Genomic DNA, 243,793 nt, shown 5'->3' on the forward strand with positions numbered 1-243,793 from the left:
ATGATTCTTTTTCTTTCTGAGTGTAATTCAAGTTAATGATATGCTCAAATTCCACCTTCATCAAAAACACATCTGTGCGACTATTATATTGCTCCTTTTCTTTTATATCATCTTCATAGTTTAAAAAAACTGTATGCATAGAGCATTTGTTTAGCTTTAGAAGAGCCTAGAATTTGATGAGGGGTTGGGTTTTTTTGTTTTGAAGAAAGACAGCCACTGACCCTTGAGCACAGTATTCTAATTTTGACTTTTCTTTCAAACTTTCAATGTTTCCTTACAGTCATGTTAAATTTCTGGATTCATGGCTAATAGTAAAAGCTTGAAAATGTGATTTGAAAGGCAGAAAAGTCAATAGCCAAAATAAGAGTTAAATACAGATTATTTTCTCTGGAGCCTTTTGAACACTCAGATTCGCAAATTTGCCATTTTAATGACCTTAAAATGTGTATACTTGCCTTCAGATTTATTTGCTTCCTCACAGTTACAATGGCAAAACAACAGAAAAAATTTTATAAAAAATTAAAACCCAAACCTGCTGCCTGCTGCAGTGGCTTTCTGCCATTTTCTGTGCAAAAAACATGCTTACTGTGCTAATAATGATATTCCTCATTTGTTCTAAGTGTTTTGTTTACCTAGTAAAAGAATCAGTGGAACATCTCAGCTAAGGTTGTTTCTTCCACTCTCTTTACAAGATTCCAGCTGATTTAGGTTTCTTTTGCTTACATGAGTGTGTCTGCTTGGTGGAAAGACACTGACATTCACTATTCCACATTGTGTCTGTTTTGTCGTTTTCTGGTTCTGCTGATGCAGTAATATGTTTTCTGTCAAAAGCGTTTTATAGGCACATTACCCTGCTTGACAGAAACAGCGAGCTACAAGGATTTCCTGAGGAGAAACTTCCAGATGCAGTGTGTGAGATTTCTCATCTCCCAACTACATTAATTACATTATCACCCTGAAACAACATTCTAAATGAAATCATTCACTGAAAGTCTCACACACAGTCCAGCTGTCTGGACTTCTCTAATGTTTCTGTCATCTATAAATAATTCACAGAAAGCCAACTGGGAGGCTGCATACTCATTTTCTGCTCTCTCAGTATCTGCCAGTCATGGGTAAGGAAAGAATTTCAACCTGGCAGCTGTGGGGAGATAGAAGTCCACCAATTTCAAGTCTTCAAAAAAATCTCAAGTGTGGTTTTAATAAGAAATGAAATTGGTTTTTAAAAATAAAAGTATTTTAAAATAGATTTTTTAAATATTTTATCTCTTCTTATTTATTTTGAAGTTCACTGAGGTCCTATTTTCACACGCTTTATTATAACCCAGAGGACAAGAATTTTAGTTTGAAAGAAAAAAAAAGTGATTTCTACATAGCCTCTCATCTTGGGAAGCCGGAGCTTCCAAAAAAAAGATAAGGAAAATCATGAGAGCTGGAATAAAATCATGAGTATTAACAACACTACTACAGAAAGGTTCTTAACTTGAAAAGATGGTGCAGTCTATTAGACCAGAAGAATGCAACTGCTTCCATAGGCAAAAAGATCATATATATTGGTGCACTCAGGAGTTAAATAATCTGGATGAACTGTGATATGTACAAACCCTGAGACTGTAGCTAAGAGGACAGGTTATTTTGTTTTATATTTGCTTTTTTTGCACATTGTTGGGGGGGAAAGATAATTAATTATGTCATGACTAATAATTCCAGTCAAAAGATGAGGAGGCTAAACCCAGATATGGTGTAATTGAATTTGTGCTTACTTTCACCAGTTACAGATTTGGCTCATTATTTTTATTTTCATGTTGTGTCAAGTGGCAAAAATACTTTTTGACCTTGTGATCAAAGGGAAAAAGGCTCACAATTTTCCCTTGAAAAGCAAATGGGACATGCAGCTTTCTGAGTCATCTTTTTTTATAGTTACATCCTACAAACTTTGATTATAATAATGGGAATTTTGCCTAATGATTATAGTATTGGGCCAATCATAGGTTTCATTTAGCTCAAAATTCATACAGCTCCATTGAAAATAATTTGTTGAATATGTTTACACCCGAACTGATTTTGCATCAGTTCCTTTGAGAGACTGTATTTCCCTTCAGCTATTAGAAGCTTGTATCCCAAAGGTAGAAACATTATCATATCATTTGCACAAAGGAACAACATCAAATGCTGCATACATAAGAACAGAAAATTAAGTTTTAAAAGAGCTGCATGCTTCTTTCTTTAAGGACTTTGAGGAAGAAAGTATACAAGCATGACCTTATACTCCAGTACCTATGGGATGCTCCATGGAAGGAGCAGATTCCAGTTTTTCACATTTTGCTCTCTTTACTTTAGTCAGCTAACATCTCTCCACAAATACTCACTTAAAACAGATCAAAAGTTGGTAGCACTTACAATTATAGTAGTACTTCAACTTGTTCTTAAAATTGCTGTAGAAAAAAGGATCTTAGTGCTCTTGTCAAAAAAAATGCAATATTTGCTCTGTCGTGTCATGGTAGACATTTTTCTGCATCCTGAAATTATGTGTTTGGTTTTTTTTTCTCTCTTCTTCATTGTCTTGTTGCAGGTATAGTTTTTCTGTTTCCTGTAGAGCTGAAATGAGTAAAATGTACAAAAGAGATAGTGGATGAGAGTGAGAGTGAGAATACAGCAATAATAGGAATAATAAAAGTTGAATTTCGGTTCAGAGGAAAGAGTTATCTCTCTTTGTAGTATTCTTGAGAATAGAACTGAAGAAACAAGATTCCTTTAGGGTCTTAAGAGGATTAACCTGCTAACAAATATCACCTTTGAGCATCTCAATGTTCTATGGAATAATCTGAGAACCAGCAATTTGGTGCTTGAATCAGTGATCAGTTTCTGCATATACAGCATTATTACTATTACTTTTTCGTCTGACATGGTAAAATCTCACAATCCATTCAAAGATAAGATTTTAATTTTTTTAATTACCATCAGACTTTCAGTTAGACACAATAAGTTACGAATATGCCCCCAAATATGCCTTAATGGAACTTGATACTTTGTGGTGCACCCCTTTTAGAGTATGAGGTCAGATTTGTAGTATATGTGCTCATCAGACCTTTGAAAAATGAAGGCCTAAGATTATTTGTCAAATATTTTTAAAGAGTATTTTCAAATGCTTTAATAAGGTTTACAAAGGTGAGTTTTTTCTCAAGGAAGAGGAAAAGTAGACTCTTAGTATGACTATCTATAACTTTAACATATACTTTAGGTATTATTGCATTTCATAGTATAAAGAACATTTCAAATAGGGATTATTTATCTACTCTTTCAAACAATTCTTCCCTCTTCCTTTCTAAAAGGTGACCATAGGGAAAAGCAAATTGTCTTAAGATACGTGTCTCAGGATTTGGATACTAGGCTGGCCATTCACCTAGAGAAAATGACATGTTCTTAGAAATAACCATGCCTTTTATTATCTCTTAGCCGCTTGTTTTATAAAGTATGTTTGCATTCACTGTAGGGAGGGTTCAACAGACCAAATGTAGGTTTTTCTACTTATAAGGCTCCTAAAGTAGCTATCTAAAATAAAAATTGAAGAATCAGTCATGATCATCTGTCCATAACTAAGTTAGAAGTTTGAAGAGTTGGATAAAAGGAATAACAATGGCCTCAGAAAATTCTAATCTGCATAGGTGCCATAGATATGCTTCCATCATTTTCATTTAAAGCAGTTACAAAGATTTCAATGAGTGGTGCTCCTCAGTGGTCAGTATTGGGACTGGTACATTTTTACAATTTTGTTGGTGATATGGACAGTGGAATTGACAACAGGAAGCTGCATGGTGCTGATGACCAACTGGAAGGAAGGGATGCCATATAAACAGACCTTGACAGGCTTGAGAGGTGAGCCTGTGGGAACCTCACAAAGTTCAGCAAGGCCAAGTGCAAGGTCCTGAAACTGACTTGGCACAAGCACAGGCTGGGCAGAGAGTGGATTGAGACTATCCCTGGGGAGAAGGCCTTGCAGGTGTCCATGGACGAAAAGCTTAACCTGACTCATCAATGTGCTGTCACAGCCCAGAAAGCCAACTGCATCCTGGGCTGCACCAAAAGCAGCAGGTCAGGGAAGATGATCCCTCTCCTTCTGCTCTGCTCTTGCGAGACTGATTCTGGAGTACTGCATCCAGCTCAGGGACCCACAACAAAGAAAGACGTGGACCACTTGGATCAAGTGCAGAGGAGTCACTGAGCTGATCACAGGTCTGAACATCTCTCCTATAAGGGGAAGGCTTTGAGTTTTGGAGCTGTTTTCATCCTGGAGTAGAGAAGGGTTTGGGGACACCTTAGAGAAGCCTTCCAGAACTTTAAGGGGACTTACAAGAGGGCTGGAGAGGGACTTTGAGGGACTTTTCACAAGGGCACTTGTCTTGTCAAGTCCCACTTTTCAAGAGGGACTTGACAAGACAAGAGGGGATGGCTTCAAACTGAGAGTATGCTTAGATTAGATATTAGGAAGAAATTATTTGCTATGAAAATGGTGAGGCACCAAAACAGGTTGTCCAGAGAAGTAGTGGAGACCCCACCCCTGGAAGTGCTCAAGACTAGGCTGGATGGAGGTCTGAGCAACCTGGCAGAGTGGAAGGTTCCCTGCCTATGGCAAGGGGCTTGGAACTCTATGATCTTTAAGGTCCCTTCCAGTTCAAACCACTTATGATTCTTTAATTTTGACTGGAAAATAAATTTTATTTCCTTCAATTACTCTCAATGGACAAACAAAATATGGTTTTAGTAAAAAAATGCACAAAGTAAAACCAATTAAAAACCTCAAGATTATACGCAGTATTATGACACTTGATTGACAGAATTGTTCTTAAATGTATAATTCTTAGCATAAAATCTCTCAAAAAACAAGTTTTTAGAACAAGCTGTTGAGTACTTGTCAAAGTATCATAGATCCTACATACAGTATTGTCTTTAAAGAATGTAAGTGTTGGGCTTCAGAAGGAAATAAAGATTTCTCTCCCAGTACTGGCAAAGTTAGCATTTATGTCATACAAGATGAATTGTGGCATTCTTCCTTTCTCTGTCAGCATTTATGGATCTCTTCTTTCTTCTTTTGTTTCTGTTACAGTTAAAATTCTCAAGATCTATAACCAGTTCCTGAGAGGAGCATTGTCCATTCTTTTTTATATATGCTGCTAGTTAAGTATTTAGGTCAACTAGAACTTGATGTACAGTGATCTCACATACAGAAAGAAATAGCAATCTTAAAAAATTTCCATAAAAATTATAACAAACAAGTCTAGTATAGCTGTCAAATATAAAATCTTTTTCCTTTTGCTGTCTCATTCTTCATTTCCTTATCATTAAGAAAAATTTCTTCAAAGAAAGGCTTGTTAGGCATTGGAACAGGATGCCTGGGAAAAGGTTGAGCCGCTGTTGCTCTAGGATTTTTTAAAAATGAGCTGTAGCACTTAGAGACGTGGTTTAGTTGTGGATATGCCAGTGCTCAGTAAATGATTAGAGATTTTTTCAAAACTAAATGGTCCTATGATTCTATGATTCTGTTCTATCATGCTTAAATATCTAAAGCTGGACAATCAAGTCTATCAGATGCAATGTAACAAGAGGCACTGGATGAATTTGTTTATAATTATGGAAACAAGAGATCAAAAAAGAAAACAGACAACAAAAATAATCATAACATGCACTTCTTGCACCATGTGCCAAAGCTATGTATCTAAAACCTTTGTTTAATACCTTTACATCTCATATCATTCCCAAATCTCAGTAAGCAACTGGTTAGATTAGAAAGTTCTCTGGGCTGTGGAATTCTGCTTTTGCACTTGCATTAAATTATTCTAGTGTGGGCATCTAGCTCCTTTCTAAAAGCTAAAGCTGGAAGCTTCACAGAAAGGCAACAAAACACTTAGAGCTTTCAAGCCCATGGAAATATTCAAGGGAAGCACAGCACATGGCGAGTAACACCTATGCTAAAATATAATAGTAGTAATACTTTTGGTTAAAATTCTTCTTTTAAAAAGAGAGTTTAAAAAGTGCACACTTTTTTATTAACAGACAAGTTTATTTAAACTTTAACTCTCATAAATTGCATCAGGCCCAAATTTTTCCATCAAGATTTTAAAGTCTCAATGAAGCTAAATACTACTGTCTCATCTATTGCAGTATTCAACACTTTAATGAGTATTATTAAAAAATCAAACGTCAGACCAAGGGCTAATTCTAGGACAACAGATACTTACTCTCTCATTTTGTTAAAAATTATCATTGAGCCTTATTCTTCTTTCCTGTCTGCTGAAAAAATCAGAATAATTTCTCCTTTTATCTCATATCATCAAACACAATGAATGTCTACATGTCTTCAGTTCTATTTTCTCTTTTCTCTCCAGTTTGTAAATTACCCTGAATAATTTAATTTACCCCACTCACTAATTTTCTATGTTTCATTTGCTACTGGTTTCTATATTTTCTCCTCTTTACAAGAGATTAATATTTCCCATTTTGAAAGCATCAGCCAAAGTCTCTGTATCAGATCAGCAGCAACAGACTACATAGTTAACATGCAGGTAACATATCATGGTGCCTTAACTACTTCCAAAAGTGAAAATTCATCTCTTCTGCATCAAATATATTCAATTCTATTCATCCTTTGTGATGCATTATGTAAAGACAAATATGGCCCATGGATTATCTGGAAATTATCTAATGTTAAGCTTTCTGTTGCCACATTAATATTCCAACTTAAAATACCTGCTACATATATCAATATGTAGACATATTAATTTATGTTATGGGACGTAAAAGACTTACTATGCTGTATTTTATTCTTATGAAAGACAAAATTAACAAAATTGTCTTATATAAAGTCTTAGCTAAATAGAGGTTAAATATATACATGTGCAATCTAAATTTTTCTCCTTTACTTCATCATCACTGACCTATTATATAGATCCTTGCCTTTTCTTCCAGTGTCCTCTTTCCTTTGTTTCTGGATTTGGATCTTGTGAATGGCTATGCAATTTCCTTTGCTATAGTAAAACTTGCCTCTTTTTTCCCCCCTAGTGCAGCACAGCCAAACAAAGGACAGTACAAGGACATAGAAACCATCACAAAATGCCTTTTATTTCACAGCTCTTTTCATCTGCTTAACAAATAACAGAAACCACGGTTAATCATTGCATACTTCTGGTTCCCTGGGCACTCATGGAGCTCTCCATATGGTCTGTTCAAAATGGAGGCACTTGCATATATCAGATCTAAATTATGCAAAAAATGTGATCATATAGTGGAACACAGTAATAATAGAAAAGATACCTACTCAAGAAAAACAGAAACCTAGCTAATAATCACTTTACATTTCCAAATCCCAGGGTAGGAGAACATTGTACTAAATACATAAATCTATATTCTGACATTAATTTCATAACATTTAAAACATATTCACTCTTGAGATTTATATATTGTTCCTTCATGAGAGAAACCTAATAGCACAATGAATTGTTTTGTTTTTTCATTCCTCTCCTCTTTTTGCCTTTTTTTTTCACCTCGCTCTTGATATGACCAAGCTCTTCTAGGTCATCTTCTTTTTATTTACCTTTTCTTTTGGTTTCCAGTCTTATTATTCTTTTCATCCTTTATTATTTTACCACCTTTTTTTTAATGATCATGGCCTAAGATAAGTAAGGAGTCTAAGCAAAGATAATATGTGATTATTGTCTAGAGAGAAAAGTGAAAAAAAATTTTACTCATGTGCTCTAGGCCTTGCATTGAACAGTCTATGGAGAAGGTTACAGGTGCACATTTCTGGTGAGCCAAAGTGGTTGTGATTAAACTTTTTAGCTTCAGGTTTGTTTGCTTCAGGTTTTGATACGGTACATTGGTATTTTGAACCAGGGATGCTATTAAGCAAAGGGGGCAGGCCAGGACAAATACATGAGTCCATTCCTGGTGGGCAGAAGGAGACCAGGATCGTAGCTGGTGTAAAGAAGCTTCCAGTCATTCCCAATGCAGCTACACAGTTGGATACCACAGTTGGATATCGTTATCCAGTTGCCCTGGATAGCGATACAGGCATCGTTATCGAGGGCAACTGACAGATGCAATCACTGCTACAGCTTAAAAGGAAATTACTCTTAAAAAAAGGAACATGGATGAATAGTCTAACTGAAAATTCAGAAATCAAGAAATGGCAATAGTTTTGTTAATTCATCCTGCATATGCTATAGACTTAAGGCTTAGTGAGGTTAGTGTCAGTGCCCACCTCAGCAGGAGGACACTTTGTAGGCTGAAAAGGTGTGTAGAAATATTATATGTACCTTAATTAGGAAAGTAGCAAAGACTGAATTTTCCTATAGAGATAACAGAGAACATGTGTTATTACAAAGTCTTAAATTGGGTAACCACATACTATTTTCCTGCGGAACCTAAGCCTAATTCAAGACATGAGATGGACAGCTGCCTGTACATGAACCAGAGCTGGGCCGTGGTAAGAAGAAAAAATAAGGGAATACAGCTAAACCTTGTGTCAATTCCAGCAGATAAACTGATGCTTTGAGATTTAAAGGTCTAGAAATAGCAAGGTAAAAACAGGAGTTCCTCAACTACAAACTTACTGTTGAATACCTACTCTACACTGACAAATGGAATGCCAGAGCTGGCTGCTGACAGGATTCATTCTGGTACATTTTGAAGATGTTATATATGTGTTTTAATGGGGTAGAATCTCCTATTGTGTTAGAACTATCAAGGTTAGTTTGTCACTTTTCAGTGGGTTGGACAACATTGTACTAAGTGAGACAAGACAAATTCCCTGGTTTTTATTCCTGTGGCCTTGTAGGGAGATGCCAATCACCTGATGAGTGGAATTAATTAATAGTTTATGCATCTCAACCCACTTTCAAGAACTGGGAAGGAAGTTTCTGAAACATCTCTCAGACTGGTTTTGATGTTGCTTTATTAGAAAAGATATATTAAATTTTGTATACTGGTTTTTCAATATTCATAGAGTTTCTTTTGTTTTAAAGCTCCATGTTAGAAAAGTAGACTTTAGTTTAAATAAGTTTATATTGGACTTGAAGGTCTAAATCATAGTGTAATTTTTTTCCTAACCCATGTTTCTTGATAAAGGAAGACATGAACTTAGGGTTATTTACTATTAAATAGTAGATTCATTAAATAGATTTACATAGTAGATTTGAGCCCTTCTATAGACTAGCACCTATTTTCAGGAAATACCCAGGTAATTTTCTTTCCCTTAACAGCTTTTTATGTGAAACTTTTCTTGGTACTGCCTGATAAAAATTTATCTAATTGCATGCGTGCATGCATTGGTCTGTGTTTTGATGGGAACTTATGATTTCAGGAAGCTAGAATCAGTTTTGAGACTTATCTCTCACAGTATCCCCTCATCCAGTAGAGAATGGAAGAAAGACTTGTCCTCCTTTTACATTGGATGCATCCTGCAGTTCAGCCTCCAAATGAACAACTCTACAGCCTTGAAATGCAGATTCACTGCACTGGAATGTACTTTCATCCGCTGTATCTGTTGTATCTGCTTAACATGTCCAAATAATTTTACACTTGTATCTGTTTAACATGTCCAAATAATTTTGTACATGTTTAATTTTAAGTTTAACAATCATTAGCACTAAACACAGATAAGACAATTCAGTGAAGACTTTAACAAAGTAGGTCTAAACATGCAAGGTACTTAAATTGGGAGTTTTTTATTTAGATTTGGTTCTTCAGCATTCAAATGAAGGTTTGAATTTCATATCCTCTGCTTGGTACAATGCATCTCTCTGTCTCAGAGAAGTTTGGATTAACTTAATTGGACCTGTAAAAAACCTGTTTTCTCATGAACATCAAAGTAATGTTGTCACATAGTTCCAGTCCAACAGTAACATATAAAGAAAAAATCTGTCTACTAATATTGCAGGTTTTACCAGGTACAGTATGAGTACAGTCTGCTAAATGCAGTTATGTCTCTGGAACAAGGGATTATCATATAGCCTAACCAGAAGCTAGCCCTTTTGCCTCAAAATATGACTAAAAGAACTGTATCCAGTCCTTCATGAGTTGTTTTCACTTCCATTTTCCCTATGTAGGATTATCACCCTTTTTGTGTGAGCAGAAGAGCCATGTTCCATGAGTGTCTGCACCCACAGACGCACAGACACATGGACACACAGACACACAGACAGGCACAAGAACACACCCCTCATATCAACAAGAATGTGGAAGCAGAAAGACACCCTGGGACTCCACAGTCATTCCCCAGCTCCTCTCCCTGGCTGGAGCTGAAGCCCTCTTGCAGCACTCTTTGTCCTCTCATCTTCCTTCTTTCTCACTTACAAGTTTATCTATCTGTTTATCTATTTGATGTTGATTCTTATACGCCATTTTAGGAAATTAATTTATTTTTAATTAATTTATTTCCTTTTTCAAAAACTTCCTATGGGATGTTCCTCTGCTTCAACATGGTAAAAAAAGTAGATGTTGCTTCCCACCTGGTTTTAACTCTGTGACTCGCTTTTAGGGGCCCAGATGTTTCTCTGCATGAAAATAGTCTTGGAAAGACATTGATTTCCTAATTACTCTGTGCATTTTGTTTCAAACTTCTGAACTGGACATGACAATACTAAAGAATCAGCATGGAGATGAATTCATTAGAGATATGCAGATATTTACTGACTAGGACTGCAAATTGCTACATTAGAACTGAGCAGATATTTTAGCCAAAAATCTACTGAGAAGGTGATTTAAAGACCTTTTTTTTAAATATTTTCTTTATTAACAGAAGGAAATGTGCTTTATTGGGAAAAGGAAGATAAGCCTAACGTTCTCAGATATGAGTTTTAAGAAAGGCTATGGTTAGGAGGGGAGAAAACACAAAGAACTAGTTCAAGGTGAAAAAACCCAGGCATATGGAGCCATATGGAGGATGGCCTAGATAAGAACAAGAGAAAAAATTCAAAGCAATTAGTTGTGAAGTTCTGGGAGAACAGCATGGATATGAATTTCTGAATGTTGCTTGTCTCAATCTCAATTTGAATTCAGTTTATCCTTTATCCCCTTCTCTTCCTACTTGCTTCAGTAGTGCAGAATAATAAAAAGAAATAAATCTTCCTACTCTTTTTCTATTTTGAAAAGGAATTAATCAAATCGACCGGTTGTTCTGCATAATACATTTTGTTGTGACTATTTTCACCAACACATGCAGATTTGATGCATTGTGTGATTACTGTTTCTGCAAATCTTAGACACCTAATAATTTCTTTCCTTATATATAGTGAGAAGAGATAAGATTCAACTAGAGTCCTAAGAAAAGTATGTGAACTTGAGCATGTTTGGTGCAATGCTTCAATATTATACATACACATCCTATGCATATGTGACATGCTTCACTGGAAAAGGGGCCTGAATCTTCTTCTACTGTTAAATTGATGTCAGGGAAAGCTTTTGTTGAGCTGAATTTGAAAGAAGTTCCAAAATTTGCCTATAAGTAATCAAAACATTCTAGTGAAATTATATGTATCCTAAGATTGAAATTTTCATATTGGCTTAGCAAACTTAATTTTGATTGAAAAAAACCCGAGAAAGTCTACAGAATTGCCTTAAAACAATTAAATCAGTTTAAATTCATGATCTTTGCAATTTCCATCATGAGTTTGACAGGCTCCAAATCTAAACACAACAAAAACCAGGATAAAGGAAGTGGAATACTGCCAGGAAGGGTACAAGTTCAATTTCCAGTTATCTTAAAAACTAACTGTGTGGTCTCAAAAATATGCATAACTAAATGGTACTTTCTCAGTCAGTCCCCTGTTACCCCCAGGCAATTGTGTCATTTGATGCCTATGACAGACTAGGTGATCATCTTTGCCTCTAATTTTATCTACATATAAACCTAAATAACTCTGTCTACAAACATGTCAAAAGGTTTAAATAATATCTGAAAATGTTTTGAGCTCTAAGATTACGGGTACTAAGGAAGTCCAGAACATTTCAGAGTTGTAATAGTGTTGTATTTATCAGTGTTTTTCTCTTGTACTTTGATCTTCAGAGTCACTTTCCATTTCAAAGAAAAAAAAAATTGAACAATTCCCTCAGAGGGAGGTTTCTGCATAAGAATTCTCAGTTCTTTCTGAGACACCCTGCACTGACATGCCAACCAGCACTGGGATAAGAAATGGCAGATGGCTGAATTTTGAACAATCAGAATTGTATAAATGAAATTAAAAATATGACAACTGATTTCCATACGTGCTCTGTATAAAGTTACAGTTAAGAAAATAGCTTGCATTTCTCTTTACCCAAAGTGGGATTTGACCAGGGGTATAAAGCTAAAGAGCTGCTTAATTGCTTGGCTAAGCAAGACATTAGGTGTATAGCACAATAAAAGACAATAAAGCTGCACAACAACATGCCTACATTTCCCTTTGTATTTACCAGCCTCCATATAAACTTACAGCTTACCAAAGACCTCTTGTTTTTGATTCCCAGACAATGGTTGTGAGGAATTCACTAAAAGAGCAAATGTCACTCATTGTTATTACCTGCATGGCTCCATTAATTTAAATGGATGCACTTACATATGTAAGGTAAGAAGCATTTGGCCCATAAACTGCTTACTTTCAGTACTATAGATCTTTAATTTTCCTGGAGTGGCTCTACTAGCACACAGAAAAAAGAGAGTTGTATTCAGATCTAATATTTGCATACTATGTAATATATTTGCGTATGTTCATTTTTAGCTGCGCAGATAGCAAAAATGAAGATGCATGTTGCCATAACAGTGGCAATATTGGAATATTTCTCCAGCTCACTCCAATGTCTATATTAAAATGCAGAGGAGAAATATCATAAATACACTCCTTGAAATAGAATGGCACATCAGTAACAATGCTTAAAGAGCCTCTGTTCCAGAAATGAAATGTTCATTTCATTTACACTAAACCTGAGGTGTTTTTTTGGTTTTGTTTTATTAGGAGGGAGGGGGAGAAAAGCGGGAATGTTGCCAAGTGAGGGAAGATGGGGATGGTTGCAAAGAAACATTTAGTCAGTAAAACACCATGCTTTCTCATAATGTCATGCATCTCACTCACAATAATTCTTTCTTATTAACTGCTTGGGAACAATTTATTTTCCTCTCAGGCTATGAAGGCAAGTGCAAGTGTAGCAGACTCTGGTTGGAGCTGATAAGCCATCCTATAGAAGCAACACTGCTGGCATGATGAGATTTGTTAAGAGGACAATATCCCATTGGCTCAGACAAACCATGCTGTATATCAAACCTATCAACAATAATATCTGCAGAATAATGCCTTTATGTATCTGCCAACTGCCACAGAAAGCTCTCCAGCATTCCTTTGGAAATGTGGTTTGATTTTTTAATTTTTGTTCTATTTGTGCCACTGACGTATACAACAGCTGAAGGCTCACCTAGTCTCACTTAAATTTTACAGTATTTTAAAACCCATCCTCTAAAGAGACTAAGCAGAATACTGCACTAAAGAAACCAGAAAGTGATCAGTCACTGATGTAAAAAAAACAGTCTTTATGATAAAATCATAAACAAAAAATACATTGTAAATTATTGCTAAGTCACTGTTTGAACTGAACTGCATGATCTTAAAAGAGCATAAATAAAACAAATAACTTTTAACCTCATAATTAAAACTTTATCTCCTTTATCATGGTCATTGGTATTGAAATATTATTTTTTTCTTTTCAAGTGATTCTGTTTGATATTCATAAAATTGTTTCAGATGTCATATGTTCAAACATTGTCCTTCTTAGATTTTTTTTTTATATTAAAAGAACATCCTCAACCATTTCTAATGAAAATTTGTGTTGGTCAAGGTCAGTGGGGAAATATAGTTTTATTTTGGGAAAACTACTATCAAAGACAGTAGAAGTTTCATCATAGGAAGTAAATTTGCATCTCAAAGAGTGATAAAGACAAAAAAATAAAACTTAAAGTTATCTAAAACTACAGGCAGAAGATTACTTTTATGTACTCAATATTCACATTCTGGCAGGAAGAATAAAGATCTCATAAAATTTCTGGGAGACTTTTTCCTGTTAAATCTGTTGGTAAGTCTCAAGCTGAACAGTTCAATAATTGTTTGAGTGGCAATGTCATGAACAATGCAGACAGAAATCCTATTTCTCTCTCTGCTCATTTCATTACAAATACTTCTAGGAGATCAGTACTTAGCTGAGTGGACTGCTCAGCTTAGATCATAAATGCTGGACTCCCTGTAGAGATTAAATTGTGCAAAAATAAAATCCTTACTGAAAATTTTGCTTTCCAGTGTGAAGGATGGCTTTCATATCTATAAAAGGGGAATAGGAGTACTTTTGCACTGCAGAATAGAGAGGGTGGATGTGAGAATTCAAGTATTGGATATACAAAGAATTTGTCTCACTCTTCACCAGGACAGTGGAAGAACAACCTGCAGGTAGATGGACAAGCAGACAGGGTCCTCCTCTTGCAATGAAAATTAAATAGTATTTCATTCTTCTTCGGACACAGTTTTCCTGGGGTGACCTGAAGGTGCCTCCCATGACAATACCTGAATTCTTATTACAGTATTGCAGTCTCTCTCCAATTCCCAGATGTCCCCTGACAAAACTCATCAATCAGAGTGAAGCTGCAACTACTTGGATCTATGTAAACAGGAGATGAGGAGTCAGGGATTACTGAAGAAGTAGGAATAAACCTGCTCCTCAGGTGAAACCCTACATCATGTCACCATTCACATATGGAACTATCTGTGCTCCTGTTCTTCAGTGGTCACTGTGGAAGTCAGCCACACCAAGGGCTCAACTAAACAATGGGTCAGAGGCTGTGCATGCAAGCTGCTCTTGCACCACACATGGAGAATACAGAAATGCACACATACACAGGAGAGGAAGATGGATTAGCTCCAATAGACAGTCACTGCAGCAGTATTCCTAAAAGAGAAATACATTTTTTCTTTTTATTTTAAATTTAAAAACTGGTAGGCATCTCCATGGTTACAGTTCACTGTCAGTCATCCACATTGAATCTTTTTATGCAAATTTTATTCAAACACTGGAAGCACCTCTAGCGCTTTCTTATTGTTCCTCCAGTTCCAGCTCCAACAGTATGCAGGGCTGTTTTATGCATGGAAGACATGCATGCCTTGTCTCAGCCTTGCAGAACATGCTGTTAGCTGCTTCCATGGAGCTTGCATGCCCACAGACCCAAGCAAAATAAGGTCTGCTCTTTCCAGTGGTCCCAGACAACTGGTTTTGACCATCGGCTCAAATGGATATGATCCATTTAATCATGATGCGCAAGGACTGAAACACTCATGCTGTTTCACCCAACCCCATAGTGTGAAAAAGAAAAACCAAAAAAAGAAGAAACAGTGCTCCATGAAGTTCAACATTTATGCTGCTGGTTCAAAAGCTGTTTTGTCTTATTTCTCCACAGATATCCAACACTCAACACATAACAGAGCATTAGGCAGCTCCATCTCCTCCTAGTGGGATCTACGTGTTAGAAACTGTTATTAAGAAGCTTTTAGCTCCCCTCAATATTTGGGCTGTGATCTGCAACCCTCTTTACATGGGCCACTCAGAGGGAAGAGGTTTTTTATTTAACTTAATAAATAAATGCAGTCTTTTCCAAAAATGAAGCTAAGCTACTAATTAGCACTTTTTGATTAATGCAAGCAATTTATGAAGATTATACTCACAGCGTTCAGTTCAACAAAACACTTAAACTCATGCCAAACTTCAAATTCATGTCTAGTAAAACATCTTAGGAATGTAATTTCCTTCCTGTAGCAGAGTTGATACCAAAAAGCAAAAGCAAAACTCCCTCTTTTAAAGGACACTCCACACTACAGGAATACTATTGATAGCAAGCAGTTCATGAGCAGATTGAAATGTATCTGTATAAAGAGATAAAAAAAGTTAACCAGCAAAATATTTTTTTAACAATCACAGCTTGATATGACTCAATGCACTGCAGCCAAATTCTCAGCTGCACAAAATAGCATTGGGAGATGGTATGGAATACGTATAGCTTAAATCATGTATTGAATTCCTTTCATAAAAGTACAGCCTATGCATTTAACTTCTGAAGAAAATATTATGAATATTCCCGGACCCCAAAGCTTGTGTTTTGCATTTCTTGTAAAATGTTTCACACTTTCCACAAAATAAAAATTGTCCTTCCTACTGCTCCTAAAATCTTTCTTAGTTTTGACTACTTGTCTATAACATCTTTGGCATTTATGTCAGTAAGAAAAAATCCCAAGAGGCAGGCATTGACATCTTCATGACATCATCCAAGCAATGACCCATACAGAAGAGACTGTATTTTAGTGTCATGCTCAAGCTGCCCACCCACATGTATCTCCAGTTTATCCCAAGACCCAAAGAATTGGCATACAGCACTGCTAGCAGGCATACTGCCATACTGACAGATGTGTATGAGCTTAAGCAGCCAAAAGATGGGGTATGATCTCTAATGTTCATTTCAATTGCTGCTTTCCCAGCCAGGAATATCATATCTGCAGCTTGTTCACAGGGTTTATGCCTATGGCTAAGGGCATAAACCAGCACTAGCTCAGCTCTGAGGTATATTCATTCAGAAAACTAATGTCTGTTGTCCCTGGCACGAGACATGGTTTCAGAGATCTAGTGTTGGCTTTGTCTTTGAGTCTCTATCAATGGGTTCCATTGAATTGTCTGATAAAACCTATAGTACATCAACTGAGAATGTGAAGAAAGGTGTCCAGAAATATTAAAAATTGAATTTTGAAGCAAATGTTGTTATTGATCCAAAGCTCTGAATGAATGGTGTGATGCAAAATCCTTAATATGCCATCAAATCGCAAGGAATCACAGAGAGCCTGTTAGGATTGGATGGACCTCTGGAGATCATTTAGTTCAACCCCTCCCCACCCCACTTAAGCAGAATTAAGTAAAGAGGGTAGGCCAGAACCATGTCCAGACAGTTTCTGACTGTCTCCACATCGTGTCTGGGCAAACTGCTCCAGTGTTTGACCAGACTCACTCATTTCTTGTGTTCAGATGGAATTTCATATTTCTTAATTTTGTCCATTGATTCTTGTCCTGTTACTGAGAAGAGCCTGGCTTTCTCTTCTACATTGTCTTATATCAGTTATTTTGCACATTGGTAATATCCTTGAGCCTTCCCTTCTCTAGGCTAAACAGTTCCAGCTTCCTCAGCTTTTCCTGACAGTAGAGATGCTCCAATCCTGTCATCCTTTCTGTGGCACTTCGCTGGATTCTCTCCAGCATATCCATGTCTCTAGTGTACCAAGGAGAGGAGAACAGGAACCAGAGCTTGGCATGCTTCCTCACCAGGGCTGAGTAGAAGGGATCACCTCCATTGACCAGCTGACAACATTCCTACTGATGCAGCCCAGGATGCTGCTGGTTTTCTTTGCCATGACCGTGCAGTGCTGGCTCACAGACAGCTTGTCATCCACCAGGATCCCAAATTCCTTCTCTGCAGAGCTGCTCTCGAGCTGGTGGCCCCAGCACACAGCGGCACACATTCTTCCACAGATGCAGAAGTTTGCAGTTCTCTCTGCTGAACTTCAAAAGGTTCCTGCCAGCCCAGCTCTCCAACCTGTCGAGGTTCCTCCAGATCACAGCACAACTCTCTGCTGTATCATCCACCTGTGGCAGCAGCTGTCTGGCCACAAAGAGTAATGCACAACTTTCCCAGGCATTGTCCAGGGAAAGGCTGTGAGAAGATCAGAGAAAAGAATGATAAACAATTCTTATTTTCACTTGCTGTACCTGTTGTTGTGAACACATGGAATGTGTTATGGAGATTTTTTTACCAATGGTGGTTTCTTGATTGGCCAATGGTGATGGTGTTTAGATTGAAGGACCAATTGGGCCCGCCTGTGTTGTGACTGTCTGTAAGGGCAATGGGTTTCTTAATAAGTATAATAAGGGGATTGATCAGCCTTCTGAGAATCATGGATTCAATGCTAATTAATACCAGGCTGGGGGCATGCGGTGACATCCACCCATCCTAGATTTGTTTTATATACTAACTTGCTGAGGGCTCACGCTGTCCCATCCTCCATATCACTGATGAAGATGTCACACATCACTGGTCCCAGTCCCAACCCCTGCAGTACACCACTATTGCCTGGCCTCCCTGGCCTGACCTTGTTCAGCCAGGTTTCATATCTAACATCTGCATGTATCCAGTGAAGGTTTTTAGAAGCAGGGTCCTACACTCTACATAGAAATTTGTATAGTTGGGGTTTTTCTGGCTGCAGTATATGCATCTTCAGAATTTAAGCCTTACTGCTGAGTCCAAGCAATGCATAATAACATGATTGTGCCAAGATGTATCTTTATAGAAATAATTCATTTAATTCCTAGTTTGTAGTTATTCTAATTCTGTTTTTATTCTTCATATACAATTGTGCCAAAGTAGGTGGTAACTGGGTGTGATTCAGCTTTCCATCCATACATGAGAGTAAACTAGAGCAAATAGTTTCATCCCAGAGAATTTGGATTCAGCTGCCAAACACAAGTGGAAAATTGTGAAATGTGATTTGCTAAAACAATTTCGGTAGAAAAGGATTAATTATATGCAAAATGAAATTTCTGATGGCTCCCACTAATTAAGTCTCAACCAAAGGGTTGTTGTAGCTCTGATGAACTTATCTTTCTCTTTCAAATTTAAACTGAAGTAGATAATTTAGGTGGAATTTAAGAAAATAAGATTTTTTTCACCAGGTGAATAAGAGTAGACTTATAAGGATATGATGTACTCAGTAATGCTACCATACATATCACTAATTTTTAAGTTACCCATCAAAACACAAAAATTTAATACTGCTATTCTATGCTTTGGCCATGGGTTGGTTTTTGGGTATTTTTTTCCTGAAGTTGAATTCATGAATGCTTTCTGAAACAGCACTGTTTGTTTTCAACTCTCTGCAGCTCTGGATCACTAGTTTAATACTTGCACTGCTTTAATAGGAATCCACATCAAAGTGGTAAGCTTCCTTCTGCTGCACCAGACAATGGAGTTGCTAAACGTTAACAATGCCCCCTGGGAAGGAAGGGAAAACACATTCCTAAACTCTTGTAAGTCAGACCAAAATTGTAACATTCTCACTGTTTGAAGGCAGGATAACATTGAGAAAAACTGTTGGAAAGGGACTTGTCAGATACCAAACACAAAATTCAAGGTATCAGGATAAGAAAAAGTTTTATTTCTATTTGTTACAATTTCAAAGCAAATAGCTCCACAGGGTTAAGAAAAGCAGCAACTTTTAAATGGGAGAAGAAAACCCCCTATCTGGTGAGTGAGTGTATTTCTTTTTACATTATATTGGTAACCCATTTGAATACACAGTGCTATAAACACGTCGATTTGTCAAATTGTATCTATCAAAGCAGTCAAAATAGTCCCCCACACAGGTCTTTAAAATGATAGCACATTGTATAGTATTTCTTAAATGTAGCAAAAGAGACTTTCCAATATTTTTTCTGCTATACTGAATCAACAGCTCTTAATTCTTGAGGAAAACCTTACAAAAGACAAAGCTGCAAGAGAAGACATAGATTCCCATAACCCTTTGTCCATCTTTAAGCTTTCAACCTTCTACTTCTTTTTTTTTTCCCTCAGATGAAGTGAAATGTGTCAAATCCAGTTCAGTTTCTGCCTTTTAAAATACCAAAGGTGAAAAACAGGGAATCTGTGGAAAACACGGCAAGTAAAAAAAAAAAATATATCAGTGAAAAGGGAATCTTTGTTCTGCGTCAGCCATTGCCAGAATAGAGAAGAAGCTGTTCAAATTGAGAGGTTACATTTTCCTTTTAAATATAAGGGACAATAAGGTCTACAAAGGTGTATGTGTGATATGTTTCATCTGCAGTGAAAAAGGTATTGTAACAGAGGCAGGGAACAGGGATGAGGATGGTGATGGTGATAGAACAAAGTCAGAATATTGCTCACGGATACATCCATCAGTGTCAGTTGATCAGACATCATTCCTTCCCATTTTTAAAAGTAATTAACAGCAATTGATAGCAAACTATCTCAGTATTGAAAATGGGTGGTATGATCACATATTTAGGCTTGTCCATGATTTGACAACCAGACATCAAACAAAAGAGAAATGTCTTTCTTTGCTTTTGCAGCCTTTTTTGAGCCGAAAATACACAACCCTGGCAATTTAATCACTTTAATACATGCTTCTAATTTTTTTTACATGTCACAAATTACTGCATGGAACTTTACTACCTGTTTTTGAAAATGACATAATAATATGTGCATATTCTGGTTATACTTACTGTTCTCAGGTAGCTACTGAATTTGAGCATCTTCTGCTGGAATTCAGATTAATTTTACAGTGATATGACACATTAGCTTTCTAGGGTGAACCACTCATTATAAAAGGACCTCAGAGAATGGCTGTTATTGAGCATAAACAGGAATGGAATACCTTCCCACTTCTTCCCTTTTATCTTCCCTTTTTCAAAACTAAATATATAGCCACTTCTTTTTGAAGGGTACTCATGTTTATTTTCAAACCTCCAAAAGGCATAAAATCAATGTGTAGAGATTTTGTTTGAATTCTCCCTTTGTGTGTTTAATACTTTGGTGGAATTCAGTGGATTGATACCAGAAGCTTTTTTGTTTGATCATCCCTGATGCCTCTTGGAATTTGTGAAAATTTGGTTCCTCAACACAGAGCTCACCCAATTGTTGTTCACCCTTACCGAGCTCTTCATTACAGCACTTCTCAAAATATCACACCACAGCATTTTGTGTAAACATGTATTCTATTCATGTGATAATTATTTTCTTGTCCTTTATCAAGCTTTTTTATTTTAGATAGTCTTGCCTCCGTTCAATGACTTCCTTGTAGAATGACCTTACCTTATTGTGGTTTCTGCTCCACCTGCTTTACCGAGCTAGGCAAATGCTGTCATTTGCACTGTTCTCAGTCTCCTGGCATTTGTTTTATCTTGATCATATTCCTCAGCAGGAGTCTGACTCCTGTCCTGAACACATGCTGTTCTTACACCGTTGGCAGATTTTGTACATAATTAACCTTTTGCCATTCAGTTTTGCCCACAAAAGCGGCTTCAGAAAGCATTTACTCTCCTTCCTTTTACGCTTGCCCAGAGCACAGAAATCACAGCCTGGATCTCTCTGCTAACCTTCTCACGACATGATACTAGTCACACTGGAATAAACAAAGTTTCACCAAAGTTTCATCCAGCAGCCTGATCACAGAGCAAAGGTTACATGGGCTTCATGAGGCACCCAGAGCCCAGGCAATGCTTAATGTGAGTTTTATCCCTCTTTCTATTTTCAAATTTTAAGCAGAGAAGCAGCTGAGTAATTTTTGGCCAACTGTACCTTCCACAGGATCTTTCTGTTTAACTACAGTGCAGTTTAGAGCAGACAATAAACCCTTCATCTGCTCAGACACAAACCTATTAAGTAACATGCTTTTCTGCTCTTCCCCATATTTCTACCTAAATAGATTCTGGAACTAAGGATGCAACGTGGCTTTCCCTAAATAGAGTGTGATCTTCACATGGGATATTAAAGCAACACAGTTCTGTGATATCACTTATGTCAGCTGAGAATCTGGCCTTTGATTCTTTATTGAGACATGAGTGTAATCAGTGCCATTAATATCTTGCCAGAAGGCATTAAACCTTCTTTTACAGTTTATTGTTTTTGTAATTTTTTTCAATTGTCTTTGCTGCTGATTGGAAGAGGATGTTTGCATTATTGATTTCAATAAGGCTTAAAGGAATAAGGATGCAACAAAAGAGGCTCACATGTGGACCTGCTTCTGAATTTATAGTATATTTGTTGGTTCATCTCAACTACATTTGGGAGGGTGAATTGGTCTGTAATTTGGGGTAATTCTGTGAGCCATTTGTGCCATGCCTAATTTTACCATCAGATAGAATTGTTCTTTACAAAGTTAGAAAGTCTCACACTCTTCTCCACTCATTTAACAGGCAAAAGTAAGCAAATGGAGGAAAAAGCCTAGTGATTTTTTTTTTTAACAGGTTATTATTCAACAAACAGGTTAACAGATGAACATTATCTAAGCACAAGTATTGTACAGCCACAGAAAGATGCTGCTGGGTAAAAAAATAGTTGGTTTATGGATAGGGTTGTATTCTGTGTTGTTCTGCAGCGCCCTGACCTTAATTCTGTGCTTTTTCCTTTCTGCCTCTAATCTGACTTTCCCTCTGTAAAGGGTGGATAAACCCCATGTTGCTTCTTCTGTTTTTTCCCTACTTTTCCTTTTCTTCCATCAAGTATATGAGTATATATCTTACCATATATACTCATATATCTTTCCATCAAGATATATGAGTATATATCTTGTTTTATCTTTATTACATGACCAGTTTTCAAGTGTAAGCACTTTTTAAATGCCTACTTTGTACCTGTATAGTGGCATTTTCACTCTTGAACAAATGAGGTTGCACTTGCACTACCTGGTTATAGTCAGAAGTAGGAAACTGAAGATGACAAGTCCTAAGAGAAATACAGGTAATCCTGCAGGCTTTCACAGGATCTGTTGCCCTCAGAAGAGGTGAAATAGCTGATTTTACTCAGTTGGTATGAAAACAAGGTCCTGAGCATGCATATTTCCCTCCCCACAACCTACAGCATGCACGTTTAGAAAATGTGGGACACATTTTTCATGGAGAAATACATAATGTTCCTACTAAAAAGGTCACCAGTTTCAATCAGTTTGAGTTCTGGATCTCCCAAATTTCATCCATGACATGCAGACTGCTAACCAGGATCAGAAAACATTTTTTTGCTACTGTGGACTTTACCCAGTAATATCCAGCACAAATACCCAGTACCTTGTTAAAGTGCTAGCAAAAGCAACATGTTACCTGGTCCACTTTCTTGAGGAATGCTGTGAATTCCTCTGGAAGCCTGTGAGGACACTCACTGGTATTTAATTAATTTCTCATTTTGGTGAAATGGGGCAAAAGTTCAACAATTCAGCTGTAATTCAGCTGTTTAAAATATAAAATTGTGAAGGATTTTTCTAAAAATCACATAAACTAATATATGCAACACAGTAAATGACACCTGCCTAATTCATCTTCTATGTTCTCTGCTAGGAACACTGTGCCTTTCCCCTTTGATTTAATGGAAATTAGTTTCAGTGACGTACAGTGAAGTGGAGACACCAGGTTCTTTCTTAAATTGGGGAAAATATGAGCCCTGTTACCTTTACATTTTATGAGCTGGTTGCTCTTTAGTGTTTGGCAAGACAAATAGAGTTACATACTGTGAGTGACTCGGAACAGAACTTCACTATCAATCACCTGCCTGACTCTGCACAAATTCTGTAGGGCATTCAGGACATTTTGCTGCCTATGAATATTTCAGACAAGATGAATCCCTAACAGATTCCTGATGGATTAATACTGGAAAGCAGGACTTTTTCTTGTTTTATAGCAGTTTGTCAAAATACTATTGCCACTAAAGCTCTGCAGCAGCATGTCTCTTTAAACAAAGAAACTAACCCAGAGGAGGGAGTATCACTGACTGCCTTTATCACAAGTCATTTGAAGAAATTATATTTAATATAATAATACTGTATGAACTGCAACAGCATAAAATGAAGAGCTATGGAGTTTGTTTTAGCTTCTAAGTCTTTAATTTGGCACTAATGAAAGTGAATTACAGGGGATGCTTTAATAAACCCAGCTCCTAGGCAGAGTCATCCAAAGGTGCAGGCAATCATCTCTTGTAAACCTCCAAAGGTTCCCCAGTGCTATGGGAGGAAGGTCACTAACAGTGAGAAAACTGTGGTTCTTCACAGTGTTTTCAAAATGACAAGCCATCTTTCACTGCCAGAAACTCTGGAAAGGGACTATTCCATATAGAGAGATGATTCTGATAACTCCTACACACATGCTCATCATTCCAGATTGCATATTATGAGAATTGCTTTGTGAACACATTTACCTGCCCAAAGACCTCCAGTCACTACTGCAACCAAAGCCTCCAAAATGTTTAAGATATCCTTACCAATAGTGAACTTATCATAGGAAATTACCTTATCTTTACTGATATCTTATTACCTGAGCACTAAGATGACAGCTCTATTTTAAATACATGTTGATTCTGCTCCTCCACACATCCTTAAGAGACTTTTGCAATACTAGTGGAATAGATTTACTCTGATTTGTGATTCTTTTCTCACATTAGGGAAATCAGAAGTACCTGTTAAATGCACAATTTTTACAAAAATAAAATTTTATTTGCTTTTTACTAATTTAATTAATTATATGTCCATCTGAGTAGATAGAAGGCATCTATTAGTTGTCTGTTTTTCTAATCAATCTGCAACAAAATACAGGCATCATAAGCCCCACACATGAAATCATAATACAGTCAACAGAGGATTTGACCTAATGTCCACCTTCAACTAACCTTCAATTCTATACTTTTATTACAGAAATTTCCTCTTGATTTTAGCTCATCTTCAGCCTTAATCTGTGCTTCCACCTCCTGTTAAACAGTTGCTACATGCCAGGCCAAGGACAGCTGCATTTCAATTCATGTGAAAAAATCCTTTTATCTCCCATGACTACTTCTCCAGGTTGTTGTATTAATTAAATTTTGCAGAGGACTTTGAGGTATTTGGATGCCTGCAAAGTGTCATTAATTACAACCTCATGCTATAGGCAAGTATCTTCAGACTTACACAATCCCAGGTAAGGCCATATGTGCCTAAGCATTCTTGAACTTTGCACTATTCACAAAAATATATGAAATGTGGAGGTCACGCTTACCTTCAGTCAGAACCTGAGCCTTTGCAGAACAGAAAGAAAATATACCAACTTTTCTCATTTCAGACTTTGTCAAATGACAGAATATTTTTCTTTATTAGCACAAATATTAAACATGATCTGACTAATATCACTGCAGTACATCTGTTGTTGTAATGGATATGAGTTTGCCAAGCTATTCTCTCATTTTGTTGTAGCAAGAATAAAAAGCCCAGCCCATTAACAAGAATGGGGTAAATGATCTCACTTCATCATTTTCAGAGGGACTGATGGAATATGAAATGAGTTTCACGGTAGTAAAGCATCACAGTATTACAGGATTGTTTGAAATTACATAGATAAATGGACAGATAGCTGCAAAGCAGTCTCTTGAATATTTGTGTGTCTACATATTTATATATGTCTGCATGCCTATACAGATGCACATTTATATTTACATTTTAATACAGAAATAGAAGAGTATTATTTAACTTTTATTATTTATACTCATGACCCTGTGTATGTCCTTACCAGACACATACTCATTCTGTGACAAATCAGGTTGGTGCAACTGTTGTTTTCATCTGCCAAGGATCTGGCACTGCATGTGTGCATACATGTATGTCTATATGTACACAAATAGATGATATAGATATAGGTGCACCTACAGCTACATGTACAGAAACATATAAGGAAACTTGGAACAAAAGCACCTCAGGTTATCTTTTTTCCATTAATAAAATATTCTATGGCCTTTTTATATCTTCTGCTTCCTTTGATGCAACATGAAAATACCAAGAAAGCAAAGAGAAAATCCTTAGGGGAAAAAGAAAAAAAAAGGAGATTGCTTTGAAATAACAGTCTTAGCTGGATTTATTTCTTTATTTACTGAACATAGGTAAAATCAGGGTTTGTCTTGCAATGCTTGGATTCCTCATAAAACTTTAGGCTATCTTCCCAATGAATGTTCCAGAACTGGTCCCCTCATGATATGCCATACCAGGGATGCCATGAACTGCTGGAAGTTCTACAGCATTTCTGGACACAAACCCAGGCTTGGTATCCCCTCAGAAAAAATTCAGGTTTCTTAGATTTAAAGTGATAAAAGATGCCAATTAAGGTTCTGGGCATCCTAACATATTTCTTGCAAAAATACCGTGAAATACTAGCATTCCCTTGGCATATGGTTGAAATACTGAAACTCAGCCCAAATGGGTCACAGCTTTCAAGTGCACAGCCAAATGAGGAAAAATAGGATTCTGCAGTGGTTTGAAGTCTTTCCTTTTAAAGAAACAAAAAAATAATGCTTTAAGTTCTGCTGTAAACAATGGAAGGTTAGTTTTGAAAACCACTGCTTCATGTTTTAAAAGTGCTGAATGTGCATTTTCTGCTTCTTTATGTAAAAATCTAATGATGGCTTAATCAATTTTGCATTCTTTTTACATAACACTTTGTCTTTCTTCCATGCCCAACTTGTTCACACAGGGAAGGGGTATGAGGCTAACAGAAGCAGCTGAAGTATCTTAGTGCACCCCAATTTCCATGAATGTGATTTTGCAACCTAAGTAATTTTAAATAGCTTTCCCCACAGTCTTACATGTTGCACAGCATAAATGCCTCTCACATCCTGCCTTGCTGCTGGCTCCCTGTAGCTCAGGGAGCAGCAGGCCCTCGCTGTGCCCTGGCAAAAGGGTATTGATAGCTGTGAAACTGGGATGGATGCCTCTGGCAAAAAACCATGTTGAGCTTTAAAGGTCACCAAAGAAGAATTACATTCTGATTCTCTCTTTTGATAATCAAGCAAAATTATTTGTATTTGAGTAATAGAAGTGGTTTTCAGTTAAATCTGTTACCTTTGTTCAAATCAGATTCCCATGGAACTCGACGAAAAATATGGAGACTTTCAGGAAATATGGCCAAAGAAAGGAAAGGAAAAAAATTGTTATTAATAACAAATTATAATCAACACCTTAATGTTAAGATAAGAAAGTAAACACCTTAACACTAATAGAAAATAATGTCAATATTTTAGACAGGTATGCCTCAATTTTCAAGATGCAGACTATAATCTACCAGGTGTAAATGTGAAATGATCCCCTATTTCCTAAAAATTACAGCTGTTCATTGCAGCATACTTCATGCCACATAATTTATTTTCTAATATTTTGCAAAGTAAATGTATGAATACATATCCTTACTTGTAGTGTTGAAGGTGTGAAATTATTCTTCTATTTGCACGTGGCTTTGATTGCTGGGGATTTGGAATATCCTGAAGCTTAGCTGGGAAAAAATTGCTACAGTTGAATATATTACTGTTGAAGTAATTATTCGACTGAAGTTGAAGTAATCCATACAAAACAAGAATAAAATTAAATAGATTTTTTTTGAAAATTTACTATGCAAAAACAAACAATGATTTTTTAAAAATACTGGTTTGGGAATTCAATGGATTTTTAAGAAACCTTTGTTTCAGACACTAAACATGGTAGTGTGTTTCAGTTCTCATAGCGTCTGAGCCTCCTTCACATTGCAAATTCTCCATAATAACAGGATTATTTTGTTTACAAAACCACAGTATTGCAAAACATTTGCATCACTAATGTAATTAAGTACTTGCGCACATGCTAATGTGTTCTACCTAATCTTAGGTTTGCAAATTTTCAATTCTGTGTAAGGGATAGAATTATAATTTTTTCCTTTCAGTAAAAGCTTCGGGGTTTAATGACAAAAATTAACTGGATAGCATTAGTATATTCCAAGAGACAAAGAAAACTGTGCTGCAGGAAATTATCCTGCCACAAAACAAAAAAAAATTTTCCCATGTAAATTTTGTGACTAATGTTAAGCATGCATTGAGCTTTTAAGCAATTAAAATGTTGTGATATGTTCAACCATCATTTTATGCCCTGAACACAGATAAAGAGAATAACCGCTGATCCAATAGTCCTAATCCAAAGCTGCTTGATGTCACTGGAAACACTGTAGTTATCTGGCATTCTATGAAAGTGTAAGGAGCTGTCCAAATGCATAGGCTAAAATGTAATTCCATTTGAAATGTTTTTATTGAGGCTATGTGCTGTCTGTTAAAGCAAATTAATTTTAGTCATCTGTGCTACACCCTACGGTGGAATACCTACTCATTGTGATATTAAAAGCTCATGAGTCCTAAAGAGATCTTTCATTAATTACTGCCTAAGAAAACAATTGGCCTGAGCTAGAGAAAATGCAGATTAATTATCACTGCTCAGTCACTCGTAGGACTGGATCCTCAATCTCAATGTGGCTATATAATACACTGCTAATGAGGCTTCAATAGAAAACACCCTGTCCCAGTCTAAATAATTTCTTCTATCACATTTATTATAAAATAAACCCTGTTTCTTTGGTTTTCAGGCAAGTCCTTTCCATATTTTTACCCATGAAAATCCTAAGCCTTCCACTTATTTCTGCGCATTTATTTATATGTAACACTTAAAATAGCTGTCATTTACCATTTAGGGTCATTAAGAAGAAATTGATTACATGTCCATATCTTCTTTGTCTTATTCTTACAATAAAGAATTTCCAGAGTAGGGATAGAAGTCATATAACTAAAACATGATAAATATATTAGCAAAAAGTAGCAGAAAGGAGAAGTCTCAACTCTTCCATTATTGCCAAGCTCTAATCAATGCAAGGAGTGAAGGAACAGGATTTAAAGAATAAGCACAACTACAGGCCACCTCTAGCATTTCTTGTTTAACAACCTAAAACCAAATATGTCCCATGTAGACTCCTTCCCCAGTGCTTAGCCTGCCTGGGCTGGAGATCAAATGACTGGATTTACAGCTCCTCAAGATGTCATAGTGTCTGAGTAGCCAGAAGATAACTTGGAAATCCTATCTTCTCATGGACTTACCGTCTTTTATTCATGAACTTACAGAGACAATTATTGCCACACTAACTGTTTCTGAAGAATTTTAGTACCAGGTTCTGGCAAAGGAGCCCCAAAAGATTTAATACTTCTGAAGATGAAAAGGTTAATGGTTAAATTTAGAAAGTAAATATTAAAAATCCATATTCCTAAGAATTTTTGAACACTCTCAATGTCCTGAACATAACATTGATCTTTCATTAGTTGTTAAAAGTAAACACTTTGTGAACAGGTTTTTTTCCTGGTATGTTTGCTTGCTCTTAGTACAAAGCCTCAAATCCACATTCAGATATCATCCATGAACTAGGATAGTCTCCTGATTACTCCTTAATTGAATCTATTTTCTTTCTTGTGGTTAAAATGGTACCTAATTCAGGTGCAAAACCACTATCACTTTAGTTGGACAATGATTAAATTTCTGTAATTAATATTAGCAGTATACATGACTGAACTGTGTTCCATTTATTACTAATTATTTTAATTTCCAGAGACTGCTAAAGCAATACATCATACCATCACTAATGGCTGTTAGAAAAGGTGACTACTCAATTTCTTAATAAGTGACTAACAGCTGAAAGGGGGATAAATCCCACTGCACACTGGAGTGTCTTTACTTGCAAACACTTGGCTTTATAATCTCAGCATTGTTGTCTTAACATCTTATTTTTTTCTGTAGAGTTTCATAATGAAGATTCTTATTGAATATTTAGAGCTTGTCATATCCACTTAGAGCATACTTAGGTATACTTCAGGCCACAGCTATATTCATCACACTCTATAAGTGGAAGACAAGTACTTAAGGTTCAGTAAAGGCAAAGCATTATAAAACTGCCACTTTTAAGAAGCCCATATGAAAGGAAAAAAATTCAATATAATTCATGTATTAGTAAAAGCTGCTCTCATAAACTATGTACCTCTTCTTATGAGCTTAATTTAAATAAAAAATAAATTTTATAATAAATTTATTTATTACTGAAGTAGAAAAATAACCCTCCAAAAATATACTACTACATCAACATCAGCATTTCATTGTTCTACTTCCCTATGCAGTGATAGTAATAAAGTGTAGATTTGTGTTCATAAAATAAGTTCAATCTTTCTTTAGTTTCTCTGATGCATGCAGTTAACAATCAGTGCCAAATTAAGATAAGCTTCCAGCCTTGTTTTTTCCACTGATTGTTGGAAACCAAGTCCCACTGTTATCTTTCACTGCTTTGCACTACTCACCACAGCAGCAATTTTCCTATTTGTATCTTCAAAAAAGCCATATCAAAAAAAAGTCATGAAAATTTATGATGATTCCAAAATGAAACTCCAGTGCCCAGTTCATATTTGCTGTCCTCCCTCCTGTTTTTCTTGCTTACACTCTTCTCCATCACCAATGACTTTGGCAACCTGGTGAATGGGATCACCCCTCATCAGGTTTCTGCCACGGCCCTCGGAAAAGCTTTCATGCCCCTGCAGAAAGGAAAAGACCTGTATCTACAGCAAGTCAACAAAGCCAGGAGGTTCAAACTGGATCTGGGGCAAGGAGAGAGGAAAACAGAAGAAATGAAAGGCCAAGTAGGAAGGCACTTGCACAGACACAGAGCAGGAGATGTGCCCATACACCGAGCATGGCAGCTGTGGGCCGACCCTACACCGAGCTGGGCGTCTACATGAGCACCAACACCAACAACACAGTGGAAAATCCCCCTAATTCATGTTGTTTGCTTTATATTTTTTGAGAACAGAAAAATGTTAAGGAAACTTAGAGCACTTGCTTTATGCCTCATTTGTTATATATGGTTTTCATTATTCACTGCAGCTTGAAATTCCTGTGTCAGACTCTTCAGGATTGTTTCTGCCTTTTAGAGCAAAGAAAAAGCAATGCTAGTTGTAAAAAAGCTTTGGTTATTCAGACATCCATGCAGAAGTTGATTTATTTTTAATAGAACTGCTGTACTTTAGGTTTAAATCATATTAATGTAAAAGCATGTTTCCTAGCCCATTAAAGCTTAAATTGTGCAGATTAATATACTACATCTACCGCTGCTCTATTTTGGAAAGCAACTAAATTGAAAATGCAGTTCAGTCTGAAGCAAACATATTTTTATTATTATCTTTGATATAACTGGCCTTGCTACAAACAGTATATATTGCCAGTGTAATTTGAGGCAATTGAAACAAATGAAGGTATAGTTATGCCAGATAAAATACAAGACCATTTCATTTCCTCTGTGAAATGTCAAAGTTTATGATTCTGATGTCTAGAATAGAATAGAGTTGAGATAACCACAACCCACACACCAGTTTCATTTGTGGATTGCAGACACTTCTTGATCTGTGCCAACAGATTACAGTAGTATGTTTTTAAAGAGCTCATCATTTATATAGGAAGACAAGAGTTGAAATGAAAATGTGTAGATGAAAACAGCCTTCATAAAGTGAAAGAAGCCCAAGATAGCTGTAAGGTGACATAACATCTATCAGTGAAATGGAACAGCTGTCTCAGGCGAGACAGATAAAAGTAAATGACTTCAAAGCAGAGGAGGAAAGTCAGGACCAACCCTAGTTTCCTCAGTCCAAAGAGATATCCATAATGGAGAAGAAGGTTTGAGTATTAAACATGGGATTTTAAAACCACTCCACATCTGGAGCTGCAGGACAAGTATTGGAGTAGATTGTGCATTACAGGGATTCAATATGGTAATTTTTGTCATTCTTTGTGGGTTTGGTGTGTATATGACAAATCAGATTTGTTAGAGAGAACTTTGAAGTTTTTTAAAGTATCACTCAATCACAACAAATGTTTCAAAAGTATGTTTTCATTTCATTTCTGAAAGTATGTTTTCACCTAAAACACCTCTCTGTTAGAGACAGAACAATATGAAAAAATATTCAATATCTGTCTTAAACAACATAAGTCATTATGAAAATTTGAAAATTACTGCTGAAATTTGAAATGTTTAAATAGTACAGAGTTATAAATATTGGCATTCCAATTAAATGAAAAATTAGTGCCTGTTTCCTTAGAGTTCCCTCAAAATTAAGCGAATGAACAAGAACTAATGCAGTCTATCCTAAGAGGAAATATAATTTTTAATACCCTGTAGCCGATCAAGCAAAATATTCCTATTTCAAACATACTGTCATTGGAGTTGATTGGGATGATTATTTTTGATTGGGGAAAGAATTGCCTAACACCACAGTTAATTATCTGTTCAGAAGGAATAAAAGAACAAGTTCAAAATTGTTGTAGAGTGTTGGGTACTATTTTTATGTAAAGTGAAAACTGCGCACTTACAACCATTTACATTTCTCATTGTGTGAAGTCCTGATTTCCTACATTTGCATGTGAGCCCAAATTTCTGACAAAGTTCTGAACACCCACTGATGAACAAGTTCATCATAACTTGTATAAATAAAAATGAAGGTGCTTGAAATCTCCATATCAGTCAGAGAGATGCAATTAGACCTGCAGAGTAGTGCCCCAGGAGGAGTCTGATTGACTGTGAGGTAATAACATAAGTATTTTTTCTGTAAACAGGACACCAGATCACTGGAAACAGTAGTTAAAGGTGAAAGACTTTGTTTGCTTTATTCTATTCTTGCATTTGTGCTGGAGGTGCATTTTGCCAATTAAATTTGCTCATCAGCTATTCATCAATACAAATGTAATTTGCAATGTTCATGCAGTGTCATATATTCATAAAAAGGAAATTTAATAAAACAACTCCAAGAAAAAATACTTTAAAGGCAAGCTGCTGTAGTAGCATAGCCCATTTTTTTCTAAATACTGTCTTGCATATGAAGAAATTATTATTTAAAACAAGACAACTGACATAGCAGTAGAAAATTTTGTCTACAAACCAAAGCCCTGGTGCTTATGGACTAGCACATGCTAGTGCTGTGATATTGCCAGTGAGGTTCAAGGGGCTTCATCTGTGAGACTGGCACATTACTGCTTTTTTTTTCCAGTCTCCACCCTTGACTGACTTGATTGGGCCTTCACTCATCTGAGGAAGATAGCGATGATGATGATGATCATTAAAACACAACTGTTCAAAAAAAGGCAGCAAGACAGCTCACTGTGAAAGGTTTACTTCAGGCAGTATGTTTCATTGACCAAGCAGCTGCTCTGCCCCCATGCAGCCAGATTCCAAAAACCCTGCTGATGCTCCTCCAGCCTCAGCATCTTCTGTGAGGAATACTGTCTCCATCAGATAAAAGACTGTATATTTGCCATCATGTTGTTTGCTAACGTCTTTGATATCCTGAAGGACAATTCATTGTTTTAATGCATGATGTAGTGCAATTCATCATGCAGCAGGAACAATGCTAATCGCCTTTCCTGTTTGCGTCAGCCATCACTCTCCAGCCCCTATTGTATCTGAATCAATCTGAGCTCATTTATATTAATCATGAGTTGTTTGTACAGAAAAAAGCCAGTTGCAAATTTTATGCATAGGTACCATACAGATGAGAAATAGAGAGAGAAGACAAAAAGAGGAAATGAAAAGTGTGTTTTATTTTTTTAATGTTTATAAAGCAAATAAAAAGGTTAAGCAAACAGCATATAAACAGATATTACAGAAAGATAATATTCAGGAAATAGAATGTGAAAATGCTGATAAGCTCATTTAAAGGAGATTGAAGAAGAACTTTCAAACTGTCAGAACACTTAAAATTTGCTTACAATTTGCACACTTGAAGAACAGCAACACCAACACTGTGATGTTGCAGACACCTTCTCAAAGGTATAGTCTCTCTGGCAGAGTACCAAGTTGAATGCTTTTGCACTGAGATTTACCAATCTCCACTCCTAAGTATGCAAGCTGACATTTATGGTCATTTCCATTATTAAGGGTTCCTTAGGTTGTGCATCAGCTGCTAGGATGAATGCAGCATGCTATTACTTGTAAAAAAAGATTGGTTTTGACTCTTCAGTTTAAAGTTAAGCCTAAATAGAAATTACTCTTGCATCTATTTGTTACAAAATGCATGTATTTGTTACAAAATTGTGCTTTTTTAAAAATAATTTTTATAAAATAATTTTACATCCAAAATAGTAACATTCCAGCTAGTTGTACCATCAGAATCAAACTATATTCTTAAGTAATTCTCTGATTCATAGCTATCATACTTTTCCATGGACATAATATGTAACAAACCAGTATATTTTAAAAGTCGACAGTACAAAATAAGCTACATAATATGTCATATCAATATTTCTTAAGGCACAGGACAAAACTCAGGTGTAAAGATGCTATGCCGTTTAGAATTTATTAAATCAGAATTCTTGGCCGTTTCTTTAGCTGTAATATTTATTAATCTGACAACTTGGATGCAAGCCAAAGTTGATTTCCATATTTCTACTAATGACTAAGGAATTTTCCTTTCTAGTCTTAAATCTTAGAATTGAATAGCTCATACAAAGCAGTTTCAGACAAATATAGGAGTAATCCAACAGTACAGTTAAGCTACAACCGTTCTTTTTACATCACCAGTCTGCTCCAAAGGATCAATTCCCACAGAGAATTCATAAAATTCCATGTAAGGTTAATGTCCACTATCTAATAGGTAACTAAAGGGGGTATACAAGCAATCTTGATATCCAGGCAATATTTAGAAATCTATATCAGAAGCTAGCCTAATGTATAGCAGAATATTAGTGTTAAAATAATTTCAAGAAACGAAAGAAGGAAAATGCACTATTTAAGTACTGACATTTTGCTAACCAGATCTGGTCATGGTTTCACTTTGAGTGCTGTGAAGATACCTTGATTCTTTTGGGTAATTTTTTATTTACTAAATCGTCACAAGATACAGCTACTTCAAAGATATTCAAATCTTAAATTTTTACCTACGAGTTCTCAAATACATGATGCAAGTAAGAGAAGGACTCAGACTAGGTAATCAACAAGAACCCATTCATACTGAAAAAATTCTGGTACTGCAAGGATTGTATTTTTGTGTAAACTACTTCATGAATTTTTCATTATTTGTTTGTTTGCTTTTGGTGGTTTTTAATGCAGAAAGAAAATAAAAGGCTGTTTCATTACTGTGGTATGTGTGAAGCTGAAGAAATAACATTGGCAACTGCCCTCAAAATGAAGTAAATAAGAGTGATATCTCCAACAGTGTGGTTGCACTGGACTTCATCTTAGGCTGAAAATGTCAAGAAAACAGTAATAAAGGCATTTTAGATGCAGCTAAAGTCTCATCTACAGGTTTCCCAGCATGGCTTATGGTAGGTAGCAGACAGTTAAGTGATGCCCTGGACTTTTGCATAAAAACAAAATATCATAAATGTTCAGGCAAAAAAGACCCAGTCTGAGAGGTATGAGTATTGATAGGAATTATTGAACACACAGGCAAACCATTAGATTATTACAAGATATAAGAAAGTCTTTAAAGGATTCATCCATCTGAAACAGGATCACAAAAATATTGCTGAAGACATTCTTTTTGAGCTGGATATATGTTCTGCAATATGATTTATGGAATAGGAATTCCATCATCCTCTTTATTGTTCTGCTAGCTAAAAAAAAATACTTTGAAATGGCAGTTTTCTTCTAAAATTAAGATTTATTGAAGAGATAATCAGAAAGATTAGACTTGTCAATGTCTGCTGGATATATGGTCTAAGCAACTCATTTTTCATTTTCCTAAACAATGCTTTAAGCTTATAACAAGTTTTCTAAAAAACACCCTTCTTAGCGTGAAGCCTTTTCTCAGTAACTTTTTCTTAAGAGAATAATGAGGCAACCACCAGGTTTCTAAGTCATCAGAAGCAATCCAAGACTCCCAAGCATTCTTATGATGTTTCCAGAATTATAACATGAAAACTTAGCCCTTATTCAGTATTACTTCTAGTAATTTCTATATTCAATAGCTTTATGTAAGTATATATATAAGAAGCCTCGATAAAATTACATGTTGTATTTCTCAAGTAGGATGAAATTCTACTGGTATCCCCACTGTTTGATGCATTGTATCAATTAATAAGTCTTGTCACATAGTAGCAGCCCTGAAACACGACAGGAAAGTAAATTCCTCATTTTAATTAGTGGCAGGGTATTTACATATTTATCCAATTTTTTTTCCTCTCATCTATAAATATATTCTTGCTTTACATGATTTTTTTTGTTTATAACTTGCGCATAGTGTTTCTGCCTGAATATCAGATAAAAGCTTAAGGAAAGGCTTGGTCTTTTAAAGAAAATCTCTTTTCTCACTTAGCAGCCATTCATCATCTAAGCCTAGGGCCTCCTGAAAGCTGCTGCAAAGAAAAGGGTGGATGTTCTGTTTTTTTCACTTGCTTTCTGGCTGTCATTTTTTTATTAGCAGCACTACAGGGGGCCAATTATACCAAGAATAAACAAGATATCTACTTGGGTTTTTCATTATTTGACTGCTGAAGTTCCTTTTCCTCCATTAGAGATTTTCAGCAGAATATACCCCATGGTTTTGCCTATAAACAGGATTTTGGGAGCATATTTAGAGTAATAGTATTCAGTGGTGCAGAATAAACACAATCATAATGTTAAAATTATTGAAATTTCTCTGGGTGTATGTCTGCACAACTGCGAGCTTCAGTGTGAATTTCAGTCTGGCTGCACCTTACACTACGCTTTAAAGAATAATAGCAATGCTGCCTTGTTTCAAAAACTTTGCCAGAAAAGAACAGCTTTAGCCAGTGGTCCCCTGCAGAGCATGCAGGAGATGTACTTGAGTTAAATAATAGCTGTGCCCATTTGTGTAGGTCAATGTTATCAAATTTACAGCCTCTGACAAAGGCAAGGCCAACTCTTGGCTTTGTTGGCCCATATGACTTACGACTTACCTTGTATATCCTTATGGCCTTACAGTATTTGTCCTACTATAACAACCTTGGCAAAGAGGGAAATCACACAATGCACTCGGACAAAGAAAGCAGTTTATACCACATTAAGCCACAGGCTAGTGATTGGACATGAATGTTTGGAGAATGGACCACAAAAATGAATTAAGTTGTTTGTTCCTTTGACACTCAAAACACATGCTGGATGCAGTCCCAAGGTTTGCTCTTGCCAGGTATATTTTTGATGATTGTGATTTCAAGCACAATTTTCTGTTAAAGCTCAGATATGTAATACCATATGGACAAGAACTGAAAATAAGGGCAACTACTCACACATCTATTCACACTAATTAACACTTAGAAGATATGTGAGAGCCTTTGAGTAGAGCTCTTAATTTTTACTTTCATCTTTCTTTTTCTATTAAGTTTTCCTGCTTTTAATGCTTATAGGCTTGCTGAGTCAGTTTGTCTCAGAGCTGCCCTATGTTTCTGTTTGTGAAATACCTTCCTTGCCTGTATATGTAGAATTATTTCTTCTAGAAGACCAAAAAACACCAGCCTACTTATCATCTGAGTATTAAAAAACAATGACAACATTCATATTAAATGTCAATAATAATGTAAGCAGTAGGATAAATTACTGTCCTTGTTAAATGTAATTTCTTATCCCTCACATGTATTTTATATAGGTTATAAATCTTCTGGGCATGAACCCTTCCTCTATATGAAAAAAGGGAAGAGTTGTAGCTGCATATTTGGATAAATGTAGGGCAAGGATAACAGTGAAAATGGTGCTGTGGATGTGGTCTCCACATCACATTTTTTGAGTATAACTTGAGAGCTGATGGTTTTGTTATGGTGTGTATGTCAGACTGGACGTGCACACACAGTGTAGGATGCCTGAATCTGAGCTAAAAATTGTGCAGGGAATGATGGTGGCCTTGAGGAATTTCAGCATATTTAACTGCTATTGAGCTCTGCACTTGCTTGAAAATACTTGTTTCATTCCAACTTATTATAGACTATTAAAATAATATTTTTTCATAGAAGTTTCAATACAAATAAGCATTTCTATATTATTTATTTTTCATCAAGTAGACTTCACTTTTATATTGCACAATCTCTACAACCTCTATACTTGATGAAAAGCATGAAGGAGTACAATGATTCTGTTTCAAATCCATTTGAAATTCAATCCAGCATTGAATTTCACCCAATAGTACTTACTAAGTTTATGAGTGGGCTTAGGGAGTTAAAAACTGCTTGATCGTGGTTTTACCACACATGTTTGTTAAGTCCTCTCTCTGACTACTGGAAAGGAGGTTGTACCAAGGTGGGTGTCTAATTCCAAATCTGAATTGCACTTTCCCCTGATGTTTCTCACGATTTCTGTAAAGAAGAAGGAGTTTAGAAGGCTCAAAAGCTCTGAGATGCTTTGAGAATGACATTCTGGAGTCCTTCATCCTGAAAGATGGGTATTTTATACTGTACTTAGAGAGGAGACTTTTGTACAAAAAATTAATCAGCAAATTCCCAGAACAATGGCAACAAAAAATGTCTATTTATAGTTTGGTCACAGACTAAACATTGACTTTAGGTAAAGGAATCAAAATAATCAAAAGATCAATTATTTCAGTACTATTTTGACACGAAATTGCTACACTTGGTAGCAATGATCCATCAGAATACAATAAAGAACATTTTGCTGATGTAGGAGCTCTTTTTCTCTGACAAAACTCTCCAAAATATATTGGTCTGATGCCTCACGGATAGCATCATGATTCAATTAGAACCAGGGGTCTTCAGGATAACAGGTAATAGATTATGAGCAGTATGATGCTGCACCAGTTCCTGAAAGCTGAATGAATGACAAACGACTCCAGGTAAAGGTCCATTGGGACAGAAACTCTGTGAAGTATCAAGCTATCCTCCAGTACAGCAAATTTCACACAGCAATATGTTCTTGTTACTATTCCTACTTTAAAATCCAAATCTATTAGAGTCTCCCCGCTGCTGAGAAGCATTTTGTTATTCTTCCAGTGCTTGATTCAGCTTGAACTGTGCCTAAATAAATAAAATCTGTCTGGTAATCAGTTGTGCTTTTTTTTCTAATCAAGTCCTGAAATAAAATTAAGGTTTCTCATACAAAACAAATTAAGACTTTGTTTCTATATCTGCCCATTTCTTCTCTACTAACATGTAGATCTGTCATTCCACTTTTACAAGACTGAGGACTGGTTTAAGTTTCTACAATGATTAGATTACTAAAAACTTCATGAAACCTGTCTGCTGAAAGGAGGAGACCCAACCAACATCTCTGATGTAAGGGACACAGGAATTCAGGCAGAAGGAGACAGTTATTGACTGTGGCTGGAATCTGACAGATGGCTGCACAAATACACATCTAGGACCCTGGCTAGCCACAGCACGTGCTCCTGGTGCATGTCATGAGATGATGGAAAACTTAGGCTCACTTTTCTTAGAAGAGTTAGGGGACAACATTAAAATCCATAGGAAATGAGTTATTAATAGTTCTACAACCCACAAAATAACTTGCTTTTGTTGTGTTTATTCATGCACTTGAAAGTTCAAAAATGTTAAGGAGTTTTTTATTTAAATGTGAATATTTGTTACAAGTGTATAGCAAACAAATAACTGTTCCTGGAATAAGTGGGTTTCAATGGGGTACTTTCAGATTCACAGAAAAAGTAATTTCTAACAGTACGTAGAGGACTGTATTAAAGAAAAGAAGATGTTATTTTCCCAAAAAAGAATTCTCCATCTCCTTTCCTCACTGCAGAGCTTCTGACTGTAACCTTTCCCACACCTCCTTCTCCCTAGTTCATTACCGCAATCTTAACAGAATCAGGCTGATCCTTTTTTTTGACATGAAAATCTTTTGAGATAAATACTGAATTAAAGAAAAAAAGGAGAAAACTTTTGAGTGGCAAGTTTGCTTGACTATTACTAATATTATTACTACTACTATTACTAGTCATAGCTGCTTCATGCTTTCTAAGAACTAAATAGATAGAGAAGCAATTTCTGGGAAGAAAGGCCTATTAAACACGATTTTTTTCAAATCATTACACTATTTTTTTATGTGCAATATAAGAAAAGTTTTAATATCACTATATGGCTTAAATATCACTATATATGGAACATCTATCTACTCATATAGGACTAGGAAATTAGTCTATATGCTGCAGCTCTGACTTATTTCCTTTCTTCCTTCCAAAATGTTGAGATTGGCGATGAAGCTACCACTATCTCCCTAATGTGTTCCAGTATGATCATTCTCATGATGAGGCCATCTGACATAATTACTAAACTTCCGAGGAGTTGCTTGGGATTTAGAAACACTGCTCTCATTGCTTTTAACAAGATTACTGAGACTACCACACGCAAAGCTTTGAAAATTTAATTAATGGCATTAATGACTACAATGGTTAGACTCAAATATATTAAAACAATTGAAATAATATTACCATAGTGTGCCACCAGAATTCTATGGCAGTTTTTCAAAAAATAAAGAATAATTTCTCAAGGACTTTTACTTTGTCTTTCCTTCAAATATTCTTTTTTGTTGTCACCTGTCAGTCATGACAAATATTTCCCACAGTGGTACTGTTTACTCCATTGGTGCTGTAGAAATGGGTGTTATTTTGTTTCATGTTCTTTATAGAGAATTGCAAGTATTTTAGAAGTCTAATAAGCTATTGCTTAAGTGTTTGTTACTGTGGTATTACAGTTAGTGGTCAGTTCTAAAATATATGTGTATATATATACACACATACATATATATTGAACTTTGAGGAAATAGAAAAATAATGAAAAAAAATGAAAATTGGTGAATTAGTTCTAAGAATATTTGTCTTAATGTTACAATGGATTGTAAGGATGGGATTGGGAAAAATGGTGGGGAAAGGGTACTAATTTTTTTTATTAAAGGAAATAAGGACAAAAAAGAACAAATTGGGGCGACAAACCACAGTGTACAAATCTTGAAAAATAAATGGCAGCCTTTACTCTGATAACTGAGAGGAGACAGAACCATGGCCACCAGGAAGTCTGGAATCAGAGATTTTGTATGCAGGGCAATGGGAATTCTGCATCGAGATGCACGCATCTGACTGCAACTTGGAATGAAGTAATGTTGATCCCAGTACAGAGCTAGCAAGGGAAGCATATAAACAGCCTCAGTATCCATCTTCTGTTCTGCTCATGTCTGCCTGGTCTAGTCCCTAACATCTCTCTCTAATAGCCCATCTGTGGATACTTCCTGAGAAATCTGTAGCTATCAGCTGGAAGTTTCAGATGCAAAGAACAGGAAACCTGTTGTGATTCCTCAGTGGAAGAGGGGTATGGGTGGCACTGAGGAAAATGCAAATACTGAAGAAGACCATGCCTGCTATGATGTTGTTTGCTCAGATGCTCTGCTCCCTGATGAAAGCATCATGAGCTCCAATGCTCCTACAACAACTTGCACAGAAGAGGACGGACTTTGGGATAACAAAGCAATTCAAGCCAGCAGATTATATTGAGCCAGCAGTCATTTAGTGGCACAGCCATTCCTGTGCCACTAAATGACTGCTTTGCAAATTTTACATGTAAAATAGTTGGAAGAGATTGCAGTTAAACTAAATTCTCTTGTTTGACTGCTCAGACATGTGGAATCAGAAAAAAACCTGAACAGTACATTATTACCCAAATATATCGTTTATCTTTTTTTTATGAGCTTTCCCAGGAAGACATCTTATTAACATGAGTTTTTTAAATTGCTGTAACATGTGGCACAGATAAAGCACTAAAAATCACTTGTGGAGGGTGCAATGATAGGCAGTTAGAGAAGACAGTTTTGGGTGAACAGCACAAATGAGTTTCAACCATTTCGATGTTTCCATACTCAGCAACCCTGTTCCCTAACCTGTAATTCACTACAAACCTCTGCAAATACTTGGGGCACTGCTGATTTGCTACTGGGATTTATGCACTGAATGATGGGATGCCCAAGCTACATTGTGCCTCATGGCAAAAGACATCCTTTGTCAAATGGTTACATGAAATCTGTAGTTGGAACTAGCTGCACAGTAGCTACACTTCAAGGGTTTGATCCTGTGGAAACATACCCAAGCAAAGAACTTGTCTATTGATTTAGGGGTTTATGTGTTGGTTACAGAGACGCTAGTCACATAAGCAAAGCTATGCATGTTGTTTTGCATATATTAACTTGGATCTCATGTCTCAGTTATTTCTCTCTTCATGCAATGTACTTAATATTCTTGAACAGTGTTACTGGTTATACAAACCAAAGAAAAAGCCACTTTACAAAATAAAGTTCCCCACACATATTTCTATAACGCAGCTAAATTTCAAGTAGCTGGCTTCCCTTTCCCACTTCTGTATTTGTCATTAAATAAGTACACAAACTAACAAACAGAAAGCATTGCTTCTGGACTTCATTTTTCTGCAATTTTTCATCTTCTAACAAGGGTGCTTATGTAGTTTGGTAAAAGCTTTGGTAAAAAGATGCTCTAATTGGTGCAGATGGATAGCCACAAAACCATCAGTTTATCTCCACAGCCGTCACTAAACAAAGGAGTTTATCTATAGACTGTAGTGTTTCCTCCAGAGTTAGTTTCATTCTGACATTTATTTCCATTTGTACTCATTTTGCTTCTCACTGACTAAATTATTTCCCAAATCAGCTTATTTTTTCCTCATCATTCCTTATAGTTAAGCACTACTACAAAATTGGTTTGGCTCAATTTACATACTAAATGCAGTAAAATGTGTTACCCTAGAAGTACATGCCTCAGAATGTGACAACCTGAAAACATGTAATTTTCTATGTTAAAGTGGGTTCAAAAACTGTGAGGCGTTTGTTTTTTTTTCATTTTTGCTAGGCAGATAAATTTGCTCTATTTCTAGTCCACCATACTAATTTCTTAAAGTAATTTTTAAGCATCTATCTCACAGCAAGAGAAATGTTTCATTTTAAATAAGTTAGGCTTTTAAGTTAAAAGTTGTCCATCTTGGCCTAATTACGTGGTTATTCAAAACATTCTCAGAACAAGTCAAACCGGTGAAATTGCACTGAAAAAAAAGTAACTATGCTTTAACTTGGTCAGAAAATTAAGTGAAAACTGTAACTTCACTGTTGAATTTAATACAAGCTTCTAGGTAAAATTCCCAATGTTTCAGTGCAAGTCAGCTAACTTGAGTTAACCAAATCCATTTAGAATATAACATTATTAAATTTCTTTTGATAGTGTAAGTATATCTAAGATGCTGGAGACCATTGGGCTCATCACCCCATTTTTAGGCTACTCATTCTCAGTCTACTTCATGTCAGAAGGATGTGCCTGCTCCTATTTGGTTTTAAACTACAAGACAGGAGCCATTTAGGGCTTTAAAGTACCTCCAAACCTTTAATGCTGACCCTTCAGAGCACTCATATTGCTCTAGATCTGTTAGGCTTATCAAAAGAAAGGTCTGAGTGTATCTGGGCAGTGTGGGCATTTGGTGTGGTTGGCAGGGAAAGGAAATTGCACTGAGACAAAACCAAGATGCAGAAGAATGGAAAGTTGTGTTATCCCACGTATGAAAGATAAAAAAGAAAAAAAAAGATATTTCTTATTAAGGAGTTAGCAACTTGTCTTATTTTATGTCAACCTGCTCCTTCAGACAAAATTCTACTTGCTCTATCCATTTCTAGAAGCAAGGCTCACCCGAACCTCAGCTAACTGCACATATCCAGGGCCCCAAATGTTGTATACACAGTGTATTCACTGATGGCAATACATGTGTATATATTTTTACATAGCATTCTAAAGAGAACTTTAACAGAATCTCTTGCCATTTTCACAAATGCAATTCCTAATATCAGACATGAAATTTAAAAAGTGAATTCCTTACACTGATTTGGACTGACCTTGTAGGTATTTAGTAGATCCACAAGTTTCAAAATTTTAAGCTGTGTAATGTTTTATTGAGCCACACTAAACTGTGTAAACATATAGCAAACTCAATGGTACTTAGGCATACACACAAAAACTGACCCAGACAAATATATTCACAGGATACTCATATAGACAAGTAACAAATATCAATAAGTTCTGGAAACAAAAAAAAACCATAATTATTGAGTTCCTTAATAAATTGACTTCCATTAATTGGTTACATTTTAGTGCAACTACTATTAAAAAAGAGCACAGTTATTTTTAGTATTAAGTTTTTGTATTTTAGTATTAAGATTTTGGTTTGAATCACAGCTAAAACAACACATCTCTAATAATTTTTTAAGTTCGTGTACTAATATTACCCTATTTCCTGTTTTACGTTATGCATGGTATAAAGTGGAGTGCTTTAAAATGCTGCAATAAATTATCAGAAGTTGAAGTTTTATATTGCCTTAAGTTTACCAGGAAGAAGTATACCTAAAATCACTGCTTAATTAGAACTCAACATACAATTCCTTGGGATTTCTCTTAAAGGTGTAAAAACTCACCACAAAGCTTTCAGATCTTCCATTTCTCTCACAAAGAGAAAGAGTCATTGAACAGAAATTTATCACACTTTTCCCCACCCTGACAGCCCCTGGAAATGGAAAGCAAGCCCTTGAGCCTGGCCAGGTATCCAACAGCTCTGCTTATCGTGCAGTTTTCTCCTCAGCTCCCCCTTCCAACAGTGGATAAGGGCAAAGACTATCTGCATGCAATTACAATTTTTGGGATGTCTTACAGTGATTTTGGTTTTATGTACCTTGTTTAAGGTGCATAAGGCTAGTGGAAAAATGGTCAACTTCCTATGTCTGTTGGAGCCTTGACAAATAATTCTCAGCTTTACCCACAATTTATTAGGTACTCCAGTTTATACTTTGTAAATGGTGCAGACACTAGAAGAAATGTTTTGAACGTTTTCTTAACCAGCAGACGTTTTTACAACTTCATATTCAAGGTCTAGCAGCTTTTTCTGTTTCTGCAATAGTAACTGGGTTTCTCTGTAACATAACAATTCTAGTTATTGCCTGAACATTTTGTACTCAATATAATACTTTAGTTTTTCCTCACAGAATGAGTTGCTTGAGATAAGAAACAATGCAGCACTAGAAAAGGAAGTCTGTATGAGATTTGTAGAAGACTTAACACTGTGTAGGGGTGGTGCTGAGCATAACCTTCATGCAAAAGAGCTCTTCACAGTCCCAGTTTCTTAAATAGAACCTCATTTTAGTCCTCTGCAGGTCTAGAAACCCTTTTCAACATCTATGCTATCAGCTGGATTTTTGCTGTCTGGTAATTAAGATATTGCTTAAAATGAAGTACAAAATAATAAAATACTCATTTCTTCCTTTGCCCCCCTCCCTTCCCCTCACTACACTTGCCCCTGTATACAACCTATTTAATTTACTTTTCCTATTCTTTTTATTTACACTATGTCCACAATGCTGAGTTTAGGGTTGAGGTAATTTTACAACGTTTATCAGTTCTGATGTTAAAATGAATTGGACTACCTTGGTGTTTTCAGCTGTCAGAGTTCAAAAGTGAGAATTATAACCACCCATGCTGGGAACCAGAGATTTGGTGAACTCTAAGCTTTTCTTCAGGCAGAGGAAGCTACACTCGTGCTTGTCAAGGAGATTAAGGAGAAATCTGATTGAGTCTGGAAGACTATTGCTGCAGTGGATTACAAGTTTGATCTTCTCTTTTTTTCAGGGATAAACAACCTCAAGGGCTAGGACACTGGCACAGAAAAGCAGATAATATCACTGGCTGTGAAGAAAAAGTGTGGCCATATGGCAGGCCCAATAAATGAAAGCAAATGAAAGTGAAGCAATCAATTCAATAAAAGAATGGTTGTGTGCTGTTGTACAAAATTGACACTTTTATTTTTGTATTTGTAGATTAACGTGCACTCTTTCTCCAGCTCGTTTCTATCTTATTTATTCAGACTGTATACTCTTTTGGAAAGGTCAGTCTAGTATTAGGACTATGCATTGGATCCTGGAGCTGCCATAGTGCAAATGTTTAACATTGAGTCTTTGAATAATAGATTGAATAAACACAGGGATAAAGATTTATAGCTGCTGATGGAGTGTAGAATTTCTAAAACTGCATAGTACACTACACAAAAATGAGGGAAATTAAGGAGAATTTAGCAGCTGATAAAAATACATGCCCTCTAACTCTTTGATCTCAAGGACCACAAATGTATTCAAAGAACATTTAACAACTAAAAACTCATACACAAATTGAGATTGAGATTGTCAGAATGGGAAATTTCCCTCTAGACTGCATGTGTTATTTTTTCTTAAACAGGTCTTATTTGTGAATATAAAAACAAAGAAAACCCCCACCAACTAAGCAACAACAACAAAAAAATAATGACAAAAAAGCAGAATTTCAAAGTTCTCCTTTGTAATATTTATTATATTCAAAAGCTGTTGCAAGACAAAAACATCACACATACATGTATATATACTATATAGATACTTATTTGCAAAAATAGGGCTATGGTAGAGCAACCAGAAAGTAAAGTAAACCACAGTAACACCCAACAGCATTAATTTCAGTGATAGCACATCTGCACTAAAAGCAGCTTTCTCCCTTCTCAGTGTATGCTTTCTGAGTAAGATCAAGAAAGGATTCTGATGGTTTTAACTCTATCCTAAAGCAAGATGAACACTAAATCAGATAAACTATTAATCTGTTTAAAGCTTGTTACTCCCGTTTTGCCAAGGCTGAGATTCTTTGCAGAAAAAAAAGCAGCCAGGTTTCTTCCTGCCAAGAATCAGACATCTCATGCATGTTTCATAAATGTTTCTCCACTGAAAACTCAATGATTAAGCAAACACTGGTTCAGTTTGCAAAAGCTTCCACTAATGATTTTTAAATAACTCAGAAAGAAATCTTGGTCTCATTTAAAGCAACAGTAAATTTTACCTTTATCCTTTAGCCACAATACAAACCCTTTCAAATTTATATCATCCCAGTACACTGAATATGCTGATAACTATTTTTGCTACAACTGTTAAACTCCTAAATACCTAGATATATGGCTTTTTGCTATTAAGTAAAATCTCCTTAGAATTTGTATAGATTAATCCATGCTTACACCTGCATTAACTGTTCATAGAAAATATTCGCTTCAAGAAACTAAGATTTCATAATAAAGCTTTGCCATTTATAACATAACATCACCACACCCTAAAATTTTGTGTGAAATAGATCAGCTCTCAAGTAAGCACCTTTTATAGCAAGATGAGAAATATTTCCACAGAATAGCAAAATTGTGTCTAAAAGAATGTTGATAAAGAGTCCTCTTTTACTTAGAAAATCATGAACTTCATGCAAGAATGGAGAAAGATTAGTAAACACCATCAAGATGTACTTTTCAAGTATGCTGGAATACCAACATGGAATATTAAAACACGCTAAGAAATAGGCTTACTGCCTGTAATGCATCATGAGCATAATCACTGTCATTGCACCTCACACACCTCACACAACTGGGAGCTCAGTGGAGAGAAGATAAAGAGAAATTTTCCTTTCCAGGCAATAAAATGGCAAGTGAGCTGCTCACAAACAGCCACTGGGTGAGTGCAGTAGCCTCTGCTGCTGTAATGATGCACAGATGTAAGTGCAGCTGGAAGGGCTTGAAGGGCTGGCGCAGCGCAGCGCTCGGTGGACCACTTCCAGCCCCACAGAGCTCAGCTGAGAAATCCTGCCTTCTGCTTCCCCAACATGAGGGACTCTCCTTTAAGGACTGATGACCCTGTAGAGATTCAGCTCCAAAAGGACACACCATGCTTATGAAGTAGAGAAGACCATATGGCATTTAATTATCACTGGGTATGTAAGCTCTGTAGTGGCTGTGTTAATTAATTAATGTGGAACATATCACCTGAAGGGCAAATATTAAAAGATATTTCATGTGTACTGTATCTATATAGAAAACACACACTGTGTACATATATGTGCACACTTTGGTAGAAAGTGTTTATACTCACAGCTGTACAAAAAAAAAATCACTTGTTATGAATGCTCTTTGTCCTGTTTCCATTTTGTAGTTTGCAAGCATAAAAACACAGAATTCCCATGGTTCTTTTTTCATGAAATGGTCTAAATCCCCCAGTCTTGCCCTTTAAAATCATAAAGTGTATTCCAGACCACATAAATTCACAAGACAGAGGGCAGTGCTGCACTGCAGTAATTGAGAAGGCTCTCAGAAAGCCTGGACATGGCAGCCGTGGCCCTATGGTAGTGTGAGGTACCTCTGCTGGCTTGAAGAGATGCCGCGTGCTGTGGTCATGGCTGGACTGCTACTAGTGTGAAAAACAGGCTTGTTTGCCCAAAGTCACACTGCTGTGGGGCACAAGACTTTGCTGAACAAGTTTCCTTAAGGCTTAGGGTGTACTTGAAAGCAAGCTGTGTGGTCTTTTAATTGACAGCACTAGCCAGAACATCCAAGTACACCTCTCACTAGAAATCCCAAGTTAATTTTTCTTCTCTGTTGGAAGTTGCATGCATTAATTAGTCCTAAGAAAATTAATATAGTCAGGATTGCTTAAAAACTGCAAGGTTTATTTGGCTTAGGAAACAGAGATAAAATGCAAAATAGTACGCATTCTACAGAATTAAAATCACTGAATCAAAAAATTGTGTGACAACTGAACTTGTTAATGTTAAATGTATTTGTGTGCATGTACAAAATAGTAAATATATGAAGTAGCTCTAAGAGTCCTCTCTGACACCTTGGATTTGTAAAGCAGCTTTGATGAACAATCTCTACCTTTCATGGGTTTAACCTCAGCTGGCAACCAAGTCCCACACATCTCTCTCATTTTCCCTTGGTGTGATGGCAGAGAGAATCAGAAGAGTAAAAACAAAAAATCTTATGGGTTAAGATACAGACAGCTTAATAGGTAGAAGTCACAATGAAGGAATTCATTCACTGCCTCCTTGGGCAGGTAGGTATTCAACCATGCCACGAGAGCAGGGCTCCAGCACACCTAGCCATTACTTGGGAAGATAAACACTATCACTACCAACATCCCACTCTTTCTGCTTCTTCCCAAGCTTTACATGCTGGGTAGGATGCCATACGGTGTCGGATCCCCCTTTGCTCAGTTCAGATCAGCTGCCCCAGCTCCGTCCCCTTCCAGTTCCTTGTGCATCCCCAGCTGACTGGTGGGATGAGGAGCCGGAAAGGCCTTGACTGAGCAAGCCCTGCTCAGCCACAGCTAAAACATCCTTATCAACACTGTTTCCATCACAGATCCAACAGACAGCTCCATACTAGATACTATGAAGAAAATTGACTGTATCACCACCAAACCCTGCTGAAAATCCAGTCCTAAAGGGAAATGCTGATCTCGTACTATAGTGACAAATGAAAATGTCATCATGGACATTCCTTCCTTCCTTACAGAACCTAAAATAGTCAACAAGCTCTTAATACAAACCCTGCTGTAGCTGATGGGGAACTATCTTTTAATTTCAACAGGTACCTCATACAATAATACAAAATCTGGTTTGAGACAGGTAACACTGTATGTGTCCCTTCTGGATCTACAAAGATTTCTACTTGGTACTAGCAGTTTTTCAGTAGAAAACAAAACAATACAGAATACAGATACCTTTGTGTCCTTTACCCTTGCATTTTTAAGGAAAATATCTACTATATTCTTTCTGTATATGGCACTAAATTTATTTGGTTTTATGCTACCAAATAGCACACTCATACAATCTTGAAAGAGGTGACATTGTTTATATCTGCTTAATGTACAGTGATACTGTTCTGCCCAGGATATGAGATCTCTTTCAGAGAGATTAGGCTTCCATCAGATCGTCCATTTGTAGGTAAATATTTTGGTGAGCTTTCTATTGCAAATTCTAAAAAGTTTTACTTGGATCACTTAACTTTTCTGCTTACTCAGAAATCCATGACACAGCTGTAATGAGATGTTGATGGGGAAATGTGCTATTTCTTTTTAACACGGAAGTAGCCAGTGATTCCAGCATGTTAGGAAATAGCATAGCCTCAAAGAAGGAAAGCTCCTGACAAGAGGAAGATATATGAGTGAAGTGGATTTCTCAGGGTAGTAAGCAGAAACCCTGGCTATCTAGCTGAGGAGAAGATGAGAGAATAAAGACTGAAGACAAGAAAAATGGAGACCTTAAGCAATATACCTATACACATTCATATACTGCTGTCACTGAGCTTTTCTCATTTTCAATAAATGCAACATACAAACAAAAAAATCCATCCAATTTTCTATGTCAGAATTCATGTACAAAAACATTTCCCTGTGACAATAATTTGTAATGGAGAAATTCATTATGCTTCCACTGCACATTTTATATCCTCTGCTTTCCTATGCCTGAGTGAGCAGGCTGCTTGTTTCTGTCTCTCCATTCTCCTTGCTTTGGATGTAACAAATCTCTCTTTCTAGGGTCTCCAAAATCTCATTCTTCTTTCACATGAAAGCTCTCTGCCATGACTGAGAAACAGTAAAACACATCCAAATAGAATTTCAGATACATTACCGGACTGTTTATTTTGCATTTGATGTGCACACAGGTAAATAATGGAATATTAAGCTTCATTCAGAAGAGCTCCACTGTTCCTGAAGCAGACTGTTGAAGCTCCATGAGGCAGTAAATGCAGCTACGTGACTCATTTGACTGCTGGGACAAGCACCTACACTTCAGGATTAGGAGGTCTACTGCTAGGTACAATATAAATCATGTCTACTGCCTGACCCCTGCATACTGTGCTCTATGGTCAAAATAGTTATTTGGCAAAATGTTCTAAATTTGAGGATCTCATTTTAACTTTGCCCATGGTTCTCTATGCATTATCAGCCCAATGCAGGTTAATAAATTGTAGAATTTGTAAAAACTCAACTCTTTGCTGCTGCTACCAGGCCAGCTGTGAAAGATTTGCTTTGATATGGGAAACAGGAAAGGTTTGAGTCACCTTTTTTTATCCTCACTCTGTAAACACTGCTTGGCAGTCTAGATCACTTTTAAATACCCAGCTGTTGTAGTCTGGGCCATTAGTCAACTCCTGACCTTATTCCCCTCTGCCAGGGATTGACAAAAGCAAACAATTGCCAGGGACCTGGATAAAAAGGAGGTCAGGTAATGGTTCTTCAGAATCCATCCATCCATCCGTGAAAAAGAGTACTTTCATATTTAGGTGTTGTGCCACCAGCATAAAACAGCTCCAGGAAATTTTATCTCTCCTTATTTTGGGGAGAGTCATACCCAGCTGCCTCATTTGCGACACTTCATTACAGAAAAAGTGAGAGGGTACCTGCTCTAATGCTTTGAGTAACAATCTGCTGAAAAACTCTTTCTGGTGATCCAGCATTTAATTTTCATACATAAAAATAGAATTAGATTTAAGATAAAAGATCTTCTGAAACTCTTTTCCATTTGAAAGTGTAAGACAAGTTTTGTTCAGAAACAATAACATAGGTTGAGACGTAAAATACGATGAGCTTAAACTAATATAAATGGTTACTGAGAATTAAGTCATTATGAGAAAGCATAAACTAAAACGCATACAGTTCAGACACAGTTCACATGTTTATTTTACATTGTAGGAACATTTTAGAAACTGTGCTTCTATGAGGCAATGCAGAAAGAAAGAATGCTATTTTCAAAATGACCCACAAAATTGTTTTTTATTTTTATTTCACACTATGGCACTAATACAAACTTGTCATTAGTAATCTAAATTCAGAAGACAGTGCACCAGACCTTCTTCTGCAGTTATTCTGCTACTGCTCTATTATTTTCCGCAGTAATTTAAAACCATTGGAATATCATGCTTTTGTCTTTACTCTCAGCCTAATTCTCACTGCATCCTAATAGGCTAAGCAGTCATGGCTGGTGTAATAAACAACTTCTGCATTGCCAAATGTATGCAGAAATTGAAGGACATAAACTAAGAAAGCTCCTGCACTAAATCCAAGAACTTAATGTAATTGATGTAAAACCTGATGCAGCTCCATCTGTCTATTCCATCACATGTCTGTTGCTCTTTTTTTTTCCTCCTGGAATACTTCCTGAACTTACCTGGGCTTTTATAAAGGGGTGGGAGAGAGATGACTTTCACATGAAAATTTTAAAAAAGGCTTCAATGATCCTTGGTCATTTTAAGCATATTATCGTTATTGCTGGGCTGAAATTTTCTCCCTTAATCTTCAAAAAAAGCTAGGAAGTTAAATTTGTTTGACCTAACATGAAGTACATCTGAAATAAATCATCATGGAACTAGACTAGCAAGTTTGAAACTGGGATGAAATTCCACTTTCTTCATGTTAATAACGAGTTCTATCTTCCTGCTCTCAGTGTAGGGAGAAAAAAAAAGCTATCAGCACTGAGGAAATCTTATTAGATTCAACCCTATTTTTAAACAGCTGGGATCAAAATCTTCATTCAGACACACTGGTGCCACTCCATTAAATTCCAGCAGTGGCACCACTGGTAGAAAAAGAATGGCACTCAAATTTTTCACCATTAAGTAATCTGTTTTCATTACCTTCTCAGCAGTTTGTTTCATTTGCCTGCAGTAGAGAAACTAAAATTAGAAAACATTTCATGTTCCTAGTTAGTTTGCTTCCAATGTGAAAAAAACAAGTCTATAAATTTGTCTATTGGATTATGGCTTGCGCAGTTCTCTGGTAAAGTTGTCTTTACATTATAGTGATGAACTGTAAATGGTGTAGTGCATTATTTTGTCCAAAATAATTCAAATTAATGACCCTAGAAATATTATTTTAGGTGACTGTTATAAAGCGTTGACAATACCCATGAATATTACCAGCAGAATTTCTTTTCTTCTTTGTAATGTATGCATTGCCATGTGTTAATAAACTATTTTCTGATCATCTTCAGAACTTGTTGTCTCTTGCAGGAGTTCCACTTGCCAGTCTTGTGTCAATTCTAGTAGGTAAATGCTGATAGTAAACTATCAAAAGTTTCAATACATTTTTCTTGCCTTTACTTGGATACTCATGTTCACATTTCACATTACCTAAAGCATCACTGATTCTGACTGAAAATAGAAAAGAAAATTGAAGTGTGGTGAACTCCTAGCTTCTTCACCTTGTAAGTGTGAGAAGTGTTAGCTTAAAAAGTCTAAACATTACTTTTTTTTTTTTTAAATGAAATTGTCAAAAAGGAGAAAAATAAAAAAAAAAGGCAGATTATTTTTCTGGTTCAGATAAACATTATTCTGGATGCTAAAAATGATTTGCTCCTCAAGAATGGAAGAGCTTTGTATCTCCTTGCACTGTACTGGTTCATGTCATCCTTAGAAAGTGTTAAGCCTTACCAACCACAGATAGTAGCATTTTGAAATTATTGGAAAAAAAAAAAAAAAAAACAAACCCAACAAATTTATTTCAAACTGCACAGCACCAGAATCCACACATTTGGGAAATATGCCATCATAGCAGTGTCCAAAGACAGTCTTAAGAAGCCTAAAGATCAGAGGAAGATATGAAATTATTTGAGCTTCACAGAAACTTCTCATGGCTAAATACTTATGTCAAGACCACTTCTAAGGAAAAGTGAATGGATCACAAGAGGATCAAGTCAATCAACATCTGGATTTCAAAAGAGAGGACTGAAGAGTAAGTTTTCTATTAAGTAATATTTAAAAACCCTACTGTGGCAACAATGCTAATGAATATCTCTCTTCTGTAGTTGTCGCAGACCTGTTGGGCTTCACTTTGTACTGAAGAAATGGTTGTGCAGCTCATGCAGTTGCATCCGTGATAAGGCTGGCCAGTCAGTAGAAACAATAACTTTGCACTTGCACCTCTCTAATTTTTTTCAATTAGCTCACTCAAAATACATTTCTGAAATTCCCGTAATAACTTCTCAATCTTTCTTCCTGATAAAGTATTACAAGTGAATCAGCATTAAACATACATTTCTTTATTTTAACGGTCATTCAATAGTCACACTCCAAACTAACTTTAAAGGTAAAGCGGAGGTTGAAAACAGATATGAAATGTATTCCTCAGATGACATTTGCCTATAAATCCCACAAAAAATTAAATTTTCTTTTAATATCAGGCACACCCTTCTAATTTCTTAGAGGCAGCTAGATATTTTATACTTACAAGGAGCTTTCCTTACTGCAGGCATATAAAAAATTTTTGAAAATGTTGTATAAAATATGTGTTCATGTGCCAGAATAACAGAAACCTGTAAATTTTTCTATCCTAGACGGGCAGAATTAATTTCAGTTTTAATCACCCTGCTGCATAATCAGGATCATTGATAAGGAGGCACAGAATAACTCTGTTAACAGAAATCTGATGCAAGCACAATGCTGTAGTATGCACAATGCTTTAATGCAAAAATAAGAGATGACTCTTCTGTATGTGGCTCATGAAAAGAACATGAAGACCAGGTCTACACTCACCATTCCAAAAAAATGTGCCACAAACAAAATCAAGTGGCTGTATCCATCTCAGTTGAAATCCAAGACAGCAGAATATCAGCCTCTTTCAGATAACACAACATCTGCTCAACAAAATTACAAGCCATGGCATTAATGAAGGATTTCACTTTTCCTACTAAAGATGGGTTTTCATTGTTTCATAAAATAGCCAAAGGTAAATATAAGATATAATCCTAAGATTCCAAACTGCAGTCACTTCTTCATGCTGTCTTCAGGGAATTCCATCTTTGGCTTTATGAAGAAAGAGGTAGGTGATGGTTTTAAAGGAGCAGCTCTAAAGATCCTCGAATATTTGAATACAGACAAAATATTGCCAAGCTGGCTCTCTCTCAACAGTAGCCTACAAAAGAAAGGGAGGGAGGGAAGGAAGGAAAGGAAGGAAAGATTCTTATGATATTTTTTACTTTTAAGTTTGGCAAATAATGGCAACTACTGCCCACTACATTTAACGTAGGACAGAAGTATATCCCTACAAGAAAAAGGAGGAAGTGTGCCCTCAGGATAATAACTTCTAGAATAATTAAACTTAGAAGACTTTAAGTTTTGTGTATTTTTAGGAGCAAGCATGCTGTAATAGGCAGACAAGTAACATTGAATTAATTGCCTCTTGTTTTCTAGTCTATCTGTACTTAAAGATTTAAATAACTTAAGCTCTTGTTAAAATGTACTTTAAATATGCATTGAAGTGCCTTTATTAAGAAAGACATAAGCCTCTGCCTTCATCAGCTGTGCACAAAAGGAATAACCTTGTCTCACCTAAGAATCAGGTTTACTTCCTGAATATTGGTGTTTCCAAATGTTCAGAGAATCTGTATTTGAAGAGATAAAATTCAAATGAACTGCCAGCTAACAAGTTATAAAACAGTTTTTACAACATACTTTTAAAATTGAACAAAGTGTTGCAACAGTTCTACTTGGATCCAGAGGAACCATTCCCCAAAGACACCTATAGGCTTTGCCCACCACTGTAATCAAGCCTCTTAACACACATTTTCTTACTCAGACTTCATGAGAGCCTTTCAAGCAAATGAAAACTGGGGTGAATCCAGTGGTTCGGTTCATAATAAAAGGATAATCTGAACTGCTACCAAATAAACTACATTTTACCTACAAGATTGTTCCATATAAAATATGAAGTCTTTGCAAATATCCATTATTTTGCAATTACCACAGAATAGTCTTGCTTCTCCAAGTTCTTGCTGCTTGATTTGACTTCATTATTTGCAATAGTTGCTATAGTTATCTACATTCTTGGAGTCAACTTTAAGCAGAAAGTATCAAGAACAGCTGTACTCTGTCAGATAGTACAGAATTAATACCCCCTATCCAAGGAAGTGCCAGATGTTCACAGTAAAGCACAAAGAACCTACCGGAAGTTACAGACTTGCAAAGATATTTTTCTTAGTCTTCCCGTAGTAAGACTCAGCCAAGTACTAAAGTATAAGATTCTGCCCTTTCTAGAAGGTATTTTTCATTCTTACATAAATAGCTAATTATTTCCCAAAACCTGCTTCGCTTCCTTAAATCTGTGATCCACAGGAAATCATGACACTGTAGAAATTTATTTTTTAAATATTGAACATTGTCTTTCTGTTTACTAAAAAAACTTGCTTAACTTGAAGAGAAAAAAGAAAGAAAAGAAACAAAACCTTTTGGAGAGCTCAGTCTGCTTTCTTCCTTCCCTCCAGCAACATATGGCAACATCTGTTCCCTCCCTGATGGATAATGACTTGTTGGCATTGATTTTTCTGCAATCAAAACTCCTTAAAGGGGCAAGTAGATAAATTCAGGTATATTTAAAAAATATATATGCATGCGTATAAATACATGCTTTCAAGTTCTTGAAGGTTGGTGTAACTGCATGAGCATGCAGTTATTTTTCTGAGATCAACACACTGAGCATAAGGCCCATCACAACAACTTTGCTTTCTTGTTGAGGAAACATGAATTGGCTTTTGCTTATTGACAAACCATACAGCAGAAACTGTTAATAGGAGGATATTGTCACTTTGCAAAATGAAAGAGCAGACACTTCAAGTTTTAAACATTTATTAAGCCTCATCAAAACACTTTCAAACACATGACCTGGTGCTGTGTGAGGCAAATTTACTTATTTCCTGGGTGATTAAGCATGACACTTGTGCGAACAGCTTCCGGAAGACCTTTCTGTGCAGCTTATGGACATTGTTGTGTTTTTAGAAGTCAGGACGGTCCTTTTTGAGGCTACTGTAGTCCATATTAACGGAGAACAACTAGGAAAGAGAAGGGAAAGAATATTAATTAAGAAGCTTGATTACACATTTTCCCTGGTATTTACTAAAAATATGCGTCACTGAACTTACGCCAGGAAGCTGAAATGATATTTTGAGTCTCTGAACTGGGCACTAATAAATAAACAAAAACCTTTGATAAACAGTAACTTTTTAATATCAATTCTATACTCAGTATTAGAAGCTCTGTATTTAAAATGAGTGGTCATGTCTTCCACTAGAGAAAACCAAGTGTCTCTTCTTAACCCCCAGAATTAGAAGTCCATTCAGAGGAACTTTTTACAGTACTGATGAGTTTATCCACTTTGCTCAAAATCTATGGCTCCCGTATACTGAAGACAAAAGCCAGCTTGCCATGTGGCACAAAGCACAGTGTCTGTGAACAGACAGTGGCACAAAGGAACATTTAGAGCAGTGCCACAAAAGCCAAGTTTGGTTTAGGTAGCTGCATCTAGAACTGCAAAGCATGACAAGGAGGAATTAAAGTCAGAACAGATCCTCCCACATTCTCGGTTTATACTATTATAATTGGATCCTGTTACAAGCAATTCAGAACAACCCAAAAAGTGATGGAGGACAATGAGTTTACTAACTCATATGCATGAGAGACTAACTGCAGACTAACTGCATATTTTGGCATCCCAGCCTGACTTGACAGCAAGCATATGATAGTACAGTTTTTCTTAAAAAAACAAGAAGATGAAAAGCACATAACTATCAGTTTGATTGTTTTTAGTTACACCAAATTTCAATTTTTTAAATTTTCTTAAAGAAAACACAACAGTCTACAGCACATTCAAATTACAGCTTTCTCTGCAACTCCTACAGCAATGCTCAGATCATCTACTCTCTTCTTTGGAATAAGAGTGAGGAAGTTAATATGACAAAGAGAAGTTTATAATAGAAAAAAGTCCCATCAAAAGCTAAGAGTTGTATAACAAGAACTTTTTACTAAAGAGTCATCCTCAAATTAGAATACATGTCCTTTTCATCTCCCACAAGGCAGATTTGGAAAAAATGTTCCCAATGATTCTCACACGCAAATATGGCAAACCCTGAGGCTGAGTTTGCATGTTAAGGCAGAAGGGGAATGCTACACAAGTCATGCACTCTTTAAAAGAATTTGTGCTGTGCACTATGCAGGATTTGCCAAGTTTAGATATTTACAAACCAGCAACATTCCAGAACTGGCAATGAAAACAAAGAATGAAATTTTCTTTTTGGACTTTTAAGGGAACTGCAACCCGTTTTATTTTGGAAGTGTGGGATTTTTCTACTTATTTCAGTGATTTGCATAGTAGTATATGGTACCAAACAAGACACTAGCTTAGAAAACACAGTAGATTTACTTTTTTTGAAGCTTGAAAATAATCTTAAAATATTCTTAACAGCAGTCTACTAACATAGCACTTCTGTAAAGCATGATTAAAACATGATTCATGTCCAGAGAAGGACAATAAAGCTGGTGAAGGGTATAGAGAGTAAGTCATATGAGGAGTATCTGAAAGAGCCGTTGTTGTTCAGCCTGGAGAACAGGAAGCTCAGGGGAGGCTGTCACGCTACAGCTCCCTGAAAAGAGGATGTAGCCAGGTAGGGGTTGGCCTCTTCTCCCAGGCAACCAGCAACAGGACAAGAGGACACAACCTCAAGCTGCATCAGAGGAGGTTCACGTTGGACCTCAGGAATAATTTCTTTTCTGGAAGGATTGTCATACATTGAAACAGATTGCCCTGGGTGGGGGTAGAGTAACCATCTCTGCGAGTGCGGAAGAAATGACTGGACATGGCACTTAGTGCTATGGCCTAGTTGACAACATGGTGCTCAGTCAAAGGTTGAACTCAATAATCTTGAAGGTCTTTTCCAACATAAATGAGTCTACAATTTCAGAACGCCTGTAAACTACCAAATGTTTCAGACATCTTTGTACGCTTCCTCATTAGTTCAATGAAATTAGTTGAATATCAGCTAAGGAACATTTCTATTGCATCCAGTTATTTACTGGGTATTAATTTTGTTAACATTGTTTTGTTTTCAAAAAAATCAAGACCTGCAGACCTGAATTCATGGTTATGTTAAACACTGACATTTTCCTGCAGTGCTTCTCATGAGTAAAGGCCAACAGCTTAGACCTTAGAAAACTGATCTTCTGGGGTTTTGTCCTCCCTGTAGTTTATTTCTGAGTATTATGAGCCAGTAAATTCTTCCTCTCACTTACAGTTGCTCTTTTCCTTTCAGCGTAATAAATATGACTGCTTTCATACAGACTCCTTTCACTCCCTTAACAACCACCATCAGGAGAGTTTTAAACCTCAAACTCAGCCATCTCTGCTCAGAGTTCTAGAGACAAATGCTGCACAAAAGGAATACATCACTCATCCAACTACTTTCCCATATAATCAAACATCCTATAGCAGTAGGCTACACCTCTAATATGATGCTTCCTGAAAATCTGTATTTCTCATTTTACCTTGTACTGGTCATTGGGAGCCATTTTGTTCCAAGGTTCTGGGTTATTTTTCTTGTCCCAGCTATTGAGAGAAATGCAAGATGTGAGAGAATATTAATACTATCTTCCAAAATGAAAAAAAAAAAATGTACTGTGGTTATTAGATCATCGAATCACCCATCCAAGCAAGTTTCCACAGAAAAAGGCACTGTCCTTTGTCAGCAGCCTCTAAGTACCATGGTAAACAAAGAGGTCTCCAAATCAAGCAAAGCTCCACACACCTAATGTCAGTTGATACTGGACCAAAACATTAAGGTGTCCAGAAACATAAAACCCAAGGCAGTGGGTTTTATGCAGCAGGAGGACTGGCACTGGGGACTATTGAATACATACCTAACATCAGGGTTGAACATCGCCAAACGCATGAGATACAGGCTTGCACCAACAGCTCCAGATCCAATGATCACAAACAGAGGGACCAACTGGAATAACAACACAAAAAAATTATGTATCATCCCACAACATACCAAAATGGTATTGATACATAGCACTCCTGACATCAGCTATGGTAGGCCACAGAACAATCTTACGGATTTTAAAAACACGTGGCCCTCTAAACCCCTGGCATAAGTTCCCTGTTCGCAGGGTATCCCTGGGGTCATTGAGGAACTAGCAGCTATGAAGAGGCAGGTATGAGAAAAACATCCTACACCAGAGAGACCAAAAGAAAACTTTCGTTACATCGCGTTTCTGCAACAGACAACCGTCCCTTCACCGCCAAAATGGCCCCTACCGTCTGTACTCGGATAACAAAACCAGAAACATGAGAGAACTAGAGTGGGGGCAAATGGTAGGCAAGAAAAACGGAAGGGCCACCTCGAGCCTTGCAGCACGAGCAAGGCCGCAGAAACCGGTGGAAAAAAGGGACCTGGCCGTGTCTGCTCGAGCAGCTCCGGGCGGTCCAGGGGTTCGGCACGCACAGGAATGCCAAGAGGTGGACGGGCGGGAGGAGGCGACCGGCGCGGCCGGGGACACCGAGCGACGGCAGAGAAGGGCGGACGCGGGGCCGGGTACTCGGGCTCAGGTACTCACGGCCGGGTGCTTCTTCGCGTGGGTGAGGACGGTGCCCAGCACCATGGCGGCGGTGTCGAGGTGCTGCTGGTTTGGTGGGTGTGGGCGAAGATCTCGCTCTCTGCGGGTTCCGCAGCGCTGCCTCCCCCTTCAGCCGCCGAGCCCCAATGTCACCGAGGCCCCCGCCGCGGCAGGTGCCGCCACCGCAGCCCGGATGTAGCAGCTCTGGCGTTCGCCTGCGCGCCCTCCGCCGACTCGCACCGGCCGCCGCCCGTAGCGCCGCCCCGCGCCGGGCCCGGCACGCTCCCCGGCCTGCGTGAGCCCGGCGTTAGCGCGGCCCCGTCTCGCCGGCAGCGCGGGCACCGCGGGCGGCGGCAGGCACCGGCCCGGGCACCCCGGGGCAGCCGGGCAGCGCCGCCCCACGCTGGCCCCTGCCGCACGGGCAGCGCCTGCGCCCGGGCAGCGCCTGCGCCCGGCTGCCCGCGGCGGGCAGGGCCCGGGAGCCGCGGCTGCCCGGCACGGAGGGTCACCCGCCTGCCGCCCCTCGCACAGAACGGGCCAGGTGGGAAGGGACTTCAGTGGGTCATCTGGTCCTCCCTGCCCGGGTAGGGTCATCCTAGAGCACATGGCACAAGATTGCGTCTCGACGGGTCTGGAATATCTCTCGTGAAAGAGATTCCACAACTGCTCTGGACAGTCTGTTCCAGTGTGTGGTCAACTGCACAGTAAAGTTTTTCCTCGTATTCAGGTGGAACTTCCTGTACATCAGTTTCTTCCCGTTGGTTTACATCCCGTTGCTTGGCACTACCAAGGAGAGCCTGGTTCCATTTTCTTGATATGCCTTATAGATATCTAGTAAGTTCCCTTTCTCTCATTCCATTTCGAGGCTGAACAGACCTAGCTCTCCCAACCTTTTCTCTTGAGAGAGATGCTCCCCTAATTGTCCTCAATAACCCTCCACAGGACTCTTTCCAGGAGCGACCTGTCTTCTCCTGAGGAGCCCAGAACTGGACACAGCATTCCAGGTGCAGCCCTCACCAGGGCTGAATAGAGGGGCAGGATCATCTCCCTTAGCCTGCTGGCAATGCTCTTCCTAATGCACGGCAGGATACCGCTGGTCTCCTTGGCCGCACGGGCACGCTGCTGCCTCATGGACAGCTCGTTGTCCACCAGGACTTTCTGGCGCTGCCCTCACACCGCCCAAGAGCTGCTGCCACAGAGACATGGGGCAGAGCCTGCCACAGCCTTGTGAGGCGCCCGCCTGTTCCCTTCTCTGCTGGGAAGTTGTGTGGCATCCGTGGGTACCTGCACGCCTGTGTCTGCCCTCAGCTGGGCTCCCTTCACAGGGCAGGCCTGAGCACTCACCAAGCTGGGTTAAAGCTCGAAGGTGTGGTTTAAAGGTGAGGCAAAAAAAGAGTTAGAGTTTCATTGTCCTGAAAAGGATACAGGGAATAAAATGCATCATAGAACTGCCAACTTAATTACTTTGCTACGGTCAGGTTGGCAAAAGGTGGTACATACAGGGCATTGAGACAGCCCTTTCATTTTCAAAAGCAGTTTATAATGATATTTTACATGTAAGTGATTCTCCCTGTCTGCTCCATCTGGTGTACTCCATTACAGGAGAGACATAGACCTGCTGGAGCAAGCCCAGAGGAGGCCACAAAGGTGATCAGAGGACTGGAGGAAAGGCTGAGAGTTGGGGCTGTTCAGCCTGGAAAAGAGAAGAGTTATGAGGTGACCCATTTGCAGCCTTCCAGTACATGAAGGGAACCTCCAAGAAAGCAGGAGAGGAACTTTTTACAAGGACATGTAGGAATAGGACCTGGGGGAATAACTCTAAACTTACAGAGGGTAGGAAGAAATTCTTTACTTAGAGGGTAGTGAGGCACTGGAACAGGTTGTCCAGAGAAGTTGTAGATGCCCCATCCCTGCAAGTGTTCAAGGCCAGATAGGATGGGGCTTTGAGCAACCTGGTAGCCCTACCCATGGCAGGGGCTTGGATCTAATGACCTTTGAGGTCCCTTCCATCCTGATCCATTCTACGATTCCATTATATTTTGGCTAAGGTTGCCTTAATTATTTAAATATGGGTTGAATTTAATTATTTTTTCTTGTTCTATAATTTTAAATTAGCAACATAGCTATTTATTGTAGGTACTGTGTCCAAGTGCTTGTTTTTTTCTCCATTACTATGTATCTTATGCAAAACTGGGAACATAATGCCTATCTTTGGATAGTATCACCAGCCATTCTGAGGTGTGATTTATTTCACAAAAGGTAGCCCAAAAGGTAAATTTGTGCCCTGGCATTAAAAAAGTCATTATTAGGTAAAGGGAATATCATCATGCTACTAACCTAAGACAGAAATAGTCCTTTTTGTAGGTTAGAAGCAAAAGAACTTTGCACGAATGCTCTTAGTTTCTGTGGCTGTATAAGAAAGTAAAATTTTGAAGTAAAACATAACAAAGCGGCAGAGAATAAATGTATTGAAGCAAATGGATGTCTTCTATTTCACTCCCTAGTTCCACAGACTGGGTTCTGCTTATTTTCAACCATTGTCTCAAATTGTCTCTGTTATGATAAATTCTAAAAAAACCCCAAACTGTATTCCTTGCATATCATTCAAAAATCCATATTTTTTTTCAGATTGCCAGAGCCAGTTTAACCTGGATAACAGCTAAGTTCAGGAACTTGTACAAATGGATTTGACAAGTCATTGGGTATCACAAGAAAAAAAATAGTTATAACAATGTTATCTTTGGAGCAATGCAATTCTTTTGCTTGTCTCCTTCATTTGTTTCAGAGTTGATAAACAGAAAAAATCTATAGTTAGTGTGCTCCAGGAGTGTGTTAACTGTTCCAGTATTCATTATGTCATGACAACAGAACTTTTCCTTTTTTTTTTTTCCAATGGAAAGAACAATTTGCCTATGTTAAAACTATGAAAATAATACTATTGCTGCTATTCTTCTATAAAAGAGAAGTACATGAAAACAAGTGTAACTTGGAAGGTTACAGTGCTCCCCTTCTAGCAGAGTAGTTGAACTTTTCACCATTATACCTGGATTGCAGGAGATGCCAGTTGCTGCAAGAAAACCAGGGAGCAACCAAAGGGTAGATGGATAGCCAGAAACCATGTGGGGCTGCTCAGCAAAGCTCTGCTCAGACTGAAAGAGTCTGCTTCCTTATGCACAGCCAACATATGGCTAAGTGAGAAAATTTGGGGACTACAAGTATCCTGTTTCTACACTACTAAGGAAAGAGCATCAGAGGTACATTATTTCCACTAGGCTATGTCTTGGGCACATATTTTTAGGAAAGACATTATGATTTTTATATGCTTTCAGTATAATTTTTTTCATTGTGATTTATAGTTTTTGCTGTCTTATGCTTTTATGAATTTAAAGTGGTGTAGTACCTGATCAATTTGCAACATTTGTCGTGCATTTCATGGGCTTTCATAAATTTTTGTCATTTTGTATGACAGCTTTTATTGCCTAGACCTGTATGGCTCAGCTGTTTTGTTGTTCATATACATGCCTTATTATTTATAACACCTGGAATTCTGTGTATGGGAATGAATTTTGCAGACATAAAAAATTCAAGTTTGAAAACAATCAGAAATCAGATATTTTCATTCTAATTTTGAAAATTGCAAGTTAATATTTTTAAATTTCATGCAATGCTGCATTGCTAAAAATGCAACCCCTCACTTGCATCACTTGGCAAAATACAGAGTATAAACTCAAAGTACCTCATGGCATCTTGATGATGGATCCATGGTTCTGAGAAATACCTACTCAGCTGCCAAGTTTGAGTGCTTGTACTATGCTATAGTTATATAAATTGTATGGGTTAATTTATAGTAATACTGTCAATAGATTAGCCATACTTGAAGACTAGCAATTTTCTGTAACTTATAAACCCTTTCCCAGAAAGACAGTGAAACACTGGATAAAGGTAGGTAATTTTGCCACTCTCTTATTTGTCACTTAGCTACTCAAGCTGAAAGTAAACACATTATTCCTTCTTAAGGTTTTGTACCTTTATGTTCACACTTGACAATTAAATTTATTATCCTTTAGTTAGACATGTTGCTTCCTTTAATCTAAGTAAAGTTATTTTTGTGTATGTTTCTGCTTTTTAAATAAGTGGATGCATAAGTGCTTCAGGTATTTTGGCAAGATTTTGTGATGAACCAGTCCATTAAGAACTAGGGGCTAAACGTGCAGTAGTGCTCAGCACTGCTGAAAAACCAAGTCCTCAGGTTATTCTGATGCTTTGTCATTTATTTTTTCCTCTTGTCTTTTGTTCTGCTGTACAGCCTCACCTCATGGCTTCTATCTCTCACTGTCCCTCCTTGATTGTTACTGTACCTTGTTCCTGTCCTTAGGCTCATTTGAGCTCTTGATTTCAGAAACTTTTCTTCTATTCCAGATGCTTTGTTTTAGTTTTTGGTGGCCTTCCTGTTTCTAAAGTCTTAATTCCTCAAACCTTACCTGCCAATATGAATTGATTCATAGAAATCTGCAGATTTCTAATCTGTTCAACAACAAGTATGGTATGTCTCATTTTTCTTAATTTAAAGCAACTGATTTTAGCCACAAATATAATCAAGTCTGATCTCCCGAAGAACGAGAATCAGAAGTCATAATAAAATCAGGTTATTTGAAGAATTGCACTCTTACGGTTTGACAAAGTCAGTTCATTAAAAAAAAAGACAAAATTATAGTCAATTTGAAGTTATTTATTTTATTTGGAGGAAAATAGGAAGGAAAGATTAGTAGATTTCAAGATGTTCCAACTGGTTAGTGCTCAAGAAACTAAATTCATTGTGAATTGTCCTATAGCATCAGGACATTTCTCTGTTAATCTGAACAATGTATAAACTGAGGATTTCTATAGGTCTTATCAGATTTTTTAAAAAGGCAAGGACTTTTAGTGTTCTTAGCAGAGAAAAGGAATTATAGGAGAACAAAATGCATTTAAAAACCTCAAAAATATGTAAAAATGTAAAGCATAGCTTACCTGTGATAAATATGCTGGGAATTTTGTGATTTTATTTTATTTTACTGTTTCTATTTTATTTTCACTGTCTGTTCCCTCTGTTGTACATACTTGTATTCCTTTCTCTGCACTTAGCAGGGGGCAACAGCAGAACAGGATCTATGTGTGCAGACCTCTGCCAAGCCCATTGGGGTTACATCTTCCTTAACATCTGACTCATATTTGGGTTCTAACTCTGTGAAATGGAGTGTCTGCATATTCTGTTCTTGCATGCCTGGTCTAGTGGCCATAAGGAGACATGGGGGACATGAGGTGGATGGATAAAGGCACTAACATTTCAATATAGCAGCTTGTGATAAAATCTTCCATTAAGTGTAAACATTGCAATTGTTCTGAAAAAAAAAGGCTTAAGAATTTCATAATGTTAGTTAAGTGAAATGCTATGCTTATAGAGAAAGAAAAAGTAGAAAAAAAATAAGATTAGAAACAAGATCTTTTTTTTTAAACTGCAACAAAAAATATGTCTAGCATTTAAGAAACTATGGTGAAAGGAAGTAAACTACTGGAAATTTGAAAACTAACAGCACAAGGGATATAACAAAGAAGAAATTAAAAATTAATGGTACTGAGACATATAGTATGGAAATATTCTATTTCTCTCATTCATGTCTGTCAAAAATATTTGTTGATAAAGGTTCCTGTCTCCATATATCCATTAAAAGTACACAAAAAAAGGACAAGGCAAAAACATAACAGCTGAGAATCAAGTACTTAAAATTATTGTGATCCCTGTTTCTGCTTACTTTCTAGGTTCAAAATAGCAAATGAAAACAGCTGATGTTTATAATTAAAATAGTTTGTTTTAAGTTATATAAACTGCCAAAACTTAGGATGCAGAAATACAGGCTTCACACAGCTTTCACCCAACTGGATGGCTTGAATGTGACCAGAAGACTGCAAGAAATTACTGGAATGGTCCCCCTAAAAACTACGTTGATCCAGTGCCCTTTTACAGATAATCTCTTTCATGGAATTGCATCCATAAATGGTATTTCTCTGTAAGCTGCTCTTGTGTTTGATTTAAAAAACTATCTCAACCCATAAATAAAAGGTGAGTTTAATGGATCAATAGAAATTCAAAATCTTCACCAAAAATGTAAGCAGGACTGGTACCTGAAACTGTTTTTAACTAGATGCTGCTTCAACTATTCAGCAACAACTTACTGGAGATAAATTAAAGGTGCTTCTGTTTCTAATTCCTGTCATTGTTGCAAGGCTTTTGATCTTTCATCTTAATACAGGAGGGTTAAGTATGCTTTTTAGTTTCTGCTATGGAGTAAGGAGAAACATGCTTGAATAATAGTTCAGGACCATTCTGTGTAATTTCTTTTACATATGCTGGAGAAGAAATAGATAGTTCTTATGAGTGTCTGCTCTGATGTTCAAAACTTAAGCTGGCCTTTGGTTAATCTTTTGTTTGCACATAGTTTTAGCAAAACGTACTCAAATCTCAGCTGGTGGGTGTTTTTTGGTGGGTTTTTTTGGTGGTTTTTGTTTTGTTTTATTAAATGCTGGGAATCTATACCAACTGAGACAAGTCATGGATTTCCAGGTCTGGACTGGCGTGACAGTTAGAGTTACACTAATAAAAACTATCATATTTCATCAGCTATTGGCTAATGTTTTATAAAAATTTGATCAGGGTTTGGTCTTTGATTAAGGCTGTTCTCCTTTGCCAGAAAATAATAGTTTGGTCTTGACAGCCCTTTCCAGGACATATTGCTGCTTAGGAGAAACTGCTGCAGCTGCCACAGGAGTGACTCAAGCAGACAATCTGGGAACAGAGCAAACTGCTTACAGGCAGCTTCTGAAATGTAGAAATATACACACACACACATACTGATACACAAAATATAATTGACTGTGCAACAGCAATGATACATGAGGTCACACATTCACTATACATTCCAAATATTAAAGAGAACAATATAGTAAAAACAAAGAAACACGAAAACCGTGCACGTTTATAAAGTATAGTCTTATTGCTGTGGGACTATCTGCAAAAGCTGTGCCAACAAAGGATTATGCAGTTAGAAAATAATAAATAGATTTTATATTCTAATTTATTTTTCTGTATTTTTTAATGCCATGGAGAAAGCCAGTTTAATGGAACCACAATTTGTAGAAAGAATAAGGCTTCCAAATCTAACAGTTTCAATAAGCCAAAACTTGTTCTCGTTTACGACGGTGATAGAGCCTTTAGAGGACAGGATGAGACATAATTCTGATCAAGCTATTTTCCACAAACCTAGGCTGGAGAAAAATCTCATCTGTCTTCCACTAACAAGAACTGCATGCTTTTGTTTTCTCTATGGACAGGGTAACAAGGGATTCTTGCAATTTATGAACAGGACAGATACTGCTATTTTGGAAGTAATGATGTTATTCATGTACATTATTTGCCACTCTTTTCTGCTGTAGTGTTTAGAAGAAGGTTAGTATTTACAAACTAGAAAGGATTACTGAATAGAAATTGCAAAAGAATGTTTTTCAGGTAGTTGAGAAATCCAGTATGTTTTATACATTGCAGCAAAAAGAGATACATAATTTCAGGTGCCAATACCAGATGACAGAATTATTATTGATTACTTTAGGAGTCTTTGGATCATGTTGCAGATCCTGGCACTGTTGGGTAGCACAGAGCCATCTGAAAAGGATGGGTGTGGAGTGTGTTTTGCATGTGTTTCAGTGAATGACAATGCGCTGGGGGTAATGCATTCCATTAGAAATGCAAAAGTTGGGAGTTTAGTTTAAGCAAGTCTTGCTTCTGAAGTCAGTAGAAAGATATGGGTGGTTCCCAGAGGCAATCTAAGGTAGAATTAGGATAAATCACTCTTTCAGCAAGACATATTTGGCCTTTGCCAAAAACACTGGAGATAAAAGCTGATGCACAGGGATAGACTTCAGTTGCATTTGAGAAGATGTTTCTGGGTAAATCTCATGCTTACATTACCCTTCAGAGCAAACCCAAGATATCTGCAGTATCCTGATATGAACCTGGGGAGACTTGGAGTGCTTGTGCAGAACATCTAATAATATCTGTTTCTTGCTATTTTCACATGGTTCATGCTGTGCAAAAACATTGGTTTTGGGGTTCCTCCTCTGAGGGCTATGACATCAGACAATGCAACAGCTGATTAGTTTTGTAAGTGGCCTGATTTTACAGACGTGGCATATAACTGGAGATAAGCAATTGGTTAGCAATGTTAGCAATGGTTTGAACCTTTCTGTGGCTTTGCCAGATGAAGTATAATTTGGACATAAACAAAATTGGCATGGGAGGGCAGTGACAAGTTCTTGTAAAGAAACTCTAAGCCATTGTCCTTTTTCAATATCTCAAATTATCACATTTGTTTGAATGATTAGTACTTTATGCAGATAATTTCTAGCATACTGGAACATGAAATCCAGCTTGTCTCCTTTCTGGGTAAATAATAAATAAATAAATATGCTGTACTGTATTTGGGAGAAGGAATATAGACCATGTTTCAGTCTGGATGCAAATGAAAGTGCTGCATCCACACATTTTGAAGAATGACATTTTTTGTCCATGCTTTTGTCTAGATTAGTATAAAACTCAATGTTCTGATCTTAAAAATACAAAGTATCCCAATATCTCTCCTTAATAAATCACAAAAGCTTTATCAAAAAGTGCATGAAAGTAATTGTTCTGGTTATTCTTGAGTTTTACTTACTCTTTTTTGAAACTCCTACTTGGTTTAAAATTGTGTGATGTACCACTTATCGAGAAGTAGTACTCCCATGCTATCCTTTCTTTAAATACAGCTTCATTTCAATGTAGGAAACTGTGTTATTATATTTATGGGAAAAGGATAATAATGTGCTTTGATGTTGGACTGAGCTCATCCTTCTCCTTTGAATAATGTATACAGCATATCTGTAAGATTCACATTGTGTGATTGCATGAAATATATAACTGTAATCAGACTTCTGAGCAGGAATTTATTTTATTTGAATAGCAGACTGCTGACTGAAATGAAAATTATGTGAAGGGGAAAACTACAGCATGTCTTGATGTTTCTTCTTATATGTACTAAGACATCAAAATTTTTCTTTGGGAACTGGCAGAACATAAGAGTTAGCATATTTAACTAAAAATGAGTTTCATAGCATACTTTTTTTTTCTGTAAAAGGCTGTTTTCTCCTTACATTACACAAGAAATCAGATTAAAGACTACAGAATATTTTGTTGGTTTACTTTCTGATTTCAGAACATATGTGGTCCAAAACAGTTGACTCCTGTCTTTCACTAACCTATTTATTTGTAACCTGACAAACTTACAAGCTTGTATACTTTGAGATGTTACTCCATTGATGCTGTCTTTGCCCATCTGTTTTTCCACTTTGGGACTTGCCCTGAAGAAACACCTCTTTCAGGCTGCCATCCTATTTAAGGAGACATAAGCAGAACAGTAGCACCTATGTGAAAGAGCTGTCTTAACAAACCCAAGTTGTACTCCTGAAGTATCCAAGCACCCAATTCTCTTTTCTCTGTGGAATGCAGAACAGATGCAGATGAAATTAATACATTTTAAAACTGATATCTTCTGCAAGCATAATTTAAAATGCTGGAGCTCTAAAAAGTAATAACCTTGTCAAAAATATAGGGATATATTTACACAACCTCTTCATAGCAGAATCATTAACTAATTAAAAAAAAATTCCTGCAAGAGGCTAGTCTGGAGATGAACTTTTTTTTTAAAACTAAAATAAATAAGTCCTTACAAGAACAATTTGTCTAATCAAACTTGAATTCAGTATATTTGTTTGTTGTGCAAAACACGCTTTCATTAAAAGTTTGCCAAATTGAAAAAACTTGTGATTTTAAAATCAGGACATTCCAGTGCAATGAGTCTTAAAAGAAGTAATCCGTAATCCACATTGCATTTTTAAATAAACAAATCAGTACAGTAGGAATTTTTGCTCCATGTCTTTACTTCTCTGCTCTCCTATTTGATTTGGAAGGGGAAGTAGAATGATTTTCAAGGTTGTATTTTTTTAGATTGATTTGCTGGTATACAGTTTCATGACTGCAGAATCCGGAAGAGAAAGAAGAGTCATTTGAGGAGCAGCAGAAAAGACTCTGCATTGTGAATTTCACAAATCATTTTTCTTTAGAGCCACCTTGAGTCACAGAATACAAATAAATTATAGTGAGAACACGGACAGGTATGCTTTTATTAAATGGAACAGTAAAGGATGTAATGAATCACTTAGGCCAAAGTAACACAGTCATTTTAATTCACAGTAAGCTGAAAGTGCTACTTGGAGGTAGTTTTATCTATCCTTTGACCTTGGATGCTCATGTTTCAGCACCAGTTCACATAAGGCTGTGCAAAGGAGATGAACAAAAAGGTTTTATCTGGACCAGTTCCAGGTCAGTGCTAATCACAAGTGTAAAGGATGTAATTGCAGGAAACATGCAGGAGAAGTGAATGGCAGGGGGTGATGGAATTGTGTTGTCTCACTGCAGGCCCGAGTGCTCTGTCCATGGAGCTGCCAGCAGCTGTGTCACCTGATCTGACGTGGGCTGCTCTTGAGCTGGGTGCTCACGGCTGCTTCCCTCTCTCCCTCATGTTCCTGATCCTGTGTCCCTGCCCTTGGCTTGCACTGGATCACTTGGTCTTAGAACCACAGGGCTCCTTGGTAGGGTCAGATCTGGAACTGGCTCAGTGTTTGATAATTGCAAAATTTGGTATCAGTGAATGGGAGGGGGCCATGGGGTTGTGTTGTGAGAATGGAAGATGGCAGACTTCATATGAAACTGCACCCTGCCATCGCTGGGACTAAGAAGACGTCTTTGTGGCTGGACATTCTCATAAAAAAAATCATTCCAGTGTAAGTGAAAAGAATCTTTCTATTTTAATTTTTACAGCATTTCTAAAGTCTGAAAAATAATTAAAGCAATCTGGAAATCAATTCTGTTCCCTCTAATTGTCATGGTTACTACATCTGTATAAGCATAAAAATTATCTTTGCTATAGGATGTTATTTAGCATAAAAGTATTTTCATGGAAGAATGGAGTAGATTCTTATTGCTAGAAGTCTTGTCCAAGATTGGGACTGGAGATGTTCAAGTCTCTTCAGGATTTCTGCTTAATGAACATCACAATTACAGTAGATTCCCCATCCATTCAATACCAATAAACCCTTCAAAACTGCATACTGCCAAGCTAATTTCAAATAAGAAAAAATAAATCTATTTTTTACATCAAATTGACCATCACTCTTACTGTCTGGTTCAAGCAATATGACAGTATGGAAGAAAATTAGGAGTTCTTTTCAGAAGTTCTGCAGCTGCAGGATTTCATCACAGTTCTCAATAAAAACTTGAGATCAACCTGTAAAAATACTATTATAATAGTATTTATAATAAAATTGTTGCTATTATTATTATTATTAGAGTATTGTTTCTTCAACATTTGTATGCATTTAAATGCTATTATTTCTTACAGATTTACACCTTGAGTTTTATTTCACAGTAGCACATAAACCAGAATTACACTGAGACCTCTGAAGGTCCTGCTCTAGCATGGACTGTTCTGGGGGCTCTGCCATCACTTAGGAGGGTAAAATCTCTTTCTCTTTCACCTTCCCAGATCTGTTTTCAAGAACTTGTGCTTCTTGCCAAGCCACTGATGGTCACAGGCTGTAAGAGTGGCCTTTACGGTAATCTGTTTTCTCTCCAGCCCCAGAAAGAGCTCAGATCTATCAGTTCTTGCTGTATTTTCCAGGCAAGGTGCCAGTAACTTTGCCATATGCTGCCAGCAGGGAACCTTAACAAAGACATGTCTTGGCGATTGCTTTTCCTTTTTAAAAGACAAAGGAAACTCTATATATGTCTAGATGAAAGGGAACTCTAGCATAACTGATTGTCTTTTCTTCTGCAATAAATTGGACATTAAATCAGGTAAATTCTTAAAATACAAATTTTCAAGAAAAAAAACCTACACAATTTGGCAAAACCAGATTAAAAAGATATTAGATACTATAAAATCTTATAGTAAAAGACATCTTTTGTGTTTGCTAAACGTTGTGCTAATGAGTGATATAATGAATATTAGAAAAAGCAGCAAATTGATTCCTAAATGTCACAATTGCATTTTAACAGAGGACATTAAAAGCAGTTATTTCCTTTCTTGATTGCTTAGAGGTTTTATTATTTCATTATAATTTATCGTACAAATCCAAGCCAATCAGCTTCTTTGTTTACAGATAATAAGTAAATAGAATTTAAAAGGAAGCTTTAATAGAAACCCCTTCAGTAGAATTTATTTTACAGCTATTCACAAAGATTTTTGTCAGAACAACTGAACCATTTTTTTTTGTCCTCAGCAAGACCAAAACAAGATTGTATTGGAAAAGCTTTATGTGAGAAGGGCCATTGGCACTCACATTCAAAGTAATTATTCTTGTAAAATTAATTAACTTTTTTTTTTAATCCAAGCCCTTAGAATACTTCCCATTAGTAACAGCAGGTCTGTGCTTTTTATGTTCATTGTGGCAGATGTTCTTTACATCCCAGATTTCCTCAGAACAACAGAATGGTTTGATGGATGAAAGACTACATCTGGAAAAAGTGTATCCGTCAGCGTCATTAAAAGCCTGAGCCAGAGCCCACTGAAATCAGTGGGAATCACTGGCTTATGTTCACATTTTTCATATCTTGTTAAGAGGGAGTAAGTCTTGATTATTAAAAGATAATGGAATTACATTCTTTACTTGTATTGCACGTAAGTTCTTTCTCCAGCAGTGAGGAAGAGAAAGGTTGTATTGGGAAGAGAATCTGTCGTGGCACTTATGGATAGCTAGGCTTGGGACCCCATGAGACTTACAGGTTTGCACAGTGACTACCAGCTGGCAAACACCCTTGGGGTGTCTGCAAAGGCTCCTAAGACCTGCTGGGAAGGTGTAGCTGGCCGTGGTGTACCAGTACTACTGACAAAAGGGAAGAACATTTAAGCAAACAAGGAAGCTAAAGACTCAGGTTTCTATGACAGCATTTTGGCCAGGCCAGGGTTAGTTTTTGGAGTAGCCAGGAGGAGGTATGGCTAGCACCTGAAGGTTATTCTGTAACACCTCACATAATTTTCTGCAGACTGAGGAAGGGTCTTACTTCCAGGTTGGGGGAGTATGGTGTGGTTGGCTTGGGCCCCGTGGTGAACATTTTGCACATGAATCACTCATGTCTCTCTTGTGCATTTTTGGATTAATATTGTTGCTGTTACTGTTCATTTTCTTGTTTCATTGTTGTTTCCAGTAAATTGTTCTTATCTCAACCTATGATCTCTACTTCTTGTGCCTCCAATTTCCCTTTCGAAGGATAGTCCAAGGAATAAAATTCTGATGGCCACGTAAGCTACTGGATGACACTATACTGGAATCATCGCATTAGTGTTTACCACCTATGGAAATGAAAGAGGAAATATAAAAGGAAGCCAAAATCACTTTTCAGCAAAGTTAGGGAGACTACTGTGAACAGGGAAGAATCTTTCAAATTGTATTTAAAACAAGAAAATTAAAAGAATATAAGCTTTAATTTATTAAATGTCAAAATATGATTAATTTGTCAGAATGGAAAAAAGAATTTGAGAATCAACAAGATAAAAGCATCAAAATTAGTCATAAGATATATTTGAAACAGGAAAAAAAAAAAGGCCAGCATTCATTGCCCCAGCAGATAGTTTGTATGAAATGTACTCAGAGAGATTAACTTTCTCCATCAGTATTTTTTATGAAAAAGAAATGAAGATGTTCCCATGCTAAAGTGCAGTCCTCTGGGTGGAGAGGGCTCAGTGGACAATCTGTCTGAATTTGAAGTTATTGTGAAAGTAGGTACAGATAAAATAATAAAAAAAAAAAGATAAAATGGTCTGATAAAATACATAGAAACCAGCACAACCACAAAAACTCTAAAAGAGTTCAGGAATAAAGTGGTTCATCTACTAGTGGTGTAAATTCTTACTTGATTGGACAGTAAATAAAGTAGAAGATGAAATTCAATAGAGAAAAAGGCAAAGGAAATAAAGTGCAGTATAGATAATGTAAAGAAACCTATGCTTCTGAAGACAAGAAATCCTAGCTTTGCACATAAAATGATGATCTCTGAATTGACTGCTTTGACTTAAGCACAAGACCTTGGGATCATTATAGTTTTATGGAAGTGTCATTTCCGTGCAGTCAATGTTCCCTTAATGCCCCAAGAAAAAAGAATTTTAAAAATCGCATGGAAGAAATAGAGAACAAAAAACAGACAACAAAAGAGAAAACATTATTATTAAACTGAATAAATGCACTATTTGCCAGCATTCCAGTGCTCTCCTCTCACTACCAAAAGGCTATTTATATAGATGGGAAAAGTTCATTGAAGGAACTTCAAGGCATTGGAGGAATTGAAGTCTATCTCAGACATAGAATTGACTGTGTTGGCTGGGATTCTTTAGCTTGGGAAAGAGATTACTTGAGAGGTATAGTAGAACATGAGCCAGGTTCAAAGCAAACAAAACAATGTTTTCATACAGAAAGTAGTAGATTCTGTGTAATAATATTGAGGTATTAAAGAACTCTACATGGGTTACAAGGGAGAATGGACAAGTTCTTAGAAGAAAGACCCGTTACAGGCCACTAAATGGACAAACTAGAAAAGAAGCAAGACACTCACAACATAGAAAATAACTAGAAGTTGAGAAATTACTATCATATATACTTGCTCTATTCCTACTTTCCTCTGGCTGTCCACTTAGGATAGATGTACCTTATAATCTGAACAAGAAAAACACCTGTAAAATTTAAAATTTTCATAATACTTCGTTGTTGTTGTTATTTAGTATTCTAGTTTCTTTATACAGTGTCCCAATATTTTGGGACATATTTATATTTTTAAAACAAGAAGAACATGGCTTACTGGATGAGCTCGTTGTCTGAAAGTCACATTATAAAATTATTAATATTCCTCTTGTAGCTTTTATGTCGGTTTGGAAAGACAGGAGTCTGCTAAGGAAGGCAGGAGCCTCCCCTGAAATTGAGAATGTAAACCCTCCCCACCCCTCCGAATTGCTATAATTTTAAATTAAGGGGCTCTCAGTCAAAGATATGGGAGCAGGCAATAACAGTTCTTTAATAGGGAAGAAATAAAAAGAATAAAATAAACAATACAGTCCACTGGAACAACACTGACAGAGTCAGAACCCAACCTGACACCCTGTTGGTCAGGGTGTTGGTGGCAGTCCGATTGAAAATGTGGCTGCAGTCCTCTGAAGTATCAGGGGTGGTTCTGTTGGAGCAAGGGGGTTCTGTAGAGAAGGATGTAGTCTTCCTCTGAAGATCCAGGAGGAAAAGGCAGCTGCTGTTCCTCTCGGGAATCTCGTGGAGAAAAACTGAAACTGCAATTTCAGAATCTCAGAGTATATCGGTAGCAGTGCTTGGCTCCTCCCTCTGGGCGGAGCATCTCACAATGGGATGTTATAGTTCTTATCAGTCATGCACCAATATTCAATAGTCTGTTATCAGCGGAGGTCCCCTCCCGAGGAAGGTGTGAATGTGGTCATTCAAAGAGAGAGATAAGGCAAACTGCTCACTTGACAAGGTAATCAGCCATACAGATGGTAATGGAAAACATCTTACATGCAATCTTCAACACTGGGAACTTTAATCATGACTCAAAATTCTGCCACATCTGATATAAATCATAGACAGAAAAACTATACAATAATTGAAATACTAAGTCTGCCCCAAATGTAATACACACACAGAACAAGAACCAGAAACTGAGACAGGTATAGCAGCATATACTTGCTATACTGCTACACTTGTATAACAGCTCTACAAATAAACTATGGGACAACACGAGACACAATATTCATTTGGTAGCACAAAATTGTTAGGGAGCATGGTGGTAGAAGGGTATTTGTGAGGAAAAATGAAGCCAGTCTGCAGGTATTTACACATTGGATACATTTTAAGTACGAAGAATGACTAGAAAAGAGCCCACAAATTTCAACAGCGAACTGTTGAAGGCCAATATATTGTGTTAAACAAATTTGTATGGCAAATTTCATCTGCTGTTAAGAAATGGCAGATGAAAGAAGGAGTAAACTGTGAAATGTACTGAAATCGAACTCAATAAGTTTATGACTGATGTAGCAGAACCAGAAATATAAAAATGGAAAAGGAACATGGTAGAAGTTGAGAAGAATCATTACAATAGATATGGCAACATCAGAGCTGCATTTTTGAAAACCAGAGAAAGAGAAGATTGATGGAAACGAGAAGGGAGATGAGCCTAGACAAGAATTTTAGCTGAACGGGAGATAGGAAAGCTGCATGTGAGGTATGTTTGACATGGAATGTTTCAGGCATTCCTTCAGTGGCAGAATCTGCAGTGAGGTTTGAGTTGGGGATGGTGTCCTCTGTGTGGGTATGAGTGACAGTGACAGTCTCATAGTGGCTAAGTAGGTAGGCATATATAGCCAGGGTAATGGTGGGAATATGTATGCAAATATATCTATATAGTTCAGAAAGTTTTTCTACTGAACATGCATACTGTTGGGTTTTACTGTTTTTTTCACTTTTCCTGGACTCTTTTACATGTGTACCATGTAATCAACCCCCGCCCCATAATTAATTGACTGAGGCTGAGCATTACTTAGGAATGCAAGAAATCTCTCAGTGTCTGATGGGAACTTTTCCTGGTAGTGTTTGACTGAAGTAGACCTTGTCTGCACTTTATTTCAAAGTCTTATTGTTCAGAGACTGTTCATACTGAATTTTCTCCCCTTTGTAATTTAAAAAGCAAGAACATCTGATTCAGTCTTTTTATATTTTACCATATAATACTAGACAAAGAGATCACTGAAAGAGTTTGCTGTAATGGCATAGTTAAAGTGTAAAAGCTGTAAGATTTCTCTTTGGAAAGACATTTGAAGAGGTCAGTCTCCATACTAAGCATGGTGATGTTTGGATAGACAAAAAAAGAGTCTGCCATTTGGATTCAGACAGGTAGGTCATGGCTTTAACTATCTGCTCACTGAAAGGAAAAAAACAGATACAAGATTTCATACTATTATTCTACATTTACAGTTGGCAGATAAGTTTAAAACAGTCTTACTTTTGAGTTTATCCCCTACTTGAGAAAATACTGCACCTTTTCCTTTGAAAATTCAACGTCATTTAACTAAGAAGAGTTTATTTGAGTGTGACTGTATATTCTGCTGACTTGCTATTGTGTAAGTCCTTCTAAAATGCTCTTTATTGAGCCACAACAAAGATTCCTTTTTCCTTAAGGCAAAAGTACATGCAGAAGATATTGTTTTCTCTCCTTCTCCAGCAGTTGAACAGCAGCACTGAAATGGAGATTCAGATACCTACTCTTGCAACAGGCTGCATACTGAAGGCTCAGCCTGAAGACAACCACTGGAATGCTGAGATAATTCAAAGACTTGATGTATTGGACATGACCTGAAATGCTGAAATATTCCTAGGCATTTTTTTTAGGTATTATGTTAGTGATGGAGCTCCCATGACATTTTCATACTATTTCAGCTCTTTACAATTTTCCACTAAAAATTATCTTTTGAGATGAATTTTTGTATGTGCATGAGAGTAGTACTTGAAGGTGCTAAACTGGCAACACTTAAAATCTATTTAATGGATATATATAGCAATGTCGGTACAGTACCCAGCTCCCAGCAGTGTGCCAGTAATACCACATTTCTTCTACCAAAAAGGCAACTGAACATTTCAAAATCCATGGTTTTCTGCTGAGACTGGCAAAGGCCTTGCAGAAATAAGAAGATCAGACATTCTGAATGTTTCTTTCATTTGGATCATGAATTCTCCCTCCTTTTTCCCTTACTTGAAATAATCTGACTCTACTAGCATCTACAAAGGGGGAATTACCTTTTAATAGTTGTTTTAATAGCCAGAAACTTTCAAAGAATGATGAACAAAATATAAACTGGTAGTTCTACTTAATTTCTGTACTGTATGTTTATTTACTTCTAATTACTACATTGGGATGATTTGTTGGTAAGCCCTATCTTTGCAGTGCCCAGAAGGTTAGAGAGACAGTGAATAAATTTTAGGCACTTCACAGTTCTTTTCATTTTATTGATGTGGGTTTTTTTCTGTTGAGGAATGAGGGCAAGTATGCAAGCCGACTACAGAAGATAACAAAGAGTGTGTGCATGTTATTTTCAGAAATGAAAGTGTGAATATGCTTTTGGACAGGGAAAAAAGGAGAGGGAAAAAAATATTTGGGACAAGAAAAAGTAAGACAGAAGGGCAAAGAGGTCTTGAGTCATGGGACAGAGTACAAAAGGGAAAAGGAGGAAGGAGCAGTTGAGGAATGTGAGGTGCTAATGAGGAGCAGAGGCAGGCAGCCATTAATTAACTTCTGTTTGATCACCTATTCCTGCCAGAACTATATCCGTAGAGACTGGAATAATCCTAGCATTGCAGCCTATCCCAGAGGGCTGAACTAAAAGTCCATACATCTGCTTTGACATTCTTATTTAAAGGATTCATAAATTCTTCTGTTGTTCTACAGGGTGCTCCTCTCCCATTCTCTGTGCTGAATGCTCTCATTCGTTGAAGCTGTCTGCACTGCTCAGCCTGAGCTTCCCTCAGGGCCAAATTTGGAGGCAGTTCTTTTTACTGTTCCTTCCTGTTATATGTGATTTGGGCTGTCCTGCCAATCTCTGTGTATGGGACTAAAGCAGGGGTTTGTCCATTGGCAGGGAGGAGGTTCAGCAGAACGTGCTGCTGCACAGTACGTTCCATTACCATGGATCTGAAGAGTCTCAAAAAAGGATCTGAGCCCTGCCACTTGTCTTTTAAGACTGAAATGGTGTGTGAAGGGAAATAGTAGGATAGGGATTGCCAGTCAAAAAGGAAAAAAAAATACCCAAGGAGTGAAAAGCTGACATACACAACTCCTTATTGAACAGGGAAGCTGGTCAGAGTTTGGAAAAAAATACTAGAGTTCATGGGCCAATAGCATATTTGGGTAGGGCTGGCAAAACCAGATTCAGGAAAAGAATTCACTTTGCAGCCACTCCTCCTATGTAGCCAAAGAATTGATGGAGGAAACAGGAGCAGTGTGAACACCTCACCTATGGATGTGGTAATATGCTACAAAACCACCAAGAAATTCAAGCACAGAATTACAACAGAATTCACACTTACCTTTGGAATTTTCTGTCCTTTCAAAATACTCAAAATCAGAAACAGAAAATTATTATTGAAAGTATTTCAGCTGCATAATTATGTCATATACTAACCAGCCATCTCTGTGCTATATTTAAAACTTATATGCCACCAACAAAGTACCCATCTTTGCAATGCCAAGAGGAGTTTTGGCTCTGGTACATGAAGCACTATGTTAAATGTAGCCCAGGCTCTGGCCACAGAACATATACTTGCCAAAATTTATGTCCCTTCCACTCTTCACCATGATAGGGAAGGTGTGTGCTAATGTCTTTACAAACAATTCCATGGATGAAGGTATAGGTGTTAACATCTTTGAAATGGGTCTTAATGTCTCTACTAACTTCAAGCACAGTTTTGTTACAAAGCCCATCCAGCTTGGCTCCTGGAATAAGTGGGAGTTTCTGAATTTTGGGCAGCAGATTTGTTACAGAGCCCAGTTTGACTCCTGAAACAGAGAAGTGGGTCTGCACAAACCTGAACTTCTGAACTTCGGGGTAAAATGACAGGTTCAAGGGGGAAATATGTGGTAGGCAGTTGTACCTCCCTAGTACCTCAGCGAAATGGGGAAAGGAACAGGGCAACACACAGCTGGGAGTTAAGGATAAAAGGAGGCTGCGCCCTCTGAAACCCCAAGAGAGAAAATCCTATGGGCTTGTGTGCTCCAGTGGACTCTCTCCCTTTATTTGAATGAAGTTACAGGACTCCTGTGTCTCCTTTATGGACACTGGCTTTTCATAGCGTGATTTTCCGTACAACCACAGAACGAGTTTGGCCCTACATTCATCCATCATTAAACATGTTATAGATGAGTAATGAGGCAGTCGGCTCTCACAATTAAGGGGTGAACATTAGATGATGTTAAGAGAAGTTTTGTAGATGTACAGTTACGTTAGTGTAATATGTCTTTGCCCCTTGCATTGTTATCACGGGATGGCTTTGGTGGCATCTGGGGAGGGTTGGCTTGCTACTATAGTAATAAATGACCTCCAGTCAAGATGTAAGAAAGTGATTTCCCCACTAGACGGCAAGGAAGGAGTTGACTGACAAGACTTTAGGAGGGCTAGAGGTATAAAAGGCGAAACATCCATTTTGAAGAGCATGCGGCTGAGAGTCACAGGAGCTCCCAGCATTGTAATTTTTCTTCATTTAGTCTTTTTGTTGTATTTTTGTTAAGGCTTAAAAAACCTTTAAAATTTTAAAAAGTGAGCAGTCGTTTCTCACAGACACACATTTTCCAATTTTAAAGCCCTTACAATCCTGTTGGAAGCTTTCCTGTTTAGTACTATTCTCAATCCTCAAGCTCTTAAAGTACCTGTGAGCCAGAGCATCAATTCCTTTAAAACTTTTGTGCAGGTGGCTCATTTTGGTTGTGTGGTGGGGAGAGGCAAAGGGAACTCTGGAAAGTGCTATCAGGGGCCAGGGACAGCCCTGGCAACCAAGGCAAAGCTGGGACTCTTGCAAAGCTAATGGCCCAGCATTGCTGTCTTTGCTGTCCACCTCTCACGGTTTTGTGCTTTTGAGCTCCCATACTCATGTGATGTGGTCAAACAATTTGTATTGTCACGGAATCACAGAGTGGCTTGGGGTGGTAGGCACATTGAAGGTCACCTAGTTACAACTGTGGGCTAGGACACCTTCAAATACACCAGGTTGCTCAGTGCCCCATCCAACCTGGCCTGGAACATCTCTTCCCAATTTTGGTTTGTTTTTTTTTTTTTTTAATGCAATGGATTGCTGTTCTTCAAAAGTTCAGGAATGAGCTTGACAATGCAACAGAGCCCATGAGAAACTCAGCTCCTCGAGCAGGGGATAAATGAGAACAGCTGTTGTAACGCTTTCTCGTTTCCACACGGGGTAATGGAACAGTGCCTGGGTGGTTTTTAGAGCTGTTTTTTACAGGCAGTATCCTGAGAATGAGCAGTTCCGCGCTGAGCGTGTGGAATCAGCGCCGGTCACGGCGGCCCCGCCGCCGCCTCTCCGCCAGGCCGGGCAGGGCCCCTGGCAGCGCCGCTCCCCAGCTTCCCCTCACCGTGCGCACGCGCCCGGGCGGCGCCTGCGCGGCGGGGCGGGCGGCGGGGCGGGCGCGGGTCTGCATCCGGGTCGCCGCCGTGCCCATTGTCTGGGGAAGGGGCCCGGGGCTCGGCGGCGCTGCACCCGAGGGCCCCTGCCCGCCCGCCGCCCACTCGCGCAGGCTTTAGTAAGTGATCCGCAGCGGTTCTGCCGGCCGCGCCCCGCGGGGGTGCCGCCGTGCCCGCGGAGCGCCCCCGCCCCCGAGGGAGCGGGCGCATCGCTGTCCCTTGGGCGTCCCACGGTCCCGGCTGCGCGTCCCCTGCGTCTGGTGCCCGGCGGATCCCGCCGATGCTCGTCCTTGGGGGATGCCGGCTGCTCCGGGGGCGTGTGGTGGCCCCAGCGCCCGCGCAGCGCTCCCGGGGCCGCGGGCAGCCCGCCGTGCGCGGTGCCGGGCGGTGCGGAGCGCCTGCGGGGAGCACCAGCGCTCCGCCGGCAGCGCGGACCCTGCCCGGCCTCACCTGTGGCAGCGGCTGTCCCCGGACCCTGTGCGCTGCATCTGCCGGCTGCTCTCGGGACTGCCCCTGCCTGTCACGCCCGTGCTGCCTTTAATTTAAATGCCCTTAGCGACGCTGAGTGCTCTTTATGCCAGCCAGTAACAACACTGTTTTTTTCCCTGCAGTGGACCGCAGTTCGAAGAGGAGACAGGTGAAGCCTTTGGCAGCTTCGCTGCTGGAAGCTTTAGATTATGATAGCTCTGATGACAGTGATTTTAAAGTTGGAGATGCTTCAGGTAAATATGCTTTCTCATCTCCTCTCTTCAGAATTATCTCATTTTTGGTTTATGGTGTTCATTTAATATCATATAGGAGGCAGAATGCTTGTAGTGAGTCTGCTGGGACTTGGAGCCCCTTTAAGGGAGTGACTTGATTGGATAACTGGGAATCAATACTTCAGTTGTGATTATTTTTTTACAACAGAAACCTCATGATTGTGAAGCAAGTTTTGGTAGAAACATTTGAGTAGCTTTTGTGCAAACTGCCTTAACTGTATTTGCTGCTTTTGAGTTCTTCAGTGTAGGGATAGTTTTTGGAATAGTCACTGTATTTAATATTGAAATAAGAATCTAAAGCCATTTTGTTTTGAACAAGTCTGGATAATAGTTTGTTTTGGACTTACAAACTTGACTTTTTCTCAAGGTTAATTCTACTCGGTGAGTAAGAACCTAAAGCAAAAAGATAATCTGTTCTGGGTTTTATTGTTTTTTACAATAGACAAACTTAGAGTGTCCATTCAGGTAGAAATATGCAGAAAAGTGTACATGTTTCATACTAGAAGGAAGTCCTTACCACAGAGAGTTGTTGCTTTGCTGTCTTTTCTATATGTGCAGATTCCTATATCTGCAGTGAACATTCACAGAAACTGAAAATAGACAAGATGGCCAAAATAAAATTAGTAAACTCAAGTATATTGAAAGAAAGGGGAAGAAGGGATAGGACCATGTTGGTCAATAAACTGCACATTAGATGTTCTGTGGTGTATGCTGAGGGAAATTAAGAAGAAGATGCAGGATGTGTAAGATGTGAGGGAAGCATTATGACAGCTTATCAAATAACTTGGCTTTGTTATTTCTGCACTGGGGATGCTGGTGTATCTTTTGTGTGAATGTATAGTGCAAAAATATTCCCATTTAAAAGCTTATTCTTTAGCATTTGGCAAGTTCGTCTGCATTGATGAACTTAAAAATTCTTAATAATAATTCACCCAATGTCAGGTTTAAAGTATGCCCTAGTGCTCCTTGTTTGTTTTGGTTTGGGTGGTTGGTTTTGTTCTTCTCAGCACCTCTTCCCCTAGACTTAGACATATTTCCCTTGGTTGTTCTGGTAGAGCAGGCTGCAGTGGCTTAAGAGGGTAAAACTGATGTCATCTTACAATTTCATTGTCAGACTTTTGGGGGCTTCTTTTGTCTACTCTTTTAATTCTGTTCTGAGGCTTGTTGATCCTTTCTTTTGAATAAGGATATAATTTACCATGAAAGAAAATGGTTTATAAGTACTAAAGAAAATCTCTGTGCTTTGAAACAATAATGTAGGCAGGATTTAAGGGAAGACGAGGATTGGAAAGGGAGTATGGGTGATGAACACATGATACAGAGCAGTATATTAGTTGGTCAAAAGACAGTAATTTATTAAAAGTAATGAATACAGCTTTCTGGCTCAACATTTTTTGAGTGTAGAAGATTCATTTGTAATTGCTGTCCTTTTTGACTTTCAGGACATTGTATATATACTAGAGGGGGCTGGTCAGTATCTACCCCTGAGTGTATTTCAAAATCAATTTCACTTTGAGGAAGTTGAATGGATTTTCCTTTAAATATGCAACACTGAATTGAAACAAGCATATGAGGAAAAAACCAAGTTCTGCTAAAAATGTTTTTTTTCTAATTGCTGTTTTGTGTTGCTATATCTCATGAAGTGTTGTTTTAGCATTTCCAAACTTCTATCTGTCATTTGTAGGAGAAATTAATGTTCTGTTTAATAACACTTTGAAACAGCAAGAGAATTTGACATCTTACACTTTATATGGAGATTATCAGTGTGGAAAAAGAAATTTGTGAGGGCTTGGAGAAGTTGGGGGATAGAAAATTGCTACAAATAAGAGTTTCTTAGGTGTAATACAAGTTTAAATGAATAGTTGCAGGAAATCAGAATCAGAACATCTGTACTGGTTTAAAATGAAGCTGGTATAACATACTTTTAAATTTGATTGCACTTAGTCCATTTCAATTTGGCTGGAGGAAATGATTAAATAGAGGGATTTTCTTACACACACACATACATATATACACACACACACATATACATATATAGGACTCTCCATGAGCAGGCTGTTGCAAATCAGTATTTAGAATTTGCTTGAATTCAAAATGACATTGTATAGTTTGCTTACAAAAGGAAGTAAGTGTGTCAGAAGTAAGAACCAGTCTGCATTGAGTATGAGCATAAATTATACTATGGTAATTCCACAGGTCCATGGCATATCTTTATGTTTATTTCATTCACAAATGCACGTATAGGTGTTTAAAATAACAAAAAAAAATTGAAAATTAGGTTAAAGGATTATTTAAATATGGATTTAAAAGAATTCTGAAGTTGTTTTCTCCCTGATGACTGTGTTGTGTCCTCATGTGTGAGCTTTAGGATCTCCAGTGATATGTACTATATGTACTATATACTATGCAAATATATGGGGACTGAATACAGTAGACCTCAACTTTTACACACCTTCATTGTTCTCCCAGATTTCTGGGAATAAGCAATGCAGTAAGGATTTGAGAAGTTGGTATTAAATGCTTTTGGGAAGCAGCTGGCATTTCTGATTTTTTGTTTTCAGAGTCCTGGCACCTTGGTACATTTTTTCATTATAAAAAATATTTCAAATCACCTAACCTGTATTTCCACCAAAAATTCCACTGGCAACATGGACTTTTAGTTTCAGTGTAATTTATTTCTTTTCTTTTGGGTTTAGCTCATACCAGCAATCAGTTGACCTTTTCTGCTTAAAAGATCTCAACATTCTGACATCTCTTTAGAGAAATTGATTTTAGAACTGTTGCATTCTTGTAAATTTACTTAATGTAAATAGTTTTCAAGCCTCCTGGATTTTCATTATGTTCATAGTGAACAAAGTAATTTTTAATGGCTTCTCTGTTTCCATTAGGGATGCCATTTTCTAAAGTACTGTATTCTTTTCGTTTCTGTAAACATCTTGAAAAAATTGTTCCATGAGAGAAACTGTCATATGTAATCTTAATGTGGGATCAATCAAAAGTACTGTCCCTTTGGAGTCAGAGTGTACAAACATGTGACTTGAAATGATGGTGCTGAAATATACTCAACCTAAAGCTTTTAATAGTATCTTTTACAATACATGTCAGTTATTTGAAGTTTTTCTTGTAAGTAAACTAAAGCATGCTTTGGGGAGTCCTTTTTTAATTTTTTTTTCTGCATTGGAAGCAGCTGGAGATACACCAATGTCAGAAATCAGAGTACTGGTTTAGAGTAATTCCCAGCAGGATTCCAAAGCAAGAATTTACTACTTTTCTTCTCTCTCATCGGTGAATTCAGTCAGTTTTGTCAGTGCGTATACTGAAATTGAAATCATACAGAGGAATGTAGTGGTCCCTGAGCAGCAATCGTGTGAATTTAAGGACTGGTTGCTATTTCAGTGTAGCTGAGAAGAAAATAACTGAATGTTGCCTGTGAAGAACTCAATCCTGTCACTACTTGTGCTACTAGTCTTGTTGACTCAAATTTTTTTTTTTTTGGTGTTGAGTGTGAAGCCTGACATGCATATATATATTATGTACTTAATGTACTTTTCTTGCAGTTGAAGTCAGTGGAAGATCTGTTTTTAAAACAAGAAATGATCTACATAAATGCATATATTATCTATTTTAAAAACCCTGTGTCTTGATCTAGAAATAAAAAGTTGCAAATATCATTATCTTTATGTAACTTTTTTCCTTTTAGCACAATGGAGATTACACTTTTGCTTTCCTATACAGAATATTGTAATATAAAGAAGTGATTGTGAAGGATCAAAATACTGTAGTGTTTAACAGTACTGAAATCTTGATGAAGAAACAAATATATTTGGTTTTTTAGACTAAACTAAAATGTTAGGCAAGAGTAAAGTTGCAAGATGTTTCAGTAGACAGTGAAGGTAAAAGAAAATATTGTCTAGTTAATCGTTATTAAATGATGATGTATTTCCATATTAATGTGTAGTTCCTGAGACTGGAATTCACAAGAGTTTTTTCTAATTGAGAAAATGGAAAATATCAGCAGTATGTTGTTTTGGAGTATCTTCATCCCAGGTAAAACTTTTGTCTGTACCGATGTCTGCCACTCTTAAGTAAAACTTATGAGTCATTGACAAGATTTTCAGCTTCCATTTTCATTGCAAACACTGGGATTTCTGTTATTCCAGGTGCTTGCTGACAAGCAATTGGTAGGGCACCCAATTTCATCAGTGTTCTAACCTTGTAAATGAGGCACTTCCTAATGACTTATGTCAAAATTGGCAATCTTTAGTTTTGAGTGGTTTTCAGTACATCTACTGAAATGCCATATGACATAATTATTGCTACTGTAAAAGTGAGAAAGCTGCTTACTAAATGACTTTCCTTTGTTCCCTTTCCATCATTTTTTCTATAAAACTAAATACTTGTTTTCTGAGATGTGTAATTGTGGATCAGTGGTCAGTTTCATCTCCTGCTCTGCCCAGTCTCCATCTGCAGTTAATACATATTAGATACTTCTTTTCAAAACATGATTTGAGAAGAAAGTTTCTCTCTGTAGGGCTGTAGCATCTTAATCTATATTGGTTTGGTTTTGTGTGTTTTTAATCATGTTATTTTGGACAGTTCAATTTTTTTAACTGCCAGCACCACTGATGTTGAATTGCTGGTAGTCTACCAGTGTTTAATCATCATATGCAGCAAAATAGCATAGAAAGCCAGGGCCGTATATCTAACTGGTGTGTTAGATTCTCTTTCTTGGAATTATGTTGCAAGTGAGGTATTAAGCTTTTAGTTCTTGCTTATAGTTTTATTGATTGTAGCATAATGGACCTCTGTGTCTAATAGTCAGATGTAGTCACAATTTTACCAGTTACACAACTCTGCCTTTGGTAATTTAAAAATTCTTAATTTCCATACATGACCTAGGTTTTTCTGCCTCTCTTTTTACATCCAGTTATTAATATTATAGCCTTCTAGTTAGTTTAAGCATTTCCTTAAGGTGTTATAGAGTCTTTATTTGTGATATCTAGATCAGATATGTGGGAAGTACAGCTGCTTTTGCATGTTTGGTATGGCACCTGTGCCAAGGATATTTTGTGGTACTGAAGCTGGTTTTCTGTAAGGAAATTTATGGCCAGAGGCTGTTGACAAACACTTCCAGTAGTGCTTTCCACATTTCCCATCCATCAGGATGCACCTGGGTGGGGGAATTGTACGTGGTGCTTGACGTGGTGTTTTAGCAGAGATCACTAGGTAATTTCACATATCTTGTCAAAGGGTAGTTGTTTGCCTTGTGATGGGGTTTTCCCCCAGGGAGGGTAAAGTTCCAATAGATAAGATGGTGTGGTGGTGTGACATTAACCTCATCTGCATCCTGGTTTTTGTCACTGCTCTCAAAAAGAGGGTATAAGGCCACTGTAGGCTATTTGTCACATGATAGCTTGATTATTATTGAATAATATTATTTAGCAGTGATAACTTGGTAGTTGCTTTCTGTGTTGCATGATCAACTTTTCAATGTTCCAGGACCCTTGATTATATTTGTTGTAGATAGCTTTGAGCACTTCAGAAAGGCTCAACCACATAGGATTTGGTGCCAATAAAGGAACTTTCTAAAATGATTCCAAATGCTTCTTGTCTATTATTTGGAATTTGTTAAACTTTGTTAGTGGAAGAGCCAAGTCCAAAATTGAGTCCATGATTGCCTTTAACCAGCTTATCCTTTAGAGTTCACTTAAAACGATCAATAAAGCTGTTTTTCAAAGAGCTGCTTATTAAGCTAAATACTGCATTGAAGAACCAAACTGTCTCCTGTGAGTGGTTGGCCAGGTACTTTTGGAGTGCAGCTCTTGCTCTCTGTATGCATTAATTTTCTTAGAATGTTGAAAAAATACCTGGAAATTGTGGGGTGTCGTATTTAAAATTGTAAAATGGTCCTGCAAAAAACCCTGGGAGGATTTTTTTTTGTTGACTCATGTAATGATTTCGGTAGGTTTACCCTGAAGTCTTGTGCCTCATACATGTTATATACAAGACTCGACAGCTGAGTGGAGTGTTTCTTTATTACACTTTTCTTTTTGTTTGTTGATTCTGTAGCGTAATGTTCGGTTCTTTTCAGAATTATCCTCTTTAGATTTGAGTGCCACCTGCTGTTGTGCTTAGTACAGCCAAAGATACAAGGTATAGAGGAATAAATGATGTCTTTCTCCCAACTGTTATCTCTCCTATTTGTCCTCAGTGGAACTCTGTATTCTTCACTATTTGATGGTGTATCTAGCCCCATCTTTCACTTAGAGCAGCTTTACTTCTCTCCTATAGGGAATGACATGATATGGTTGCCAATTTGAAAGAGCCATTCTTTAAGCATTTCTTTCAAGGAGAAAATTGTATACTGCAGCCTCTTCCTCAGTAAAAGTGCAGCTGACAGAAGAAGACCTGTAAAAATTGCTGTTATCACAGAATAGCTCTTTCTAGAAAAGCACATATCACAGTGGATGCATTCAGATCAAGGAGAGATATCTCTTACTATGGATATCTCTGGTGTGTATATGAATGTATAAAGGAGAGTAGAAAGCAAAATGTGCAGGCAGAAGGCAAGAGAAATTGAAGGAGGGAAGCGAGTGAAAATAGTGCTTATTTGCTCTCTGCTTTAAGTTATTTCATTGTGTATTGTTGATGTACATGAATCAATGTTAGTAAATTAGAGTGCTGTTAGAGGTCAAACTATACCAAGCTATTCCCTCCAAAACAAAATGAAAGCTTAAATTGGCAAGAAGTCTAAGACTATTTAGAAATGCATCAGCACAGTTAAAGCATCAAAACAAATGTCTGTCATAGATTTACAGTGGGGAAATAATGAAAGCTAAGTTAAATATTTCAATTAATTTTAACGTGACAAAATTTTGTATTACCTTATTTACAGTAAGACAAATAGTGCACATAAGCCCTTGGCACCTGTGAAATGAGATACAAAATACATTTTGCTTTGAGCATACAATCTGTGATATGTCTAGTATGAGACTATAGCTTTAGGAGTTACTTGTAAAATGTTTATGGGAACTGGTGAGTATCCTAGAATTTTAGACTTGTGTACTCTGGAAGAGACTTTTTGAGGTAGAGTCCAGCTATTATCCTAGCACTGCCAAGCCCACAACTAAATCATGTCCCTAAGTGCCACATCTACACATCTTTTAAATATTTCCAGTGTGGTGACTCAGCCATTTCCCTGAGGAGCAGCCTTTTCTGTGAAGTTTTTCCTAATAAGCAACCTAATCCACCGCTGTTGCAACTTGAAGCTGTTTCATCTTGTTTCATCACTTGTTACATGGGAGGAGAGACTGACCCTCCCCTTGCTAAGCCTTCTGTTCAGGTGGTTGTAGAGAGTGATAAGGTCTTTCAAAAAGCCTCCTTTTAGCCAGACTTCTGCTCCAGACCTTTCACCAGCTCCACTGTCCTTCTCTGGACACACTCCAGCATGTCAGTGTCTTGAATTGAGAAGCTCAGAACTGGACACACAACTGGATTTGAGGTGTGGCCTCACCGGTCTGAGTAAAAGGGGACAGCAGCTGCCCTGGTCCAACTGGCTTCAGTATTGCTGGTACAGACTAGGATGCCACTGGCCTTCTTGGGCATGTGCTGGGTCTTGTTCAGCCAAATGTCAACCAACACCCCCCACGCTTTTCCACTGAGCAGCTTTCCAGCCCCTCTGCCCCAGTCTGTTGTGCTGTATCATCTTGATGGCATTCAAGATGATCTGCTTCCATGGTCAGGCTGGCAGGACTGACTGGAGTTCCCTGGATACTCCTTCTTGCAGATGGGTATCACATTTTTTTTTAACTTCTAATCATGTGGAGTCTCCCTGGTTAGCCAGGATTGCTGGTATATGACTGAATGTTGCTCATTTGGGCCCACAGATGTGTGTGCATCTGAGAGATGTAGCAGATCACTGACTATTTCCCCTTGGGTTGTGTGCTTCATTGTGCTCCCTGTGTCTGTCTTCTAGTTTAGGGGGATGGATATGCAGAGAACAATGGGTCTTGCTGTTAAAGAATGAGGCAAAGAAGACATTAAGTATCTCAGCCTTCTCCTGATCCTTTGGCACTGTTTCCTTTTTCATTCAGTAAAGGGCAGAGATTGTCTTTAGCCTTCATTTTGTTGATTATGTATTTATTATCTTTTATGGCAGTAGTCAGATTAAGTTCTAATTGGTCTTTGGCCCTTCTAATTTTTCCCCTGAAAAAAAAAAAATTCTCTCTCATATCATCCCTGTAGTCTTGAGTTGCCTGCCCCTTCTTCCAAAAGAGCCAAATTCTCCGTGTTCTTCTGAGTTCCAGTCAAAGCTTTCAACTCTCTGTTCAGGCAGATCAGTCTTCCATACTGCTGGCATAGGGATGGCTTGCTCCTGTGCTTTTAAGATTTTCTTGAAGAATGTCCAGCCTTCCTGGACTGCCTCCCAAGAGACTCTGCTGACCAAGCCTCTCAACAGGGCATCATCTCTCTGAAAGTCCAGGATAGAAGTTCTGCTGACCCCCTTCCTTGCTTCTCTGAGAACTGAAAATTATCATTTCAAGTTTGCTCTGCCCAGAACACCCTCCAGTCATCACATCACCCACAAGGCCTTCTCTGATCACAAGTAACAGGTCCTGTGGGGAGTCTTTGCTAGTAGGCTCCTTCATTGTCTGTGTCAGGCAGTTACCTTCCACATGCTCCAGGAACATTCTGGACCAGTTCCTCTCTGCTGTATTGTGTTTTCAGCAAACATCTGGTAACTTTAAGTCCACTGTGAGAATGAGGGCTAGTGGTTGTGAAACTATGGACTGCTTATAGACTATTTTGCTTTCCTCGTCATCCTGGTTGGGTGGTATTTAACAGACTCCCACCAGTATTGCCTTGTTGGACTTTCCTGAGTCTTACCCTTAAACAGCCACATTGTCCTTACACCCTAGACAATCAAAACACTCCCTAACATATGGGGCTACCCCACCACCTCTCCTTCCGTGGCTGTTCCTTCTGAAGGGTTTATAGCCATCCAGTGCAGCACTCTGGCTGTCCGTGTTATCTCGTGTCTACATGCGGGACAACTATGTCATAGTTTTACTGCTGCTCAGTGGCTTTCTGCTCCTCCTGTTTGTTGCCTGTGCTGAGTATGTTGGTGTAGAGGCACTTCAGCTGGGCTATTGATCTCTCCAGCTTTTTGGGGGAACAAGCCCTAAGTCTTACCATGACCATTTTAAGTCACGTCTATGTTTTCTAACACATAATAACCCTTAAGTCTTTACTGCTGAAGGGATCTCCCATTCCCTACCTCCACTGAGGTGACAGTCCGTGCTAGACCTTTCTAGCATGTTGTTCCCCAAACACTGGTGTGCTGTCCTCAGGCATATCTCTAGGGAACTTGGGTTTATTCCTTTCCCCCTTCAAATCTAATGTAGTCTTTCTGTGAGCCCTGATAACTTATGCAAGGATCCTTTTCCCCCTCTTTGTATCTGGTGTGCCTTGTCTGTTGCCAGCAGGCCTGGTATCCTATAAACTAACCCATGATCAAAAACCCATTAAAGATGATCTGAGCCAACCCCCTGCCTTGGTTAGAAACTTATTTCACTGACCAGATTGTTTAAATCCCCATCCCACCTGACCTTGAATATTTTCAGTGATAGGGCACTGTTCCAGTGTCTCACCATGCTCATTGAAAAGTTTCTTGTGTCCAATCTAAACCCTACCCTCTTTCAGTTTAAAACTGGTTCCCCTTTTCCTGTCACCACAGGCCTTAGTAAAAAATCTCTCTCATAAGCTCTGTTCTCCCTGGAGCCTTCTCTTCTCCAAGCTGAACCACCCCAACTCTTTGAGCCTGTCTTCTTGGAGTGTTGCAGCCTTCTCACCATTTTTGTGGTCTTTCTGTGGAGGTACTCTCTCTTAATGAGGAAAGGCTGAGAGAGCTAGGCCTGTTCATCCTGAAGAAGAGATGACTGAGAGGGGACCTCATCCATGTCTATCAGTGTCTGAAAGGAGGGTGTTGAGGGTTGACCAGGCTCTTTTCAGTGCCAAGAAATAGGACAAGAGGCAATGGGCAGAAACTGATCCATAGGAAGTTCCACTTGAATCTGAAGGAAAACTTCTTTAGTGTGCAGGTGGCTGAGCACTGGGCAGATTGTCCAGGGATGTGCAGTCTTCCTCACTGGAGATACTCAAGAACTGTCTGGATGCAATCCTGGGCAGTGTGCTCTGGGATGACCCACTGTGGTCCCTTCCAGCCTTACTCATCCTCTGATTTCCTAGCCAAACAAATTATTGTGACTTGAAAACAATTATTTTGGATTGCCTGTTAGTTAATACTGGTTTTATTTCTTGTGCATGCCTGATTCATGTTCTACTCGTTCAAAACTTCAGTTAATTATCTTGTACTTTGATTACTACAATTAAGGCTAATAGGTGTGGAGAAATGACTGAGTTATGTTTTTCTGAAAGATGTGAAAAAAACTTGTGGTTTTTCTGGACCTCTAAAGGTTAGAACATATGTTGGAAACTTCTGGTTTTTATTAGGTTGTAAGGGGATGGATTGTTTTGTTGTCCTAATCAGTAATAGTAGCACTTAGGGCTTTTTTTTTGTCAGTAGTTATATAATCTCCTCACTGAACACTTCCACATGCAGGTATATGCAGAAGAAGGCAAAACTGACCATTATATTGAAGTAACAACTGGCTAATCATTGGCAATGTTCTTTGAGGTGGAAAAAAATGCCATAGGAAATGACACACTGTGCACACCTACCTCAGTGTCTATTTGGATTTATACAGAGCTGAGTGTACAGAGAAATTCTCTGTGTAAGGTGATACTGAGTGGTGGAGATTTTTGGCTTGTAACTAAAGAAGTCAAGTTTTTTTTTTTTTTTGAATTTGCGAGCATCGACAAGATGTGTTCCATCTTTGCATCTGCATGACAGCGGATCAAGAACTTGGTGCTGGCTTTGAGCAAACTGAAAACTGTAGCCACTGCCTAATTGATCTCTGCATTGGATCAGGAAACTATATTTTCTTTTTAAAATTAAAAAAAAATATTTTCTGAGTTTTCCTTCATTAAAACAATACTATGAAAGAAAAGCAGTAGATTCATATAAGATTAGGGATAGCAAGGTGGATGCTGTTTATGAAGTTTAGCAAGTTCACATGTAATTTTTCAATATCTTTTGCATATTCTTTGTAGTAAAAATGTCTCTTTTTTATATAAAAACCTTTCTTTTTTCTTTTTTGTTGCTCATGTTGGCATGTGTTAATGAAATAGTGAGTACATGCAGAATAGTACCGTATGAGTAGTGTAAAGTTAATGCATTGTAGTGCAGCTGCAATGCTGAGGGAGGCATAGTTTATGTGGGATTAATAAGTGAACTAACCTTAAAAATTAAAAGAGCCCTCAAACCCAGAAAAACAAAGATGTATTAAAAAAGAAAGTGTGGGATTATCCATATTATTATTAGAACTAGCTATGTAAACTTTCATTTTGTAATTTCAAACCTCTTCTATTGGAGAGCTATTTTATTTTGAAGATGTAGAAAACACCTCCAGAAATTAAAAACTGGAATGCTCTTTCTTTAAGATGTGACTTCACATGGAAATTACTGTGCTACTGCTTTTTGTTAATATGAGCTACAGTTCAAAGGAACATACAATGCTCATTTAATAAGTTCTACCATCTTTTTTTTTGGCATCTTAAAGTGCACACATGTTTAACAGATTCTCAACATAGCACTCGAAATAGCAATATTTGGACATCAGCTGAAAAAATAGGTGGAATACCTTATGAGGGAGGAACATGCATCATTCTTTTGTTTAACAACTTGCTTCAAGAGATTTTATTTTTGGGGGTTCATTTGTGTCGGAACTTTTTTTAAATTTTCATATGCTCAACAGATTCTGAAGGAAGTGGTCATGGGAGTGAAGATGCATCTAAGGACAGTGGTGAAGGTTCCTGTACTGGATCAGAAGAAAATATCTTGGAGGAGGAACCGGCAGAAGAGAAAGTAGAAGAACAGCAGCTGAAAGCCTCCACTGAAGAAGTACCAACAACAGACAAAGAGGTAATTAAAACTGAAAAGAAAGACCAGGAAGATGAAGAAGAAAAGCCAAAAAAGAAGAAAGAGAAGGAGAAAGCAGCTGAACCTGATGCTGTGGCTGATGAGCAAACAAATGAACCAAAAAAATGGAATTTGCGCAGGAACCGACCCCTGCTGGATTTTGTATCGATGGAAGAGCTGAATGATATGGATGACTATGACAGCGAAGATGACAATGACTGGCGGCCTACTGCTGAGAAAAGAAAAGGAAAGAACGCGCTGAAAAAAGAGGGGAGTGATGGAGATAACGAAGATGATGAAGATGACGGGAGTGGAAGTGATGAGGATGACAATGATGAGGAAGCTAATGAGGAAGATAATAGCAGCACGGCTAGCGATGGAGGATCCAAGAAGAAGAAGAGTAAAGTTCTTAACAGGAATAATGCAGATGATGAGGAATTGACAAATGATAGCCTGGCTCTTTCACAAAGCAAGAGTAATGAGGTAGTGCAACCAACTTTCTATAATATATCTGTTGACAAATGGAAACTACTCCCCAGTAGCTATTCTGTTAATATTAAAAGTTAAACTGATTAGCTGGGCTTGTGTTCACACAATAATAAGTGAATAAGTGAAGCAGGAAAGATTATGCTAAATAGGCACAGCATATTAAATAACCTTGCTTGGACCATTTGACCAATCTAATGCCACTAAAGTCGATAGTAGGACTTCTCTTGGCTTTACAGAGATTGGATTAGTACTAAAACAAATAGGAGGTCCAGTATGCAAACCAACCTATGTAAGCAAGTATTCTAGTTCTGTTTTAGTATAAATGTTGTATACGAAAGCTAAAAGCATCCGTGACATAATCATAAAATAGATGAGTGAGGCATTATTCTTTGCGACAAACATCAAAGTCTGAACAAAGTTCACTTATGGAAGAATGCACACTAGGTTTAAAATCAAATAGAATAATTATGATAATTTATCTTGGATTTGCTTATAATAGTCACAAATGAACTAATTTCTTACCATACTAAACGCATTTGGGTACTAGGAATATTATGTTAAATATTTTCTGATTGCAGAATGTGAATATTATATATATGTTTAATAAAGTAACCTTTTTTTCCCTATGCACAATTACAGTTGCCTTGAAGATTGTGCCTGTGGAAAAATTAGGATACCAGGTTGTCATTGTGGCTGACTTCATGTTCTGCAATAGCAAAATTCTGAACAAAATAAAAAGATCTGCTATAAAATCTATATTCAGTTTATGGGATATAATCACAATGTCAACATAACATTTGAGAAATGATAGTGATATGATATTATTAAAAGTTCTGCTGTTCCCTTTAAACTTTGTTTTAATATGTAAAATGACAGGGGACTAAACAGTATTTGGATTTGGTCCATTTTCGATAATTTGATAGGTATTATATTTATATTTATATATTATTGCAAGTGAGCTGTACTGTTTTAGCTACTAGTAATAATTGGGATTGAAAAAAAAGCATGATTTGTTTGATTTTTTTTCCTTTTTAAACTTTTTGTATAGGCATCTTCTTTCCTTATCAGGCTCTGTGATTCTCTTATTATTACCTATATTTTCTTGGTTCAGGAGCTGAAAGTACTCTACCAATACTAATGATCAGAACTTGTAACAGAGAGGGGCAGTTTTCTTTCAGAGTTGCTTCCCATATCAAAATGGAGATGTGCAGCTGCATTCCTAGTGATATATTCTTCAGTTGAATTCCCATTGGCTTGGAAAAAGGGACCTGTTTCAGAAACCCAGAGATGTCTCTGATGTATCTTCTTTGAAGCTTCTTAGTATGCATGGATATCATATTCTGTTCATGCCTTAGATTTAGAACAGTGATCAGAACATAAAATCAAAATTGCAAATTTGAAGTTCAGATTATAATTTTGTAACCGATAATTTATCCTTTTTGCATGTACAGTGCTGTACTGTGTATGACTAGGTCTTTATCAAGAAGTTTTGCAGAAGTATCTGTAGACTGAATTATAGACTGGAAGGTTCAGGTTTCTGGTACTCAATATACTGTATTGTAACAGTATACCCTCCACTGCTACAATATTTTAAATTAGTAAAAACAGAAAAAAGAATAAAAAAAGTATTGTCTAACAGATGCATCTATCAAAGTCTCATCCCACTGCAGAAACTGAGTTCTTAGAAAACTGGGTTCTTCGATGGTCAAATCCATAATAAATTTAGGAAAGAATGTCCAGGTAATTCGTTCCGAACATATTGTAGTGTCCTTTATATGCATTCTTCCTTTCTTTCCTTCGCTTATTTTTGGAGGATGGAAACCAGGGAGGGTGTTGGGGAGGGGTTGTTCAGTTCTTGTTTTCCTGATGTTTTTATTTGTTTACATATTGCAAAAGTATTTTGAGGTCTGCATATGCATTCTTTTAACATGCTGTGATTAAATACTACACACTTTTCTATTGTATTATGCACAGAATACAAAGTTAGCTTTCTTTCCTGAGGTTAAGCATCATTAGTACGTAAATGGTGCTTTTCTGTTTTTATAATTATGACCACTTTATAGGACTATTCTGTTCTCAGTGAGGTGGTGGTTTTATTTTCAATTTTCCCCTTTAAAGTTAAAAGTCTATGGGCATATAGGTTGAAATGCTCACTTTCTTCATTAATACCACAGAAATGGGAGTTACATAGTGATCCAGCTGAAATAATTTCTCCCAGTTCAGTAGGGAACAGGACTTGCTCAGAAGTCACAGCAGTTACTGTTATATGTAAAAGTTGCCGTGTTTTGGATGAGTCTCTCAGGTGCTTACATAGACTAAAAGCAGAGGAGAGCAGCACACTTGCCAGTCACTCCCTCTCTGTGCCTGCATAAAAAAATAAGTTGCTCATCTGCTTTGTTTGACCTGGTAGCTGTTTTCCCATGAGGTGAACCTTAATAGTTGGGGATCCTAACATTAGAACAAAAATTTGATGCCCTTTCATCATTGCTTGTTTGTTTAGGTTTTTTGGTCCATGTTTTTTGGCCCATGTTCTCACTGCCTATACAGCTGGTGTTATTTCAGTGTTTTTACAATGCATTGCTGTTTCTTAATTTAAAGTAATACTTTGGGGTTTGTTTTGGTTTTGTTTTTTTTTTTTAATTACCAGACCTTGGGCTTCTGTAACAGTAGAGATTATCAGTGTCTCTTAAACTTCTGTCAGTGAAGCCAAATGACAGTTTAAATCAAAGGTACTGTCAGAAAAAGCTGATCTGAGTTGTGATATGCATCAGAGAAATCTGTGCCGTAGCACAATTAATCTGCCAAAGTTAGGGAGCATCCACTCCCATTTTCCCATCTGTAATGTGAATGTAAGCTAAGCATGGGTATTTTGGGTAATGATGGGCTACAGTAATGTCCAGATTTATTTCTTTCCTCAAAATGCTTTGTTCTAAAAGCAGGATGTGGGAAGAGATGCTCTATAAGTCTGAGCTCCATATCAGGGAATCCTCTATTTTTCACAATTAGTTGCCTTCTGTAAGCAATGTGACTCTATGAATGTTCTTTTCTACTTATACATGAGCTCCTGTTCCCTTAGGCATAGTGTTGGTGCTGTATTTTATAAATGGTGAGTTGGAAACAGAAAAAAATGTTAGAGAGGGCATCTTTCACCCTGATTTTTTTTTTGATGCCACAGCAGTTTTGGAATATTTTCACACATTTGGAATGGTGCCATTAGACTCTCAGCCTCTGCTTTGAAACTATTGCTTTTTCTTTGTACCACAGTGTTTATTTTTCACTATTGTGCTTATTTTCATACTTCCTTATATGTCTTCATATTAACAATAAAGGTAGCTCAAGCTCAAGTATAAAAATAAATGACTATGTATAGAGGCCATGAAACTGCAGAGGAGACCGTGGCCCTGTCTCACAATGGTAATAGTAAGAAGACAATGTTCATTAAGAAAACTAATTTTACATGTAACTTTGGTTTATGAAGCATTTCTCTGTGTTTTCTTAGAAAAGTTCCCCATGAAAACCCACAATCAATTTAAGACCTGTTGTTCATATTGTAGGTTGCCAGAACAGGGCAAATCCTCACTCCTGTATATAATCAGAAGAACATATAGTTTTAATAAATTATATGGTTTTGCACAGATATGCATAAATTTGCATTAGAACAAAACCATACGGAGTTAATTTGTTGTACTTAAAGTGAGTAAAAACTTGGGAGGCTTGTATTAACTGTGTATTCTTGGATTTTTCAGAGCCATGTGATTTTTTAAATTTTAAGAAGATGAAGCAACTTTTCTGAATGTTGGAACATTTGAAAGTCACCTTTGGCCTTTTTTTAAAATTTGATTTTAAATGGCTTCTTAGAAATTCCATTTTGTAGACTATAAATGGTTCAAAGACATATGTTTCTGTCTTGAGGATTCTGTCTTTATGATTCTGTATTGAGGTTTCTGTCTTGACTCTCCTCTGACCTCTCGATCTTAACAGGTCTATAGGTTGTATTGACATCCATGCATCTCAGCTCTTGTATTCATGGAGGAAGTGTTTGGGCATTTTGACAACAAAGAAGCTTCTAGCCTTTTGAAAATAATGTTCCATGGTTTTTTGATTGTGTTTCAAAAATTGAGCAAATAACAGATCTTCTGCTTGCTTTAAATAAAATTGCAATTCCTGGCTTAACCCATGTGTCTCCATTTTTCAATATCAGGACTCATTGATCCTTGAGAAGTCTCAAAATTGGAGTTCCCAGAAAATGGACCATATTTTGATTTGTTGCGTTTGTCTTGGAGATAACAGTGAAGATGCTGATGAAATAATCCAGTGTGACAACTGTGGAATAACAGTGCATGAAGGTAATACAACCATTCATTCTTGTTGCAGAAGGAAAGCATATGCTTTGCTTTTAATAAAATTTTGACTTACTTTCTTCAAACAACACCTTTCAATGCTGGGGGGGTATTTTTTTGTAATACTGCCTTGATATTTTTTAGTGGGGTAACACCCATCTTCTACTTGGCAATGCAAATATAAGAACCTGCGGTATGGGACATAGTCTACAGATACTGACACAATGAATGACAGTGTGCAAATATTGGAGCTATACACTGTATTTTCACTTTAGGATATTCTATTAATACATTTTGTCTTACCTATTTCAGTATATGAATTTGATAGCATAATTACAAAAGATAGTGAGAATAGGAGGCCTTCTTAATGGAAAGGTTATTTCACCTATATTTTTGCTATACTAAAACGGCAGAGAGGAGGGGAAGAAGAAGGGTATTCTCCATGGCGTGCATTTATAAGTGAAAACAGCTAGTCTTCATCTTCCTCATAATTTTCACTGACATTTTAAAACAGGAGAATTTTGAAGTTAGAACATACTCAAGGTGGTGTTTTGCTAATTCCTTCAAAATCTGGACCATGTGTGTGTAATAAATGTAGGTAATCTGGTTTTACAGAAATACTCTAGAATAATAATTTAGATGAATGTATGAAATTTTAACAGCTTTACGTGGAAGGTCAGACTGTATTGTGTGTTGTTGCTCTTTCTCTTGAGATTGGAAGGTAGGGGAGATACTAACACAGAGAGGCATGCCTTTTTTGTTAAAAAGCAAAACCTTTTTTCTCCATTAATCAGGTTGGGGCTTTTTTCCTCATATCCTGTATATTTCAGGCCTTCACCCCTTTTTTTAAGTTTTCCCGGGAAAATGAGATTAAACTACTTCAATTATTGAAATAAAAAGAAAATAGGCTTTTATTTTTCTGGAGCATACAAGGCATTTATTTAATGTGACTCTCTTAATTTAATTTTTTATTAGAATGTCTTTCTAGGTAGGAAGTGGTTTTATAAATCCCATACTCACACTTCACTTTTCTCATACAAGATAGAAAACTGTTTCAGAACAGTAGTTGTCATGCATTGGGATTTAGTTTGGTTCTTTGCTTGGCGTCACTTAGGAAAGCGAGGATGGAATTTCTGTCCTGTCGTTCACATGCCCTACACTGTGTGTCCGTGTGTGCTTCTAGCTCTTGAACCTGTTGTGGTCTTTTGAAGAGCTAATCCATACTGTCAGTGTTACTTAGAGAGCAGTTGACACCTAATTTATGATGAGCTGGATCACACTCCAAGTGCCTTTGAGGGCATTAGTCAGGTCTTACTGCCTTCTAGAAGTGTTAGGCTCCTAAATTTATGTGTCGTGCAGAATTCCTTCTTCTGTATCCATGAAGTTTTTTGGAAAGTAATGCATAGAATATATTTGATTTGAGATACAGTAACTGTCTAAAAGTTAGTTTTATAGAATCTTGATAGATCTTATTTTTCCCCTAGCACAGTCTAATATTAACTCACAAGGAACAAAAAAAGGATCTTTTGCTGGTAGTTATAAATGCATGCTTGAGAATTCCCCGAACATTACATCCAGTCAATACATCCAAACTTTAAAGCTGTGGAGCTCCCTGAAAATTTTTCCATAAGATTTATTTATTGATTGTAATGATTACTAAAGTAAAGAATCATTGTGATAGAAAAATGATCTTTTGCCACTTTAGGATGAAATGTTGGCAAACTTTTTTTTTTATTCAAGAGGAGTATTTTAAAAATCTCCAAAAGATCACATCCTCATTTTACTTAGTTTACTAAACTTCTGTCCCTACAAAAGTAAGGTTATAGCTGGCTTTTCTCTAGAGGAAAGTAGTTCCATAGTTCACAAGTTGCTTGAATTTAAGTATTTCAAAATCTAGTTAAAAGTAATTACTGCTATTCTTTTTACACTGTTCCAGGCAAAGATTCCCTGTAGTCCCACTACAAAGAGTGCAATGTGTGCATTTCTTTTGTTGTCATTGCAACAAAGTAAAATAGATTAATTAAAAATATTTAATTTTAGTTTGTTCTGATAAGTTCTACAGTGTGTACCAGGTAATTGCCTATACATGTTGGTTAATTTTTCACATTTGTGGTCAAATGTTTAGTTAGGTCTTTGCAATTAATTTTAATAATAAATACTTGAAAGTGTATATGAAGTAGTTGTGAAGTTCTGTTTGAATAGGTGAAGTCTTAGAGAAAAATAAGCAAGCTGTGTATGTGAAAGTAATTGATGACTGTGATATAAATGTAAATTTCCACAGCAATAATTTGAAGCTGAACAATTTGGAGTTTTACTTGATACTTTATGTGTGTGTTTCATTGCTACGTATGCATGAATATAGTTTCAATAGAAATGGACAGTTATTTTGCTGTGTTTTTCTGTACTTGAATATTTTATAAGTAAGGGCAAGTGTTATTTTAAATCTGAGCATTTTTCAGTAATATTTTTGAATACTTGCTTGCAGCATATAAAAATATTGCTGTTGTGTTTAAACCCCTCTCAACCACCAAGCCCAACACAGCCACTTGCTCATTTCCCTGCTGTCAGGACCAGAAGAGAATGTGAAGGGTAAAAGCTGGAAAATTTGTGAGTTGAGTTAAAGACAGTTTAATAGAGAAAGCAAAAACCATGCACACAAGCAAAGCAAAACAAGGACTTAATTCGCTGCATCCCATGGGCAGGCAGGTGTTCAGCCATCTCCAGGAGAGCAGGGCTCTATCACATGTAATGATTACTTGAGAAGACGAACTCCATCACCCTAAACCACCCCCCTTTCCTCCTTTTTCCCTTCACTTTGTATACTGAGCATGATGTCATGTGGTCTGGAATATTGCTGTGGTCACTTGGGGTCACCTGTCTTGGCTGTGTTTCCTCCCAGCCTGTCATGCACACCCAACTTCTTTGCTGGTGTGGCAGTAGGGGAAATAGAAGAGGCAATGTGCACATCTTGCTCAGCAATAACAAAAACATCTCTGTATTATCATCACTGTGTTCAGCACAAATCCAAAACATAGCCACATGTTTGCTGCTGTAAAGAAGATTAATTCCACTCCAGCCAAAAGCAGAATAGGTATTTAAAAAATTGGAACCTTTGAAGCTTTAATTTGATCCAGTGATCTTATGTATACACATATGTTCAGTGACTTGGAAATTTCTGCACTCCTGCCCAGTGGTCACTGACTGACTATTTACTTCTGAATGCACGAGTAATACATGAAGACAGCCTATCATTAAGAAGTTGGAGTCCAAGCTAAAATGCAATGCAACAAGTACTCTTTGGTCCTGTTTGCCTAATCATTCAATTCTGCTGATTTCCAAAATAAATTGAAAAGTAGTTGAAAGGGTAATTACTATGTAATCATATAAACATGGCTTGCAACTTTGAGAATTTTTTTTTTTTATGTTAATAGAAGCAAGGTTTACTCTTAATAGCGTTGGCTTTGATCTGTACTTTGGAAATATATACCCAGATCACAGACATAGACTGTATTTATAGTCCTTTGTATTCTCATATGCAACTGCTTGGTAGTTTGAAAAATAAGTTCCAGTAATGAGCGAGTGTGTTTTGTAAACACATTGAAATCCAAGAATTTGGTTTTATTTTTTCCTTTAGTAGATATTTTGCTGTGGCTGCAGGTATCATGCTGTGTCCAGAAATTTGTTAAAATATTCGAGCTTTTGAATTTTTCAGAGCACAGTATTGAAGGAAGAGTCTCCTATTTATGAGTTGGATAGAAATCAATGTAGTGATCTTTACCTGTACGTAGGAAGAGAAATATGCCCATTTCCTGCAATCTGATTTATTCCAAAATGCCCAAAGCAAGCTGGTGGAATACCACAGGGGTTTTCTTCATAGTTTTTATGTGCAATTTCAAGTGGTATTATGAATAAGCCGTTTTCTCTTCTTCCCTATAGCGTGGTAAATAATAATGTGCACTCCTTTCACACCCTACTGGTGTCCCACCCAGGGTCCCACATAGTGGTGATATTGACAATTTGTTGTTCTTCTCCTGAAGACCTTATTTTCTCCTTCTCCTTGTTGACTACTTTCTTCGCTGGGAGGGGGTCCTACATCCTTGACTTATGCCTTGGTGCTCTGTTCAAGTGGAAGTTTAGTCTGCAGAACCTTTCTGGTGACTGAGAGAGGTTTTTCTATGACAGCCACCTCAGTTTTAATCTGAAGTTATTCATTAGCTGAGAAAATACTCCTCTGAGTCAAACCTACTTCTTCTGGACACCAGGGCTCCCTCCTGGGTATTTGATGCTACCACCTTTTCCTTTTGAGGGCCTGCTGCAGCAGCTGCCTGTTGAGTTGTGACTTGTGTTCCTGTTGGATTGCTTGCTTGCATTAATGAGCTGTTACATAAGGTCTTCCATGGAAAAAGAGGGATGATAACTCATCTGGGAACAATTGTGTCAGAGCTCAGGTGGAGGAGACAACATGGCCAAGAGTTAGAGGGGAGTTTTCATTCAGACCTAAAGTCATGGGCCTTTAATAAATACTTTTACTTGACTTGCTGAGGAGTTCTGAGTTGAGAAATTCAGTTTACTTTCTAATACAGCTGTTTACTCTGTGAGGTTCATATCACTTGCATGACCTCCATCACTTGTCCAAAAGCTGTCTTTGCACTGCAGACATGTGTCCAAAAATCAGTGGTTAGTGGAGTAAATAACTGGTTTGAATTGTAACTGCCTTTAAAACTGCGTAAGTAGCATATGTCTAATGCTAATTTCATACCCACTCTTACACAATGCATTCGTCTGTTAGTTTGAAAAGCCTGTAATTAATTAATAAGTCCATCAATTAAAAATGTGTTATCATTTCACATATAAGGCTATCCCTTTCACATCCTCCCTCTCTCCCTCCGACAGATGAGAAAAAAAAATCTTTCTTACTGAATTTGTATAGTTGCTTTTCAGAATTTTTACTTCTGTATGAAGATAATTGTCATTTCTTTTTATAAAAGTCTTCTTTAGACACCAATCTGTCATTTTGGATACATGCATTTGTGCTAAGATCTTGTAATAACAGGACACCTCCAACTGTGTTGTCAGTTTTTTTGACATATTGATTGCAGTGTGTCTGAAGATGTCTGGCACACATCGTAGCATGTGCCACAAGTGTAGGTAGCATGCTTGCTGGTTGTTGTCCTTGGGTTAGTTGCTATGAGTTAAATGAGAAAAGTTCTACATTTTTTGAGCAGTTTCTTTTCCATCTCCTATCTTTGTTTCTTGCTGTACTTTGATGTGTATGTCAGAGAGTAAAAATTCTCATGCTAAAAGTGACTGTAGTTGACATATGCTCTACAGTGTAGCAAAACATTTTTGCATTTTAATTTTTCCCCTTACTGTGGTCTGCTGCTGTCTGGTATAAAAATCCATTTTTCAAAATCACATACTTTAGTACTCTCCATTTACTAAATAAAAATATTGTTCTGAATTTATGATGCATGAAATTATTAATGTATTTATTTTATACTGTTGGTCCAATTAAAAATTGAATTAAATATATTTTGAATGCTGTGATCTCACAACATTTAATTCTGCAAGCATAGGGTTTACCATATAGTTTGTGTTTCAGAGTATATATAAATGTAGTTGGTGCATGCAGATATTCTATTTGGCAAAAAATTACCTTCCCAGAGAAACAGAGTACCAGCTGCAGCCACAAAAAGAACTAGGTCTCTGTTTCTGTTTCTCTCAGCGGTATAAATTTCAGAACAATTGTTTTAATGGTATTATTTTAAATTGTGTGCAATTTCTTTTTATTGACAATCACATGAAAATATAAGCTATTGGCAGAGTAAAATGACATCAAAATCAGGGAATAAAAAGGTCTGTTTTCTGTATCTCATGGCATACATTCAACAGACAACTTGGCTGTAATTGTAATATATAGATGCCATTAATGGAACAGTAAGTGGTGTGAAAATTTTACCTTCTTGAATTTCGTGTGTTTAAATTCATAGGTTAGTATTACACTAAACTGGATTTATTGTTTAGTGTTAATGGTGTTCAAAGAGGTGTCAGAAATGGATTTCTGATACAGAAATCTAAGAGTATACAAGCATGAGGATTTAATGACTTAAGTTCAAAAGGAGCTCTTAGGGGTGTTCTGAAGATCCAGACTAGAATTTTTGCAAATGTTAGGGAAAAGCAGCATGCATTTTAAGCAAAGTGTTTAAAAGTTACTTGATTTTCTTCAGCATATTTTCCAGTCAAAGGTGCAGCTGGTTGACTTAATGCCAAATAGGTCAGAAGTGCAGTGATAATACTTGGAACCAGAAATATCCTTTACAGGTTCTGTATCCTTCCCCCTGTTGTCCTTTCAGGCCTGAAGTAGTCACACTGTACAATTGGAGTACTTTTAGAGGGAACCTAAAGGTTACCTCCTGATGCTTTTACTAAGTGAGCCCTTAGGTTGCTTTCTGTTCCAACATCAGCAATTTCCAATAATTCATTCAGAATTGTTGGATTGATCAACTTTAAATTGATCTTCAGTATAGGATGAAATGATTTACCAAGTAGCAGCTTTGTATTTGCATATCTATGCATTTTGAAGTAATGAAAATAATACTTTTTAAAATTTTTGTTAATTGGTACAAAATAATTTTTCCAGCATAGCAAAATAAGGCAGGTAGTAGTAAGTTGAACCTTTGTTGTACTCAGCATTTTTAAGGCTTCTAAAATGATTAATTTAATTTATATTTATATTCATGATTTAGACTTTGGAGTATACTGAAATTGGCTCTTACCAGAAGTCAAGAACAATTACAAAATATCTTCTGTGAAACCTAGATTCAGAGCCAACAAGGTTTTGTATTGCAGCTTTGATTCAGCAGCTTTATTGGGCAGCATACACCAGGTCAGCAACAGTCTTACAGACTAGATTTCCCTTCCTTCAGCTTTGTGGTAGACCAGATTGTTTTGATGTTTTTATCAGCAATGATTAATGGTAATCTAGTTTGTTTTCTACAGCTAAAGACCACTCCTTTTAGTTGTGACAATGTGGTGTTTAGCTTTTACTAAATGCCAGGTAGGTAAAAGAGTAAATGTCTCCTTATCTGTCAGATACCTTAAACTCTTTAAAGCTGTCACTAAGATTTATATACAAATTGGGGCAAAAAAAATGGGTTAAAAAGATGGTCTTTTTTTCCCCCCCCCACTTTAAAAAATGACATATATTTGTATTGTTATAGAAATAATGTTTAATGCCAACACATGTGTTAAGGATCTAAATAATTGCAGCGCATTTGTGTCATTTTCTAGGAGGAAGGATAAAAAACGCTCAGGTATAAATGACTGATAAGTATTATAAAGCAACTATTTCAGAATGAAGGTAAGACAGTTTGGGGAGGTCATCATTCTAATTTTAGTAGACTGATGGCATTTAGGCTAGAAAAGCAAATCTAATTACTTTCAGTTGGTGAAGAAGCATCAACTTTTGAAAGAAACTGATTATATTTTGCCATGTGGATTGAGGACAGAATTGCTGCATTGGTAATGTTAAGAAATTTGCAGTGAGTACTTTTAAGAAAATGTTAAAATGTTTTGAAGTCTAAAAGAATTACTAATAGGTTCATTAGCTCTGTGATAGCAATGAACCATGTGTTTGCACATTAGTGTTATTGCTGAAAAGGAGATTTGCTGGCATCTATTCAAAATTGTGTTATTAGAATTAAAAAAATACTTTGTGGAATGTTGCTTTAAGCTGATATCACATTATAAGGAAGATGGAGTGACTCTATGCATGAGCTGTATGATCTTGTATATCCCTAATGAAATTTGTCTGTGAACGCACATCTGCACATGACTTGTCCTTTCATTCAGTACACTTTTTATTATGAGAAGAAACATTCTGTCATTTTATATTAATTCTTATTGATGAGGCTCATCCTGTAATGGAAGACTATGTTTCTCAAGTGGTTCCTGCAGTGTTGCTTATTTCCTGAGTAGTTGCAGTATATTATGCAGACCTCTGTTTCTGTCACGAGGGGAGTTGGAGCACTGTTGCTATTTTATTACAGCCAGCGGGTAATGAAACAAAGTAAAAATTCATGTTGCTATTTAATTGCAGAATTGAGTAATTTTACTGCTTTGAAAGCACAAATTTTGACTTGATTGCTGCCTTTGATAAATAGCTGAATGTAATTTTTTAGTAAAGTCTTCGCCGTGTTTTAAGTGTTGACAATTAGACATTTTTTCTCTTATTGAATAGCAGCTAAATGTTCAAAATGTGGGATATGAACAAAACAGTTTTGTGGTGATTAGCTTTAGTATCTTTCTTTTTGTCATTTGTAGTAGTACTAATACAACACTTGCTCTTGTGCAAAATTTAAATAACAAACCACTTTAAAGACACTGTTTTCCTAAATTTGTGGTAATTGAGCATGCACAGACGCCTTAGCAATCATAAAGAAGACCCTAGTTGTACTGAAGAGGAATGGAGAGAGTGAATGATTGAGCCTAGCTATAATTTAAAACCAGGTATAAATGAGAGTGCTTAAAAAAAAAATATATATATTTCATCAATCACCAGTGTGGTGTCTCAGAATTGTCAGTTTGTACTCCACAAACTGTACTGTGGTTTTGCAGTTGCACAAGGGTTCTTAAGGTCAGTTCTACAACTCATAAAGTAGGTAAATAGTCTTTATTTCATGTGTAAATTCTTTAGTAGTTGATTTGCGTGCTGAATGCAAAGTGGAAAAATGGAGTGTATATTTTTGACTGGATTCTACTGACATAATGAACCTCTAGGAGAAAATCCAAGCACTCTTCCTTCCCTCCAAAAAAATGTTCATTTTCAGGGAGAAGAGCTTGTTGCTTTTATCTTGAAATATATTTCTTTACTCAGAAAAATGCATTGAGTTTTTTTTTAATCTTTAGTTGCTTCAAGTCTTGTTTTCTTACTTTTCTTCCTAACGGATATTCTGTAAGAACACAAAGTGTAGCTAGAAGAATAAAGTGAAACAATCTTCTTTCTCCTTGTTTTTTAGTTGTAATCTAATACAATCACATAAAACAGGTGACTTTTTAATGTAAAGTAAAATGTAAAATCGCTTTAAAATATAAATTTTGCTCTAACCATAACAATTTCAAAAGTAATTCTAAACTTTCTTGAGTATCTCAGTATTTCTCTTGAATTGTTCCCCCGAATCTGTATTATGTGTATGTTTCCTTCTGAAGTCATAACTGCGAGTGGCTGCTTGTATAATTGTCTCTTCTTGTATTGATCTTCCATTTGTTCTGTGTGTAGGTTGCTATGGGGTTGATGGAGAGAGTGACTCTATCATGAGTTCAGCTTCAGAAAATTCCACAGAGCCTTGGTTTTGTGATGCATGCAAATGTGGTGTCACACCTAGCTGTGAATTGTGTCCCAACCAGGATGGGATCTTCAAGGAGACTGATGCAGGCAGGTAAGACTGAATAAGTGATGTTTTGAATTTGCTGTCATCTTACCTTTAAAAGATTGGGTTTTTTCCTGTACCTTGTAGAGACTCTGCTCAGTTCTATTGACTTTCAAGTAGGATGTAAGTGGGAGGAAAACTGCATGTTTTTATTTTAGTAGAGCAAAGGACTGGATCAGTAATGCCAGGCAATGAGAAAAAGTAGCATAACAAAATTATATTGAGGATGTGCTAAAGGTATTCAGACAGACCTTGTATAGTATGATTTTTTAGAATTACGAAGATTTTATTCTTGATTTTTAAGAATATTCTTCTTTTTAGCATTGAATTCATGTCTAATTTGAGAATATGCAGATTAATTCTCATGATGTCTTCAGTTCCTGTCACATTCGAAAATAAGATATACATGTTAGTGATAACTAATTATCTGTACTAAAGGCAAAAGCTGTCTTATCATCTTATCAGTGCTGACTGATTTATGTGTTGCTAGGTTTTGCTGCATGGTTTCATGGGTTTTGTTTTTTTAGGGTTTTTTTTTTTGTCTTTGTTTTTGTTTGGTTTGGTTGGTTTTTTTAAATAGACCATGAAAATGAAGGTTTTTTCCATACACTTTCTGGTTGTATAAATTGCGTGTGTGTGGTAAAAAGCAAAGTTTTCAGGTGCTGGGCTTTTCATAAGCTTAAAAAAATGTTACACAAATGAGTCAAGGTTTGTAGTGAATAATTTTGAATCTTGGAGGTATTAGCGCTTTTTTAATACTTTTAGGGTTCAGATCATTGTTTCTGGTCTGTAGTAGGTTTAAGAGTGTATGTGCATCTTCCTTATAAAACCTTTACACAACTAAGCAAATTGTGCTTTTCCAGTTGTTTTCTGTTTTGATAATAATGCTTCTATAGGCAAGAAAATTATCTTAAAGACTATAAGTCAATTGTGTAACAGGAAATGTGAGACTTGATATCACCTGGCAAATTTTATTTCAGCTTTTTTATTCCTGTGTTCTGCAAACAATTTAAACCCTATAAATATAACTTTCCATGCTATCCTAGTAGAAGTTATAAGTCAGCATTTTAATAATTGTTTAATTTTTTTCTTGTGAAGGGCTGGTATGCTTTTAGTTAACCTGGAAGTATTTTCTTTGTTACATTGGTTGTCTGTGCAGAAGCACATGCCTGCCTTGGTGACAGTGGGCATTATCACAATATTTTATTACTGTTATTGTATCTTTATTTGCTGGATAATAATGATATTGCTATTCTGGATAAGTTTATTCTATCAGAGGAAGAGGTTATATACTAGAAAAAAACAAATGCCAATTGCTGTTTACTAGTTGACATTATTAATATGTGAGAATTCCTGTGCTCTATTTTTATTATTTATCTATAAATTTGAGTTCTCAAGGGTAGGGGGGCACTATAGACTAGGAGTGGGGTCTTGGGGCAGTGTCCATTATGTTTCCATTGTACTCAGTTAACAGTAATCCAGTTCAGTGCTATTCTTGATGTGTTAGCAGAAAGGCACTACTGAGTAACAGATTCCTTTGCCTCACCATTGCTCTTCATCCCCTTACCACCTTTTAAAAATAAATTCTCCATAGCATCAGTGCTCAAAATAACACAAACCAAACCTAGTCAGTTTCTCTTCATAATTGAATTGGAATAATTTCTCTCTTTTTACATGAAAGGTGAATCATGAGAATAATGAGGTGCTTAATTTCTTAGCAAAAGCCTTTTCACATTAATCTCCCAGTTTCACAAGTATAAATGTGAATTTATGAAATTTTACTTCTCGAAATGCTATTATCCAAAAATATAAATTCTATCCTTGTTTCAGTATGGAGTTTTTCTTCCTTCCTAATCAACATCTGTCATCATTGCTCCAAGCTAAATGGATGGTAAAGTAACAAGGAAGATTATTCTTCTTTGATTACCCAATTTGTCTTAATTACAAGCTTCTAAAACATGTGCAGCTAAATAAATGAGCAGGAAAATATTTAGAACTGGTATTAAAAGCAGCTGAAGCTGCTTCAGCTGTGAACTTGACTGACTTGTGTATGTTTTTTAATAAAGATTCAGGTCTGAGTTCACATATAGGTGGTTAAAGAAATGAGGCACTTGTGTGCCAATCACACAGAAATGGCAGTTTGAATCTGTAGTACTGCAATACTTGGGTGACATGTACAAAACATTTTGAGAAGGTCAGTATGAAGCAAGCAGCCAGCTGTTGGGTTTATCATAGATAAACTCCTGCAGAGTGCAGCAGCATTAAATACACCAGTGGAGCATGAAAAAACTGTGCAAATTAAATTGAGAAAGCAGCTTCTTGTAGATGTGTATCTTTATATTGAACTTCAGAGAGTATGTTTAGTAGGCTGTATTAAAACTTACTATCAAAAATCTCCAACCAGAACCTTGGATTTTTGTTAAGAATAATAATTGTGGAGTTATGTAACTTCTGTTTATAAAGATTTGTTCTGTGTTACACACCTTAATTTAAAGAAGAGTATAGAAAAGAAGCCATACAGAATTCAGGTGTTTTTGTTTACAAACAAGAAGTCTATTTATCTCAAGGTTGCAGGTCTCATTCTGTGTGTTGTATTTTGCCTTTTTTTTTTTAATTTCCTTTTAAAAACAAGTACAATGTGCTTAAGTCAATGAGGTATTTATTTTAGTAGATCATAATGTTTACCAGAATGTGCATTTAAGCACATACATATGCTTTTTTTAGTGGAGGAATATTTCATAAAAGTACAGTAGTGATTTAGGCCAAGCTATTGCCACTCCTGGATACAGCATGGAAGGGCAGAGGTGGTACCTGGTGCTGCAGGGTAGGTTGTGCCTCCACTGATTTTCTGGGGAGTCAGACAGAAGATGTACTTTTCATATACTAATGAGAAGGATCTGATTTTTTACATGTAACATTGTATTAAGTTAGAGTTTTGTGGTGGCGTGCTGGAGTGTTTCTGCTGTAATAAAACCAGTGATGAGGTTTTCTCCCTTTCTGAGCAGCAAGCAGTTTGGCAGAACACTTGAATGTCTCAGCTTGTTCTCTGGCAGCTAGCAGGCTGCCATATTTGTACTAGATTGTTTAAAGACAAGGTTGTAACTCATCTTTAAATTTTCTTTGCTTCTTCCTATGGTAGCAGTGCTGTGACCAAATAATTTTGTGGATATGAAGAACACTAGTAAAATTTATGGAGGCAAAACAATGCAATTCTTGCATATAAATGTGTATTTGGGATATACATCATGCTAATTGTTTTAAGTTTATATGTTTTAAAAGGAATTTACTACTTAGCATCCCAAGTCTGAGTCATTTAACTGCAGGATAAATACTTGTTTTTAAATACACGAGTGAAAAGAATCTTGTCAGATATGACACAATGGATCAGTCAATGTTGTGGCTTGTTAGATTTACTGGGAAATTTCTTACAGAGTGAAGCAATTTAATGGCTTTTAAATAGTTTCTTACTGTTACTGGGATTTTTCTGTTATCCAGTTAATATCTTGGACTGTTTTGGGGGAAAATGGTAAGTAAATAGTCTGTTCACCAGTTTTGTGCATTGAAAGATCATGGTTTTCTTTTGTAAAGACTGAAATATAGATGTATTTTTGAGCTTGCTACCGAACCTTTCATATTTTGCTTTTTTTTAAATTTCTGATGGGATATATGGTTCATAAATAACATGAAACCTAATAAATCTGAGTGTGATAAATTCCGGCGTTGTAGGTCTAAGGACAATTGATGAAAAGTGTGCTGCTTTGGGAAACCAGGGCTACATGGAGCTCCTGAATAGTATAACCATAAACTTCAGTATTTCTCTCATATGTAAGCAGCTAGTTAATAACAGTATGTGTTTTAAGTGCACTTGAACCCCGGATGTTATTGTTCTGGTATAACTGAATTTTTTAAATTGACATACAAAGGAAAGTGGAGGGAGAGGAGATAGGCTAAACCGTGGTAGAAGATTGGGAAAAACAGCACAGCAGCATGGGTGCAGATTTTAGCAGGTGGTAACAGGTCTGTACTGAATCCCTGGTAAAAGAGACAAGGGAAGAAGTGTTCCTCACATCATCATGAGTCTTCTTGAATACAGGGAGTAGATTCTATTATTTGATTAGAACAGAAGAGAGTTTTAGTCTTCACTAGTGTTACATTTACTGTTAAACAGTAATGACTGGAAGATTGTAAAGTGCTGAATTAACACACTTGCTGAGGCTATTTCAGCTCAGTTATATCTGGAGTCTCTAGTTGTATTATATATCATGCGGGACTTTATAGGTTCAGAGTGTTAGCTACAATCTCTGCAATTGAATGGCCATTTTCTTGCATATCTTAAGATAACAAAAAATAGCAGTCTTGACCCTCTGTCTATCACAGTTTTTTCCCACCTGATGCAAGGAGTAGCAAATACTTCCTGAATTTTGATAAAACAGTAAGATTATTTGCAGTAGTTTGTCTCAGTTAATTTGAGTCATCCATGCTGTGCAGAACAGATTTTGAGTTTGTTGCTAACTGATGGTTTGTGACAGTGGGAGCTGGATCTTTTAGAAAGTGTTCATTACAAGAACAATGGAAGAAAAAGACTAAGAGGAAAATTTGTCTTCTGCTGCAAGGCTATTTTTGAGTAGCTGAGAGCTTCAGGAGGTTAAGAAGATGCCTGTCAAGAGCAGTCTTGAGGCTGAAATCTTTACCATTGTGTGGCATTTGGTTACTATACTCTGAGGTCCAGATTCATTTTCTGCCACTCAGGGCTGGAGATTTAGACCTCCTACTCTCTAGGTTTTTTATGACCAGTGAAGAAGGGAACAGCTAAGTAAACTGAGTGTGTTTATCTGAGTTTCAGATAGGCGTTTTGTTATATGACTCAGATATGTTTATTCCTGAATGCAAGTCCTCTCGATGTTGCTTAAAACTAACTAGTTTTGGTGATACTAACAAGTGCAACTATCAGTGGAAAGTCTGACTGATGCTGTGTTGTAAGCGCTTCATGGCTATATGCTCAAAGCTCAGTGTTGCTGTGACTACCTGTATAATTTTGTTCGTTCCCTTCCTACCCCCTGCCACATTATGAAAAAATCTGTCTGCCTTAGCTTTATAAGTAGTATCAAAATCTTCATACACTTTCATGTTCCTTGAAAAGTGTGTATAGCCCTTGGGAGAGCCATCAGAATGTAAAGGTGGTGGTAGCCCAGCCCTTGATCCAGACAGGCACAGCACTCCCAGTGCCTTTGAAAAGCACTACTCCGTGGTTCAGTGTCTGAGCTCCTGAATTCCAAATAGGCACTCCATCCCTGCTTTTAATCTACTTTCCTTCAAGTGTTTCAGCTAGCTAGCATCTGCAACATTTACAAGGCACTTGGAAAATGGTGAGTATAATATAGGATCAAAATGTTGGTAACAGTAACCTAATTTTGTCCGCTGTTTTAGGTGGGTCCACATTGTTTGTGCCCTCTATGTTCCAGGAGTGGCATTTGGAGATATTGACAAGCTGAGGCCAGTAACACTAACAGAAATGAATTATTCCAAGTATGGTGCAAAGGTAAGTTTAGAAGAGATGTAGTGGCAACAAGTAACTGTATTTTATGTTTTTACATGTAAAAGAATAAAATGCGTCTTCCCAACTTTATTTTTCTTTTTTGTAGCAATTCTGTAGTGAGGTTAAGGACTAAAAGTGAGATAAAGTTTATTAATGGTTGTTATACCTACAACTTACATGCTCTTCCCTCCATCTTTCTATCTGTTCCCTTAGCACCATTCTCCATAATTTCTGTCACTGTTTTTGCCCAGTTTGCCTGATTTTTTACAGAGGTGCTAATTTCTTTTGAAGTCAGTGGCAGATTGACAAAATATGAATGGAAAGTGAGGAGGATTCATAAGATGAGAGATGGGATGTTGATTAAGAAAGGGGCAGATGTACCTTCAGTAAGAATGACTTTAGAGTTTATATGTAAGCCAGTATGCATACAACAGGCTGTTCCAAAGCAGTGTTTACCAAAATCCACAGCAACATAGGACCCTCAACTTGAACTGATACATGGTTCTAAAGTTAAAATTGTTTTACATGTAAATGTTTTCAGTCCAGATCAAAAGTAATCATGAACAAACCATACAGAAAACCATTGTAGTGGGCAGAGGACAGCACTCATTAGTTTGCTAAATACAGTTTGTTTGGCTAATGGAGACAGTGTGGAGAAGTCATGTCTATCAGGCCAGTGTGGGAGAATGTGGTTGGCTCGAAGTCTGCAGCTCTAAAGCTTCATTTCTGCCAAGTCACTTTTGTTTTCTTGAATTTTTTCTACTTGTTAAATAGAATACTAAATGAAAATGTGTAGTGCAGTTTTAAAAATGGATACAATATATAAAACAGGCTAAAACACTTTGGATAGCCCATGTACAGCATACCTGTATCAGGAGCCTGGGCCTGCTGAAGCATTTAGCCTTGTTTAGAAATGTTTGTAAAAGGTTGGGGCAAGCACTCCAGACTCTGCAAATTGTTGCTGAAATGAATCATACTCTTTTTTTAAATGAGTGATGTGTAGGATCAGGGAAAAGACTTGGGACATCTTTTTTTGCTGTGAGTAAGGTGAAAGTGACCTGTACAGGTGAGGAAGACTCATTGGTGTTGGAAAGCTGTAAATCTTGTTTGCTATATGAAATATGGAAGTTACAGCTTATTTTGCTAATTCCCCCTTCAAAAACAGCTTAATGTAATAGGTTTTTTCATTTAATTTCTTATCTGTTAGGTGTTGCAGCTACACAGTTAAAGGGTGCCTTTCTAGTGTAGCATATGTGATGTATTGAGATTCTTCAGTCACTGAGTTTTCCTTACCATTCCATTTGGTTGTTTAACTTTCTGCATGGAGATATTTTCTCTAGGTGATAGACAGCTTTGCTCTCTATTCAGCAAGTAGAAGTCTAGGAAATGCATGCCTGTATAATTTTAGATCATCTTTATGCACTGGATAGCAGCACTGCTCAAGCAGGGCGTGTTCCCATTTCCTGCTTATCTGCTCATTTCTCTAGATTGCTGGCACAGGGATTTGGTCTGAAATTGTGGAGAAAGAGACTGAGGAATTGATCTGACTGAAAAATAAGTTGTTTTTTTCCAGGTCATATTTGGGGATGTCAGTTGGTTGTTTTTCAAGTGACTGTGCCTAGAATGCACATATCTGAAGCCACGGTTACTTAATTAAGTGAATTACATCCATCCTTATGATATTTATGATTTTTGAGTATTTGTTTCTGCACTGTCACATGTTTACTCCTCTGTCATTGCTTATCAAAGGACATGTACATAATTATCTATGGTTTCCAGTCATTCAGACCACTGCTGTTTTATTGTTGTTTGTCCTCGGAACTCGTTGAACATTTGCTGAGGAGTGTTGTTTTTTTTATACCATGGTTATACAACTAATTGTGCTTGAATTGCTTTGATGGTATTTGGTTGTTTTGTTGAAGGGGAAAGCAATACATGGAGGTTCATATAAAAATTCATCCAACATGCTGTTTAGATTATTTAGGCACTTTACTGTTGTTGAAAATGAAATTAACAGTGGGACTTGAGAAAGCAGGAAGCTTTAAGTAGTGTCAGCTGTTGGGAGCATACTTGGTTTCTGTACCACACAGGAGTCACCTACCAGTTTGGTTTTTATATATATAAGTTATCAAGTATTAGGCAAATTGCACCTGCAATATTTACTGTGGCCTTTTCCATTCTTCTTTATGAAGGAGTGCAGCTTTTGTGAAGATCCTCGTTTTGCCAGAACTGGTGTATGCATTAGTTGTGATGCTGGGATGTGCAGAGCTTATTTCCATGTGACCTGTGCTCAGAAGGAAGGCCTCCTCTCAGAAGCAGCAGCAGAAGAGGTAGGTATGGAAAGGATAGAATAAAAGATTTCTATTGAAAGCATATGGAGATGACCTGACATGGTAGCTGTTTTGTTCACAGGTCCTGAACAAAGTTTTTAAGTAGGTAACAAGTAAAGGAGTAAGGGAACTGTGCAGGGAGAGCCTTCACCAAATTGTCCAACTCTGAGCATCTTTTGAAACTGACTGGAAAAAAGGACAGAGAAAGTTAACACAGAAGTTGGCTTAACAGACTGTCAGTCGATACAGACAGGCATTCTATTTCCTGGGCTTCACATAGGGTGACATACTTACCTAGCTGTTTGTGTCATACAGGAATCTCTGTTTCATACCAAATAGGAAACTTGAGAAATTAAAAACATTTCTGATGCCACTTTTTCATGCATGTTTTCCAGTATTTACTTTAAATTGTAGTACATAAATATGACTTGCCATGTTGTAACATTAATCTTTGGAATCAGAATAAAAAGCAAGTATTTTTAACCTCCTGATAACTTCTTAATGTATTTTCTTAATGGTTTTTCCCTGTAATATGATCTAAAGCAATTCAGATTTGAAGTTCCTACTTCCTGATTCATTTTTATGGTATAAGTACTTTTAGGTTGTCCAATTTCATCCTGATACGTATCATTTGGATTAAGCCTGTTGTGTTCATAGCTTCACAATTTAGTTTTTTGCCTTAGGAAGTGGCACAGGTAACACAAAAACAAGCATTACTTTCACTGTTGATATTGACACTTTTGTTTCTGAAGACCACTAAGGGATTCATGAAGAAATCACAAAATACTTTCTTCTGTTTGACAAATAAATAGGAAGATATCACATTGCCTTATCATTGTTATGCTTAATAGATTATGTGTAAGGTTGAGTCTTTAGATGCCCTATGTGAATTCCCTCTGGATATGTGTATCTGTTTACCTTTCCACCTTAAAATTTTGTTACATGTTGTCTGCAGTCAAATTTTTAATCAAGGTCTCACACAATCTCATTTTAGGGCACAGCTAATTTTTGAACTAAGCTGTCTCATACTGTGAAAATCTAAATTAAAATAAAATGTGCTTGTAAGGAAAGTCAGAGTAAATTTTATTACTCTATGTTTTATAAGTGGAATAAAAGAAAATTTGATATGTAGGTAATTTATTAATATTTGTATTACTTTATGAAGGAAGACTGCCTTAAGTTTTTCTTAGTCTGTAGATTTATGATGTTGTTTGTACACTTTTGAAAGTAAAAAGGCAATTAAATGCGTTTCTCAAACCATGTCTCCTCATGGCTCAGATACTTGTAGTCTGCTTGCAGGGTTTGCAGATGCTGAAGTTGCTATAAAGTAGCCATGATAGTGTGCAGATATGATGGAATGAAAAATGGGAAAAAAAATCATCTGAGAGATGATAAATCATGTGAGGGTATAGCCACCAAAATGGTTCGAAAAACATTAAAGAAACCAAATACAGTTTGATAGTATTCAGAATTATTAAGTACTTTTAGGATTTTATTTAAAAGGCACAACGAATCAACAGGAAATTAATACATGTTATCTGTTAAAGGGATTTGTATTTAGGAATTTATTTTACTGGTTTTTTTTTCCTGGAAGTGCAAATATAGTACAGAGATTGACTAGGAGAGAATTGAATCATTAATGCATTTAGAAACGTTTAGGATCGTGCAATGAAAACAGTGGAAAACGCCTTACATTGTAAATTACATCAACACGACAAAATTGATTTAGAAACATACTTTTTAGTTGTTTCTAAAAACAGCCCATTTGAACATGTGAACTGATTGCCAGAATGTTTGTGCTGTTCAGAGCCCTTTGGCCTTTCTTTGTCTCACTCTATCTTCATTCCTTCCCCTTTGTTTTTTTTTAAACAGGATATAGCTGACCCTTTTTTTGCTTATTGTAAACAGCATGCGGACAGGTTAGACAGAAAATGGAAGCGGAAGAACTACTTGGCTTTACAATCTTACTGTAAAATGTCCTTGCAGGAAAGAGAAAAGCAGCTTTCACCAGAAGCTCAGGTATTGTATTCGTGACACAAATGCCTCTGTATTAATAATCCATGTTAAACAAGACAGAAATTAAGAGAAGGTCAAAGTGTTATTATAGTAGAAAATTAAATGTGGAATATATTGATAGTGCATGGTCATTTAACAGCACACTGAGCTGTTTGTAGGGTTTGGTCTCTAAGAACAATTATCTCTATATATGATATAGTTATATCTCTTTATATATCTACTTCAATAAATATCAAATATCTCCGCTTGTCTGAATTGAAAAATATTACTTTGCTTTTGAGGTAAAAAGTTGGTAATTACTTTTTCGTTGTAATTCATAGATTTTGTTTAATATTTTCTTCAAGATTCTGAAGACAAAAGGCCAGAAAAACTTAGGCATTTCTATTTCTATCTAAATTTCCAATTTTTTAGGTCTAAGTGGAATTCTGTGTGCCAGGTGTTTTCATAGTAAAGACTTTCTAGGAAAAGAAATAATGTATGCAAAGAAGTGAGTCTGTGCTACTGTGTGGGAGTTGTCTGAAAGCCTTAGGCAAGTCTATATCCCTGTCTAGTGACAGATCCATTTAAAACTGTTTAGTTACTGCGGAAGCTCAGCTGATAAAAGTCCTGTGGATACAAAGGTTTCAATTCCTCTGTGGGAATCTGCATACTTTCATGTTTCAATGTGTGTCTTTTATTGATTTTTTCTGATTCTGAGGAATTTCTAGCATAGTTTGCTTCGCTGCTTAGGCTGAACTACATTCCATGGAAAAATCACACCTGTGTAGAAAAGCAACTTGTTACCTAAACAAAACCTGCCTGATTTATTTGTAGAAAGTAGCAGATGCTGTAAATAATGGAAATAATTTATGAGAGAGGACGATCTGCCTTTTTTCTGAAGTGAGAATTATAGCGTAGTGATAAGAAAATATTGTTTCATATCAGCAAACTTTTTATTTAAAACAATCTTGCCTTTCCAGTTCTTCAGAGATCTTTGAATAGGAGAATAGTAATTTAAAATTATCTGTGCTGTTAAGAATGAGCATGAGCAAATTTGTACTGTAGAAGAATTGTGAATGAAATATTTTTTGCAATATTGAACTTCATGTAGCTTGATTTAAAACTGGTTTCATAATGCTTGCTGAATATACTCGGCTCTCAGTTATGTGAAATGCACCCATGTAGTGGAGACATTACAATAATATGAACACTGCCCAATAAAATGGTAAGTGCTGGTTGTGCAATATCAGTTTGGATCCATCAGGGCATATTTGCACTGTTTTCAGGCATATATTAAGCAGTGCTGATAACGCTGATAAGTTCCCAGCATTTCCCGTTCTCTTTCCTCTTTTCCCCAAACCAAAAGTCTGCAATTTTTTAATATTAATTATTTAGATTAAATTTTTTGAAACTGAAGAATGCTGAAAACTGCAGGTGCAGTTACTTGACATGGTGTCATAGGCACCTTGATACAAGTATGACGACTTGCATGTGTTTTGTACAGCCACATGTTTTCACTCTTGGTGGCTTTGGTGTTGTACAGCAGTGGCTGTAGGTGGACCTGTTGTCTGCTGCTGTGGGTCCAAGAAAAAAGCCATTGGGGTCAGAGCTGGCCAGTAAGCTATGTTTGCTTTGTTTCTTGATCATTAATGTTCAAGACCTAGTGAGGTAATGTGTTAAACTGTCTGCAGTATTATCTTCAGTGATTCTGTTTGAAATCAGAGATGTTCCTTAACCATAGTGTGTATGTATATTGCACACCTTTTACTTTTGTCTCAGGAGTATCTTACACCATATGGTGGGGAAGTCACATTAGTTTAGTTTCTTCTTCGTGCAGGAAAGTAAACAGCTTCTAACTGATAGTCAGCTGGAGTTTTGCCTCTGAAGGTTTGTATCTTGATGTCAGTTTCTGCCAGAATTGCCACTTCATAGAGTTCCCTCAAGACAGCATTTTCCAACTGTCAGTAACAGCTTGATCTTCTGGGGTAGATCTCCCAGATGGTCACAAATATACAGATGTCATCAACAATATATATTGTGAGCTTCTCTTGTCTGCTTCACTTCTGTTTGGGTTGTGTTCTTGACAAATTATAATCAGCAAGTTTAACATTTATAAAAAGAGAAAGGAGTTCCTACAAAAGTATGTCAAATATGGTACAAATGCTCTTCATCAACTTCTGTTGCTCACTAAATATCAATTTAATGTGTATCTAAATGCATATGTGGTAGGTCAACCAGAGCTTCTACCAGTTGTGAGTTTTCACAGTCCTATCAAATTATCATTATTAGAAAGGGTTGTCTCAAAGCCAGCAGTCATCTGTTGCTTTCATCAGTGGGGAAATCTTATCAAGAAATGTGTACATAGCTCAAAACTCTAGTGAAAGGAGAATGTCGTTTGTGTGTGCACTTTGAAGTAAAATGGAATGTCTGTATCAACATCTGTTTCTTGAGTTGTAGAGTTCTGGAGTGAAAATGGCATTGATAAGATGGTGCAGCTTTTAAAATGAAAATAAAGTGCGGATGTGTTCCAAATTATAACTCAAAACTGATTTTGAATCGTTCATTGATGTTTTTAACTGGTGGAATTCTTTGCAGGCTCGAATCAATGCCAGGCTCCAGCAGTACCGTGCCAAGGCGGAGCTGGCGCGCACCACCCGGCCCCAGGCCTGGGTTCCCAGGGAGAAGCTGCCGCGGCCGCTGACCAGCAGCGCTTCAGCCATACGGAAGCTCATGCGCAAGGCCGAGCTGATGGGAATCAGCACAGACATTTTCCCAGTGGATACTTCAGATACAAGTTCCAGTGTTGATGGAAGAAGAAAACATAAACAACCAGCTCTAACTGCTGACTTTGTGAATTATTACCTTGGTAAGGGTGAAAATAGCTTATTTTTCTCAATCAAAAGGTACCACTTTGCTGCATTGTGCTATGCTATTTCATTGGCTTTTTTTTTTCATTGTATTTAATTGTTTATAGCAGATAAATATGGATTATGACTTCATTTGAGGTCAGATATATTATTGCTTGGAATCTGTGTTTACACAGAAACCTTTTTTTTTATAGACACTTCAGAAAAGAATAAAATCTTTCAAATATAAACAGGAGACTAAACTGTCTTTAAGAAGAGAGTAGGTAACTTTTGGTATAATATTTTTTCCTTAAATTCTTCTCCATTTCTATGTGGAATAGCATGACTTTTTGACTGTTTGCTAGATGCTGATCAAAGTTCATAATTTAAACAAATACAATATTTATGCAGCAAAATGCAAATATTAGGACTGTTCATTCTACTCAATCTGTGTATTGAACCTCTAGGCCATAGCTTTGTGCCTTAGTATTGTTATAATTTTTTACTTTAGATTGCATCACTTTTTTTTAGTGCATAAAACTTGAAAATGTATATTCAAGAATAGGATATAATGCCATTTTCTTTTAAATAGAGAGAAATATGCGCATGATTCAAATCCAGGAGAATATGGCTGAACAGAAGAACATCAAAGATAAGTTAGAAAATGAGCAAGAAAAGCTTCATGTGGAGTATAATAAGGTAAAGAAAAAGGGGTGATAAACCCTTGTACCATTTTAGTATTGCTGCTATTAACTTTCGTAGAATTTTTCGTTCCATGGAAAAAATTTGGAGAAAAATGTAAGATGGAAACTACTAATCTTTTAAAAGTAATATTTAAAAACTTATTTTTTCTTTTAAAAATATTCAGTAGTCTGTCTTCTCCCATACAAATAATATCAATTTCTAAAATGTGATGTGTTCACTGGACGCAAGTTTTTTAACTGGCCCTACTGAGAGCTCCAGTAACAAATTGCACATGGATCTGTTTGAACCTGCATGATTCTCTGCTTGTAGCCCGACTTGGTAACTGGTAATCTGTGATACTCATGAGTGTTATTTATTTATTTATGTCAACTACAACTCCAGTTGGGCTTAGGTTTAATGACTTGACTAATTTTTCAGACAGAAATAATCAGTATTCACACCTCCACAATGTCCTCTGCATACTTATTAGGGTATAACAAATTTGATGCCCATAAATTATGGCTTTGCTCCCCCAAAATGTTGCTTATGTAGTTTTTATGAACTCATCATTATGATTAAAAAAGAACTTTTTGCATTTTACCAAATATTTTAATATTATTTTGAAACATAGATATACTGTACCTTTTGTGACAGATGACATGCTGCAGTTCTTGCTGAATTCAACAGCCTATTAAGTGATAGTTAATAATGTTACTATGATGTTACTATTAATTCTTAAGCTGTTTGGTGTGTGTTTTAAGTGAGAACATAGGGAAAATGTAGCAGCAGATCCTTGTGAACTGCCCAGGGATGATAAAGGGAAAGAAAATTGTGCCTGGGACTTTTAACCAAATTAATAGTTACCTTCCAAAATACACAACCTAACAGTTACTTCCAGAAGGAAAAAAACCCCTTTTTTTTTGCTTGCAGCCTTTACCTTTACATTTTCTCTTTCTGTGAGCGAGGCAAAAGAGAGTTTTGATTCATTTATATGTTTGCTTGTTACAATCTTACTGTGTAAATAGTGTGGACATCACATATAAGATGTTCCTGTATTTTAGTTTTACTTTCTATTTGACTTTATGAAACCTTATTTCCATGCTGAAATACTTCAGGTCTTTACAAAACAAGTGGTTTCTCTGGATTCTTGTTTTACTTCTGTTAAATTAATGGTTCTACTGATTTCAGCTATATTGATATGAGTTTCATTGTTGTTCTAATCCCACAATAAGTTAATACACCCTTGGTAAGTAAGAGGCCGAGTAAGTTTTATTTAATAACTCTAAATGGATTTTCATTCCTGTTGCCTATTTTTTTTCTTTAATTTTTCAGCTGTGTGAGTCCTTGGAAGAGCTACAAAATATGAATGGGAAACTGCGAAATGAAGGGCAAGGAATTTGGGCTCTGCTGGGTAGAATCATTGGACAGGTTGGTTGGTTCTTTGCCCCCCTTCACAGAAAAAAACAGCAGAACAGATTTTCCAAGAATAGGCCTTTTAATTTCTGCCACTTCTATGGCTGAATAAATTTATTTGATTTGATCAGACCCAGGCTTTACTCAGGGGATAATGCTTCCTGATTGAAGTACCTAGACTTCTGCAAACCACCTACTAGGAACATGTAGCTAAATTTTGTTGTTCTAATAGTGTGCTTGTTTGCAAAATTATTTCATTTGGTATAAGTGATTGACCTGTCATTTGTGATGAACCTTAGCATGAAGCATGAGTTAATCCTACTGTTTTTGTCTCCAGTTGTCTTTATTTACTGTAGGCTTCAAATGATAAGTTAACTCTTTATGGCTTTTATGAGATAAAAATCCTTTTAAGTGCAGTATGTATGTAATGATGTGTAACTAGGCAGAGGAGAATATTTTGATCAAATGAATTTAAATATCTAGAACAACAGAAGATGTGGTTTACTTCCTGTTGACAGCAATTATCTTTGTTCCCATTGATACGGGAAAAAAGAGAAGTGAAGATTTTTGCAGTGTTTTCATACATGTTTATGTCAGAGATATTAAATGTTAATGGACATTTTGGATTTGAGAGGGAGATTGCAATGATTTCCAGTAAAGATTTAAGACTGAAGAAACTGTTCACTGTGGAAATGCAGACATACAATTATTCACAATTTTGGTACACCCTTTGTTGCTGTTGAGTTTGTGCTGCTGTTCCAAAAATGAACCTTACACTTTCTTTATGCAGTAATAGTTCCTAAGATATGCAACCTTTTAGTAGTTCCATTTGTCTGCCTACCTCTCCTACTTGCAAAGAAGAATTCTTGTATAACATATATTTTAAACTAAGATTATTTTTCCTTCCTTTGAGTAAGTATTCACAAATATAGTTCCTGATGCAACTGTTACTCAATTTGAAAAAAAAGGAAAGAAAAGCTGAGCAGAATTCATTTACACAGCTTGCATGACATTTTTTTCCAGTTGGTTGAACAGATGCAGACCCATGGGGCTGCTGAGAAATGACTTTGATAGATGGTTGCTGTCTGAGAAGCCAGCACGCTGTAGATAGTAGAAACTCAACAAGGGTCTCGTCTGCTTTGTGAAGATTTTGGTCCAATAAGATAATTTTTCTAATTAACCTGTCGAGCACCAGTGTAGCTGTGATGCTGGGGAAAATAAACTGCCTGAGTATTCTGCCACTTCCATGAATCTGCCATTGCTTGTTTCAGCTTCCTAGAGAAATTCATCCTTGTCCATTCCTATATTGGAAGCTTGAAGAAAAATTCTAAAAGCTAATCTTTCTGTATGTTTCTTACTGACTTGAAAAAATGACTGTAAGACTACTTTATATTACAGAATCATAGTGGGATAAATGTGTAGTCTGTAAAATAGTTAGCTAAGCAATCTCCCACTTGCTATGTGTCTTGTCCTTCATGCATTGAGATGAGAGGAATATTCTTTAAAAGTGTCAAGACTCATGTGTATTGTATTTCTTCAAATCCATTAGAAATTGAACATACCAGCAATTTTACGGGCTCCTAAGGAAAGGAAACCGAGTAAAAAGGAAGGAGGAGCACAAAAGGCATCTACACTTCCGGCAGTACTTTATAGGCAAGTAATTATATTTTGACAGCATAGATACAGTATCTAGTAATTTATAGTTTCAGAAAAGTGTTCTGAGGAAATTGTTTACTTCAGTTTTTAATTTAAAAATGCTTTAAAGTTGTTGACACATTTTACTTATTTTTGAAGGCTAAGTTGAATATTAGTCAATTCTTCACCCTGTCACACATGAGTAAAGTTTGGGTGTTTTTGCTAATTTGACAACAGTGCTTTAAGGACAAAACTGTCTCCTTGCATCTAAAGTAGAAGAGTCCTTTGGTTTTTTGATGTGAAAACTACCTGCACTTTGTTCTTTGAATGCAGTCATCTGAGTGGATGATTTTGAGAACAGTGATGATGCTGTTCAGTCACGATTCCTGGATGCACAAATCACTTGTCCATGTAGGAATTCTCACTTTTTGCTCGTGCTAAATTTCCCTACTTCTATTTTTTTATTAATTCCCAAGGTTATAAAATGTATTCACTTACTCTGTTGTAGCTTTTTTCCTCTTCCATAAGCTGTGAAGCTACTGACTGGGTTTTTATTAAATGTAATAGTGGGACTCAGACTAGGATCCCAGACTGTGACTGTGCAAAATACATGGATGTCATCTAGGATCTTCTTTTCTCACCACAGCTGAGGAGTGACATGGTCTATTGCTTATTTAGAGAGCAGCAGCCAGACATCCAGCCACAGCAAGTAGTGTCTTGCCCAGCTAGAAGGCTAAGGGGAAGAGGATGATTTTTACACAAGCAAAAGTTAATTTTAGTGCTGCAAGAGGTAGAAATCTTGAAAATGTGGCAGTGGGCTGAGGATTTGGCAATTTTGATGTACACAAATAATTGGAGTCATGCTTCACCATTTCTGTTCCATTCAAATGCACTCAGTTCTTCCCATGTTGTAGTGCAATCAGTGAACACCTATCTTTTCAAAATAACTAAAATTTCAATTACACTAAAATAATAATAAAAAGGAAGTGTAATTTCTAATGAGTAACATAGCAGCAGCACAGACCTGTTTCAGGGTGGTTACCTGCATAAGTATGTGATTGATTATCAAGATTGGTACTAGCAGCATAATTTTCTGTTTAAGCATTTGTTGTATTTTTTTTCACTTACCACTGGTATATTTTGGTGAAGTATTGAGTGATTACTAACTTATTAGAAGTCCTCAAAAAATTAATTGAAAGCCATTTTTTGCTTACTCTGACTAGTAGCCTTTTATGCTTTTACTGTACACAGGTAGAAGCTCCTTAAAAAAACTTCTCCAAAATTAATCCAAAAAGTAATTATGCATTTAAATAATAAATTCAAATTGAATTTGCCACATGTTTGTATTGAAACTGGGGAATGTGCTGGGGTGTATAGTTTGTTCTTTATGAGTATGTAATTGGAATGTTTTTCTGCTGCGTGCATGAAAAGTTGTGGAATTTGCAAGAAGAACCATGATCAACACCTGCTGCTGCTGTGTGACACTTGCAAACTTCACTATCATCTTGGTTGCCTGGATCCACCTCTTACAAGGATGCCAAGGAAGACCAAGAACAGTTACTGGTAAGAACACAGTTAATGTGCTGTCCTGTGCTGTCTCTGTACTTAAAGTAGGATGTGAATGTGAACACACTTGCAAATTCTGACTGGATTACACATTGCTTTAATGCAGTTTGAGCAGTTTTTTTATTTTCAGGTCATTAGCAGTGATGTTTCAAGGTTAAAAAAAAGAAGTTATAAAGATTTTCTCATTATTAGCCACTGTGTAAAAATAGGTTATAGCTGTAATTTTCTTGGGTTTTGAGTTCATCTGTGATTGTTATTACTGCAGTATAATAGCAGTAGGAAATTATAGGCTAATACTTTTGGGAAATGAAAGACTTGGTTTTCTGTTTATGGTAGGACTCAGATAAGCAACTCTCTGTTGAGATCTTCAGGCAAATACTTGCAATATTTTTAAATAAACTTGTAAGCAGCTCTGTTTATTGCACTATGGGAAGTATTGGGTTTATTGCTGTCTTAGGACTCCAATGTGCAATGACAGATGTTCGTAACTGTACTTACTGCAGTTACAGTTTCACAAATTAAAGTTCTTTCATGCTTGTGGAGCAGAACAAAAGCTAAGTTGTACAGTGGAGAAATGATAAGGTGGCAGAGAATCTGATTTCCAAACTGTCATAAAATTAGCTTGCTCTGCTCTATAGTGTTAGCAGTCTGCATGTTTAAACTGCTCTGAAATGTGTTACAGCACACTCAGAAACAGTTTGTAGCTGGCAAGAAGTTAGAGTACAGCATCTTGAGGAGTCATTCACCACCTTGTCTGAATGTTAAGGTACAAAGTCAGAATAATATAAGAATTTCTTCTAAAACAGCAAAGCTATTTTAACAGAAAAAGGTTGGTTTAAGCATTTATTTTTAGCATTTCTGTTTTTCTTCATATATCTCTAAATTTTTTATAAAGAACTTGCCTAAAATATTTACTTCAACCATCTTTTTGGCTAGTTTTGAAGATTGTGTGCAGAACAAGATGGCCAGTACATGAAATGGGAGGCCTCTCTTTTTTATATCTTATTGTTACAAAACCTGGATTTACCTCAGTAATTTTTCTTAGCAAATTAATAGAGATTTCATTTAAAAGATGAAAATCTCAGAACGGTTTTCACCATCACTAATACTTTCCTGAACCTAATTTTCTTTTAATTATTTAATGTATTGTGTTGTTAGACTTTTGATCTTTTTAGTCAAATTTGCCAAGTAGTTATTTTATGTGGAAGCTTTTTTTTTTATTTTAAATTTTTAGGTAGCTTCTTCATTTACACAGGAGATTTGATTTTTATTCTGCTTTTTAACAAAGTTGAAAAAGCTCACTAAAAGCTATCAGTCCAAAAGATGTAAGACTAATTCTCAGTAGGTGTTAAAGGAAGGATGGGTCAGGTTAGGTAGTAAAGCTCTTTCATTTCAAAGCTATAACTTAGCTTTGTTGCAAATTTCATGCTTCAGTTGTATCTCAGATCACAAACTTGGCTTTTACTTCTAATTAGCTCAGGTATATTCTGGAGTGTGAGATGATAGCAGACAAATTGAGCTGCATTGATTGCATTCTTTTCATCATTGAACATTCCTTTATGTATTCTTTTCAGGATCAGTAGAGAGCATATAGAACAGACCCTTAATCCAAGTTTGAGTTCAGCAGGTTTTTCCTCCCCTGCTGTTTTGAATACAATTTTTATCTTTTGATTAAGATATGAAGAAAAGGACATATATTTTTTAGATGAGGGCCATGTACTTTTCAGATATTTGTATAGGATGTAATAGGAACATAGCAGAAAAATAAAATTGGTGTAGTGGGAAATTCAGTGAAACACTAGGCAGGTTGAAAGACTTTATTTAAGAGTGGTTTAAAACATTGAGTTTAGTTCTTTTTTAAAATAGTGATCAAGAATCAATTGTTTCTTTGTATTTTTCTTTCTGTTCCATTATCACTGCTAATAATTTACTCAGAATAGCTAACTTGAGCCCTTGCAAAAGTTTTTATGATTACAGTCATGTACTTTACCAATTTATGTTTATTTAAACAATGAGTACTTCAACATGAGTATTCCATCAGCTTCACCTTTTATATTGTGTATGAGGATGTCAGGTAATACAGGTTGTATGTGTGATGTTACACAGACTAATTTGTAGTTATACTTTTTATCCATTTCATGCTCAGCATTTAATAGTTTAAATTACAGTTTACCAAAAAGGTTTTGAAATTGTTAAATTAAATCCAATACTATATGTTTATGGTAAGAGAAAAAACTTAAATATGTTACGTATTTAAAAGCTAATTTGTTGAAGAAAGCACAAATTATATTTTGTTATCTCAGTGTAAAATTTAAAATGAATTAACAGTTTTAGTCTTAGTGAAATCATAGTAAGAATTTAGACCTGGTGAGCACCAGTGTTTCATGGCTTACTAGTTTAACTGGTTTAAAAGACTTAACACTAAGAATTCTCCGTGTTCGGAGGCATAACAGTTTTCTTCAAGGTAACAGTTAGAACATCTTCACTAGTTTATACCATAGTAAGTTCAAAGCCTGTCCTCATTTCAGATGGATTTGAGATGAAGAGCATAGAAACTATTTTATATAATAATACATTAAAGCATTAATTTATGCCTGTTTTGATGCTGTGCTTTCAAAGTAGAATCATAGGATATCCTGAGTTGGAAAGATGGAGTCCAACTCCTAGATCAGATTTTTTAACCATACAATGAAAGGCTATGGTTTCCTTCTGTTTAAGAATTTGTGATTTTCAGTTTCTTAGAAATTCTATTCCTTAACAATTGAATATTTTTTTATTAGCTTGTTATCATAATGCTAAGTCTTATCATTCTTGCTGACAACTTGTGTGTTTTTTATACTCCTGGCCATTCTGGATGTGTTTTCCTGGTAGAGAATGGTCTTAACTGGTACTAAAGCAATGCACAAGTGTTGGCAGACAATATAATGAATCAAAATCTAATTGTAAAATATTGGCATTTTCATTAAGAAAATACTTGGCAGCTACTAACAAGGATTAGCTTCTTATATTGGAATGAGATTGCTGGAAAAAACTGATAACTTCTGGTAGCATATGAAATATTGGGGACTGAGATGGACAAAACAAGGACTAATGGTTGTATTAAGGCTGGTTGGTTTTATTTTTGCTCTAGAAGGCCAAGTTATTTTAGTGGTGACTGCTATGGGGAATATTGGCCATAGGACAGAATGAGCTGTAGAGTTCCTGGCCAGTACTTCCATGAACACTCAGGCAGTAGCTGGACATTCATTCATATTCCTGACTTTGTTCATTCAGTACTGATCCAGCACCTCTTTATCCTGAGTCACTGCATAATGATATGAAATTATTAACTTGTATAAATGTGAGTAGAATATGACATTTTTACATACATTTAATATAATATACATTTTTATGTATTGTCACTTGTCCTAATTGAAGGATGTTTAGGTTGTTGCAAATGGCAAATTGTCTTTTTTTTTTTTAATTCTGTAACTTTACATTCTGTAAGGTGCTCTTTGAAGCTTTTTGACAATTGTATTAGGTTCATATATACTGTCTTTTGTCTCCAGAATAAAATATCTCCTATCTTTTTTCCACTACGTAGATCCACTACGTAAATCCACTACATCATTTACATGTGTAATTTATAGAGCCTGGGTGTCATCTTGAAGCTGTGCTCCATGTTTCTTGAGTTCAAAGTGACTTAATTCTTTGTAAACATTGTGAGAGATGATCTGTCAGAGAGCATGTCTGTGAGACCTGTGTTTTCCTTTTGAAAACATGCCCCACTTATTTTCCTTTTTAAACACGAAGGACAGAACTGTTTTCTGGAAGCACTGTGGTGGTATTTGCTAAGCAACTTGAATACACTCTTTCCCAACTCACTGCTACTGAGTTGAGATGTTTGTGAAGTGGGAAGTTATCTCTGATTCTTGTACCAAGTTAGATTGAAAACACAACAAAATCACACAATTTCTTTTTTTCTTCTGTAGGTTGTTAGTGCTTAATCAAACTTTCTGTATGATTAAGAGATTTCAAATCAGTACTGAGAGTTCTTGATGGAACAAACTTCCAGTAATTTTAGCAGTAGTCACATTTTAGAAGTTGGCATATTATTGCCTGCTACTGATTTTCCCTGTGAGTCTAGATTAGGCAAGTCTAGACTAAAAGCAAAACAAAACCTGTGTACTGAAAGTTGAATCTTTGGCACCATTTCTCCTGCTGTTTTGTTTGTGCTGCATAGCAATGCTTGCTAATTTGGAGATAGTCAAAGATTGTTGCAGTAGTTCTAAAGGTGACCTGCTGTGACAGGTTCTCTGTTCACTGCTTGTCCTTGAACAGCTGTAATTAAGTGAGCATGACTGTGGCACAGCCAAAAAGAAGTCATGTGGCTGTTTTCTATTACTATATTGGGATTAAACAGCAGAATGGGAAGAGTACTTTAAATTCAAAAACTGTGTTGAAATAAACTATAAGAAGAGCTGAAAAGAGATTGTTTCCAAGTCAGAGTGTGTACCTGTAATAGCATTTCTGTGGCTCTGTGGGAGCTAACGGACAAACTGCTTTGTCTGTTTTGTAAGAGGGATGATGAGACATGGTTGACTATAACAGTAGAGCCTATTCCAGTAGATCAAGAGGTTGCTTGTAAGTTCATGTTTATAACTCCTTTCCCCCTTTACCTTTGGTATATTTGTTATATGAAGTTTTGTTATGTGATTCACACAACACCCTCACTTCCATCATAGTATGATTTTGCTTTTCTTTTCTAGATCTAGGCTTTTTGTAATTTTGATTGCTTTTCATTTTTGACTGCTTTCACACTTGCACAACCTGTTTCAGAGCAAGCTTGTTCATAAAAACAGAATTTAAGTAACTTGAATGCAGTACCTCATCTTTTGGTCAAGATGTTTCATGTCTTCCTCAGTAACACAGAAGTTACAATGCTTCACATATATATTTAAATAGGATAATATTGAAACTTCAGGATTTTAGTGATCTGCATGGGTATTTTCTATAGAAATGTCTGAACCTAGGTAGCAGAAAAATGGTGTCTTTCCCTTGTAATAACAGATATAAAGGAGTTATTTAAATCATACAGGCAGAGTGGTAGATCCAAGAAACTGGATTTCCCACTCCAAATAGTGTTGCAAAACCCTATGACTATTTGTTTCTCTTATAACAGTGTCATTTTTAGTGCAGCTCTTAAGTTATGGAGGCTTTTTCTATAATTTATACATGGCACATATTTTTTACCAAAATTGCTTTTTAAGAACAGCTCATAGAATTTTTGAGCATTTTCATAGATATTGCTTACATCTGCATAAGCAGATCATAGTAATTACTTTCAATTGTGCTTTCCAGTACATAAATTAATGACATGACTGATGCTGCAGTGTTATGGAGGGCCGTGCTCGCTGATGCTTGCTAAATCAAAATTCACCTTAAAGCTGTAGTTTGGACAGCTTTAAGAACAATGCATCTTATGAAAATAAAGAAACTCAAAGTAACTTATAGCTAAGCAGACATGAAAGATTTGGAGAGAATATTGTTACTTAAAGCTTCTCTCTCCTTCATCATTGGAGTGCTTTTCTCCATAAAATCTTAAAATAACAGGAGTTCAGTCTATATGTGGCCTTATTTACTTGAGCGCATGCGGATACATATTTGTGTGTGTATATTCACACAAATTTATGTAACTGTAAAAATTGGCATTGTGAAAGCTATTGTACCTTATATTTTTCTATATTCTAGTATCTGAAGGCCTAGAGGTGTTAACAAGTACTGTGTGTGTAGCAAACTGAGGCTTGTAAAGAGGAGTGTGCACATTTTGTCGAGCACAGAGAGCAACACCCCAAGTAAGCTACTCCCTTTTCCCCCAACCCTTCTGATAATGGAGGAGCAATGGGGAGAGATTTACTAAAGCAAATAATAAACACAGCAGTATTAAATGCAAAAGTATATGAGAGAGAGAGGGTTTTTCACACAAAAGGCTATTCACCTCTAGGTGCAAAAACAGTGTTTCCCAAAAATAATGCTGCTAGACAAAGGCTTTAAGCTGAGGAGAGCCCTTGCAGCTTAGCCTTCCCCTGCCCCAGTGTGAAGAAAGCAGCAAAGAGCTAGGCTGAAACTCAGAAGGCAGATCCCTGGCATTGTGCTTCCCACTGGTTTTCCCAGAGCGCTGCGCTGGGCTGTGTTCAGCAGCGTTTGCCCAGCTTGACTTGGTCCCACGCGTCCAGCATTGGGACCACCGGCACTGCCAGCTCTGCCCGCGGTTTTGGGCTCTGTCCGGCTGTTTCTGCAGCATCAGCTCAGGTGAGGGTTTGGGATGCAAAAGGGGACCAGCAATGGTGGAGAGAGGTCTGGGGCCAGCTCTTGCCAGCACCTTCCCTCTGGAGAGATCCAAGCAAGATGGCAAATTGTCACTTTTTGGTGCTTGGCTCTTGCTGCCGAACCCACACCCCCAGTGATGATATGCATGGTATGGAATTAAACAGTGCTGAAAACCCCATCCCTCTTTTCTCTGTAACCAGAGCAAGGAGGAAGAATACAGGACTATATTCTCGTATGCTGGCCCCAAACTGTTTGAAAAGTATGTAAACTGTCTTCCTTGTGCTTTGGCTTTTCATAAAGACTCCATACTTAGATGAGAGAGGGGAGAAACTTATCTTTCCTGCAATCTACCCTGTTCTTCTGCTTTTCTAGAGCAGCCAATATTTCAAGTACTTTCATGTGTCTTATTCACCCTGTCTTAAGTTCTTTTGAGATAAAAAGTGATGAATGTTTTTAACATTACAATGTAGTCACAATTATCTAAAATTTACATGTGGAAAAGTTAAAGGAGAAAGTTCTTGAGTTAGTCAGGATTGCACTGATCTGTTACCCAATCCATGACTAGATTCCCTCTATTCTGACTTGGTAGCCACTGGTCTGTGTAGCAAACCATGGTGACTCCTGGTGACTTTTGGTGTAGCTAGGAGAGATCTGAGATTATACTGCTTGGATTACCTTGAAAGAACTAGAAAACATGGAAGATTGATGGACATGATATTGTGTTAGCCCTCACTGAAGTTCACAGAACTGTTCCTGTTGAATGTGTGAATTGCAACAAATAGGCTCAAACACGTGTATCTGACTTTGTGCTTTTGTTTATACAGGATGGATATGCCTTCTTGTTGCAAATGTGTATTAAAATTTAACTTCAAATAGTTAAATACATGGGGTTTTTGTTTTGTCTCCTTCCAAAGCAAATTTGCTCTATCATTTAGATAATTTTAATGTGCTAATCCCTGTTAATGCCAATTAATAGCACAACATTATGTTGATTTTTTTGGTTGGTATTATTAAAAAAATGTTTAATAAGAGAACAGTGGTGAATTGGACTTTATTTGAATGGACTTGTAGTTTTTTGAATTGGAAGTGTACTGTGAGAAGTAATTAAAACTGGCTTTTCTAGTGAGTATAATGTTTATGTTTTCATTACCATACTTTACTGAACATCTGCATTTATGACTTTGCATTAGATGATTTTTTGCAAATAAAAACAAGTTCTGATGAATTCCTATCTTGTTAATTCTGTCATGGAGCTTATTAATAGCATTACTTTAGGATCTCTTAATTTTTGAAGTTCTGATGGTGATTTTGTATTTTTTTCAGAAACTCAATAGACATTTTTTTCAATTTAGTGTTCCAAGTTTGTTAATACATGTCTCTCGCTTCTTTATTTGTAATTTTCTCCTAACTATTTTTTTCAGATTTAAAACTCACTTCCTTAGGAAATACATATTAAAATTTATTTTCGTAACAAACATGTCCTCCAAATCCTTGCCACTAAAGCACGCTCTCATTGGAATGAATTGAGCAGTGTGTCATTGTAAAGATTAACAATCTGGTCTAGTGGAGGGTGCCCCTGCCCATGGCAGGAGGGTGGGAACTAGATGATCTTTAAGATCTCTTCCAATCCAAACCACTGTATAATTCTATAATTAAACTGCAGCAGCAGCTACAGTAATTAATAGATTAGAGATCAGTGGGCAGCTTTAAAAATGAAGATGTGGTAGAATGAAAATAATGAAATAGGGGGCATTTTTCTTGAAGATTAATTCCTACCTTCAGAATCTTGGTTTTCAAAGTTAAGTACTGTCAGGAAAATAAGAACATCTTACTTGTGTTTTGCTTGGTTGTTTAAAATGTACATTTTAGATCTCCATTTGATTTCTTGACTTTTGTATTTATCTTAAACACAAAACTTCAATATGTTTCTTTTTCTGCTCTTGTGACTGCAGTCTTAAAAAGAAAATCTTCCACTTTGCAGGCAATGCTCAGAGTGTGACCAGGCAGGTAGCAGTGATATGGAGGCTGATATTGCCATGGAAACCTTACCAGATGGGACCAAAAGATCAAGGAGGCAAATTAAGGAACCGGTGAAATTTGTTCCTCAGGATATGCCAACAGAACCGAAGAAAATTCCAATCAGAAACACGGTAAATGATGGTGGAGGTGATGTGTTGAGGCTCATATTCATAATAATATTGTTTCACATGACCTACATTGTGGACATTTTGAATTAAGGGATTTCAATTAGATTGATGTTCTCTTTTTGTTATGTATTCCATTTTCTCATTTTAGTGCTTTTTTAGTTGTGGTAAATATTGTTTTGCTAAAATAGAAAGCTGAGAAACATGATACTTAACTGAAGAGCTGTACAAGCTTAAGAAAAAACTCAGTTTGCACTTAAACTTAGTTTTAATAGCTGTTCTTCACTGTAGTAGTAAGGACACTTGTTAGGGTAGATTTAAATATATTGAATCATAGCTGTAAAATAATTGGTAATTTCCTTATCTACAGGCAGCCTGCTGACCGACTGCACATTTTATGACTGTCGCAAGACCCTGTTATTTTAGTTTGTTTGGCTTCCTAGTCTTACTAGTCAATATATATTTTCTTAAACTTCCATGGTGGATAGAATTTTGAGAAGACAAGCAAAACCTCTTGCTTCCTGTACTTATGAAATATTTAGCATCTTTCCTTCCTTTGAAAGCAGTATTTATTATTAATCACTGTGCACTTTTCCTTAAGTTTTGCTTTCCTACTTGTTCAGCAAACAAGGCTTTTCATGTGTGATGTGTCATACCACCTATAAAAAGAACATAAAAATATCAAAGGGCATTTAGGTCCAGGTTATGGGATGAGTAGTGTTCCCATATCCCTTCAGACATAAGTGGTTCATCTTCCAGTATATTTCTTAATATCAGGAAATATTGCAACCTCTCACATTAGAATTAGATAAGCTTCATCTCTCATGCAGCACAGCTTTATTTTCTTCATAAAGCTTTCTAGGCGTTTTATGATTATACTAGCAGATACCATACTTTAATGTACACTGATAGGATTGAGCAAGTATTTTCCTGACCCAATCTTAAATGTTTGTTTTAATTTTGGGCCACAGCTTGATTTACCTAATGGCTTCTCTTTCCCGGTCTGTGACTCAGAACTTTAAGTATGACTCAAACCAAGCTGATTAATTTAGCTCAAACTGTTAGGAGTGTGAGTAATCCAAAATTAAATTTTGAGAAACTTCTTCTTTATTTTCCTCGTTGAGGGAAAGTACCCTTCCTCCTTATGCATAAGAGCTCATAGAATCTTATGTCTTCCTGGGTAGGTTGAACTTATTTTTATGCTTGTGTTCTCACAGAAAGAAGACTTGCCTGGTGTTCTGCTTGCTGAACTCTTTGTATCTCATGTCCCATTTTTCTTCTTCCTTTCTCTTCTCTCTTTATACCTAATGTAGTGCTCTTAGGGTGTGGAGAATCATGATTCTGGGACTAGAATTATTGCAGGAAAGACATTAATAGTTGTAATAAAAAAGGAGTAATATCAAGCATTGTTCAGAAATCCATAGGAATACAAGATTGATTTGTTCTAAAGCCCATGTAATAACTGCCGAAGTTCTTCTGTGCAAAATGAGAACAAGTCTTGATTGCTCTGAAATGTTCCCCTCATGCTGTGGTGATTTGGTGCTTCATGTGTTGCATAATATATGGACACACATTGAAGTATGTAATAAAGAGATTAATTGACTTTCAGTGGCATACTGTGTTGTCACTGTATGGTGTTGCACTGTGGAAAAATACTGCTATCAGTCTAAGAAAGATTTTGTTCCTCTGCTTGAATTTTCGGTCTTTGTTTCAGTTCTGTCCAGTTCTCTGCTTTTCTTCAACACATAGATTTTCAAGGATAACATCTTTGCTGCCCTGTGAGGAGGGCTTCTCTGTAAAAGAGAGGCATTGACCACTGACTGTTCCCCCCTCCACTGATTGGCCCCCTTCTGGGTAACTCCCCCAGTTTATATACTGAGCATGATGTTCTGTGGTGTACAGTATCCTTTTGGTCAGTTCAGTGGGGCTGTCATGGCTGTGCTCCCTTCCAGCTTTTTGTGCAGCTCCTCCCTGGCAGAGCATGAGACACTGAAAAGTCCTTGATTTTAGGTGTACATGACTTAGCAACAGCCAGAACATCCATGTGTTATCAGCATTATTCTGTCAGCATTGCTGATACCAGGTTAGCTCAGCTGGTCAGAGCATGGTGCTGATAATGCCAAGGTTGTGGTTTGGATCCCTGTACGGGCCATTCACTTAAGAGCTGGGCTTTTATGATCCTTATGGATCCCTTCCAGCATAGAATATTCTGTGATTCTCATACTAAATCCAAACCCCAGCGTGCTATATCAGCTACTAATAAGAAAATTAACTCTATCCCAGCCAAAACCAGACCATCTGACCTGTGACAATTGGAGCACACTAGTGTTCACCCCTTCTACATGACATTGGAGACTCAGTTTCTTTCTGTAATTTGGAAGTATGAGAGGACTAAGACTGAAGCAGGTTATTCAGAATCAGGACAGTGTTTCTCCCTTACAGTTCTCTACATTAATTGTGTGCCAGAACAGTATTTTGTATCCTAATGCTATATAAGCTTTTTAAAGAACCCTGTGAGTGCTCTATAGTATTTGTATCTCTTACCTTTCAAATATTTCACAGCATATTTATATAGACTCATACATTCACAGAATGTTCTGAGTTGGAGGGGGCTCACAAGGATCACTGAAGTCCAGCTCCTGCCCCTGCATGGGTCAGCTCCAAGAACCATACCATGTGCCTGAGAGCGTTGTCCAAATGCTTCCTGAACTCTGTCAGGCGTGGTGCTGTGACACTTCCCTTGGGAGCTATGCCAGAGCCCACCCACCCTCTGGGTGAAAAACCTTTTCCTAATATCCAACCTAAACTTTCCCTGACCCAATTTTAGGCCATTCCCTTGAATCTTGTCACTGGTCACCAGAGAGAAGAGATCGCTGCCTACCTCTTCTCTTCCCCATGTGAGGAAGCTAGAGACTTCAATGAGGTCTCTCCTCAGTCTTCCCCTCCCAGGCTGAACATGCTACTCCTTGCATGTCTTCCCCCTCTAGGCATTTTGCCATCTTTGTAGTCCTCCTTTGAACCTTTTCTGATAGCTGTAATAGCTTTATCTTTTTTATGTTATGGTGCCCAAAACTGCACACAGCACTTGAGGCAAGGCTGCCCCATCTCAGAGCAGAGCAGGACAATCCTCTCCCTTGCCCAGCTGGCCATTCTGTGTCTGATGCGCTCCAGGACACAGTTGGCCATTCTGGCTGCCAGGGCACTGCTGAGTTGTGTCCAACTTGCCATTCACCAGGAGCCCCAGGTCCTTTTCTGTGGCACTGCTCTCCAGCCTCTCATTCCCCAGTCCGTCCATACATTGAGGGTTGCCTTGTCCCAGGTGCAGATTCTGGCCCCTGCCCTTGTTAAGCTTGGTAGAGTTGGCAATTGCCCAGATCTCTTCATTTTGGAACCTCTGCAGGGTCTCTCTGATTTTGAGAGAGTCAGCAGCTCCTCCCAATTTAGTATAATTGGTAAGCCTACTTAGTATATCTTCAAGTCCTGTGTCTAAGTGGTTTATGAAGATGCAGAGAAGAATTGGGCCTAATATGGAGTGCTGCAGAACCCCACTAGTGACAGGTCACCAGTCTGATGTCATCGCATTCACAATAACCTAAGGAAATCAAGTTTGACAAGATGAACTTTCCCCTCATTAAGCTATGATGGTTCTGATAGATGACTTTGTTGTCCTGTCCAGTCATTGAAGTGAGACTGACAGGCCTGTAGTTTCCAGGGTTCTCCTTGCCTTTGAAGACTGGGATATTTGCCAGCTTCCAGTCAACTGGGACTCCTTAGATTCCCAGGACCACTCAAAAATCATCAAAAGAGGTTTTGTAATGGCATCAGACAGTTAAATATTCTCTAATAAGGCCCCATCAGGCCCCATAGACTTACAGGGATCCAGCTGGAGCAGTGAATCCCACAAAAATTCTGGGCTGACTGGGAATTTAGCATTCTCACCGCCATGGTCTTCAGCTGAGGGCACTGGGACCCCCTTAGCCTGTTGTTGGCGTTGAAGACAACGAAAGTGTTAAACCTCTCTGCCTTGTCTGTGCTTCTGTTTGTGGAAAGACAGAAAGCCCAGCCATTTGCACTCCATTGTTTTGGAGACAGTAGCTATCATATTGTGCATTAAAATATAATTCAAGTTTACAAGACCTTTCTGATTTTGAACTTCCCTAGACCATGTAAGTGAATATACAAGGGTAAATTTAAACATACCATACTTTTACTCTGTACAAGGGACAAATGAATGTAAACAAACAAGACATTAGGCTTTATACTTAATTCTTTTGTATAATGGTTGCATTTGCAGACAGAATTTAATGAATTGTTTATGCTTTATACATTTCAAGCCATATCTAGAGACCTTTTAAAGATTTTTTGCATTTCAGCGCATAGCTTTTAAAGCCATGTTTATTTAAAATCGTTATAATTTTATCTTTATAATTCCAGTTTCACACTTTTATAAGCATCACAAGCTATTATTTCTGCTGCTAAATAATTTCACAGAAATTAATAGCTAATGAATAGCAAATAGCTAATAGAAATCAATAGCTAATTGCATAAACCAGATACCTATATAACACCTTCCTTATATTTCTTATAAATCTGAATATGTTTTTTAACATTTGCTTTTCTAAGCTGTACCATTTCTTTCGCTTTTTTTTTCTCATAGATTGTAGAATAGATTATTTCTTTGGAAAATACTCTAAAGAGATGCAAATAACATTTCTCAGGAGTAAATTGAGAGATTAATGGTTTACTCAGCTATGTATGTACAGATTTTCAGTCTTTTTGAGGTGATCTAGTGATCTATATTATAAAAACACAGCTTTTAAAAATCTCTCAACTTCATTTGCTATCCTAGAATAAAAAAGAATACACAGATTATTTTTTTTCTAACATGTCATTGCTAAAACAGTTTTGTTAGTCTGATGTCTTTTGCAAAATAAGGGTTTTCCCTCTGTCCTTTTGAAAAAATGAACTTAAGTATGTTTTTAAAGATTTCATAACCCATGCTTTCCCTGCAAGGTATGCTATTGTCTAGAAGTATGATGCAGTTCCTGTATGTCACATACATATAACATCTTCTGAAGCAATTTTGTGCTGCTGGGGCTGGCTGTGTGCGCTAAGAGTGGAAGGGATACTTGGTGTATCCTTGGAAGTAGTGTTTGTGTTGTTGAATATTCCATCTTCCTATAAATGCTGTCAGATCCTGGTACTCTTAATGAGCATATTAGAGAGTTTTTTGTGTGGCTTGTTTTTGTGGAAATTCCATTTTTTCTTCCTTTTTATTGAGAAGCAGCTATCTACCCAGTGTTATAAAGGTGAAATAAAAGAATTTTGGGAACTTAATTGTTGAAGCCTGTAAATGAAGTATTCTGATGCTCTGATACCAAACTTATTTTTGCTGTTTGAAACCTGAAAATCTTTTTTCTGTAATTACATTGTATATAATCCAGAGAAACACACAGTAATTTTTCTGTTTAACAGTAAAAAGTCTGTGTTAGTTACGGTTTTGACAACTAGAATTTAAAGATTAATTGCTGTCAACTGAACATAAATGCCCTAGAAAAGAATTGGTAGTCAGTCAACTTTCTGAAACTTAAAGTGTTAATTACAATGGACATTGTAAAATAACTTTGTTTTCTTTATCAATTAATAGAGAAGCTCAATTGAGTCTATGACACCATAATGTCACAAATGTATAAACGAATTATTTCACCTTACCAAATACATGGATACATGATAATATAGGATTCTCTTTTGGCTTCAGGTCAAATTCAGAACAGAATGCAGTAAGATCTAGCTCTTCCACGATACTTGAAGCAAATGGAGTGTATCAGTTTTACTTTTTTTTTCCCCTTCTTTGTTTTGTTTTGTTTTGTTTGTTTGGAGTTTGGGGATTGTTTTAGTTGGTTGGTTTGATTTTTAAGAAAGCAAGAAGAAAAAAAAAAAAGACCTGCAGATGAAAGATCACTTGCTTTTCATGCACGAAGGCATGGAGAAATGAACGTATTCCAAATGATATTCCAATGGTGTCAATACTGGTATCTCTGTAAGTAAAGGTAACCAGTGTATCTGTCACTTCTGCAAATAAGTACTCGTAAGTTGAGTTTTTCAGGAAAGAATCACTCGTTTTAGCAGCACCCGAAAACTGAGCCTTTCTGGCCTCCTTGTCTTTCTGCTTCTGTTTCAGTTGTCTAAACATGTGGTTTGGAGAAAATTAGTGTTAAAAAGGATAGAATTCAATCCTGCTCTTTCTCAAATTCTGTCACTTGTTTAAGCCTGAGAAACAGTAGTTACAAATTAATTGATAGACTCAGTGATAGTTTTACTTGACAGCAGGAATGTTGCAAAAATTTTTGATTTTCTAGGAAAAAAAGTTCTCAAGACAATGGAAACTAAAAAAAAAAATAGAGAAAAATGGTAATTCTATGTAATTAAGTTTCATGGTTGACTTGTTTCTTTTTATAATCATATTTTGATTAACTGCTGTTTTCTTTCCATCTGACAGTTCCTTTTTATTACTGTCATTTTCCTGGAAAATTTAATAATTATTTCAGAGATATTTTTTGAATAGTAGCGATATAAACCATTTAAGATACTCACTTTGATCTGTACTGAACAAGTGTGCCATCTGGTGTCTACATGGCAGTCCTTACCTTTGTTTGAAATTACTTTCTGTCTATGGGGTGCCATCAGTTGAACATTTCTTCTGCCTTTTAACAAAGCAAAGGGAGTCAAAAGGAATTTTTTCTGCAACTGGATTCATCATAACCTTTTAATTGGCAAAGGAAATTTGTAATTTCTAGTTTTTCATAAGGAATGGATGACGTCATGAATTAAAAATTGCTGTCTTGGCAAAATGGTCATGGCTAATGTGTAACAGGATAGAGAACATATTATCTGTGCAGTTTCTACCTGTGTGGCTTTTTTCCACAGGCTTTTGTGGTTTGTTTTGTGCACACTATTCATAGTTGGTGCACTGATTTCATTAAGTCAGTTTTTTGGTAGAGTGAAAGTTTCCCCACTTCCGTTTTCTGAGAGTGTTCTGTTTTGCTTGTGTTTCATATCAGAGTTATCCTCTCTTCTGTAGTAATGTAATTGCCCTGCATTGACCTCTTTGTTTGGAATGATTATATAGCATTCTAATGTTTACTGATTTTTTTTGTCATTGGGTTATCCTTAGCAGTATATGATAAAGGCTGCGTAAGTGAGATAGTTGAGGTTTGGAAGTTTTGGATATGTGTGATATCTATCTATGAACCATAGTTTGATAAAAGATAAAAAAAACAAACTGTGGAAGTATATCATTAATGTTAGTGTGACAGCTACAACTTGACGTAAGATAGAAATGAAAATGTCTGAAGAATTTAGATAGGATCCAGAATTAAACCATGGTGTAATCTTGTACTGATCCTCTTCGCTGTGCTTGTCAGCATGTGTAAAAGACAGCTGTGTGTCTTTTCCAAGTACTCACTGTAGCCACAGGTCTGGCAGGGAAATACAAGTCAATATGTACTGTTGTTTCTGACAAGAAATGTGAAGTTTATAGATCTCCAAAAATCAAAGCACCTAAAGCTCTTTGCATTTTGCCCTCTTAAAGTTATAACGCACACAAAATAACTCCTGCAGACTTTCTGCAGAGTAAAGAAATTACTGTAGTACCAATAGTTTTGAAAGTCACATGTATCTTAAATATCATTGTAGTCCAATGCCTGCTACATTTATATTTTCTTTCTCAAGGAATCTTTTGAAAAAACTCAGAAATCACCACTGATCTTCTGAAAAACTGTGACACACAAGATCAAATCCAGAACCACGCTAGTTCAATTTATGTGGACTTGAACCCTTGCCACTGACCACAGTTGCTTTCAGTATTTCATATTCTTTTCCATGTATTGTTAACATTGCTAATGCCTCTATATCTTCTTGTGAAAAACAAGAAATTAAATAGGTGACAGTATGCACTTTTATCCTCTAGGATCACTTCAAAAAAAAAGCTCATGAGGAGCAAATACTTCTGACTTGCAGGAATCACCTCCCCTATTTTGTGCTGGTTTACAAGTTCTGAATCAATCATGTGGGCTTTTTCTTCCAACTGGCGAAACAAAAGTGCTCCAAAGGAACATTCTGCCTTCTATTGCTGTCTTTGGATTAACTGGTTTAAAACATAAGCAGTGAAACATAACAATGAGGTTTGGTGACAGCCATAGTGGTTTTGGGTCATGTGGGCACCTTTTCTGTCCTGTTCACCATTATGCTTTCCCACCTGGAAGCTAACATGTCAGCTTGTGGCATCTCTTAGTGATGCCAAACAGACTGTTTCCTTTGCAGCTTTGCTTTGCTGCTTTGTTTCCTTTTGCAAACATTCTGTTTCCTTTCAACAACTGTAGGGTTCATCCTAGGCTGTATTTGTTGTTTAGAGATGTCTTTCATTTGTCTCATGTATAGAATTTATTTTTCTGAGACTATTCAAAATCTTTTAGTCAATGCATTATCTAATCTTCTTCATTTTATGTGTTTCATATTGTTGTCCAGTTACCTATAAACAAAAATATAAAGTGTAAGCATTCACTTCCAGCTTTTCCAAGTTCAGAATGGAGACTGCCACTTCACTCTTTCTTCTTCTCCTACTTTTAGGTTTGAACCCATTGTTGATCACATTTTCCCTCAGCATATTTTCATTCCATTTTGGACAGTGTTCTTTAATGTTTTTTTTTAAAGTGTCTTGAGTTCACCATTTCCTCTCATGCATTGCCCCGCATCTGTCATTCATTTGATCTGTGTCACATTGTATCATTTATCTTCATCATTCATTATTAATTTATTGTGTTGGTATTCTGTTTTTAGCCATTTAAGTCATGATTCTTTTAATTCCCTATGCCAACATGCAAGTTTCCACTCTGTAACAGCAGAATGCTACAAAGCATATATGGATACTTTTGTGACACAAAATACAATTGCTGAAAGAAACCAATTTTTTATTTAGCTTTCCCTTGGCTATGGAAGTGTATGCTCTCGTTCTCCTACTTTTTTTTCTCTGTTTTTCCAAGGCTTTCTCTAACCTTTCTTAATTGTGTTTTATTTCTTGCATTCTATATTATAAAAGAATACATATTTTATGGGGTATTATAGAAACTGTCAACTTAGATCATTACAAATTAGCTTAGACAGAATGATCCAATGTTGAGTGTTTTCCTGCTGCTCTTTTTTTCCAGATTTGATAGCTGTTTGCATGTGATTCCCACCACTGCTTCTCTCTAGGGACTCTTGTAATGTTTTGTGTGAATTTTTAAAACAAGCAAGAGAGGTAGGATTTTATCTTTTCCAACTATTAAATGAAAAATCAGAAGTTAATGAAATAACTGAAATAACTGAAATGGAGTATGCTTTAATACTGTGGGACTGTTCTCTAACCTCCACAGATAGTAAGCCTCGAACTAAAAGACAAAAAAGGACGTTATTGCCAATCTTTAGGTTTCATTTATTCAGAACATTGCTCTTTGCAGAGGACAGGCATTAAAATTGCTATGAAGGCTAAACCTTTGGTAAGATATTCTTGGAAAAGATGGCTTGCTTTCATCTTGATGATTTCATTGAATCAAACAGCTCAGTTTCTTTACCCAAGGAAAATAATCTTACAGGATTTTAAAGAGTTTAATTAGCAGTTTATTTGATCAGGTGTGTCCCCTCAAAATGTTATGCTAAAAAAGACTAATAAGAAGAATTTAATCTGTTTTATCTTTTGCAATATTAACTTTTTTATCAAAGTGTTTCTTTTGTTCTTGTTTAAAAATAATTCTGTTTTATGCTGGCATCTTAATTTTAATTCCTTGACCTTTCTTGGTCTGCTCAGATTACTTTGGGTTGTATTGCTAATGAAATAAGGTACTATTTTTCTCTTTCAGTTCACTGTAAGGTATATTCTTTGTGATGCAGCAGCTAAATCTGTTTATTTAAAATAATTATAAGTTTTAACTTGATTTCCTGATGAAAATAAGTTAGTAATTTGTCTACTACTATAGTAGCATTGCCTTTAGTAATTGGTAGACCCATTATTGCAATATTTGATTGAGAGATCTGTATGCCTAAGGTAATTAAGTGTTGGAATGGTTTTTAGAGCAGCTAAAATGGGAAGGATGAGGTCTGAGTATGGAAAAGATAGTTGGGGAAAACATGGAGAACTTTGGGATATGTTGGGAGGTACGGTTTGGATGTACTAGAGAAGAAATTAGGTCACTAGAGAAGGGGAGAAATAGAAATATTTGGTACTGTGGTAGTGTTTCAGGAGGTCAAATTTTATTAATTCAACTGGTTTTAGTGTCAGTTCATACCTTTATTTGAATTATTTCACTGCCATAACTGTGAAAGAAATTAAATGAAAAATTGAGTCTGCACTTGTTATGACCTTGGCATGTTTTTCTGAGTTTTTGGGGCAGTTAAGATTATATAGAATCAGCCCTTAGCTATAGGCATCTAATTTTAAATCCTCAGTTGCCTGTGTAGTAAGCAGAACTGCATGGTGATTCCATTCTGATGCTGTGGGCTCCAGATCTCAGTGGCTAGAGTCTCACTGTTACTTGTAAGGGAAGTGTCTGAGCACATCACACGCTTTGCCCTTACTGGAATGCCCACTGAATGAATTCCAAGGCTGTGTAAATACAGAATTTTGGATGAGACACAACCAAAGACTTGCCAGTCAGCGGTCATTAAATGTCAAATAATTTTTCACAGAAATCTTTTATTTCTATTCGAAAAAAATTTTATAGGTACATATTTTGAGCCACTTTACATTGTTCAGTACTATTTTTGAAATTAGCATTCTTGTTTTGAACTGTCATCTTGTCACAGTTGCCTTGTGTGGGTTGTATCTCTCTAATCCATACCTTGCTCTGTTTTGATCTGGACTGAGTTGTCTGTCCCAAATGGTAGAAGTTTTACAGCATTTCTACCTTGTGCAGTAAAATAAGAAAGCTGCTGGGATAGCACTGGCATTAACTGGGATTTTACTTGAGTGCTGATAATATGACTTTGCTTTCCCAGATTACTGTTTGAACGCTTTTGAAATGCCAGGACAAATTTCACAAAACTGTCTTTCCATTTTATGGTATAGGGAAATCCTCAGTTGAAGGTATCTCTATAGTATTGAATTTCCGGGTGTTTTGATTAAAAAAAAAAATCACTGTCTTTATGGGTGTCTTTTGCTGGATTAACATCATAAGTTTTGAATATGAGCAAGTTTATCTCAGTTGTAATATATGCCATTTAATAGCAAAGTTCCCTTAGCTGCTTTTAAATAACAAATCTTAAATTGTTTATGGCAAGTACATGGCAGCGTAAAATATAATATTTTATATTTATAATCTCTGATGTTTTCATTCTGAGCCCGCTAATGACTGAACTTATTAAAAGCAATTTAAAACACAGTACTTTGAGGCAAACAGCAATAAATAATATTGAATAAAGTAATCCAGATTTACATGATTCTTTCCTGCTGACCTGTAAGTTGACTTTAGTGACAACATATTTAAAATTACAAATGTCAAGTTACTGGAGGACTGTTGCTGAAAATCAAAGAATATTCAATTTTCAGTTGTTAATTTGATCTTATTTTTCACGTTGAATGCTGGCAATAGTAAAATTATCTGAGCAGAAGCATTGGAAATACGTTTAACTATGGAGGTCCATTTGGAAAAAAAAGCATAAAATTGCTATTTTAAAAGCATGTAAAATATCCTACAAATATGTGTACTGAGATGTTGATTTTAATGTTTGTTTCCTAGTGATTATTGAAAAAACTCAAGTATGTTTGAAGGTTTAAAAAACTAATGAAAGCCCAATGAAAATACAATTTAATGTGACATTCCTTGTCATATGCATTCTGCATTATATTGCAAACAGGTGAAAACCAACATTGTCTTGGCAAAAGTGACTAAATTGATTATAAACCTTATGTGTCCATTTTGCTGAAGTTTAAATGTGTTTCATTATTCCTTAAAATTGAGTTATTAATGTGTAATACTTTCTATTTAGAGTCAAAAGTAGTGTGATTATTACCTAGATTTCCAAATTATGTATAAGTTTTCAAGATAGCATTACTCTGATGGTGCAAGGCGTGCACTGTTTGTCTCTTGCTGCTTAAACATGAAGAGTGAGGACTCCAATACTGCCTTCATTGGCATGCACCATTATACCTACTTCTTTATAATCTTTACACAGCTGCATTCAGGAGGGCCTCCATAGCTTAAAATTGTCCAAGTTTGTAAATGTTCTTAGGACTAATTCCAGAGGCTGAAAGCAGTAAAATTGGCAGTTAGTGTGCTGCTGTCTGATCAAACTCCTTTTTTGTCTAGTTTTAACTTGCAGTGACCTTGAATTGTGCAACATGTGGCTGACACATAGCCCATGTTACAGTAATACCTCTAATATTACATTGATAAATTCAGTTTTCTGTATCAAATATTTTTTTCCAAATTTTGGCACTGCTGTATGGCTTGTGGAATGTAGAACACTTCAATTACTAGATGCATAGTAAATATATGTATTAAACAGATAAGGTTTTACATTTTTTTATAAATCGCCCTTAGGAAAATGTGAAAGAGAATCCTAATGGCAATTAAAGTTTTCTAAAGAGCCATGAAATAGACTAAAATTTTCCATTCCACTACATTCATTGCTACTACAGTGTTAAATCTTGTCTAAAAATCTTCCCAAATAGAATATTACTAACATACACAGATCAAAATCTGCAGAAGTATAAAGATATAGATGTGTTGAAGTGGCAGGTTTATTTGCAGTGTAGTAGTATTAAATCTGTAAAACAGTTTAAAATAGAGAACTGTCTTTAATTTGAAGCTAGTACAAATCACCTTCAAAGAGGACGCAAACAGGAGAAGCATTATACTGTTAGCTTCTTCGGAATTGAATTTATGATTGTTTTTGCTTCTAAACTGGTCTAAGTCTCATGAGCTTTTTTTACTTCTTCTGAAGGGAACGCCACCTGCTTCAGAAAATGTTTTAAGAAACCATAAAGTAGACAGTGCTTTTCTTTATCATATGATAAATTGCTTCCTAATGTGGTGGTTTTTTTCCCATAAAAAGAAGAATTTTCATGTTTTTTTAATGCATTTATGTTATTTGTGTCTGTGTGTCAGACATTTTGGGTTAGTGGAATAGTCTCTGATGTTTCTTATTTCCTTCCACATCTCTTCTAATTTACTTTCCTTTTTGTATAAGAAGGAAAGAGTGATATTGTCAGCTTGTGGCAGTTATATAACACTGGCAGGTTAATAACGCTGTTGTTTCAAAGATAAAATGTAGTGACTGAACCGGAACTCATGCAAGTTGTATGTAGTAACTTAAAAAGTGCTTGTAAACCTCTGGTGCTCACTGGTACAGTCCATGGATACCCCTTGTCCTCCACACTATTGGTATTTATACTTTTTTTGCCAACTGCAATTGGCAAAACATTTCTAGTTCTTGTGTAGAATCATCAGAAAGATCTGTTGTGTACCATTCATATATTAGTATATGCTACAGCTCTATGAGCATTTGCCATATACCCATTATACTGAGCTTCAATTTGAAAGTTTTAATTCTTGTTACTCCTCAAAATCTGTAAGGTATTTTGCATTCCTGTTTTGGTAAAGTTCTTTAATTTACTTTTTTTTAATCTTATCACTTGGCTTATGAATAGAGCACATTTTAGTGCTCAATGAATGATTTTGATACACTGTTCATATCAATTTTCAAATTACTAGTTTTGGGAAGTTTGTGCAAAGTCTGTAAGAGATTTGTAATTCTAGTGACAGTCTTTTTAAAAATAAGACTTAACATGCTCAAGTGTTTATATTTACTTTTTGGCTTGTTCTATAGATTTATATTCAAAATGTGAAGCTATTGTCCTAAAACTGATCAGTGTAGTTGTCTGGCAGTGGTTCTGTAACTAATGCTTTAAATTATTTCCTGTGATATGTTTTTTGTTGTTAGGAATAATAGATAAATGGCAAAAACATTCTGTTACCTAACATTGAATTTTAAATATATTCTCTTCTAGAGAACTAGAGGACGAAAACGAAGCTTTGTGCCTGAAGAAGAAAAAGCTGAGGTTGGAATATAGTGATTTGTTTGTTTGTTTTTTTAACAGTTTCACAAAAAATTAAACTTAGGGCTGAAGTGTTACTTTCCATGCCATAATTGAAAATATTTGCTTTCCTTCCCTCCTTTCCCCCCTATTCCTTTCTTTTTGCCTTCTGCTGTGACAGGAACGTATTCCCAGAGAAAGAAGGCAACGACAGTCTGTGCTGCAAAAGAAGCCCAAGTCAGAGGATTTAAGGACTGAGTGTGCTACCTGCAAAGGCACTGGAGACAATGAAAATCTAGTCAGGTAGGTTTGATATTCTGACCTTATGAGTAGTTAAAGTCCCATCTTTAGCACTTTGTCGTGATTAAAATGAAGAAAATATACTTTTTGAAAACACAATACATTTCCTCCCCTTATTTAGGAGTAACATTACATCAGAAATACTGACTTGATTCACTTATTGATCTGCCAAAAACATTTATATTTTAAATAATTAAAATAATCTGATTTTCTAACATGGGAGAATTAATTTGCTCTCATCAGGGTGAATTGTCAATGTTTTAGAGCAGGTCAGAAAGATAAACCAACATTTTAATGATATTAAAGCTACATGAGCATCCTAAAAGTAATTAAATTAAAATAATCAACAATTTTATGAGCTGAAATGTGGATTGTGAAGAATTTATATTTTTAAAAAGGTATTAGTGCTACCTCCATTAATGCAGATCATGAAAAGGTTTGATAGTCATGTTTCTTATCTGAAACAGAAATGAAAAAAAGTCCATTGAATGATGTTTTAGTAGGTTCAGAAATCTAATTAAAGTATAGAATAGCTACTATTAAATAGCTACCATTGACCACAACTTCTGCAGATTTTTTTATAGCTCGCATTGTAGTATCTTTGCAAAGCTATAAAAACTGTTCACAATTCTTGAAAGAAGAACCATGGACCTTATCAATCAGAAAGTGGGTTTTAAATGCGTTTACAGAGATTTCATTAGGATGATCTTGTAAGTTCAGATTTAAAGAAGTGTATTGTACTTAGGTACTGTATGCTGCAATGGGATTTTTCTAGACAAGTTCTTCTCTTTAGGTCAGATATAATTGTTGCTTTTAACTGGAAGGAGTACTCCAAAATAAGTATTTTAGTTTATTTCTGGGAGTCAGAGTTATGAGAAAGGTCAGAGTCACTGATGACATAGGCAAGCAACAAATAGCTTTATAATCAGGATGTGCCACAGGTACAGATGCCTTGTACATACTCAGAATAGCTGGTTTTAGTATCAACCACAACATATGATTTACCATAGCAGTTGATAAAATTCCAAGGTTGTGTGCCAGAGTGTATTTGTATTTCCAAATTGGAACCAGAGTGCCTGTGTACAAGCTCATCAGTAACTGTGACTCTCATATATAGACAGGCCGCTACTGCTGGGTAATCTTAGATCCTGCTCAGAACCAGACTGAAACAGAGGGGGGTGTTACAGGGATTGCTCATGCAGTTCCACTGATGAGGACTGGTGGCAGCAGGTTTTTATCTGCCCATGACAAGATAAAGGGCTTTCTTAAGCCCTATAGTTTACAAGAAATAGAAGAGACAGGAAGACCGTTTTGTTGTGGGAAGGAATCCTGGTAAAACATGTGCTGTGTTTTACTGTGAATTTTTTTTTTCTTCAGGCTTTTTTTTAGAAATGTTAAAAATACCACACTGGAGGACATAAATGATAAGAAGAGAAAATAGCATGAGGAGCTATATGTTTAAGTTGCGATTAAAACATAATGGTAGAAAGTACTGTTATGCTTTGTTTACTACAGGAAAAAATTTTAGGAGTAATTTAGATGGGCCAGAAATAAACATATTACATACCAAAACCCAACAGGTTCTCTTTAAAATCACCCTCATAATTAGTCCAAGAAGTGGCCTAATTACTAAGTACTGGACAGTACTCCTGCATAGGAGAAGGAGTTTATGTTCTAATCCTTTGTTCATAATTCTCTGAAAAATATTTCCTTAAGTCTTACTATTTTCTATATTAATTTTAAAAAATATTTAAATTTAAAACTTGCTTTTCTTCAGATAATACCTATAAATAGCTTGAACTTTGTCCAGTTTAGGCTACCACTGCTTCTGAAGAGCTGTGGAGACTTACTTTTGGTAATTCCTAAATTATGTTAACTCTGCAGTCTAAGATGTAGGGGAGTGACCCACAGAGTGTTGCTATGTCAGAGAAAGTTTTCAGAAGCTTCTTTTCTATTGCATTGTCAAAAAGTGATATGAGTGAAACTGTACCTGCACTGGTACTTTTTTCTTCCTGTTCCATCATGGAGGACTCCTTTGTGGTGGTAGAAATAGTGTTTTAAATGCAAGGCTATAGGACTCTTTGCAAGCAAGAAATGTTAAGGAGGGAAAACAAAGTATGTTTTTAATATTTGTTTGTTTGGCACTATCTGTTAGTAAAGCCCAAAATTTCTCAGATCTTTATTATTATCTTTGGTCTTCACTAAAATTACTGGATTTCATTTTCCCTCTTTCTAACCCATCTGTAACTAAGGTTATGTTATACAGGAGATTTTTCTGAATATAAAAGTTCCTCACTAAGTTAAGCACAAATATGCAACTGGTGAAACTGCAAATTTAGGGAATAGTCTTGACGAGCCTTCTGTCTTTTTCTGCTGTCTTTTACCACAAACAGGGCTGGTTACTTGACACTTGGACAATCTGCTTTCAAAAATTGTAGATTCTTCTAAAGTTTATCTAGCCCTCACTCCAGAGTTGCTATCTGAGTAACAATTAGAGGAAGATAAGGGATTTTTTCATATTTCAAATAATGCAGCAGAAATTTATAATTTATAATAATAATTTATTTACCAATGAATCTGGGGCAAAAAGTATAATCTAACTAGTTCTTACTGTATGACTGTTGGAATTTCTTTAGTCACAATTTCAGGTGCTTCTGAGTAGCATGGGGTGGTTAAGGGATTATTTGCTATATGTTCGGTGGCTTTACTTAACCTGTTGTTCATATGGTTTAAAACTAATGAATATGGAAGGATTTATCCTTAAAAAGTGCATTTCATTCTGATGAGCCATGCTTCATTAACTGACTGAATTATGCCTTAGTGACTATAGTGATAAAAATTAGGGTATCTTTAATTATAAGCTTTTGTCTAAAACTTATTGACATGTTGTTTTTATTTATGCTAATAGTTTAGCATATATATGTATTATAGACATGTCAAGATAGTGCCTATTTATTCAGGGATGTCAGATAATATAGATAGGCTCTTTCAGTATAGTAGCATGCACTAGAACTGAAAGGTTAGATTTTGTGGTTTTGTCCACTAGAAAGGATCAGCCTTTCACATAAGGATACTTATGTGAAGGCTTTTTTTAAAAAAGAAATTACAGTGAATTTATTTTACAAATTCTTCTGTACATGTCTGTGTAAATTCCGTTGAACTAAGTAAACCTGCAATTTTTATCTTTTACAAGAATAATTAGTGTCAAGATTTACAGATCTAACAGTGAAAAGTTAATTGAAACCACATACTTAAATGAGGCAAAGTTGAATCTGTAACTGTCATTATAAATAAGTGAGAAAGCTATAGCTGTAATTAGAGGAAAGTGTATATTTTGAGTATCTTTTTACTCAAATGACCTGTCATTGAGTTTGAGAGAAAGAGTAGTAAAAGATGGAGGTTTTAAAATAATTTATATTTGACACAGATAGGTTTGATATGGGGCAGGCATGAAGATGCAGCACTTTTTAAAAAGAGAAAATAGGTAGATTTTCTGAGAAACTCAGAAAATAATTTTAAAGATTCTGTTTGTTTTTAGAGCTGACCTCTGCTGTTTGTTTTGGAAAGCATTTAGATATGATGCTTCTGTTTTCATTTTGTGACTCTTTTGAAGTCATATATATGATTTCGACATTTAAAAGGTTTCCTGACTGCTTAATTACAGTCTTGCTTGAATTGCTTAGAATGATAGATCTTGCAGAGGAATTGCTTTATTTGTAAGTACCTCCTGTTTTGGTTTTTTTTTTTTTTTTTTTTTTTTTTTTTTTAATGAGGCTGTAATTCACTGATGCAAATCTTTAAAAATAGCTCTCCAATAGTTTTCTTTAGAATGTCACCATATTTAGTAGAAACATGGATAAGAAGTGTCTTTCAGGTGGCTCAATATGTGATAGGGAAAACCTGCCCTCCATATAGTAGTATTGTACAGACAAAGTGCTTCTAGCACAGTATTACTGTATAATCTGCTTTGGTAAAATGAAAAATTAAGATGAACTTCAGTAATTTTAATGTGTAGAACAGTTTTTTAAAGAAGAATCCACAAGCTAATCCAGTTAAAAATTTTTCAAGGGAGGACTTCTAAATTATTTCACTTCTAAAGAAGTGATCTCTTCTCAAAAAATAATCCAGTTTTCAACTGCTCCTGTTAAAAAAGAATAAATACAGTATCTGTTGTTTGCTTTAAGATATGCTTGAGTGATATTTTAGAATGTAGTGCATTAGATAAAATTGACATCTCAGTAGTAGATTTGAGAGAAGCAGAATCGTTCTTGTATGGACCAAAATCAGGTTAAAAAAATCTCTGGAAAACATTTGATTTCTTCATCCAACAATTTAGAGCATGCATATTGTAGTACATTCTTTTGTGGTTTTGTGTATTGAGTTTTTCTGCTGTATTGTCAGTTAAGTTAGAATTTTCTATTTCATTTGATTTGCAGTAACTGAGGCAGAATTATGACTTCAGCATTACAGAGAGAGTATAAAAGATGAAGGTCATGTATTTGAAAGAATAGAAAATAGAATTTGTTGAAAACATAGATTTGAATGCTGGTTATAAAGTATTCAAAAAACATAAATCTGCAAAGCAAATTATCAAGAATGTATATAGTATTTCTTTTTAATGCATATATTTACTAGGAAATAAGCTAAATGTAAAAGTACTTATTTTTTCCAGTATACTCTCACTTTTCAAGCAGTCTAATGTGCTGCACATACAGTCACTGTATCAAGGCAGACAGGGAAGGCGAGGAGAAGGAAAGGAAAAAAAAGAAAATACACGTCACATTTACTAAATTAAAAAAACTATAGAGGTAAATTAACAATAAGGTTGACTACCATATGAGTTATCCAATCATTCTATAACTGAAAAATCTTTTAGAGGTGTGTGACATCTGTAATTCTGGTGCTACAAATGTGCGTATGAAGTTTAGGATGATAATTTATACTGTATAAAGGATTGCATGCTTAGCTGCACACAGTGGTCAGCTTTAATTCTGCTTTTGACAGAAAGTGTGTTCTAGACAGTGTGTTTTGAATCCTCTGGAGATCTTCTGTCCAAAAATGTCTCTCACCAGATTTCCTTAATTGTATTTGTCTTGTATAGGTTTATCTTCACATTTTTATTTCTTACATTTCCATGCAAAGGGGCACGCCAAACTTCAAGTTAAGGATTTCTTCCTTATTTGCTCAGCTGTTAGTTTTGAATCTCTTCATGAGCCAAAGTTTATTCCGGAACAAGTACATTAATTATTCATGACTTTAAATGCATTGCAGCACAATTCACAGTCCATCATAGTGATTGAAAGCCTATTATTTACAGCAGAAGTTCAAGACCACTAACGTAGGGATTAATCGCAAGGAAAAGGTTAGTTAAGGCACAGTTTGCAGCAATCTTATGTGTTACAGAGGATTACAAATGCATTATTTTATTGGAATGAACTGAGGGAATGAAAGAAAATGTAACATTCAGTTGTATAGTTTATTTCTGCTGTATAATTTACTGGGATTAATTCTGTGAGTTAACTTTTCTAATTGCTTGAGTTACCTGTTAGATCATTTTTTTCATCATTTGTCATTGTATTGCCTTCTGAAAAGCGTTTCTTTTTTATTCTAGATAGCAGGATAGTACATACAATGACAAATGTTCATTTTCTTCACAGAGGACTTTATTCAAACTGAATTTGCATTGCATTGCACTTTCTATAAATTCATATGCTAGGGCGGACATTAAAAAAAACCTGTGGGCATTCTGAAGCTCTCTTGCCCAGTGCCTACAAGTCAGGCATAGGTCTGGTAATAAAACTTGTGCTGCTGTCATTCAGGGCTTCTCTAGAAGCAGACTGCTGGGTGCATTTGGATTTGGGCTGTTCAGCTGCCTGAAGCTGCTCATGCCTGGAACATTTGCAAAAAGTGCATGGCAGACCCTTGGGTTTTCTGTTGATTAGGCATCAACTGGTATCTGCTGGATTTCTTTAGTATGCTTGTATGTTATTTTCCTGAAATGAGACAACAAAATCTGAATTGAAGCTCAGGTTACTATTTTCCCTTGATTGTTTTGCTGCTTAACTCTTAGGGAAATTTAAACCATCTAAGCAATAGAAGTTCAGGTCTTTGGTTATTGATTATCTTTTGGTTTTTGATTTATATTCCATCTCTGGTTTGTTTCTTGATACTGGCCTGCCATGCTTTCTGATCAAATGCAGGTACAGCAAAGGCTGCTGTAAAATTAGAAGGTGATTCACCCTGCACACTCCACAGAAGGGTTTTTTTTAATTTATATTTTGGGGGGTTATTTAATGGCATTTCCTGTTAATACACTGGGAAGAACAGAGGAAAAATGGATATTTGTCTCTCTTCAGTGTTAGGAAAGTTTTAAAACATTGTTGTGATATATGGTGAGGTTTGTTGGTGTTCCTCTTAGAATTGAATAGGAGAGAGCAGTGTGAGCATTCCCCAATGGTTTTTCTTCCCATTTTTTTCTGGGCTGTTTACTGATCTGTGAGTCAAACCTTCTTGCAGTTCATACTGGGCTTTAGTCAGTTGAAACTTAGTGAACATTAGAAGTTTATACTCTTCAGGTATTAGTGTAATTGCCCAGAATTCTTAGTACTGATATTGGAAGTATGCAGATCCAGAAGGCTTCTGTACCAGTGTCATGAACTTCAGAAATATGCAACATGATAACCACTTGTAAACAAGAGAATCTTTCTACAGGTTTACTTTGTTTTCCACTAACAAAGAATATTTTACCATTTTTTCATTATTGAACTTTTAATATATGGTTATCCTTTTTTTCCCTTCAGTTATAGCTGCTTGATCAAGTCTTTACTGCAATCATTGGTTTGTAAATTACAGCTTCAAACTATATTTCACAGTTGTAATCTGTTCCCCAGGTAGCTATATATCTCAAGATTAAATTTATTATTTTTCTTCTTGCCCTAGGAAATACATGTATCAGAGACCTTTGCTTCTTTTTTTGTATTCTATAACTACTAGGCTTTATAATAATTTATAAAATTTAAAAATACAATATAGAGGTTCCTGGCTATAAGTAATGAGTGAATGCTTTAGATGAAGCAGTCACTGAGTGAGCTGTTTTTTCAGAAGATTAAAATTATTTCATGAAAAAAGATGCAGATTTTGAAATTGCAGTTTGTGATGGAAGAGGAGAAACTGATGACGTATCAAATTATTTCCCAGTCTGGTTACCAGTAATAGGTTATGACTGCACAAATACCTGCCTGGATGGGGTCAGCAGCTTCTTATTTTTGTGGACATTCTTATGATTTTTTTGTTACATCAAATTGCATGAAATGATTCAATTCTGTTGGGATATGAATGTGTCACTTACTATTTCATTCTGGCCAACCTGCTTCAGTCACTTTCAGTGCAGCAAGCTTATCCACATCAGAATATTTCATAGTACAGGATGCTCAGAAAGCAAATGTCAAATTCATTACCAATTCAGTTGTTTTGCATTGTTAAACTGAGCCATTGCTTCAGAAGCCACAAGACTGAAATTTATAGTTAGGAAATTTATGACATGAGAATTTTCATGTCCAGGTAATAAAATGATGTGGTAGAAGACTGCGGTAGGAGACAATAACCATTTAAATGCTGTGTTGCAGCATCAGTTTTGACTTATCCCAAGTAGTGTCAAGTGAGCATCTGTGCAGTCAGTTTTCTGAATTAAATATCTCTTCACAGAACTGTAGTGTAAATAATGGGCTATTTGAGAAGGAAGTCTTAATATGCAAAAGAATAATGTTTACTGTTACACCTGTGTTTTTTGCCATTTTTGTTACTGCTGCCCAATACTTCTACAAGTCTTTGATCTGTAGTTAGTTACTCTGCGTGGGGTTTTGATAGTAGGTGACCTGCAGTTTGGGTGCAAAACTTCATCTACAGTATTCAGAATTAATTTTGTCTTGGAACTGTGTGAGAGGGTGGGTTTGTGTGTTATGGGGTTTTTTGATTTACCCAAGAAGCCCTTATGTGAAAAGCAGCTAGAGTCTGGTACAGTGAGCTTAAGGATATTGAGTCATTTTTCTCAGCATTAACCAGAGCTATTCTTCACATTATTAATATGGCATATAATACCATTATATGGTTTTAATTGCATTAATGGCAATAATTTCATTAATAAATCAATGCCGCACGTTGCATACAATTTTTTGCTAATTTGGGTGTAAATCAAGAATTTTACATATACTAGTATTCCCTGAGAGGCTGTAGATAATCTACATATATTTGGGATATTATTGTTGTTTTTAGCTTAAGTGTGTTATTAGCTGAGGTATTGTAAAGCTTCTTACTGGAGAACATACTTTTAAACAGTTATAAAAGCTAAAAAGAACAATAAAAAACCCCATTTAGTCGTAAAGCTTTTTCAGTGTTGGAGTGTATTTCGTAAACATTGGTTTTTTTTGGCAGTGTAAATAACAAGAGAAATCTGGTTTTAATATTGAACTTTATTTTGAAACAGCTGAAATTGCATATAATGGGGTCTAAATAGAAAATTTAAGAAATGTGACATTAATATCAATCATCTTATAAAATGTCTGGTTTTTTGGGAAAAGGAATAGAATTGTAGGGTTTATTTCCTGTACTTCAGAATGATTTTGATGTCCACTAGATTTAGTCTACTTGTCTTACCATAGTTCTCTGCTAGTGTGGTCATTGAAGTTACAGATCTAATAATCTAGACTAACGTCTATTACTAACATAATATCTTTTCTGTATGCAAGATTTAGGATTTTATTTAGGATCTTTCTGCCTTGCTATTAGTTTTGTTCCTTTCTTTTGCAAAATTTTTACATTTTTGTGGGTTTTTTAAAATTCATTTTTGGTTTTTTCATCCATGTCATATACAAGGTTGGATTCAGATTTTGCTTTACTTTCAATTAGTAAAACTGAATCTCCTTTGCAACAGCTGAGACTATTACTATTACTTACACTTCGTGTCATTCCTTAACATTCTTGTCTCAATGAAATTAAATTTTTGCATCTGATTTGCTTCAAGCAATTTAAAATGCAAAGACAAGATTCTGTATTAAGATAGGAATTCAGTATCACTGAATATTCCAAGTAGTACTTCATTACCTCGTAACAATGTCATTCTTCTTGATATTTTTTTCCTAAATATTTACCCTTGAATAGATTTTTTTTATATCTTGTCATTTGAATAAGTATTTTTTTGAATATTGTCTTGTAGAAATGAGAAACAAGCAGTTTAAGAATTTTGCCATGCTGTCTTGAGTAAAATTATAAAGTCACAGATAAATATTTAAGCCTATCACAGATTTCATCTTGAACAAGGCCTAAAAATTGACTTAATTCTGAGAAGAAAGGATGTGGAAAGAATATGCAAGAAAAAAAAGTAAAGCTTATGTTTTCTTCAAGAATGTGAAAAAGCTCTCAGCAAAGACTAATATGTTTCTCTTTTTCATATCGGTGGTTGTAACAATGCAAAGGTCAAGCGTAATTTAATGCGCAGTGCTTTGATTAAGTATCTGAGTTCATCCCATTCCCTCCTGCTCTTTTCCTTACCCAATTGTCAGTTAAAGTACATCAGTGTTACTGTACTGCACGTGCACTTACTGCTGAGGAACAGGAACACTAAATCCCTCTAATTCTGACTTGGACAGATCCCTTGGACATCTGATGTGATGTTGTATTAGGGAAATAGTCAGTAAAGTGTAAGCTGACATTGGAATATGGTGTAGTAACTGACTTTTACCATTGCACATAAACAGAGTAATTATTCTAAATCATAGCATCACTTTCAGATGGATAACCACTAAAATCACTGCACTGTGGTTTCCTGAAAATGCCACAATCCTTCAACTGCCAAATTAAGCCCAGGGAGAGCAACCATTGGTAGTGCCTGCACAGTTATGTAGAAGGATGAGCCCTGAACCAAATGAAAAGATGTTCTGGAAGAACAGTAACCTTTCCCATGATGTGCACATTTTCCATTACATTTCTGACACAAAATGCTGTGAAATGATTTAATGTTGACATTTTGTTTTGCTGACTTTTTCCTTTCTTATTAAAAAGAAACAAAAGTTAGGTTAGGAAAGTAGTGGGAGGGTGGCCAAGCATTTGAATTCTAATACAGAAATCTCTGCTTTAAAGTCAAAACCAAAAGCCCTCTAAATATACATTGGTTCTGACGTTGGATTGTACAGATTTTGGGGGGAAAAGAAATACACTTATCTCCAGCACCAGTATTGAACACCTTGATCTGTAAGATTAATTTGTGTTGCTGCTTTGCAGTAATTACATACCAAGTATGCTAATTCAGTAAAGTATCCTTTCTAATTAACAGTCACAGAAATCTTACACGTCAGCTATATAACACAGCACATGCAGTACACTTATATCTGCTTGTCATTTTTGATGTATATTGCTAGAAGTGATTGTAGAAGGGAGCAAACCATGAGCAGACATGATACAATGAAGGGTCAACACTTGTCACTTGGAAAAGGATAAAATTTTATTGACTGAGGAAGCAGAGAGCTGCTCTCCATTCATGCTGTACAGGAGCTTGTCTGCATCTAAAGTAATACATGTAAGAATACTTGAACAGAAGAATTATTTGTCTAAAGTGTGGTTCGTGCATCCGTTGGCAGCTTTCTATTTCATGTTTCAGAGCTGATGAAAAGCCTTGCTTGTTTCTAGCACAGTATACAATTTTATCTTTGAAAAACACAGCTTTTGCTTTTGTTTTCTTAAGGATGTGTGAAGGTTTGTTGGCACCTCATTTATTTTATCCTTCTCCCATCCAATTTCAATGTGTTGGATGATGGTTCTTGTCACTGAAAGTTAATCGGTTTCCATGAGGGGGCATCTGTGTTTATTTTCAGTGACTTTGCAGTCACTGAAAATAAACATAGAATTTTGTATATACACTAACTTACTTGATAGAAAATGTGTATGTTGGAATATATTTGTCACATTACTTCATCGTTGACCAAAAAAGCATGCTGGCTTTGACAAATTCAAATGAATCTTAACTTCTGGGAAGAGAACTTCAGTTTATTGTAATTTAAATATTTCTAACTAAAAGTGAAACACTAGCAATTAGCTCTCTCCTTTTCCTGAAAACTAATGTGTACATTTGGATTTTAAAAATAGGGCGTCTTGGAAAAACTGTGTGGCATCTGGTAGCACTTCAGGACTTTCTAAAAGCTTCAGCGTCCTACATATGCTAAACCAGTTTTGAGGAGTTTGTTTTTGTTTTCGAGGGGAAGCTGAAATGGTAGTGATAGCCAAAGGTGAAAATGGTACCAATACTTAAAAGTTGAAGAATCACTTAGTTTTAGCATGAGAAGTAAAAACAAATATAATTCAGTGATAGTAGTGGACTGATAATTAAATTATTAAATTCTAAAAAATATTGTTGTAATAAAGACTAAAATAATTGCAAAAATCCTAATGGCAGTAAGCTAAACAATAGAATTTGTTGGCATTTATTTGACCATAATATGTAAACAATAATTTCAGAGCTGTTTCGTGCAAAGGACTATTAAAAATGAAATAGATGTTATGAAATTGTTTTGGCAGCCTCTAGCTGTTTGCTAACAATTTAATACAGCAATAAAAGCTAGCAATAGCAGCACCAAAATTGCATAGCAGAAACTTGATTATAATTTGGTAAGAAAATATTGTATGGATTAAAGTGCTCACTTCAGTGTAAACTGTGGCCGGAGTTTATCCTTGGGTTTAAAAAATCTCATAAATTTGAATAGCTTTTTAAAGTGTTCTTGTTAGTAAAAGTCAGAGACAAATTATGCCTTGTGCTGATGTTGCTGCCTAGGGAAATAGAAGAGAGGAGTTAAATCTTTTATTCTATAAGTATGCCTGTATTAAGCCTTCCCAGGACACAAAATGGAAGTCTCTTTGGACCTTGTGATATGGACTTCTTAGTTGGGCATTCCCATCTCTGTTCAATGTTCCACGTGAATAAAACATAACAGCTAATGGGTGGGACTCAGGCCTGCATTTTTGCGTCTAACAGAAAACATGCTCATTAGCACAGCCAAGTGTGAGACTTGTCTCAGACTTGACCCAGACTTGTGGTTTATGCCTGGAGAAAGGCAAATTAAAGAAACAAAAAATTTTATCTCTAAACTCTGTCTTTATGAAATTGTGAGGTCCATTGTAATTGTGAATTTGATTCTCATTTCCTTTGTAGGGCTATTTCTGAGGGAGCAGAATCTATGTGCATTTCTGAATTGTCCATCCTTTAACTTGTATAGAAACTGACTACTGAGGAGACTGTGGAAGAATTTTCTGGAAGTGAAATGTGCTTTATAAGTGCTTACTGAACTTGACACTAAGTTGATGGAATAGAATATTCATTCCGCTGGTTTAATTGGCAGGAGTCTGTGCAAGTCCATGGAAATTTTTACTTGAGAACCTCAACTGCTTTTGAGACATTTAGGATATTTAAATTATGTTTCTATTCAAATTATTTGTATTTCTCAAAGTAATTTTAGAAAAATGGGAAAATATAGAAATGCTGCCCAAGACAGAGCTTCTGGGAAACTGAGAAAAGGAAATGAGACAAAAGAAGGGCGGACAGTAAATGAGTAATGAATGGAGGAGAAACGAGTTTTCAAATTCTGTAAACCTTGAAGTCATGAACAAAGATCTGAAAATGCAGAAATTTCACATGAAAGCTAGAAGAGATCCAGTCCGGACCTTACTAGGGACAGCTTCCTGGCAGTGTGTATTCTGTGTTAGCATTTCATGATGCAGGAATTGGGAAAAGGAAAAGTTAAGTTATTTGAGAATGGTACAAAATGGAACAAAAAAGATCAGCCTTGAAAAAGAATAGTTGGTATTTGTGCATGTTCAGAAAGAATAACAAACAGTATTCAGTAACAGCATAAGAAATAGTGACAAGGATAACCTTATTTGTTGAGCTGTTTACTTCAGGATTGAAGACCATTTCTTAATAAATGACAGGACGAGAAAGGAATTTTAGATTTTTTTCCCTTGATGAAGCTTGTAACTGCCGTAGTGTATATGAGTTTGTGGAGGGATGTTTAAAAAATAACTTGAGGAAAAAGTACTTAAATGTTCTCTTTTGAAAGAAAATGTAATATCTGTTAAGAAATTAAGGTTCCTTGAGTAAAATCACTAGTGCTAGCTTTAGTAGTTTTATTGAGTGATGAGAACAGTAATATTTATTTGAAGTGTCTCTGCATTTTGGAGAGAATGTGCAGCTATGGGTATGTAAAAACTGCAATAGCAGCAGTTTAATGTCTGAAAATGCAGAGCAGATGAAAAGAGGAAAAATAAAAGTGCTACTTTGTCATAGTAAAATTTGTTTAAATTTACATAAAAACAGCCTGTCTGCTAGTATCTACTGACAGTTTTTTTAATGACACTTGCTGTGAAAAAGAGATAAGAAAACCAGTGGGCTTTTAAAACTCTAGTGGTAATCTTAGTTTTTCACATTAAAGAACAATAAGTAAACTGCAGGACTTCAATTTTCTTTAAATTTGAAAGGTTTTCTAAATAATTTCTGCTTTTATTAAGAACAGAGTCACAGAATGCTTGAGATTGGAAAAGACATCTGGAGCTGGTCTTGTCTGAGCCCCCTAAATCAAAATAAGTCAGATAGCAGGTTACTCAGGGCAGTATCTGCTTGGGTTTGAATATCTCCAAGGATGGAGTCTCTGCAACCTCTCTGGACAGCTTGTTCTGTTGCTTGGTCCTCCTCAGAGTGAAAAAAAAAAATTCTTACATTTAGCAATCTCCTTTATTTCAGATTTTTGCCTGTTGCCTCTTGTCCTTTCACTGGGCACCACTCAGAAGTGTGGCTGTCTTTCCTTCCCCTAACAGATATTTTACACACTGAGAAGATTCTTGCTGAGCTTTCTCTTCTCCAGACTAAATAATTTCCAGTGTTAGCCTATTCTTGTATGACATTTACTCTAGCCAGTCATCTTCATAGTCCCTTTGTTGGACTTACTCCAGTAACTCCATTACGTTTTTTGTACTGGGGACCCCAAAATTGGATGCAGTGTTCTTGGTGTGATTCCACCAGTACTGAGTCAAAAGAAAAAGTATATTTATTGTTCTTAAAAGTAAACCATTAAAAAAAATTCTATTATATATAACAGGTAGAATTTAGTTTGTTATGAAAGAAACATCTACCCGTAGTCAATATAGCAAGCATTCAGAGCACTACTGAATGAAGAACAAGAAAGTAATTTTGCTTATTAAATTCATGTCTTGGGAAAGTCATGTCATAGCTGTTGGTTGTAGTTGTAGTTTAAAAACTGAATTCATTGAGCAATATTTTGGAGAATTATCAATGCTAATGCTTACAGTTTTCCACTGGAAGTTACATCTTAGTGTGAGATTCCACTATGTAGGTTCAGATAAGACATCCACAGTTCCACTCCCTTCCTCTGCTCTCTTTGAAAAGTCCGTTTTTTAAATGCACTTCTAAATTCACTACATTAGAATATCACCCTAGCAATAGCCTTCAGGGGTCACCTGTCAAATTGCATTAAAAGAGCTGTATCACCTAACCTGGCAGCAGACTGAGACACCTAAAAACTCACAAAACTCAATGGGCTCTTTGCCAATTCTGCCAACCCCAGAAAATCATAAATAATGTCACAGCTAAAACTCCACACTTAGCTGAAAAAGAGTTAGAAGTGTGAGGAGGGAAAATCTAGTGGTGTTGCACTAGAAGGATAAGGTCCCTCATGGGGCATGGAGAACATGAGGGCAGGAGGATTGTCAGCCTTTAAGTTATTCTTTGCATCCCTTGTTGTGGGTTCTGGAGTACCCCACAAAGTAGGTTAGTGGGGGCAGTTCTTACACACGCTGAGAGTGAAACTTTTCACTCTCTTCATTCCAAGCAAAACTGGGAATACAGCAGCTGGCTTTCTGTGGAGTAATGGAAGAGTACTAGCAGCAAGGTTTTTTCTTCTCCTAGTTCCTTGGAGACCTGATCTGAACAGCTTGTGCCATTGATTTCTAATCTACACTAAAACTATTGTGGCCTCTCTTTCACACTGTAGGCAGAAGCTTATATCACTGTGTAGGCTTTTTTATGCAATATATAATAAGTATTAGTTAAGCTGGTGGTCTACTTACTGTAGAAAACTCAGAAAGTTTTAGCTTAAAATACTTTTATGTTGAAAATTTTAAAAGGCTTTTATTTGGAAAGTTCATGTAATATTATATGTACTTAATTCTACTTAAGTTGAATAAGAACTATTAAGTTCTTATTGTCTCATTCCCATTTTAAAAATACCCTAATATTTAATTCAAATCTAGTTTCACTGTTTGACAAGATGCCTCAAAACATTGCCATGGTTCCTTCATTTTTGTATTTAAATTTGTATAAAGCATATCTGTGGGTGGTTCATTTTTTTGTTATGAAGATTGATAAAACTCTGAAATTAAGTGGCACAGTATTTTTAGTATAGTTTCATCCATGTTACAGATATTTGAAGTAGGTTTCCTCAGACAGTTACATGTAGAAAAGTTCATGTAAAGCTGGTGGGTTTTATAAGTTAAAATGATTAGGTTCAAAACATAACTTTAGACACCATAAACAAAATTTATGAGTAGACAATGAGCTTAATACATATGTTTAATGAGTAAATTGAAGAAAAGGAAAAATTTAATATTGCTGCAGTTGTCTTTTTCAGTTGCTTGAGTGTATTTATGTTTTCTGCCAGCCCCAGACTTGTAAATGTTATTAGATTCTTATGTGTTATTTTTAATTTTGCTATTTTGTGAGACATATGCACCACTGTCATTGTTTATACAAATGGCAAAACAGGCAAAAGAATTCCTTCTGTCTTGGCCGCCAGACCTTTGGGAAAAGCAATGCTTCAGCTTCTCTTGGTCTTTTTGAGACTTTCTGTGTCTTTGTCAACAAGGGGAAAAATCTGGAATTAATTAGAGAAGTCATTGTTGAGTGAGCTAAAAAATGTTTGGGTTTTTTTTCAGGAGGACTTTTTAATGAAAGTTTGGCTCTTCTTTTAGAATGTTAACTTCAATTCATTTGTTTCAAATTCATGCTTTGATTTCTGTTTCTGAATTAGGGAAATCTAACCCCTCAATTCCATCAAGAATGATGGATTATGTGTATTCTATACAGTATTCTATACAATGACTATGTTAGGAAGTACTGACTCACAGACAGCAAAAGTAGAAATGGGGAAATGATCAAGCAAAATGTCCATGACTGGAACTTAACAAAGTTCCACTCTCTGGAATTTTTTAACTAGTGTTGATACAGATGAAAGTTAGCTACACTGGGCAGTGGTAATAATTGTGGTACCAGACCCCATTTTCAGTTTCTTATTTTAAAAGTTGGAAAAACTTGTAAAACTTAAATCACTTGGATTCAGAATTCTTCAGGTCTCCTGTGTATCTTTTAGGCGGGATGTTTTCAGGCAAAATTTTTAAGGTGAGATTTGAGTAAATGTCCTGTCTGCCCAGGTGTCCCTCTCCCCATACCTTTAAGAAGAAAAGTGAATTGAAGTCTTTGATCGGTAAATTGAATTTTGGCAAAGACCTCCCTTTCTTTCCCAAGGACAGAGGAGAAATTTATTCATGTCAGTTTGATGAAATCTGAGAAAAGGGAAGCTTTGAAGGATGAAGTGAGAGAAATAGTTTCCTCATAACTATCAGAGTCATGATATGGCAGGTTTTAGATCATTTGTCGTTGTGCTTAGAGTGTGCTGTGCACTGTTTGAGTGTACTTATCCCTAAAGTTGGAGCTGCTACAAGACTTGCAGGGAACAGTAATGTGGATTGAGAAGATGTTAAGGACAGTATCCTTATGACTAGTAATGCTGCACTAGATAATAAGAGTAAAATGGGGCAGTGAGTGTGGAGACGTGTGTGACTCCCCTTCTTTTGGGTCATCTTTTGTCATTGATAGAGAGATGTGGGCAGAATGTGCAGAACTCAAGAATCCACAGCAGTCAGTTGTGGTGAGGAGTAGCACTTTGCTAGGCTAAGCTTCAGTATGAATATCTCACCCAGTGCTGATGTGTGATATATCTCTGCTGGTCGGGCAGTCTTTGGTAAGGTGAAGATATTTCAGCTGCTGCTGCTCCTTGGACCAGGCTGATCCTTATCTAGCTGAATTGCCATCCTCAGATTCTCTACTCTATTCTCAGAGGGTTTAATGTTCATGGGGTTTTTTTGTTTCGTTTTTTTTTTTTTTTCCTCAAGCCACTACTCTGTACCATTTCATATTAACAGGCATGATGAAGTTTTTTACTCATCTACCAGAGTTTAGCATTTGCACTCTACACTTGTTTCTTTAGTAAAGCTAAGCCAAAATCTTGCAGCTGTGCTGTATGAAACAGGGCCTTGGTTACAGACAGACAAACCTTAGAGCTGTGGTTGTCTAGTACAGCCCAGTATGGAGATCATGGTGGGACTAGGACTAGAGAAGGACCTGAATTTGGATGGTAAATGTAAAAAAATAGAATTTAAATAGTGTGCAGAGGCAGCAAAATGCAGACTATTCAAGCTTCAGGACTTGTGCAAAGTTGGACTGATTAGAAAAAGACACTGAAATAAGAAAACCGCGTGGATAATAGTCAGAGGAGGGAGGATACTGAAACTGTTTAAAGAGCCAGGGAGGGGTAGTTGTGGATAGGCATCCCATGTGAAAATGAGAAGTTTGCTATGGTCAAGACAAGTCAGTGACACTGAAATGGAGAGTGGGTGACTGGAAAATGGCATCTTAGTAAATTTTCACTACTTCATTGTTACAGGTAGCAGAAGATATTTATTATGATTGCAAAATTAAAATCAAAACATTTACAAAAGTAGCAAAGAAGTATTTATTAAAAAGAAAAAGTATGAATAGCAAACATTAATGAAAAAAAGTGCTAAAGCATAATTAACATTCCTTATATAGTTACAGTTCCAATGTATTTATTTTGTATACTTTAAAACTCTTTATTCTAAATGCAGAACAATGTTGATATACAACTTCATATATTAATTAATTAATCCACAACCCTTCATTAAAAAGCGTTTTTTTTCTGAAGTTCCATGTTTTCTTAGATATTTTCCTTGATGTTAGATGCTGTTGTTCGTCTATCTTGACCTATTAATTAAAAAATAAAGTAGCTGAGTAGTTTGGAATATTTTCATTTTTTCTGTTTTCCTCTGTACTCCAGAAATGAGTACGAATGGAGAGATTTCAGAAATTAGTAAATTATAGTCACAGATTCAAGCACTTTGTAGTATTCTGAAATTGAGTTCTTCAACTTCTTTGTTTCCATCATTTTTACCTTTTGTCTGCCTGCCATTCTAATGGGTTGATAGAGTCACATTCTGTGTTATTTTCTTCTAGAGAGGAAAATATACTGAAAAGGAATATGGGGGAACAAGGGCATTTCAGAATGACTATGACCGCTAATAAGACAAAATGCCAAATCTACTCTGTAGTTCCAAAGTCATGCAGGATGATAAATAATATTCTTTTATTTCATATTTTTCTCACAAATTAAACTTTTAAAGATAGAAATTTATATAGATGCATTGTTTGAAATGCATTTAAGCCTCCTTTTGATTGCTTTTAAAAGTTATTTAATTTCTGCCTGGACTAATGGTCTGACATTTTTTAGAGGGAACCAGTGTTACTGATCTGACTGAAAGTGCCCAACAACAGCAGTAAAAAAAGTTTAGGAAAATGGTGAAATTAAATATCAAATGGAATAATTTGATTCACCTTATGCCCAGCATGTTACAGGGTGAGACATTCCTTCTTCCTACTGGTTTCATTTTGGTTTAGGTTTGTTACATATAGATTTTACTGCCAAGACATAACGCCAAGAATATGTATATCCAAACAAATTATTATTTTTCTGTCTACAAAGGTAGTTTTATCTCTTGATTCAGTTGAAACAAACTTCATGCTTTATCTAGACTAGGTTATTGGTGAATGTGCTGAAAGTAATACTCAAGAATACAGTTGTGTATGTGGTAATGACATTGCATAATGTTTTACTTGACTTTCATTTTTTGTCATGATGAAGTAATTTTCTTAAGGGTCCTTTATTGTATTATTTGAGAAAAAACTTTTAAGTAAGCATGTTACAAAGGACATAATGGTATTTAATTTCACTGTACTTTTTCAGTTCTTTTGAAAGTGATTTCTTTAATACTTAGCACTGAGTTTCACAAACAGAGCATCTTACTGGTACACTGTTCCCAAACTTCTGGCATGGTGTTAAATGCTATTCATTAATAGATTTTTATATATAATACAATTTATCTTTGTCGTTTCTTTTAATATATATGTATTATGTCTGAATTTTATTTGCATACATTCAACCACGGTATAGACAAACTGTGTTATAACAAATGTTGTTCTAAGTATATTGTTGAAATAGTCCTTTTCAGTGCTTTTAGTGATTTTTAATCAAGCTTTTAGCTTGATTATGATGTAATACAAATGCATCTATTCTTTATACCTATTGGTTAACTTTCTGGCTTCTTTTGGAAAAAAACCTATTACTAAATTTTGCATGCTTAAGGACTAGTGTGAAAGAAAATCATAATTCATTTTTTGTGCATTTCAGAAATAGTCCATTTCCACTTAGAGACCTGTTATCTTTCTAGAAAGTTTTAATACTGAAGACTGAAAATTAACTATGAAATTATAATGGAATATATAAAATGTTTTCTTTGTAAGTTAAGCTTTTCTACATCTGTCAATCAACTTGAGAAATTTTATGGCCATTAAAAAAAGGCCCAGTGTTAAGGTGCTTATTTTAAAAGACAGGTGTTTGTATGAACTTTTCAAGTGAATGCACGAAATTTTCCCTCCTATTGCTTTCTTACTCTTTATTTTGTTTGTAAACACATCTGTGAAATTTTTCCTTAGGCCATTTTGTGTGTAAAGGTTTTATTGTGGAGTTGTAAATATAAATGAATAATACTAGTTTTCTGTGGAGTTTTTGGTTTGGTTGTTTTTTTTTTTTTTGTTTGGTTGTTTTTTTGCTTTGTTTTTGTTTTGGTTGTTTGTTTGGTTTTTTTGGATGACTATCAAAATGCTTTAGATATGCTTCCACTTAAAAAACTTATGTGTATAACCTCTTCTGGCTTTTATTTGGTTAAATGTTTATAGTGTCTAGGTTTCAGTAGAATATGAATTCACCTGTCAGTCTTAAGGAAAGGGCCTTTAATATGACTAGTGCCATTGAATTTTAAAATGGCATCAAGGACACAATATTTTACTATTTGTGCACAAGAAGATTGATTATAATTCAGTTTCCAGTGCCTCTTATCGTGCACTATTGTCTTACATAGAGCCAGATACTATCTGTAAGAGGACTGGAAAGGAAATTTCTTATCCCTTATAACTGACAGAAATCCACTACTTACCCATGCACTGGGCATCTCAGGATTTTATTCAGCATCGTGGCTTCCCATCCTGACCACAGGAATTGGCAGAGTTTTCTAGTAGTGGAAATGAAAGCTTTTAGAATATCAAGAACAAATTATCATAGTTTCTTAATTGTTTGTTCCCACAGAGCTGAGACATAAGTATTCTTGAGCTCACTACACAATTCTTTGTACGGAAAAGGCATCTGCTGATGTTCCCTCTAAACCTCCTAAGCTGCAGGTTGTGGCTGTGAGCCCTTGTGGTGAGAGCCCTCCCTCTCTCAACTAATGAGAGTTTGGTAGCACTGTGAGCCACAAAATCAATGAATCACAAAATATGCTGAGTTGGAAGGGACTCTTAAGGATCATCAAGTGCAATCCCAGCCCTGCACAGGAACATCCCCAAGAATCACACCAGGGGCCCAAAAGTGTTGTCCACAGTTCTTGAACTCTGCCAGGTTTGGTGGTGTGACCACTTCCCTGGGGAGTCTGTCTCTGTGCCCAACCACCCTCTAGGTGAAGAATGTTTTCTAATATGTAACTTAAACGTCCCCTGACAGAACTCCAGGCCATTCCCTTGGGTTCTGTCACTGTCACCAGGGGGAGATCAATGCCTGTCCCTCGTCTTCCCCTCACAGAAAGTTGTAACTGCAATGAGGTCTCACCTCAGTCTCCTCTTCTCCAGGCTGAACAGACCAAATGACCTCAGCCCCTCCACATACAGCTTCCTCTGAGGGCTCTTCACCATCTTCATTGACTTCCTTTGGACACTCTCTTATAGCTTAATGTCTTTCATGTGAATTGTGGCACCCAAACTGCCCCCAGCACTCAAGGTGAGTGCAGAGCAGAGCGGGACAATTCCCTCCCTTGCCTGGCTGGCAATGCTGTGCCTGATGCACCAGTTCTCTCCCCCCGGGCTCCCTGGGGTACTTTGTTATTAGACAGGATCTAGAGCTCGAGCTGTTTCCTTCTGTCGTTTGACTCCTGCTGGCTTTCAACCTATTCTACCTGCCTTGTTTTCTGGTACAGGAAAATGCTGTACCAGACTGATAGAAAAGCCTTACACTGGACACCTTTTGGTGTGTTGCAGCCATTGCTCTTCCCTCTTTCACAGAGCATGTCATTCATCATTTCAAATATGAGCAACCCCTCTGCCCTTGTTAAATCTTTGCCGAGTGCTCTCAGTTACTTTAATGTATTTGACAATGGATCCCTTGATCTTTCCCAGTACAGGGGCAGGGCTGACCAACCCATGATTTCCTAGGTACTGCTTACTATAATTTTTTATTGTGCATATCTCACCTCTTTAACATGGGCTCATCTTAGCATTTTTCAGTTTTCAGAGTCCTGCCTTGGCTGTTATGGTGTTTGTTAGAGCTTACATTGGAGTCTGACAGAGATAACAAACATCCATTTCAGAAACACTGAATAATTCCTGTGGACTGAAATATATCCAGATGTACTAGACCCTTACTTGCTGCTTTCCTGCTGTGGGCTGTCCTTCTCTATCCTGTGTCACACTAGTAGGCATGGAGGTCTGAGGCCATGTTTTCACTGTGCTTGCCGATGCGTTGAGCTCAAAGGCATCACATGCATGGCCCCTTCTGCTTTATTTCTCTGAGCTCCGAGTCAATTTTCTTTTAAAAATGCCCTTTTCACTGGGCAGCCTTCCCTTTCATGACAACTTCGTGCAAGATTCAGCCTAGCAGTGCCTTTGACAAGCCAACACTTCCTCTTCCAAAACCATGATAACAGCCTTTTGTGGTCTTCCTTATGGAGAAGTGGTAAATTCTTCTGTAATTTTAAATCATAGCAATGGTAAGAGATTGTACTTGCACCTCATTACGTTTCTGGCTCAGTGTTTCAATAAGCCATAAAGTATCACTAGTGTCATTAATATTTTCAATCTAATTTATAAATAAAATTGGATTGTAATTGATTTCTTAAGCATAGGAACAAGTGCACCACAGGTTTTGACCTGGACTGTGAATATGCAGCAGCTTGATGAAGAGGTTCCCTGTGATCCTGTAGAGACTTTTGAATGTCTCACAGTAGAACTGTTACAGTTTGAAGGTTTCGGGGAGTGAGAATTTTGAGAGGAAAATATATCTTGAAGAATAATTTACTTTGAAAGGAGGAAAAAAATGCCCATCTCCTAGCTCTGAATCTGTGTTTTATATTTGTGCTTGGTAGAGCAGCAGAGCAAGAAACCAGAATTCCTACTTTGGCTTGTTTTGTAGCATTTGTGATAGTCATGCTTAGATTTTAACATATTGAAGTCACACAGAAGGTTCTAAATGCTTCACAGGTATCAATAAATTATCGATAACTGATGGCTAACTTAAAGGCATAGGCCTGTATTTTCACTGAATACAGTATGAAAACTGTACAGTCCAGTGACTTTGGTGTTGACTGTCTATTGTTGAAATTGAAACAGTGAAGTGAAATTTAGATTTTTCTGACAGAATTTATCCATATCCACTGATAAAGAGGCAGCCCAATAAATTACTTAATTTACTTTTCTGTAAAAATAAACAAAAAATTATAATAGTATTATATAATAATAACAACTTAAGACTTTCATTTATATGCTGAAATGGGAAGCATATCCCTTACACCATTTCTTTTATTTTAAAATACTCTATTCAGGTTTTTTTATTTCAAATGAATGTTATAATCTAATTTCTTTATATGGCTCTGCTAGTTAAAATATTTCTCAAAGTATGTTCTATAAATAATAAACCAGTTCTGCATTTGAAGGAAGTTTAGATTTTTATTTCCAGTAAAATATTTGTAAGATTAATGGTATGCTAATATATTTATAAAGTACTTAAGGGGTACATGATTCTCAAATTAACAGAAACAGTTAGAGTGACAGTACTCATAATACAAAGCTGTGTAACATATAAAATGTACATATTTTTATTGAGTTTATGCTTTTGAATTTACTGATAGATGAAGTCATAATTACTTACTGTTTTTGGAACACATAATTTTACAGAGAAGATACTCTGTATCAGTTACTGTCAACAGAACTGAAAGTGACTGGTACTGAGGGTCAGTTGTGTTTTCTCTGAAAGTGTTTCTGCAGGCATGTCTGGTGCACATTCAGAGTGGCCTGAATGTTGCTGCTGCTGTAGACACCTGAAAGCTCTTAAACTCTGGAATTATATAGACTAGACATAAAAAGTTAAACTGAGCAGAGCTGTTATCTCCTGTGATACAAGAAGTTGGGAAGGCAGTGAAGGACTGGCACCTGATCTTTAACTCCATTTTTGTTGCTCATTATCAGAGGAAAGCTCACATTTATGTCTAATCCAGCGACTCACATTTTGTTAGCCAGGCATGTTTTGTGTGCACAGACAGCATAAGGCTAAAGCTGGGTGAATAACGGGCAACTTAGCTCACCTGTCAGCTACATATTGCTGGCAACGTCTAGTGCCACATCCCAATTCAGTTTCATTAGCATATAATGATGATTGCATTATTTATCAATACTCCTCTCAAAGCTTTGTAACTCCCTATATATGGTTTTTCCCCTCTAGGTTTTATGCAGTTTAAAATTAACTTAAATTTTGAGGTTCCTAATGGTACACTTATTTTCTGTTAAAACTGTGGAAAACTGTACTTGATTTCATATATAAAGTAACCAATTATTAATTATTATGCTTATTGCATACCAACCAGTTTTTTTTTTCTTTTGAATGTAAGTACTCTACTGAAAATTAGTACAGTCTAATACAGTGTAGATTACATGATATTGTTCAGTTGGGATTGCGTTATACAAACCTTAACTCAATATTTTCAGTTCATAATAATTATGATGATAAACATAATGCTCTATGATCTGTTTTTCTACTTACATAATATGTATGCTGGCAGTCACAAGACTCAATTGGATTCATGGCTTGGCATTCAGTTGAATGTAATTTTTTTTTTGCAGTGAGTACAGAGATTAAACTCGAAAATGGGCTCCTCATGCTCATTCTAAATAATAGCAGGAGGAAGGAAGGGTTTTGCTTTAAGTGGAAAGGGATAGTCACTCCTTGCAGTTTAAGCACTGAATCAGATAGAGACAGCTGCAGAGGCAAGATATGCATTGCAAAAACAGATCAATTGGAATCAGTCCCATCCAAACGAAATTACATCACTCAATAACCTTCTTTTCAAGCCATTGAAGTCTTCTGGCCCAAATTTCTCTTGTCAAGTCACTGAGTTTTGCCAATGATTAAAGTATCTTGAAATTGCTTCGATAACATCAGGGACCTTGTTGTGACAAGGTCTGTAAAGGCAGTCATTTAAAAGAGAAAGCTGGGTTTCATGTAGGGTATTGAGCGTATTGACTGTGTATTTTTCATGCGTTCTCAGAAGCTGGTATTCACAAAGACAGTACAGAATGAAGGAAAATGACATATCCTATACAAAAGATTAAATAAAGTATTGGTATCATAAATATGAAATGGTTTCAGTTTTCCTCTGAAGTCGTTTGAAAATGTGTTCTTGTTTTGAAGTGGGCATAGAAGTACTTGAAGAACAGAATTCTGTCAGTCAAGACAGTCAACATGTATATACAGTGACTGGCACTAAATGTTGTTGTTTATGTTACCATAAATACTAAGTTACTAAGACAAAGCAGGGCTCTTCTGTTCCTTTGGTACCTCAGATGCTGTCCTGCAGATGACTTTTTTACAGGCTAATCAGTGTGTATATTAACAGATAGAAATCTTTAACTGTTCAGGAAGCATTTATTAATATTTATAACTTGATCAATGCTGAGAAAATTGAAGTAATTAGCAATGTCTAGAATCATTGCTTATCATTGTTTTCGGGGTCTGATTTGGGGCTTTTTTCCCCTCTAAAGAGCTCATTCGCTTAATAGAGCTGCTGGGTACAGATGAATTTCTGAGATGAGATAGCGTGAATTTTAAAAATGCATATTACTTAGCATCTTTACCTTGTGAAAGTTAGTCGCAAATACCCCAAATTGCTCTTCAGCCTTAGCAGACTTAACCTGGCGGGAGAGTCCTAATTTTTCAGAGTTGCTAAGGTACACTAAAGCAGCTTCTTGCCTTCAGACCCTTGAAGATAAACTGATTTTACATTGTAGTTGAAAATGTATTTTTACTTGTGCCCAGTTAGCAGCCAGAAACATTGCCCTTACAACAGCCATTTAACCTGATGAAGGCAAGTATTAAAATGGCTAAAAAAGAACCAGGATCAAAACTGCTCACATAAGCATTAAGTTTGTCTGTGATTTGCCATTTTCTGAGTCTGTTACATAAATGAAGAGTAAAAAGTATTGAAATAACTTGTGGGGTTTCTTGTCCTATAGTCTTTTGAAAAGGAAATCTGCACATAGATCTTAGACACCTTCCCTTTACATAATATTTACTTCAATGAGGAAACAGATGACAACCATGTGTGGTAAGGGATGAGGGAGGTTGGTGTGTTTCTTCCTCTTTGTACCAAAATTTGAAGGAAAGTGCTTTTATAATTACTTTTTTTCCTGGATTGAAGGAGAGCTGGGAGAGAACAACTCTTCTAAAGGACCAAATATGCAATTGAGAACCTTCCTGTTTAAAACATCTATTATGGCATTATCTGTGATGCTTTTTTCTTTATTAATATTTGTTGGAAGGCTGTTCAGTTTTGCTCGCCATCCTTATTTCAGATTTTTGTGCTCACTAAATCCTTTTCCTAAGTTAGGCTATAAATATAAGTTCAGCTATTGCAGACAAATCTGAGTACTTCAGTCAGTATAAATTTGAATGGATGTACAGGAATGGGAGCAGTTCCTGGCTGAGGAGGTGCTGGTAGATGGTGTGTAGGCATGGAAGAAGAGCAGAAGGAGACTAGAGCAGGAGAAATGTCATCAGTGTGAGTGGTCTCAGGGCAGTAGTCAGTTATCAGATGAGTTTGCTGTTGTGTTACAGTAATACAATTAACTACAATAATTACAAGCTATTGTATTTATATATTCATATTCCTTTGTCTTTTAACAATATTTAACTAGCTAGAACAAAAAAAAATTCAATTGTTTAAATAAAGCCAGTAGTGATTCCTTAATTAATAATACTTCAAACATGACAGGGGTGAAGATAACCCTAGAACGTGTAAAATAAATGATGTCAAGTTAAATTTTTAATAGAACAGAAATGGAAAAATTGACCAAATATTTTAAAAATAATTTCCTTTTAATATATGAGTAAACATTCTAATATCCTTTAAATTTCTTGATATGTTGTTACCAATAAAAATGTAATACACAGAAATATTACAGGAATAACTAGTTCAGGTGTAGGTTACTTACACTTCCTACTTGATGTCTGTGTTTCTACAGCCTTACCTGAAGTGCTACAAAATATTAGGATCTTTTCTCAGTAGTTACAGGTTTCCTCTGAGATCCTTGTTTGTACTTAATTACTTTTATTTGTGAGCTTATGAAAATGTAACTGATTATTTTATTGGTTCAGCGGTGAAGCTGTTTTTTTATATAAAAACATGTTTACATGGATAAAATTTTTATATAAAATAATTTATAAATATAAATTTATGTGTAAGTACAGTTATATGTAGTCATACATACATGTATATGTGTGTGTATACACATACTCACATACACATTTACTCATTTTGAGAAACCAAAATAAAACCCCTAGTATTTAAAGTATGGGTTGCTGCATTCCTGCCCAAACCTTACTAGCTCAGATGGGGCAGTCTGTCACATTCTGGTGACCTGACTGAAATGGTGCAGTTGTAGCTACTGACGTTGCTGTGAGAGGGTAGAGGTGGCACAGAGACCTTCATTTTACCTTGATTTTTTCTGATGCTACCCTTTAAGCTTCTGCATTTCAGTGTACACCCATGTCAGCCTCACCCACTGAAGCTGTCAGAGCAAAACAAGTTGCACTCAGTAAGAGAAGGAGATTGTAATGAGATGACTATGAAGAGTATTTGTCTTGCAGCTAAGCTTTTCTTCAGTTTTCTTTAAAAGTTCAAAATTGCACTGTAGATTGCAGTTCAAGACACCCAATTTATAATTTCAATCATGTCTCAAATAAGAGATGAAGTGAGAATTGGGAGTGGATCTTCATATGGTACTTCTTCTTAGAAGTACCCTCTAATTCTTAGACTCCAAATCCATATACTCAAAACTAAAATTCCGTTGCTAAGATTTTTTGTTTGAACATGTGGCAACAAGATGGCTCCTCTTCATCAAACTGTTATATTTTATCAAAGTATGACAGCAGTTTCTTTTTTTATTTACAATATACTTAAATACATTTAAAATTAAAAAAACACCAAACAACAAACCTCCAAATGTAGTGATGGAGACTTTTTATTGGTCTTTCGTTCAAAATGTATCTGCTCAGCTTAAAGACAACGTAGATGTTTTCCTAATTAAAATCTCACAATGCTCTAAGATACATTAATTTGCTGTATGGCAAGTACTTTAAAGAGTTTAAATTCATAGAATCAGCACTTTAAAATTGTATTGATTTTTTAAAAAGTGATCTTGAAAAGTGTGTATGTTATGAGTGTCAAAAGACAGGAAGTATGAGTAGGAAAAGAAAAAGTTGTGAAGGCTTTGGAATTACTGGGTCAAAGACATTTTTTCGGAAGTGACTATAGCCTTTTATGTGCTGAATCATTACAATGCATTTTGAAAGAAACCATCCCTTACTTAGTCCTTCCTAAACCCTAAGACTTGTTTTCTTTCAAGTGCTATTCTATAAAACAAGCATTTTTTAACATTATAACATACCCATGTTTGTGCTTGTAGTCGTTCTCATAGCTGTATTTCTGTGGGTTGCAAATCTGAGTAAAATGCTAGCTTCACAATCAAGCCTACTTCTATTAAATTGTTGCTTTCATGATTAAAAAAAGAAAATTAACTTCTCTGTCTTGTGGTGGACTGCTTTTGTTCTTTGAGCTGTATTGAGAAAAAGTTATAAGAGTTATAAGGATACTATACTAAACTCAGTTTAATGTTTTGACACTCGGAGACTCTTGAAAATTTGGTGTGGGTGTCTAAGTATTTGAGCATAAACATTGCTTAAATTTAGTGTGATGTTAAAATGTTTCATAAGACAGAGGAGAGCTGCTATGATCTTTCAATGTTAATATTTTTTTCTTATCACTTTACTGTGTAGATACCCTTCATGAGACACAACTCTGCCACAACTCATCCTCGGAGGCAATCGTGGAAACGTTTTATAATAGGATTTTTAAATGTGGATAAAGCTCTCAATAGAATACCTAAAGTAAAGGAGAACAGCTACCTTGTCTCAACTATAAGCTTATTATGACAAAACATTGAGTTTGCTTGTCAGGCGTGGATAGAATGTAATTGATTGGTTTGTTATTTGGACTGACAAGGTAGTTAATTTGCCTGCATTTTTTTGCACTATTCAGGAACATTTTGTATGTGCATCGTTGAAAAATCCCGGATAAATGTCTTGTCAGGATTGTCCTATTAAGTAATGTCTCTTTCCCCTGTGCTTCGTTGGCAAATGATGTTGTACAATGCTTGGATTCATTGAAGAGTGACAGAAGCCTGTGGGACTTAAATATTGTGTGTTCCTCTATGGTGATACTGAAAGAAATAAGCAATGGTTTGCCATCTGCCTGCCACTCTACTTATTTACAGTTTAATAACAACATTTCTATATAGAACACTGTGTTGTACATAGACCTTACTGTAAAAAGGATTGTTTCCTAAAAAAAAAATAAATGTTCAGTGATAATGAGACCTGTAAAACACTTGAGACTTACTATTCTGAAGGAATAGTTTTGCCATGGAAAAATTGATTTTATGCTTATTAGTATGAACTAATTGTTTCTGACTCCAGACACTTGAGTGAACAGAACTATACCTATACTTCCCTCTGAAAATTTTTTTAAAAATAAGAAAAAATGGAGTATGTGCAGGCATTTGTTTCATTTGGCTTACCTCTCTGGCAGTGTTCAGTACAAGCTTATCTCCTCCCAATACAAACATGAAATTGTTTTGTAAGTTGGGGAAGGAATGAAGAATTGATCACACAGCGTGACAGCTGAGATCTTCGTCTCCATCCGTATATATCCTGGTAGATGCACACATAGTATTTGATCTTCAAATGGTACAGATCCAGTTCTTAAATCTACAGTATCAGAGTGTTGACATCTTCATCGTTTTCATCTTGAACTTGCTTGGAAAAACTCTGCTCAAATGCAATCAGACTTGTAACTTTATGACCTATAATCTTTGAATTTCTTGAGATATGGTGGGATTTGTCATCTATCGAGGCACGTTTCCATTTGAAAGTATTTTTTAAAATTTAAAAATTAAATGCTGTAATAAGTAATAGGAGAATATCCAAATTTATGTGTACTTATCTACGAGTCTTATCTTACCAGGGCATTTCATGTTTGAATATTATATTAAATAAAAGTACCCTGATGTCTTACACGTCGTTTCATTTTAAAAGGGGGTGGGAGAATCTCAGAGTTAAGATTTTTGTTGGAACTATCAGAAATGATTATCATTCTGTTTTGGCAAATACATACAAAGACACCTTAAAAATAAAGAGATTTGCACTAGGAAGTAGACACTAATGCAGGAATTTGATCTTTGAGGATTCGTGAATCCTTTCTAGGAAGAAAAGACCCAGATTTATTGACCACTTGTGCAGTATCCTGAAAGTAAAAGGTTGTGTCCAAATACTGTGTAAGCAAAGGGGGAAAAAATGTTTGCCCATACATCATGCTGTGTTTATTAAAAAAAAAAAAGGAAAAAGTAATTTTTACTGTTATTTATGATCGTTTATTAAACAAAAACAGTCTAGGTATTGAGGATAGGAGAGAATGATAAATGTGGCTTATCTTGGCTTTAGTAGGACTTTCAAAATAATTCTGTATGTGACAGTCCTTTAAATAAGTTAGAGGTTCTGTTAATTAAGCTGCAATAAAATATGTAGCTGATTGGGAAAGTAAACCAGCTACCATGGACTCACTGTCAGATGATACTCTGCTCACTGGGTTCCAGTCAAACTCTCCTTGATTCAGTATTACAATATTTTTGTTAATTTTTGCTTTAGCATATTAGGTATGAAATAAAGTATTTGGTTACATTTGCAGGTGATGACAGTAAGATGTGAGGAAGTACAGTGTTAGAATTTAAAAGAAATTTTGAGAAAGCATTCAGAAAAGTATGCAGTGCTGAAAGAAAAAGGTAGATCACTTTTGATTGGGTGATTATGATATCAGGAGTGACTACAGAAAAAAAATACCGTGGGGGATTCTGGATCACAGATCACAGAACATTGATCAAACTGATCAAACCTGATACATACAGAGAGGGGTGTTTCATTTAACACATTGAGGTACTCCTGAATGTTCAGAAGACCAGTATCTCACCCTTTGAAAAGTCTCAGCTAGCATCCTGTCCACTTTGGTAAAAACCAGGGAAGGTCTAAAGCAAACTGAACTGGACGATAAGAAGACTACAGGAGACATGAACAAAAATAGCTTAAAATAGTAATATTTCTTTAATTTAGTGAAGGTAGGAAATCTGTTAAAAAAGCTCAATTAATATAAAAATTTTTAAAAAGGATTTGCTACAAAGAAGGAAAAAAAAAATTTCTTCAAAGTTGATCAGACCAAAAATAAGCTACATTGTATCAAGATGATTTAGCCAACAGAAAGGTTTTTTCTAATAATAAGAATACTTGTACTAGAGTTGCTTGTTAGGGAACTTCTGTAGTCTCTGCTATTGGAGGATATTAAGGAAATGCATGTTAAATACTGTTTCAAGTATTGTTGATATTTTCCTGGGCATGCTTGAAAACCTTAGTTGAATTCCTGCTGTATTTTTTATGTTTTTCCCCAGTACAGATTACTTGTAAAATTTTGTTCTGTCTCTCTCTCTCTCTCCTCCATACCATTAGGTTGAAAGCCAGATGTTAACACTTGATGTTTCACCTTTTGAAAGGTGTTTGATGGCAATATTCAAAACTATAATGGGCTTTTCTAGTAGTTCATAAACAGTACACCATTCAGTAGAGTAAATAATCTGAACACCTGAGAGTGGCACTATAGATGCAATCATGTATTACTAGAATATAACAAATGCGGCATTTGGTAATAGGTCCTTAAATTTTACACTTTTCAGTTTGTCAAAGGACTTTTTCAGTGTCTGTAATTGGTGTAGCATTCCTTTAATGCATTGTCTATTTATTGTCTTTGAGTCATTGTCTTCGCAGAAATTCTTAGTTTAAACATTAAAACACTGTAAATAGAAGTTCTATACAGTAGCTGTATATTAACAAAAGCAAACACATCTGAAGGAGTGTTCGTAACATTCTATTCCACTTGTATATGTGGGCTATTAATGAATTTTGCAAACTAATTTCACAAGGCCATGTGTTGTGTGGTTTTGCAGTACTGAGAGAGAGAAAAGTTAATTTCTTGCTGAAAGAAAGCTGTTCGCATACAGGTATAGTAAATAAAGGTTTTTTTTCAGCATTCTTAGAATTCATTTTGTACATGGAAACTTAAGTTTCATAAACCAAATTATTTGCAGGCCATTCAGAAAAAATCTTGGTTACATAAGAATGACATACAATGATAGCCCTTTCAGATTCTTCCTTACCCATGAATAATCAGTGTTAGGTTTTTGGATATAAGACGGGGTTTGATTTGGTATTAAAATAATAATTTTAATCAGTTCAGTCAGTTAGGTGGCAGTTTTGGGTTTAGCATAATAAATTTAACTACACAGATGTCTGCCCAGATTAATGCTTGCTTGCTTTCTTTTGCTGTTTTGTGGTATAATTGAGTTTTGGTTTTTTGGGGTTTTTTTTTGGTTTTTTGTTTGTTTGTTTTTTGATCCCCTTGAGATTGGACAGAAATTTAAGTAAACAGGAGATCAGACCATTTCCTATATCCAGAAGCACTTAGATACCTTATCATGGAACTACTCCTAGTTGAAGATCAGTAAGCTCATCATGCTTTGTCAGGCTGTGTGTCCATCTTGCCATACACGGTCTTCATCAGCAGTAGGTAGATATAAAAACCAAAATGCAATAATCATCCCTCATCTGGTATAGTCTCTCACCTTTCAGCAATAGCCATGGCCTCTCTCTTCCAGACATAACAGAAGAGAGTGATAGTCTAACTTGTCATCTCCCATCATAAACTATGTAAATAAGAGATGTCGTTTTGTGTACTTGCATTGTACCTGGCATAATAAAAATTAGAAAGTGACTTTTTTACTTAGTGTAACACCATAGCATTATCCTTCCCAGAAAAGAGTATTTATATACCTATAAAAGAGTATCTGTATACCTAAATCAAAATTATGAAAATTGTGAAAATATTAGAATCCAGAAGTCTCCAAAGGACATCTGTTAGAGCCACCCACTCAATGCATGCCTGACTGCAAAGTTAGATCTAACTTTGAAATTGGATGAAGTTCCTGACAGTTTAATGTGGGTGAACTTTTAGCATCTGTGAAGATAGAGAGCCTTTCAGGATAACAAATACCTGTGTACTTCAGTATCTTTCAGGATAACAAGTACCTGTGTACCTGGATGAAGTAACATACTTGGGCTATATCCTGGTCTTCTAATCGACCATTTATGCATATACAGTCACATAAGAATTTTAGTGCAGAAATGTGTCACACTCCTGGTGGTAAAGTCACCTAAAGCTTGACTGGCCTATGTGAGAAGGCTTCTTAAAACTGTTCTGTACAACAGAAACTGCAAGATAACAACTGATTTTTAGTTGTTAGGCCATTTATAGGCAAGGGAGAAAGTGCAGCAATCAGGAAAGGGAGAACCAACTTTTTCTGTTTTATACCTAATAGAGTACTATTATTTTGTCAATTTTTTGTCTAAAAACAAAGGAGTAGATAAGAATCTAGGTCTTACATTTCAGAGTCTAAATATAGTACTTATCACTTCTGGTTTGTGTTTGACTGTGACATATCACAGCAAAATGAAAGTAATTTGTTTTGGAATTAATTGGGCAGAATTGAAGAGTTTTGGTATGGAATGGTAGAGTAAGATACAAAGCCATACCTTCACTTATTTTCACTTTGTTTCAAGAAATGTCAAGCAAAAGATGAGTATTATCCTTATATTCTATAATGAAAACATGCTATGGTTTTGGGCTCCTCCCTCAATAACTAGAATAAATGTACTTTTTGGACAGCATTAATAACAGTGCGCTAAATAGAGGACTATACATTTATTTCACAATTGGATCTTAAATTATACTGTTTAAATGAGGGCACAGGAAAGGGACTTCATTGATGTGACATGTAAGAGTTGCTGCTGCAACCCACCACACAGTGTTCATTCCTGGCATCCAGAATTTATCACTCCTGTGGTCTCGTTGCAGCAAGGTGTCACAGGAGCACTCCTCAGCTGCTCCAGGCTGAAGGTCATTAGTTTTGTTTCTAGAGTTTGAATTCACTTGAGCTACATTGATTTACCACGGGTGTTTGGGAATGCTTATGTGCTCCTTTCTGTTGTATATCGTCCAGCTTCTAATAGGAAACCAACTGACTGACTTACACTGCCATGCCTGGTTTTAAGTTGCTCATCTGAAATCAAGAATGTGCTGCAATTTAAAATGAACCCAAAATCATGCCTACATCTGTTTGCAGTTCCGGAGTGACTCAGCACTTGGACACTGAGGGATTAAAGGGGAGAGAGATCAGGGTCTGAGAAGAAACCTCTGTTCCTCAGATGTCTCTTCCTAGGGTGCTAAGAGCCTTTAGTCAGAAATGGGGTCCAAAACAAGCCAGCAAAGGATGATGCTTATCAGTAGTTAAACCTGCGCAGGTGCTAGAGTAGCCATTATGTTATATGCCTTCAGCAAGTGGGTGTGTATACATGCATCCCACTGCAGTTCCCTTGGAGTTTAAAATTCTGGATTAGCTTCCTTCTAATTTTTTTCTGACTAATTCTGAGTTTGTCGTAGTAAGGCTTATATGACAAATTCTCTACTTCTAATGGTGAGATATGTATCAATGTTTTATATCTTTTTTTTCCATTAAAGTAAATCTTCCTAAGCTGTTGTGACAAATGGGGAGCAGTATATATATCTTGCAATTTTGTATTTTGTTCACCATGTTACCTCTTGGCACGACACTGCAGGCGGTGTGCAATGATGCGTACATAAGTGAGATTTTTCTGTAGTCTCTGAAGCATATTTGGAAAGTTGTATTTAAAGATTAGCTTATTAATGTTGTGTTTCAGGGACATGTAGGTAATTACTTTTACAGCTATAGATGGGTGATGCTGTCTCGTGAATGCAAAATAGGTTTCCTCACTCTGGCTGAATCAGCTCTTTGTGGTTTTCGATGCTATTAACCAGTGACTTACAAATGTGCCAGTGACGGGCGGGTTTTGCATTCACTACTCCTCTGTAAAAGCACAGGTCTTTTTCCCCAGTGCTTGCAGGAAGACTTCTGCAGGCCAACTGATAAGACTCCCTCCTGTGCAGGTAGATGCAATGTAATGAAATTGGATGTGTGTGCTGAGCTTTGTAAATAAAATGAGATTGACCCCAGCCATTATCTCATTTATCTCATTTACATTGTAAAATCAGTATCTGCACTATTGATTAGAGCATAATTAGTTAATTATGAACACGATAGGGCTTGAGCACAGCCAGCTGTACTGCTAAAAAAACTAATAAAAACAATCCAAGGGCAAGAGCAGATGGAGATCACTCTATTAAAGAACAAAGCAAAAGTATTTCAGGTATTGAAATCCCTAATCAGACTTCCTTGCTGTGAAGATGCAGCTGACCATTCTATACTAATTTAAGCAAAAAATGTTTGTTTGGGGTTTTTTAAACTTTTTTCTTATCATAACTTCTTCAGAATTCACCTTTCTTCTTCACACTCCATTTTCTCCGTATTTAGTGGGCATGTATCTATCCTCATTAATTGCTGGAATGAGGAACACAGTGATTTTTAATTTTGATGCATAAAGTAATTTCAGGCTTGTTATAACAGTGATAGTAAGCAATTACCTGTCAGCTAGAGGTAATTTAGGAGGTTAGGTTAGCTTGTCTTTGTGTGGAGCTCTGCTTTTATTTCCAAAAACAGCAGCTAACCAGGCTGCTGAAGATGGCCCGCCACTTAATGGCTTTTGTAAATCATGTGCTTCACCACAAAAATAGTTATCCACAAATAGCAGCAAGATAAAATATTTGCTAGTTTAAATTTGAATGTGTGACCTTGAATGCACAAGGATAAAAATTTCAACAGCCGGTTATATGGAGGAATTGGCTTCTTTCCCTTTCCCCCCTGCCCATCCCAACAGTTTTGTTTGTCCTATTAAGCCATCTTCAGGATGGAAGCATGATTCTTGTAAATGATGGTGCCACATGACTCCTTTGGTCTGTAAGTGCCTGGAATGTGATGGGTGTGTGAGTGCATTTCTCACAGGCTGTGAGACTGGCAGCGTGACATCTTTTGTGACCCAACAATTTTATTCTCTATAACTAAGTCAAAAATACACTGTATTTTGTGTCACTTTCTCATTTTCTGAATGTGACAGTGGGATTTCTATCATTTTTACGTTGCTAGACAAAAGAACACAGCTAATAGTATACACTTGAGGGATTAATCTTGTTTTATTAGTGCCATTTTAACTTAGCTGCAATGTTTGCTTTTGGAATTAGGAATTAAGAATACCTTTTTTTTTTTTTACTGTGGTGTGTGTAAGCTTCACATTTTGTCCCCAGTCAGTCTCAGCAGACGATGATTGCCAGACAGCTAGAGCATCATCTTTAGCCAAGGTACAGTAGTGGTATTCATCCATTTTCCCAGCATCATGCTCTGGGAACTTGAAATCAGTGAATTTCTGTTTTCCAGTACAGAATTCATATTCCAGTAAAAAGCAGTAGGAAGGAAGCATTTAAAAATATTTGGTGTACTTAGTCTTTTATCACCATGCAGCTTTTTATGTTTTGATATCTGAAGATACTCATTTGCATTTCCTCAGCTGTGCAGATGAGGATAGAAATTATTAGTATCTGAAAACCTTCAGATGGATATTTTTAATTCATTCTAGGAAAATGCAAATTTTCTTCTACCAAACTAAACACTCTGAAGTGATAAAGATTGATGACAATAAATATTAAAAACATTGCACTTTAGAATGGTGCCTCAAGATCCATATTTAATTTCACAATGTCGTGGCTATTTCAACCCCACTTTGCAAACTCCCTCGGCAAACTTTGAGGAAACATGGCTGAAAGTGCAGTCAGGAAATACCACATTCTGCATAAAAAATGGTAAAAATGTAAGAGATGCCAAAGAGTAATTTTAAAGAGGAAACATTTTCTTTTGAACATTGAAGTATATAAAGCAATTACTTCATAAAAAAAAAATTAAATCTAAATTGACACTGTTTAAATCAGATGTAGATTTTAGGATTAAACTCTGAAAATACTCTAAGTCAGTCAGAAATAGTATGTTTCTTTATTTTCGGTTACTTAAGAGGATCCTTAAGTTTACGTGAAGGGAATTCTGATAAGCACTGCTCAAGTGCAAGCCCTTACGTGCATAAGATTCCAGATATAGAAATAGGTTAGTAAAAATATACTCCTTTACAGATGAGAACATTGAGGGTCAGAGGAGGCTTAATCTTTTGCTGAAGGTCACATACACTGTTGGGATTTAGGAGTGTGACCTATCCCATCTCCCATTCTCAACCTTTTTATTATTTTAATAGACCTTTCACAGGAAATAAAACTACATGTATTTCTGATTTTAAGTAATATATTTCAACATTAGAACTCCTCTGTCTTTAAAAATTGAGGATGGTTTTCTATTTTAAGTATTTGCTTTGTGTGGAGTTAGATTGAGTCACCACTAAACAATCCTAAGGATATATATTGCATATCTCATTTTGTATACCTCATATTGTATATCTCATTTTAAAAAAAATTATCAAAACCATGTCAGTCCAGTGTTGAATCCTGTGGATAGTCAAATTATTGCTTTTAATTTCTGTTACATGCCATACCCTTACCAGTGCTCATGTGTTACCTGTGGCTGCTAGCAAGCCCAGCCTTGGCAGCAAGGACAAAGTATTCACTGAAGTTAAACAATCATAATTGAAAACAGTTACTTGTTTTTATTGGGAGACTAATCCTTGGGGCAGCCACATGAACATTTTGTTCTATTAATGCAGCAGTATGTGCTGTTAGTTGAATCCTCTTCCTGTGATGCACAGTCTGTTCTGTTGATAAACAGAATGTTACGTTCCTCTGTCTTTGATCTGATGGTGCCTGTGCCATGCTATTACTGCAATTTTTGGACATTTTTGTGTTTGCACATACCATAGAGGAAAAATTGAGTGGCCAGGAAAGAAGAGAAAGAGAGTGGGGGGAGAATTTCTTTTAAAATTTTGATTTTTAAACATATACTCTTTCCTATTTTTCAATCATTTATATTGGCTTTAATTCAGAGTTTAAGACTGTGTAATGAAGAGACTGTTGCAAGGTAAATTTGAAAAAAGCTTTCCTTTTCATACAAAGGAATACAGGGGGATATGCAAATAAAGAGAAATTCAGTAGGGTATATGAAAACCTCTATAATTTGTTTTGAAAAAATCTCTTTCTCATTTTGAGCCTATTATTCTGATTTAAAAATCCCTTCATGAAACACTTGTTCTACTGTAGTATTTTTTCTATTTGTGGTACATTAAAAGTAGGTTAACAATAAATATGCTGTATGTTTTGAGCTTTTTGTGTGGACTATGCATAGTGCAAAACACTAATGAAAGGTTTATTAAAGAAGAATATAAATTTGTTGTGTATACACAAAGCACTTTTATAAGTGAAAGATCACAGTGAAATCCTTTTAATGTCCTTTCCAGAAAATTCAGTGTGAATGAGAAAATATTTTGTACATTTGTTTATCAACCACATAGTCCTGGTGTAAAAAATGTAATTCATCACTGGAAATTCTACTTGAGTTATTTAATATGTGGGTGAATTTTTCACAGCTTTTCTTGAAAAACAACATGTGCAAAACTACTTAAAACTATGAAAAATAGATATTGTCACTGTCTAAAAAAAGTTAAAATCTCTGGGAAAGAAAAGGCAGTGAATGTCACTGAATTATCTAAAAATGTAAGCAATTTTTTTCATTCATTTGCAAGTCTTTGAAATGTTGTCATTTATATAAGATGATGACAAAGGTGATATATGAGTGTCTGCATCAGGATATTCCAGATTAAGTAGAACCTATTGAAGTGGCTGTTTAAAATTACCCCTGATAGAAAATAGATTTTCTTTATTATGATAATGGATCAGGAAATCTTCTGCTGAGAATTGCAGGGAAGCTCAGTCTAAAATAGTACAGAAGTACCATTTAATATAAATATGTATTTTGTATTTCTCTTGCAGGTGTGATGAATGCAGGCTTTGCTACCATTTTGGCTGTCTAGACCCTCCCTTGAAAAAATCTCCTAAACAGACTGGCTATGGATGGATTTGTCAGGAATGTGACTCTACGTCCTCCAAAGTAAGTTAATGCACCCTAAAAATAGTTGAAGTATTCTGGTTTTCAGTGTTTTACTTAATGTATGGAGTTTTTTATGAAATGCTGTGCATAGGTTTGTTCTGGTAGAAGGTCATAAAATAAAGATTTCCAATTCTCTTCAAAATAAGTACTAAAAAATCCAGAGTGTATGCAAAATGGAAATCTTCTTAGTCAGTAAAGAAAATTTTACCATGCTAGTTAAATGCTTGTTTTTGATGTGCTGTCTGTGAGAAAGGTGTGAGTACAGATACTGTATCAGCATTGGTGATATTGACAAGAAAAAGTATTTCAGGAGTCCTACAGAATACAAACCTCTAAGGACAGAGAAAATGCATGTGTTCTCTAAACAAAGGAAGGTGATTTGAATTACTAAATCTTTTTCTTTCACTGAAAATTCATATGAAGGTTATCAATACCTTATATTGATTGGCATGCCTTGTTCAAATATAACATTGTAAAACTAGATTTTTGACATGGATTAGCTCTTTAATAATACTAAAAGTAATAGTATTCTTTTATGGTACTGACTTTTCAAAAAATAAAGATTTTGATTCTTTGTTTGTCTGCACAGAAGCTCCTTTAGCACTGGCATTCTTTTCTGTCATCACCATAATCTCTGAAGAAACACTTTCCAATTTATTTCTTAAGTGTATTTATACATCTCATAAGCGTATACATGCATCTGATTCCTCAGTGTAAAAACAAGAGTATTCGAAAAGTCTTCAAGATTTTTTATGTTGCTGTGACTTTGTTTGTATTTCACAGAATCTTTTACCTAGTAAGTGCCTTGGTATTTGGATACACAGGGACACAGCTGTGATGAGATGTTCTCATATGTTACTTGTCAGCATACTTGGATACCTAAACTCTGTTATGCATTTACTTTTAAGATTGGCACATACAGTCTGTTCAGGGAGTGGTGTCATTTTTTGGCTTGCTAGTGTCCCTTTTCCAATTGCAAAAATATGTTATTCAGTTTCCCCCTGGGGGATTAATCAAATTGTTCTTTTGTAAGGAGGTAGGGAGACAGACACAGGAAATTAGCTGTCCACTACAGTTTGGACATCAAGCAATCTTTCTGGAATACCACTTACATGCAAGAGACATTCCAGGAGTGAATTAAAACTGTTATTGAATTTCTGTCACCTGCTTTAACTAAAATGGGGTCCTGATAACATGAGTTAAAATCTTGTGTCTCTTGTATTCTTGATTTGCAAGTAAACAGAAAAATCCAAAGATTTGTAGTTTCTAGTTGTGTTTTTCTGGAGATTAGTACATCGTGTATCAGGTACAAATTTTTAGCTACTTTATGAGTTAAATTAATTATGATGGATTTCACTTCTTGCAGGGTGTGTGTTAATTTTAAGGTGTGTTGAAAACTAGAATGTTTTAAAGAGTAAACAAAATTTTTCAGTAGAATGATTGCACATTTTGTGTTAATCAGTGATTATTACAAATTTTAAAAATGTTCTTGTGTCTGATTTTCATTCATAAAGATTTTTAATGAGTAAATCTAAGTAAAGTCTCTTGCACTTTAAGTACAGACAAGTGGAATTGGATTTGAGTGAATATGTGATGAATATGAAAGATACTGAAAAAATTGTCTTATGGGGACTCCTTGTGGTTTTGTTTAGTCAGTTTCATGTAGCTTTTCTAGAAAGCTGTGCAGGGAAATTACTCTGATAAAGCTGTATTGCCCTATATGTTCCCCAAAGCCTTTTTGGTAGCTTTTTTCTGTTTTATACTATGCAGTGTAATAAATTCAAAAAATATTATATCAAATTAAACTCCTTTCAGCCATAATGTGGGCCTATTTTTTAAAGGATTAGGGCTTTGTCTTGTACTCCATAATTTTCAAATTCTTTGTTCTACATGGCTTTAGGATTGTGTATTGTATATCTGTGATTTTTTACAGCCAGGAGGAGCTGATATGATAAGGCTTTTTCTACCCCTCCTCAGAGGGGGTGTTCTCTCAAGTGTTCTGAGCTTCCTGGAGCTCAGAAGTGAAGAAGTGTAGAGAAAGTTGGGTCATATCCTGCACTCTGCCTGACCTCTGGATGAATTGCAAGCCTGAGCTAATGATGATTTCAGTCTCTCAGTCACTCACTGCATCCCATTTTTGATGTGTCACAGGGAAGTTACTAGTATAGATTATAGCAGCAAAATGGGATTGAATTTTCTGCTTTGGCCAAGGAAACTATTGTTTAGTTCTCATTCTTTTGACTTTGTTCTTCTGTTTTGGTTCAGTTTAAATCACTTATAATACACATTTTAAAATTCCCTATCAATATATCTTCATTAGCACTATAGGGCCTTGAAAAGAATTGGTAGGTAAATGACACTGTTTCAATGACAAGAGAGGTCATAGTGCTGAGCTTATAAGGGCTGTTAGTTTTTACTTCTAATTATGAAATTCAATTTTAGATTTTCAGGAAAAGTTGGATTCTGCTGACAGCAAATAATCCTATTTTATTTTCAGATTTTGCCAAGCACTTGCAGGTGTCAGCAGTACAAGGCATGTAATTTAGCAGTAATAAACATGTGATTTAAATTGTTATCTAGGACAGACATTGGACATACTACTTCCATTTGCTCATCCTAGTTGCAGGACTCTCCAGCTATTGTGTCAGTTTTTCCACCAGTGTAGCATATTCCCATATTACTCTGCCTGTCAAATAATAGACAGACAGTGACTTTGCTGTAGGGCATGAGGGCAACAGCTTCTCTGCTGGTAATACTTGCTGTCACTTCTTTGGAATGGGTGATGCTCACTACTAAGGTCTGACAAGCTCTCTCATCTCAAAAACATTGTAGATTTTGTTATATCACATGAAAGCTGCAATAAACTTATAGGGTCTCCATATCTATAACATTGTCCATTCACCCTGTGAAGGGATTACAGTGCACTTTCAGGACTGCCAAACAGCCCTGGAAATCATTATTTTCCTGGTATTTTTTATTAGTGGTATTCAGGCTTAACGTAGACACTTGTTTCAACTTGTTTTAGTCGAATTTAAGATAAATAGAACGTAAACCAAATAATTCAATATCATGACATGGTAATATTTGGTAAGAATAAATGTGGTGTGACCATTTTTTCAATTATATACAATAAGGTCTTACTATGAGGTCTCTTTATTATTAGATGTGGGCTTCTTTCTATTGCCTTCCAGTGAAAAAATACGGTTTGAAATATCTCCTTCAATTTTAAACTTTAGCAAGGACCAAGGCAGTAAGGAATTTAATCATATTATCATGGTGGTTACACTGACCATGCTAGTTAAGTTTCTGTCTGCTCATCTTTGCATGTAATCTGTTTTGCAAAACATTGCAGAGTGTATGTGTCAGGTCATTATTTGAGTGCTGCAGGATCAGCTGCCTCATCTCTAGACTTCTGTTTTTTTTATTTCATTTCTTTACTGTACTGCATTTTTTCAGTGGAAATAAATTGTCAGTATACATGTCAGCACGGAATTCTCATCTAAACCCCTCAGGAAATATTTTCTAGATCTGCAAATACACAACACACCAACCCTGGCAAGTAATCTATTTTTGTACACATTTTGTGTTCAGAAGAAATCATGGATGATTTTGCTTATTAGCCAGATACAAGCATTTCTTTGGGTATATTTTGCTTTCACACAGTGAATATGCAAATGTATTTGGACACTGTAATATTACATTATTAAATGTTTGAAATAATATTTTAAATTTAAAAGAATTTTTAATATGTAATATGTATTTCAAACCTTTAACTTTGATCAGATTAAAAGAAGAAGTGCACAGTTCAATTCCTGTAGTCCATGGAATTTTATTCTAATTAGAAACAAAGTTGGTGATTAAGAAAGTCTGTGAGGAGTGCAGAAGTGTTGGATCTACTCCTGCATTGTGCAGATGGCAATCTTGTTTATGGAATTTTATCTTTTTCACTATGACTTTTCTCCAAACATGGGAAGCATTTCCTCACACATGTAGTTTCACACAAGTGTGTTGAAAATTAAACAATGAACCCAAAGATGTAACGTTAGCCTCCCAAAATTTAGGAAATACGAAAGTTGCGGTGGCATGCAGTGCTTTAAGTGCTTTTTTGGCTATGTGTGACTTTGCAGCCTTTAATCACTTCATGCTATGATTTTTTAATTTTCTTTCATAAGACCCCTGCCTTTTCTTATTTAGCTGTTGGGGGTCACTAAAAGGGATTAATTTGGGTTGAGAATTAGGAGAAAGTCTGTCTTTAAGGTTTGCAAGGCATGAGAACTAAAGCAATCATCTCAGAACTGGGGAAAAAAAGGAGTTTGACCTTATGTTTGGAGTAGTTGAGTTGTTACCAACAAATTGATTTTTATCTTTGTCTCACCTCAGAGCTGCTGTGAGTGCTAGGCAAAATTAACATTTTCAGATGTTTAGTAATTTTTTCTCCTCATTTACTCTTGCCCAACTTGGATCCCTTGGCCCAACCTGGAAAAATGCTGAATTCTCTGAGCTGAAGTGGGAGACAGTGCGTATGTATACACAAGAAAACCCTATTTGAATGAAACAGATGAGGTTGGCATGTAGTAGTAATGTAGTGCTTAATCTTGCCCTAAATGTGTTTTACATGTGCTTATTTTATCATTCAATACAATGCAATTTTACATAGCTATGTCTAAAATACATTTTAAAAAATATGGAAAAAAATTTATACAGGTCTTTTGAATTAATTCAGACTTGCTTCAGTTACCTATTCTGACAAAGGATGGCTCTCGTTTCGTCCCCTTAAATCACAGAGATTGTTGCACCTTCTTTTGAGGACAGAACATAGAAGCAAATGTACTGCCATCATGGAACCCAGCATTGCAGCTGAAAAATGATAAAAGAATACTCTTAATAAATCTGCTTGCTACTTCAAGCAGAACATAATGTAATGGGAAAAAAAGGTTCAGTTTCTATGCAACATTTTTCAGCCAGAATTTAGGAGTATTTTAAGGTAGTTTACAGAAAAATTACATAGTGGAATTCACTAACTGTATTTGTCTTCTACAGATGTGAATATTATGATCTATGTTTTGATGTGGTCATAAAGAATGATAGAGTTAGACATTTTTGTGTTTATTTATATATTTTAAAGTTTCTTGAGGAGAGTTTAACTAACACTTTGGTTTCTTGTGTGACATAGAAAGAAAGATGTTTTTTAACATAGCAACTGGATAATATTTGATTATTTGGAAGTCATTGTTGTCTTCCTAGGTTTGTGAGGAGCAGTAAAACATTGTCACTGGAGTGATTTCCTTAAAATTCAACAAGAGAAAATAAACCAAATCTGTAAGGCCATATGAAAATTTAACAAGTCCTTACACCACTTACGTCCTGTTTTAAGAACTTAGCACAGAAATGGATTTCACTACCAAGATGGTTAAAAAAGAAGGGTGAACTTTTAGTGTATTGCAATATCACCTGGCTGAAGTATTGCCAAATGTGTTTTAATATTTGCTTCCCAGGTATCATATTTTAAAAAAATGAGTTGGCACAGCCTCTGTTATTTTCTGGCAAACAGGTACAATACATCTATGTAATGAATAATTTATACCATAAAATGTTCCAAAAATAATCAGCCTTGAAATTAACTTAAGTTGGGACTTGATTTATGAATAGTGAATAAGTTAGTTGGTAGTAAATCCCCAAATTAATCCAAAAACTCAGATGCACTTAGTTGGCAGAAGATTCCCATAGTCTAGGTGGGAGGCTTAGGTTTTAATAAAAAAAAATGGTTAAGCACTGGAAAGTAGTTGTGGAACAGATGGTTACTTTTAGTATTTTTATTCTTCTCTCCATCAAAATCAATTTTAACAGTTCAAATATTTCCTGGTGCTGACTGCCAGATCCTCATCATGGGCTTCTAGTGCTTGTACTTTTTGGGTGCAGCTTAACTGTATTAAAAAGATGGCCAGGAAATGAAAAATAGAATATAGCATTGTCTTTCACATGAAAAATATTGTCTGAAAAAGTCTCTCTTTGAAAGATGATAGTGCAGCTAATACCAGCCAGATGTTTAAAGAATGAAGAAATTTGAATATAGGGCTATTTTTTAAAATGTATCATTGTTGTTTCAAATGCAAAACCAAAATTCTGATTCTGAAAGATAACACTGGGATAGATCAAAAAAGTAATGTAAAAATAAATTGCCAATTAGTACTGCAAAGTAAAATGCTTTTTTTTTTTTTATTAAACTTTGACAAAAAAACCCAGCAGTTAAAATAAACCTGCTAAGAGTCTCTTTTCCCCGTGGTATGTTCTTAGAAAATTGAGATTTAAATATGCACTGCAGTTTTAAATTACACTTTTTTGTAAAAAACAAACAAACAAACAAAAAAAAACAAAAAGAAAAGAGCCATTTTAATGGCACTTGGTCCAAAATTTTTTTTGTTTACAAGTTTGTTTTCTTCCCCCTATTTTTTGTTATGCAGAAGAAGGAACAAATTCCTTGCTGCTTACCTTCATTTGCTCTTTTCATAAACAACCCAGCAATACAGAGTTTTCTCCAAAGCTGAAACTTTGCACAATGTTCTTTGTTTTGGTGTGAGACCAGTAGTTCTTCACAAGCTGCTCCATCCAGCTTGTGTCCCTCTCCACAGCGTGCAGTCCTTCAGGGTCAGACTGCTCCAGTGGCTTCCTAAGTCCTGCCAGCACACCTGCTCCAGAGTGGGCTCCTCTCTCCATGGGGACACAGCTCCTGCCAGAAGCCTGATCCAACACAGGCTTCCCACAGGATCACAGCCTTCTTTGGGCATCCAGCTGCTCTGGGGTGGGGCTCCTCCATGGGCTGCAGGTGGATCTCTGCATCCCTGTGACCCTCCCCGGGCTGTGGGTGGGTCTCTGCATCCCTGTGACCCACCATGGGCTGCAGGGCACAGCTGCCTCGCCATGGCCAGCACCATGGGCTGCAGGGGAATCCAGCTCTGGCACCTGGAGCACCTCCTGCCCCTCGTTCTGCACGGACTTTGGTGTCTGCAGAGCTGTTCTTCTCACTCCTTTCTCCAGGTGCTGTTGTGCAGGTTTTTCCTGCTTAAGTACATTATCCTTGAGTACATTATCCATGTTGCTGATGGGCCCAGCCTTGCCCAGCAGTGGGTCCCTCTTGGAGCCAGGTGGCGTTGGCTCCATCAGATGGAGGAGAAGCTTCTGGCAGCTTCTCACAGAAGGCAATCCTGTAGCCCTCTGCCCTGCTGCCAAAACCTTACTACACAAACACAATACAAAAATGAAGCAAATTTATTTTTATGAGGCTTTGTATTACACAAATCAAATTATGACTGAGGTAGTTCTACTTTTCAAAAGTTGTCTTGATCATTTTGCTTTGTTGTGATGAAAAATACGTTACTGAAGTAAAAAGCTGGATGGCTGAAATTAGAAACAAACTTGTTCATTAACTATTGCTTTGGTTAAAATACACATCTAAGTCCAATTGCCAGTGGAACATTTAAGAGATACCTTATTAATATATTACTGGAAACAAATCATAAACAGTGTAGAGGTTGTACATTTTTAATGCATGTAATCTAAACATACACGATCTAATATTTAAATGACTAAAGCTCTAGTTTATGTATAATAAATATTACTTACTTTAAGGCAGTGGATAAGGAAGCAAAATCTCTTCATGGGCAGCTGTTCAAAATGCTGCTACTACTCTGTACCTTCTCTAGGTTATGCTTCTGAGAAAATCTGCTTACAGTTATGGTTTATCTGGGTAATAGCTTTGCTGCTGAATCGTGACTTATTCTTCCTAAGCCATGACAAAATGAAATTACAGCCTACGTGGCCTGTTGCTGTAGTACTGAGTGGCAAGAAATCTCTGCTGGGAGCCAGCTGCAGTTGGGAAAAATCTAGAAATCACCTAGTGTCATGATTGAAATAAAGCCACCAAATGTGGTTTTATGCTAACGCAGCGTGAGAGAATAAAAAAACAAAAGCAGTTTTTGAACTCTGAGCAGCACAGCACAACAAGGAAGATTTTATACATCTTCTTTGGTGTGCACCTGTGCATATTCTCAAAGAATGTGAGAAGGTTGAAAGAGGAGTGTATAGGAACTTCCTATAAACCTTGTTTATTTTGTCCTTCCTATGTGTATAGGAAGGACAAAATAAACAAGGTTACTTGCACCTTACAGAACTGCAGGCTTTCTCTTTCTTGCTTGTGAAATTTGATTCCTAGATATGTACAATATTGGGAAACATTGTGACAGTGAATTTTGCGTATTGAAGATGCTATATTGAAATGTAAAAGACAGGAAATACTGTTTTTAATGCAAATTCTCTGCATTTTACATTCCTTTTCAAGCGAAGTCGCAAAAGATACGTATGTGTCACGGTTGCTTCATGGTAGCTTCCAAAGAATCATAGCTTGCAACACTGATGTACATTCAGATTTACTTTGTCAATCCAGTTTTCTTCCTACTTCTAGAGTTCCTAAAATAAGGAGCTCTTTGGGTATTGATAATTAGGGACTTCATGCTGACAGTGGAGCCATAAACAAATTTAGTAATAAATTGTAATTGATCATCACTACTTTCAGTTAATAATCAGTTTGGAAATTTAGATTGTTATACTTAGTTAGTAGAATGTGTTGAATTTGGTGATGTCTGGAAAAAAAGTATGAATAAAAAGCTTGTAACTGACTTGAATTTTTAAACCCTTTGGGTCTTGATTAAATTATTGGGTTACATGAGATAGGCTTCCAGGAGAGCAGTATTAAAAAAAACCCCACATTTCCATTGTGAGTAATCTTATTTGATTTGAATATTCATCAAGAATTAAGTAGTCAGCAGGAGATTGCAAGGTGTGTGCTTTGCAATGACATAAACAGGGACTCCTGATGTGCAAAGGTATGTCTGGAGGCTGGTGGCATCCTGTTGCACCCTAATGTTGCAAACTTCTGTTCTGTTTCTTCCAGATTTCTGAGATAAATTTCTTAACCTAGAAATATATTTCTTGTCTTATGTTTTACATAGAACTAGAAGGTATGTAATTAAAGAAGAATTATATATTTTAATTCCTCATTAGTCCAGCTTTATTACCTTGCAAATTATTTTAGCATATCACCTGTAATCATATTCTATATGACAGAAGAAGACTTAGATCTTTAATTGTTAGTCTGTGTATAAGATTTGAACACATTATCATAGTTACTCAATTAAGTGCTTATGTTTACTCTCAAGGTTGATTTTATTTTCAAGTCTTTCGAAGAAATGTAGCCATATATGTCACTTTAAGTAATGTGTCACTCATCAGTATGAATTGGTAATGCTACCTGGGCAAAATCTAATCATATTGAACAAGGAAAGAGAAAAGTGAGGGGGAAAACCAAAAAAAGGGCCACTTTTTTAAGTGCGAGGTAAGCAATGGATTTTAGTACAGTCAAGATTTGCTTTTCGTCATCATGTTAGATAGTGGAAGTGAGGTTCAGTTGCCATTCTCAAACAGAAATTCTCTTACTGGTAGCCACATTTAATCACATTTCCCAGAAGACAGCTGGATATTGCCAATTTGTGCTGTGTCAGCCACTTTCTCTGCAAAGGAGTGTCTCATCACTTGGATTTTAGCATTCTGTAGCAGAAAAGTTCCATCCTCTTAAAATTGGCTCAGCAGATAGCTTGTGTGGCAATATAACTGCAACAGCATTACAATCAGTTCTACCAAGAAAATGCACAACTATAATAAGGAATTTTAAGATGGCTTTTGAAAAGATTTTCACAAAACCTTTAAAATGTATAGTGCATTGTTAAATTCTAGTAGCAATTAAGTTTATCATAGATTTTTTAGTAAATGTGGCTTTCGTAACCGTTGAAAATTATTATCTGGTTCAGTGGTTTGAAACATCTTTGTGCATGTTTGAAAACTCTTAAGTATATTTCAGCTGTGACAAACATTACCAAAAATTTTATATGTGGAAAACCTTGGAATCTGTAGATATCAATTTTTTTTCTAGCTACTAATCTCAGGAAGACAGAAAGGCAGATGGTATCCTTTCAGATGTGATATAAATAGCCAAAGAAAAGTGTCAAAAAGAAGATAAAATAGCCAGATAACTCCATACCTATGGAAGGTACCACAAGTGTACTTTGAGTGAGTTAAATCACATCACATACTTATTTTTGGAAATAGAAGGGTGTCAGCAGAGTGACACAGTCATTGACATAATGAATATTAAATCTGTAACCAGTCCAATGCAATAAATAAGGATACATAGGAGCTACTAATATTTATAAGCACATTTTGTATCACATGAATATGCATTTGCCCTACCACATTCTCCTACTGCATAATATTTCCACTGCTTTTTTAGTTTAAAGTATTGCACAAAACAAGAATTGCAGAACACAATGCTGTTATAAAAACTTTGTTTTGTAACTTTCTGGTGGTAAGAAATTTCTTGAAGGTCTTTAAAATGTTTGTTTTCATGCAATGATAACTTCAAGAATCTTAACATTTAAAGATAATTATGAGAAAAGATTGAGATTTGGGGGCTGTAGTCTATTAATCTGTTAATAATTCTCTCACTGAATGAGCTATTGACCTGTGATTGTTCATGTGCTTTCCGGGTATAGCATAAACAGAGACTCAAGAGCTCCTTTAAATAAAAATAGTAAAATAGTCAGAAGACAATAGATATGCTGGCTAATAGACAAAGAATCATTTTACCCACTGACTCATCCCTCCATGCAAAACAACCTGCTTCAACTAAAGAACAGTAAAATGGTTTAGGCATTCCCTTGGGGATATTATTTTGAACCCTCTTAAGAAGAGGAGGAGGGAAGTGAGCTGAGATATTCCCTATGATATGGAATGTGTTCACAAGTTAATTCAGGGCAGCAGTCAAACCATTGTCTGAAAATAAGGCATAAAATATGTCTGTCTTTCTTATGTTTTCTCTTTTAATTTGGGAAAAATTAAAATGGAAAAAAGGGGATAGTTCTTAAACCCCAGAGAGCTTCCAGTGAATCTCAGGAGAAGGAAGAGGGACTGTTGATGATCCAGGGTAACACTGCTGAACTCTGAATAAAGCTGATAATTAAAATACTCTGTTATTTTGGAAAATCCTATTACTAGATTAAATGGTCCTACCTTCTGGTATGCTGACTTTGATGGATTTTATTTTGGTTAAGGTCAGAAATGCATTTTTGAAAAGAATCACCCAGTTGCCACCAGTGGGTCTGCTTTGTTTCATATTATGGAGTAGTTTTAGGAGTGTGCAAAGTGAGTTTCTGTCAAGGGGCACTAAAGCCTAGGATGTATTCTGACTGCTAATGGGCATGCTGTCTCCATGACCAAACTAGCTGTATCTTTGAAATATGTGTTCTGCATCTGGCTGGTCCTCAACACCACCTGCTTTGCTCTAAAGAGCTGCTCCTGTCACACCACAGTTTCCTGGTATTGAAGGTATATTTGTGTTTCAGTTTCGTCTACTAAGAGAGGTGTTTTATTCCTATTTTGATAAGAAAATTTGTGGGAATCTTGTATTAGTAGTCTCAAGATCAAAAGCCCAAAAATTAATACACAGATCTATATTGCTAGAGTATCAAATTTCATCATTTGTCCATTTGTATAAGCACTGTGTGCTTTTAACTGAAAGCATCTGATCTACAGTGAAAAGGAACCATATTTAAAAGTAAGGGACTTGCTGTGTTTTCTAGTACAGATGAGAAAAAAAAGGATTTTTGTCTGGTAGGAGTAATCTCTAGGAAAAAAACACCACAGGGAAAAATATAAATATGCTTCTAGGAATGAGGCAGTAAAGTTGACATTTTGTGTGAATTTAGCTTCATCATTCCATGTATCATTTGCAGTGTTCTTAATTAGGGAGGAATGAGGAATTTCCAGGCCTTTATGAGGGTACTTTAAAGTTGCAGCAGTAGTTGTAACCTTTCAATTCCTATGAGCTCAGCAAAAGATGGCTGATTAATGTCACATCTTAAACTGTGTCAACTGGGCTGTTCATTCCCTTTTTTAGTAAACATCCCATTGTCAGGGCAGCTATGTGCCATCAAAAATACCCTACTGTTTTAGCTGGCTACTTTAATTAATAAGAGTATTTACTCTTATTTACTCTGTTTACTAGTATAAAGTTAAATGGAAATTTTCTTTAATTATTCTAGTGACTAGCATGAATGAAAAAATCAAGGGCACCCACAAAATGGCATTGCTGACATTTGTTTGAAGCTTCTCAAAGGATGTAAAGGATACTTTTTTTAATTTGGCACATTCAGATATTAGAGAGATCTCGGAGTGTGTAGGAAAAATTTTTATAGAAAGCTACTGTTAATTCATTCTTTTAAAAATGTTTTTATAGCTTTGAATTAATGTTTTGCTTTTCTGCTTTATCAGTTGAAAATAAATGATGGTAGTTTTTAAGAAGAGAGGGACAGGAAGAACAGGAGTGAGAAAAGCATGAAGGCAAAAACAATGGGACTACAAGAAGTGCCCTTGGCATAAAAGGAGAGCTGTAAGCACACACACATTCATAAGAATGAGAAAATTCCACTTGGAAAATACACAGAAACGCTTACAGGGGAGAATGGGGTGAATTAAGAAATAGGATTGCAGCAAAGTGGAAAGGAGGATTTGGAGGACACACTGAGAACTTTCCCCTGGAGAAGGGTAGAGTGCTTATGGAAAACCTCTGAAAAAACAGGTGGGTCCCATGTAAAGTTAATTCAGAGAGCTATAAAACTTATGTAATAAACGTAAACTGCAAAAAACGATGTACTGAGCAATCCCTTTCTTTTCTATTCATTTTTATCCTGTTCCCTTTATTTTTCTATTTCATCTTACTACTGGAAGAAAATGCTGGAAGTGGGGAGAGATGAAAACAAGTCTTGATTTAAAAAGTAGCCTTTGACAATTTTGTGATTCTTTTGGTGATCACACATTTTAATATAACCCTGTTTTGCATTATGTTGGGAAAATCTGGACTTCAAGGAGTTGAAAAGCAAGAATCAGTGCAGATGAAGATGTAAGGAGCTAAATAAATATTACTTAAAGGACTTCTCAAAGATGAAAAAACTCCCCACAACCCTATGAATGTGCTGACCCTGTCTTTAGAATTAAGTTAGATGGTACAATTTAAAGCTTTGTTCCAACATCTGACAGACACACTCTGCATGCTGATGCATAATATCTGAAGATTGTGTGCTTGAAAGAAAGCCTTTTTTGAGCTACATTCTATTTTTGTTAGAATAAAGCAGCTGCTTTTTGGAGCAGAGATCTTCTCAAGTGTTCAATCTTCTCATTCAAGTTAAGAATTAGCCAAATATTGTGAGCAAATTTTGTGTATGCTTTCTTCCAAGCTGCTGAAGTAGACTAAAGCAAACTATTCTGACCATAAATAGTGCAAATGTGCAGCTTGACCTGAAGAGATGAAAGTAAATTTTCTTCTGTACCTTACTCCCAAGTTGTCACTGCCTCAGTAATCCAAAAGCACAGAAAGTTTGGAGCATTTTAAGCATGGCTTGAAAAGAAGTACAGCTGAGTAAAACTTTCTTCTAGAGAGACTATATGAATGGAGGCTATGATCTGCGCCTGGTCATTTCTGAAGGAATAAAATTAAATAAATGGAGAAATAAATAAAATAAAATTCCTTTGCTTAAGGAAGGAGACAACTGCAACCCCAAATGTTGCCTTACTAATGGAGTTACTGTAGCTGCAGCACTGCTCTCCAGGAGTGATACCAGATGATCTTGTACATCTGCTGTTTAGAAAGTCTTGTTTTAAATGTTGTGTGTAAAATGCCCACGTAATTTTGTAAATATGTTGAAGTCAATAATTGCAATACTATCGAACATACATACAGCTACACAGTAAATATGTACCCAGAGTAATACCCCAGTAAGCATGTACCAGATGAATATTACATACACCTGTAGTGTGTGAACTGCACATCACCTGTGTGAAAAACAACACCAGCAAAGTCAGAGTCCACATTTACTGTGGCTCTAGATGCTTGGGCTGTGCTTGAGAATTTATTTTGCAGCTCCTGAGATTTGGGTTTGGAAGGTTTTTTTTTTCGATGGTGGAAAAAAAAGATTGGAGAGATCAGAGCTGTACCAAAGAGGTGCAGGGAAAATGAAATATCCTGATCCAGCTGTAATAAATTATGTGTGTACTGTCATAAAAAGCTTTTTGAACTAAATAAAATAATATCTGTAAACTCCGTCAAGTATAAAATGAGGACAAAAATAACTTTTTAGGCTATAGTGTCTGCCTGTAACCTAATTCACAATACAAAAAATATTGCAGGACAATGCATAGGAAGGAAGAGGTGTGGACAAAGAAAGGGAGAAAGTACTGAATTACTCTTACATGCACTAATAATAGCATACTACAGCAGTCTTGCCAGTATATTAATATCGTGCGAAAGGATATTCATATAAGATCTGTTACTCTGGTGCACCAGATAATTACCAAATTATGCAAGATATAGGACATTTAACACACATACACACAAAAAGATAGATATTGGGTTTTTCCCTTTAGTGAAGAAATTCTAAAAATTCCTGGTGATGACATACGTGTTCATGCAGAAATTTTTGGCAATAGTTTAAGCTGTACTATATCTGTGGTCAGTAGTTTTAATCCATGACAATAACAGAGAAATTGTATTCCTTATTTTATACACACAGGATGAGTTTAGTGTTTTGAGTGGCTATAATTAGAAGTTTAATTCCCTTTTTTGTATTCTAATGTGGTTTTATTAATTACAGCATTTTAAGAGAGAATTTTTAGTACAGTTCAAAGACTTCTGGGATCAGAAAAGGCAGCTATTGAAAGGGTAGCTAAAAGAATAACTTTTGAATGTTGGAAAATAGTGAATGGTGAGAAAGTAAAAAAGAAAATACAATAATCCAGGAGACTTTGATTGAGAAGGTGGAGAATTCAGTCCCCCGAGAGGTAGGATTAGTACAATGAGTAATGGAAATGTAGAAAATATGTGAGCCAGAAAGGGGAGACTAATTCAGGTTCCAGAGGTGAGTGAATGATAATACCTTCAAACAGTAAGATGTTCCTCTGTTTTCTGTTTCTATTTGCATGTGATAAAGTTAGAAGAATAGATTAAAAAAACTTTTTGAGAGTGCTCTTTCTAGCTTTAAATATATGTAATTTTTTTTTCTATTTGAAGAAGGCATCCAGAGAAAACAGAAGGCCCTGTTTCGTTTGATAGTTTAATCAAACACTTCTAGTAAAATACTAACAATAGTAGCATGCTTATTTTAAAACAAAAGTTAAAGTGGGAATTCACCTTTTGCACTTGGAAAGCTGGGTAGATTTCAAAGATGTAAGTATACTTTGTCAGTACTGTAGTTTATTGGAAGATAAAGGGATAATAAATTGGAACAGGTGGGTATTTATTGGAAACTTTTACCCTTATTAAGTCCTTCATATTGCAAAAAGAGTTTGAAGAAAAAAAGCAAAACTAGTGTGAGGCTAAAGAATGTAATTTAATTTCTATATTTGGAAAACAGATAATTATAAAAGGTTTTCCTTTTGTTTCTGTTTCTAAAAGAAGGCAGAGGTTTTAGAGGCAGCTTAAGGTTTATTGCTTGAACTGAGGTGGTTTCACAGTGAGCTGAGAAAGAGACCTTGTTGTGTTAACAGTGTATACACATAGAAGTCATCATCCCCTTCTCCAGAGAGAGAAAATAGCCAAGGACATAACAACAGTGTTGCCTCTGTGACTGGCAGCATAGGAGGTTAGCACATGAATGTTAGAGGTTGCATTTGTAATTTCCTATCTTTGGAGAGGGCAGAAGAAGAGAGGATATTGTCAGACGTTGAATAAAAGCAGCATGAAGAGAATGACAAAGGCATAATAAAAGACAAAGGGAAATTTTACAACTGTGGAGCATGACTTAAAAGTTTAAAGCCCATATTCTTGCTTCATTAACTAACACAGGGTAAAATCTGAGGAACAGCAAAGTGATTGATCTTGCATGTTGAGTAGATTGAGATAAACTCTGTGTTTCTCCCTGGGGATTTGCTTTGGCCACCTGTGAACTCTGAAGCAGATATCTTGTCTGCAGCAGATCTTCTGAAATTCTGTCTAAGATGTTGCAAATACTTTCAAAGTGTGCCCCTGGGGTGTGAGAATAAGAACAGGAAGAGTGGTTGCTCTGCTGCTGGAGGGATGTTCCATGGTCTGGGCTGGAGAGGCACTGTGTGTGTGACCCAGGAAGGCTTTTCTGTGCAGCACTGGAAATGACACTCTGTGAGCACTTTAGCACTTCAGTAAAAATGTGCTAATTTCATCCCATAGTGCTTCAACTGTAAGAAGCTGTCTTCATGTTTCAGAAAGGCCTTTTTTCCCCCTCACTTCTGTAAGTCTAAAGGGGGACAAGTATTTCTACTTTGTTGCTGTTGGAAGTCTTTGTTAGTAACTTTGGCATCCAATTCATTACTGCAGTCATGTTTTCACAGCCTGGTGTGAGAGATAAACCCTTTGCAAATGAAGACAGCATCCATTTTCTTTCTACCTCAGGCCACACAGAATTGATTGGGGTAATAAAATGACAGTACGATGTAATATACTGACGGCTCTTTAATTTGAAAACTAGTTCCAGGCTGATTCAAAACTTGTTTAAAGCTAATTTATGACTTGTGTAATTCTCAACTGGACTAAGGTAAAGGATGATATATGAAAAACGATGCAGAGTTAACATAATGTATTAAAACCTGTCAGCTTGAAATCACCTATAAAGGATTTGTTTCAATCCTATTTTAGTTTTATTCTAAAGAAGCATTAGCAGAAAAGGTAGTGGCTGTTAGGCTGGTGTGAGCACTCTTTAAGACACTATTTTTCCATCATCATGTTTCAAATGGAAATTCTTGAGCTTTTTAGGAAAGTATTTTATGCATAGTTTAAAAATATAGAAATATACATTGGCTTTTCATTTTCTTTAAAATAAGAAGCAATGACGGGTTTCTATTTTGTTGAGTCAATATCTGTGCTGACAGTAGCATGGATTGGTAAATACAGCATTTTGCTACCATGATGTTCACTGTGTGCTTTGCCTGTGTATGTATATACAGACTACACATGTCTGTATATACATATCTGTATCCTATTTACATATACCATGCATACCTGTATATGTGTCTCAATCTGGAATTAAAGGTCTGGTTTTTGAAAAGCAAATGTGAGAATAGTGAAATTGTTAAATTAAGCCACAACATCAGCATAACGTAAAACATAAACATCTCCCTTTGAAATCTATCACTTTCATGTGCCTTGCAAATGAAATCCACATCTGTTCTGTATGCATTATTGATTTTTCAGCATACTGTGTCAGTGTTCCTTCTGCACAGAAAAGCACAAAACTGAAGGCACAATGTGTGCTCCTGTATGGTAGATGCAAAGAGTAAATACACCAACTGGAGTGAAAGGAAGAAGAGAACTGAATACTGCAAAAACTAGTAAGCAGATTCTGTCCCAGGACTAGAATATCTGATTTGTTATGTATTTCTGTCAACATGTAATTAAAATATGATTTTTTGCAGAAAATAGATTGATCAAGCCTATGCAGTTATGTTATCTTAGACTGCATGAGCATTTAGGTCACAGGAAAAGAGCCATTGTTAAAAGCAGGGATATCTTTCTTGCATAAACATAGCAAAAGGTCTACACATTTCATTTCCTCTTCAAGGTTTTGTAAGTCCAAGAAGATTCATATTCTGAGGAGCTTTGATCAAAATCTGCATTTTTCAGCAAAAAAATTATTACTGTGAATTTGGAATTAATTTTTTTATAATGCACTTTTATTTTCACAAAGTATTTCTACATTTTAAGGAAGCTGGAAGTACCATTTAATGGCTTTCCCCCATAATCTATTAATTAATATAACTAAATACTGTGATCCATTATAAAGCTATGTATTGATCTGTCTGACTCGAAAATGCAGATTTGTGATTTTTCCTGTGTAGTTTTGAAAATGTAATAATGAGTTAATGAAGTGGGAAGGGCTTAAGCAGCAAAAAAGACATGTACCAAAATAGTTATTGTGATTATATGTCCATAAACCACCACGTCCATCACTACTACAGCTGAGGCTGACAGATCAATGATAATGCCATTGTCATTGTTTTCATCATGCAGGACCTTGAAAAAATAATAAGGTTACTTTAGAACAGTAAATTTTAATTATTTTTGAAGTACATTTTCCTTTTAACACTTCCTTGGTAAAAATATTGATTCAGGTCAGTGGTAGTGGTTTTTTCACCTTTCCAAGTGTAAATGATGCTAATTCTCTTTCAGAGCAGTATTCTTGCCAGAGTACAAGTACCAGGATTTCTAACCCAAACTGGTGCTCACTTGGCCACATATTCATAACACACCTGGGAGCAGCTCTGTAAAAGTTCTCATTTGCACCTTGCAGCATTTTTATTGTGGTACCATCCATGAAAGGATCTCATTCCACTTACTGATATGTCTCTTTCTGAAAGCTGTATTTCACATGTTGTCAAACTAGTTCAGAACAACACAGATTGCCTGTGTTGAATATTTAGACTGCAGAATAGTCTGGATTGGAAGGGACCCACAAGGATCATCAAGTTCAGCTCTTTAAGTGAATGGCCCATACTGGCATGAAACCCAGGACTTTGGCATTATTAGCACCATGATCTGACCAACTAACAATGTGAAAAGAGAGAATAAAACCAGAGTAATTGGGAAGGGAGGCATATTTGCTTGGATTGGTTTCTGAATAATAAAGTAAATTAGGTTTCCATCCATCTCTCTAAAAATAGAAGTATTAAATTAGCCAGCTGGTTCTTAGGAGAAGGATGGCCAAGCTGCTGGAGAAGGAGATGCTCAAGATTTGATATAAAAAACAATCCATGGATGTTGTAGTGTGACCTTTTTGCTTTGTCTCAAATTGTTTATTGTATAAATTCAAGTTTAATGTAAATCCCAGTTGGTTCTGCCTAGGGCTCCCTTTCCCACTTTCAATGTTCCAGTTATATGTCAATCAATTATCCCCACCCCCTCCTACTACAGTTCTCCCGCCACTGATGTATCAATTTTTACGTCAGTCCTTTGTCCCCTCCCTTGTCTCCATACGGCCACCCAATCCCCTCCCAAATCTTTATGTTGATCATTGTGTTCTCCCCTCCCAGTTTCCTGCCCATCACTCTCTGTCCTTGCCCCTTCCCTAGAAGCTTCTTCCCAGGACAGAGGGTGGTTGGATCAGGAGCTGGAACCCCTCCCCACTTGTATTCCTATTGGCTACAATATTGTGTCTATCATCTTTCCTCATGATTTGATTTGTTCCTCAGAGTCCGTCCCTCTCCCTTTATAGTCCCACTACACTTTCAGTCGCTCGCAGTAGCTCCCAGCTTTAGTGTTGGCTTAGTAAAACTGACCATTTGGCTACGGAACTTCTGCCTGCCTCCTTACTCCTGTCGGCATCGTTGGTGGTCTCTCAGCCCCTTCTTAGGGTGAAGCTATTCCACCTTCTGACATGGATAGTCACCCTAGGTGACCAACCCGGCGAGCCAGCCTCCAAACCAGAGCTGATGCTCTAGCCCACAGGTGGTCACCCCATTGACTGCTGGTGCGTGCTGCCACTAGCCAGGGTTTTTGGGGAAGCACTCCAGCACATGGACCTGTTGAGATAAAGGAATGTAGCAGGAATGTAAGCTTACCAAAGTGCAGTTGCTCAGATAATTTTTGAAAAGCACTGTTTATTACTTTAAAAAAAGCAAATAAATTAAAATGGTTGCCGCCATTATCTGGGCACAGGTAATAGTAGCATAACAAAAGCTTGTTCAGGTACAAAATACAAGCAGAATTCAAGGAGAAAAATCACTGAACCAAGTGATTCAGACAAGTGTATAATTTTCTTCCAGCAGATGTGTTTGTTGCTTGTGTTTTTGTAGGAAGCACAGAAGAGCTTCTGGAAACATATTGAGCTGATAAATGGCATTGATTTAACTTTCTCAAGGAGAAAACAGTACTGTTCTATACTCAGAATGAGCTCATGGCTAATTGAGTAAACAAAAAATATTCTCAACATCACAGTTCACTGGGACCAAACTGAGGTGGCCTTTGAGAGAGAAGATGTTTCCCTGTACAAGTCCAGGGAAACCAGTGCGCTATCAGGATGAACATGATGTAAATTTCCTTTTGATGGCATATATAGCATGGGGAAAATCAGATTTTATTATCAGAATGCTAGAGATGTTTCTCCTTGTAGCTCACTCTGTTTGGCAGATATTCTTCCAAGATACCTCTTTTTTTCTTTTGTTCCACAGATCCAGCATTATGCCCATAAACTTCAGTGCAATGGCAGTTGGACTTCACTGTTAACATTTTAATTGGTGGTATTTTTTAGTCTTCACTAAAAGCTATTTTTCTGAAAGCTTTTTTTTACGTAAAATATCTTTCACGTACCAAACCTGAATTTTAAAGTGTCATGGCACAAAATGGTCCAGAGCATTCTTTTTCTAAGTCTCAGGGAGGTGATACAATGAGAACGGGGTAAAAAATCTTTTTTAGAAGTATTTAAGCACAGAAGTAGTTTTTCCACTTTATAGTCTTTGGGAATCCCCTCCATGTGTTAATTCTTTACAGTATCTGGTCTCACCAGATGTGATTCTCTGTGTGATCCAGTAATGGTTGTTGGACCAGTGCTCACTTTTTCCCTTTCTATGCAATGGGCTAAACTGCAATTGCTGAATATTATAATTATGAAATTTTAATTTACTTCTTACAGGTTGTTATGTTTGAAAACCTAATAATGAGCTCTGCAGCTTGCAGTTTCCAAAAGTATAATCTTGATTTCCTTGCAATTAGTGAATGTAGAAAGAAAATGATACGTCAAAAGCACATACTCTGCTTGCTAAGCAAAGACATCTAAAATACCTTCTGTAATGAGCATTACAAGCACAGTAGAGATTGTACTGACTAATGGATTTTTTCTCTGCATTAAAATGTCTCAATCTATGCTGTTATCAAAACCTCTGTGTGAAGCAGTGAAGGTATTAAAGTGGTTTTTATTTTGAATTATTTAGTCATGTTGTGTGGCAAAATCAAGGCAATTTGGAAAAGAGAATGTAAATTACTCAAGAATTTTTATTTATTTTACTGTAATGTTAAATTTACTAAAAGATAGCAAACTCTACTAACTTCTTTAACTTTACCAGGTTGTGTGCTATATTGGTTTGCAATGACTGGTAAAATACAATTGTTGGAGGCATTTTTAGCATGGCTGCAGCTGTTTTGCAGAAGCATCCATTTGCCATAAGTGGAGAAAATGTAATATTCCCTTCTTTGCAGTTCAGGAGCAGGGGTAGGTATGGGTAAAAAACCATGCTTATGGTTTTTGCTTCAGAACTTTGCAATTCTGAAATGCGGTAACTACTTAATAAGTCTTAAAGTGCTCTAATGAAGAAAATATTATTATTTCAAAAGAAAATATATGACACATGCTTTTGACTGAGGCAAAAGAAGTTGCCCAGAATAAAAAGAATAGAATTTCAGACCTCAAGTATTTTTTATTTCTCTCTCTGTGCTTAAAGCACAGTTCCTCTGGAAAGTCTCATTTTTTTGGCGTGCCACATCAACACGCTGCTGAGGGGTCTGTTTGTGTCTGTTGCCCTCAGGACTCCGAGCCGTCAAATGAGGTGGTCTCAGAGGCCCCAGGTAACGTGGTACCCTCTACCTCAAGAAGTAGCTCTGAAGAGCTGATATCGGTGGCACAGAAACGTCCAGAAGAGGTAGGACATTCTGTGTCTCTTTTTTTCCAAGATTAACTGGTGGGGAATACACATTTGCCTCTGTTTTTCATGCCTAGTGTTGTACTACTAATAGCAGAGACTTTTTAAAGGTACAGCTCAGCCTTATACTCCCATATAAACAGCATGCAAGACCAAGGTAAAACTCAGGACTATTATTAATGGTACCTACAAGTATATTCCATAAGATATGCTATTTTTTAAATGCTGTTTCTTACCGTCAGTAATAGGATTTTTTTTTTATTGCTCCTATCTGTCACACTGTGACAGTAACAGGAGCCCTGTTAGAGTCTGGCTAAATACACTTCATTACACTGAAGAATCAGAAATAGAATCTGCATATTGGTATGTAGGTAGATATAAACTTCTATCATCCTTCACAGAATTTAAATATATCTAACTTCAGTCTTGTGCAAAGGAAAGATTCTTCCTGAGATTGGGCCTGCCTTTGTTCTCTTGGTTTCAAAAAGTGGTGTAGTAGTAGTAGTAGTAGTAGTAGTGATGTAGTCATAAGTTCATACTTCCTGTTTTTGTAAGCAAAGGTGCTTGTAAGGTAGTTCCATAGGGCAGCCAATGACTCAGGGTGTTTTCTGTGCATCCCTGTCATAGTACACTATAGCTGCAGGAGAGGTTGTCTGTGGAATTCAGACTCATAACTTCATTTCATGGTGGCAATCATCTTCCCAGAGAACCATTATTATCCCTAAATTAACCTTTCCTGTGGGATGTAAGTCCTTCCTTTGTGGTAGCCTTAACACTTGATCTTGGCTTACTCAAACAGTTTAGTTGGTATTATTACTGTTCAAAATACATCAACTACCAGGTATATAAAGACTAGTCTTTGCTGGGTTTTTTCTGAGGTTTCTTTTGACTGTAACTTTCACAGGAAAGGAGAGTATGAAGTGCTAGTCATAGGAAATATCGTGTCATTTATTAGTTTAGTGCAGCCTTTAGATAAACATCTTCATTTCTCTGATAGTCTAGTCGCTTTGTCTGAAGAAGAGTGAAGGTCCAAAGTGTGAAGCCAGGAGAATTCTTAAGAGTGTCTCCTGCAATAAGACCAAGTAGATTCACTTATTTTGGGATATCACTGCTTATTCCAAGATAGAAAGTCAGGTTATCACATCTAAGCAGTCCTGAGGACAGGGTAGTACAAGCTTTTGGTAATACTTCTTTGTGTATTCCTGAGTAGCAAAGGGACCTCTGTCTGTGGAGAGATGTGGAATCTGCCTCTCAATTCTCAGCTCTGTCAATTTACCTCACTGCACTGGAGAAATTAAAATTGAGAGCACAGATGATGATTAAAAATAGAGGAAAAGTCCAGCAGAAAGAGGAATGAAATATGGTTAGTTAGTAAAAGGTGACTAAGAGGAAGATGGGTATACAGTTTTTCTTTTGTGGAAAAAAAGCAGTTCAGCTGTGGAGGAGAGGAAGCTTCTGGGAATCAAAAGATGGAAATACACCTTTCAAATTTTACAAACAGTTCAGTAATAGTTCATGTTGAAGCTGTTTTACTGAATGTGGAGTCATGTGGTTTATAAGGGAATGAGACTTTCTCCAATCATATTTACTGCAGTTTGTACAAGAGAGAGAGGTGAGTCAGAAAGAGTTTTTTGGTTGGATTTGCAGGGAACCTTGAGAGGGGAGCACCAGTATGCTGAATTTCCAAATTCAGAACCCACCATGAAACAAACCATCTAAGTTACTGATGGGTAAGTCAGCATGATAAACAAATATTTGTGATTTACACCCTGAAAAAGAGGTCCAAAAAGTGTTTGCAGAGCTTGAATTAAGCTAATGGCTTTTTATTTTAAATTTTGTTGAAGTCTTCTGGTACATCTTTCAATATCTGCTTAATGACTTAATGTGTGGAATTGACTACTGACTGGTGTATTATTTGTGTAATTTATGACTCATCTGAATTTAAACCATCAGCATTGGTGAGAATTGTTAAAGAAAAGCTCAAATGCAGTGGAATAGAGAAATATGAGAAAAGAGTAAAGAACACAAGGTGGCTAACAGCAAAGGGTTTCAGGAAGGTGGAGAAAATTTGAGAAGGTTGTGGAAAGTGGTGTTCAAAAAGAGTCTTCGGCTTGTGAATGTGAGGACACACAACTTCTAGTAGGAGAAAGTATGGAAAATCCCATGAGCTGCCACATTAATTTGAATAAAGCACTTTTTTTCCTGCTTACAATCTGATTTCCTCTCAGATAGGACAGTCTGAATCTAACACTCAGTTTCTTGTGTCATCAGTAGGATGGTATTTGTGGGATGTAATTTCATCACTCAAATGAGGTTTTGTTTTGTTGTGTAGTCATTCCTAATAGAAATGATGGTCAAATATTGAGTTCTCCTCAACAGGAAGGCAGAATGGCATCCACTCCTCTTACTGCTGCCCTTCTTCCCAGCCACTTTTGATGCTCTAAAGTTAGATTTAATTCTATGTTGGATCAGGATCTAGACAGTTGTGAATTTTCTGTGAATTTCATTGGTGTCCTGAATCATCTGTTAGTGATTCAGGAAAGTGTGTGTATTCATCAGTATATTTCACATGCAGAAACCTTTTGAGTTATAAAGTAACTGAACTGACTTTGAAGTTAGAAGGATACTTTATTGTCTCCTTCCAAAAGCTGTACAAGCCTCTATAAAATTTAAGTTGTATAGATTTCAATGCTTGAATAATTTTAATTAGTGTCCATCCTAAAATAAGGATGTGATTGATATTTAATGTTGTAGGTATTTCTTGGGGGTTTTAAGAATTGGATTTGAAAAGTGTCATTGAAAGAAGAATTCAGTGCATTTGGTGGGAGATAGATGTTCTCATCCTAATTTCAGTGTAATTTTGTTAGACCTTCCAAGCAATTTATATAGTTTCAGCAGTTTTCCTCCAATAATAATGCTTAAGATAGAATTTTTGTTCCCACAAGACTTTCAAAATTCAGAACTCCATCACTGTTACATTAGTATGCCCTTTTTTCTCTGATACTACACATTCTTTATAATGAATGGATGAAAGGAAATTCTCTGGGTGTTGTGATTATTTAAGATGCAAGCTTTTAAAATATTTTAAATGCGTGAATGCACGTCCTTGAATAACACTGCAATTGTTCAATAAAGTTGAAAGGTTGGTGTATCAGTTTTCATGACCCTTATTCTGTTTTCTGTGATCAGCTTCACTTTGCATCTGGCAGTTGCATTGGTACATATATTTACATTGGTTTCTGATGGATATACAGAGATGCTGAAGAAAGTGGAGATTTGTTGCTGAAGTAGTTTTACTTTGCCTTTTTCATGTGTCTAAGGGGCAAGATGGGTGGGCTTTGTCTTTTTGATACCATTTCTCATGAGCAGCCCTTTAGTCTATGGGGGATGATGGTGTCAGTGGTTTGTTATCTAAGTAAGAAAATACTAGTTTTGACAGTTCCCTTAAATGTGGGTCTCATAAGAGGCATATTCTCTTGTTTAATTAGAAGTAAAATAGAAGTACATGAGTTATGTGTATTAATTTCCTTTACCAATCCTGTGGCAAATTAATTAATCATGTTTTAATAGTGTAAGCCTAGAGGCTAACAGCTGATCTTTCTGAATATGAATGTCTGCATTGCCAGAACAGTACAGATACAGAGGAAAAACTGTCCTATCCCTTCTCTTGGATAGAAAAATGAATTCAACAACAACAAACCCCTACCAAAAAAAAAAATCAAAAAACCACACATAGAAAACATGGAGCACTTTAGGGTAAAATATAAATGATATGTTCATAGCATATGAACCTGAATAGCTTATGTGTCTGTGGTGCTTTTTGGGTACTGTGCAAATCGTTGTGGTTCTTAGCTAAGGAAGGATTAAGATAGGTACCCTCTAACCTGGTTCTGAACTATTAGACATTCAGTGCTTCCAGTTTATCTGGATAGAGCACAGACATTTTTCCATAATTAATTTCCATAATTAATTAAGGTATAGTGATTTGTTTGATAGAAAAAGATGTGTCATACACTTAAGTCATCTGCCATTAGTTGTAAGTATGGTACAAGCATCCTAAAAGCATTGTATAATTCAGTTTTAACTGCATTATTTCCTATACAAGGGAAGGAAATGTTGTTTGATTTCTGTTAATACAATTGGCTGCTGATACTGTCTTTTGTTTCCTGTTTTATCCTCCTTCCTTGATCTTGGGGTAAAACCTTTCCCAACAAGTCCCTTTTGCATTTCAAGTTAGTACAAAAAGAATTTTTTTTTTAAACCCAAAGCTATAAATTTCATCAGCAGTGTGGCCAGTCCATCCTTACAGTATTTTATTACACTGAGGTTTTTACTTTTTAAACAAAGTATGATCTAACATGTTTTGAAATTATTGAATTGAAAGTAATTCCATGGGAAAGTTTGTAATAATGCTCATGTGATATTTTTTTCCATCTGCTGTTATTAGACTATTAAATAACTGAATTTCCATCACTGCCATAATTCATTTCAGAAAATAATCATCATGAAGAATAAGCACCATCAAGAAGTAGAGAGATGATTTACACTCTTAGAGAACACAAGAATGTATCAGATAAAATATATTTGTATATCTATCTGTATGTATAAATGCACAGTTCTTATGATTGCACTTGTGAAAAGCCTGTGCATTCTTTTCTAAGTTTCATAGGCCTAACCATATATTCTCTCTATTCTGTGTAGCTTCTGGCTTGAATGCATTTAATAGAAAATTTTTGTCAGACAGTTGTTGCTGTAAATGCATTCTTTCTAACCCATTGCTAATTAAAAAAAAATCTAGTGACAGGCATAGGGTGAGTTGGACTCATATTTAGTCTTGACCACTATTTTTTTTTGTTTAACTTCTGAGGAACTTCCCCACTCAGAAAAATAATTGTAAATGTCCATGCTGTATGCACCTAACAGTCTGTTTCCTGATGAAAAATCATAAGTGATAACTTACTAGATTTTTTTTTATCATAGGTAAATAATTCCCCTTTATATCAGTAGTGATACTGGAATGTCATTTTGTACTGGGAGCCTGCTGCTATACTGAGATCTGCAAATAGACATAACACCACAAAAAAAAAAAACCAAAACAAACAAAACAAAAAAAAAACCCCCAAAACATGGCATACTTTAACAAAGAGAAGAAAACATATTGGATCATCTGTGTCATCCATATCCTGGTAGACATAGTGATCCCTCCAGTGCATTTCTTAGTACTTCTTTCTGGTTTTAAAGCTTCTGAGCAGTGGTGGTTTTCATACTTCTGGGGTCTTTTCCTTTATGCTCCTTCACAGTAAACATTCTGAAGGTGTTTATTGCATAATGTTTGTTATACTCCTCCTCTTTGTTTTCTCTGAGTGACAGCAAAAGAGTTGCAGCAGATTACGGACCTGGGATTGAAATGCATTTTGAATATTTTCTGGATCTAAGTCAGATTCATTGTAGAAAAGACTGATATTTGGTTCCTTGTAGAATTACTTATGGGTGCTTTGACCCATAATCCAACTCTTCTTGTCATAGTGTGTCTTCCAGTCATCAGTCTCATTTATCAAAACAGGGGAGTTGAGTCACCTTTTCAGATCATTTGGCACTCAAGAGATTTGTTTGCTTTTACTTTTCATGCTTCTACAAGTAATTATTATTGTTACTGTAGTTTCCATTAATATTTCAGAACAAAAGTGGTAAGCCACATGCCTAAAGAGCCTTAGAGTCTTACTGTGTTAAAAGTGAATTAATAATGAACTGAGAAAAGGAACATAATACCTTTGACTACTGAAGTGGTTCCTCCATAAAATAAACTGGGAAATACGGTTAAGCATGTAAATGCTCTGGAGTTAGGAATTCATATTTTCCTGCTAATCTCTTCACATGACTGTTTTATGTAATCTTCTTAATAACTAAATATAAAGGTCGCAAGATGGCTGGAAAATGCTGTCGTGCAGTTATGCTTTTGAAGTCAAAATTTATTTATGTATATTTAAGCATTAAATGGCCTTAGGAAATGAGGGTTCTTCTTAGAAGAACATTATTAATTTAAAAAATGAATTAGATCTGTTCAAAATTTCCACAAATCCAAGACATTTTTTTATTTAACCTTTTCACAGTCTCTGCCCTTCTTTAAAGTACATTCAGTCCTGTATCATCTGTTACTCAGGAAGGTATTTAATACATGAGTGGGCATCATTTGCATTATACAAGAAGATTAACTTTACAAGCTCTGCTATTAATCTGAGTAGCTCTACATATTGACCTATGAAAGAACATAATTAAGTTAGCTTAATTAAGTTAGTTAATTGTTACACTCTGATGAACTTACTATTGAGAGGAAATTAAAGGCAAATAGAAAATGGCATTCATTGGTTTGAAATCATGTTTTAAAGGGTTTCACAAAGATACTTTATATATAGATGACTAAAATATCTATTGTGTAATAAGCAAAGCAGATGCCATTAAAATCCCTGCAGCTTTCTCCTTTATTGCCTGACATTCATCTATATTTCTAAAAGAGATTTTAAAAGCATGCTAAAAATTTAGAAAATAAATGTTGTGTTTTTTCCCCCAATACCCAAAAAATTGAATTCAGAAATCCTGTCTACACATGGACTCCAGAGAAAAGCACACCATCGAAGTTCATTAAGTGTTATAATCTGATACTGAAGCCTGCTTTGGGATAGAGAAAAGAATTTAAAGACCCCTAGAGCAGCAAGCAATACCTCATCATTTGTACGTTCCCACACATCAGCATAAGAATGTCTTTCTCATGCCGTGATAGAGGGGAAAGGAGAGACACTCCTGGAATTTACTCTGTCAGCTGCACTTCTGTTGTCAGGAGTGCCTGCAAGTTCACTGCAGGAAAACATTCAGGGTTTCAGCACAGATCTGTGCATGGATAGACCCTCCACATGACTCCAACATCTGGGATGCATTCATCAGTCTTGATAAGCACTGATAAGTACCCTGGAGATCATCAATTCCAAGTAGATGCAATTAATAAACAGTAAGAAAAAATGGCCAAACGTGCAAAAATGTGCTACAGTGATTGCTGCCAAATGTGCAGTTTATTAATCTGTGAGATTCATTAATATTACAGTGGCTTTATTTTGAAATTATTTTCTGTGAACAATTACTCTATTCCTTCTTTTTTTTTTTAATTTACCAGGTCTGTGCATTTTCTGGATGGCATTCTTAAAGATTTTAGGAATTCTGCTTTCTTTCTGTTGTAAAAATTAATATTTTAACTCAAGTGAAAACAGTATTTTCCCTGAGGTATTATTCTTTGGCATTTCCAGATCACATGAAAGGGTCATTGATCTGTGGATATATTCTCTGGAAAAATAGCAGCATTGAAAGCAGGAAGGCAGTGGCATTTAGAATCACTTGTGTACAAATTTGTATTCATATTGTGAAGACAGATAAGTTTGATATGCATTCTTACAAAGAGAAAAAAAATCTTTCCTTAAATAATGCTTAATTCTTTTTTATTTAAAAAATCTGAAACAATTTTTACAATTAATAGGCTAGGAAGAAGCAATTAAATTATAGCTACTGTATATTTTATGAGACACATTGTTTTTCTTTAACAGCTTCTACAAGAAAATATTATATTTTTGTAAACTCAAATTTAATTTTTGTAAATTCAATTTGAAATTAGCATGTTGTTGCATTTACCCCCTTTAAAATGTTATTGGAGCTTTAAACAACTTGTTATATTCTAGGAGGAAAGAACAGCTTTGTTTTCAGCTTCAAGACATGCTTTAAATCATAATTTATTTTTTTATAGAAGGAGAGAGAGTGGAAAATTGATTGGAAAATTAGAATTAAGTGAGCTTTAGGTGGGAAAATGGGAAGAAGTTCAAGTTTAGGGCTGTTTCCCATCTGCTGAGGATTTTGATGGTTGTACTGATGTCAGTGAGCTTCAGTGGACCTGTGTGCACTATCTCGTCAGCTTTGACTGTGCTGCTTTGAGATATCCATGATGTGGCATGGTGCAATGTCACATAGGCCACTGTTGTCACCTCCTGTGTGTCCCATGTGATACACAATGGAAGTTCTTTCCTGGAGGAAAGTAAGTGTAGCTTCTCTCTTCAATATATTATGGACACAGTCTTAATGTTCTATTTTTTGTTTCTTTCCTGAGGGATTTGTTGTGTTCTCTCTTACCTGTAATATTTAAATATAATATTTCAATTAGGCTAATACATTCTTTGGTCATTGCATGCAGTGTAAATATTAGGGTTTACACTGCACTACATGAACAAAGCAGTGATCCTTTTTGTAGATGATAAATAATATCAGAAATTTCCTAATTTAATATGATAGGTTGAACCCTTTTAAGTTATTACAGGCTAGATTTGAGATAATGAAGCTTGAACAGAGTCAAAGATTCCAATGTCGTCCTTAAGGTAGTGAAGATAAGCAGAGGTCAGTCAGTAGTCATTAATAACGTAGGTTATATAGATTTTCTCTACCCAGTTGCTTTGGGGTTATCTCTAAACTGCAGTGCAATTCCAATAGTGTCCCAATGCTGCTTTGCCAAACTATTGTTACTTTACATCTCTCTCACTGTTAAACGGAATATTTACACACTGAAGAGTTCATATTGTCTAAATACTTCAGCGCAGTAGGATCAGTGATTTGTTATTTGTAAGAGTACATCTTTTTGCTATTAGTGTGTATTTTTGTGATAGACATATATACATTAATCTACCTGAAATTACAGTATTTTAAAACTAAATTTATATTAACTTCAAGCGTGTATTTTCTAAAGACTATCAAGTAGGTTAACACGCACTATTATCTTTAATAGCAGGTCATTGACCTGCTAAATCCTTTTTAAGTGAACAGTTTCCTATACTTAATTTTTAAGTATGGCTACATAGCTATCATAGTTTCCCAAAATCTCTAGATGGCCTGGAATACCCAGAACTACATATTCTATACTCTATGCTGTAGCTATGGTCTTTGTTTTACTTAGAAACTGAAGGTCTTCCTGAAAATACAGTTAAATTCAGAGAGACTTAGACTGTGATGAGGAGTGGTACCTTTGGAAAGATGATTTCCCATTAGCTGGTCCTAGGGTGTTTTACTCTGGTAAGATTCTTATTTAAGTGATTGGAATCATCACAGAATAATAGCACACACCTCCTGTCAATTAAGACACTTCTGTGTCTTCTCATAACAACTGCTTTGTATTATTCTGTAGTTCTGCGTATGCACAATAAAGATGGAGATATGTCTACTGCATGACTTAGCTGGCTAAAGCTATTTGCCTAAAACTCCATGGATTCTGCCAGTGCTTGCCAAGGCAGATACTTGCAGAGGAATTCCCAAGGCACCTGGAAGTGGCTTTAACCTAGAGGGATGTCTGAGATGGGCTCTGCAATTCAATGGCCACCAGACTGAGCCACAGGACTGCTGAAAGGGCAGTGCGTGTTCACAGACTGCCTGCTGCTCTTGTTGGAGTAGCAGGTGAGTGAGCTGGGTCAGTGGGCTGCTCTGGCAGACCATGGAGGGTTATCCATGGGGGTGAAGGACCATGAGCTCCATCTTCAGTGTCAGCATCTGCAGTTCAATGGTCCAGGGCTGACACAGAGATTGCGTTGTCATTTGAGTGCTTTGGAAAAAATTAATTAGAATAATCTTCAAAATACTTGCTAGTGTTTCTGGATTTGCTGTATTAGCCAGCTCTTCCATACTTATCCCTTCAAAAGGAGCACTTTTTTCCCATTTAACAGCCATATTCCAGTTTATCCCTCAAGAGTAGGCTTGTCATATTTGGATTGCTCAGGAGATGGACAGAAAATGAGAGCTAATGTTGTAACTAATGAAAATCCTGATTTTTTCTGCAAATTAGGATCAATTTCTGCCTGTAAGATGATTAGTTACACAAAATTTAGACTCCTATTTGGTATCAAGAACCACAAGGCCTGGAATTCACACGAAGTGGTGGTGTGTCTACTTGCATCCTTGTGAAGTTTTTTTGTGATAGTTTTCAGGAGAAATCTTGCCAGACTATTAGTGGGTAGAGGCATATCCACACTTTGCTTGTTGGAGAACTACCAGTGTTGATTTGGATTCATCAAGGTACAGGGAACCATGTGTGTCCTGCTCTTGGTCACAACACCCCAATGCAGTGGTACAGGCTGGGTGCAGAGAGGCTGGAAAACTGCCCAGCAAAAAAGTCTCAGTGTGCTGGTGACTGCCGTTGAATATAAGCCAACAGAGTGCCCTGGTGGCCAAGAAGGCCAGTGGCATCCTGGATTTAACAGGGTTGCTGTGGTCAGCAGAACCAGGAGAGTGACTGTCCCCCTGTACTTGACACTGCTGAGGCCACACCTCAAGTCCTGTGTCCTGTTTTGAGCCTTTCACTGCAAGAAAGACACTGAGGTGCTGGAGGGTGTCCAGAAAAGGCAACAGAATTGGGAAGGGTCTGGAGCACAAGTCTTGGGAGGAGCAGCAAAGGATTTGGGAGTGTTTAGTCTGGAGAAAAGGAAGCTTGGGGGGACCTTAACACTCTCTACAACCACCTGAAAGGGGGCTGCCCTGAGGTGGGGTTGCTCTCTTCTCCCAGGTAACAAGGGACACAACCAGAAGTGGCCTCAAGTTGTGCCAGGGCAGGTTTAGATAGGATGTTAGGAAAAAATGTCCTGAAAGAAAGGTTCCTCAGAGAAATAACTGAGTCACCACCCCTGGAGATATTTAAAAGACTTGTAGTTCTTGAATTTAGGGACATGGTTTACTGGTGAACTTGGCATTGGCAGGGCAATGGTTGGGCTTAGGCATCTTAGAGTGTTTTTAGTTTTTTTCCATTTAAATTATTCCATAATTCCATGATTCGGAGTTCAAGTCTAGGATTATAACCTGAGAATTCTATCTGAGAACAGAAAAAAATTCAAGTACTAGCTTCTAATCTTTGGGAGACTTACAATCAAAATTCCAAAATGAGCTGCCAGTGGAGAAAGTTGCCTTAAGTCTGTACAGCTGACAATAGAACTATTCCCTGTATATTTTCCAATCCTTTGATTGTACTTGCCTACAGTTTTCCCCAAATTTTCAGTAGACTTTTTGTCCACTGCCTATAGGCACTAGCTATAGCTAAACTCTGTTAAACCAATATTGGTCACATGGGTATTATGAAAATAAATGTCCAGAGTTTAGGAGCATAAAGACAGGTCTTTAGAAAATACCCATTACAGAAATGTAAAAAATCAGTTAAAATAAAGGCGTAGTTGTTCTAATATATCTCTGAATCTGGGAGATATAATGCTCAAAATGGGAGACAAGATACTAAGTGCATGAAAAAAGACAACATAAGGGAAGGAGAAGAGATTTTTAAGGCATTTTAGATGCTTATTTTTATTCTCATTTTCTGACAGTCTTTATTTATATATTTAGCTCTGGGAAAAAAAATCTCAGTAAGTCAGCATTTAAAAACAGATTCACCCACAGACTATAATTTGTGTGCATGTGTGCATGCTGTGCAAACTTTTAGATGTTTTTTCTGCAAAATGTTGCTTGTTTTAACAGTCTCTTTGTGGTTTCAAGGGTGATATTTGAATTGGGAATTGAGGCAAAGATGATAGTTTTGTTCAGTGTGTAGATAATCCTAAAGTCACCATTTTTCATATTGTAGTCTGATAAGCAGCAGAGTAAAAATAACCCAATTTTGAAGTCATGGTATTACTTGAGAAAGCTTTTAGTGTCTGCAGAGGCATCAAGATATTCAAAAAGGGGAAGCACGTTAAAACCTTACCAAAAAATAAATCAAATTACCCTGTTACTGTAGGAAAGATGAAGTAGAGAAAACTTCCTTCTCCACCGCAAGCATGACTACAAGATCTCTCTTATGCCATGGAGTGAAATACATTTGATCCCCCCATCCCTGCCTTAAGATCTCATGCAAAAGCACTAAGAACTCAGAGAAAATCTGAAATCAACATTTATTTCAATTATTTTATCTCAAATTAAAAGGTGGAAGAGCTTGGTGTGTTCTTTAAAATACTATTCCTAAAGCCTATGGTTTCTGAATTCTTCATATGATACTAAGTGTTTCAGGTGGAATTTCTTTATCTCTAAAGTACTTGTATATAATAATATTTAATTTTGGAAATGAATATGGGTAAATTTGATTTGTTCATCCCTTCATCATGCAGTCTTCTGTGGGGCCATTGTATGTGGCAAGAAACTGGACTAGAGAAATATTTGCTGCTATCCATTGTAGCTCCTTGTTTCTTTACGTCACAAGTTAACCTGCCAATGCTCGTGTGTAGTGATGAAGCCAAGAAATAGTGCCAAAAATTAAAACTTTTCAGATGCAGTATTACAGATGTGCTGTGCTGATTCCAGGCTGGATGTTTTTTTCAGCTAAGTTAGCATCTATGAATTGTGATTTCTAGTTCACTATTTAATACAAGCATAGCACTTTGAGAAAATGTCTTAGCCAATTCTCCAGAGTATTATAACTTTACAGCTTCCTTATTTTTTATTTACTGAATTAATGTTACTTTCTTTTCATTTAGGTCGATATGTATTGAATTTAATAAGCACAGGGTTTCAGCGTTATGATCTGTGAGCTCCCATAACACAGATCAGCAAATAATTCTGTGCAATTAAATATTATACTTTCCTTGTGGCAATCTTACCCCAATAACTTGTAATTTTGGGTATTTGTTTTTAGCTCCATAATTTGTATCATGAATGCATTTCAGTGTTGCAGTCAGGGCTATATGGTTAAAATCACTGAATCAAAAAGAAGAAAAAAAAAGGAAAATAATGACCTCAAGGAGCTTCCATTTCTAGTATCAAACCAGACATTATGGATCAAAAAAAAAGTTGTTTTAGTTATTTTTAGTCCATTTTGGCTAGAGTTTGGACTTAATAGGATAAATCTATTTTTTTAAAGGAAAGACTGATCATAAGATTGATACTATTTTTTTAAAACATTTGATAATTTCACATTCTTTTACTAAAGTGTTTATTATTGAGCAGGTTATAATAGCCTCTACTTCTCTACATAATGTAGAAACTTAAGTTAGTAATAGAATCCAGATTAAAGGCAGTGATCACAGAATGGAACAAATTAATTCCTAGTCTTATTAACTGGTAAACTTAAGCTTAAGCTAGAGAGGTATTGCACATACCAGCCAGGAAAATGGAAGGTTGTTTGTATAAATATTTTTGCACTGTTAAAGCAGGTCATTAATAGGCTTTATCAAATCAGACCAAGGATCTGTGTCAAGCAGCTTCATCATCCAGAGAGTCACGAAGTGAATGTCATCAAAAATCACTGGGCCTAAACACTTATCAGTTCACTATGATGAAATGACTGCATTTTTGTTTGCACAATAACCTCAAATCCTCATATTAAAAAGTGGCAAATTTTTTTGCCCTTTACTGTTCTAAGTGTGACACATGTAACAATTATTCATCACTCCATAATGGATCATTTTTATCAGAGTTTTGTGTCTTTTCTGTATACATAGAATAAATATTTATGTTTTCTCATTTTTTCTGAACTAGAAGATACTGGTAGAATAGGTTTGAAGTGTCAACTATAATTCATTGCATGCAAAGAAAAGCTTTATACTGATACTGTGCAAAAGGAAAAGAATATCTAAATCATTTCAGCAGCAAGCTTATAACCAAGATAATATCAGCATTTTCCTTCTTGAAAATATATATGCCATAAATTAAAGGAGGTCTTCAGTATTTTATTAAAATGCTTCAGACAAGTTTAACCCTGTCTTCAACGGGCATATATGTATGAATACGAAAACCTTTTTTAAAAATAAAATGAAGGTCAAGTCAAAGTTAAACCAAGCTTGCAGTAAACTTCCTACTAATCCTGCAAATATTTTGTTTAGAAGACATTAGAAAACTATGATACATGTTTAGTGTCAATTTAAAGATGCCCATTTTATTCTTACAGAAAACTTAAGATATATCTAGCACTTCACTGTTTTGTACAATAGTAATGTAGTCTGGGGAAAAAATACAAAATATGTGTATACTGAGTGTATTTGAATGAACTCTTAATTTAGTTGAAATTAGCCTTAGCAGTAAATGTAGTAGTGGAGAGGAACATATCACAGTATATAAATATGTTTAAATAAATACATAGAAAAGTAATTGGGTTAATAAGAATATAATATAATAATTAGAATCCAAAATATACTTGTAATGAAGCATTTTATATACAAATACTACAGTTCTTATAAGTACTATGGTATCTCACCACATTTTCAACTCTGCTTCCAGCTTCTTTAGCAAGAAAATGCAGGGAAGTGTTGGTACTGCTTGTGAGGAATTAACAACAGAAGAGAAAAGTTGTATGTGATGAAACCTGCATCTGTTTTGTGGAATTTGCAGCTGTCCCTTTGTTATTGTTTTAAACCCATTCGATTTGTAGTACTTTAAAATGTCATATCCCACATTTCTCTAATCTGTTGAAGGGTGAGTGGTTAAGTTTTGTGCTTTTGTTGTGAATGCTCTTTTCCCAAGTCCTGCAACAGCAACTCCCTCATTTATGGCTACTATCTCCCTAATTCCAGCTGCGGCTTTGCAATCTTCTGAGAGTGGCACTCTCCAAGGTACCTAGTCAGAAGTGACATTGCTTTTTTTAGAGCCAGTCCCGTCAAAAAAGACCCAAGGCATCCATCACAGCTTTTTTGCAAACAAGCAGAAAGCTGAAATGAAGTCTTATTGTTTCTGATATATGTGAGAATTTTACTTTGAACTCCAAGTGTTTTCTTCCAGCAATAAATTTAATCACTAATTAGTATCACATCATGCTGATGATTTAGTAAGGTCATGTATTTAATAAGAAGCATTAAAATATAATTTTGTAGGGTATACCCAGTGTTTTGGTTTAGAACTGCTGCCTAGAAATGTGATAATTGTTTTCTTCAGAAATCAGATATTAAAGGACAATGTGAGAATGAATCTTTCTATGACAAGATCACAGAAGCAGTCCATTTTAGAAGTAAGTTAGTACGTTTGAAAGGTCATTAATGTAAAGCTGTGAATTTGTCCCCAGAAGTGACGTGGATAAGTGATCTTATGGTATTTGCTGTTGTCAAATTGCTTTAATATCTAAGGCATGATAAGAATGTCATTAATGTGAATCAAAAATTAATTGCTATGATAAGGCAGTAAAGTTTGTTTAATACTTCATGATCAGTAGCTTGAAAGCAACTTGCAGTTTCAATTTTAATTCTTTCTGTAAACATTTCCAGTTCCTACAGACTCTGAATCTTTACCTTTTGTGATTATTTGCAGACAGAGTGCAATTTACTCTTGGATGGGTACTCTGTAGAACAGCTTGCTAACTGTTCTTGCCAGAATGTCTGTAGCATATGTATTAGGGAATTTTTGCATTGTTGCATCCTAAAATCAATATGGAACATAAGGATGATGAGTTATGTTCTAGACATTCCTTCTACTGTCCATCAAATGCATCTTGTGAAATTTCCAAATTTCCAAATTTCCAGATTTTCAGAGAGCTCAAAGCAAAGAGGAATTTGAATCACAATCATTGAAATTAACAGTGGTTCTATATCCGAGTGCATTGAAATGAATTTATTACCTTTGGTTATGCTTTGTTCAGGTCTTAGGAAGCTTTTTTAACATCATACATTTTATGTTCACTGAACTCTGATCAGCCATGTCACATGGCTCAAAATAACACAGTACTTCAATCCAAACAGCTGCCTACATACAGGATAAGAACTTGCTTTAACTGGTAAGTTCCACTGCTTTCTAGTTCAGAATAAAGGAGATACTGTATGAGGATATGGCTGTTTTGAAGTGTGGGATCCTACCCTTGGAAATCAGGTACTTATTTAGGCCAGCACATCCATTTGGCTTTTGTCTATGAAGAACCATGCTGGCAAATTTACATTCGCAGTGCATCTTTCAAAATATTGCCTTCTAGATAGTGAATAAAGAGTTCATCAGAAAAACTGCATTGGGCTACCAACATGTATAGTTGCATATAGCAGAGGCTTTTCTCATTGTGGTAAGCTCAGTATCTACAGATATCAGTTGAATTTACTTCATTACAAGTCATCTTTTTGTGCTTTGAAATGAAAGTCCTGGAAGTCCTTGGTTGTCTTCATCCCTTCCAGAGCCATGGGATCCTGTCTACTTTGCAGAACAAATTTGATGTCTTCATGGCAGATGGAGCAGGCATGCTGACTCCTGGTACCTCACTCTTTTCAAACATACATCAGTCCTTCTGAGGCAAGCAAATTCCAGAATCATGAAATCTATTAAACTATTCCAGCATCTTCAGATTGTTTTCAGAGGAGCTCACTTCACATCTTCTGGCACAAATAACTTCATAAAGGAAGGCTGTCACATGTCAGAAGTGAGGCCATATTGGTCCTTTCATGACCAGCATTCCAGTTAGCTGCAAGTGCGTGGCTTAGAAATTTCAGTGAGTCATTTCAGTCTTGCATTTGAAAATGGTATTTCAGTGACACTTGCAGGAGAGATACACCTACAACTTTCTGAAGTGAAAGTTTCTTAAGCAACATATCCTTGACCATGCCTCTCAGTGAGTACGAAAAAAATTGGTAACTGCATAGTAACTACTGCTTAATTTTGAAGGGCTTGGTAGATCACTGGTTCATAAACATTAATGTGGAAAGCACAAGGCAAGCTTTTGAGGAGGTCTGGCCTTTCATTTGTTTGGACAGGCATTTTGTTGTTAATTGACTCTTCTCATCCTTTCCTGCCATGGGTTATGAAATCATATGCCCTAAGGAAATGAAATTCAATTATGCATTTCATATTTTTTAGATTAGTGGGGCGCATGCATCTGGCATGGTGAAAGCAAGATGATTTTATGTATACAAGTTAGAAAAATCATCTCAGTTGATATAAACTGATATAAACAACCTGCTGCACTCCTGAGAAAATGTGTAACACTTGAGACAAAAGCTGCTGTTATTACTGTTAGAATCTGTTGCATTAAGAGTATAGAAATTTGGCAGCAAATAAACACTCTTGCTTTCCTGCTAGTCCTCAGCAATCAGAGGGGCTGGGTGTGGCACATCTCATGAAATCCCTTTGCTGCATATGTCATGACATGTGTCATGGCTTAGGCCTCATTCCTATGGAATCTAAGAAATTTTTCTGAGTGATGAAACATTAATATGATGGGAGTTCTAAAATATTTTAATATCTGGCTTCTGAAAGTGATAACAAAACTATGTCACTGTGTTCACATGGGTGGTGGTTGTCTGGTTGGAAACACACAGTCCCAGAATACATTTTAGTTGTTTAGAGAGAGAGAGGGAAACTGGTGCCTGTTTCAGTTTCTTCACTTTAATACTCTTGAATGTAAGAGTGGAGGAAAAATTCTGACTCTGAATCTTAAAAAAGAAAACAACTGCCAGAAATTTCCTTTCTAGGGAAATCGACTCAGTCCTCTACCTTGAACATACCTATATGTAAAAAGCTGTTATGTCTACCTTATTCTTGTACCCAGAGAAGATGTTCTTCCAAGGAAGTAGATGAAGAACAGCAACAAAGAAAGAAGGAAGAGCTTGTATCTAAAGGAAATGATACTAAGATTTTAAGTGTCATCCTAAGGATCTCCAGGAACTTTCCTGGTTAAAAGATGATAGTTCTGTGAAGTAGGCTGTGAAAGCTAGAAGGAAACAAGCCTGAAGGTGGTGAAAGTAGCCTAAGTATGAAGTTCTACACATATTAAGAAAGCAGTTGGTGGGTGGAAAGTGGAGCAACATTGAGACGTTATTTTCATCAGCTTTTGTCTAGTTATCCACTGAAAGCAACCAATTGGGCATGGAGAAAATTCCCTTTTATTCTCTGTATCAGTGGATAAGACCTTGGAAATGAAAAAATATGTTTGGGAATCGACCCAAGGAGTAGAGAAGGGCTGTGTTGCATTTAATGAACTATTCAGACAAAATAAAAATCTTAGCTGTCACCTCACTTACTCAGAGAAACAACAGGAAAAAGAGAATCACAGGTACAGCCTGTATTTTTACATAGGCCAGGGATGCAAATCCTTTTCATTAAGCAATAAGGCTGGCTTATTACTGAGACACATTGCGGGACAAATGCAGTTCAAATCATGTTGGAAAGAATATTATCAGGGAATGTGTTTTTTGGGTATTCTTCCTCCTTCTTGCACATTTTTTTCCTTCTACCAGCATAACTTTGAAATGTCCTTTATAGACAAAACCTTATACTTTGTGAAAAATTACAGAAATTATTAAGGAACAAATTTACCTTTCTGTGAAGAGTGTAACACTGGCAAATTTGAAAGAAACTACATTAAGAAAATGTTTGCTTCACAAATGATAGAAATTTTTAATATGGGTATACACCATTTTCTTTTACCTTCTTCTGCCCAAGACATGTTAAAGACAAACACGTCTATGAATGGATACTTGTTTGGCTATGATAAAAAGATATGTGGCACTGTTGTGATGGGAATATCTTAGTGGCATGCTTCCATCATGTTCAAGTTTCTTAAAGACTGTTGGGTTTCTATTTTTTAGTTTAAATCCCTGGTTAAAACCAAAGTCTGACATCATATTCACAAGCAACGAGCAGCAGCCTTGTGCTGCCTTTGGGACACAACTGGACCCAGGCTTTCTATGAGGAGAACATGGGAATGCTGGTTTTCTGGCCAGGACACATACATGGCTGGCATCTGCAAGCATCTGTCATTTTCAGGAAAGAATCAGTTCAAGAAATGAAATACAAAAGTAGCAATGTTCATTGTCTAGGAAATAACTGTTTTCTGTGATGGTAAACTATTAATAGGATTTTTCTGAATGGTCTCCTGCCTGCTGTGGGGTGGCTGTTTAAGGTACATGTGGTGCTTTCACCTGAGAGGAGAGAGTACCTAATGACAAAGCTCTTGCTGAATAGGGGGGCTTATACTCTCATGGACTGCACTAGCAAAGTACCTAATGCTGTAATAACCTGCAAATCTGAGCTATTCAACTTGGGGGATGAGTGTTACAATCAATTATTGTAGCTTTCAGTAGAGTCACTGTTCCTTTTCTTGTCAGACTTAGCCTCTTACCTGCCTTGTTGAGTCATGTCTTGAGGTATGAGAATTATTTCCAGTCATAGTTAGTGCAGAATGCTGGTTTGTATAAAGCCATCTGCGGGTCAGACATCTCAGTTAATGAGAAATGTGCTGTGTGGGATTGGATTACTACCTAGATTAGATTTCTAATGCAATAAATTTCCAGGCATCCTCTTCTAGTATTTTCACAACACTTCAGTCTATATTATGGTGGAAATTGGATTAAAAGGACAAAGCATGAAGTCATTTGCTGAAGCAAACAGGGTGTTAGTGCCAAATTTTGTATAAAAGGATGCTGCTGAAAGGACTGCGTGTCTCTCTTCTAATCCACAGAGAATCCTCTGCCTCTGAGTTGAAGGACTTCATTTCCAAATACAATGCACAAGGGGGTACATAAACCTCTGTTAAACAGTTCATTTTGTGCATTCATCTCTTGTTTGCTTATGGTATTAAAAATGTTTTCGGCCTGGAACAATCTCATTCATGTGGAAATCGCTTTGTAAATTTGAATACTGTAGTAGTGACAGTTCTGTTCAGAGAAAGTACTTTAATGTGTTGGGCAGTATCAGTAGCAATCCTTCTGTAATTGAAGTTTTAAATATATGAAAGAAAATTCTGCCTTTTATTTCTCTCAATGAAATAAAGATTTTCAAGAGAAGAAATGGGTTATGTGTAGAGATAATGCTCAACATGTCTGAAAATGTGATGTTGTTAGGACAAATGAATGATTGCTGTTCTTGGATGAAAGGAATATTGTGTGTGAAATTTCCCCTGTCCATTGGGTAAAGTTTGAATTCTAGGTGCAAGACAGCACATAAATGATATTTTTTAAAAATCAAAAATCAGAAGATGCATATCCAAAAGTTTCTATTCCCAGGGATGTAATTCTAGTCTTGACAATTTTTAGCCCATCTTGCATCAAATGATGCAAGATGGCCTAAAAATGAAAGTACATTCCTGTAAAAAAGCTTACCTAACTTCAGATGGCCAGTTTTCACAGAGAGATGACAGACCATGAGTTAAATTCCATTAGAATGTGGTCTTCCTTGGAGAGCGGGTGGTTTTCCTTCTGAGAAGGACAAAGAGACACATCAATTTAATTTGATCCTACTGGCTGATGTACTAGCATAGTCTTGGTAGTTACTTCCTTATTACATTATATTTTAAAAATTGACTCCATTCTCTATTCATTGTTCCAAACCAGACACCTTTTTTATGTATTGCTTTCTGATTGCTCTCAAAGCATCTTTCCAATTAAATAATTTCCTGGCAAAGAAACAAGTTTCTATCAAGTAAAACTGTTTTTTGTATACTTTATAAGTTGCTGCATATTATAAAATGGCATGTATCATAAAATTCCTGCTGTTGATGGTTGTTTACTTTTTCTAGACACAAAAAATAAGCATCAGAACTTAAAACCAGACAATTTCTTGCAATAACTACACTCATTTATGTCTTCTTTTCTGGCTTCAGAAAGAATGGGTGATGTTCTGTGCTAGAAAAGTTAATGCTTTTAAAGTCTTCTGTACTGGCTGAATGTAATAACAATGACAGCACTTAGCACTTATATAAATCTTTTCATGCATAGAGCTCCATCCTGACATTGGAAGCATTATTATTTCACATTTTACGGATAAGTTCTTTAACATTCTAGTAGTGAGTTCAATTTCCACACCCTCCAGGCCAAGCAAGTATTATAGTAGGGGTTCAAATGTCAGAGATTTCAGCTGAGAAATTCCTCATCTAAGTCTCAGACCTTGCTTTAGCTTTATGCTGGTTTCTGTTAGTGACTCTCCTTTAGATTGGAAGACTTGTTAAGTACCACTTCTCCATTTCTTCCACTTCTTCTTTACTGACGTTTTCCAGAAATCCAGGGGTTTCCTCAGCTTTTCCTACACAGGGAGTTTTCCCCGTGATCTCAACTCAGAAGGACACCTCTACAGACTGACTCAAGCCTCAGTATTGTTTTGATAAAATATCTGCAATAACTGGGGTTTTTTTTGTCTGTCCTGTACAATCAATTTGTTTTAAAAAAATATAAAATATTTCTATTTGAAATGGTTTTGTATACATTTTGATGCTAGCCACTTTTTAATCATTCTTCATTTATTAGCCATACTTGGAACCAAAATGTGATTAATCTACATGGCCATTACCCTGACCTACTTAGCTTCTCTGATATTTTACTTCTTGTTCTTTCTTCGTTTTGTTTTCATAACTGATTTTGGACTCTACATGGTCAAACTCCCCACATGTGTTTATATAGCATGTGGTATGATATGACTTCACCAGATTTGAATAATTTATTATAGCTAAATAAATATTATATCTATGTATTATCATTTATCATTTTGAACAGCAAAATCTTCAAAAGAGACCTAGAGACCTTTCTATATCTAGGTCTTAAAAAGCATTATTTGGTGGAATTTTCAGTGGACAGGGGAAGCAACAGCTAACAAAATTTTTCATTATTTGCTCTTTTGAGAATTTACATCCTGAAAGGTTTCCTTAAGTGCAAATGAATTGAAAATACCTAAGTCAAATTCAAGTAACAAGTAATTAATGCTACTTTCACTGACATTAAGTAGAATGCTAACAAAGAGAAACCTCAGTTAATGTGGGAAAAATAAGATCCTTGATTTGTTGTCTGCCAAAACAGATGGAATTTGCTCTATTTTCTTCACCGTGTTATATATAGTTAATAATCATATTTAAAAGTTACATTGGAAGAATAAGTAGTAAAGTTGTCCTTTTTTTCTAAATTTAAATGCTGATTTAAATGGCAGTGCTACAGGCTTCTGTGGTTCTTGATTTGTTGGTCATCTAAGTTACATGTAGAGGAGAGGAAGCAGCATAATGGGTTGTCATGAATAGTATGTGGTATTTGCCAAAGAAGAACACGAGCCTGTTTTTCTACATAACCTTTTTTTAATATACTACCTGTTAAGTTTTGTGAGTAAAGGAGACGTGGTAAGTTTATCTTAAATCATCAGGGAGTTTATAAGTTTATCTTAAATCATCAGTAAACAGAAAATAAGGAAATAGCTACTGATATAATGATATCCAATTCCTGGAGCTCCTGTGTTTGCAGAAAGAGAAAAACCAGTGAAAGAAACAAATAGATTGCAACTAAGTAAAATGAATGCAGATGGAAGCTTTTGCTTGATGTTGTTAGGTAACACTGACAGGTACAGGAGCAGCTGTTGAGAAAGAGCAGAGAGCAGCAAGTACCAAAATCACCATGGGCCCAGAAACTCTGTAGAGACAGTTGAGTGACAGCACTAGGATTTCAGAAAAACATAAGACGTCTAAAAATAGTTCAACTTCCTCTTAAATGCCCATAATTAAAATGTTCTGCTTAATTCAGGGGCTGTTTAAATTGGTATCCACTCCAGAGAAGCATGTTCGTACAGTGTAGCTCATACATAGCCCCAGTCAGTGGTAGCGTTCATCTCAGTAATTAGATGGGTTAAATGTAACAATGCATGTATGATTGCAAGTTGTGCCCCTTTATGGTAAAGAATATATGGTGAAGAATATTAAGTCTTGGAAACTCTGTGATATCATGTAATGGGAGACAAAAAACCTTCTGAGGCATAGAGTTTAGTGAGCTTCAAAAGGAGTTTCAGTGAATGATATTAAGTGACTTCAGACTGTCAAGGAAAAAGTACATAAACAACAATTTATAATGTAAGCTCTGTAATGAGCTCTTCTCTCATAAATATGCAAAACACTAATTAGTTATAGCCAAATTTCCCTAGCTTTGGGAATCTTTTGGAATATAGCTTTTCAGTAATTGAATCACATCAAAGTATTTTTTCTCCCACTCTTCTAAGAGTGTTATGTGTGATTTGTTGGAGGGTAGGCAGAGATAGGAAGCAAGCTGTTGACAAACCAAAAGATGACTTTGATGTGGTTTAGTGAAACAATGACTTACAAATTTATCAGAAAGCAATGCACAATGAACGTATAAGAAGCCCTGTTTGCAGTGACTACCAGCACCATGATGAGGTCTGTCAATTAATTTGATTCTAATTTTCTGAAAGGCAACTATTTTTTTTTTCATGAAGTGTATAAATATTGTTAGATATTAAGTTATTACCTTATGTTATAAGGCTTTGGGAGGATTTCAGAGTGTTTGGAGGCAGATGCTGCTTTTACAGGGCATTTTTTTTGTACAGTTCCTTTTGATGATGTTTGAAACATTAAATGGTTGGACATCACATTATTTGTAGTTGAAAGAATTTCATTTGATTCTGACTTCAAAAAATTGCAGTGAAGCAACATCACTATCACGACAAATTACCAAAACGTTCCTCAGTATACCCACTGAATTAAATAACATTTGGCTTTCAGTCCTTACTTGGAAATGCAAAGAGGAGTGGAGTTTGAGGAGATCTGCTGTTAAATCTGATACATTGGGTTTTTTTCTTTCCTTATTTTTCTTTTTTTTAAATTATTATTTAGAAGCTGATCAGTCTGAAACTGTTAAAACCTTAGTATATGAAATGTTACAACTTTGTTTCCAAATTGACTATGAGTTTTTTACGAATACACCTTTGATGCTTTTAAGGCAACTGATCTGAACTATTGTAAGAAACAGGACTGTTAAGGCATGATTACAGGCTCTGAACAGGATCCTTCAAATAGAGCAATAAAGTAAAAATATAAAAAACAAACTTACAGCACTTCCTTTGTCATCAAATCAACTAAGTCCAACCTTTAAAACCATAGATTGGTTGTCTTGTTAGGTTTCAAGTCCAGTGCCAAACAGATGAAGGGAATCATTCTATGATTCTATATAGTCAAATTAAAAGTGTGTTTGTACATTTTGGAAAAAAATGATTTTGCCTTCTGGGTAGGTCTGGAAGGCTTGTGTTAATTCAGATTAAATGAATGAGGACAGTAGGAAAAGAGTAGATCTTCCATGAGAGATGGTAGGGACTGCTAATACAATGCCCCAGATCTGGTCCTGAAATGCTCTTTTGGGGATTTTATTTAATTGAAGCTGTTGAAATAATTGAAACATTTGTTCAGTTATAGTTGTTGGATTCCAAATTTAAATAGCAGTATCTGTTTTGGGGGATCTGCTGAAAGGAATTTTGAGGGTTTTTGTTTTTTGATTTTTTTTTAAGCAAAAGTCTTTTTAGTCTTTAAGTGCTTCAGCAGTAGCATAGATTCTGTTTGCTCTCACAGTCTAGCCTACATCTACTTCTACAGCTGCATTCATTTCTATCTGTCTTATTGACAACTTCATGAATTGTGACTAAATATAGGAGTTCAGTATTACAGCAAATATAAAGTCCTTTCTACAACATTTACTTATATCACATTTTGGAAAATAAATGACAAAATGAAGGCAATGTCATCATATTAACTCCATTGAAAGTTCCAGCTTGTATGCCTTGAACCTGAACAGAATTTCATGGCTGTACTCAGGTGAAATGTTGCGATGAAATAAGAAGAAAAAAGCTTTCTGAATCTGTCACATTATAGCAATATTTTCATGAATTCCCAAGTTATAAAAATTATAATACTGCAGTATGTTTTTCCAATTAAATGTGCATTTTCTTTTGTCATAAAGAAGGAAAAAACTTTAGTTATGCTTTTTACAGTAATTTAATTAAGCATTTCCTGTAAGTTCATTTCAATATCTATCATGGCTCACTAAAGTTGAAATTCAGTATAGAATGGTAGATTAATTGCCCTTTGTCTTCAATAAAATCAGAATCCTAAATATGCAGAGTCATGAAATTTAATTGTGTTCCTCAATTGCTTATTTAATGCTTTGGAAACCTGAATCAAGAAATACAGAAGAAGAGGGTCAAAGGTTGTTAAATGTAGCAAGTAACACAGATTTTGAACTTTACTTAATGAACCGAATGTTTATTACTATGAAATAAATGCGCCATTTAAAGAATTATGGAGGCAATGTAAAACATTAAAACTCTAATTAATTTTGGTCAGAAGCATGCAATGCACTCATTTTTCCTAAAACATTTTCATTAGAGTCTGTATTTTCTCTGTTATTGAGATAAATTTATTCCTTTCATATAGTAGTGCTGTCATTTTTCTGTTATAAACGTGTCCTTCAGTGATGTTTACAGTGATGTCTTTCAGCTGCCTTCACCTTTGGGCAGCCTGGCTTGACAGTAGCTTCCAGAAGCATTTTTGTACAACTCAGTTTTTATATTGAAGTATGTTAACACTTTTCCATTTAATGTTGTTAATCATTTTTGAAGCAAAGAACATTCAGACCTCTTGATAAAGGGCTATAGTTATATATATGTATATATATATAGATTATATGCAGATTATATTTCACAAACTTATTTGAGTGAGCATTTAAAGCACTAAAAAATCTTCAGCTGTCATTTAGTACCTACCAAGATACATGTATAGCCTAACAGTTGAGCTCTTAAAAATTAAACTTGTGCTTTTTAGTTGGTTTTTTTTCCATTAAATAGTACTAAGAAGTAGAGCTATTAATTCCTTATTGTTGGCTAGAGCAGCTTTTGTTCTCATGTAATTGTTGTAAGAAGAAGCCATTTTATTTCTTAGTATAAAGAATACAAACATGAATAAGGTTTTTTCTTATAATTTAGTAAATACATAGTGTAAAAATGGTGAGAGTATAACCACAAATATTTTAAATTATCTTCATTATAATATGCATTTCTAGGATATGAAATATTATTCTCTACTAGTATTGCACATTATAGTATGTATAGTATATATATAATGTATAATATATATATAAATTATATATCATATATATTATACTACTACTGTAGTAGTATATGTATAGTAGTAGTATATATAAAGTAGAACTTTCTCTTTTAAATTTACAATTCATAAAAATAATGATTATGTTGCTACCTAAGTAGTGCTATTTTGGTGTCCATGTATGTGTTTATATATGCATAGATGCCATTATTATAATTGAAGGACAAATTTGCCTTAGAAATTATCTTATGATAATTGTGATAATTTTGAATCTGACAGTGTCAGATTCAAAAACTAGAGTGCCCTCTCACTCTGGAGTGGAAATTAAGAAGACTTGTCCCATATGGGCATGGTACAACATCCTGTTAAAGCTGCTTTTCATCTCTTTCTTCGTTGATGTTGCAGGTTTGTGATATCTAAGCATTTATAGGTGCAGTCGAATGTTCATAAACCTGAACCTTCAGAGACTCAAATTCTTAAAGAGGAAACATTTTCCTCTACTTTCTTCAAGGAGAACCAGCTGAACTTGTAAAACAATGGTTGGGTTTCAAGCACCACCTGCCCTGAAGAGGATCCCAACTGTAGTGGCAGTCAGCCAAAGGGACCACTCAGTGGAATGGTTGCCTCCTAAAAAGGAGAGGAACAGATGGAAGATTTGAAATCTGGCATGAAATTCCACTTCTGTACTAAGCGTTAAATGAAATTTGACTGTAAGGGCTCTTGCGATGGTACATTTATCTGTATAATCAGAATTAGCAACAAGGAAGTAGAAAATACAGAACACTGACAAACATTTCAAAAAGACTTTAAAAGTTCTTCTAGCAGTGTGAGTTAAAGGAAAGAGTTTGTGATAAACATGCAGCTGCTTGTAGCTTCTTAAAGAGGAGCGTTAGTGTAAAAGTAGTTGTGCTGGTCTTGCATTGCCACCTAGAGCTCAGCAGTTGGTACTGCTTGGTAAGGAAACACTGCAGCATTGCTCTTTTCACTGAACAAAGTGGGGTGGAGAGCTGCTTCCAGTTAATTGATGTCATGTTTGCGTACATTGTAATGGCTAGTCCCTTCATAGCCTCCATTTTATAGTGTACCAGATCAGCAGAGATTGTGCTGTAGGACTTTGGTGGGCTTTGACAGTAAGAATTAATGGCAGTGCGCATTAAAAGGTACAACTGTCAGATATCCAGTGGTCCCAAAGGGGGCATTTTCTTGATGGCTGCTTTAGAATTCTTCATGAAGCAAATGTCAAACTTGTCAAGGCTGTCACTGTGAAAATGATCCATGTAGCAAGGGTCTTCTTTTCTTGGGAAGCAAACAGCTGCCTTATCACTGCAGAGCTGTGGTTACAGAAAACTGTCGTCTATCACAAGAAATTTAAATTTGCTTCAAATACCAATTGGTAAAGAACTGTTCCATTTGTACTCTATTTTTGCACCACTGTTCATTACAAGGGTTGTCAGTAATACTATTGAAGAAGATAACATGGTCTTTGGAATTAAAATAACTTCTGAATTTTACTGCTGGATGCTTTTCTTTTGGCGATTTAACAGAGATACTATCTTAGCTCCCAGTTTTTCCCTGACACTCGTTTTCTTCCAAATTTGGCCTTACTTTGGAAGCTAGACTTTTGTATACACAAACAAAAGCTCTAGTATTTAATAAATTTCTTTCTTTCCTGATCTATTTTTAAGAGTATTAAAAGTATTTTTACCTACTTCCAAGTGGCGTTTTCCTAGCTAGATTCTGTGAGGCAAGAGATGAAATGCCAGCTGGGCATCCTTAATAATTTAGTCTGTTAGTCATATTACAGATCTTTTGGGTTAAGATACTCTAGAAAGTCTGGTATCAGAATTTGGTCCTGAGTGCTTTTGAGATGCTATTTCTAGATTATGTACTAGCAGAGACAACTCTTCAGTCTTTCCTCCTTATACCAAGGCATTTTTGTGTTTTGCATACTTCCTTATTATTCAGATGATTCTTTACATAATCCTGTAATGTATAGCTGTTTATTAAGTTTAGAATATCGATTACAGTTGGCAAAATAGTCAACATTGTAAGGCAACTCCAGATATTACAGGTGTGGTGCAATGAACAGAACTGGGAATTGATGCATGCCCTAGCACAGTTAATTAAGGTGTTATCTGTTCTATTTGCAGAAGAGTGTCAGATTTCCTGTAGAGTTAAGAATTGTCTAATTCACTGTCATTTTCCAGATTTCATTTTGTTAACTAATGGAGGAAAAATAAATTCTCAGACATTTTGAAGGAAATTGGCTGGAGGGGGTAAAAAGTGAAAGGGATACTCAAACCCCTATTTCTAGGCTTTTTTTCTTTCTTTTCTTTTTTCATTCCAGAATTTGTCTACAGGGGAATATTCTGGAATAATTACTACAAAATTAACTTTCTGTCTTAGATCCATTATTCTTTGGTCAGAGAATAATGTGGTTGACCTTAAAAATGCTTTCAAAGGAGATGAAATTGTATCACAGTCTTTCTCAACTGTCAGCTCAAAACTTTAGAAATAGAATTTAAAAATCAGACTCTTACCTTTAGTTTTTGTCACCTAAAGATATCTAAATATCGAAGTGCTCTCATTAACTTCAGCAAAGCTATGGAGTGATTAATACTTCAACAAATCAAACATTTAATTATGTGGCAGATTTTAGGGTCTCGTTTCTAAATTCCTGGCCGCATTCTGTTGCTGTGACTCTTAAATGCTCTGCTACCAAGTATCGACTAAAAAAGAAGAGATGTTCTTAGGACATTTGAAAACACCTACAGAGCACCCAAAGGATCCTTTAATCCAGTACCTTGTTTCCATCAGAGAAAACAAGGATGGGATGCCAGGGCAAAGGATGTAGGAGAACTTATGTGGAAGGTCCATCTCTCCATCAGTGTCATCAGGATGCAGATGAGGTGTCCAGTGGCTTGAGGAGTTCTGAGCTGGCATTTCAGTTCACAGTGTTGAGTTTAGCAGCACTTTTTAATGCTCTTTGTACTTTTCCTTATCCCTGTTGGTTTTATAAGTCTGTAATAACATCAATTCCAGACTAGTAAACTTCATTAATTTCAATATTAAAATAATCTTTGGGCTGTTGAGTGCATTTTTTCAGTAGGACTAGTAGTACAGTCTTGAGTGATTCACATCCCTTGGCTATTCCAGTCATCAGATCTGTGCAGAGGCATCTTTTTGGGAGTGTATTCACTATTTGAGTATTTGGTTTTCTGTAGTCACAAATGATACTGAAACAAGTTTGATTTTTGGCATCCAGTGGCAAGAACTACTTTAAAAGTTTGACTTGTGACATCTGCTAAGAAAAGCTACTTTGATTTTAGGATTTTTAGAGCAGAAAGCACTAGATGTAAGAGTCATAGGTGGGTGGAAGAAAAATAAATAGTAATATAAAAAGAGATGTGAGGTATTAATAAAAATAATGTGAACTGAATTTCTGTGGGCAGAAACAAGAATTCAGTATTTTGTCTGCTGTGTAGCTGCTGGTAATAGAAACTTTGCACACTGCCACCATGGATTGGTTTTTAACAGATAACATAAAAGTAAAAGGTTTTCTTTTGCTATTCATCAGAAATAAAAGCATTATAATGATAATGATAGGTGGTAATTACTAAAACAAATATATTAAATATATTTAATCTGCAGTCTGTTTTGCATAATTTCTTGATAATTAGGCTATATAGGCTATGTAGATGAAAATTCAAACATTATTAATGACATTAGAAACTCCAACGATTTCATTATTCTTTGTGCAATCATCGGGCTGCCTCTTGTGCTATTAAAAAAATAGATAAAGCATTTCATAGAAATCTTGCATTGTCAGCAAACTGAAATAATAATGGGTTTTCATATCTTGTGGTATGGTTAATGTGTGCTCTAAATTGTCAGTTCAGATCTTCCCCAAGCATACTGGCAGTAATAGAACACTTCTTGTAATTTGTAGAGGTTCGTGTCCCAAATTATTCTGACATTGCCATTCTGAGGCCTCAGCTGTCACTTCTTTTCTGGCACAAAGCTGCATGAATGCCAAAACTGGTGGTTCATACCTTCCAGTGTTCCCCAAAAATCCTTTCTTCCATCTTGTTTGTGCTGGCACTGTTGTTCATGTGGCAGTGCACAGCCTGGGAACTTACCTCGCTCAGGGCATATCTAATAAAGAAAAAGTTTTCTCCCCTTGCTAGTTCATGCTATGAGAAAGATCAAACATCATTACTCTGAGCTTTGCACAGCAATCACTTGTGTTCAGAGATCCCAAACTTTTGCCTCCAAATGAGGTGTGTTTCTGTTCTTGGAAAACCCTTGTACAAAATCATGATGTTTTATGTGGAGCCTGGTTCAGTGCAATGCTAGTCAGAGAGTTTTTGGGCATAAAAATGCAAAAAACCCAAAAAATCTTAAAAATCAGCCAGGCATCTGGATGACTTGTGCATTGGAATCTGCCCACATAAGTCAAATTTATGTTCTACTGGTAGATTTTACCTGTTTGCATATATTTTACTTGGTTGAAGCAACAGGAAATCAACAAAGGAAAAGTATTAGTTCTGCAAAATATCCCAAAGTTGATGCTTCCATCTGGAGTATTCAACCCAAGCAAATCCTGGAGCTACCATCACCAGCAGCCATCATTTCTGCATCTCAGAATACACTGATCACTGCAGCTGCTCTGTAACCTGGGAATTCTGCCAGAGTGCAAGCATGACCTTTTGAGCACAGAATTAAACATTTCAAATTTACACAAAGGCAGAAGATTCTCTAAAAAAACCTCATTCATTGGATAAAAACTTTTTTGCCATCAAAAAAGTCAGGAAGCCAATATTCAGTATGAGCCTAATGTGCCTTAACCCTCTTGTAGTCCTCAGTGAAGGTATGGCCCTGTTACCTCTGAAATTGCTGCATGCTCCATCTATGAGGAGAGGAAGCCCTAAGCAATATGTGAAGAGTTCTGGGAAAGAATGATATTGCAGGGTTTATATTCCTGTATGAGGGAGCACAAGTCAGGGCATCAGAATAATGTCAAGTTGAGTGCTAGGAAGGGGGATTTGTTGGCTCTGAGGTCAGCTAGAATACAACTGCTGTAGGTGGGGACCTTCAGAAAAATGCAGATTTGCTGTTCTTTTAGTAACATGTTCTTCATTAAATAACCTGGCTGGTTTTCCATAGCAGGCAAAAGTTTCTGTGAGTGTTTTTTCTATTCCACAATTCTCTTTTGACACCTGTAAGCAGTAAGCTTGGTAACACCTTATTCCTTTGTTTCTAATTCTGCCCTGTTTGTTTTCATTTGAAGTTTGACCTCTGTAAGTATATTATACCTTGCACTCTCTTTCATATATTCTACACTTCTAATTTCAACAAATCTTCAGTGTTTGGTTTCACACACATGCACAGAATTGTTTTCTCTGCTAAGTGAAAAGAGCCACAGGAAGCACTACATGTTTCAAAGGTAACTGACGAGATGATGGTCCAGAAAGAGAAGAAAAAAAGCTTTTAGTGGTCAGTTATGTAAATATTTCTCAGTGCCTAGGCTGTCCCCAGAAGGGGGAGGATTCAGAGGCATGATGGCTTGGAGTATCTGCTAGTTTTACTCGCTTCCCCATTCTATTACAGTTGGGCATAACATATTACAAGATCACATTTTTAAATGATCACATTTTAAATGATCACATTTTTATACTGCTATTCTATTTTGTGCTGCCCATGTAATCTTCCTATATATTTTCTACCTCTAAATGTTATAGTTATCGTTACAAAGCATGCTGTGATGGTGAAAGAAGGGTTAGGATGCAAAAGGATAAATTTATTTTCCTACAAGAATGAAAATGTTCTATTAAATCAGGAAAATACACCTTGGGTTACAGGGTCCCACCTAAATGTCCCTGGTGTTTCCTTTCTCTCAGCTGTTGGCTTGTGATGAGTACTGTTACAGCAGCCAGGAAGCTTCTTCATTCCAAAATGTCTGTTCATTTCTTTTTTGTGTTATTGGAATGTGGAAGATTCTCTGTAAATGGAATTAAAATGCAGACTAGAAAACTGGTCATACTCTGAAATTGTGATAAGGACTGTGCATGATGTGATGAGTTGCAAGTTGCCTTATAAAACAGTTTTCTCACTCTTCCATAATTTATACTTTGGAAGTCGTGGTTTTCTACTGGACACAAAATAGGATCCATTCCTGTGGAAACAGGCATTATGATGTCACTTCATTTTTTCAGTGAGATCCAGAGGAACCCATAGTGAATTATGAGCCTTACTCTTGGAGCTGAAGCTGTAGAATATTGTAAGCATGCTGCTGCCTGACATGCTCATGTTTCCTATTTTAGACCTGACTGATCTTCAGATAACATATGGTGGTACAAGTAATTGGAAAATTGGCAGACCTGTCAAGAAAATATGCTAGATGGGACAAAAATACGATGCTGCAGCACATAAAGTGTCTCTGAAGTTAAATTTATTGTCTTTTATCAAATGGTGAAGTAAACATATCTGGTCGCAAAAAAATGAAACATTTTTCAATGGCAGATGCTTTTCAGAAGTAATTTTTAGTACAATGATGAAAGTTCTTGCATTCAAAACTTATTTAGTGGAACCTCTGGTCAAGAACAAAGGAAAGGTTTGTAATACTTTCTGCTGTAGGCGTTTGAATATATTGTCATCCCTGTGTGATTTAATTATTTCTTTATGTAACTATCCAAGTAAAATGGTCAGCAAAATATTTACTCTTTTTTTTCTGCTATAAATGTAGACAATTAGATTTGTTTAAATTTTGTTTCATTTTTATTTCAACACTTGAGCAAAATCAATCACTTGAATAAAGGACTTTCTGCTTATTTTTATGCTCATTAGTCAGGCAAAAGATGGCAAAAGACTGTACCAAATCTGCATAAGCAGAAAAAGTATACTTTTTCAATAAATTGATTAATGTTCATGTTTTCATTTTCTTTTACAGGAAGAAGAAAATGAAGCTGAAGCAGAAAATCCATCTCAGGAGCTGAATTTGGAACAGAAAAAATCAAAAAAATAGGAGATTGCTGTCTTGTTTTAAATATTTGCAAGTTGTGTAACAGTGGTTATAGTTTCTCATTGTAAAATTAAGAAAAAAGTTCTCAATAAAGTCATTGAAAATTAAATTCATGGTGCACTGGGGAATTAATTAAGTAGCTCCTGGTGATATTCTTGATTACATTAAGAGCTGAATTATCAGAACTGACTACTTTACCAATAAAATTCTGAAAGCTTTTTGAACACGTTATAGAAAGCTGATGGGCTATTCATCACATGTAGCATTTACTAAGCAAATAGGGCAATTTTATGTTTTACTCTGCAAAACAGTGTTATCCTTAAAGGATAGTTATAACTCAGACATATTTTGGTATTTCTGAGCAAGAGCTTTGATTCTTAAAAGTTAGATAAATATGTTCTACTAAAGGAGTTCTGAAATTTCTTCTGTTCAGTGATTAAAGTAAATGTTTCTGAGGAGTCGGTAGAAGCAAGAATTTTTTGATATGTATGGTACATTTTCAGAAGTAATTACTTTTACATTTGTATTGTGATTTTTAATCAGTTTCTTGCTGCATTATACTTTTATTGATGTAAACCTTTTCCATCTTCATGTGATCATTGTCTTTTAATGAATGTCAAACTTTTGTCTTGATTAGGCCATCTTACTCAGGTCTAATTCCCTCATGCCATTCTTTTCATTCTAACAAAATAAAATAACTTCTTTCTGTGTCATTAGACCTTCAAGTGAGTAATAAACATCTAAAATAACTTTTCTTCCTATAGTCCTAATTTTGTTTTCCAATTTACCCTTGCTTTTTAGCCTGTGCAGGTCACTAAATGGGAAAGTACAAGAAACTCAGAGGTGTATTTATAGCCTGATAGCTTCACAGATTGCAATGAAAAAAAATCTCACTTTCGGGTTTAAAACAACACTCACTGAAGTCCCTTCAGTGAAGTTTATCATACTCTAGAGAAATAAATTATCTTCAGCTGAAAAAATTCACTTCTTTTCCCACTCTGCTATACTTTTACTTTTTGCATTGTTAAATCAGATTGTAAATAGTATCCATCCCAAATTTTATACCCTCTGTGTAAATTATATTTTCAGATACTTTAAAAACAACATGCTTGTGCTTAAGCAATATCTTTTATGAATTCTTTCCTGGTTTATGAGGTTCAAATGTGTGTAACTCATGGACAG

The 243,793-nt window shown here is 36.2% G+C and overlaps 2 protein-coding genes across 6 annotated transcripts; one reads left to right on the top strand and one right to left on the bottom strand.

The window, feature by feature from the left end:
• Positions 1 to 56,076: 56,076 nt before the first annotated feature.
• NDUFA4 (NDUFA4 mitochondrial complex associated) lies at positions 56,077 to 60,269 on the bottom strand. Its single transcript, XM_030943486.1, has 4 exons — positions 59,853 to 60,269; positions 59,154 to 59,242; positions 58,782 to 58,842; positions 56,077 to 56,296 (listed from the first exon to the last, which is right to left on the bottom strand). The coding sequence occupies exons 1-4, from the start codon at positions 59,895 to 59,897 to the stop codon at positions 56,240 to 56,242; spliced, it is 252 nt and encodes an 83-aa protein (XP_030799346.1). The 5' UTR covers positions 59,898 to 60,269; the 3' UTR covers positions 56,077 to 56,239.
• A 20,930-nt stretch (positions 60,270 to 81,199) lies between these two features.
• Positions 81,200 to 243,360, top strand: PHF14 (PHD finger protein 14). Of its 5 annotated transcripts, none has more exons than XM_030970176.1 (19): positions 81,200 to 81,327; positions 81,820 to 81,930; positions 93,846 to 94,492; positions 98,700 to 98,844; positions 108,116 to 108,275; positions 113,694 to 113,805; positions 115,995 to 116,132; positions 118,005 to 118,151; positions 120,723 to 120,993; positions 121,566 to 121,672; positions 122,990 to 123,085; positions 124,620 to 124,723; positions 126,137 to 126,268; positions 134,562 to 134,730; positions 148,769 to 148,819; positions 148,977 to 149,098; positions 187,913 to 188,030; positions 209,676 to 209,789; positions 242,540 to 243,360. In XM_030970176.1, coding segments are annotated over exons 1-19 (2,820 nt in total). In that variant the 5' UTR covers positions 81,200 to 81,326; the 3' UTR covers positions 242,615 to 243,360. The 5 variants fall into 5 exon arrangements, with proteins under 5 accessions (XP_030826036.1, XP_030826044.1, XP_030826053.1 ...); XM_030970167.1 differs by lacking the exon at positions 81,200 to 81,327 and adding an exon at positions 211,437 to 211,519 and having other exon boundaries at positions 81,661 to 81,930; XM_030970184.1 differs by lacking the exon at positions 209,676 to 209,789.
• Positions 243,361 to 243,793: the final 433 nt, after the last annotated feature.

The sequence above is a fragment of the Camarhynchus parvulus genome, chromosome 2 (assembly GCF_901933205.1).
Source record: "Camarhynchus parvulus chromosome 2, STF_HiC, whole genome shotgun sequence".
NCBI lineage: Eukaryota > Metazoa > Chordata > Aves > Passeriformes > Thraupidae > Camarhynchus > Camarhynchus parvulus.

Coding starts and splice junctions, on each gene's coding strand:
- PHF14 (XM_030970158.1), top strand. CDS start 81,783: ATGCCAGCCAGTAACAACACTGTTTTTTTCCCTGCAGTGGACCGCAGT. Junction 121,673..122,989: donor TTCATGTGGAGTATAATAAG/GTAAAGAAAAAG, acceptor TTAATTTTTCAG/CTGTGTGAGTCCTTGGAAGA. Junction 149,099..187,912: donor GACAATGAAAATCTAGTCAG/GTAGGTTTGATA, acceptor TTTCTCTTGCAG/GTGTGATGAATGCAGGCTTT.
- NDUFA4 (XM_030943486.1), bottom strand. CDS start 59,897: ATGGTGCTGGGCACCGTCCTCACCCACGCGAAGAAGCACCCGGCC. Junction 59,243..59,852: donor ACGCGAAGAAGCACCCGGCC/GTGAGTACCTGA, acceptor TTGTTATTCCAG/TTGGTCCCTCTGTTTGTGAT. Junction 56,297..58,781: donor CTCCCAATGACCAGTACAAG/GTAAAATGAGAA, acceptor TCTCTTTCCTAG/TTGTTCTCCGTTAATATGGA.